The sequence below is a fragment of the Leptonotus elevatus genome, chromosome 21 (assembly GCF_054856555.1).
Source record: "Leptonotus elevatus isolate MCC_2025b chromosome 21, RoL_Lele_1.0, whole genome shotgun sequence".
NCBI classification, from domain to species: Eukaryota; Metazoa; Chordata; class Actinopteri; order Syngnathiformes; family Syngnathidae; genus Leptonotus; species Leptonotus elevatus.
Window position 1 is genome coordinate 14,006,440 of NC_141259.1, and position 246,124 is coordinate 14,252,563.

The 246,124-nt window shown below is 42.0% G+C and overlaps 10 protein-coding genes and 1 non-coding gene across 26 annotated transcripts; 5 read left to right on the top strand and 6 right to left on the bottom strand.

The window, feature by feature from the left end:
* The first annotated feature begins 1,170 nt into the window (after positions 1-1,170).
* Positions 1,171-20,397, top strand: cyribb (CYFIP related Rac1 interactor Bb). Of its 3 annotated transcripts, none has more exons than XM_086065594.1 (12): positions 1,171-1,390; positions 4,991-5,070; positions 12,057-12,140; positions 12,687-12,808; positions 13,513-13,618; positions 15,083-15,222; positions 16,786-16,863; positions 17,623-17,739; positions 17,809-17,888; positions 17,981-18,107; positions 18,173-18,243; positions 19,534-20,397. In XM_086065594.1, exons 1-12 carry the CDS (start codon positions 1,197-1,199, stop codon positions 19,595-19,597), a joined length of 1,263 nt encoding a protein of 420 aa, XP_085921720.1. In that variant the 5' UTR covers positions 1,171-1,196; the 3' UTR covers positions 19,598-20,397. The 3 variants fall into 3 exon arrangements, with proteins under 3 accessions (XP_085921720.1, XP_085921721.1, XP_085921722.1); XM_086065595.1 differs by having other exon boundaries at positions 12,060-12,140; XM_086065596.1 differs by lacking the exon at positions 4,991-5,070 and having other exon boundaries at positions 1,254-1,390.
* A 14,529-nt stretch (positions 20,398-34,926) lies between these two features.
* On the top strand, positions 34,927-35,000 carry trnat-agu (transfer RNA threonine (anticodon AGU)). The gene has a single exon. It is a non-coding gene; the product is annotated as a tRNA-Thr (tRNA).
* A 22,441-nt stretch (positions 35,001-57,441) lies between these two features.
* On the bottom strand, positions 57,442-61,868 carry myca (MYC proto-oncogene, bHLH transcription factor a). Of its 4 annotated transcripts, none has more exons than XM_086066000.1 (4): positions 61,773-61,868; positions 60,250-61,101; positions 58,345-58,626; positions 57,442-58,204 (listed from the first exon to the last, which is right to left on the bottom strand). In XM_086066000.1, exons 2-4 carry the CDS (start codon positions 60,956-60,958, stop codon positions 57,846-57,848), a joined length of 1,350 nt encoding a protein of 449 aa, XP_085922126.1. In that variant the 5' UTR covers positions 60,959-61,101; positions 61,773-61,868; the 3' UTR covers positions 57,442-57,845. The 4 variants fall into 4 exon arrangements, with proteins under 4 accessions (XP_085922126.1, XP_085922127.1, XP_085922125.1 ...); XM_086066001.1 differs by lacking the exon at positions 61,773-61,868 and adding an exon at positions 61,371-61,729; XM_086065999.1 differs by lacking the exon at positions 61,773-61,868 and having other exon boundaries at positions 58,345-58,623; positions 60,250-61,010; positions 61,100-61,247.
* A 3,584-nt stretch (positions 61,869-65,452) lies between these two features.
* Positions 65,453-77,332, top strand: ankha (ANKH inorganic pyrophosphate transport regulator a). Its single transcript, XM_086066093.1, has 12 exons — positions 65,453-65,881; positions 67,343-67,559; positions 67,666-67,784; positions 68,714-68,797; positions 69,001-69,171; positions 69,240-69,374; positions 72,003-72,095; positions 72,171-72,263; positions 73,946-74,075; positions 75,172-75,295; positions 75,359-75,458; positions 76,675-77,332. Exons 1-12 carry the CDS (start codon positions 65,786-65,788, stop codon positions 76,804-76,806), a joined length of 1,494 nt encoding a protein of 497 aa, XP_085922219.1. The 5' UTR covers positions 65,453-65,785; the 3' UTR covers positions 76,807-77,332.
* Positions 77,333-78,277: 945 nt separating this feature from the next.
* Positions 78,278-88,337, bottom strand: LOC147156050 (uncharacterized). Of its 2 annotated transcripts, none has more exons than XM_086066092.1 (11): positions 88,133-88,337; positions 87,124-87,366; positions 85,510-85,959; positions 84,391-84,567; positions 84,103-84,249; positions 82,927-83,009; positions 82,586-82,683; positions 81,651-81,803; positions 81,431-81,535; positions 80,233-80,502; positions 78,278-78,901 (listed from the first exon to the last, which is right to left on the bottom strand). In XM_086066092.1, exons 2-11 carry the CDS (start codon positions 87,279-87,281, stop codon positions 78,659-78,661), a joined length of 1,884 nt encoding a protein of 627 aa, XP_085922218.1. In that variant the 5' UTR covers positions 87,282-87,366; positions 88,133-88,337; the 3' UTR covers positions 78,278-78,658. The 2 variants fall into 2 exon arrangements, with proteins under 2 accessions (XP_085922218.1, XP_085922217.1); XM_086066091.1 differs by lacking the exon at positions 88,133-88,337 and adding an exon at positions 87,522-88,078.
* A 224-nt stretch (positions 88,338-88,561) lies between these two features.
* otulina (OTU deubiquitinase with linear linkage specificity a) lies at positions 88,562-98,912 on the bottom strand. 5 transcript variants are annotated; one of them, XM_086066629.1, is made up of 6 exons: positions 98,713-98,912; positions 97,727-97,795; positions 97,512-97,618; positions 95,993-96,160; positions 90,238-90,359; positions 88,562-89,906 (listed from the first exon to the last, which is right to left on the bottom strand). In XM_086066629.1, exons 2-6 carry the CDS (start codon positions 97,727-97,729, stop codon positions 89,500-89,502), a joined length of 807 nt encoding a protein of 268 aa, XP_085922755.1. In that variant the 5' UTR covers positions 97,730-97,795; positions 98,713-98,912; the 3' UTR covers positions 88,562-89,499. The 5 variants fall into 5 exon arrangements, with proteins under 5 accessions (XP_085922755.1, XP_085922756.1, XP_085922754.1 ...); XM_086066630.1 differs by having other exon boundaries at positions 97,687-97,795; XM_086066628.1 differs by having other exon boundaries at positions 97,512-97,795.
* Positions 98,913-100,215: 1,303 nt separating this feature from the next.
* On the bottom strand, positions 100,216-170,706 carry pou6f2 (POU class 6 homeobox 2). Of its 5 annotated transcripts, none has more exons than XM_086065374.1 (11): positions 170,630-170,706; positions 169,731-169,902; positions 163,386-163,595; positions 146,011-146,111; positions 141,768-141,999; positions 125,553-125,836; positions 110,563-110,703; positions 106,286-106,495; positions 104,401-104,575; positions 104,099-104,267; positions 100,216-102,788 (listed from the first exon to the last, which is right to left on the bottom strand). In XM_086065374.1, exons 3-11 carry the CDS (start codon positions 163,588-163,590, stop codon positions 102,257-102,259), a joined length of 2,049 nt encoding a protein of 682 aa, XP_085921500.1. In that variant the 5' UTR covers positions 163,591-163,595; positions 169,731-169,902; positions 170,630-170,706; the 3' UTR covers positions 100,216-102,256. The 5 variants fall into 5 exon arrangements, with proteins under 5 accessions (XP_085921500.1, XP_085921499.1, XP_085921501.1 ...); XM_086065373.1 differs by having other exon boundaries at positions 110,563-110,706; XM_086065375.1 differs by having other exon boundaries at positions 100,216-102,680; positions 104,401-104,578; positions 110,563-110,706.
* Positions 170,707-170,754: 48 nt separating this feature from the next.
* Positions 170,755-188,177, top strand: vps41 (VPS41 subunit of HOPS complex). Of its 2 annotated transcripts, none has more exons than XM_086066566.1 (27): positions 170,755-170,941; positions 171,225-171,263; positions 174,505-174,609; positions 175,922-175,999; positions 176,571-176,645; positions 177,207-177,269; positions 177,733-177,798; positions 179,703-179,822; positions 179,896-180,042; positions 180,107-180,173; positions 181,249-181,346; positions 181,404-181,533; positions 182,371-182,605; positions 183,198-183,279; positions 183,358-183,450; positions 183,528-183,655; positions 184,552-184,696; positions 184,797-184,838; positions 184,906-184,956; positions 185,043-185,180; positions 185,997-186,051; positions 186,330-186,470; positions 186,553-186,689; positions 186,984-187,083; positions 187,618-187,662; positions 187,839-187,918; positions 187,989-188,177. In XM_086066566.1, the coding sequence occupies exons 1-27, from the start codon at positions 170,921-170,923 to the stop codon at positions 188,070-188,072; spliced, it is 2,565 nt and encodes an 854-aa protein (XP_085922692.1). In that variant the 5' UTR covers positions 170,755-170,920; the 3' UTR covers positions 188,073-188,177. The 2 variants fall into 2 exon arrangements, with proteins under 2 accessions (XP_085922692.1, XP_085922693.1); XM_086066567.1 differs by having other exon boundaries at positions 181,249-181,343.
* Positions 188,178-188,362: 185 nt separating this feature from the next.
* LOC147156054 (uncharacterized) lies at positions 188,363-203,528 on the top strand. The gene is made up of 10 exons (XM_086066259.1): positions 188,363-188,419; positions 189,635-198,473; positions 198,655-198,757; positions 198,856-198,931; positions 199,004-199,091; positions 199,176-199,307; positions 199,397-199,486; positions 200,544-200,687; positions 200,755-200,939; positions 201,821-203,528. Exons 2-10 carry the CDS (start codon positions 189,636-189,638, stop codon positions 201,987-201,989), a joined length of 9,825 nt encoding a protein of 3,274 aa, XP_085922385.1. The 5' UTR covers positions 188,363-188,419; position 189,635; the 3' UTR covers positions 201,990-203,528.
* Positions 203,529-203,922: 394 nt separating this feature from the next.
* LOC147156055 (uncharacterized) lies at positions 203,923-213,222 on the bottom strand. Its single transcript, XM_086066485.1, has 4 exons — positions 213,100-213,222; positions 210,975-211,616; positions 210,487-210,643; positions 203,923-210,204 (listed from the first exon to the last, which is right to left on the bottom strand). The coding sequence occupies exons 2-4, from the start codon at positions 211,602-211,604 to the stop codon at positions 205,208-205,210; spliced, it is 5,784 nt and encodes a 1,927-aa protein (XP_085922611.1). The 5' UTR covers positions 211,605-211,616; positions 213,100-213,222; the 3' UTR covers positions 203,923-205,207.
* Positions 213,223-225,154: 11,932 nt separating this feature from the next.
* On the bottom strand, positions 225,155-228,379 carry LOC147156056 (transcription factor Sox-17-alpha-A-like). The gene is made up of 2 exons (XM_086066118.1): positions 227,911-228,379; positions 225,155-226,108 (listed from the first exon to the last, which is right to left on the bottom strand). Exons 1-2 carry the CDS (start codon positions 228,245-228,247, stop codon positions 225,366-225,368), a joined length of 1,080 nt encoding a protein of 359 aa, XP_085922244.1. The 5' UTR covers positions 228,248-228,379; the 3' UTR covers positions 225,155-225,365.
* Positions 228,380-246,124: the final 17,745 nt, after the last annotated feature.

Genomic DNA, 246,124 nt, shown 5'->3' on the forward strand with positions numbered 1-246,124 from the left:
TTTGTCCACTAGATGGCGCTGACTCCATTCAATCTAATATGCATCTCTCCTGATGATGTCTTACTCCTCGGATCTTTCGAAAGTGGGTATGGTGGTACATGGGTTATGCGGGTTCGAAACCCAAGTCGTAGAATTTTATTGCCACGCTACGCTGAGATGACGTTCTTGCACAACTGCACGAACATCGCCAACATTTACAACAATGGCAGATTTGCGTGTTACATTTGTGTTGCACAAGCTCCTGGGCGTGATTTGGCTTTTGCGGCAAAAATCTTCTGCTTCTCAGCATCAGCAACGAGTCGAAATAAATGGAGATTGTTCTTTACGGAAGCGTGGAACTTGCCAGTGTGGAGAAAACATCTTTGACTGTGACATACTCACAAATACGTTGGAACATATTTGCGAGTATGTTCAAACGTACTTATAGGGTAAATGCTACAAACGTAGCATATTTTCCCACAATGGCACGGAGTGTTACTTTAGTATGCATTGAAATGAAAATTTGTCAAATGTAAATGTGTACATGTTATTGTCCTTGGAAATTCCTCTATGTTTTAAATAAATACTAAAGAACAAAGTATTGTAATAAATGTTCTGCCTGTAATGCATATATATTTTTTTTAAGCATGAAGAGAGTCAAAATTAGTTTTTTTTCATTGTATAATTTATATTACTAGTCATTAATATATATTTTATTTTCAGATGTAATTCAATTTTAGGAGAAAACTACTAAGTGAATGCAATACATTCTGCAGGACTGTACGACTCAATCTAATTAGTCTAATGGGATTAATTAAACTGTTTTTCTGTAAATCAAACGCAACGCTCATTGGGAAATTGACCCATTTCACCAAAAACCAGCAGGTAATCTCAAGGTCAGGACAGCGCCCTCAATGGTTAACTCCATTCTAGACTGGTCTCTTGCTTAAGGACACTTCGGCGCCTAGAATGAAGCTTCTAATTGTCGTTTAAAGCCCAGACAAGAGCTTTCGATCGATGATTACAACTGCATGGAGTAGAATTAATGAAGTAGCTTCGCATGAGGCAAAAATACGGAAGTGATGAGGAGGTATCGGGCAGTGAGTGGTTATGGTGCCACATAAGGGGGGGCGGGTCTTATGCTGATTCCTAATAGATTACTCCACACGTCCACCCCTTCGACACGCCAAGATGACCAAAACGAACCCCCTCCTCCGATGACGTCCCACGTCACTAACCCGGAAACGGCGATTTGCTTTTCTTCTTCTGCTTTGGAGCTCGCGGAGGATCGGACGAGATCTTCTTCTTCTCCTCTTCCTCGTCCTGCTTCTTCTACTTTTTTTTTTTTTGCACGTCGTCTTCGTCTTCTGGTCGTAAGCGTGCAGTCCAGCCGCCCGTCGCCGGCGACGAGGTAAGACACAAACAGCTCGAAAATGTCCACTTGTGCTGTTTTTCTTGATTCCGCTTGTCTGCCTCGCCTGCCCACCAGTTGCCATTCATTCGCCCTCGCGCAATTTGATGGCCGCGGGTGAAATGATGAATCACGAGCGACGTCGTCCTCCCTGAAGGCTTGCATGCAAAGCGCTTTTTTTTTTTTTCCATTTAGTCACTCTTTTACCAACTTCGCATGCTCAGGTTTCATTTCCCCTTTTTTTGTATTGCCTCGAAACACACGTGACAGCATAGACCCGGTTTTGTGTCCACCCTGTAAAAGAACCCCCTTGCTAATCATTTGGAGATTACACTTTGAAACTCAACCGTGTGGTTTTGGATTAGCTCTGGCTGCTCCTTTTCCACTCAAGCGTGCACCACAATATCTGACCGTATCAATAATAATTAGATAATATCACCAATACATATGATATGATCTGCTTGACCTTACTTCAGCCACATTCTAAGCAAAGTTTGTGAGGAAAAATGCAGTCCAAAACTTGCAAAAAAGGTGTAACAGCAGATTGACAGCAGATTATTTGTGGCTGCACGATTACTCGAATTTGAATTGTGTGTTGTTGTTGTTGTTGTTGTTTTTTGTGCTTTTTATTTATTTGTTTTTTTTTGCTGATAAACTGTATAAACAAGTGTACTGATGCTGTCTACATGTCCTGGTCATCATTTTGACATTTAGTGCATGTTTGTTGAAAGCTTGAATTTGGGGCAAAAACGTCCTGTATGGCGCCATCTTCAGGTGAAACACTGCAATAACACAATTTGTCTTTTTCTCCTCTCATTGGATGAGCAGAGACTAGCGACATCACTTATTGACTCTGATGCAGTAGCTCTGCCAGTGTGGCGTACGAGCCCAACCGTCCTCCAGGCAATAGCCCCTTTGAGCGCCATTTTCAAATATTAGCGAGGTGTGAAACCAAATGGCTGCTCGGCGGTTGAGTTGCACTTTAAATGACGTCAAATACGATGTCCAGAGGCATTCCGATTTAAATACAATTGATGCATACAATACAGATGATATGAATTTGAAAAGAAAAATGTACTGTTCCTGCACATATAACATGAAACACTAATGACACCTCGTGGCAGAAAATTACCCCAACACAAGTCTATGACTTAATGTTTCACACTCTTTTGAATCAATGAACTGAAGACACGACCACATTTGTATTTGGTAACCATGTTTGTCCACTTATGTTAACAAAAGTATGAAAAACTAATTGTGCGATTTTTGCGCTTAAAAGTTGTAATCGAATGACGGCTGTGACTGTACGTGTGTGTGCGCGCGTCCACGTGTGTGTATGCAGTACGACATGGCCATTAAATTTGTTTTAAGTTGCATTAAAATACATGCAGAAACCCTGATTGTGCGACTGGCTCTATGCCGCAAACCAACACAGTGCAGCTCAGCCTCTGACTCGCCCACATCGAGCCAACTGTTCAATTTCAAATGTCATTACATCTTTTCCTGTACATACAAAAGAAAAAAAAGTTGTTCCCTTACTGAACTGAAGCATTCCAATAAAAGCAAGCTACGTACCGAAGCGCGACTTTTAGCGTATCGTGCTACCGACACTGCCTATAATTGACTCTAATGTCCAAGTGTTGATGTGAGATAAGCGCTGTGAACCGCGCGCCATCGCAGGAATATTTGCGTGTAATCCGAACAGGCTGGCTCGGGGTGTGTTTGGTTCCGTTCGGAGACAACTGTCAAAACATTGCAAACGTGGGTCGCCAGTCAAAGTGCTTTAGACCAGAGCACGGAAAAAAAACGATGAATAATTGACGCTATGAGCTGTTGCGATCCTGCCGAGAATCCACGTGAAAAGATGCAGCCACTTTAACTGGGCAACGCTGACGATCGGATGACTTGCAGAAAAAGACTGCAACGGCTTCACCTGAGCTGAGCGGTTTTGTTTATTGCGGTTATTGTGCAGCAGTGGACGTATTTCACGCGCACGCTAAAGTTTGCTTGCATTGCCATCCAAGTGCTGCGGGAGAGCGCTTTTATCGATCCTGCCTCGTGGGGGAGGCCCGATGTTCTCCGTGCATTTGTTGCCTCCCCAGCAATCCCGCGTCTGCGTTTTAGCTTCCAGCAAGACGGACGTGTCTGCTCTTGTCCGCTTGGGTGATGACGTGGACGAGAAGAAAAAGATGCCCGCCCAGCCCACCCCGTCCCCCAATAGAAAGGCAAATGAGAAATTTAAATTTATTTGTTTACTTAGTTTAGGGCTGGCACTAATCGAATCTTTTTCAAATCAATTATTCCATCAAATAATCACCCCATTATTTGTGTGTGTGTGTGTGTGTTTTTGTTAATCCACTAAAGGTTGAATGTGAGTTGAATTGCGTTGATATAACTACTAAATATTTATAGTCTTCTGTGCATGAGCATTATTAAACGCCAACAATATTAGTCTATGCTAAATGGTTAGCAATCGCGATTAGCATTAGGGTGCGATTGCGATTTAAGGTAAACAAACACGAGGTAGCTTTGAGTACACACGTACATGATTATGTCTACACGCAGTCAACAATATTCAGCAATAATCCTCGCGTAAACGACTCGAGCTGCCTGTTAGCTACGATTAGCTCAATAACTTCCCGTCCAATGCATGCGTCTGCAAAAAAGGTCCGTGTGGAAACATGGACGGCGGCGCAAACATTGTTCCGGCGGAGCTTGGAGGTAGACTTTTTTTAATTTTGTTTTATTTTTTCAGTTGACCTAATTTAAAGTCGACTTATCCGACTTGGTTGACCCCCCCCCCTCCTATTTAATTTATTTAAATTCATGATAATTTATTATTTACTTTATTTTTTAATGTATTCATAATTATTTAATTTATTCACAATAATTTATTATTTAATTAATTCACATGTCAGGTTTATGACATTGTCAGTTGATTCATGAAATTTGAACCGTAGCCCAAAACGTCCAGTACAACATTGCTCATAAAATGGACGCACACCTTGTCATGACTTCGTCTTTTCTTTATCTTTTTTTAATTTATGTTAAATTTAAGGGGAAAATGGCGCAAAATGATACAGAAAAGAATTCAGTTCCATTTCAGTTTTTATTTATATTTCAAGTGCAAAACATTTCAATGAAATCCTTACTTAAGTCGGGTTTTTTTGTTCCTATATTAATTTGCAGTGTGAGTGCATAATGTTAGCGTGGCAGTCAAATGTTTTGAAACACATTGACTGGTCAGGTGTCTCTAAAACTTTGATTTACCGTCTTATCTACTTGAATAAAAAAGTTTGAAAACCACTAAACTTTCTCTGACTCGTAGTGGAACCTGAATTGATTTAAGTACCACAAGTGGCGCCAAAACCTCCAATGAAATCCTGCATCTTGGTTGTTTTGTGTCAATCTTCAAGCAAAAACGAGGCCAAACGGTCGCCATGGGAGCCTTGTCGAAATCGGAAGTGAATCATAGGAAGTGTTGCGTAATAGGAAGTGTTGTGCGTGCGTGCGTGCGTGCGTGCGTGGGCGTGTGCGTTTGTTCCTGTGCATGCGGCAAACGCTTGGTTGATCTTCCTCCTCTTGTCATGTCGTCGCCAGGAGGACATCTTGCCGGACCACCGAGACCAGCGGCCACCCCGCCGGGCCGGTCCTCCCCGCTCCTGCGACATCGCTAGCAGGTGATCGTGCGCTCATTGGTTTTTCTCTTACGCTCGTCCAACGGAAGCTTCAATTGTCCTAATTTGCAAGCTGGAACTAGCAAGTAGAAATTCCCAATTCCTCCTCCCAACCACTTTTAATCTCCCTCCGTCTCCTTGGTGACGGTTACCATGACGCATCAGCACCCCCCCCCCCCCCCCCGTTCCCCCATTGGCTGGGCTGGGATGCTGCGCCGTTCTGACAGCTAAGCTTCAGGCGCTTCGTCTGGACGCGCGCAAAGTCATCGCGTGTGCGTCAAGACTCATCCGCTCGGCTTGTTGCCGTGCTACAGCCGCCTGCGAAACCCGCGGCCGTGGCGGCTGCTAGCGGGTTAGCCTAGCTAAACTCTTGGCCGCGCTATAGAGGGAAGGATGCATATTTAGGGCAATGCTGCCCTCACCTGGAGGTTGACGTCAAGCGTCAGAGAACCACGAGTTTCTTTCCCAACTTTAAATGGGCAAAAATCTGGCATTTTATAAGTAGGATTTTATCTCTGAAGATGTTGACAATTTTCTAAAGTGGCAATATTAAAATTGCCACAATATCGTTGTCGTCATGTCATGCTATTGAAAGCAGCCCATCTGTTTGTGCAGTTCTAGCACCCTCTGGTGGTTATTTTATTAGTGCAGTTTAAGTTTAATTAGGCATGTTTTGGTCACCGCGGTGGTTGTCGCCACCAGTAGATATTTTGCAAAATCTCCATCAAAAACGTGACCTTTCACCCGCTTCAGCATTTTGAACTACATAGACCATGATGCTTTGCGCTACTGAGCCAATAGGAGCACATTTTACAATATTGTGCTTTTTACCCCCATATGAGCTTCTTTTTATACAGTATGAGCTTTAAAAAAAAAAAAATAAAAAATAAATCTCCTACGTCCTTGCAATCTCATGATAATTTTTTTGAGGTTATCGTGATATTTATTGTTGTGACATTTGGATTTCTATCTATTATTTTGTCCAGATGATAAACAAATCAGTTGCTTCCAAAAGAGGTGTGGCACGCCGTTTGGCTCCTGACTCAGCAGAATAGAAAAGCGCCGCTGCCGCCGCCGCCGCCTAATAAGTAATCCGAGGACATGTCTGAGTACGGCGCTCGTTATGTCAGATAAAAGCTTCTGCTCATCAATTATGAATTTTCCTACGCACGTGAATGTGCAGCCGCTCATTTGTTGTTGTCAGGCGCACGTGACGGCGGAATCGGCACTACTTTTGAATTATTGATGAATTCCTTCACAGGGAGGCAGAAAGTGACCACTAGATGGCGCGCTCGTGCCAGATTTGGGTTGCTGCATGTCAACACAGAAAGCAGGAGTACAGTACAGTACAGTGGTGGCGAAATAAGACAGATGGCAATCATGGACTCGCTTGATATTCAACATTTTTACACATTAAACTTCCGGTTACAGAATTTTGACCTTTGTATCATTAAAATGACAATAAATATCCCATTGGTAGCTCTAAGAGCAAGCATATTTTTGCATATTTACTTATTTAGTGCATTACCTGTAATAGATGACGCTTTAATGAGGGTAATTCACAAATTTTTCATAAAACAAGCATGCTTATTTTTTATTTATGCAGTACGTGAAATTAACTATTTTTATTGCATACGATGATTATGAAGCAAAGTAGAGGATGTTTCATATCCCCCAAAATTCCCTTATTTTGGCTTTCATAAATTTGCAAAAAAAATCCCGCTAAGGAAAGGTTTCTTTGTTTGTTATTGAAATAGTAATTTAGTACAATCAAATTCCATCCGGGAAAATAATTTTTAGTGCAATTTCTTTCCTACTTGTTTGTGTTGAATTTTTTTTTTTTTGTCAAGTCAGTATATCGCTGTACTTTCACAAAATGCATGAACAGCACTCGTTGGCATTCATCAGAGGCCATATTGACATTTAAGGACTGGCATATTGATTTTTGCATCGATCCCATACATGAGGGCAATATCGACGATTTGTTCCGACTTGAGAGTGGCTCGCCTTCACCGCCGCTTTCATCCTGCAGATGGCGCTGTACCCTCAACCATTTCCTGCTGCTTCGTATCACAAACCCTCTGCTGTGCCCCACCCAAAATTCGGTTGGAGGGGAAAATAACCCGATTTCAACCAAGTTTTTGTTGTACTGTATTCATATATGCAAATGAGCTCCGTGTAAGCGCGTGCGTGAGGAGATGAGTAACGTAGTGACGGATGGCGCGTGTGCGTGTGCGTGCGTGCGTGTGTGAGCATCCCCGAGGGAGACGCTGCTTGCTCAGATGATCGCAGCCAGACAGTGAGTCAATATGCCCTCTTTAATGATTCCCCAACATCCTGAAGGAGGAGTTGGAGGACCGTCAAGGGCAAGAAAAGGAGGCGAGTGGTCGCCATGCGTTTGTCGTCTTACTAACAAAACGCTTTTTTTATCAGCTCGCTTGTCAAGTGGAGTCGAGACAGAGCTGCCTTTCGCCTTTTTTTTTTCTAGCTGCGTGCCCCTGTTGCCATGGTTTCCAACTTTTGGCAGGTGCCTACCCCCAAAAATAAAAAAAAGGGTGGGGGGGGGGGAGTTAAGCGTGCGGTTGCCATGGCGAGCACAGCTGCTGATTTTGTCTTTGGTGATTCGTCTTTTGTTTTGGCAGCGTTTGCGCAGGCGTGGCCACGAGGTGATCGGGTTCAAAACACCCCCCACTCCCAAAAGCCATTTTAGTCAGCTGAGTGGGATTGACAGGAGGTGGGGGGTGGGACGGTCTGCTCCCCCATTTTGTCTGTGTGTGTGTGTGTGTGTGTGTGTGTGTGTGTGTGTGTGTGTGTGTGTGTGTGTGTGTGTGTGTGTGTGTGTGTGTGTGTGTGTGTGCTCGGGCCGCTGTCAGCGAGGTCGGGGCTCCGGCTGAGCGGGCTAATGCGATGTGGCGTGTCACCCGGAGAATCTGGGTCAAGTTGAAAGCTGCCCGTGCCGCAGTCTGACGCCAAATTGAAAATAATAATAATAATAGTAGTAGTAAGATGCGTGCATTGCTTCCCATCCTGCCGGTCCACGCCGGCGGCCACGTGAAGCTCGGGGCGCTGTTGCGGCGGCGGCGGCGGCGGCGGCGGGTTAGCCCGTTGTTTTTCTAGCGGCGGCACGTGGATCATCACGCTGCAGCCGAGTAGTGGAATGTCAGCACTCAGCCCCGCCCCACCCCACCCAACCACTTCCCCCCCCTCCCCTCCCGCCATCCGCGCCTGCTCTGCTTGCGCTTTGTCGCAGTGCTCCGTTTCAGCGCCGCCCAGCCTCCGGCCGCGTTTACGGCAACCACGCAGAGTGCAAGGCGATGCCACGCTGAGGTCAGGATGCTGCAATGGGCGTGGCCACAGCTACTTTCTTGTCAGTCCACCAAAATATCATCTTGCTGCATAGACACTACCAGGCTAGCTGCTTCCATCCTGTTCTGTCTTGCTTTGTTCTGACCCATACCGTCCAATTTTCCAATTATTTTTGTCCTGCCCTGTCTCATACTACCCATCCTGTCATTTTCTATTAACAGCGTCCCACCCCTTCTTTTTCTGTTTACTGCCGTGTCCCACTTGGTCCTATCCTGTCCTACCCTGTTCTCGTTGCCATTTGTCCTGTCTTGTCTTGCCCTGCCCTTTTTATTGTATCTGCTACTTGGCACACCCTGTCCTGTGCAGTCCTGTCCTATCTCGGTCCCATCCAGTCCCTTCTTCTCCTTTTCTTCCCTGTCCTATCCTGTCCTATTTGTTTCTCCTCTCATTCTGTCCTGTCCTGACCCTTCCTCTGTTTGCTAGCTCGCCGTCCTGTGCATGTCCTGTCCGGTCCCATCCTCTCATTCCCTGTCCCTTCCCGTCCTGTTGGCTACGCGTCCTGTCCTATTTGTTATTTGTTCCGTCCTGATCCGTTTTGTCTTATTTGCATTCTGGGAGAGGATTTGAGATACAAGTGTTTTGAGTGTGGTCAAGGAACAACGTGAGCTTGTATGTCAAGGCGCCACCAAAAGCTATTTTTATTTCCCTTTTCCTTACTTACTTCCTTACTTGAGACACTATAGTTGACGTGCGGTTGTTTTTGATCTGGGAAATGATTAAATGTTTCCACATAATCCCTGCAATGTGCTCACATACCTCGGTTGGCAAACACTTTGCTCAGCTTCTCTTAAAAAATAAAAAAAATAAAAATCCCAATGAAATGCGAGCGAAATATTGCCCCGCTCTGACTAATCCTGGCTTTTTTGGCGCATGACCTCATGTGTTTACATATTGATGACGCTTTCCAAGTCCTTCCTACTACTACTGTACGCCGCCGCCGCCCTCTCATTGGCCGCCGCAATGTTTTCAATGGCACCCAAATTTTAGCGCGGCTCCATGGATACAGCGAGCTGTCGGCTCGATCGGCCTCAGCCAATGGGAGAGCTGCGCGGGCTCCCGCTTGTCACATTCTGCCCCCCCCGGCCTTGAAAGCAGTCAGGCCCCCCCGCCCTCCTCCTCTTGCCTCCTCCCTCAGCGAGCACGCGATTGGTCCGTGGGGGTTCAAAACAACAACACGGCGGTGCCCAGGTTATACACGTTACTACGACGACAACTCGGGTGCCGTTGAGCGCCTCCGTTTTCCTCTTAGAGCCTGCTTCGTGATCTCGTGACATCATCGTCATCCTCATGAGACTCTCAAATGGAAATTTGAAGTCAAAGAGGTCAAAAATGCACAAATGAAACCAGATTCGTGACTTGACTGTTACTTGACTTGAAAAGTGGGCCACGCAAATCCCTTGCCCGTGATATGACCTCCTTTCTGGGGAGTGGCAGCGGGCCCACAATAGGTGGCGCTAGAGGACCGTAGAAGACCCCCCCCCCCCCCCCCCGCCATATTCCCCTTGGCGGTGATTGGCAGGGGCCGTCGCGGGCGAGGTCACAGACGGGCCTCGCAAGGCTGCGTCAGGTGCCAGCGAGCGTTTGGCGACAGCCAGCGTTGGCGCGGGCGGGCATTCAGGTCGCATTAGTGCCCGGCTCACAAGACGAGGCTGCGCGGGGCAGGTGGGGCTTTGCAGGTGGTCTCGGAAGGAGTGGGGAGTGGGGAGTGGGTGGAGGGGGGTGGGGAGAAAAGAAGAAGAGCATTGCTCACATGTGAAATTGTAAGGAGGGCACCAGACTATTTGATTTGCTGGAATGTAAAGGGGTCACTTGTTGCCAGGCAGAGTTTGAAAGGCTCAATTGCAACGACCCAATTTATTTTGTGTGCCGCTCGTCCTGCTCACTTTGGGGTGATAGACGGGGGACACTCTGGACTGGCACACTTTTTCACACAACCAAAAAAAAAAAGAATCTGTGATGCACCGAACCCACAAAATGTGAACCACAATATGGTGAAGGGACGACTGCAGAAAATGGATGCATTATTATGACCTTTAAAAACAAGGACACGACCCTCCATTTTGACACGCGCTTATCTGCATCTCATGCATTTTTAACGCTGCCGAGTTTGCACTTTGTCGTCTTTCAGCTTCACCTGTGTCGCCACTTTTTCACCTGCCACTCATCTCTCTGATCCCGAAATGTCCGCTGAGGTGTAAAATGTGTCGCTGATGATGATGATGATGATGATGGAGATGGAGTCGACCGCGGCTCCTTTCCACAAACTGTCGTCATTTGCGTGTGAGAGCATCTGCTTTCTAGGAGTCTCACACGCCTGTCACTTCTCGTTGCACCGCACGCAGTTGAGGTGCGTGCGTGCGTGCGTGCGTGCGTGCGTGCGTGCGTGCGCGCGTTTGTTTTTGTGCGACGCTACAGAGCCAAGTCGCTCGGTCTGCGTCCATCAGCAGCATCCTGCACTTAAATGTCACTTGACTGCACTTAGGCAGCATGTTCAAGTCAGTTTGGGTTAGGTTTTTTTTTTTTTTTTTTTTTTACTCGTAGGAATAAATGCAAAAATGAAAAGTCAAAAACGGAAAGAGAGTAGGTGGGGGAAATTAATGTCCAAATTAATTGATTGAAGGGAATATACATATATTAGGGGTGTCAGGCAATTAAATATTTTAATTGTAATTAATTGCATGACTTCAAAAATTTTATATCTGTTTCAAATGTACAATGCATATTTTAGTCATTGATACAGTAATTTCACAATTCATAAAATTTAGTTAAAATTAAAAAGATATGCTGTACTGCCGCCTACTGCCCGAAGCCAGCTGGGATAGGCTCCAGCAACCCCGCGACCCTTGTGAGGACAAGCGGTACAGAAAATGGATGGATGGATGGATGCTGTACTGCAAAAAAAAAAAAAGTGTGATATTGATTTGTGTTGAGGTCCTTTCTCTGCCACTAGATGGCATAATTGCATTTGTAAGACATTGGTGACATTTTTCTTTTCATATTTCTAATCAACTTGTGCACATTTTTTAAATTGTAAAATACAACTTGACACCAGTTTCCATAAACATATGCATTATTATTACATTTATTATATATATATATATATATATATATATATATATATATATATATATATATATATATATATATATATATATATATATATATATATATATATATATATATATATAAATGTTAGAACAAAATTGTCTAAAACCAACTCTTTATTTTGGTACATTGCGAATGACAGGACTCCTGATGAAAAGTAAGAACCCAGTGGGCCACCCATGCTTTAGGTGACCACCGAGTTGACGTTTGTCAAAACATACACACGCGTTAAATTTAGAAAATGGCCACCTAGTTTGATTGAATGTGTTCCCGGTTGCTGGGTAGAAATTGAGCAAAGCGTAAAACGACTTCGACTCCGTTTATTTTTGGACTTTTTTTGGCTTGACATCTGGTAGGCAGGAGAGCATGTGCAGGAAGTGTATATTTTTTTAGGGGGGGGGTTCAGTGAAGCATCAGGGGTCCCCAAGCGCGCTGGTGTGGGCGTCGTTTTGGTGCCCCGCCTCGCCACTCTGCCACTCTGGAGTCACTTATTGATCCATCTTCTTCTTTTCCCGCAGCAGGTGCCAGCATGGGGAACCTGCTGAAGGTGTTGACCTGCACAGACCTGGAACAGGAGCCCAATTTCTTCCTGGATTTCGAAAGTGAGTGTCGGCGAGGCCGCGCCCCCCGCCTCGATATCGATCGCCCGAATACGCGAGCGCGGAGTTATCAAGTGGGCCGACTCGTCTCTTCCGCCGCGTTTTCTGTCTATCCGGAGGCGCTTTCTCTCCACCTGCCAGTTTCATGCGGATTGTGCGTAACGGAATATCAATCGCCGTCCTCAAATAGATAACAACGGCCGGGTTCAACTGCAGCGTTGGTAGCCTCGGGGGCCCCCCAACCCCCCTCCCCCAACATGGCTTGATCCCGCCGCTGTGGAATTTTCACACTTGGCAAGCCCACAAATTCGGTCCTGCCTTCCGACACGACCGCTCGCTATCATTTGAGTTCCTACAAAAAGCCCCACAATATTTTTCCGCTGTATTTTCTAGGTCAGCCAAAATATTAGGTACACCCGCTGTACACAACAGACACATCAATACAATGATAAATGAATAAATCAAATATTGGTTTCTCATCCTACAAGTTTTTTTTTACGTTGTCTTCCTGGACGTGATGTTGAGCAGCCGACGCGCTTTTTCTTGCAGACGCGCAGCCCACGGAGGGCGAACGCGACGTGTGGCAGCAGGTGGACGTGGTGCTGAAGGACGCCAAGGCCATCCTGGACGAGCTGCAGGCCTACAAAGGCGCCGGGTGCGAGATCAGAGAGGTGCGCAAATACACCTTGCCTCCTCTTTGCACCACCAAAAAAAAAAAAAGACAAAATATTAGATGGAAAATGCACAAAAATTAGATATGAAATTGACGCATTTGGACCCCCCCCCCAAAAAAAAACAGTACACAAACAGTACACAAACAAAAATAAAAGAAATATTACAAAAAGTCAAACATTAGATTTAAAAAAAATATATACAAACATTGGGAGTTTTTGACAAATGTTTAGATGGAAAAATTAAGAAATATATATGCAACAAAACAAAAATTATTGTTGGTAAAAACTAAAATATTGCATAAAAAAATACATAAACATCCATCTATTATCCGAACCAATTATGAGGAAAAATAACACAAAATAATACATTGAAAATAGAAAAATATTGGCTACAAAATTATTAGATAAAAACCACACAAATATCATGACAAAATATTGTTGCATGATTAAAACACCGTCCTAAATTGATGTACATGAACAATTTACAAATATTAGGAAAACAAATATTACAGGGAAAAGTATCAAATGTATAGAAAAATAAATAAATAACAAATTACCATAATATTACAGAATAATGCTAAAACTATTAAACACAACAATATGAGCCACACATTTTTTTTACACACAACGTTCCAACATGGTCGTCACCTCGCAGAATAACCCCCCCCCCTTTTTTTTTTTTAAATTTGTATTTTCTCCAGGCCATCCAGAACCCCAACGACGAGGCGCTCCAGGAGCAGGCGTGGGCGGCGGTGGTCCCCCTGGTGGGGAGGCTCAAAAAGTTCTACGAGTTCTCCCAGAGATTAGGTAACGTGTCATCGGCCACAAATGACATCACTGGCAATGACATCATCCCGACCAAGCATTGTAAACACACGTGATGCAGTTTTTCTATTTGCATGGATTCAAAAGGGGGTCGGGGGAGATGTTATGATTGAGTGGGGGGGGGGGGTCAGACTGGCGGTGGTTGTTATGTAACAAAGTAGGTCACCTCGCCGCCGCTCCATTTCGCTGCCTTGACTTTAGGCTTCGGGGCGCGTCGTGACCTGGGAAGCACCCCTGCGGGGTGGGGGGGGTTTAGGGAGGGGGGGCGGGTGGGGGGGGGGGGAGTCATTACTTCAGGCTGGCGCAGCAGCAGCGCTAATAGGCTCACGGCGCGGCCTAGATGATATCATGGAGGAGCTTATGTCATGGACTTTGCATATCAAATACTTGACTTGGCTCCTGCTCGGGTTCCGCCGGCTTGTGCGTTTCGCTTCTGCTTTCCTGCTCGTCTTCTGGATCCGGGCGCCGTTTCCCCGCTTGAATTTCAGCTGCGTGCGTCCTCGTTCTTGCTAAATTGCATTTTGAACTAAAGTCATGTCATGTCATGTCATGTCACTTCCTGTCTGCCATTTTTGGCGCTATGGCTTTACACCTCAAAAAATGTCAACTGATGCCATCATCAAAAATGAGGCAGAGGTTTTATTCTAAAAAATAAATAAAATAAAAATTATTGTTACAAAAAAGTGCTTAAACGGCAGCGCAATGAAAATGTATTGCAAATTTAAAAAAAATTGCACCTAAATCAATCTTTTGTAAAAGCTGCAATCCAAGTGTCTTGTGGTTTTCCCGATGCGGCGCAGACGACCTCGTTTCCGTCGACGGCCGACAATTGTACAGGACGGCGCTGGTTGTTGGGTTATGTCATTATCTGGGCAGACTGAATTTCAAGTAGCGTCTGAGTCTATAAATAAAAAAAGGCCTTCCAGGCTCGAGAGGTATTTGCGGAATGTTTGTTTTGTAATCCCATCGAGTTTTTTGGGCTGCCGGTTCTATTCCGAGAGTCGCGGGCCGCGTGTTCGCTTCCTGTCCGAACAATGAGCGTAATCCCGCTCCAATGTTTTCTTCCTCGCTTGGCTTTGTGTCGGTGAGATAATTAGTCGCATGTCTCATCTGCATCTGAGCGGGGGGGAATCCTCCCTCGCCCCCGCGTTGCCCCCCCTCCCTCCCCCCCTTACTGGCAGCGAGCCTCGGGCACTTTGGGCATCACCGCTGCTCTATTAACGCTTCGTCTCGGGCCGGGCGCTTCGCTTGCTTTGTTTGTTTCTTGCGTTTTGCAGCCGTGAAAATTCCGCCCTTGAAGCAAAAAAAGATGACATTTGACATGTTTGTTATGAGATCCACAAAAAAAGTCACATGGCCAAAATGATTTCAGGAAGTCTGCCACTGTTTGACCTTTGCCAGGTCTGTGCACGCCACGTCCGCCATGTTTTGTTTTTGTCCGCGCAGAGGCGGCGCTGCACAGCCTGCTGGCCGCGCTGACCAACGAGACGTACGACGACCCCACGCAGCATCTGGAGCGAGAGCAGGCGCTCGCCAAGCAGTTTGCCGAGATCCTGCACTTCACGCTGCGCTTTGACGAGCTCAAAGTAACAATTTGCCTTTTGCTTCCTTCCTTCCTTCTTTCCGTTTTTCTGTCCTTTCTTCCTTGCGTCCTTCCGTCCTTTCTTCCTTCCTTCTTTCCTTCTTTTTGTCCTTTCCGTTTTTCTGTCCTTCTGTCCTTTCCTTCCTTCCGTCTTTCTGTCCTTCTTTCCATTTTTCTGTCCTTCCTTTCTTCCATCTGTCCATCCTTTCTTCTTTCCTTCCTTCCATCTTTCTGTCCTTCTGTCTTTCCTTCCTTTCTTCCTTCTGTCCTTCCTTTTTTCTTTCCTTCCTTTTTTCTTTCCTTCCTTGTTTTCTTCCGTCCTTCTGTCCTTCCGTCCTTCCTCTCTTCCTTCCTTCTGTCCTTCCTTCTGTCCGTCCTTCCTTCCTTTCTTCTTTCAAAACATGAAAACAGCAGATGCCCTAAAATGTAACCCTGTGGAACACCATACGTTCCATTATACATGTTGAACACATATTGCACATATTCGAACCCGGGTTAAGAACCACGAATATAACCCCCCCCCCCCCCCTTCCCACCCCAACACGCTGATGTCCCCTGATGGATGTATTGCTGTTTGTTATTTTAAAAGAGGCGATTAGCATTGAATTTTCAACCCTGCTTCGTGCTACGGTGAACGTCGGCTAATGAGCCCAATTGATGTTTTTTCATCTGATGTCTGCGTCGCGTGTGTTTATTTGTGTATATTTTATAAACGTAGCACGTGTACGCCGCAAATCGAATGTCGCGAGATGCGTTTCGACAGCCTTTTGAAGCGGTCGACCTCCTTCGCCGGCACCCTCGGGGGGCGACCCTCTTGTGACATCCCAATTAGCGGCCCCGGGAAGGCAGGGGGGGGGTGCTAAGTGGCGCGCTCGGTCCACCCGTCGCCGGCCTTCTGACCCACTTTGAGCGTCTGCCCGTCTCTCTCGGTCCGGCGCTCCACTGAAGTGGGATTAGCATGGGACCGGGCTGCTTGGTGTTAGCATAATTAGCTGCAGATTAGCCCTCGCTGGTTGCTGGATTTGAGGGGACGGACGTGGGCGGGCGGCGGGCGGACGGACTCGGGTCTGATTTGGTCATCTAAAGAATTATCCACTTATGTGAACGTTGTAGGGATGGAAAACGGTACCAAACAAGTGATCCGGTTTTTTTTGGCTGGCAACCGAACTGCTTGCTGATAATATCATCTAAAAGGACTTTAATGTGCCTAATTAAAATGCAAATTGGGCATCATTTTATGAAAAGTGTTGTCGCTGAGTTTTCTGCTTGTGTAAAGTGCAAAAAAAGCAGCGAGCGCGCCCGCCCGTCCCCTTTGTGGGCCGAATTGCTGCATAACGAGCGTCTAATGGCTTCCTCATTAGCGACCAGCCGCTGCTTTGTCTGACTGTCATGTTGAGAAGCAACCAAATTCCCCTTGACAGGAAGATGTGGAAATAAAAGCAAACCAGCGTCGGAGCTTTTCTAAAAAAAAAAAAAAATCAAATAAAAAAAATCCAAGGCGTGGTCATTTCCTGCTTTTTATGCTGGTGCGTGAATTCCTCCAAATGATGATTTGTGATGATTGCAGATGACGACTCCTGCCATTCAGAACGACTTCAGCTACTACAGGAGAACGTTGAGTCGCATGCGCATCAACAACCAACCTGTAAGCACCACTTCATCATGCACTTAGCAGTCAAGCAGCTTTAATTATTATCATTTTGCGATTAATTGCCGTCCCTGAAAATTTTGAACAATTTTCCCAAATGCAGCCGCAAAGAAATTCTAGAAAGCTTGAGAGAAATAAATAAATAAAAGTATTCTTATTTTTTTGCGCACAGCTTATGTTGGAGGCGAGTGACGTGAAAGTTAAATAACACGGAAACAATTTGAAAGATTTTTTTGGGCATTTTTATGCTGATTTAAAGTAATACTACTGATTCTAAAATGGCAGTCGGTTGTTTTTTTTCTTTCTTACTCGCCAGGTTTTTTTTTCTCCACAGTTTACCCTCCAGATAAGCAAAATTCCACTTATTAGCTGTAGTAAGACTGTAGTAAGAAAAGCTCCGTTTTGGATTTCCGGACCCCAAAATTAGAACTAACTCAACAAAAATTGTGTTTTTCAAAATTCAAATAAGAATGAAAGGGACACTGGGGAAAAAAAAGTAGCCAATTGCTGTCAATTTAACAGAAAGTCGGCCATTTTGGTTCAGGCCAGATGTTCTTCCCATTTAGAAGCAGTTAGCCTGTACTTGACAGATGCTAAATTGTGTAGCTTCTTTGCTAATGTGGGCGGAGCTTGTTGATCATTGCTTGCAGCTTTAATTCATACTATTACCACGGCATTTTTTTTTTTTTTTTTTTTTAGCTTGTTGCTCTTGCCTTTTGCCTTTTGCATGCCTGACCTCCTGAATTAAAATCTCAGGCTGAAGGTGAGAACGAAGTCACCAACGAGCTGGCCAATCGGATCTCGCTCTTCTACGCCGACGCCACGCCCATGCTCAAGACCTTAAGCGACGGCACCACCAGGTTCGTGTCGGAGGTGAGACGACGCCCTCTCGGGGTTAAAAATGCAGACGTTCGCCGGCTCACTTTGTGCCGCCGCGTACAGAACAAGAACCTGCCGATCGAGAACACCACCGACTGCCTGAGCACCATGGCCAGCGTCTGCAAAGTCATGCTGGAAACGCCGTAAGTCCAACTCGCAAAACTCACACTGGCAACTTTGGGGGGGGGGGAAAGCAGGAAATTGAACAGGAAATTGTCTATTATTTTGCCGGCAGGGAATATCGCAGCCGCTTTGCCAGCGAGGACACGGTGTCCTTCTGCCTGCGGGTGATGGTGGGCGTCATCATCCTGTACGACTACGTCCACCCCGTCGGAGCCTTCGCCAAGTCGTCAAAGATCGACGTGAGTACGACGGGGAGCCGCGGCCGCTAGCTTGGAAGCTAACGCTAATCTTGGCTGCCCGACAGATGAAGGGCTGCATCAAAGTGCTGAAGGATCAGCCGCCCAACAGCGTGGACGGCCTCCTCAACGCTCTCAGGTAAACGCCGCCGCCGCCAAACTGAACGGGGTCAGCGGAAAGAAATTCTATCCGACACCTCCGACACACCCCCGCCCATTTTATTAATTTTTTTCAAAATTTGGAGCGTCTCGCGCCGACAGCGTCATTTGCACGTCAACGCCGCAGCCGGCCCGAGGCGTCCACAACTTGTTCAAAATGATCGCGTCTCATCTGGCAGGCGATGGCCCCGCGTGTGTGCGTGACTGGCGTGTTTTGCGCGGCTTTTCTGTCTTCCTCTTTTTCCGAGACCTCAAACGTTTATTATAATGTCATCCGGGTGAAAATGGAGCCAAAAGTGTTTTGTGGAAATGAAGCTCACAATGTCATGAAAACGCTAAAGTATGGATGGCAAAACAAAACAAAAAAAGACGGCATGGCTGCTGTTTTGGTTAGCAATTTGTTAGGCATGTCACAAAAAAAATCTGAAGAAAATACACAGACAGTTTGTAATTTTGATTTCATTTTTACGTTAGCAGCGCAAATGTGTTCACTTGGCAACAAGAACTTTTTCATCAAAATTCAATTACAATTATTACACTCCACAATTACAAAATCTGCATCATCGTAAAAAAAATATATATATTAATACAAATTTTAAATTGTTTAAATGTATACATTTTCACCTTTTTTCATTTTAAAATAGTAAATTAATACATTTTGCGTGGTCCAACAGTAACTTGATAATTATAGTGTTTCAAATAATTTTGTTTTAATATTTTTTTAAGTTTCAAATTTTTTTAGTTTGGTACGAAAAAAATAAATTAATGAATTATTACCAAAAATAATTGTGATTTTCTTCATAATCGAGCAGCCCGAGTAGGCGTGTCTATCATAACGGGATGAACAAAATGTTCTGCCTGGAAAGATACCAAAAGTTTGCCATTTTTGTTTGTGGCGGCCATTTTGGCCATTTCCAGGGACTCTTCAAAAGCAAACGCCTCTTTTACAGATTTTGTCCAATTATGACAACATTGTAATCACATATTCTAACTTAACAAATAAATGACACAAAATCGTAAATAATTTGCATTTTCTTTACTGTGTGTGGGAGGAGCCAAATTTGATGACTCGCCGTAAAACGTCAAAAGTCGCTTTCACTGAGCAACATGGAATCCGCTCGCGTGTCGTGATACGCCCCGAGAAGATGGTCTGAGGACGCCGCGGCCCGACAAGATTTTTGGGCTCGTTTTGGTCCCGGGGCGGGTTTTCGGCTGCCCTGCGATGCGAGACTCGCTTGGTCACCGCTTGTCCCTTTTTGAACCCTCTCAGGTATACCACCAAGCATCTCAACGACGAGTCCACCAACAAGAGCATCAAGCTGATGCTGCAGTAGCGGCGAACGTCGCGCGCCGGCCGGACGGAAGCCGGTCCACGGAATGTCACCCCCATCTCCCAACGCCCCCCCCCCCCCCTTTCTTCTTTTTGTAAGAAGAGCTGCAGCTCCGCCCTCTTTTTTGTAATGCAAAATGCTACTGCCGTCGCGGACGTCTTTTTCCCGTGCCAACAAAGATGTCGCCCAACTACATTGTGAGCCATGAAAAAAAGTGGCAGCTAACACAAGCATTGTAGGTTCTTTTTTTTTTTTTTTTTTCTTTTTTTTCAAAAACACAAAGTGTCTTTTTCCCGCTTGTCAAGTGCCGGGGGAGAGCTTTGACTTGAACTTGATTTAAAAGAGAGAGAGAAATATATATAGAAGTATATCTTATTTTTGTTTGATTTGTTATTTAAATGCTGCATGATGACAATGATTGATTTTTTTTTTGTGTCTATTTAATGAGAAGATCCGTTCGGGTCGAGCTTGTCTGCTGTGTTGCGTTTTGTGTGAAACGTTGCGCTGTTTGTTGTCCAAACGGTACGTGTGGCAATCTGATCGAAGAGTTCGCTTTCTTTGAAATATTTTTTTATAAAGTACCAATTTTGCGTGTTGTGTCCTTTCTTTTCATGGTGGTTGTATTTTTATGTGTTGTTTTTTTTTGCAACTTTTACAACTGTGATTTGTGCAAAAAAACAAAGAAAGTCAATGGCTGAATTAAAAGTTGACCGTTTTTTTGTTTTTAACAAGAATCATCAGGAGGCTTTTGTGTGCTTTTGTGTCTCCGAAAGGGAAATTCGACGAATATTTATTCCTTATTGGAAAATAAAATGATTCTTTTTTTCACTTTTTTTTCACGGGGCGTGTCATCGAGAATCATTTGACTCCATTTTGTGTCTTGACCTCTCAACCCCCGGGTTAATTATGAACCACAGGTTTTAAAGTTTCCATTTTAGGCTAATTTTTCACCGTTGCAGGCCCTTCATTGACAATTCCGCCCCAACAGCCGGTTTAGCAAACATGAAATTTGGTTCCATCGCAAGCAGAGCCACCAAAATGCCTCAAGAACCCGGGACCGAAAGGACGGCGGCAAGTCTGCCGTTTTGGCTTTTGGGCCCTTTCTCGAGATCTTTTGACAGGAGAATTTGTCCGAAGAGATTTGATGTGAAAGCGGCACAAGCACCTCTTCTCCCATTTGTCTTCCTGTGAAATGTGGATGGGCGTGGCCCACTGCAGCATCCCTGCGCACGCACGCACACGCACACACACTCTCTCGCTCTCTTTCTTAGGAGAGGAAGGAGGAAAATAGGTCGTCCGTGTTGAATTAAAGGTCCTTCAGGGACATGTTTGTGTTGTCCTTTAATTCCCAGCATGCAAACATTTGGCCCGTCAGTCCACCATGACCTTGACTTTTGAAAGTCAGCCCCCCCCCCCCCCCCCACTCCTTTCCCCTCCCCCCCACTTGCAATCCTGCAAGCAGGGTTGAGCAGACCAAGAGCGAGTTGCTAATCCATCAAGCGTTGGTCGGGAAGGAGCCGCTCGTTTCGCCACGGGAACATTTTTTTTGCTGTCCCGTGCCTTCATCGTGACTTTATGACCTTGGATTGCAAATGCTTCATTTCATCCAATGAATTTGGACACGCGTGTGCTGTCTACTCCCAAGAAGGCTGCATTTGAAGGAACGAGACCGCCTTTTCCTTTGACATTAGCCTTCAAATGCAGCCTCCGAAGCCTTCAACTTTGACCTTAAATCACGATCCTCAGAGGGCGGCATATGAAGGAGTCGTCATATTTTTTGTCTTCCGAGGTTATAAATGTGGAAGCAGAATTGAAAGAAGGCTGCGTTTGAAGGCAAATTAATATCGGCCACCTTCAAATACAGCCTGGACTTTCCTGTGCTGAGAATTATGCATGAAACGTTGGGGATTATTGTCCGGACGAAGACCTCTTACTCACTTCCCAGCAAAAACCTGAAAGAAAAAAAAAAAACTGGCCCGCATTTTGACCGCAAACACGTTGGCTCATCTGTCTCTGGGGGGGCCAGACAAGCTGGTTTTCTCGGAAACGCAACTGTCGTCCCACACGCCCCCCCCCCCAAAACCACCTTCACACATACACACAGATGCAGAGTACCCCCCGACCCCCTCCCATCTGAATCCCACTTCCTTCTGCACGTTGCTTTAATCGGAGAGTCTTAGTTAATCAGTCATGTCAAAAGAGTAACGGTTGTCGTTGTGGGAGGGGGGAGGGGGGGGGGGGGGTTCAATGGGGTCGGTCCGTTTTTTTGAGCAGGAAGTCCGAGTCAGTGAAAGTGTTGCCACACTTGACCGACACTTCCTCGAAACTCATACACCCCCCCCCCCCCCCTTTCCCCCCGCACACACACGCGAAAACATCCACACAACTAAATGTTCCTTTTGTTTCCGGAGCCTTTGTTAAACATTTTTGCTTTTTATTCATGATGCAAAATGCACACAAAAACACAATAAAGTTCAAAATATTCTAATATGGAATTAAAAGCTTAATTCAATAAATTGATCGTTAAAAAAATACAAAAAAAATAAAAGGTAAACTTGAAAAATAAATAATAAAATTAATTTAATAAATGAAATAAACAAATAGACAAACAATGTGAAGTAGATATACAATACAAACTTATACAATTAAAATATAAAAATGTAAATATAACAAAATTCAAATGAAAATTAAAAAGATGAAAACAAAAAATGTAAGTACCCAAAATATTAAATACAAAATATTTATGAAAAAAAAAGAATAAAACCTGGAAAATACAAAAATATGAAAGAATTGAAGAATAAAAAAAATATAAATAAACCACAGATGATACATATTTAAAAAATTTTTTTTTACTAGCACCGGGGAAGCAGTTCAGGGATATTGGTGCCTTGCTCAAGGACACCACAGCCGCGTGTCCGGGAGTTGCCACGGTGACATGACCAGAAATCTTACAATTAAATTAGGGTAAAAAATAAACAATCAAACCATGACAACAACGCAGCAGCAAATTTCAACTGCAATTGACTACTCCATTCTTCAGGGCACACAGGGCAGCGCCTAACCAACAACTGCCTCTCAAGACCCTCCCCCGCCCCCCCAAGGCCGGCTGTGCCACAGGCCTGCAGGTGGAGCAGCAGCATCAACTTTTGCCTGCCGCATGCTGACTGGAACATTTTCACAAGCCAGCGAGCGGAGAAGAAGAAGAAAAAGAAAGTGCAGTTTCAGCTCCTTGGGGGAGGTCGTCATCTGTGGATTAACTCAAGACGGGGTGAAAACGCACACGCTTGACTTATTAGGCGTCAATTGTAAAAAAAAAAAAAAAGTCAATTTTGACCCTAGTGGTTGATGATGGTCATCAATTTTGGTTCCCGCCCGGCGACACCCACCCACCTCCGTGTGCACCCCCCCCCCCTCCCCCTCTCGCTCATCATCAGCACCAGCGAGCCCCCCATGAATAATGCAGCGGGCCTCCTCTCGCATGTTTTATTCACGGCGGAGACGACGTGGCGCGGCCTGATGTGCCAGGCGGCCGCCCGCCCTCCCATGCATCAAGTCGCCGTACCCTTGACCCCCCCAAACGGTTAACCCCAAGCGGCACATGAGTAAATATATGCATTTAATCCCAGAGGCGGCGTCACGTGGATGCTGATGCTGCTTTTATCTTCGCCTCTTCAAGGTGTCACCACGCCGACAAAAAAATCTTTTAAGAAATAATCTCCTAACATTTGGATTTTGGCCTGTTTTGCTGCTGCTTCCCCACATTTCGACGCATGCACATCTCGTATCGGATCAATAAATAAAAAAAGAAGAGAAAAGATTTCAGCATTTCATGTAACAATTAAATCAAGTATGCAAATTGCTGGGAGTTCATACGCTGTCAGGGAGCTCACACGTGCTGTACGTATTAAATCTAGGATCAATTACATTGCAAATATACCAAATAATATTGGCCTTAATAAGTGAAGAATGTATTTATGATGAAGTATTTGATCTAAAAATGAAGTAGTCATTTGCATTAAATTTACGAGGGAGTTCATACATGCATGTACTTGTATTGGAATAATACATTTGAAAAGTGGTCATCATCAAATCATTATTGTGTTTTATAGGGAGTTCATACAGATAGGGAGTTCATACATGTCCTTTGATAGGTTAATAGGGAGTTCATACATGCGCTTCTATTGAATGAACTCATTCACTGCCATTGACGGCTATAGACGTCAAAAAGTCATTTGCACTATTTCTATTAGTTTAACATTTTTTCCCATTTTTGTTAACATAAGTATAAAAATCTCGACATTTTTTTATTGTACATTTAGAACAGATAGAAAATGTGTGATTAATCGTGAGTTAACTAGTGAAGTCACGCGATTTAATTATGATTATAAAATTTAATCGCCTGACGCCCCTAATTTTTAATAATCTTTTCTTTTTTCTTAAAAAAAAAAGGTTAGTAAAAACAAAAAATAAAAATAAAATGACTTCTTTTTTTTTAAAAGAAGAAAAGATTATTAAAAATTATGTCCGTCAGGCGATTAAATTTTTTCGTAATTTATTGCATGACTTCACTAGTTAGCTCACAATCAATTAATTAATCTGTTCTAAATGTAGAATGATTTTTTTCTAGGTTTTCATACTCCTGTTAACAAAAGTGGAAGAAAAAAAGTTTAACTAATTAGAAATAGTTCAAATGAATTTTTGACGTCTATAGCCGTTAATGGCAGTGAATGAGTTAAGCAGGAAAATTGGCTCACTGCCAAATTCAAATATTCATTCAAATTGCAATTGGTAGGGAGTTCAATCAGAGTTTAGGGAGTTCATACGGCTCTCGTATTGGAATACATGAGATTGTTCAGGTGTACCTGTTAAAGTAGTGGGTGTTCCCCAACTTTTTTTCTTTTTTTTTTTAAGTGCACAAAGTGATTTTTATCAATGAAGGAAGTTCATACGGATCTTGCGGAGTTCATACATCTTGAGCATCGAATCTCGCCGGAGTGCCGGGGTGACGTCACAAATATCCACATCAAGTGCTTTTTTGACTCGTTGCCAGTTAGGGAGTTCATACAGCTGCGGTTGAAGCGACGTCATGTATGACGCGCTGCCCTTGTTTTGCCAACAGCACGCTTGTGCCACTCCGACAGACGCGTGCCTTGTTGCCACATCAGATCGCTTTTCACCCTCGTCCCCCGCTGCGTCTTTTTTCAGCCTCAACCCCAGAACCTTCCGCAAAACGTCGTAGCGCGTCCAAACTAGCGTAGCTAATCCGAACTGCTTTATTCAATCTAAACCGCCATACCTAATCTAATCTGAATGACCGTACCGGTTTGCCCAATTGAATCAATGGTAACAAATCTAATCTAAACTACTCAATCTAATGTAATCTACTATGCCTAATTTAACCCAGACTATATCTAATTTACTGTACTTCATTTTACCAACTGAACCTAATTTAATCCAAATTTCCATATCAAATGTAATCCAATCTACAGTAGTTGACCTAATCTGTTCAACCTAATCTGAATAAGCAGTCTGTATACAAGCTACAATATGTAATCCAAACTATCTAATCAACCATATTTATAGTCTAATCTGAACTACTGTAACTGATTTTATCTAACGTAGCAAAACCTACATGTAAATGTCTGGATTTGATATCATCTATTGAACCTCATTTCATCTGGCGTTCATCCTGCGACGTCGTCATGACGGAAAGTTTTTTTTTAAGGTCCCGCCCGCCGACATTGCGTTTTGTTTTGCAACAGACACCTCGCGACACGCCAAGATGCTCCCGATAACGACAAAGAAGAGTAGGTCAAGGTCAAATAAGCAGTTGTCAACTCATTTCTATCTTGCCACAAACCAACAGGTGGCGCTCCTGCCGCTAAACACGAGCTCAGTTGGAATCCTAAAGAAAAAAGTTCCTTCTGCACAAACAATCTCAAGGTCATTCTAGCTTCTGATTGAATTTTTTTTTTTTTAAAACACACACATTTTTTTTAAATTAAGAATTGTAATTAAAACTCATTATATTGACACATTACCATAATTTTCCATACACAGGTAAAAATGTATGTTGTCTAGGGATCGTATTGAAACAAATACAAATCAAAAATAAATTAAATAAAAAATATATAATTTTTATAAAGTAGCTTAAAATAATTTGGGAAAAAAAGGAAAAAGCCCCATAAAATGAAAAAATAAATAAATATATATATATATATAATAGATATTTTTCCTGTTATGTTAATTCATAAATGTGCTCCAGGTCCAGAAAGTAAAAACCTTGCCACAGCTTGTGTCCAAATTCACAAGACTGGGTCTTTGGAAGGCCGAATTTGTCACCTCCAGACACGACAGCACGCACGGATATATATATGACTGGATTGCCAAGACTGCTTGTCAGTAGCACATTGACCGACAATCCATTCATGTGTAAATCAGTCACAAGTCCGTGCGTTGCTGTCGAGTCGCGCCAGTAGTGACGTCATGTAGGCGACAAATTCGGCTTTACGAGAAACCCAGCCTTGTGAATTTGGACACAGGCACAGTTTGGCTTTTAGCCGCTGATGCTATCGAGCTAGCTAGCTAGCAGGTAAATGAGCACCATGGGAGCTAGCTAGCTAGCTAGCACCTGGGGCTAAAGCCACACTTTATGGACAGGGATTTGCCACCTCTGATTAAAAAAAAAGAAGCATTTTGCTACTTAATTCATATTCCACAAACGCAATATTCATCAGAATGCCACGTTTACACTAGTGGGACGCATACAACATATCGTCAAGATTTTTTTTTGACTTGACCTCTACTTTAAATGTGTTGTTGATGTTAGCACGTAGCCTTGATGATGATGAGCCATCGTTGCGTTCATTTACACCTCCTGCCTGCCTGGGGGGTTAATGTTATTTGTTTTGCCTTCAACGGTCGGTTGGCTGGCGGCCTAATCTGAGCAGATAGCACGTAACGCTCGTTGCGGTGGGAGCCGTCGCACCCGCCAAAGGTCGCTGCGTCGTCGTGATAATGCGCCGGCGATTTCTTGTCCGCGCGCTGATAGCCCTTCCGCTCGCCTTGTTGTCTTTCGCCGTTTCTCTTTTCAAACTACTTCAACTGCACATAATAATGTGTATGAGTTGTAAAGTAAAAACAATTTCACACTTTTATCCATTTGCATTGCATATCGAAAGTCTACACACCCCTGTTTGAATGCCAAGTTGTCATGATGTATTAAAATAAAATACGAGACTAATGATTTTTAAACCTCCACGAATGTCACCTACAATCTGTACAAGGGAAACGTAGCAATGAGATGATGTACTTGCATAAGTGTGCACACCCTTTCTAGCAGAAGCCTAAAGATTTTTGTGTGATATTTGGAGCTGCTCATAATTCCCTCCACTTTATTTTTTATTTTATCCACAATAAAAGTGTAAATCTGACCTTTTATTTGGGTGTTCACCTGCTACAAAAAAAAAAAGGACAAGTCAAATGAGCCGCCAACTAAAACGAGTCAAAAGTTTTGTGATTCACGGCAGACACTTCGTGCTCATCATCCTCTTCCTCGTCTTCATCATGCTGTTGCTAGGAGACAGTGGCTTGCAAAGTGTGCATTTGACAAGGTGCACCTGCGAGCGGAAAAGTGATTTGGGTCGCGTGAGTAGGGTCAACTCTTCAAGGGCTCCTCTAATAAAATGGAGGAGAGAGAGAGAGAGAGAAAAAAAAAGGTCCTCGTGTGTGTGTTCAAGATCGAGTTCAAATCCAGCATCAGATCGTGGGGGGAAAAAAAGGACAGAGGAAGACAGCGTTTCATGTCGAGACCATTCGAATCTTCATGTTGGTCTTTTCTTCACACTTGGGAGGCTGAAAAGTTCCCAGGCGGGCGATTTATTGCCAAATCTCATGTCAGCTTTTCTTTTTCGGTCTTCCTGGGAGGCCTCGAAGGTCGCCAAAGAGCATGAATTCGTTTGATGTGCGTGCGGCGAGCAGAAAGCAGGCCACGCGCTTTGGCTTCAAATCGCTCGACAAACTGGCAAACTTTTTCTTCTTTTTGGGCCACTTGAACGCCACTTTTGCCGCTCATCCAATCAAACGGCCTTTTTTGGCAAAATGGTGTCCGTACAAAAAGATTGATACTTGAATAGCACTATTGCGCATAAATGGAATTGATGACTGAAGCGTTTTTTAATTTTTTTTTTAAACAGAGCAGAGTAATGCTGCCTAGGTCAATAATTGCAATATTGATCATATTATAATATAATAAATAAATGATAGATATGAAATAAATAATCAATAATAATAAATAATATAATAAATAAATACTAAATATAACAAATATTAATATAATAATAATACATAATATAAAAAATATAACAAATAATAAGAAGAAATACAAAATAAATAAATAATAATAAAAAAATTAGATTTGAACAGTCCTTGTTCTGTATTCCTGCAAATCGGGTTGTGTGAATGTCAACATAGCAGGAAGTCGTCAGCAGGTCGCCCGTTTGTCTCCGGGTCTGTCTTGTCATACATTACGTGTTGATTTACGGGCGTGCCGCTTAAACGGGACACCGGGGGGGGGCGGAGGTGGGTACCCCATGTCCTTCCATAAATACCTGCTAATGTGAAAGCAGGTGTAAGGTGTCAACTTGGCGGCCAAAGTGGTTTGAAGGTATTTGCAAACTTACTTGAACAAGTTTGCGAATATTTTTGAACTTGTAGGCTACATGCTAAAAACATAGCATTTTTTCCCCATAATGCCTCGACTTGAGCATGTGCATACCATGTGGCATCATGGGAAAAAATGCTATGTTTTTAGCATTTAGCCTACAAGGAGCGCTCAGGCCAGTTTGTGCGGCGGGCTAACCATGTGCAGATAAAAGCTATTTATGGTTATGAAGATCAGATTTGCACCACTCGGATTTCGCTTCTTAACGCCACACGGGGGCCACTCCAAAAAAAAGGGGGGTTAGTGGGTTAAAAGCCGTGCTGCTGGTCACACGATGTCCTGCCCTACTGCTACAACGTTTTTTTTTTTTTTTTATGTTCAATAAAAAACATTTTATATTGTAAATATTTTTGGGCGGTGTGTGCGGAAGCCCTCCGCAGGTCAGCGGGTTCAAGCCTGGACGAACCTCAGTGACGGTCACAGGGCGTCCTGTCCCCTCGCTTGCTGACAACCGGAATGACATCACCGCAGGGGGCCCGTTTGCCCCCCCCCCCCCCCTGAAACGTCGCACACAAAAGGCCCCCGAGCAGCGTCGGTTATCTGCACATCGGCGCGGACGCAGCACTTTTGAAAATCCCTAACGAGATTAGCTCGCGCCGCCATCGGCTGTCAGGCCCGCGCATGGCACGGGATCACCGAGGATCACGCGGGCCCCGCTAGGCTAACCACGGCGGTGGGGCCGCAGGGGAACATATTCGACCCGGCGACAAGGCCCCATCAAAGACTTTGTTGGGCATTCTTGGGACAGCACGTTTGGCTTTTTAACAACTGGATGGACGCGGAGATTACGCTCTAAAAACAGTTGGGTCAAAAGTAATGCATCAAAAATGGACCGATCCACTTTATGGGTCAATTTGACCCAATTTTCTGGGTTGTTTTATACAAAATGACCCCATCAGTAAAGGATCTGTTTTTAATGTATTAGTGTCCTGAAAACGCACCATTTGTGTAGTAAACACTTTTTTTTTGTAAACAGACAAAACAACAGTACTCATGTATTCTTTGTCCTCTGCATAGAACAACTAATATTAGTGCCGTACTGAGCAGCAGAGAGAAGTTGAGATGTGCAGTATATCCGTCTGTCGGTCTTACAATACAACCAAACAGTTTTTAGATTCGTTCATGTGCCACTAGAGGGAGCCGGCACACAACTTGTGACATTCGTACCACGCTTTGAGGATGATTGGACCCAATTGTGATTTTCAGGGCACGGTTACACCCAAACTCGACGCTCCTTCTTCCGTTCAACCGCAAAGTCTCTCCAGTGTTTTCACATTTTGCGGGGCGGATTTTACCGTGTTTTCTTATGGAAACGGCCCATGGACGAGAATGAGCATTCACAAAAAAAAATAAACGTGCAGGCCGTGTTTATGTTGGGGCGCGGCCCTCGTGACACCAAAATCGGGAAGAAAGAAAAAAAAACAAAATCCTTGACCGGCACTTTTATTTGCGCCGACAGATGAGCGACTGTTGCCGCCGTTGTCGCGCGCCCGCTTGCCAGCCGAGCGTTTTCCCGTTCACGCGACAACAAGCTTCCACGAAAGATTATTTCGGGGGAGGGTGGAAATATTTCTTCATGCGACTTGAACGTGCACATGTTGAGGTGGGAAAAAGGTATTTTTTCTGCTTCCGCAAAGTCCTCCCAGGAGACTTTTTTATTTTTTCTTCGCTACTTGCTGACGATTGTTGCCGCGGTTGACATTCTTTCTATCTGTGTATATATAGCACGCATGCTATGCAAAGTATGGTTCGGATGTTTTTACTCATGTATGTCGCCAAGTGCTTTTCTGGAGACTATTTTTTACTGCCTTTTGTTATTTTTGCTATAATGCAACGCCATTGATTATTGTTGCTGCCCATTCACTTCACTGCTGTATACAATAGTCGCAATGTAGACTATTACAAACGTAGTAGCGCCTAACAAGTTCATCAAAAAACAAGGCAGAGGTTTGAATCCCAAAAATGATTTCTTCTTGTAAATCGCTGTGACAGTAATTCTTTTAAAAAGCGTAAAAAAAAAGAAAAGAAAAAAAAAAAGATACGTAACATTGAATTGCACGTTCGACTCCATCCTAGAAATCCAAGCGCTAACGAGCGAGCCAAGCGGGGGTCATCGCCGTGTCACGGTGTCCCGGAGGGTTCAAAGGTGAGGATAAGTGCAGTGACTCATTGTCCCGTCAGTCCGCTTTAATTACGGCGCCACCGCGAGCGATGGTAGCGGCGATTACCGACGCAAAATCAAATTAGCGACGCTGCGGCGCGCACGACGCAATAGAAACGTCATGAAGGCGACGGAGGAACTTAAAGATGAATCGTGTTCAACAGACGACCTTAGCCAACTAGCTTATGCTAAGCTAAGATACTACAGCAGGTAGCAATATGCAAACTCTTTTACTGCCAAATGTTATACGAAAAACAACGGCCGATATTCGAGCATTTTAACTCATCGATCAAGGAAAACCGAATATGGTGTGCTATGACGACATAAACATGGTGGATGCCACAAGAAAGATCGCATTCCATTCTTTCTTTAGAAAAAAATGACGTAGTTGACGTCAATTGCCGTTATTGGCCGTATACAGTGGGCGTGTCCTTAACGTCAATTGTTTTTGTTGGTAAAAGAGTAAAAACGTCAAGCTAAGCTAAGATACAAAAAATAAATCGCCATGTATAGAAAACTGAAGAATTGACAGGAAATGGGTGAGAGAGGGAATGACCTGCAGGAAAGAACCGCACGGCCCCGGAATCGAACCAGGGTCGCCTGCTCCGAGGACAAGCCTTTTTTATTACTCGGGGATTAAAAATTTGTTTAACAGACACTACAATTATTTGGTTATTTTTGTGAATGTTGAACACATTAGTCGGGTAGCTAGGTAGCAACATACTATGTTAAGCTTAGCTTAGCATGCTAAGATGAGCTCAAATAAACTAAGCCAGCGACAGACTTGCATGTTTTTTTTGTTTTTGTTTGCGTATGTGGAATAGAAGACGTGAGTGAAATTTAATCATCTTCTTTTTGCTAGGGATTAGCATTTTAGCATGCTAGCTCGTTAACATGCTAGCGCAAATATCATCTATCCTTTACGGACAATTCAAGCAAAGTCATTCAACATAATGAAGAATAATTTTTTCATCATTGAAGACTGAGCCCATCCTTTAATTTGACCTTAATGAGCATCAGCACTTCCTTGAAAGAATTTCTCGTGACACAAAAAGAAGAAGCATGTTAATTATGCGCCTCTTTCACATTTCCTCAATGCCAGAGTCCATTCATCAACGTGGGGACACTTAGGGAAGCCTGCGCAGACAAAATCGTTTGACTCGTCCGACCTCAGATTCCAGCGCGGCGTTTGCGGGGGGGGGGGCCCCCCCGTCATAGCGGCGCATCCCCGTCCATGAATGGAGCGCACCTCCCGCCTCGAAACTCCATTGAGCGTCTGTCATCGCGCGCCGTCATCACTTCCTCACAACTCGCCAAAGCCGCTTTTCATGCCATTGTCCCCCGGCCTCCGCGTCCCGTCGCCGCGCCTGTTAGTAGGGCCTGACCTATGAGCCCGAGACTCCTTCCACAGCCGAGGAGAATCGGAGCAACCGGAGGAGGGGGGCTCATTGTTTTGTCACCGAGCGGAGATTCGAATGGGACAGTGTCGGGACGCCGAGGCGCACACGGTGACAGCTCCCGTCGGGCCTGGAATGCGCGTGAATGGCGGGAAAAAGGTTCAAAGAATGGATGATGGCGATGAAGATTAGCATCAAAATGATTTGAAAAGTGGGGGAGGGTCCCATTTTCAAAGCTGGCAGAGATATATAAATTAATGTATGCATATGAAACATGCTAACAAATGTTAGCATAGCACAAGATTTGCACTTGGCACTAAATTGAGATTCTCCCGTGTTGTTGAGCCGCTTTCCCTGCCTTTGATGATGTCAGCGTTGGTGCCCCCCCCCCCCACACCACCCCCCCCACCCCCGTAAGGCGCCCCTCGCCTCTCCTGTCGCAGCACGTCACGGAACGAAGCGCGTCATCCAGCCAGCCGGCCGGCACGCACACGCCGCATGTTCTCTCACCTGGTTTCCGCGGCAACCAGACCACATCAGTTTCCTTCTTCGCACGACAGGGTTTCGAGAGAGCCCCCCCCCCCCTTGTCGAATGTGCAGCGACGGCGAGCACGTGACACGCACGCAGCAGCGACGCTTCAGCGAGTCTTGACGAGAGGGACTTTTACATCAAGGCGTAGTGATTTTTTATTTATCTGCTGTTATGTAATAAATGTTACAAAATAGTCAAATATAATGACAATTTTTATTCAGGAAAATTAGTCGTATTTAAATAATACACCTAAAAATAATAAATAAATAAAACGTGTAATTTAAATACATTTAAGAAAAGATCAATGATTTAATAAAAAAAAAACACAAAAAAATAGTCACTAGCCTCTAGCTAGCAACAAGTGACGAAGGTTTGACGTCACAGGGAATCTGCTCTTGATTTATGTTTTATTTTTTTTTATTTGTAAAATTTCCTTTGTTTGTGTCCAGCGCCGCCATTTGGGTTCCGTTCCAGTAAGACGGACGCCGCAAAAGCAGGACGCCAAGCGGCCTTTGTGCGCGATTGTGGCCCACGAGACAAAAAGTCTGAAGTGACTTTCGTCCGAGCCTCTTGTCCACTTTGTGTAAGAACAAGAAAAAAAGACGGCCAAAGTCCACTTAACGGTCTGCCGGCGACACAGCTGGCAGTGGCAGCTCACCACGAGCTGGCCGCGCCAGCACCCGCTTTCTAATAATACTCAGGTTCAGGCGGGCACACGCCAGGCCCGGGCACGGGCCCAGGCCAGGCGCCAGGCCCTTCTGCGGCTGCCGGTTGCCACGGCAACGGGAATGTTGGCACCTGCACGGTGCCAAGGGAGCAGCTGGTGGGTCGAGGCAGATTAGCCTCCCGGCAGATTTGCGCTGGTGCCGAGGAGTGCGCGGGAACAAAGACGCCGGGCCAGGTGAAGCTTTTCCGGGTCAAACATCTGCTCAACTTCTGCAAGCGAAACAAAACATCGCGCGGGGCAACATTTCATTTCAGTCGGCACTTCCGGCAACTTGCTCGTGTTGACTTTTCTTGTCACGTGACTGATTTGCCGCTCCAGTTTTCCAGGTTTCTGCCGAGTCAGGACGCCGAACTGCCAATCGCGCTAACGAGCTTCCCGTTCTGCAGAGCTGCAACACGCTCGGGCGGTTCATTAAGCAGCCTAAACGTCCTCGCGGAAATTAAAAGCAACATTTTGTTTTCGACTTCTCGGCAAGCTCGCTGCCGACCCGAGCCCCGCCCCTTCCCTCGCCTTCCCAATTAGGAACAAGTTGGGGCATGTCCGTCATTTGGGGCATAAATCCGCAGATTGTTGGGAGGTTGCGCTCTTTTTTTCTTCTTCTTTTTTTTTTTTCAGGCGACTGCGACATCCACCGAAGATTCACAAACGGAAAAAAACAAAAGAAGCTGACGGTTGGTTACGGCATGAGCGGAAGTCTTCGGTTATTGATTCATGAATTCATGACCCACGAAATCAATACCCAATCAAATAACTATCTCTAATTAATACAAAAACAAATGACTAACCAACCAAATAACCCTAAACCAAACTACCTACTTACCAACCACTGAAGCAACCAACCAAACCAAATAACCATCTAAACAATAATAATAAACTATCAAACTCACCAACCAGCAAGCAATTAACCACCCAACTAAGCAAGCTCTAACCAACCAACCAACCAACCAACCAACCACAGTAACTAAGTAACCAGTTAACTCATCAAAACAAACAGCCAACGAAATAAGCAAATAGCCATTTAAATAAGAAAACAATAACAAAACCAGGTAACCAACCAACCAATGATCTAATAAAACTAAATAACCAACCAATTAAACAAATGATCAACCAAGTAGCCTACCAATCGACCAACTAACCAACCAAACAAATAGCCCAACAAAGCAGGCTAAAAAACAAAACAACTAACAAGAAACCTCTAACTAACTAACTAACTAACTTAAAAAAAAACAATCAACCAAGTAACCAACCAACCAAGCAAAGGTCTCATCTGAGCTAGCAAGCAACATACTTACCAAGCAACTAACCAATTGAGCAAATGGCTAACGAAGCAACCAATCAATCAAGCAACTGTGATGGGATCGCTCAAAGAGACAGACAAGCATTCCGTCATCAGAGGCGTCCCAATTCGTTTGTCCAGGCTGGAACGCGACGTACGTGACGGTGCGTCAACAACCCAAGTGACACATTTTGAGTGGAGTTCCTCAGGGAAATGTTTGAGGCCCCCTCGGCCTCGCAATACTGTGGCTAATAATACGCAGCGCGAGGACTCGCAAAGTGTCTGTTATGTAACAGCGTGGCTCGTAAATGGGAAAAGCGGCTTCCGCGGGATTGGTCGGCGTGTCGGAAAATGCTCATTCAAAACTAAAAGCGCTTCCAGTCGCCGACGACTCGCGAGCGGCTTCCGCGCCGTCGTTCTTCCCGAACGTGACCTTTGGACGCGACGAGAGGGAGCAGGCGGGGGAGCGTGGAAGCGGGCCAAATGGCGCAGAGTTCACGGAGGAGCTTGCGCACGCGGCGCCGTGGCTTAGTTGGTTAAAGCGCCTGTCTAGTAAACAGGAGATCCCGGGTTCGAATCCCGGCGGTGCCTTTTGGACGTGGAGAACCAACGGATCAAATCTTGGTCAGCGGTTCATGAAAGACGTCGTCACTCGCGCGTCCGCGCCTCCCGCCAAGAAGTCTGTGATTGGTCACAGTCAACCATGACCAGCTGCGACCAATCCCAGCAAAGTCCTCCATTGTGGACTGGACTGGTGGCGATAGCGTAGCGCTTCACACCGCGGCCTCGACACCAGCGTCATTGTTTGGGAGTGGAGAACGTACCTGAGGGGCGTTACATAACCGTTGGACGGTGTCCATGCCCCCCCTTAACACCCCCCCCCCCCGCCCTAGATTTTGGCTCAGAACCAGTCCAAACAGAACCCACTTTGTCTCTCCCGCTCTGTTCTTGGCAGCAGCTGTTTGATTCCAGCAGCTGACTCCATTGTGACTCCGGCTTATTTCCATCGCTTTTTTATTTTTTTGAGCCCCTTCGTCATTTATTGACATTTTCTTTGCGCGGCGCTTGTCCTTTTTCCAAGTGTCTGCCGTTAGCGTGTTGACGTATGGCGGGCAGCTGACGCCCACCTGCTCCTCAGCCGTCCCGTCTGGAGGGTGTCGCTAAGCTTTGCCGCCGACCGGCCGGCCGGCCGAGAGCGACCCGGGAACGAGCCTCTCGCCTGGCGCGGCTCCTGGCAACCCAGTTTTAAAACATTAGCCGGGAATGACTAACGACGTTTTAATCGGGCGCAACGGCGATCGGTCTTCTCGGACAATTTCACGCTCACCGGCTCGAGACGAGTCGAGCTGCGGTTTTCACCTCATTAAAAGTCGAGGCGCTTTGCACCTTTCGTCGGGTCGGGAGCAGGAAATTCCAGCGGCGCGAACTGCTAACTACTCATTTAACTCATTCACTCGCAGCCATTTGGACTGAAGCAACCCCCTTTGCTCCCAGCTGTTTTACTGGATTTTGACTGATTTTGCAAGGCCCACAGAATATTGTGTTCTATTGCTGTATGCTGCTGCATGGAACCTACCAAAAGAAAGATTAGAGTCTCTTCTTTCATCAGGAAAAAAAGTATATTTGCAGCAATTAGCATTAGAATATAGCTAAGTTTCATCATTATTCACAAATCTGTTTAAAACAGTGGGGGAAAGAGCAACATGGCCCTGGTTGATCTCTTATACTCTGCTGCCACCTGCTGGCCGTTTTTGTAATAACCACCATTGCTTCAAGCATTCTCTTCAGTTCAGAGACTGCATCAAAGCTTTCTGTATGCTCTAGCGTGAAAAACAATTTTTTTTTAAAGTATAAATACGTCTCTGGGAGCATGGCAGTTAAAATAATAGTATTTAAAGTATATGTTTTTGTGAGAAAATAAAAAAATATCAAGTAAACAAACTGGTGAATTAACAATTTAACTGACTAGCTAAAAATAAATAAACCAACAAAAAAAGTTAAAAAAAAAAAATGTCAAGCCAATAAGTTAACTAACATACAATCGCACAAACAAGCAGAGAATCAAACAGGCTAACTACCTAGCGAACCAACAAACTACCAATGGACAAATAATAAATCCACAAACAATAACTATTGACCTATCAGATGAACAAATTAAATAAAGCATTAATTAGCAAACCAACAAAGTAAATAATAGCCAGTGAACAAACGAATGATTTATTAACCAACACAATAAGAACTAACAAGCCAACAAAATGATTGAAAATGAACTAACAAACTAATAAACAAACTAGCAGACTAGACAAGACACCCCCCCGCCCACACGACCCCCCCCCCCCCCAAGTACACATAATTGGAAAGTCCAATTGATGTAATTGCCGTAATGTGAACTTTACACAACGGACGACAAGCACGTGTGGGCGTCCGTTTGCATGCAGCTGCGGTCCTGAGGAGGTGGGAGGAGGAGGGGGGGGGCATGGAGGTTTACAGGTTGCTGTGGCAACCGAGACGGCCCGCTCGGACAGTAGCGGCGGTCGGGGGACAACTGAGTCATCGTGCTCTATAAAACAAAGAGCAAACAAACGGTGACGACGCGCGGCCACAAAAGTCACAAGAAGGACAAAAGTGGAATCCAGCGACGGACGTTTTCCCAGCTGACGATGATGATGATGATGATGAAGATGATGATGATGAATCATAGCGTCTGCTTTCGTTCATTTGCATTTAGATCAACCTCCACTTTCACTCTGACATGTGTTAACGAGTCGAGAAAGGAAAGGGGGAAGACGGGGGGGGGGGTCTTTTTTTCTCTTTTCTTTTGTGTGCACTTGTTGGTAGGCAGAGGGAGCAGGAAGGCTCACCGGCAAAGTAGAAGTGTTGATTTCACATGCGGCCTTCAGGTGGGCTCAGCGGCAGACGTCACATGACCTCGCACGTCAAACCTTCCATCACACCACATTGCCTCCTTCGTTTGATGCTCGCAAGCAGCGCTCGGCCTCGCACCCTGACCTCCATCCTTCCCCTCCTTCCCTCCTTCCTTCCTTCCTTCCGTCCGTCCGTCCGGTCGGCCGTAAACACGGCGCCTCGCCTCTCTTGGCCAAATATTTGCCGCGTTTGGTTTCGTGTGTCCCGTGTTTGCGTTTCAATGACCCGCGAGCGGTCAGTGTCAGGAGGCGGCACGTGTGGCCCTGACTCGTTGGGCCTGATAACACGCCGGCACAAGAAAAAAGAAAAGAAAAAAAAGAAAAAAAAAGGCCTTGTGGGATAAGGGGATGAAGATGGAGCGTGTTCACGCACGCACGCACACGCACACACATGACCAGCCTAATGTTGGTCTTTCCACCTTACAGAGAGTCGATTGCTTTCATCCCGCGGTGCAAAAGGAAGAAATGACGTTGCCTCGTTTTGAATTTAATCGACTGATGAGCTGCAGCGCGTAACATTTTCAACCAATCCGCGACGAGAGCAATGCAGCCCTGCCTGGATGCCAACAGCCAATCATATCACTGCACGGCGTGTCCTGCCTAGAACTCAAGTGGGAGTCCATAATACTGTAAAACCTCAATTACTTTTTCAGATCAATCATCAATAAGGCATTAATATTAATCACAAAGGATAAAGAATATTTGTCAGGAAGTACTGTTATATAAGTCAGGTCGCTTGTATCTCAAGAAAAACTCGTAAGTTAGGTCACTTATAGCTCAAGAAAATTTAAAAGTCCGGTCACTTGTATCTCAAGAAACACCCATAAATCGAGTCACTTGTATCTCACGAAGAACTCGTAAGTCAAGTCACTTGTATCTCAAGAAAAACTTGTAAGTCGGTTCACTTATATCTCAAGAACACTCTTAAGTTGGTCTACTTGTATCTCAAGAAGAACTCGTAAGTTGGGTCACTTATAGCTCAAGAAAATTCAAAAAGTCCCGTCACTTGTATCTCAAGAAGAACTTTTTAGTCGGGTCACTTATATCTCAAGAAACACCCATAAATCGAGTCACTTGTATCTCACGAAGAGCTCGTAAGTCAAGTCACTTGTATCTCAAGGAAAACTTTTAAATTGCATCACTTTTATCTCAAGAAGAACTTGTAAGTCGGGTCACCTGTAATTCAAGAAAAACTTCAAAATCGGATCACTTGTAATTCAAGAAAGACTTTGAAATCGGATCACTTGTATCTCAAGGCAGCACTGTATGTTTGGTGAGGACACGAGCAAGTGTAAGCAAAGTGTGCCGTCAACCAAATGGGAGTGAGAAGCGTCACCTCCACCACTCAAGCATCTCGTCAACCTTTCATCCGCAAGCCTTCTAATTATTGCTCATGCAAAATCACGCATCAGCCCACAGAAGGGGATCGAGTGAGTGAGTGAGTGTGTGTGTGTGTGTGTGCGTGTGTGTGTTTGGAGAGAGAGAGAGAGAGAAGGAAGGCCGGGATGCTGCGGGATTAGGCGGAGGGATTTCACCAAAAGCGGACGCTTATGTGTAATTCATGTTGGCGTCCTTGAAATTGCTACTGTGAGAATGCAGGCAGCTGCAGTAAAAGGAAAGCGCTGCACTTCACAACCCCCCCCCCCCCCCCCCCCCCCCCCCCGCTTAGGTTACTCTCCAGCAGGAATGCGCAATGCAACCTATGGGAATTTTGCACACTTCCTAAAAATATTGCCGACGTTCCCACACTTGAAAGGCAGCCTTGAATCCATTTCTGCTGTAAAGGCAAAGTCAGAGTCGGGTCCGCATTGGTGGGTTTGTTTCCGGTCCGGGGATGGACTCCTCCAAGGCTGCCCTTTGTCACAGATTCTGTTCATAAACTTTATGGACAGAAGGTTGAGGCGGTTGGGTTGACATCAGTTTGACTTCTCTGCCTTTTGTAGATGATTCATCAAGTCACCATCTCCAACTCTCACTTCGCTGATTGTGAAGCGGTTGGGATGAAAATCAGCACCTCCAAATCTGAGACCGTGAGGAGTTATGGGCATGTCCCCCAACCCGGGAAAAAACTGGAGTGACTACGTCACCTTGCTGACCTGGGAACACCTCGAGACCCCCCCGAAAAGATGGACGAAGTGGTTGGGGAAAGAGAAGTCTTCCCTACTCAAGTTGCTGGCCATGCAACCCCATCGCCAATCAAGAGTCATTAAAGAAAACTTGAGTTGTTCTCTTAAGTCAACCAACGGAAAGGAGGAGTGGGCACCCCCCCCCCCCCCCATCCACCTTCAATCTCTCCATCTGCCCGGTGAAAGAAGCCGCCTGCGCTATCGAAAGCCAGCCGATTGTTACGGCAGCCGGCCGGCACGTGACTCTTACCTGGGATTAGGCCATTAGTTAATCACCCTTCACCGTGGAGCCGCCGTAAAGCCGGCGGGACGCAATCAATCAGCGCTTTCTCCCACTCGCTATTATTCACAAATTGCCGACATCTGCTCAGCGTCTGGCCTGCATTTTAAGCAAATGAGTCCACGGGCGAAGCGGCGGTAAAACGCCAGCGCGGCACAATTCTGCTCCTTCTAAAATTGCTCCACGTGAGCCACATTCAAAAGCAACTTCCAGGAAGATTACACAACAAACAACTTTTTTTTTTAATTAATGACCCTTTAATGACCCCTTTTATATTATTGACAAAAATATATAGTTTATTTAAATACAAGATTTTTTTTCTCATGAAAATGTAATAGTCCTCCCCTTAAAAAAAAGGTGGGGCGGGACTTTTATTCTATAAAAACTGAAGGACTTTTAGCTTAAAAATATGATTTTTTTTCCCACTGTCAAAAGCCAATAAATCCTGAAAAATTATTTTTTCTTGATTTTTTCGATAATAGTTTTCTCCTCAAAATAAGCAACTTTTTAAACTTTTGAAACAATATTTTAGAAATGACATTTTTAAATTAAAACGACTTTTTCCTTTGCAGTAAACATCCAGAAAGGAAGTGGCAGTGCATTTGGTCACCTGCAGGGCGGCGCCAGATGCCCGGAAAGGTCACGTGAGGGCAACGCTTCCTTTCTGGGCGTGCGCCAACTCTGCGTGGCTTGAAAAGTTTGCGCTTTGAACGGCGGCATTTTGCTGTGATGTTGCCACGCGCGGGATGTACGGGGGGTGGCCAGCGGGCGGGTGGCGCAGGTCAGCATGACCACAATGCGGGCAAAAGAACAAGATGAAACATCTAAAAGTGGAAGCTCGCCAGGGGCTAATCATTGATCGCCTTGACATGCTGACACACTATGGAGCAGCACCCAATGCTCCAACATACAAAAAAAGATACTTTTCCTCTAAGAAACAAACATTTTCTCTCAGACATTTTCTTCTTTTTCAGGGGTATCTTTTTTTTTTTAATCTGAAGACTATTCTTTTTTTAAAAACAATATTTAAAACAATGTTTAAAAAAAATTGCGATTTCTTAAAAATACCAACAAATTTCTGTCCTCAAAAAAAAACTTGTTGAAATGTGAAAAATTACTATTAAAAAAATGCACACAAAAAAAAATGCAAATTCTTGAATATGTTGACAAATTCCTCAAAAAACGTTTTTGTTGAAATCTCAAGTATGACTATATTTGTATTTATTTATTTATCTTATATATATATATATATATATATTTCTTGAAAATGTCAACAAATTTCTTCCTAATTTTTTTTTGGGAGGGGTTAAAATTTGAATAATTATTTTTTATTTATTTAGATTATTAGCAAAAAAAAAATTTATTTCTTGAAAATATTGACATTTATTTATTTAGGGATATATATTTATATATATATAATACAGATAAAGAGAGAGAGAGAGAGATTTAAAAACAAAAGAAGTGATTTCTTGAAAATAGACATTTCTCCTCAAAATTCACTTTTTCTTTGTTTTTCCATCCAAATTTGAGTTGACTGCAATAACTAGCGGCCGATGCGAGTCTTCCCAAAAGGCTGGCGAGGAATTCGCGGAATGCGGCTTCCACGCACGGATCAAACGGCTTGAACATTAACCGCGCTGAACTTGGCAGCCCGGCCAACCCACTGCCGGGACTCCGCCCTCGCAAGTTCAAGGGTCGTGTGGGGGGGGCTGAGTCCCTCCAGCCGCCCACCCACCCGCACTCACGCCACTATAGCGTGTCAATAACATGGGCAACACGTGACAGCCAATCGGTCACATCGGCCCTTTTACTCGGCGCACCTACAAGCGGAACTCCCCGAAGCCCCTGCAGACGTCTTTGCGGCTTTGTCGTATCTGCCGACAAACGAGTGAGCCAACTCCAATAAATGCTGCAGATTAGGGCTCAATAAATGACGAGCTTTGGACTCGAACGCATCTGCCTGAACCTCGAACCCAAACTCCAAGCCCAAAAAAGAAAAAAAAGTGTCTTGTCACACAGCACAGAAGAGTGCTGATAAAAATCCTGACTAATTTAAATATATATATATATATATATATATATATATATATATATATATAAAATAAAATAAAACATAATTATGGCTTATATTCACATAATTGGATTAATAACAGTAATCATGCAAGTAATTGATTTGCTTTTGAAAATCAATTCATTTGACGGATAGGATGATTGGCAACCATTCAAGAAGTAAGTAATAATTATTTGCAAGTTAATTCCATTTTTTGTAACTTCTTATCTGATTGCTTAACATGTCTTTTCCATGAAACACAAAAATATTTTCTGTTAATGCCGTTGTTGCAATGCACCAGAGGGACCCGCGTGATCTCAAGTGCTGGCATGAGCCTCCATTTTGCATTCACACAATAGCAAACTGCAAAACAGACGTCATTTCTGAGCTACGGATGAACAATTGTACGTCGTTACCGTTATGAGTGTAATGGCATGAATGAGTAGTTGGGATCGTTTTTGCGCACTCGTGTCGTATCTGCACACTTTGAAGGGAAACTCACACGCGTGCTTGGGAAGCTGTTGACGCTACGTCTTTACCGTATGCACAAAATTTGTATCCGTTATGGCCAACATTTTTAAATCATCAGTAAGAATTTTGAAACGTGGACTTCAAGTGCGGCTGTTACGGCACGGGAAAAACAACAAAAACATTCTTACGTGTCTTTACCATTATTAATCAAATGAGGAAAATGAGTCATAATATTCTCAAGTCTAAAAAAACGACTCGTTTGGTGAGGCGGGACGACGGTTGAAATATATCGCCTGGCGGCGTTCCCCAGCATTTTGGGGAGGTGCCACGTTTGACACGCGGGGACGAGCGGTCGGGTGAAAGGGGAACGACGAGCTGCAGGCAACAGCTGTTGGGGCGAGGGGGAGACGCGCCCCAATTCCTGACTGACTGATTGATGGCAGGCCGAATAAAAAGTGAAAGTAGGACGAGCGCTCGTGCCCGTTTTTTTCTCTTTTTATTTCATTTCCATTCCAAAATTTTTTTTTTTTTTTCCAACTGTAGCTTGTATTTTCACCTTTTGTGATGACTGCAAACTTTGCAATGTGGCAACGTCCGCATCCTGGAGGTTACGTGACGCCTTAACAGAAGCCTTTGGAAAAAAAAGACGAGATTAGCGTGCACGCGCGCGCGCGCGTGCTGACACAAGTGCGCCCGTTTACAACGTTGTTTAAAACGTTGTATATTAGCCTCGTTAAAGGCAAAGCCAATTAGGAGACGAGCGGCGGGTGCTGCGCACACAGCTTCTATCGCAATCAAAAGACACCTTTAGTAGCCCTTGGGGGTGGGGGGGTAGTGAAGCCCCCCCCCCCCCCCCCCCCCGCCCCCTACATGAATATTTGACAGCCCATCAAAGAGCGAAGGCAAAGAAGGCCTAATGAGGGGGAAGTGTGGGGGGGGGGGGGGCTTCAGCAAGCTTCAAGGGTGCTTAAGCACCGCCCACTTGTTAATGACTAAACCTGGATCGTGTCCGTCCAAGGAGGGGAGCGGGTGGCGGGTGGCGGGTGGCGGGGGTGGGTTTCCCTCCGTCCAACATCGCCTGACTTATCCACCGACCGTCGCACTTATCTGAAGACGCTCGCAATCTTTTCGTTGCTTCCTGGCGACTTTTGAACCAACGTGCCAGGTAGACCACGAAGAAGACAAAAGAGCAAGGGGAAAAAAAAACAGTAGACAGAAAAGAAGATGAAGAGATAAAAAAAAAAAAAATGCAGATGAAGACAATGCAGAAGACAAAAACAAAGAAAGATGAAGAAGAATAAGCTAAAGTAGACAAAAGGACAAAGACAAGGAAGGACAAAAACAAACAAACAAAGATGAAGACAAAAAAGAAGAAAGTCAAAGACGGCAGGATTGATAGGACGAAGATGACAAAAAAGAAAAACATCACTAAGAAGGCAACGAAACGAAGAAATGAAGGTCGACAAAGGACAACAAAGGAAATGTGGATGAGAGGAAGGACAGACAAAAGACAAAGAACTTGGCGACTCAAGACAAACATGGAAAAAAAGATTATATTTCTTTTCGATTTGTGTTTAATGCCAATCATGTTTGTTCAATTTTATTTCATTATTAAAAAAATATATCTAAAAAAAAAAAGATGAATACAAAAAAGGATGAAGAAGACCAAATAGAAGAAGACAAAATTGCAAAAGACAAAATAGAAGAAGAAGAAGAAGAAAATTCAATGTAGGAAGAAAATGTTGGATGTAGGAGACAAAAAGGGACAAAGACGAAAAAGACGTAGCCAAGATCAGGCTAATTGTGTCAAAATAGCGATCGCGACAAAAATAGCGAGGACCGCTTGTCCAAGTTTTTTTTTGGAACGCACTCCGTGACCTTTGTCAGGCCGGGTCTGGCGCGGGCCGACCTGTTATTTGAGGGATGCGCGCCGTTCCGCGTCCCGCCTGCTGAAAATTACAAGCTTTGATCCCGCGGCCGTTTGCGCCGCCAGTTCGTCTGCACAAAAAGGCGTCCAGAGGGGGGACGGACGCGTCCACGACAAGGACGTCAACGTCACGCTCGAGTAAAAAGAAGCGGCACGCCGATGAAGAAAGCCACGAGCCCACACGCTTCCTGTCACGTGACGCGCGGCCTTCGAGACGGCAAAGAGGGCAAACAAATGGACTTGTAAAATCTTTTAGTCTCGAATCATTCAGACTTGGAAGCTCGTCCGAGACGGCGCATTTCCAAGGTGGGCGGCGTGCGTCCCTGGATGTCAACTTTGAAAGATTTGACCCGAATTCAAAAACGAAGAGCTACCAAATGAACGAATAACTGCACTTCTCTCCGAAAGGCTATCTTGCATCTCCAGCAGTGCGCAAAGAGGAAGCGGCCGCTTAAATTTGAAGATGGCGCGCGTTCCTCGAAGACGTGACAAGCATCATTCCGAGAAAGAGACGCTGTCATTGTCTGCCACGTTCAAATGATAACATCCCTAACTCGCGCATGCTTCGCGCACGATTACCAAGACGCTTGAAAAAAAAAATAAATAAACAAAACATTTGTCATCCATGTTGCTGCAGTGCACTGTACGTACATGGATGGTTATCAGGGAGTTAGCATTTTTCTTTTGTCCACTTTGAAGCTCCCTCTAATGTATTTTGTTTGCGTAACATGCAAATGCTAACAATTTCTTCTTTCCTCTAAAAATGCTGTAAAAGGGTTTTGGACATTTTTGTTTTGAGCTTTACTTAAAAGACCAACGCAAGTTTAGCGCGCTAAAAATGCTAACATTTCTCATACTTGAAAGGCTTCTTAAATGTTAGCACTAAAGACGATCGGCGGGCAGTTTAGGGATCTTTTTTTTTTTTTTTTTTACATGGTTTCTGTGTTAGCTTTAGCACCTAACTTCAATGTAACCATTTCAAATGCTAACATTTGCCAAACATTCTTATTAAATGTGAACGGTGAAGGTGTTTCGTCAGCCATGACCAATTTTTTTGTTTCATCTTGATGAAGTGGTTAGCTAAATGTTTTCATGTCAAAACGAAAACATTTCCCTTACATTTATGCTTCGCCTTGTCATATTATCCGTTTTGGGCTCCTTTGTAATGTTTGTAGTTTCAAATGCTAACATTTCCTCTTGCAAGCAGGCGTTAATTCAAGACCATCGATTATTCATTCTCGATCGATTTTCAGGCCTCTCGTAGCTTTCCGCATTTCATCAGCCGTAAAGTCCGAAGTCCCGCCTGCTCCAAGCGACGTTTGCACACTTTTTAGTGAGCTCGTCAGCCAATCACACGTAAGCGGCAGATCAGCACACAAACATCGCGTCAGCTGCCTCAAATTCCCACCTTGCCGTCCGGGGAAATCCTTTCAAAACATGTTCCGTTCGACGCAAAACTACCTTGTCACACACACACACACATGTAGCGCAATGCTTGTTGAGGTTACTTCTCCAGAGAAATGAGTAAAACGGTCGCTTTGCTTAGCAGAAGTGAGAAGTGCAAGAAGAAGGCGGGGGAGGGGGGGGCTTCATGAAAAAAGGCCACCTAAGAAAAGGTGGGAGCACATCTGCATAATTTCCCCTAAACATGAGTCAGGAAACAACACATGAAGCATAACTGCGTCTTTCAGTAGCGAAATGGCTACAATCTACTTTCATCCGCAGAGGCGCCGCCTCGCCTCACAGCGAGAGTACGACTTTCGACTTCCTCTTAGCATTTCATGCTAGCAGCGCCGGCGGCTTGCCCCGTCGTCACAGGTGTGCAAAAGGGTTCACACTCATTACGCAAGTACGAGTGGAAATATTTGGATTTCAGACGACTTCTGTAGAAGTTTGAGGTATCAACTCGAAAAGTAACGTCAGGACAACTTCAAAATAAAAGTCTTCCTAGTCAAATTATTAATTTAAAATACAGAATCAATGCCCTTTGAGTATTGTTCTTTTTATGTCTACATGTGTGACCACAGATGCTAACGTTAGCATCTCATGGCGTTGTGCATGGTTATAGAATAAGCGAAAGCCCACATCCCACATAGGGTCGAACGTTTGCTACGCTAACAAATGTGGATTTAAAGTCAGGGTTCGTTCCAAGGTCGCAGTGTTTCCTAAACGTTCTCTAAACAGTCTTAATGGTTTCCTAAATAAGTCTTTCTTGTCACAAGGACTGGAACAAGTTCAGCATTTCCTCGCTATACTCAAAATTGTGAGCAAAAAATCTAAGCAAAAAAAATTTATTACAATGAAAAAAATCTGAAAGCATTTGGGCAGTCCTGATGCACTCCTGTAGAGGGCGCCCTGCAGCCAATGTAAAAAAATAACTTATTTTAAGGCATGCCCGTGGGGTTAAAAATGATTATTTCACGAGTTAGGTGCCTGAATAAAAGTCGTCTTTGTGTGCTAAAGCAGGCCGGAAGAGCTGCAAACAGACGGAACCGCACATTCCACTGTTGGAATGTCATTAGGACGTATGACATGTTGGGAAATGATGTTATAGCGATCGAGCTTCCGATCTTTTCTACAAACTGGACTTGGGATTGTTCCGCCAAATCAGACGTGCGAAACAGCCCAAATGCGGTCATCTTGAATTTTCATCTCCTTTCTTAAACGTGCATATGTCCATATAAGGCCACACTTCCTGTCTTCGAATGTGTCACGGCCTTCTTGTCTTCAAAGCGCCCTTTTTGTTCAACACGCAATCTGGCTGACGACTTCGCTGGGCCATCGTGACACTTTTCATTCCGACGTTCGTCCTGAAACGATGCCGATTGGACGCGCGAGGATCTGATCGGCGCCACGGATGGATTTACACACTTCGCGCGTGGGCTGCGCAAAACTCGCATTGCTGAGCGATGAGCTTTCCAGTGAGGCCGGAATCTCTCATTCTTCCTGCTTGGAATGCTGTCAAAGGGCGGCCGGCCGAGTCTGCTTTTCGCCAGACGGCTTTCAGAGTAAAACGTCAGACCGTATAAACATGTACGGACGGCGAAAATATAACGTTGTGTTTCTGTCTGTGCGGCGCAATACGGCAGTTTCTTAGTCACATGTGAAATATTTGTTAAAAGGGAAGTCAATTGAAAAATGTTCGTGACAATATGCGCCCCATCCAGTGTAAATTCTGAGTGACATTGAATTAAGCAGGGAAAAAAACCCTGTCAAGGCGCAATCTGTGACCCCTGCACGATCTGAGGCGCTAACCTACGGCAACCACACGAGGACAAAAACATCTATCTGGAGCAAGACAATATCAAAGTGTTGTATATTGTTTCAATTTTACGAATGCGTACCGCCGATTGATTGTACGTACTTGTACATGTTTTGCCCTTTTGCGCTTGCCGTAGGTTAGCGAGACAAGATGGCCGACCTGCCGCGCATGCGCACCTCAGATTGCTTCAGATCGTGCAGGGGTCACAGATAGCGACTTGACAACCCCATCGGGATCCATCTCAGGTGGGCGGCCATTTTGCCACTTTCTGTCGACTGAAAATGACATCACAGTTGCTCTGGACTCAGCTTGCAAATGTCACATGACCAAACCCAGAAAACAGTTGATCCGTGATTGGTCGTTACCTGGGCCCGCCCTAAGGCACCGTGAAAAAAACACATTATTGCAAATAAACATTTTTGGCTTGACTTTCCCCATATCTTTCATTTTTTTTGCTCCATACTGCCAACTTTTTTTTGCTGACATTTGTTCATATTCTTTTCTTTTTTTTTGTACTCGAATAATAGTACAGCAAAGTGTAATTGCACATCCACTCCAGTTGGTGGCACTGGCATGCTCATTGTTAAAGTATTAACTCATCTGCAGAGGCGTACTTACAACAATTTTTTGGACAAATGATGCTATTCATTGTCGCAGCAAAGAGTTGGGGGGGGGGGGGTGCAAAATATTTTCTTCATCTGTGGCGTAACAAAAACTGACAAGCACTGCTGTATACAATTAGCATTTATTACACTTTTAGTTTTACTACAAACAAGACTGTTAACAATTTTTGCTGCCATTCACATTCACTTGTGTCTATAAATAACGTTTACTTTTTGACATCTCCACTTCCCGCGTATCAGAATTCCTCATTTGGGACACATCTGCTATTTCTTACGCTACATATCCGGTGCCGCAGCTGACGTATTTCGTAGCAACCGTGAACCGTGCCGTACGTTGGGCTGCGGGGAAAGCCGATTCCTGGAAAGCTCTTTTCCCACGTGTGTGTGCGAGCTTGTGTGTGTGTGTGGCAAGCCGCGTCGCTGTTTGGCTCTGGCGAAGAGGGCGTGTGAACCGAGACCTCCAACCAATCATTTTTGTCTTTATAAAAAAAAAAAAAGAAAAAAAAAAAAACTTGGGAAGACGAGGCCAGCTGCTCACCTGCTGCAGGGAGTTAGCGTATGTGAAGCGAGTGTAGCGAGAGCAGCTGTCTTGCGTTACCCGACGAGCAGATAAGAAGAAGAAGAAGAAGAAGAAGCACGTGCAGGCGTGTGCACGCATACTCCATATAAACGTTTTAGTACATGCCAGACCCCCAAGATAAAAGAGATTAAATGACTGGCAATGTGAGCAGTTAGTTTAATTGAAGATTTGCTGACGAGGACACGCTCCGACTTAAAATGGTTGGCTGCTATTTTTACACGCGCGCACACACACACACACTTGCACCCCCAAAACGCCCTCAGTAACCTCGCCCGCTGCCCTGACTGCGCGCGGCGGTAACTCAATCAGGAAGCGCGCCTGCAGCTTGCCATTTCAACGCGGCAAACTCGTAGTAGCGCATTTGTGAATGAAGACGTTGCCTTGGGGGAGGTCGGGGGGGGGGGGGGGGTAGAGTGAGCAGGAAGGGGAGGGGGCAGAGAAGATGAGAGGAAATGTTGATGGTTTCATCGATGCACTTCCTGCTGTCAAGTCGGAACGAGAACAAGTTTCGTTTACGACATGGGGGGGGGTTTACATTGTAATGAACCAAAACAGAACTTCAAGAGGGAGTTGGCAATTTTTCTTATTTTATTGTACTGTATTTTCATGCTTGTATTATTTCTAATTCATGTAACTATGATGAAGTGCCCGGTTATGAAAAAAAAAAGAGGATTTATTTGAAGTGTAAATTACGACTCTCCACATCATTTGCACAGCTGTCATTGTTTTACAATTATGAAAAAAAATTGGAGCAATCCCATTAGAAAACTGAAGTTAGGTTGTCCCTGAAGGCAACGCAGGCACGACAGATTTTTAGGACTATTAAAGTGGAAGTCAACCGTAAACATTTATTGGCAAGAATTTGTTATATGTGACCCCACGAGTCTAAACATGACATTCTGATTAATATTACATTTGTGGAAAATGGGTTGCGAAACAAAATCCCGCCGTTTTTATCCATCTCAGGGGGCGGCCATTTTACAACTGAAGATGACATCACGGTTACTCGGGGCTCAGGCAACAATCAATCAGAGCTCACCGGTTTTCTCAAGCTGCGCTGTGATTGGTTGTTGCCCGAGACCTGAGCAAGTGTGATGTCATCTTCAGTCGACAGAAAAAGGCAAAATGGCCGCCCCCTGAGATGGCTTAAAACGGCTGGATTTTGCTTCTTAACTCATATTCCACTCACACAATATTAACGAGAATACCATATTTAGACTAGTGGGGCTGCATAGATACATATTATTGTCTCCCAAAAAATTGGGGGTTGACTTAACCTTTAAACATTTGTTTGGAAAACGGTGATTTCCGATCCTCCCTGAACAACAGACGATGATCAGAGACAAATAGATAAGTTGCACCTTAGTTTTTAAATTCAATTATAAAACATTTAATACACGAAGATAGCCATATAGAATGGTTTGCATTACTTCACTCTTACCCGCCGTAAAATAACAAACGAGTCCAATCAATCTTAGCAGGCACGGAAGTGAAAGAGCTCCAAAAAAATTGCGGCAGCAAGCAACAACTGAGAAATGGCCGCTGTCTCTTTAAGAAGCGCAGCGTGACAGTTGTAACACTTGGCCACGTCCAAACCGCAAACTCGGTGCACTGTGGGGCCAATTCGGGGTGCCAGCGAGTCCTCTCCAAGAAAGAGGGAAGTAGCGACTATTAAAAGACAGGAAGAAAAAAAGACACACACACACAAAAAAAAAAAAATCAGGCAGCCTACGCATGTGAGAGTGCGCACGTTCCACGCAGACGGCGGTGAAAAGTCCCCACGCGTGCCGCCGCTGCTTTGCATCCAGTCGCCCCCAAAACCTGAAAACAAGACAAAAAAACAAAAGGACAAGTTCAGGCTTCATTTCGCGCGTCACCTGCCAATCAAAATGGACGACATGTGGACTCTCCCTTGATGATGTCACCGCTCACCTTTTGAGTAGCGTTTGTCACATGTGACTGCGACTCTATTTCTGCTAATGGCTTCTAATAACACGCACACAAGAAATGCCTATACGACCCAATTTTTCCTTAAAATTGCATGAAGTTTATGGCAATTTTCTATTCTTCTCATTTCTAGTTCCTGGTTGGAAAATTGCCACAAGAGGGCGGCCAATCAGCTGCCTTCGTAAGTAACGATCTCTTACCGTCCCTTTTTTAAAATATTTTATTATATTTTCTAGAGATTAGATTTTCGTAGAGAACACTTATTGGTAGTTTATCTTTACTTCTTCAAAATGTCTTCCTAAAAATGTATTAATTAATTAATTTCTATTTTCCCATTTGTTCATCATCAACAACAGATTTGGATACAAGTAAAGACACGACTTTCATGATTTTATTTCAGATTTGCAGACTAAAAAAAAAGAAGAAAAAAACTCCTCCACATGTGACAGGAGGCGGTGGGAGGGGGGGCGTCAAACGATACGAGTGTCGGGGCTGGGCCGGTAACATGGCGACCCAGCTGGCAGAGTGCCCACAATGCATCACTCACGTGACCTCATCCGCCTATTTGCGGCACCGGAGGAAGAGGAGCCGGACCACCCGATACTCGCTGATAGTATGACGGGGACACTTTTTTTGGGGGGGGGGGGGGTATTCATAGCAGTGAGCGGCAGGAGGGCGGTAGTCAAGCATGAAACATTTCGGAGGGACTTTGAGGGGGGGTGGGGGGTTCTATGAGTCACTTGATAGCGCTTGAGGAGACAAATGAACCGCCAACATCATGTCATGTGACAAAATTGGACAAACTTTGGATTTGCTCCGCCAAGGACGTTCAACTTCCAGCATACTTTGTCAGCCCTTAGCTAGCCCAGCTAGCTAGCTAGCTAGCGATCTTTCACAACATTTGATAATAAATCAGCCATTAACTAATAAATGAACTTTTCATTAAATGAGGTTTACGTGATCAGCTGCTGCGTCTGACAAAGTCGACGTGCGTGCGTGCGGCTAAACGCTAGCGCGGCGCCGAGCGAGCCGTAACGCAGAGGCACTCGCTGCAGCTCGTCACTTCGTCGAGGTCGCGACCTCCTCCAGAGCTCATTAGCCATCTGGATTTCCGACAGCAGCAATGACCCGTCGTAATGGCTGTTACGACCAAATCAGAAAAAAGGGACAGGTTGTTTTTTTTTATATCTGATCCATCATTTAATTTGAAAACTAATAGACAGATTAATTGATTATCAAACTAATCTTTAGTTGATTATCGCCTTTTTTTTTTTTTTCTGATGGCCGATAATAGATCCATATAAAACTGTGTTGACCTTGCAGAGTTGCAGGAAACAATATGTTTCGATTTTCAGTTAGCTTTATAAGATACGCTGCTGACCCGAGGAACTCTCTGCATCTTTTTTTTTGTTTTGTTTGAAAGTAAAACAAAGATACCTGAAAGTTTAACATTTTAGTTATTTTGAAACTTGGAAGAATGTATTTATTGCAGAAAACGATAGGGAGCTATGACATTTACTTTTTTAGGTTTTAATTTCATTTTCAAGACTTACTTATGACCCTGGGAGCTCCCTAAAGTTTTTGCTAGAATTTTAAAACATATGACGATTGTGATTTAAAAAAAAATAGTTTTTGACATTTTGCAAATCTAAAAGGTTGTTCAATAAACATGCTTCAAAGCATTCCAACAAAGTTAAGAGTTGGAATTTATATTTTTACTTTTTTTTTTAAGCCAAGATTTTTTTCCCTTTAACTGAAATTAAATATCGGCTCCAGGTATCGGTTTTCTGTCTGTTTGACTAGTAATAATTGGTATCGGTATTGGCCCTGAAAAAAACATATCGGTGTTTCAGCCATTTTACAGTAGATCATTTGTGTAGTGTAAATACTTTTGCCACCTCTGCTTTTTCCTCATGTTTTGTCTCCACACAGCTGTTAGCCTAATGAGAATGTTAGGTTGCATTTTTGGGGGAAAAACGCCGGCGACCTTGAAGTGGCTTCTTCCTGCGCCTCCTTTTCAACGGCGTGAACGAGAAGCCCGACGAGGCCAGAACGCAACAACCGCCAGGGCGACGCGAACGGACTTTCTTTTCTCTGAATGAGATGGAAACTGACAGCTGAAGCCGGCGGCGGCGGCGGCGTGTCAAATGGGGCTGCTATCGGGTTCGAGGCGCGGAGAGAAAAGCCTCGCCTCGGTGGCTTTTTCACACAAGGAGCCAGTGAAGTCGTCCCAGCTGCCACGAAGCCCCCACCGACGGAGGGCGAGTGAAAGGTCGCCCCTCCAGCTGGGGGCTGTAAATTCAAGACGTAAAAGTGCAGCAAAGGCGTACGCCGCTGCGTCGGACAGGTGCAGCTCCGGAATGAGCCTTTTCATTCCGGCAGACAAACAACGGCGCTTCTTCAAGACCGCCGCTGCAGAAGAAGAAGAAAAAGCTCAAGCGCGGCGATACCGATTGGTGGCAAAAATGTCAGCGCAGACCAGCAATCCAGTCTGGTGATGATTTGCTTGTAAGGGATTTTCGCAGATTAATCGACTTAACGGGGGTTAGACTCAGTTCACGTGCTGCTTTGTGGGCGGGGCAATCTCATGGTTCCCTTCAAGCATTGATCAACATGACCTCGAGCCGCCGTTTTTTTGTGGCGATTCCTTGAATCGATCGTCAAACTTTTGACGCCATGCTAGGCTAACGTTAGCGACCGCAGGCAAAAAAAAAAAAAAGCGTGGCACTTTATTCTCGCCTCGCTGTCTGGCAAATCTGCTTCTCATTGGTTGGAGTTGGTCCAAGTGACAGCCCTGGAATTGGCCCCGAAATGTTTCAAAACAAAAATGTTCCATTTTGGACACTTTTGAGTTTCATACATGAAAAACAACATTGTGACTCTTAAGACAGCAACAAGCTAAATGCTAAAAGTCAACCTCCCCCAGGGAGACGTCGGCGAGGCAGAGAGGGGCCGGGCCGGGCCGGGTCGCCGGTAGCGCAACAGTGCTGACGCGGCTGTCTGTGTGAAAAGCAGCGATGTGTGCATTTGGACTTGGCCGGGGGCCAAAGAGATTAAGCAGAGGAGGGCCCGACACACAAAAAGATAACAACGCGCTGTGTGAACCGCTGGCAGAAGAAGAACACGCCGCGTCGCAGCGGCACAATCATTCACACCAGCGCCGGCCAGTGCAAACAATTCTCCTGTCGTCGTTCTCGAACTCGTTGCGAGACACTCTTAGCTTAGCGGCCACAACGAGCTAGCTGAAGGTTGCTCGGGAATCTGCGTACGCGGCATGAATGGGACAATTTTTTTCTAGGCTAAAAATCCCACAAAATTTGGAGAAAAATCTCTGTCAACTTCACTGATGTTATATTTTCTTTTTTGGTAAGAATTCTACCATGAAAAGCAGATACCTCCATTTTGTTTTGTTTTCATCCAGATCGTGATCATTTTTCTTACTTTTCAGAGTAAAAACTTTCTTTTTTTGTACTATCATCAAAAAATTGTTTTAATCCTAAACATGACAAATATTTTGGAACTTATTTTCAACTGCACTGATTTTACTAAACAATGCCTTTTTATTTTATTGTTGTGATGCAGCAATGAAAAGAATATATCACCCGGGGTTTTCTTTCAAGATCAAAACAAAAGATTTTATGGCCATTCTTCGGATTTAAGAATAAATAAATAAATTTAGATAAATATCAGACTGTGATGATTTTATTTTATTTTACCTGCATGTTGTTTTGGGGATTTTTTTTTTTTTTACTTCAACGATTTTATTATGGTATATTTTGTTTTCTATCTCTGAGTTTTTCTACTTTTATCTAAATATTTGCAGTTGATGGATCGAGTCTAGTGTGACGATGAAACTTCTGACCTTGCATAAAAATGAGTTTTGTTGAATTCTGGTCAACTTTACTAGAGCAAAAACATCTCAGTGATGAAAACTATTCAGTAAGGTTGACTCTAAATTGCTTCCAAATATGCAAACTGGATCAGAACCAGATTCCTCTTAGTTTGACAGCTTGTTTAAATGTGTCAGAACTTTTTAAACTGTCAGTCTGAACAATAAGATGTTTTTTAAAGTTTTTTAAAACAGAAAAAAATAAAATCTGATTCAGATTAAACTTGGTGTGACATGTAATGTGAACGCGTCTTGCTTTTAGTTCATTCTAAAAAAAAAAAGCAGATGGTCGGCTGATGACATCATTCCGTGGCACGCCTGACGTTGTTACATAACAAGCGTGCCGTCGGCCTTTGCTTTTACGATCAAGCCGATGACTGAAACGAGTGACACGCACGCGTTTCACGTTTCATCAATGGCCCAAATTTCTCAGCAGCACCGCGAGCGCGGCCACAGATCGGGAATAACGTCAAAGGAATGAAACAACACACTCGTGTTGACGATGAGACGACTAAAAAGGGGCTGCGTCATCGATTCCGGACGGGGAAAATCACACACACACGGCACATCTGGAAGACACTTTGAAATATTCCCAGAAAAGACAATACAATGCCAAAAAGGAGGGGGGGGAAATGGGTCGGTTCTGACTCTTTTTTGAGTCAGAAAAATGTCCAGGAAAAAGATCATGTAACACTGTCAGAAGATGAATTGACATTTATCAAGCAGGTTTCCACCACAAAATCACACCTGAAAACAGACACACACCAAGTTGGCCGCTTTTGTTTGAAGCTCCCATTTTAGGAAATTCAGCCCACTAAGCCACTTACACTTAAAAACAAGACATTTGCCATCATAAGTAAACACAAAAAAAAGAATCAAGAACTGATGACCATTTTGGTTTGATGTAGCGATTTGGGAAGATTTCGGCCATTTTCATCGGCCCTTTAAAAACAATCTGCCCCAAAATCCAGTTTCACTTAGTAACAAGGAATTTGGTAGATATGTTTATCATTAATAGACCCACAAAAAAATTCTCAAAAATCCTTCCATACCCCCCAAAAAACAAAGGAAGCCTCCCAATTTGGGTTTGAAGTGGCCATTTTAGGGATTATAGGGGTTTTCCAGGATCCCAAAGAGGTTTGGGAAAGGTCAAACAACAGCATGTCTATAATGAGTGGGTCGACCCACAAAAAAAATCCTCAAGGCCATATACGCCGAAATTAAGACACCGAAACTATTAAGAATTTCAATGTCACGCTTATTTTAGCATTCAACCGGTTACTATGTGATTCCCGCCTCCGTGTAAAGTGACTTTTTGTCCCCAAATGACATCAAACGCCAACACAACATTATTGACAGGCAAGTAACACAACATTACCAACAAAAAACACACAAGAAAAGCACAACAATAATGCATGCTTCGTTCTGTCAGCCATGTTGTGTGTGTAACGTTCGTCATTATGAACGATTTGTGCTTAAACACGCAACAAAACTGCTTTACATTGGCATGTATTAAAAAGACATTTGACATTGTGTGTCGCCGAAGCAGCCCTGCGTGAGCTCCATTAAAAAAAAACAATACAAGCCTCCGGTGACTCAAGCAGTAAAACACAAGAGAAGAAACATTTTAGACGCCATAAAACGTGACCAAAACACAACCATGAAGTCTCTTAAACGTCACATATACTGAGTCCACGATTAAATCAAATATTTAGAGCCACTCTTACCGTCATCTTGTCTTCAACAAGACACCAAAAACATGATGAATAGTCCTCTTTTTGGTTGTTTAGCGGACAAAAATAAACAATCTCCACCTGACTTCAACGTGCATTCGTGCGTCCATGCCAGCAGTGCAGACCCAAGAGGGGCGGGGCGATTCACGTGACGTCACGGACACGCGCACTGGGCTCGAGCAGGGTAGCCAATTGAATAACGTTAACATGCACTCACACGATTGCACAAAATCAATTCTGCCTTTTCACAGATAACATTTTAGGTATAAAATATGTGTATATTATTGGGAGATATTGGTCTATGTGTTTATACATTTCAACGACTGTCCAACTTCCTGCTAGTTAGCCAGTCTACAAGACAAGTGGGCGTGGCTAGCATCATCGCTCTCGCGTCAACAACAACAAAAAAATGTGTTAATCTACTCATTTACTTTTGTGCGCGAATAAAACGCCAACAAAATAATTAGGCGTTCTGATATAATTGTTTTCTTTAGGATAGGGTACAGTTACAATGGAGCATGTGTGAGCTCTGCCTAGCAACAAGCGTTTAAACATACGACACCGCCAGGAAAAAGCAGCTTTGCAATTTAATTTAAAACAGAATTTTTTTTTGGAATAAAACCAAATAATGACTGATCATGGATGGATGGATGTTTAGAGCAGTTACGATGGAGCTTGCGTGTAATTTGCCTAGCAACAATGTAACTAAAATATGTGCTGTGCTCAGGTAGTAATTATTGGTTGCTAGGTTTTATAGTGAAACTTCAATTTGTGATTTTAACTATGCTGATTGTGTGTGTATGTGTTTTAAATTACAGTACCAGCTTACGCACCACACTTTTTTTTTTTAATAATTGCGTATATTACGGGCAATTTTGAGACTGCAGTGCTTTGAAACAATTCAATAAAGGAATAATCGATAGGATAATAGATTCCAAAAAGTTTGTGTCACCTCAAGTTTCGACAGTTTTACTTCACGAATAACAACTTCCATAGTGGAGAGATTTGATTGTCTCAAACAATTGGGAATGACAATCACGTAATAATAATTTTAAAAAAACTAAACAGCTGACAGCACAGAAATCATGCGAGTGAATGTTCAATTTGAAAATGTTGGCTGAGCAACGTGCGAGGCCTTCTGGCCGTGTGTTCTACCGGACAACGTCGTCATATTTGTCATGTTGTGAAAGTCGGCGTGAGGTAAGAAAGCAGGCAGAAAATCTGAGAAGAAACGTTTTTATATTTCAAAAAGGGGAACCGGGAACAGAATGCAAAAAAACAAAACACCAGGTCTGAAAATCCAGACAATTGAGATCCAAAAATAAATTTTCTTAGGAAATATTAATTATATACAAAAACATTAAAATTTCACATTTTAATTTGGGCCTCCACTGTAAAACCGTGGCCCCATGTTTTCTTAACAAAAATAAACTTTAAATATATCTGAACCCACCCCTAACTTCACTTGAGGCAGTTTTAACAGCGAAATCAAAGGAGATTCCAAACATCTTTTCTCTCTGCATTTGCATGCAAACGACTGTACAACCTGTGTAAAAAAAAAAAAAAACATAAACAATCGACAAACACAAACGAACGAACGAAGACGAACGAGGCCGAGCGCCGTTCAAGCGGGCTGGTGTCGCAAGGTGGAAAGCTTGTGCGCGAGGAGTTGCCCCCGCCGCCTCAGCTGCTCCTTGAGCGACAGCAGGCGGCGCTCGTCGGCCTGCATGCCTCGGACGCACTCGGCCGCCTTCTTGAGGATCAGCACTTTGGCCGCCTTGTCGTTGTTGGCCACCTCGGGGATCTGGTCGCGCAGCGCCAGGAAGCTCAGCTTGAGCTCGTTGCGGCGCTGGCGCTCCAGCACGTTGTGAGTGCGACGCTTGTCGTGGTCCTCCGAGTCGGACGGGCTGGAGCGCGGGCTGGAGCACTTGCGGTTGCCGCTGATCTGCTTGAGCACGCGACTCTGGCTCACGCCTCCGCATGCTGAGGAGGGGGGGGGGGGGGGCGAAAGGAAGGGGGGGGGGGTGTTGGAATGCTTTACACGGTTTTATTGAAGACTTTTTGAAGATATATATCCGTTCAAAGCAAAGCATCAGTGGCGCAAAATTCCCAAGCGAGCCTACCTCCGCCGGCGTCCATCTTGAGCCTCTTGCCCACCGGGTGCGTGGCAGGTGGGTGCGCGGCGTAGTTGTGCTGCTGGGTGGAGACGTGGCAGCGTTTGAGCACCAGGGGGCCGGCGGGGCCGCCGCACGAGCGGTCGCAACGCTTCACCGCCTGCCGCTTCTCCACCGTCACCACGTCGATCTCCTCCTCATCCTCCACCTCGTCACCGGCATCTACTTCCGCCTCTTCTTCTTCTTCTTCTTCCTCGTCATCATCCTCCTCCTCCTCCTCATCATCATCTTCTGCAACAAAAAGAAAACAATGTCAAACTTAGCGCCCATGAGCAAGGCACCTAACTGCCCTGGCATGTCGACTGAATCGTTAAATATTTCAAGCTATTTAGAAAAAACATCAATTTAAAAATATTTATAATGGATAGATTAGTCACACACAAAATAGTCTTGAAAATATTCAATAAGCCACCAAATATATTTATATGTGTGCTATACAAAACATTTTTTTAATTATATATGCATAAATTAACTTAACATGATGAATCCATTAACATAGTATTTCACAATACAAATACTCAAAAAAAAAAGAGAAAATATTAACCATCATTAGTTTTCTAATTAGACTCTGTGTATTTTTATTTACTTTTTATTTTTATTATTATTATTATTATTATTTTTGTAAAATCAGGCATTGCCCAAACTTTTCCACCTGACGAGGAACTTTTGGCAGGCCAGTGTTTTCCCTTTCACACTGACCTGGTGACAGTGCTCATTCAGAGCGCAAACCAAAGTATTATTTATTTTTCTCTCCCTTAAAAAAAACAACAACAACAACAACACCCACACCCACTTTTAGATTGTTCCCACCGAGATGGTACTAGCACCGGTTTTGAGCTACAGTCAAAGTAAGCAGCAGTTATTTCCAGTGGTTGCTATTTAAAAAAAATAAAAAACATTTTTTAATAGTCTGCAAAAAAGGTGTGCAAAATATTCACCGGCGCCACACTTGTGCGGATACTTTTGAGAAGACCCCTGCTGTGTGGTATTGGTACTTTGGAGACAACCAGAAATATTTGGGGCGGGGTCTGCAGCATTGGACAGATCCAGTGACATATCTCTTTTAGTTCCTGGAGCAACAAGTACGTTCTAGGAACTACTGCTACATTAAAAAATATGTTCCTGGAAATGCCCCCCCCCCCCTCTCAAGACATACGTTTGGTGGCTAAAATGATCCAAACTTGGCGAAGTACATCAATCATTTATGCTCCTGATGTAGACATACACTGTACATCATAAAGTCAAAATTGAACCACGGTTGAAAGAAGTTGAGGGAAAGACTGAAATAGGGCTGCTAACAAGTATTTTAAAAATCAAATAAGCTGTCAATTTGTTTTTGATTAACTGAATAAAAAATGCTAAATTTCCAAGAATTTATTCAACAAAAAAAAAAAAGAAAAAAAAAAGAGGGCATTGCTTCACTTTGACCATGCAGAAACTTATAACTAATTTACTGGTTTGGTTTGCAATAATTATCAGAAAAGTGTTTAAACACAAAAAATAATCAGTCTGCATTCTGAAGAGGAAAAGACGGACAAGATTTAGTGTTGAGAGACTTCAAATGCCAAGGTTGGGACAGTTTTAAGTTAATGGCTCCAAACGATTCATGTTAATTTCATAATTGACACTCGGATAGGATTAACCATTTGACCTCCTCTACCGTACACGGGCAAGTAACAACTAAAGTGAATTGATGACAAAACAGAATCATTATTGCTGCTCAGTAAGACTAAAATGAGTGACAAATGCTGCGACGAGCCAAAAGAAATGGGCCCACGCCCCTCAGTTTGGTAACCTGTGTGCAAAAAATTAAAAAAAATCCTCATGATAATAAAGTCGTCAATTATTTCTTACCAGAATCGCTGCTATTGCAGCTCCCACTGTTGGGCGGCGTGTCCAGCCCTAAATCCCGACCGGGGGTCCCGCCCTGCTTGGGGGTCTCGGCCACCGGGTAGGGGAAGACCACCGAGGGGTCGATGCATTCTGACGCCGCCGTGTTGATATCCTGCAGGTAGCTGCTGTTGAGCCTCCAGGCGGCCGAGCGGTCCGAGGCGGCTTCCCGGGCGGCAGACGCCGGGGAAGCATCCGCCGAGTGAGGGGCGGCGGCGGCGGCGGCTGCGGCGGCTGCGGGGCTGGCCGCGTCCCTCCGGGCGGCGTGCAGCGACGCCAGCTGCTCGGACACCACCTTCTTAAGTTTAGCTGCGGCCGAGAATCCGCTCCACATGCAATCCTGGATGATGATGGACTGCAGGAAGGTCTGAGAGTAGTCGGCGTCGCAGATGATGCTCTGGTTGACGGCGTCGTCGCCCAGGAACTCGCTGACCATCTCCAGCTGGTCGGCGGTGGAAGGGTACGGCATGCCGGACAGCGACGGCCGCCGGCTCGGCGACAGCGGCGGCGTGGGGAGAAGCTCAAACTTTTTCCAGATGTCCTCGCTGGGCGCCGGGGGCTGCGGCTGTTGCGGGTAGAAGTCCTCTTCCGAATGGTCGTAGTAGAAGTAGGGCTGGAGGGAGTCGTAGTCGTAATCGTAGTTCCGGCTCACCAGAGTGGAGCTGAGCGGCATGGTGGCCAAAACGCCGGGTTCGTTCTGCTTCGAATCGTGGGGAAGCTTCAAACTAGGCGGCCGACAACATGCCGGTTAGTTAAGACTCAAAAGGCGACGACGCGAGCGGCCCGTTGTCGACTTCACACTTCCCCGTCTTACCTCTGTTGATTTAAACAAACAAGGTGAAAACGAGTCATCCGTGGACATGAAATCCGTGTGACCCGCTGAAGACGCATGTGTAGCGGCGTTGCAGCGAACTAGCAAGCCGCGAGCTCCAAGTGAAATGAGTCACTTTGAGAATCACAGCTATGCCCGCGGCTCGGAGGCTTATAAGGGGCCGCGTCACTACTCCCTTTATTGCCGCCTCCTCCGCCTACTACCCCTCCCCCCTCCCCCAACACCACCACCACAAAAATACAAAAAAACTTACCTTAAAATTGACGTTAAACTCACTCCGATGTCCCCCATACGCAACGCTCAACACAAAGTTTGACGTAAAAATATACATTTTCAAAGTACTATATTTTGTAGTGCGTCAGGTACTAGCAGGAAGAAATGGGCGTGGCCATAGTAGAGTGGTTGCGGCTCCATTGACTGGAGGCATGCAGGTCATATTAATGCAGCGTGAAAAGTGATATCATTTGATTCACATTACAGCCACACTCACTAATATTAAACCCAAGTGTGTTATCATATCACCAACGTCGTTTTTGCACAAAAGTAAGACACACGGCGGCTTTTAAAACGAACGACATGCGAACGTGCGCACAGGACAAAATGTCGATGCAGAAATGCAAGCGTTAAATGACAAAATACTTCTATGTCGACCTACACTATTGTCGCTAATCGGCAGCAGCCAGGAATGAAGCAATTCACGCAAACCAGACGTGCAAAGTGTAGTTTTGGAAAACGGCGACAAGAAGCGTCCAATCCAAAACAGGAAGAAGATTTGGCGGACTTGGAGCACCCCCTAGAGGCATTTGGCTGTTACTGCAAATAACTCAGTCAACCCTCCCGTTTTTACCACCCTTAAAAGTAAAACATTTTATTAGACATAAAAAAAACCCATTTGTTTTACTTTTATATTGAACAACTCGTTTTTATTGGTGTAGTTTCTAATATATATAAATGAATGAATTTGAGCTCATTTTAGCCACACATGAGTGTGATGCAGCACAATAATGATCAAATCTCAAATATTGCTGTGGCAGTGTCAAATCAAATCAAATTTAATCATAACGATGTGTTGCTAGGCGGATTAGCCACTCCATCCAAGGCAAGTGTTCTGGTTTGGGATTTTTAATGCGTGGTGGTAGTACGACAAGTGACATACGGGCGCCCTCTAGTGGCATGCCAAAGAAACACCTGTCTTCGAGATCCGCACGTCAATTATGAAATTGACTGCGGATCTCGAAGACAAATCCATTCCATCTTTTGCAAGGGTCATAAGTGTTACAATATTACATTTAATGGATTTATGAACGTACGTGGCGCCCTTCCCCCTGCTTTTTTTGTCAATTCATATATTTTAGTTCATACCCAGCAAGACAAAAAATGTATACCTTTATCAATGACACTAAAAAAGCAGGCAAAAATCCTTGTATGAACTCCTTAATAATATATTTAAAATTTGCATACATGCTTCTACTATTCTAGTGTATTAGTGATAACTTACCATATTAATTCACATTATTTTTTAACTGCTCATCAGAGAAATAATTACAACCATTAACAAGAGAAGTGAGAAAGCTATTTTCAGGGTCCATTTTTGTATATAGATCTGTTGTGCTCTGCTTCATGTTATACCTCAAACTGCCACTAGATGTCACCCTTTATCATCTTAATAGCTCAACTTGACTGGACTTGCTTTGCCATGTTTGACTTGAGCTTGGCATCATCAATGAAGCATTTTGATTTATTACTCACCTGAAATGTAGCAGGTTTTTTTATACTTGGCATGCAGACATTGCGTGGGAAAGATTGTGCAAATGCATTTGGCACAGGGTGACACAAAAAAACAACCCAAAGAAATTGAATACAAAATGTCAATTTAAACAAGAGAAAATGGCTTTGTTTAAAAAATATTTTTAAAGGAAAAATTAAGATTTGAGGATTTTCTTGTTGGAAATGTTATGTAGTTTAGCATGGTTTTAATGTTCCCAAAAATAATGTATTTTTTCAAAAAAAATTGGATAATTTTTTTTCCCCATGGGAAAAGATGTCTTTTCCCCAAAATTCAAAAATAAAATGCATGCGGAAAAACAACAACACACACTTCTTTTCTTCTGGGGAAAAAAATCAAGTAGAAAAAAATACTATTTATTTCCAAGAATAAATCATATTTTGAGGTGGGGGGAGCTTTTTAAAGGCAAAAAGTTGTATTACACGATTTAAGTCCAAAATTGAGGATACGCTACATGAAAAAAATAATGCTGAAAAAAGTCATATGTAAATGTTTATTTTATTTTTAAAGTTTTAAAAAAACAATTCTGGACATCAGAAGAGAGCAGCGTCCTCGTAAGCTCATTTGCTTGTGCAACTCATTTGCTTGTGCAACTCAATTGCTTGTGCAACTCAATAAATACACAATATTTGGGTCACTGAGTGTAAACTCAAGCTTGGTTTGAAAGCAAAAACCGAGTTTGATTTGTCACGTTTTTGCCTGGCCTTAAGCGCACACGGTCGTCCGCGTGTGTTTACTTCAAATCTTTCCACGCTGGTGTGTAAACATCTGACTTGACTTAACTTCTCTTCAGAGCCATGAGGGAAGCAAAGGCTCGTAAAAGTCACAGCTGACTGCAGCTGTGCCCGCAGGCTACAGTCATGGGCAAAAACAACTCTTTTTTCCTTTCTTTTCTTTTTTTTTTTTTTTTCCTCCAAAGGGGTTAAATAACTTTTGTAAACACATACCTGCCTCACATGCACACGTGCAGCCGAAAAAAAAAAGCCACGTTGTTACATGCCCCGGGGAAAGGAACAAGGTAGAAGACTACGCACGAGAAGGCGTACTTAGCGTGCATCATCATCATCATCATCATCATCATCATCATCATGTGAGATTTTTTGTCTGTTTCAGCATGTAAAACGCTCGGGTGTTTCACAGCGAAGAAGTCAAGGCTGACGGTTACGTAATGGGGACAATTTGGCACAAAAACACACTCTTTTTGGGTTAGTAAGCACTTATTTTGGTCGCACTTGTGTCCACTTTGCAATTTTGTGCGCAGGCTTCAGCAGCGCGGGGATCAAACGACGCATTGTTCTCGGATGACCTTAACATAACTTTGTCTTTTTATTGCTTGTTTTTGCTTGCATTGGCATGTAATAAAGCGGGATCACTCGCAATAACATCAGCACAGAGCAGATGATCAATCAGTCATCATCACTGAATCCATTTCTCTGCGGAAAGCTCATTTCAAGCACAATGCAAACCCGATGCGCTTTACGATGTTGAAAAACAATAACAATACAAGCAATGAGCAATTTCAAACAGGCAAAAAAAAAAATGCAATTCAAAATAGTATCATATGCATATTTTCCATCATGCAAACAGACTTAATGATTAAATAACAGTGGATTAAGATTTGACACCTGTGGGACCCCTCACATGTTTTTTTGTCTCTCTCTGTTGCATGCAAAATCATTAACTCGTTAAAATGTTGACTCAAAATTCCCGAAACATTTTCCTGACGTGTCTGGGAAATTTCATTTTTTTTTTTGTACCTCCAGTGAAGCGTGGTGGAGGCAAAAACAGGAACAGGGGCCATTTTTTTCTCTCTCGCTGGAACTGGTGGAGGGAATTACGAACAGTTCCAATAGCAGTGTGAGCACACAAAACCTTCAGGCTTCTGCTAGAAAGCGGGAAAAGTCAGGAAAAGCCTACTAGAACACCTGAATGCTATAAGGGTGTGTACACTTTTGCAAACACGTGATCTCAGTTTTTGACTTATTTTCCACACTTTTTAAATTGAATTGTTGCATTTGAATTGGGGTGTGTAGACTTAGGATTTTTCTTGGCACACATTCAACACACGGATGCTACAGTAATTGGAGATACAGTAATGAGACTTATTAAAACCAGTTTATTTCTTTACATTTGTGCCAAGTATGTTCACACACATGATTGCTATTCTTTATTTAAAAAAAAGTGCTATCAAACATAACATTTTGAAAAACTAATTAATCGCACAATTTTCTGTAATTAACCGCTCTTATTCACAATTAACCACAATCACAACAGGAAGATTTGGGGGGTTCAGCACACGCCCACCCCCATGATTCATATGAGGGGCCCAGAATTTGGGGCGACGCCCCTGCCTACTAGTGTAGATTTTTCAAGCGTGTCTAGTGGAAGCAACTTTTTTTTTTCTTTTTTTTCCTGCTACTAGTATATACAAAGCTGGCATGCTCCAACGGCTTTCCATGGGCGTGTGTGTTTTCGTAAGTGGGTTGAAGGTTCCTCTTCTGGAGCTGGGTGCAGTTTGATGTCACACCTACCTCCTCCTCCCCACCCCACCCCCCTCCCGCCCGGGTGATGATTCGTGAGGAGGAAGATGCGCGCGCTCAGAGCCTTCCGCCGACCTTCGCCTCCTTCTCTCGGCCTCACCCACGCGCCGTTGTGACGCCGCCGCCGCCGCTGGAGCGCCTCGTCGGCTGCCCCGCCGCGGGACTCCCGGTTGCTTCGCCTGCCTTCCAGCGGCTTCGTTGGCCATCACGCCACCCCTCCCCTCGCAGCACCCCCGCCGCTTTCAGCCATAGCCGCAGCAGCCGCAGCAGCAACAGCAGAGCTCCTCCAACCACGACAGTGAGGCAGATGCCCGTCGCACCGCTGTCACCCCGGCTTCTACTATGGTGGAGTTCCCGTCCCTGAGCCCTTACTGGCCGCTTCTTCGCTTCCTGGTGCCTTTAGCGATCACCAATGTTGCCATCGACCTCGGCGAGCAGGTAACGAGTAACGACCCCCCCCCCCCCCCCTTCCTTCCTCCGGGAGGCAGGAAGCCGCTTGTTAGCATCGGTGGCTAATGCTAACGATGCTCGGTTTTTTACGCCACAAAAAGGCCAGAAAATGGCAGGCGACGTTTTTAACGACGCGCAATGCTAGCCGAGCCGCAGGGGTGGGGTGAGAGGGTGGGGTGGGTGTTATGTTATAGATACGATATAGGCGGGGAGGGGAAGTGTGGAGATGCTTCTGTCAAGAGGGGCTTGCGGGGGTGGGGGTGGGGGGGGGGTCATTTTCTCACCTGCCCCTCCCTTCAGGAGAAGGACACGAAGAGATCAGGGAGTGAAGAAGAAGTGCATAGATGTAGGTAGGGATTAAGCTTATGTAATGCTTCTGTTTTGCTGGTATAAATAGCACAGCCGGGGCTTGTGCAAAAAGGGAAAGGGCAGATTGGAGGGGGGGGAGAGTCCGGGCCAGTGTTTCCTTATCTGTATTGCGAGCCTCTCAAACTTTTAGCGTTTTTTTTCTTTCTTTTCTCAAGGACACCCTCACAATCCAACTTCTAATTCAACACAACTCCCACGTGCACTCCTAAATTCTTCTTTCGAGAGAGAGAAAATATTAGAGGGCATAAATTGTAACTCTGTCACAATGACTATCCAATTTTTTTTTCAAGAAAAAAACACACATTTCCTTTCAATTTTTTTTAAAGACATTTTCTTAAAGATGAAATTATAACCCTAGAAGAACCCGACAATGTAGTCATTTTGAACAAGATGAAGTCACAGTATTAAATACTGTGTATTACATACCAAAATCAACAGGAAGTGACCCATAACAACAGGAAGTGACATGTATCAAGTGACCCAGAAGTGGCCTAAAATCAACAGGAAGTGACCTGTAACAGCAAGTGATGTACAAGTGGCCCAAAATCAACAGGAAGTGACCCAGAAATGCCCCAAAATATCACAGTATTAAGTAAATGTTTAATGGTAAGTCATACATTTGCTTAACAAGTGAACTCAAAAATAAAACTTTAGTCTCGTAGTATTAGCCCGTGTTCTATTCATGGAAAAGGTCACCCTCGCAGGATACCGCCAAAGCACTGAATAATAGGAAAGTAGTAATTGGAAGAAAGTAAACGTTTCGGATGTTTGAAGATCTTCGCTTGTCGGGGAGGAGCTAAATGTCGCCTTGGTTGTTAGCTGGCATTGCGGGCAGTTTTCACCACGTTTCTTTTTGCTGTGCTGATTAACTCCTTCACTGCCTGTATGGCATTAATGAGTTTAAAAAAAAACCACATCAGTTTTAAGCTGTTTATTTTTCATTCTAATGTAAGATCAATTTTAAATATTATAGATTTAATTAGATGAACAAAGCTATCTTATTTGTTGTTTTATTGAGTGAAATGTTTTTGAATGCTAAAGCTAGCTAGCTAGCTAACAGTCTTGTTGTTGGCGGCGCAGGCGCTCAACAGGGGCATCGCCACGGTCAAAGAGGACGCGGTGGAGATGCTGGCCAGCTACGGGCTGGCCTACTCGCTCATGAAGTTCTTCACGGGCCCCATGAGCGACTTCAAAAACGTGGGCCTGGTCTTCATCAACAGCAAGCGCGACCGCCGGATGGCCGTCATGTGCATGGCGGCAGCGGGCGTCATCGCTTTCGTACTGCACACCCTGATAGGTGGCTTGCTCAAAAACACGCAAAAAAAAAAAAAAAAAAAAAAAAAAACTCCTTCCCCTCACTTCCTGCCACTGAGGCGACTTTTGTTTTGTTTTTCACGCTGCAGCCTACACGGATCTGGGCTACTACATCATTAACAAGCTCCACCACGTGGACGAGTCTGTGGGTCACAAAACTCGGAAGGCTTTCCTCTACTTGGCCGCTTTTCCTCTATTGGACGCCATGGTGAGTGGCTGCTGCTTTTATACAAATGCCACCTAAAAAAACCAAACACTTTTTATTCCCCAAAAGTTTACTTATTATTATAAGCCACTGTAACATTAAACACTGTTGGAATGTTATTAAAAAGAAACTGACTGAAAATATTACACATAAAAATTGTAACAAAATTAACTGACCTATGTTTAAGTATGACGGCGTATAAATACATGTTTTTCTAATGGGGGGGGGGGGTGTAATATTCAGAGAAAAAACTCACAAATTTGACACTTTAAAAACTCTAATAGCGGAATATAAGACCCCCTCTAAAAAAAAATATATATATATATAAATTATACATATAAATATATTAAAAATATGTATTTCGCGCAAGTTTATGAGTTATTTTCTCACAAATTTGCCACTTTATAAAGTCACAAATTTGCCACTTTATAAACTCGGAGAACCCCCCCCCCCCCTCTAAAATATATGTGGCAAATTTGCGAGAAAAAAACTTTTTTCCCCTTCAGAATATTACCCCCTCTTTAAAAAAAATATATAAATATAAAAAAATATATATTTTTTGCAAGTTTTTCAGTTTTTTTTCATGCAAATCTGCTACTTTATAGTCACAAATTTGCCACTTTGTGAAGTGGCAAATTTACGAGTTTTTCTCTCTCGCAAATTTGCCACTTTATAAAGTCGACAATGTACGAGTAATTTGCCACTTTATAAAATGGCAAATTTGTGATTTTTTTTTCTCGGAATATTACCCCCCTCTACAAAAAATATTTATACGTGGCCCTAATACGCCGTCATACTTATGAAAATGTACTGAAGCCAGTGTACCATTTTGTGGTTTGAACATTTCATACAGTGATTCTTTTGTGTACCACTAGAGGGAGCCAGTGTCCGAGTCGGGCTTGTTGTAAAATCTGCATTTCTTGTCCGTACAGGCGTGGATTCACGCCGGCATCCTCCTCAAGCACAAGTACAGCGTCATCGTGGGCTCGGCCTCCATTTCGGACGTGGTGGCGCAGGTACAAATAAAATAAAATAAATAAATAACATTTGTATGATTTTTTTCCTTCTATTATTACTATTCATGCTTAGGCCAAAGCCTCTCTAGTATACAAGTATTGCTCTGGCGCCATCTTGGTGGCAAAATGAGGGGAGGAGCTTCATTGAGGCATCAGATGTGTGCTTTACCTGTCCAAAAATGACTCGGTGTGCTCTGCCTCAGATCGTGTTCGTGGCCATCCTGCTGCACAGCAACCTGGAGTGCGTGGAGCCCCTCCTCATCCCCATCCTCTCGCTCTACATGGGCGCCCTGGTCCGCTTCAGCATCGTGGGCCTGGGCTACTACTGCAACATCCACGACGCCATCCCGGACTCCAGCGGACCAGACGTCGGGGTAAGTCTGGGCGAGTTATCAGTCGAGGAGCGGGTTGGCTTTTGACGGCTTTTTTTCCGGTCCGCCAGGGTGACGCCACCGTCAAGAAGATGCTGAGCTTCTGGTGGCCGCTGGCGCTCATCCTGGCCACTCAGCGCATCAGCCGGCCCATCGTTAACCTGTTTGTGTCCAGGGACCTCAAAGGGACCACCGAGGCTACGGAGGTGCGGACGCTCCTTTCCTTTTCCCCTACAAATCTGAAATATTTGGGAATTTTTCATTTGTCAATGACGATTTTTGCCCTCGTGTGGCGGGTATGCTAACCCGCTAGTTTGGCGCTAAGCAGCTTTTACATAAATAATTGGGGAGCGCATCAGGCTGATACAGGACTTAATGTTAAGGTAGGGCTGTGCAATTAATTGAAATTCAATTACAATTTCAAGTATTACACTCCAAATGACAAAATAAGCATAATTGTCAAAAAAAGAAGATAATTAATAGTAATTTTGAGTTTGAACATTTGCACCTTTTTTTAACTAATTTAATACATTTTGTTTCATCCAAAAGGACCTTGCATACCAGTATGTAAAAAATAAGTAAATCTTTATTTAACCAGGTTGGTCCGTTGAGATTAAAAAACACTTATAATTATATGTTTCAAAGAATTTTATTTGTCTTAATAATTTTTACGTTTAAACATTTTCTTGTTTTGTACCAAAAAATAAATGATCGTCCTAATCGTGATTTCAATTATTACCAAAATAATCCTGATTATTACTTTCTTCATACTCGAGCAGCCCTATTTCAAGGTATTGAGTACTCATGAAGGATGCCAATACCAACCATGATACCTATATATATTTTTTTTATTTTATTTTTATTTTTTTATCTGACATTGGGTAAGTCTTCCTTGCCAGTGGTTGGTGCTAAAACTGTGGCCGTGAATCATCATGTGTGTCTGTAAGACAGAAAGGTCTTTGTCTAGACTTATCGGTCATCGAGGACATCTGGGATAGGCTCCAGCACAACCGTGACAATACTGAGGAGAAGTGGTGTGGAGTACATAAGTACTAGTGTAGTACATAAACGTCATAAAAGATAAAATGTAAATGTGAAAACAAAAAAACAAGTCAAATTTGTATTAGAAGAAAATCTCAATATCAAGTCTTACTTATGTTTCAGGTTCTGTAATTGTTTCTCATTGGCAGTGGCTTTGTTATTTTTGTCTCTTTCGCAAAGTTAAAAAAAAAGCCCTTGTCGATTTTGAATCCGCTTTTGTCTCAATGAATTTGGTTGAAAAGTTCACGGGTGTATTTTAGGCCCGTCTGACTTGAAAGGTCGTGTTTGGCAGTCAGACGGCAGCAATAACTCAAGTTTCCGCGTGCAAACGCCAACCAACTCCCTCCGGAGCTTTCTGGCCGGCGCGCGGCCCAAAGTGGGCCACAAAGCCGTTGTGCGCGAATGGCCTGGAAACGAGCGACAACGCATTCCCGCCTCTCCTCCTCGCCTGTCACAATAACAGCAACAATAACTGGCCTACTGTACGCAGCTGCTGCTCCTGTTGTCATTTCATCCAGCATGCATGCGTGCTAATGACAATACAGTCAAACTCTGTTTACACCCCAGAGCTGGGGGTTTGCAACATGTGGCTCTTTTGTCCCTCACCTGTGGATCTCTAGAATCATTTGAAGAAAATAAATATAAAATAAAATAATATTTTTTTAAATATAGATTTTTTTTTGATAAAAAAAATATTTCAAATTAATTAATGATTAAATAAAAAAATTTAATTAAAATTAAAATATGTAAACATTAAAACTATATAATAATTAAACTAACTACCACAATGTCATTTAGTGCATTTTGGTTTCCTTTTGGGTGTTTGTCGCCACCCACACCAGAGAGGGCGCTGTAGCGGGATGTATGTATGTATGCATGTCAGTGAGTAAGTGAGTAGAGGAAGAGCTTAGGAAAGAGCGTAAAAAAGGATCATTGGGACACTCGAGAAAAACACGATGTTGAGTAGATCAGAGAAAAACAGAAAAACAAAGATAGAAGAAAGAAAACAAGCCTAGTTCCCCTTTTTGGACATTATACACAGCCAATACTTTTATGTAAGTTAAAACTAAGTTGTCTTTATTTTCTTTATCCTAATTGTTTTGTTTATATGTGTGTCTTGCTCCAGTTTTCACGGTGGATTTATTGTTGGCAAGGAGCAATAAATTCAGCTGTCAAAAGAAATTACTTGTTGTCTGTGGCTATTAAGTGCAACTAAGGGAGCTATGTAAATATTTAAAAAGAAAAGTTGAAATGTTTAAGTTGTCGGGGAAAGAGAGGCGAAAGGTAGATTAAAAAAAAGTTTTAAAAAATACCTAAACATTTCCAATAAGAGGAAAAGCAGAAAATTACCATAAAATATCCATGGGAAAAAAAAGCAGAAAGAAATGTTCCAAAAAATATATAAAAAAATTACCATATGTCCATAAAATTGCCAAAAATGTCAGAAATTTAACAGAAAGGCATAAAAGTCTAAACATTTATGAAAAATGAAGTATGAAAAATTACAAACAAAAAAAATTATAAAAAATTGGGCAAAAAATATAGAAATCTTGATTATTATTATTATTTTCAATCATTCAGATGATTACGATTTTAATCTAAAAAAACAACAACCAACAAGCGTTTATTTAAAGGTTTCAAAATGTGCAAAATGTTCAGACAATGATATGTACCGTATTGTTGTGTCTGCACGCCTGTATTATAATACTTGGCAACGATTACGCAACACCGGCAGAAGTATTGCGTCACTCCGCAAAATCCTGCTCACGGGCAACGTTGTCTTGTCATCGCAGGCGGTGGCCGTGCTGACGGCGACGTACCCGGTGGGTCACATGCCCTACGGCTGGCTAACGGAACTCAGAGCCGTCTATCCCGCCTTCGACAAGGTACGTTACGCACGCACGCACGCACCGTGACCGGAGGAAGTCGTGCTAACCGTCCGCTCGTCTTTCCCTCGCCAGCACAACCCCAGCAACAAGATGAACGCCGGCTCGCCCGTCACCAAGTCGCATATTAAAAAGTTTACGTTCTGCTGTCTGGCCCTCTCGCTCACGGTAAGATTCATGCATGCGTGGAATCGCTATGTTGGGATGTTTCCATTTGTTGGAGCCTCAAAGTCTTCGTGTTTATAATAAAACCAGCGAGGGAAATGAAGGGCGTTCGTTTTGCGTGCGTAGTGAACGCTCGTGTGAAATGGGGAACAAAAAAAAGAAGAAGAGAGAAGTAGACCATGAAAACTTCCTCAAAATTGTGATTTTTACACCCGCTAAAACCTCAAACTGACATCCCAAATAGGAAGGGTCCATTTGGGGCGAATTATTACACAATTCCAATTCCAAAATCAGCATAGTTGTAAAAAAGAAAGAAAATATGATGATTAAGACTAATTTTGTGTTGTTTAATTTTGTAAATTTTTAAATAACAAATTTAATACATTTTGTTTCATCCAGAAGGGATTTATTTGCATGATAGTGTTTCAAATCATGTTTAAAGATTTTTTTGTTTTGTACCAAAAAAATAATCATGATTTCAATTATTACCAAAACAATTGTGATTAATATGTTCTTCATAATCGAGTAAATAAACAATATTGAGATAGACCGATATGTTTTTTTCAGGGCCGATACCGATGCCGATTATTAGTAGTCAAGGAGGCTGGTAACTGATTTTAAGCCGATAATTCATTTTCAGTAAAAAGGTAGGGGAAAAAATTGGTGTCAAAAATGTTTTTGAATGCAAATGCCAATCTTGACTTTGTTGTAATGTCTTAAAGCATTAATGCTAAAATGTGTAAGTGTTTTTCTTAGACAATATTCTTCATTTATAATTTCAACAAAAAAAAAACTGAAAAAGTTCAGGGAGCTCACAAGGTTATCAATACGTCAAAAGTTAGTGTTACTTTTTCTCCCTATAAAAAAAACTGAAATCGTAAACTTCACTTTTTTTTTAAATTATGCCAAACAAAAACAAAAGGTTCAGCAGGTTATAAAGTTAACTGAAAATTTAAATTAAGTTTCCTGAGATTTAAATGGCTTTTAGCAGATTATGAAAAAAGGTCGATACCGATATTTGTCAAAATGCCCGATATCGGCGCCCGTCGTCTATCCCACATTTTTTTTTCCCCCAGTTTTGACCGCTGCTCGCGTCAACGTCAAGCGCTCGTGAAGCGGCAATTACGTGTAAACAAGACAGCGCGCAACCCAACAAGACTCCTCGTCTCCGTTCACATCGCGTGCTACGCGATGCGACCGAGTCACATGATCAGCCGGGTGTCGGACTTCACCAGCGCGTGAGCCCCAAAAAAGTGCCGAGTGGCCAAAAGCGGCTCCGGCCCGACTTAAGCGAACACGAGGCGACAAGGTCAACATGTCGTTTGTCATGTGACGCGTGTACAGTAAGCGGGCGGCCAAATCGGTCACACAGCCTGTCTGGATGTCCTCATCCTGGAGCTGGAGGTGTCAGATTGCAACCGCTACAAAAAAAAAAAGAAAAAAAAAAGCGGTTATGCCAACGGTGAGAAAAACAACCCCACCCCCCCTCCTCCTTTATGAGGTATGCGCGCGTTTCTTCATGCCGCAACTTGTTCACCACAAATCCGAGACGCCCTTTTTTTTTTTTTTTTAAATAGACGTGGCCAAGTTCCCGCGGGCGCCTCCGCCCGCCTCCGCCACCTGCTGGCCGAAATAATAAAATAGCGCATGACACGTCTGAATTGTGTCGTTTGGTTTGCGTGCAGCTTTGCTTCGTGGTCTTCTGGAGCCCGCACGTCTCGGAGAAGATCCTGGTGGACATCATCGGCGTGGACTACCCCTTCGCTATGCTCTGTGTGGTGCCCCTTCGCATTTTCTCCTTCTTCCCGCTTCCAGGTGAACAAAACATTTACAGACGACAGAAAAGTCAACACTCCCCTGTTCAGAAGCCAAGACCGAGAGGAATTCATTAACATTTTTCAACCTGTACAACCTGTACAACTCGACTGAAATGAAAAATATTCCAATATTTTAGAGAGGGGAAGTACAAATAACTGAGGTTGCAAAAGTGCGCACACCCTCACAACTGGTGATGTGTCTGTTCAAAACTAACCAATCACATTGAAACATGTGAAATGGGAAGCAGCAACATTTAAACATGTCCTCGATTAACCCCAAATAAATTTCAGATGTTCTAGTAGGCTTTCTACAACTTTTTTTTTTCCCTTTCTAGCAGACGTCCTAAAGATTTTACGTTAAGACTAATTACTATTTGAAACCGTTCATAATACTCTCCAGTCTCCATCTTGACTAAGCCTTAGATCATGCTGGAAAAAAAACACACACCACCTGATGAGCAGGGTTATGTTGGTTGTAATCTAAACCTTCATCTTGCCACCCTATTCTAAAATCCAAACATATGAAGAAAAACAGAAGATTGTTGTCACATACTAAATTATGGACGACCAAAACGGTCAAAATTAAAAATAAATGGCCGAGCCCAGCCCAGGACACGCTTAGGACCGCCCCCTCATTTGAATAACATTTCAACCTGACAGAGCGTCTGCAGCATGAAATAAATAAATGTGTGAGCGGAGCGTTTTTATTAATTAATTGAGATTCAATTCTATCTATATATTTATTTTTGTATTTATTTATTTATTTAGGGATATACAGTATCTATCTATCTATCTATATATGTGCGCAAATTTCCATTTAACCTGAATTTGAATGTGATTGGCTCATTCGGAAACACATCCCAGTTATTGGCGGGTGTGCACACTTGTGCAACTACATCATCTCGGTTTATTTTAATTTACCACCTCACGCTGTTTTTCATTCCAATAAAGTTGTACAGGTCAGAATGTTGCATTTTTATTTGATTTTAACAGGGGTGTGTAGACTTTTGATACACACCGAATATATTCACCGACGTTAAAAAAATTGCTAACGCAGCTATTTGTCATTGTGATACCGGCTGATGCGTGCGTAGTGACGGTTCGGGCCCACCTGACGGGCTGGCTGATGACGCTGAAGAAGACGTTCGTGTTGGCCCCCAGCTCGGTGCTGCGCATCATCGTCCTCATCACCAGCCTGGTGGTGCTGCCTTACATGGGGTAGGTGCGGGACCGGTCGCCGCCGCCGCCGCCACCTCCGTGCTCATTGTTGCCGTGTCGCAGGGTTCACGGGGCCACGCTGGGGGTGGGCTCCCTCCTGGCCGGCTTCATCGGCGAGTCCACAATGGTCGCCATAGCAGCCTGCTATGTTTACCGACAACAGGTGAGCGCGGCCGCTCCGGCACCGAATGGGTTTCATTTACATGCAATTGGTTTGTTTTCATCTGTAATAACATTTGAAGGGCTTTTTTTTTTTTTTTTGTATGTGCAGTGCATAGAAAGTCTACGCCCCCCTCGGTTCAAATGGCAATACATTTATAAGAAATACTTTCCACCTTAACTCATTCACTCGCAGCTATTTTCACTGAAGCAACCCCCTTCGCTCCCGGCTATTTTACTGGATTTTGCCCACAGAATTTTGTGTTCTATTGCTATAAAACATGGAACCTACCAAAAGAAAGATTAGAGTCTCTTCTTCCATCAGGAAATAAAGCATATTTGTATCAGTTTCCGTTTTGCAGCAATTAGCATTAGAATATAGCAAAGTTTCATCATTATTCACAAACATGTTGAAAACAGTGGAAAGAAAAGAGCTTTTTTGCAACATGGCCCTGGTTGATCTCTTATACTCTGCTGCCACCTACTGGCCATTTTTGTAATAACTACCATTGCTTCAAGCATTCTCTTCAGTCCAGAGGCTGCATCAAAGCCTTCTGTATGCTCTAGCATGAAAAAACAACAACATAAAAATGTATAAATACGTTTTTTTTTTAGACCATGGCAATATTTAAAATAGTTTTTAATCTGATTTTGGGAGCAAATGAGTTAAATGTGACCTAACCTGTGTAATTCCAATTAATTTAGAGAGGGTAATTAAAAATAAGCTGTGATGATGTGGTTGCTACAAAAAATAAAAAATACAATTCTGCTGTTCTAAAAGGCTTTTTAACCACATTTAGAGTTGTTTTAACCTAGTTTTTGTACAGGGTGTGTAGACTTTTTATAGCCACCGCAATTCCCTATAACCCTTTTATTATATTCTGAAATAAAATAAAATTCAGACATAATGTTGACAGTTAATTGAAATTAAAATATATTTTGTATTATTATATATTATATCAGTGTGACTTTAAATATCACTAATATTATATTTATTTACATTTATTATATTTTAATGTATTTAAAAAAAAAACTTCTTACATGGGGTGGCCCAAAATGTATTTGAAGGGTTAATAAAATGATTAAAAAAATAAATGACAGTAAGGTGAGATATTATACATTCGTCAAACTTTTGAAAGCGATTCTTCAGGATGAAAAATGTTGTTGTTGTTGTTGCTAATGCTAACGCTAACGCTCTTATTTGCGTCGCGGCCGCCCAGCGTCACAGCGAGCTGTCCAACGAGCTGGTGGTGGAGGGCGAGGACTCGGCCCCCATGAGCGAGGTGTGCTCGCGCTCACCCAGCGACGCCGTCGAGGAGCTCCGCGACGAGGACGACGAAGGGCGCGAGTGAGTCAGGGGACTTTTTTTTTTTCTCTCCTTTTTTGTTTGTTTTTCATTTTTTCTTCCCGCGGGGGGAAGACGAGGGAGGAACGGCGGAATCCTCCCGCCGGCGCCCTCCCCATCTCCGTGACGACGTAAACAAAAAGCCATCCGAGCGTTGATCCAATGAGTGTACATAGCGTCATGGCTTCCTTGGTGTTTACTGGTAAACAAGGGAAAGGAAAAAAAGGAGACGAGGCGAAGGAAACGCGCGTAAACATTTGAGTGGAAATCCAGACATGTCGTGGGACTTTTTTGCTGGGTTGTGCAATGACGTCCGAAGTGGTGTACAGACCATCCTTTTCTAATGTGTAGATTTGACGCAGACGAGGGGTCGGGAATCCCTCGTCGTCATCATCATCTTCATCATCATTACACATTCACTTCCACGCAGTCTGACCTGCTTGTGTTTGGCCAATCATCTTCTTCTTCTTCATGTGCTGTATATACTGTACAGACATTCTTATTTGGCAAATAAATTGCTTTATTATTAATAATCTCATGCTTTCAATCGGAGTTTCTGCCGTTTGCTGATAAACGGTTCAAATGTAAGTTATTGTTAATATTGTAGTTAGCGTTCGACAGCAGGATTATCGGGTTGCTATTTTTGTAAAAAAAAAAAAAAAAAAATGCAGGAAGACGACGCAAACTGAAGAGGAAAGACAGAAGAGGACAACAGACGCCACAGATGGCAGTTTGGGTGATAAAAATATTGTTCCTTTGGATTTTCTTCTAATTTCTCCATTCTTGATTCCCCTCCCACATACTTCATTTTTTTCTGCAATTTTCTTGTATTAATATTTTAGGTTTTAAATTTGTTATGAATATTTTTCCATAATTTATTTTTTCCCAAAATATTTCCTGAATTTGTCCTCTTATTTTAATATACAGTTAAATCCCCGTACACGGACAGTTCAGCACTCGCAGATTTGCATATTCAGATCTTTTTCAAAAAATTCCCCCCATTATCGTTGGTTTTTCATATTGTTGGGTACTTTTTTGTTTATTTATGGGACCACCCATTTTTCGTAGAAGAAAGTAAATGTTTATCAGTGTTTTTTATTTATTTATAATTTCTAGGTTTTAATATAGTTTCCAGTATTTATTATATATATATATAAAAAATAATTTAAACCATATTTATTATTTGTTTGAATGTTTTTGCATTTTTTCCTCATTTCTATTTTCCCCTCCATTTTTTTTAACACTTGAGTTTTTTATCTTTTTGCATTTTTCATCTGACGTATTTTTAGATATTCTTTTTTTTTTAAACGAGCTTAGTAAGTTACATAAGTACTCTTGCCACTCCCACGAGCAAAGCCCCTTACGTAAATCGACCTTATCACCTTTTCCTACCGTTACGCCTCACCTGGCGACCAATCGTTAGTCCTCAGCCGTTTGCGCACTTGTGAAGGAATTGACGGACGGACGCGGAGGCCAAGTGATTCTTGTGCTTTTTGTTTTATTGATGGAGCGAGAGGCCACATTCATTCACTCTTGTGCATTTGACTTGTAAGGCAACAGGGAGGAGCACGCGGGCCTTTGGCGGCTGGTGGCACGCGCCCCCCCCCCCTCCTCTCTGGCTTGGGAAAAGGCAACGCGTTATGCACAACACTCGCTCACGAGACAAAATTAAAAAAAAAACCCGCGCTCATGTCACGCGAGCACCTGATTTCATCGTTCCACAGCAGTCTGGATTAAAATAATAAATTAATGAGATCAACCAAAAAAAAAAAAAGAGCCACCGTTCCAGTGTAGGGAAGGAAAAAAAATGAATGGAGAAGGACCTGAGGTTTTTGGGGTTTGCATGGGAGGAGAACTCCTCAGTCGGCCTCGGCCGCCGCCGCCGCCGCCGCCGCCGCTTCCTCCTCCTCCGTTTCCTCACGATCCATGCAAGCGACGGGCACGTTGTAGTGGCGGTCGTCCTCGGTGACGAGGCTGACGCGGGGCCAGTCGTCCTTGTGCTCGTCGGGGTAGTAGGCCACGAATTCCTCGCCGTCAACCATGTACAGGCGGTACACCTGCAGGGTGCAGCGCAGGGCGTCGCCCAGCAGACACATCTCCACCTGACGCATGCCAGGACAATTAAAAATCAATTAAAAGCAAAAAAAAAAACGAAAACCTTTTAGTAACCGCATAAAAACACAAAGAGCCGCTTATAGACGTGTGGCAAGATGGAGTCGAGTCACACACCTTTGACATTTAATTATCATACTTGAGTGATTCACAAAGTGTGAGTCACTTCAGGCGCGTCATCTTATCAGGAACTAGAAATAAAAATATATCAAGGAAAATGCTATAATGGGAGATATATAGGTTTTCTTTCAAATGATCGACATTGATTTTATGGGGAGGCATTTTGTGTGTCAAAAGTATTCATGACATTTAGTTCTTGGTTATTCAATAATTGAATATTCGTATTGGTATCAGACTGAAAAAAAAAAAGTTTGCACCATCCACATTACAAATACAAATTATATTTATAATTTTTTTAATTAAATCTACTAAATGTATTGATCATAAATTTGATAATTTTGTACCTGTATTTGCATCGCATCTGAATTTATTAAACTTTACTATAAATATTTAAATATTTTTAATGTATTATATGTACATACTATACACTTAATTATTAAAATTTCAATTCTTTATTAGTATTTTACTTTTTTTTTTTATTATTTATTTCCACAATTAATTAATTAAATTAAAACTTTCAACGCCTTAAAATAATCGCATAAGTAATTTTTCTGATTTTTCAGGAAACAAAAAAAAATGACTTGGGCAATTATTTTACAAGGGTGACGATTTGATTTAAAAAAAAAAAATATTGTTAATTTTTGTCTTCACGTTTTCCTGATTTTCATATTTTCTTGGCTGTCATTTTTGTTATTATTAAAACTCACAATTTTTTCTTTTATTGTACATGAATTAAAGGTAACAGGTCACAACCAATCACTGTTTACTTGTTTTCAGTGTTTGGTCATGTGACTTTAGCACACTGAGCCATGATTGGTCGTTACCTGTTTCCAGAGCACAAGTGATGTCACCTTCAGTCGAAAGGTGGAAAATGTGTTTTAAAAAAAACAAAAAACAATTAAAAAAAATACATAAATAAAAAAATAAAATGATTTTTTTTAAATGTGTTTTAAAAAGTATTAATTGTACATAAAAAAATAATGAAGTTACCACATTAGTTATAGACAAAATATTGAATGAATATCTTTATTGACAGACTCAAGTCCATTAAAACAAACTATTTAAAAAATAAAAATATTACATATATTTATACTGCTGAAAATGTCTCAATGAGTCAAGCATCCCTTTAACTGAAGCAAGCAAATCCACTTTTGCATTAAAAAAAATCGACACTGTTAATATTCGACGTAGCGGCGCTCACCTGCTCCAGTCCGGCGCTGACGCCCACGCGGCTCAGATGGTTGGCGAGGAATGCGCGCGGGCAGTCGGAGGAATCGCGGGCAAACAACAGCCAACAGAAGAGCGGCACGTCGCCGCCGCCGCACATGTCGGCGTGCAGCCGGGCGGCGCGGCGCAGCATCAGCAGCTTGAGCGCCTCCAGCATGGCCGCCTCCTCCTCGCCTCCCCCGAAGGCGGCGGCGCACAGTTGGCGGCGCTCGGCGGCTGACGGGCAGTGCGCCGCCGCGCGCCACTGCGAGGAAACAAGAAGACAGCACGCTGGTAAAACCTGAGCCGCAGCGTAGGGAGTAAATAAATAAATATATGAATCAACAAGAATAGCTGCATGGCGCATAAATGTTATTTTGTCAAATAATGCATGGACATGACAAGAAAAGGCATCAATGATGGAAGATGAATGAATGAAACCCAAGTCACAGCGAGAGGAGCGTCATGTTGCTAATATGGAGGGCCAAAACGGACATTTTAAATTAATAAAAGTGAAAAACTGATTTTTGTATTTTCATTTTATTTATTTATTTTTGTGTATATATATATATATTTTTTTTTTCTCCCCAAAATAAATAAATAAATATATATATATATCTCCAAAATAAATATGTATATATATCCAAAAAAAAAAAAAATATATATATATATATATCTAAAAAAAAAAATATATATATATATATATATATATATCCAAAATAAATAAATATATATATATATCCAAAGATAAATAAATAAAAAAACAAAAATAAAAACGAGATTAAAAAATAAATGTGGAAGTAAATACAAAAATATATAAATAGAATTAAATATCAATCAATAAATAAAAAACGCTCTGAATAAAACTGACAGAGCATCTGCAGCATGAAATAAATAAATGTGAGAGCAGAGCATTTTTATTTATTGGTTGATATTTCATTATATTTATTTTGTATTTCCACATTTATATTTGTATTTATTACTATTATTATACTTTTACTTTTATTTATTTATGAAGTTATACATTTTGTTGTTTTTATTTCCATTTATATTAATCATATATATATTTTTAAATCCGTTTTTTATTCATTTATTTTTAACTGTGTCCGTTTTTTGGCCCTCCACATGACTGACAATCAAACGGCCGTGATCATAATCGCCTCTGGTGCAGGCAACAGTCAATCTTTGTGAACCTTATTTCGGAGGATCTCCAGAGAGTTCTGAAGCCGCTGGGTGACGTCGGGTTGCGTTTCAGCCTCGCCCGGAAACGCCCACTGACCCGTCAGCTCCGACAGATCCTGACAAAGTTCCAAGAAAACAAAACACTTTCATTTTCACCTTCTTTTGTGACGGAAGACCAAAACAAGCAAGTTGAGAGTTCACGTAAGCGGGCGACGGGAGGCGGACGGTTACCGCGGCAACGTCGCGGTCGTCGTCATCCTGCAGCCACGCGGGCACCTGAGAAGCCTGAGACAGCACCTGAAACAAGGTGGCCCGCAGGGCGCAGTAGTTGTCCCCCCGAACCTGACGCACGGCCGCAAAGTGCTGCGACAGCTCCTCGTAACCCTGCAGGAGGTCAACAGGAAGTCGATGACAACCAGGAGGCGACCACATTTACACACTTTTTGTCTTCTTTTATTTGAAATTGATGTTAAATTTTTCCGGCAAAATTTAAAAATCATTTTTTAAAGCTATACAATTTCACACAAAATTTATTCAAGTAAGCTTGATTACTATTATTTATATTATTATAATTATGGTAGATTATATATCGTTAAGTTGAATATAAAAAGTGACTACATCGATGTTTTAAATTTTATTTAAAATAAATGTATTTTAGTTTATATTTGTAACTAATATGCTTTATCACTGTTTATAGTGAATAGATTTCTAAATGTCTCATTTCCTTTTAATGTCATCTCGTATGAAATCTAAAATAATCGTAATTTTTTTTTCTCTTCAGTATTGCACATTTTATACTTGTGCTCGTTTGAGACGAATCAAATGAAATATTACCGTGTAAACGTACATTTTATGTGGTAATTTACTTTTTCAAATCTTAATTTGCACATAAGTAAAAAAAAAAAAAACAGGCTGCAGAAAGACACATACACACATTTTGTCTCAAAAATAAATATAAAATGATAAATTTCATTACTGAAGTGTACACACATAAAAAAAGATACATTCTATATTTTCCTATGTACGGAAACTTGTGCGTATTTTTTAGCATTGTTCCTTCTATGTTATGTTATGTTGCATTCCATTGTGTTTTGTTGCATTTATGACTTTTTTCCATTCCCATAAAAAGGGAGCAACTGGAGTGTGCAGGCAAACAATCCGCCCACCTTTCGAATGAGAGCACTTTTGGCCGTGTTCCCGCGCCATTCTCGTCGGCTGTAAGACAAAATGTCCACCGCCGGGCCCAAACTGCATCTGGCCTCCGCTGAGGAACAACAAGTGTGACGTGACGACGTCGTCGGGTACAATCGATCGCGCCCGACGTGCGTGACGGCGGACGGGCGGGGCATCAAAATCAAAAATGGCCTCCCGTGCCTGAACGAGAAGTCTGTTCATTTTAGAAAGATATTTTCAAATAGCATTTCCTTTTTTTTTTTTTGGGCCACCAACTGGGGAATTGGAATCGGATTGATTTGAAGGCAGCAACGTCGTCCACGGACGAACTCACGTGCGTTGCTCTCCGCTGGCGCCGCTCGTGCGTCAGCGGGAGACGAGGGCAGCTCCTCTTCTTCTCCGTATAGATCTTCGTCACTGGGAATGACACAGGAAAAAAAATAAGCATGAAGTCTCTTTTATAAATACATATCGGCACTGCGATGTAGGTTTACGTTTTTGGGATGAAACTGAATGCAGACGTCCCAAAAAATTATTATTATTTTTTTTTAAATGGAGAAAAAAATTGACATAATTTTTTGTCACATTACCAGTTTTTTTTTTTTTTTTTTACATTTTTGGGATTAAATTAAATGCAGACATCCCAAAAATTAAAAAATAAGGGGGGGAGAAAATGAACGCAAGTGTTTTTCACATAGCATTTTTTTCCCATTTTAAAATGTTTACATTTTAGTGATGAAACTGAATGCAGACATCCCACAAATATCTAAAAAAATAAAATAAAATAAGGAAAAAAATGGACAAAAGTGTTTTTCACAAACCAGCATTTTTTTAAAAACGTTTTTGGCGATTAAATTGAATGCAGACATCCCAAAAACGTAAAAATAAAAACGTAAAAATGGGGGGATGGACATGAACAGTTTTTTTAATGTATTTTTTTACGATTTTGGAATTAAATAAAATGCAGACATCCCAAAAATTTAAAAATAAGGGGGGAGAAAATGAACGTAAGTGTTTTTCACATAGCATTTTTTTCCCCATTTTAATTTTTTTTACATTTGAGTGATGAAACTGAATGCAGACATCCCACAAATGTAAAAATAAAAAATAAATAAAAATAATGGACATAAGTGTTTTTCACATAGCAGCGATGATATGCAAGGCATAATGTAAAAGTAGCCAATGGTGGTTTTGCGTTTGGTAAGCAGAGCTGCAGTGAGTGAATATCTGCCTCCCCATGTAAAATTGCGTTCAATTATTTTTAACGGTAATGCGGTATATAAAATGCGCTTGATTTCTTGGGATATTTTGACTAAAAGGTGTTATTAAGACTGCTGTACACAAAGTGATTCAGCACAAAAGCCCATATTGGCTTGCGAGGCCCCACGTTGAACCATAATAACATGGTGCGACTGTCAAAGCAAAACTAAAGAAGAGATTGTGGATTTTTTTTTCCTGACCGCACCCGTGCATTTTGCCGCATCAGGAAAACAAACTTTTTGAAGCACACCTGCTCCTCAAACTGCCTCCAGCGGGTCTGACTTCACTTTCTTCAGTTTGCCGGTTAACCTCCACGTCCTCCATCTTCTCCTCATCCCCTCGGCCTCGATCCTCTCCGGCGTGCGGCTCCGGGTTTTCCTGCTGCTTTTCAGTCGGGCTGCAGAGAGCAAACATTTTTACAGCCTGGCTGCAGGCTATAATCAAGTCAGGAGGACATCAATCATGACCAAATCTGCCTCCTTGTGGTCACGGGGAGAAGTAACACAACACGAGGAGTCATGTTTGAACCCGCGCTGACCCGCTGGCCACTTCGGGCGCGGCCGTTGGCGTCTCCGGGTGGTTCGAGTGCGCCGGCCGTCTCTCGTCGCCGCCCGGCTTCGCTTCTGCGGCCTCCGCAGACGTTTCGTGGCCCGTATCGTCCTGGCCGGACGTCAACGAGGAACACTCGCCGTCTTCCGAGTTCTCGTTCACTGAGCTACAACGCAGACAGAAAACAAATCCGATTTTTTTTTAAATAAAATAAAATAAACCATTAAATCATAAAGGATATTGTTTTTGGCTCGTATGCTTCTAGATCAAGTACAAATTGACCCGATGACACTTGACAGATAAAATCAACATTACTGTTTAATTTATTATTCAATAAAACGTACACATATCTGCACTAACTTTTTTATTTTAATTGCTCACAAATGACTTTTAGTTCAATTTTACCGTCATTTCCATTTGTTATTCTAATGACAAGTAAGGTACGACAATATGGAAAATGCAATAAAATGTTAAAATCTAACCATGTAGTCAAATTGTTTTTGGAGCATTTTTTTTAACCTGCAAAAAAAATAAAAAAACACATAAAAGGGGATTTTCCATTTTTAATGAAAGCTAAATGACTTGTTTTGCATACTATAAACACAATTTTAATCAATATTACATTTCGTTAAATTGTTTTTCTTTGCATTTTTGTCATTAAAACAAAGTGACATTTATTAAATGTATTTTTGGGGGGACTGAATAATACTTTCTTTGTTACAGATAATTTTTATCGCAGTGGTAATAATAATTAAAAAAAAACAATTGTCCCTAAATTATATTGCTGTTAGAACCTGCTCAAAATGTGGCATATGTTTCATCTATTATAAAAAACACTTCTTAGATGAACTTGTAACATTTATTTTCGCTTAAATATAACGCAAAACATTTCAATCGTGTAGTGTCTCAGCCTCAACACTAGGGGGCACTAAATTAAAGGACTACATACACGAGACGTACATTATCGGCCCCGATACCCGATATCGATGCATCCCAAGTATGAATAAAAGTTACGTCGTTCAGTACCAAGATGATGTAAACTTCCTTGGTGGAGGTAACAATGACAAGGGTTAGTATGTTGACCATATTGCGCTGTCACATGACTCACCAGCTGGACTCGGACGTTTTCTCCCGACACGTTTCGGCCTCCTCGTCTTCATCGTTCCAACAAAGCGCCGTCACCGGCGTGCAGCCATTCGCCACTTTGGAGCCCACGTCGCCCCCCTCGTCGTCACGGCGATAAACGTCCGACACGTCGTCGTCACCAACGGACATTTGCGCTTCTTCTGGGCCGCCATCTTGGATTTCAACCTGCGCAGGTGAGGCCGGACGCCGGTCGCCACCTTCCCGTTGGAGGTTCACTTCCCGCGGGAGGTCAGATGATCCTTTTCGCTCCAGACTTTTTTCCATGCCGGCGTTTTCTTCTGGCGCGTCTTCCCTCAGTAAGGATCCGTTTTCCCGCGCAACAATCGTCTCGGACGGGTCAAATTGGGGAAGGAGCGTTAACTGCGTGTCGTCCGCGTTTTCAGTTTTTAATGTCACCGTGTCGGTCATCTTCCTGGGTGGCAAAAAAAAAAAAGAAGACAAAAATACTAAATACGGACATTTATGTTCATTAAAGATGGCTCTAATTGTAAATAATTCTTACAATAATTAATTAATTATGATAACAAAAGCTCAAATGATAGCAAGTGGTATATTTTTGGGTTGTTTGCCAATACCAGTAGAATAAAAAAAATACATCAAATAAAAATCCCAAATTATTTTTGTTGAGATCTCTGACTTTTAACTCATTCACTGCCATTGACGGCTATAGACGTCAACAATTCATTTTACCAAATTTTATTAGTTTACATTTTTTCTCACTTTAGTTAACAAGAGTATGAAAGCCTAGATTGTTTTTATTGTATTAGAACAGATATAAAATGTGTGATTAATCATGAGTTAACTAGTGAAGTCATGCGATTAATTACGATAAAAAATTGTGAGCCCTTCATTTTTAATAACATTTTCTTTAAAAAGAAAAGAAAAAGATTATTAATTTTTTTTTAAAATGTTTTTTAAAGAAAAGATTATTTAAAATTAGGGGCATCAGGCGATTAAAATCAGAATTAATCGCATGACTTCACTAGTTAACTCACGATTAATCACAAATTTTATATCTGTTCTAAATGTACCAAAAAATAATTTCTAGGTTTTTATACTCTTGTTAACAATTTTTTTTTTTTTTTTTAAGTAATAGAAATAGTTCAAATGAATTTTTGACGTCTATAGCCGTCAATGGAAGTGAATGAGTTTTAAAAAATTCACGTAGTTTTATAATTATAATTTTCAACTGAAAAATCTAAATCCATAATTTTAATAATAAATATAACATGTTAAAAAATGCTATAATGTTAAAATAAAGACTTTGTCGATAACTACGCTGCATTATGCTTTGTTAATTGCATCAAAATCATATTTTGTTTCCTTTATTATTTGTAATAAAAGACCTCACGTCTCATCGCGAGTCGGCGTCCATTTTGAACATCCACTTAAGGAAATTAACTATTTGAGATTTAGTGTCGTGATTTTTTTTTTTGTTTAAGCCTTGATGAAAATGTGTGCTTAGTTGTTCTACATGTCATGTTTACTTTTGTCATTTTTCGGGCCGCGTCAAATCTCATCGAAGATTTAACATCCCAACCACTCAAATCGTTCAAGAAAATTGCTCAAGTCTCACCTTATGTCTCCTTGCGGGCCACACGTGCCCTCCACACTTGCCGTCATCGCCACCAAGTGGCCGGTGGGCGCAGCGGCCTGGGTGTCATCTTTCAGCAAACCGCTTCGCTCCTCTAAACTGCCACAGGGACTCTTTGGGCGACAGCAGCAGGCCCCCATTGGAGTGCCCCCCCCGACACGCACGCGGGGGCCCGACGGCGTCGCCTCGGGTCCTACCAAGGCCGCTGGATCGGGATGCTCATGTCTAAAATAACAATGTGACGGGGTTATCGCACAAAGTGGCTGCTTCTTCATCCTCCAAAAAAAAAGAAAAAAAAAAAAAGAAGCAAAAATGGTGAACACGTTTCAGTATAAAATATTCAGTGCAGAAGCCACAACAACAATAAACAATTTGCTCACCCAATACGCGACTCAATCATTTTTTTGTGCGTGAGTAGATCAGTGGCGGTGAACCTATTTTCTCATTCATGTAAAATATGACAATTGGTTAAAAAAAAATACAAAAATAATTATCATAATAGAGCATTGGAAAAAAAAAATCGATATTTAGCAGCAGCAAAACGTCACTTGCAGGTGACCGCGGCTGAAGTTGGATGACTGCGACATCGATTGCTTTGTCCTGGCTTTACCGAATGACCCGGAAGTGACGTTTTGCTGCTGAACTAGCATTTGAATATAGAATTTTAAAAGTGTACATTGAATACTTCGACGGTAAAATGCAGTGTTAATAATTCAAATTGAGCATCTGATGGCACAGATACCTCCACAGTGTACCTAACGTTTTGGTTAAGTGACTCTCCGCTGGGGTTTTGCAGTATTTACAAAAATCATCGCGGATTGATGCCGACTCCTTTAGCAACACATATACGACGCACATTCGACATTTAACAACACAGATGATAATAAATGTAAGACACACGAGTGACATGACCCGCGCAACAACACGTTCTGACACGCAACGACGACGCAAAAAAAAAAACACATCAGAGATTGAAAAGGACGTGGATTACCTAAAGACACTGCGGAAAGCGTCCAAAGTTGACAGTCTGGCGCGGCCATGAAACGCAGGAGCTGCTTTCGCTTTCGCTGAGCCGAAATGACGATAATTAGCCGGCTAGCATTTTGGGGAAACTTCAACCAGACAAACACGCCGCTAGCTCGCAGACTCGACGCGGTTGCTTTATGAACAACAGCGACGCGCTGGTGCGAGTCTGCGGTGGTGCGCCGGAACATTTTACTGTTTAAAAAAAAAAAAAGGAAAGAAGAAAAAAGTCACATAAAATAAAAAGGGGGCTGTGCGGTAGGACGCAGAACATCTGTCAAGTGGCTTTGTGCGAGTAGCATTAATATGTAAACAAAGGGCGGTGGGGGGTTTTCTCATATAACTTTATTAAACAATTTCAAACAGAATACACAAAAAAATTTGAACACTACACAAACACGTTATTAATACAGAAAAAACAAACAAATAGGGGGGATATTTAAATAAAAACATTTAAAAAAGCATTAAGCCACAGTTCTCATCGCTTTCTTGTTGATATATTTCAATATAGTATTAATGTGTTGTTTGGTTTTCATTTAAAAAACTAAAAACAAAGGTTTCGAATGATAATAAAACGAGACACATCTTTCCAGAATTTTTTTTAATGAAAGGGCGGTGGGGTCACGCCTCCAGATTGAAGCGGGTGACGTCATCACGGATGCGACAAGCGTAGCTGTGTTCCAAAATACGACATACAAAAATCAATGATTAAGACAGATTCGGTAAGAACTTGGCCTTCTGAAAAGTATTTTTCCAAGTGCGATGAATAACATTTAATAAGTTAAATTAAATACAAACACATTAAAAAAATACACATTTTAATTATACTTGCATTTTTTAAATATTACGTGACATATTTTTTTTTAAATATAGAAATTAGGTTGGAACTGGCCAAAAAAGTATTATTCTGTGTGTAATGAATAACATTTCATTTATTTTCATGAATAAAAAACATTTAAAGAAATAGTTTCATAACATTTTTAATTACAATTTAATCAAAAATGTTACTTAAGAGTATTTCATTTTTCATATTTGATGTTTTGTTCAAGTATGTGTAAATAAATCGAATTTTTTTTTTTTTATACACTCACACAAACAAAAATGGTCTCCCAGGCGGGGAAGCGAACCCACGCCAACCTGCATCGCCACCCGGAGCCCGAAATTACTATTATTTCGGAAGTATGAGGATTCTGCATGATGTCGGCGATATGCAAACTGTTGTCCCTCCTATCGCGACGTTCGCCTTTTTTAGATATCAATCAATCCCCTCAAATTCAAACCCAAAGTCTGCAGTTGAAGCATCCCAATATTTCTGGCATATATAGAAGATGTCCGTTAAATCTTTTCTAGCTCATTGATGTGCTCCAACAGCCCGAGAGGCAGCCCGAGCTCCGCCACGATGTCCCTGCAACTCTGCAGCAGCTGGCTGAAGATTGCTCCACGGGCGCAAGACGAGGAACGAGCGTCGCCGTTGGCGCCGCGCGCCGAACGCGACGACGTCTGACAATGCGGAGGGGAATCCGTGTCCATGCAACAGTCGCTCTCTGGGCAGCCCACAGGGGGCGCCACCCCGAGATCCTCCAGGCTCTCCGCCAGGTCGTCTGCGCTGGGAGGGATCTCCTCCATGGCCTTCATGATTTCCTTCACGATGGAATCCTCGTGCTGCGAAACGCGCTGGAGAAGATTTGTGACGCAGGCGGGGAAGGGCTGGCCGCGGTGCTCCACCTGGTACCAGCTGCCGACTGCGCTGAAGGCAGCCACATAAAAAAAACAAAAAAGTATTTTAAGGGAAGGATTAGAGAGATGGATAGATACTTGTATCTCAAATCATCCTTCTCCATTAATATGTTCTAGCAGCACCCCAGTTTTTAAATTTTATTTAATAAAGACAAATAGCAGTCTATATTGTACTTCCCACATTAGCCATTAGGGGGCAGTATACAACAGTCACACAAATGAAGAATACCTACTTCTACTACTACTGTGACTCAGTAAAATGCCCGAGAGGATAAAGATGACATGCCTGTGAGTGTTGTTCCATCATTAATCTACATGTGTTGCTCTTAACGTTACCATACAATCCCTCGAAGTCGGCCGACGGCCAGAGTCTTGGCTGCTCCTTCCCGGAAGCCCTCTTTGAAGCCCACCTCGAGGGCTGCGTCCTCGCCGATGTCAGCGCCGTCCACATAACCGTCCTGATCGACAATTAGACATGGGGGGTGGGGGGGGGTCCAAATATATGAATTAGTGGAGGATGCACCCCAATGAACATAATTTTTTTTTTTAATCTATGCACATAATTCAGAAACTGCCACTTTTTGTGTAAATGATGACAAAAACAACAGTCAGCTGGTTTTTTTAAATGATTTTGTTGGTCTTCCTTAATAAAACATTTTGTTTAATCAAAGACATCGTTCATTGAGTAGTCCACTGCTGAAAAAAAAAGCTTAATATTAATGTCTTCACATTAATAATTGTAGGTAGGTAATATGAGCAAATTTGTCATTTCAGCGAGTGTGTACCAAACTGGTAGCCCTTCCCAATAATCAGTCGGGGGACCCAAGAACCGTTTCAAAAAAAGTTGCTAACCCCTGAAATATAATACAACGCCAAAACATCAGCATCAATGACTTTTGACTCTGAAAAAAATAGAATTCAACTCCATTCATCAGACACAACCATTAAAAAATAATAATAATGTGGATACAAAAAAAAGTTATATACATTTTTAATTGAAAAAAACAACGTGTTGCCTATCTACAGAGAATGAATAAAAAAATAAATGAATATATTCTATACTTTGATAGGATACGACAGTACAGTTGGACGCTCCGATTATCCATACACATGTTGCAATGTAGTGATGCAAAAGTGTTCTACCCTGGTTCTTCTCTTCATGTTGAGCGCCCATTCTTTGGCTGAAATGTCACGTTCGTCCGCGTTCTCTTCAAAAACGTCGTCCATCCCATTTGACGCAGCTAGTTTTAACCACGACATTGTTGTAAACTCGGAAACAAAACGCAAACCTGCCGCTGATGTTGTTGTGACGCAGCCCAGTCCCAGGAAGATGGTTCTTCTTCTACGGCACAATCGCCAGCGCCTGTTTGGCAACACCGCCGTTTACAGGACAAACTGCGTCAACGCAACCAGTACGTCATTAAAATGCCTCAAGCTGTAATGCAGAAAGAAATCCTGCAGGAGGCGCGAGAGCATCGCGGCATTCAGAGCTCTCAGAAAGATTGAGCAAAATCCTAAAATACTCCAAAGTGAGCATCATTTCTCATCTATGTGAGGGCAGAAAGAAACATGCTGTCGTGTCCTGTTCTCAATGAAGTGTTTTGTTGTTGTTATTACTGCCATCAAACAAGCGCAGATGTTTAATTTATCGCCGTCTTCACAGCTTCCTGTTTTCCCTTTCAACAAGTCATGACCACCAAACGGATTATTGGGGGCATCAATAATGCATTTCAACCTTGTGTGTGGGGAAAAAAAACCTCAGTGGGTTGCAGAGCAGTGTTTTTCCTCTTTCGTGAACACTGGATTTAAAAAAATAGGGTGGGGGGGACTGTTATTAAACCATGATTTCCTTCAAATATATTGCACATACTGTCTCTAAAAATGTTATCTAAATAAAAGTTTGAAAGCAAAAAATGCAATATGATTGCATTGTACCTCAAATTAAATAGAATCGAAATGAACGATAGTGGGTTAACAAGAATACAATTAAAGTTGAAGCCACTGTAACATCCAGTCAGAACATTTCATTCAGCAATTCTTTTGTGCGCCACAAGAGGGAGCCCACTCAATTAAAGTTGAAGCCACTGTAACATCCAGTCAGAACATTTCATTCAGCAATTCTTTTGTGCGCCACAAGAGGGAGCCCACGTACAACGAGTGGCACTCGTAGCGTACCTAACCAATCCCAAATGGTCTCCTTCCCTCAATCAACGATCGACACCCCGCAGCACAAAAAAAACTTTTCTCTCCTACTGCTGCATTTCCCTCCAATTTCCCAGCGTGTTCATTTTGGCTGCCAATTGGCGTGTCATTTTGCCCCAGAATTAATCCTCACAATCAAAACAGATTTTCCGGGGAGCAATCTTCCATCAAGTATTGATTTTTTTTTCTTTCCCTCACGCTGGCCGAGCCTGTAGTCCCTAATTTAAGATGACAGGCCGGTAGCACAATGGAGCCAGCAGAGCACCTTGGGAGCTCCTCTTCCTCTTCCTCCTCTTGACGGATAGATTGGGAGGTTACACCACATGCTTACATATGTGCTCGAGCTCGGTTTTTTTTTATAAAGTCTTGGGGCCACGCAGGTGCAGCCATCATTACGGAGGACGTCTCGAACCGAATCTCGACCCCCCCCCCCCCCCCCCGCGTTGGTCACTTTGAAGAGGGGCGGCATCTTGAGATCGCAAAAAGGGAACAAAGGACAGAACGCGTCACCATAACAACGTGATTTTACTTTTTACAAAGCAACATTGAATCGAGTTAATATTTTCTGCTCAGTGTGCCTCTTAACTCCTGCTGCACCAGAAAAAAAAAAGTTCAATATCACATTAAAATTATTTAAACAATTGTTTGCAAGTGTATTGCACATATAAGATAAAAAAAAAAAATCTACGCAAATGTTTGAAAAGCATCCGTTTTAAATGCTAACGTAAACAACTGCACTCGCCTAAGACCACTAGAGGGAGCCCACGCCACTTTTGAGGCAGAGCCGTATATATAGAGAGAGTTGGGCCAACTCGGCTTTGGCATGGTAACAAGATGGCGTCCAAATGGTCAACTGCTGGCCACATGACATACGGACGCCATCTTGTTACCCTCCCGAAACAAAGTTGGCCCAACTCTCTCTATAAACGGCTGTTTTGATGGTCAACAATTCTCTTTTCAAACTTAAGTTGGTTCATCAGTTCTCTTTTTTTTAAAGTGTACAGTAATATTCCAGATTTAAATACAGCATATGTTATCATTCATGAAACTTACCGATATAGTCATGTGAGGTGCAGGTCTTATTTTTGCCCACTTGGGGGTCAAACACATCGAGGGACGACTGCACCCCTGCCACACTTTCACACTCGCTGCTTCAGAAAAAAAGGATGGACGGAAAACACAAGACATGTTCATCCCTTAAGTGCTCCATAATAAGACAGTTAAATGGAGTGTACAGTACGTTTGTTCCATACTGTACATATCCGCCATCAAGTGATCACTCAAGTGAGACCATTAAGTCGTCGACCTGCAAACAGCCCGCACTCCCGCCGTCACTTGACGCTAATCAACCCCGGAGGGAATCACATGCACGGCCAACCCGGCGGACGCTAATCGTGCGCACGTCTGACCGCGGCGGACGACGTCTCGACCTTGACGAAGAAACCGCCCAAAAGGAGCAAACGCTATGATTTCGCGTAAACGCGATCTGGATCGCATCTGCGCGCCGACGAATCGAAAACGTAATCCATCCGTAGGAATTTATTCCAAAGGCGGACGTGTTGGTGATTATCTCGCGCAGTCGTGCGGCCGGGCTGCGCTAAAATCTTCCATTTCGACACGTCCGAGGCGCTTGGATTTCAAGGGAGTGGAAAAACTGGGAAGAAGTGAAAAGCCTTCTTTTGTTCTCATTTACCGAAGAAAAAAACTGGGGTTCATCGAACAACATTTACAAGATGTAAATCGGAATACTCAGGAAAAAGTCGTCTTCAATTGATAATTTTTTTTTTCAATTTTACCATAAAATGGCAAAATTGCAAGAAAAAAAGTCATAACAATTATAGCACAAGTCTAAATATGTCTACAATGAAAAAGTAAACGTTTGAATAAAATGTACTAATTTGTAAAATGTCAGAAAAAAACCCACAATTGGACAAAGTCAAATTAATCAGATAACATTTACGACAAAAAAACAAAAGTGTCATGATTTCCAAGAACAATGCCATAGAAATCTGAAAAAAACATGACATAAGGACATCTTCATTTGTTTTTTTCTATGATGTTTTGAAATATCAGCAGGCCGCGCACTCGTCCTCCGCAAGGCGACATTTCCAAGAGCCTCTCGAGGACGACTTGCCGCGTCGATTGTTGCCGTGTTTACATCAAATGCAACTTTTCAAGTGTTTCAAGTACACAAACTCAAGTGGACGATGGCGCCCTCTGGAACGTGACGCTGGAACTTGCGCGTACGCTAAAAGTTCAAACGCTTCACATGTAAACACTTTAAAAAAGCTGCTTTTCCCCTTCCAGCGTCAAGTCAGGAGTGGAAGGAAGCTCGCGGAAAACGTCAGCAAACACAATTTAATGTGTCAATATTTTGTCAAATATATACTTTCTTTCTTCTTCTCTCATTTTTTTTTAGCAACGGGAGTTGTAACTGGCTAACAATTCACACTTGGCCGGCTAACGCCGCGCTAGCAACAAGCGAGGAGGAAGTTTGCGAACCTGGATGCTAGCTTAGCACTAGCTAGCACGAGGCTGGTGTTTTTGCTATACGTCAATCACACAGTTGTCGTAGCGATTCATCTGATAAACCCATGAATTAAAAGATAATTTTAAGTGTTAAATTTAATTTACGTCCAAATTCAGGTTTGCTTTCTCATCCTCACGCGCGTGTTTTTCGTCCGACAGAAACTCGATCTGCACGCACTTCCTGATTCTAAGCGCCGTTGCACTGTCAAGCAAGATAGCATTTAGCATGAGCTAAATTTGGTGTAAAGTATATTTGATTTTCGGGTTGTAACGTAGCATCGCATTTTTAAAATGTGAAAATGGCCACCCACGGTCCGGACGCAACATAGATGGGGTTTAAAATGGCGCCGAAAAGAAAAACAAAAACATCCGTTGGTTAGGGTACGGGGCGTGGGTGTTAACTAAAACATTTGTAAACATATGATCAAGATAAAAATTGTTTTTTTTCATTTGTTGGACTGTTTTTCGACTTCAGCAAGCGCGCAGACGAACGAACGTGTCGATCTTCATCGCTCGGCACAATTAACAAGGCAAACAAAAAAGAAAAACATCACAACACGTCTGGCAGCAGAATTGAAATCGTCCTCAAAGACCAAAAAGCATCCGTCTTATTATTAATAATGTATCTGCTCGGTCTGCTTTTTTTTTTTTTTTTTTTTGTATTAGGATTATTTTATTATTTACTGGTTTCCACCTCTCGTCTTCAAAGGCGTCACGACGGCGGACAGGAGAGGCAACAACGTGTCAAACTTTGGAGTTTGCTTTCAAAAGGCTCCCTTCGCTTTCCTGCTTTATTTCCTCTTCGGCTTCTGCTTGTTTGCGGGTTCGTCGACGAGAGGCCAAGCATCAGCACTGACCCCCCCAATCATCTTTCCACTTGTCATTAAAAAGCCCTTCCTATAGGGTGAGATGCTTTTATTCGCCCGAGGCGATTTCAAGATGCGGAGGTCACTTGAATTCGGCTTTCACTAAACACTTCTTGTGTGCAGCTCATAAAAGATGTTTTTTTTTTCTTCTTCTTGGAAGAATTATTTACGATGCCTGTTATTGAAAACTTTTTCTGGTGAGCTGTGACTTAGAAAGGTCTTCAATATTTGTATAACTTACTCAAACATTTGCGTATATATATATATAGTATATAACAGATAATACAAAACACAAGTCAATACAAATTTTTTTCCCATTTAAGATAAGTTACTTAGGCTTGTAAAACTGCAAGTATTAATGCTAAACATTAGCATGTGAATATCACTTTCCCAGTCACATTAGCTTTGAGCTTTTTTTTTGCTTTTTATTCTTAAGAAATAAAAAAACCCAAACCCACAACAACAACAACAACAACAACAAAAGTGCTACTTACTGAGGAAAGTTGCTTTTGACTTCTGTGTGCGTCTGCGGGTGGAAAAAAAATGCAAAAACGATCGTGTGCTGCCAAAAACGTTCTCTTCCCATCTTCTTCTTCTGCTTCAGCGCTTCCTTCTTCTTCACCCTGTGACAGCGTTCTGCCCCTCGCAGGTCAGTCTTGGTACTACATCACAAAGACGACCGTTGTTGCTCCTCAGTCTAGACATTGGTTGGCTTTTTTTTTTTTAAATTTGATTTTACACACACAAGCACTCGGTGTTATTTAGAGTGGACAATGTCGGGGAGGACGAGAATACATTTGAAGAGTCACCAGAGAGCGCACAAGCTTTTTGGGGATGGACGAGCGCAGGGAAGAACAAGTGACCCTGAACGCAGCACTCTTCCTAAAAGGGCCTTCAACGTCTGCTTGTCTCAACACACACACACACCAAGCATAACACTTTTAAACTCCACCGAGGAGGCGAGTGAGCGACTACTTGTGAGACTTGCTTTCAAAAGGTTAAAAAAAATATTGTGTGTCCTGAAATTTCAGATTTTTTTTTCTTAAGCATTTTTTATTTATTTATTTAAATTGATTGAGCGCCTTTAAGAGAGATATTTATACAAAATAGGGACAGGCGAGTAGCTGATTCTTATTTCCAGGTATCAGTACTTCCTGTTTGCGGCCGTTTTTATGTCCAGGGACCAGAAATTAAAAATAAGAAAAAGAGAAAATTGCCCATTCATTTCCTGCAATTTTACAACAACAAAAAAATATGATACATAGGTCTTTCTTTAAAATAAACTGTAATTGTTTTTGGGGGGAAATTTTATCTATCAAAATTACTAGTGGTATCAGTACTTGGTATCAGCATCAACTCAAGAGTACTCAAACTTCAGAAAACGGTCAGAAAAAGTGCTATAGAACATAGCTAATCAATTAAAAAAATAAAAGTGAAGGAAAAAAACTTATTTCAGCACAGTCAACATGTTGAAAGGGAGTAAGAAGAAGTAAAACAACAACAAAATGTCCTATTTTTAGTTTGTTTTTGTTATGATAGCAAACCCTTTCAAAAAATGGGATTTTTTTACCGCAAGAAGATCAAAGTGGAGAATTGAAAAAAAAGCTGGCGTCAAGATTATGACGACATCTTAGAAAGGAAATTGTGACTTTTGAGACAACATTTGGCTAATGATTCAATCCAATTAGTGAGGGGCGGGGCATCCGTCAATTCCTCCTCCTCCCTTGCAAACCAAAAGAGCCAACGCCCTCAAACATCAGCTCGACACGCACACGCGCGTGCTGATTTTCCAAGCTAACGGCTTTTAATGTATGTTGTAAATATTTCAATAATGTCGGCTTGTTAATATTGCATGCTGGGACTGTTTGACATGACGAGGAGGAGGCGTGTGCGCGTGCGCGGCGTTGCACATTTTATCCGACGTCTGACATTTTTAAAAGTTCCCATTTGGGACGAGGCGCTGCTCACCTGCTGATGGTGGACTGGCTGAAGCCCCCCCCCCCCCCCACCTACCGATGGCGCCGAGGACCTGGTTCACCTCCATCTGAGTCAGGCCCAGCGACTGGCGGCGAATCTTTGCAAACGTTTTCCATGTTGAAGCCGTCCGCCTCGCCCGGGGTCTGACGAGCGCACAAATGCAATTTCTTACCAGTCAGAAAACACATCTTATTTATCTTATCAGACGTACGATATGTCGTGTTCATGTCGTTTGGAAAGTTTAGTCAAACCATTTTTTTCAACCGCTACTTTTGAAAAGAGATGGCAAATCCAGGTCCCGCCGACGGGCCCGCCCTCATCTGGAAAAAAAAGAAAAGTAGAATGAATATTTCCATTAGATGAGGTGCGTACGTGAATGCAGACTAACGTTTCGATGACGTGTGGATAAAAATTCCACAATTGGGAAACGAGGGAAGAAAGATGGATGTGTGTTTTCATTTTCATACATTTGTGTTGATAAGCACTAAATACTCGTGGCTTCACATGCCTCCTGCGATGCTTCTTGCCCCCCCACCAACATCACTTTGACATAATCGGGAGGGGATCTTCGTGAATCCGTAATCCATCCCCGCCACGCCTCATTTGGCAACATTACTTCGCATTAGGGCGTAGATAATTTATCTCTCCCCGGCTGGTGTTCTTTTGCTGCCACTTAGCATATTTTATTGAACCCCCCCCCCCCCCCCCCCCCATACCTAGCTTCGCATCCCGGCACGGCGGCGTGAACTTGTTCCATTCAATTATTTATGGTGGTCGCGGCGCAAAGTGCTTTAGAAGATTCTTATGATGACAAGCCGGAGGCCTCGCATTTAACAAACGTCACCTAATATGGTCGTCATGATGATGATGATGACCTCCGCCAAGGATGCTACTGGTTCAGGGTGATCATACTTGTAGAATTTTCATTATAGTAAGTTTTGATTTCAGTTTGTTTTTGTTTAATGTAATTCGTTTTAATTAGTTTTCAGAGAGACTTTTGTTTGTTTTTAAATCATTTGTATTCGTTTTGGTGTTGCCGCGACCATTCGATGGCGCCACACTGCTAAAATATATGGACTGATAAGAACCGTCGCTCGGTACCGACCAGGATCGTGACGATTCGACCGACGAGAACCTGCTCCAGTCGGTGCTCAGTGACCGCAAGATGGTTGAAGATCAGCGACGGGCCTATACCGAAGTTCCCATCGAGACTAACTCAGGAAAAAATGCTACTTACCTGAGCTTGAGCATTGTCCTAACGCTCCTCGCACATTTGATGGCTATCACGGTAAATTGCCGTTTGTCTTTGAAAACGATCCATCTTGATGGTCGGAGTGCAGTAACGTGTGCAGATGGCGGATGCAAGTAGAAAACTGTAGCAATTAGTGTCAGTCTTCACCTTGGCTTTGTTTGCTGAGCTCTAAACGGGCGTCTTAATTGGAGCAGTGAGGGATGGGCGTAAACGGAAGTACGACGTACGGAGAAACAAAAGGGCCAAAATTCAATACATGGATACGCCATTAAGTGGTTAAACAAATGAAATGTTTCATTTGATTATTAATTAAATATGGAATTAAATAAATTAATGTGTTACTAAATGTTTTGTCAATTAATTATATTACGAGTATTGGTGAATAAATGTTTGCGTATGACATTCAGAATATTTGTTCTAGTCAAACTACTGGGGTAATTTTTCTCTCTCCCCATTTTAAATTATGCAAGTAATTAACTGGTTAGAAAAAGAGGATGAGAGTGTGCAGTGGTCCTCATAACTGTAAATATAGGAAGACATTCCAAGATGTGATTAATCTAATTAAAAATGATAATAATCGTTTGACAGCTGAAAGATAAAGTTAATATTAATTCATATAATTTGAATATTGTGCTCACGTGCTATAACTCCACCAAGGAAGGCCAGATCCGGGATCCTTACTCACGACCCCTGCACTGGGAGGCGGACATGCTAATTAGTCAGCACAATGACACCTCTATAGTGACTAATGATTCATATTAAAATTAATATTTTAATTGCTCATTTTAATATCAGGTCACGATGAACAAATCGTCACACAATATTAAAAGGGTAGTCAACCCATTTTTATTTATTTTTTTAAACCAAATTATAATCTATGCACCCCCATTGGTCTAAATATGGTATTTTGTTTAATATTGCGTTAGTGGAAAATGAGTTAAGCAGCAAAATCCAGCCACTTTTATCCATCTCAGGGGGCGGCCATTTTGCCACTTGCTGTCGACTGAAGATGACATCACAGTTGCTCAAGGCTCTGACCAATCACAACTCACCTGTTTCCTGAAGCTGAGCTGTGATTGGTCGTTGCCTGAGACCTGAGCAACTGTGATGTCATCTTCAGTCGACAGCAAATGGACAAAATGGCCGACATAATTCATATTCCACAAATGTAATATGAATCAGAATGTCATGTTTAGACGAGTGAGGTCACATATGACGTTTTATTGTCAAGAAATATTTAAGGTTGATTTCAAAGCCACTTCATTAAAACAATTCCAATGCTAATAAAGTAATTATTATATTTCAATTTCTTGAATAAACAAAAAATGCAAAAAAAAAAAAAAAAGAATAAATAAAAAGACAGGCACATTGATGTCAAACAATTGTTTATTCCTAACGTTATGGTACGAATCAGAGTCGACTCTCTTGAAGCTTTTCTTTGTTTTTCTTCTTAGAAATGAAGCAAGCCACCCCCCCCCCCCCAAAAAAAGTGCTGCTTATTAAATGACCGAAGCAGATATTGCTCCATCGTGGATTAAATACACGTCGTCAGCATAATTATATATATATTAAAAAAAACAACCTGTGCAGAATGTTTGCGCTTTGGTTTTGAAGTTGGTGGACTGCGAGCAAGAAATCAAAATCATTTTGTTGTCAAGCAGGACGGTCGTACGTCGCGTACCAACGTCAGCAAAACGCAATCAATGTGAGGTAAAGGCGGCGCCGCCGCCGCCGTCGTCTGTACACGTCCTCCCATCTCAAGTGTTTTTTTTTTTTTTTAAGGGTCAAGATTGTCAACGTGGTGAAAAGGTTTCTGTATAATGTGCATAACAAGTCGACAGCTTTGGTCCGGCCCGCTCACACCATAAGAGCAAAATACAACAAAAACACTCCTTCCTGTGTGTGTGTGTGTGTGTGTGTTTCCGCCGCCGTTTTCCTTCATTTTTTTGGTTCATGTCATAAAAACCAGACAATTTTGAATGGCGATGATCGCGATACAAACAACAAGCCTCCAGGTGTGCACTACCTGGACAAAAGTATTGGGACAGGCACAGGAAGTGAAACTTTCCACAAAATGTTTGCGGCGCCGTTGACATTTGTTCGTCCACACCGACCTCATCCAACATAAAAAGTCCAAACAAACTGATCGGATTGATGGGGGGGGCGTGTCCCAATACTTTTGCTACAATGACAGAATTGGTGAGATTATTTGCAGGGGACTTTTTTGGAAACATGTTGATTCTCATCATTGTGATGCTGATGGATTCGCGTTCGTTCTGTACACCAAAAAGATGGAAGGAGAAAAAGTGTCGCTTTTGGCTTGCGTGCGTCTGCAGGTATAAATTGTAAAAATGTACATTAGAAAAGTTTTTTTTTTTTTTAGATGCCACGATACTTTGGTAAATAGTGTTTTCATTTGGTTTGTTCTCCCCCCTACCCCCCTCCCCCCCCTCCCAATTGGTTTGACCTACCAACATTTGTCTACAGTGGTACCTTGACTTACGAGTAGATTAACAGGGCTTGGCCCCACCCACTCCCCCCCCCCAAAAAAAATCTTGAATAGGTAAATCCTACGAAAGTGTATTGCATTCACTTGGGAAAAAAAACTCTTGTTTTTCTTTCATTTTCAGTTCTGAATATTTTTGTTTTGTTTCACTGATTTTTTTTCTATCATAAAGATATTCCGAAAAACAGGAAACATATTTTACAGAAAAATAGGAGGCAAAATTACTCAGAACAAATGTAAAAATATTCAGAAAAAAGGGGAACAAATATAAAAAATAACAGAAAAAAATATTCAGAAAAACAAACAAACAAAAAAAAGAAGAAAAAAATATATTCAGAAAAACAGAGCACCAGCTTCTGTTTTTTTTTTTTTTTTTACCTCTGAACTCCAAGTGACTTGTTGCAGGCTCGCTAATGGCACACGCTTCTGTAGAAACTTAACTGTTAGCTTACTAGACTGTGTGTGTTACTAATTGCGGTACACGGCTTACCTTAACTGATCCAGTAAGTCATATAGTTGAAGGTATGGTACGTTGGAGGCATGTGGGAAAGTGTTCGCAAAATGTCACTTGGACTTCAGAGGTAAAAAAAACCTTAATTTTTTTCCTGCTTCTTTTGAATACTTTTTCCTCCTGTTTTTATGAAGATTTTACCCCTGTATTTTTTTTTTTTTTATGAGAGAAAAAAACATTCAGAAAATATTAAAAATAAAATAACCCCCCTCCCCCCAAAAAATAGTCAGGAAGATTTTTTTTTCTTCAAGTGAAGAGGGCTATGAAATGCTTCCATAAAATCCAGTGTACAGATGATGAGAAAAATGAGTCTCGTGGGGTTGGCCGCTCTGAAAAGTCAACAAGAATGACTTTTGAAGAATAAAATAAATAAAATAAAGAAAGCGTGTCAAGGTCGCAAGTCAAGGCACCTCTGTGCATCTTTCGCACGTTTCTTGTTTTTTTTGGTAGAGTGAAAATCACGACAGGACGACGGCAAGTTTCTCAAGAGTGCGGGAGCAGCGTCCGTCTTTTCATTTGGGGACGTCGAGGAGCGGGTCCCCGAGGTCCAGTGGGGGCGGCGGCGGCAGGGGAGCGGCGCCCTCGCCCCCTCCCCCGTCGGGCTGCTTGAGTCGCTTGATGGTGTTCTTGAGCGCCTGCCGCTTGTTGCAGAACCAGACGCGCACCACCTCGCGGTCGTAGTTGAGCTTCTCGGCGATCTCGGTCATTTCCTGGCCCGACGGGTGCGTGTTCTTCTCAAAGTGGTTGTTGAGGATCTCCAGCGCCTGCGGGGTGAACGAGGTGCGGCGCTTGCGCTTTTTGGAGGGCTCGCTGCCGATAAAGTCGCTCAGGTTCTGCATGCCCGAGCGGTGGCGGGCCTCAGCCTCCGCCATCCAGCGCTCCAGAACCGGCTTAATCTTCTGGGCGCTTTTAGGGGTGATGTCCAACTTCTCAAACCTGGCAGGATATAAAAGGCCAGGGTTCAGTTTGCCTGTCAGACTGCTAGCTATCGTGTTCTCTTGGGCTTCCTGCGGTAGGAAAAAGTGGCTTCTCAGGATGGTGTGTCTGGGGAGAGTCGAGAAAAAAAACAAGCTTACTCAAAAGCCGCCCCAACAAAAAAAAAAAAAAAAAAAAAAAAAAACTCCCAAAAAAACTCCACTGGCCAAGGAAGTGTCACAGCACGTCAATTTCAAGCAAAACTTCTTCCCCCAACGGCGCCGGTGCCGATCAATGACGTTGCACTACTCATCAAAATATGGCCCGTTGTCATTTAATGACATTTCCTTTGGAATCGTCTTTCAAATGACATGAAATGAAATACACGACGATCACCCGATTTCGTGCCCTATTTCCCATTAAAGGCCAGAAACTATCAGAAGAATTGATTATCCTGTGGTGTTTTTAAAGTGACGGTCGACAATCAGAAATATACGACGGCGTATTAGGGCCACGTATAAATATAGATATTTTTTAGAAGCGGGGGGTGGTAATATTCCAGGAATAAAACAAATACATTTGCAAGTTTATAAAGTGGCAAATTTGCGAGAAAAAAACGTGTAAATTCATGTTTCCATAATTATTATTGACATATTCATACATTTTGGTATTTCTTTGTACTAGTAGCTAAATTGATTCGTCATTCACTTGCATTTACCGTAAGTATGCTAGCTTCTGATTGGTTAGTGTTAGTCAGCTGATAAGGGGACCAGGAAGTGTTGTCGCATATTACTAAGTAAAGTTTAAATGAAGAAGAAATCCGTCTCCACCCTGCCTTTTCATTTTATAAAACAGTGTTCCATTAACCACCAACGAATCTTGACGTTAGCTCCTGGTGGACAAACGCCAGCACTTCGTCCAGACGAGAGCTACGCTAAGTATATTTCTCGCAAGTCTGCCACTTTAGAAAGTTTGAAAAAACTGACATCAGATTATGCTGACACCTTAGAAAAGAAATTGTGATTTCTTAGAAAACACTTGGCTAATATCGAAATAAATAATTCGATTGTTTAGTGAGGGGCGGGGCATCCGTCAGTCCGTCCTCCTCCCTTGCTCAACAAAAGAGAGTTAACGACCTCAAACATCAGCTTGACGCGCACACAAACACACACACACACACGTGTGTTTATTTTCCAAGCTAATGGCTTTTAATGTTATAAATATTTTACTAATGCCGGCTTATTAATATTGCATGCTGGGACTGTTTGACATGAGGAGAAGTGATGGCGTGTGTGTGTGCGTGCGCGGAGTTTCACATTTTATCCGACGTCTGACGTTGACGCGCTGAAATTTTTAAAAGTTCCCGTTGGGCGGGCGAGGCGAGGTCGGGCGAGGTCAGGCGAGGTCGGGCGGGCGAGGTCAGGCGAGGCGCTGCTCACCTGCAGATGGCCGACTGGCTGTAGGCGGGCCCCTCGGCGGCGCTGAGGGCCTGGCCCACCTGCGTCTGCGTCAGGCCCAGCGACAGGCGGCGAATCTTGAAGGCTTTGGCAAACTCGCGGATCTCCTCCAGGTTGACGCCGTCCACCTCGCTCGGGGCCGTCCTGGGGTCTGACGAGCGCACAAATGCTTTCATTTTCTCCTCCCGGGTCACTTTAGGAGCACTGTACTTTTTTGCTGGACTTCATTAAATGAATGAATGATCGGATCTTAACTCATGTTATGGCGCGGCGCGCATACTTACTGCTGACCAGCTGCCCCACGCTGAGCGCCGAGGAGGATGATGATGATGTGGAGGATGACGAAGAGGGCTGGTGCAGCGGGCTGTGCCGGTGGGCCATGTGGAGCAGGCCGGGCTGCGAGGACGAAGACGAGGAGGAGGAGGAGGATGAAGAGGAGGAGGCCGGGCCGCTTGCACCCTGCTGGGCCCAATGGCAAGAAAAAAAAAAAAAAAGGGAAATTCATGTTAATTGTTTCAAGTAGGGGTGTTGGGCGATTACATTTTTTTATTGTAATTAATCGCATGACTTTAATAGTTAACTCACGATTAATCACTTTTTTTTTTGTTCTAAATGTACAATAAAATATGTTCTTCTAAGATTCAATACTCTTGTTAACATAAAATTGGGAAAAAATGTTAAACTAATAGAAATATGGCTGCATCTTTTAGTCATTGAAACAGAAATTTCATAATAATTCATAAAATTGAGTTAAAATTAAAAAGTTGTATTGCATAAAAAAACGAGTGCGATATTGTTTTGTGTTGAGGTCATTTTTCTGTCACTAGATGGCATAATTGCATTTGTAAGACGTTGGTGACCGCTTGATATTAAGAGCTATCTAATCTTTAACAGGAAGTAACTTGTGAAACTGCACATTTTTAAAATTGTAAAATAAAACTTGACCACAAATATATGCATTATTATTGCATTAATATTAAATTTATTACTGCTAAATTTTGACACGGACGCGTCTGCTGGGTTGCGACTTTCCAACCGTCTTTGGGGGAGAGAGAGAACATCTGTTGACAAGTTTAGAAATGCAGCTCCTGGAATCAAACGTAATTCCTGATCGGCGGCGGCACAAAAACAATAACAATGTACTTTTCTGCCCGATGTGCTTTTACAACATGAAGACGGGAACGTTGTCACGCCGCCGTCTCCTCTCTCCTCTTTTGCTATTAATTATTTTCTGTCTGCCGTGCGTTTGTTTGCGGGGGGGGGGGGGGGGGGACGCGCTCGTCAACAGCCGAGCTAGCGCACGCCGTCAGGAGCGCTGACAGGCCAGGAGAATTATCTACTAGCTCCACTGGAAATATTCCTCCCGACCGCGCCGTCCTGACAAGCGTAAACGATTCCCCACGTGCACGCCGAAGCTTTCAAGCGGAGAGTCGGCCGGCGCTAAACATTATTTACAAACGCAATCGCTCGTGACAAGTGGCGGGCGGCCGCAATTAAACGTCCGTCTGCGCGCCAGACAACTTTTACTTGTGCGATTCGACAAAAGCGATCCAGTTAATATCGTTGACGTTGCAAAGAGCGCGCGACTCGTATGTTTTCACCCGTGTTTAGAACCTCAAAAACAGCATTATATTCCCTCTGCAAACGGTACATCGCCACGGCGACAGCATGTGACAAAATGATAAGCTTTCAATAACGTTGCCAGTAAGACGTTCAATAACGTAACATCATATTTTTTTTATTCTGATTAATATTTCATTTGTGGAATATGAGTTATGAAGCAAAATCCAGCTATTTTTATCCATCTCAGGTGGCGGCCATTTTGCCACTTACTTTCGATTTAAGATGACATCACAGTTGCTCAGGCAACGACCAATTACAGTTCACCTGTTTTCTGAAGCTGCGCTGTGATTGGTTGTTACCTGAGACCTGAGGAACATGGATGTCATCTTCAGTCGACAGCAAGTGGCAAAATGGCCGCCCCCTGAGATGGATAAAAACGGCTGGATTTTGAAGACGACATCACAGTTGCTCAGGGCTCAGGCAACGACCAATCACAGCTCACCTGTTTTCCGAAGCTGCACAGTGATTGGTTGTTACCTGAGACCTGAGCAACGGCACACGAAAGGAGCCAGCGTTAGCGCGTTAGCATTTGCAGCGCTCGCCCACCTGCTGACCGGGCTTGATGGGCGACAGCGTGATTCCCTGCGTGTTGATGACGGGCAAGATCTGATTGCCGATCACCGTTGCAATGATCTGCCCTTGCGCGTTGGTCAGCAGCTGCGGCGTGACGGGCGGCACCTGCAGCGACGCGTTGCCGCCCCCCGATTGGCTGGACGGCCCCGCCGAGTTTGCCATCAGCGGGATTGTTCCGATTATCTGCAAAAAAGAAAAGAAAAAGACAAATAGATAATATAGACAAATAAAATAAATAAAACAAATATAACAAGAAAATAAAAATATATAATTTTTAAAGTTAAAATATATCATATAAAATTCTAATAAATTAAACAAACAATAAACAATAAAATAAAAAATATATAATTTTTAAAAAATTAAAATAAATAAATTACAAAAATAAATAACACAAATACTTTTTTAAATGAAAATAAATAATAAAAAAAACAAAAAAAACAAAACAAGGACATATATTTCCAGTTTGTTTTTACATGAGGTGTGTACACAAATGCAAACTACTGTTTTTGATGAACGTGTGAATAAAAATTCCGCAATCGAGAAATGAGGGAAGACAGACGGATGTGTGTTTTAATGGCCGCTAAGTCGTCAAGAATATTGCCGCAAAGGTCAACACTGAATACCTGTTTGGATGTTTGTGTGTGTGTGCGTGTGTGAGTTGGTGCACACCAGTGCCTGCGTTAGCCATCTTGCGGCGTGAGCGAGCGCATGCGTGACGATGAGTGTCTGAAGTGTCTTTGTGTGTCTCCGCTGAGAGGAGACGAGACAAAAGTGGGGGATTGCAAGACCCGGTGCTTGTAATTCAACTCAGCAGGTGATCTAACCCCCTCCAAAATCAACCTTCTTCCTGTGTACTTGTCATCAGGAAGGGCAAAGGAGTTATGAGTTCCATTCATTCCACGCTCTGAACTCAAAACAAACAATGGTACCTCATATTGAGGGTGCGGTATCCACTAATACAAATCAACCGCCATCTACTGCAAGGTCAATACGGTTTTCATTGGCATGATAGTGTTTCGAGCTGTCACTTGGAAATGGCGGATCTTCACCCAGGTTAGCCGTCAAAGTCAAGGAAGGAAGAAATGATTGCTATGTGATTAAGATTGACTTGGTTGTTGAATTTGCAGGTGCCTCAATTTAGGAGTTGAATTTGTTCTGTTATCACACTCTTCACTCAAAACACTCATAACTCAAATCACCTTTCCTCAACGAAAGGAATGAAACTACCATTTATCCCTTCCAAATTCCCAGAAAAAAAGCAAATAATTAGCCAACACAAATGCACACTTCTTCATCTACGACTCCACAAGTTGCTGGAAAAAAAATCAGAAAGGATAAAGGTCTGCCTACGTGCGTTGTTCCAGTATTTGTGTTGATACATCCATGGTCTAAAAGGTTGTAAAATGGAGACTATTGATGCTAATGTTAGCATCTCAATGGTATTTTCCATTCACATTAGCATTATGCAAGTTGGTTAATCTCAATTCAACATTGCTTGCTTGCATAAATCAAAGCAAAAAAAAATCACAATAACAAAAACTTGTAAGTCGGGTCACTCGTATCTCAAGGCGCCACTTTGTAAAACATTTGCGCTGCGGCGTTTATTTCTTTACAAGCGAAACACATTTTCATACACTCGTGTTGATGAGCACTAAATGACCTGTAGCTTCACATGCCGCCTGCGATGTGCCCCCCCCACCCCCCACCTCCTCGCCAACATCGCTTTGACATAATCGCAAGCGAGGCGGGCCGGCAATCTGTAATTCATCCCCGCCATGCCTCATTTGGCGACGTTGCTTCGCATTAGGGCGCAGATAATTTATCTCTCCCCGGCTCGTGTTCTTTTGCTGCCACTTAGCATATTTTATTGCCCCCCCCCCCACCCAACCCCCCCAGCGAGCCACCCGCTTCGCATGCCGGCGCGGCGCGGTGGGGGGGGGGGAACTTGTTCCGCTCAATTATTCATGATGGTCGTGGCGCTAAGTGCTTGTTCCGTCGCCGTAATAAAAAGAGCGGGCGGGTGACAGCTTGCTTTGGAAGATTCTTATGATGACACGCCGGAGGCCTCGCGGGCTCGCATTTAACAATTTAACAAACATCACCTAATACAGCCGTCATGATGATGCTGATGTTTCTTCTTGATTACCTCCGCCAAGGACGCTACTGGTTCAGGGTGATCATACTTGTGGAATTTTCATTAAGAGTTTTATCACCACAAAATAAAAATAAAAACATTAACTCATTCACTGCCATTGACGACTATTGCCGAATGAAAATTAAAAATTGAAAATTAATTTGAACTATTTCTATTAGTTTAACATTTTTTCCCACTTTTGTTAACAAGAGTATGAAAATCTAGAATTTTTTAAATTATATTAGGACAGATATAAAATTTGTGATTAATCGTGAGTTAACGAGTGAAGTCATGCTATTTATTACGATTAAAAATTGTAATCGTCTGGCGCCCCTAATTTTTAATAACATTTTCTTAAAAAATAAAATAAAATAAAAAGATTAAAAAATATATATATATATATAAAAAATTTTTTAAAGAAAATATTATTAAAAATTAGGGGCATCAGGCTATTATTTTTTTTTATTGTAATTAATCACATGACTTCACTAGTTAACTCAGGATTAATCAACATTTTTATATCTGTTCTAAATGTACCAAAAAAAATCTAGGTTTTCATACTCTTCTTAACAAAAATGTTAAACCAATAGAAATAGTTCAAATGAATTTTTTCTATTTTTCTATAGCTGTCAATGGCAGTGAATGAGTTAATAATAATAATAATAATAATAATCTACATAAATATTTTCATATTATCTGTATGAATAAATACCAAAATAATAATAATAAATTTCATAATAAATGTATAAAATGTTCCATGAAAACCATGCTCTCCTAATGCCTTGGCGGAGGTCTTGCTTGTGTTTGTTTACTCCGTTTGCTTTCAAGTCTCCATGTTGTCCCGCTTTTTTGGGGCCCCTCCGTCTGAATAATGCTGAGGAATAATGAGCGTCGGCCATGGAGCAAAGGCGGCAGCCCGGGGCTTTGACCGTCTCGCTGACCCGATTATGTCAGGCACCGTCAGCCCGCCCAAGACGCTAGCAAAGCGCACAGTGTGGCGCGTTGCGGCACGTCGGCGTGGCGTGGGCCGGCGCCGCGGGCGCCTTTGTGAAGCCACTTGAGTCCATGCTGTCTCATTAGCCGCGTTCAGCATCAAGACGACGGACGGCCGCGGACGAGCTCCACCGCTCCGCCTCCATGACAGGACGTAGAGTTAAACGCCACTTCGCCCGCCGCATAATCGCTCCCACCAAACACGTTTGGTGGCTTGTTTGGCAGTACCGATACCACTTGTACTTGTGATACATCACATTTTCAAAAATAAAACAACGACGGATATTTTTCTATGCTTTTAATTTCTTATTTGCAGTCCATATCAGCTTCCGTTGCAAGTACTAATACCTGGTATCGGCCTGAGTGATGTCTCAGTAATAAAGTAATAATAAGTCTCAGTAATAATAATACATAATAATACCTAATGCAATAATAAAAAAGTAATAAAATTAATAAAAATAATAAATAGGTAAGAAAATGTCTCAGTAATAATAATAATAATAATAATAATGATAAGTAATTTTCAGAACATATTAATGGCATTTCCATTCATTGCCAAAATGATTTGCGATTATGAGTGACATCTCAGTAATAAAATAATAAGTCTCAGTAATAATAATACATAATAAATAAGTAATACAGTCATAAATAGATAATAAAATAAATAAAAATAAATAAAATTAAATAAAAAAAATCTTAAATAGGTAATAAAATGTCTCAGTAATAATAATAATATTAATAATAAGTAATGTTCGGCTGAAACATATTAATGGCAGTTACATTCATTGCCAAAGGGAAAAATGATTTGCGATATGAGTGATGTCTCCGTAAAGCCTGATTTTCATTTCCGTTGGTCAACGCTTGCAATCGTCTTTTACTAGCGTTCACCCCAAAGTCGATGGCACGTTGAGGACCGTCCGCGTGCGCCAACTCACACATTTGCCTTCAATACGCGTCGCGCGCTGTCCGCAATCAGATGATTCATTAGACGGGCCTCGGCGATGACAAGCGTCATCATTCAAGCGTCCGGCTACTCATGGAGCAATTCTGCAGCCGGCCAGCTCAGCGCTTTTTGAAAGTCGAAGGAGGAGGAGGAGGAGGAGGCGGAAGTGCTGGCGCTCACCTGTCCCTGCGCGTTGGTCACCAGCTGCCCGCCGCCTCCCTGCAGGTTGGAAAGGGCGTTGCCAAACACCTGCGAGCCGGCCGCCATGGCTGCCGCCGCCGCCGCTGCTGCCGCCGCCTGGCTGGCCAGAGGGTTCAGCGGCTGCTGGAACGACAGCAAAATCACAAGATCGTCTTACTGGCGAGTGAAAAATAGCATGGAATGATAGAATTATCATTCAAGGGCGGAACAAAATTGCTCAACAGGAAACCAACTTTAAGTGCAAGAACTATTTTTTTTAAATAATAAAACAACAATAAAAAAAAATTAAATTTTAATATTATTAAGGTACTATGTTTGTCCCGTATTACGGAGGCGTATTGCATTCACTTACAAAAAACAAACAAAAAACTCCTGTTTTATGGACTAATTTTGGGGAGGAGCTTTGTTTTTTGTGTGTATTTTTCTTAATTTTATGTTTTTCCTCCTGTTTTTCTGTATATTTTTTTAATTATCAAAAAATATTCAGTAAAACAGAACAAAAATATTCAGAAAAAAAGAAAATAAAATACACAAAAAAACAAAGCTAAGCTTAGCGCAGCTAAAACACGTCTGCCATCTAGTGGTGATTGATGATATTACAACTTAAAAATACACTTGACTCCTGCATATTCCCACATTTTCAGATCCGCCCCCCCATATTTTTTTATTTTCCATTTTTGTCCGGGATTCCCCCCAATTGTCCCAATTTTAAGCGGAAAACGTATATTGAATATTTATCAGCCTTTCTTGAAGATTTTTTTGGGCTGGTCTGTAAAAAAACAAAAAAACAGTTGCCCATGTGTGGTGCTCTGTTCAGATTGCCGTAACAAACCACACACAATATAAACAAAACTGTTCAATGTCTGATTTCTTATCTTCATGCGTAAGCGGAAAAAAATCCGTGCCAATCGTCGGTTCACATGAGTAGCCTGGGGCCTGTTCTAAAAATAGCGCACCAATGACGAGACATTGCGATTTACATGGAATATTGTGAAAAAAGTGATTGTTTGAAAATGTAAAGTGTTGCATAGTTTCCCACATAATTATTATTGCGTAATGCATGAACATGATCATAGTCTTCACAAAGATGAATATGATTAATTTAGAACATATAATGAAGTACATTGACTGGTACCAAAGAATGAACTTTCTGTTTCAAAAGTTTGCCGACCTCTCGTGTGCCGTTTGTCATCTTGGTGGGGACGAGGTAAAATCGGTAAAAAAGCATCCCGCGTCTTCGTATCAAACGGCGGAGCACGTGAGCTCATTGGGTTACTTCAGGCTCACCGCCGTATATTATTATTACACTTTCTCAAATCTAATGACGAAGGAGGGGGGAAAAAAAAAATCAATACTTTTTCATTGACAGTAAAGGTTAAGTACATTAAGAATGACACGGCATTTGTCTTATGAAATCATATTTCATGTCGGCAGCCCCCCTCAAATTGGCCCTGATTGATATTGCCTGGAAAGTCATCCACTTCTTTTTCTTCCTTTATTGTCCTTTTATGTCTTCTTTCCGCCGGGCGACATTTTTACAAAGCGGATTATCAGCTTGCGGGAACTAAAAAAAAGAAAAGAAAAAAAAAGTAATATTTTGCACATTATAAAGGGTGTTTTTGTTATCTTCCACCGTTCTTGTGTGTTGGTCCACTGTGATCATACTCATATCAAGCACTCTAAAAACAGGTCGGGTCAAAAATAACCCAACTATGGGGTCAAAAATGGACCGATCCTCTACTTGGGTGGATTTGACCCAACTTTGAGTGCAGAAATGGGTCTTTCAGCATAAAACAACTCATAAGTATTGGCCAGATCTTTTACTTGGGTCAGAAAATTGGGTCATTTTGTATAAAACAACCCAGAAAGTCGGGTCAAATTGACCCATAAAGTGGATCGGTCCTTTTTCTTTATTTATCCATAATTGGGTTATTTTTGACCCAAATGTTTTTAGAGTCTATTAAACTTGTACCGTATAAGTCACACTCTAAAAAACAATTGGGTCAAAAATAACCCAATTATGGATAAAAAAATGGACCGATCCACTTTATGGGTCAATTTGACCAATAATTATGAGTTATTTTACACTAAAAGACCCATTTCTTGACTCAAAGTTGGGTCAAATTGACCCAAGTAGAGGATCGGTCCATGTTTGACCCATAGTTGGGTTATTTTTGATCCAACTGTTTTTAGAGTGTATGTTCAGCAGAAAACCAAAAGTTTTAAAAGTTGACTGTTTTTAGAGTGTGAATTGACTTAAACGGTACAAGTTTAATACACTCTAAAAACAGTTGGGTCACTTTATGGGTCAATTTAACCCAACTGTTGGGTCAATTTGACCCAAGTAGAGGATCAGACCATTTTTGACCCATTGTTGGGTTATTTCTTACCCAACTGTTTTTAGAGTGTACGTTCAGCAGAAAACCAAAAGTTTTAAAAGTTAAGAAATGACAAAGAATGAAGGATAAATATTTTTTTCCCCAGCGTTAACAGTCAATTAAACAGCTTTATTGGAAACATCTTCAATAACAGTCCTTTCCGTTGTGTTAAATGGGCCTGAAAAGAAACGGCAGGCTTTATTCTACCGCGCGTGTGTGTGCGCTTCCAGATCTAAACAGGTGATTTTCCGCCACGGCGACTCCTCGGCGGGAGGGAGCAAATGACAGGCCCGGCCGAGCGTTTGTGCTGATTGCATGTGTTGGAGGAGATAAACAACGATTGTTCCAGCGTGTCGACACGGCCGTTGTTGTGTTTGCTTCTTTACGCTAGCTTGACACTTCTGCAGTCAAAGCCTCCATTTTCTTCGCACCTCTCAGCGGCAAAGACGCCCAGCAGTAATATGAGAGGCCACGCCACGCTAAATGCATGTTTGGCTGCAATTGGACCAAAGTGCGGCGTCCTGCGACTTTGTTTCGGCTGGAGGCTCGCCTGGTGCGTGTAATCGCCCAAAAGTAGCCCCGCCGTAAAACGCGGCCAGACTTGGAGACCCCCCAGCTGGAAATCGAAAATGGTTTGACACAGAGAAAGCGCACTTTATTATTGTTGTCGTTTTTGCTCTTTTCACGTGGCTCACTTTGCTTTTTCTTTCTTCCCGCGCAGAATGGAGAACGGAGCTAAAAAGAGGTGAAGGTACCACCATACATTTAGCTTTTTCGCTAAGTTAGCCACGCTAACACAAATTCAACCAACATTAAGGGGGTAAATCATTTTATATATGCAGTATGACCTTAATAAATTAACTCATGATTAATCGCAAATTAATCACACATTTTATATCTGCTCTTAATGTACAAAAAATATATACTTTTTCAAGTTTTCCATCTTGTTGATGAACATAAAAGTGGAAAAATATATGAACCTAACATATACAGTGCTGAGCATAAATGAGTACACCCCAACAGGGTTGTAGGTTTCCTTTCAGAATCAGGATTTTCTATGGAATACTATATGAGAAAATAGTGTGGGCCATTGATTGCAAACACAATTTGTTAACGAGTACACACATAAAAATAGTTTCCTGAAACAAATGTATTAAATAACAATTTTGCACAAGTAGACCCCAAGAAAAAGACGGAAATGTTCTGAATTCCAGGCCTAGCAGACATGTTGCTAATCTACGCTATCTGTAAAAGTCATCAAGATTATAGAAAAATACTAGATGTTTTCGTTTTTGTATTTGGATGCATTCATATTTTTGCATTAGTTAATTTGATTAAACTAAGGATTTACTTACAACCTTACTTTCATGTTGTGAGTTAAGAGCCTTTTCTACAGAAAACATTTTGTCCAAATTTTGAATATTGAATAAAATCAAAAATTTTCAAAGGGGGTGTACTCATATACGCTGAGCGCTGTATATGTTTGTAGCTTTGAGTTCATGCAGTAATTTCAGAGTAATTCATAAACTTATTTGAAGTTAAAATTAAAAAGATGTACTGTACGGTAAAAACATGAAACTGATTTGCGTTGAAGTCGACATCTGCTACTAGATGGCAGTAGCATTTCCTGTTGGACATTAGTGACAGCACAATGCATTTTTCTTTTCATATTAAGAGCTGCTTAATTTTGAAGATGAAGCAACTTGTGGACATTTTTTTAAATCGTAAATTACAACTTGACTCACAAATATTATTGCATCTGCTCAATTGTGTTGGTGATTCCTTTTCACAAAGTTGTATGCTTTTATTTTGTTAAGTTTGGCCTGAGCTTGGAAAGAAAAGTCATAAATTGGGGCAGTCATAAGTAGTAAGTATGAGTTTGACTTTTTGAAATAAGCTACAGAAAAAAGTACTCAAGAAAACCTGATTGTGATGTACTTGGAAGTGTGACCGCAGCTTTTCTTGTCAGTGCGAAGAGCGTCCCCAGCGTCTACGACAATAATAACGGCCATATTGTCACAATAGGACAAAGTTGTCCCTCCCAACATGAAAGCTGGCGGTCCCTCCTCCACCCTTGATGTGATCAAGAGTGACACGAGAGCGCACGGCGTGTACGTGTCGCCGCGGCCGCCGCCGTGCCTCGGCTGACTCTTCCCTCGCGCCCTTCTGTGCTTAAACATCAAAATGCCATTAGGCCCTCGCAAACACCTCCGCGCTGGGCCATCTGTTGCCCACCGCTGGGCCTCTGCTGCGCACCTTGTGAAAAATAAAGCCTGCCAACACCCGCCCCTCTGGACGCAAGACCAATATTGAACTGGGGCAAAAACAAAAAAAAGACAATTCAGTAAACCTCACTCAATCCACAATATTTACATAATCCGTAGGCGTGTTTTCATGCTATTTACTGTTTACTGAGTTAGAGCAACATATAACAAAAACTGTCACAATTAGAGTTCAGACTTGTACCCCAGATCGGCATTTGCTATTTGTTTACCATTTAGTCCGAAAAATTAAAAATCCAATTTAATCATAATGGTAAATGGCGTGAACGTAGCACTTTAGCTACACAATATATTGCCCAAAGCAACTTACAGAAAGTTTTCCTTTTTAGTTCAAAATTACTTACTTGAACCTCCAGGATCCCTCGCTATATGCTAGCCAATAGCAAAACCCAAGTTGTTTTTGCTTTTGGTAAACTTTTACATTCATCCGTGTTCTGTCGTAGCAGCTAGCTAGCGCTAAGCTAACCTGGGAGAGTTCATCTCTCTTGTCCAGCGTCCAAGTTCATAAACTTGAAACAGTGAAGTACCGACAAATGTGTTGACACACGGCCTAGATGGGCTAGCTTAACAATCGGCTAAACATTTCTGATTGCAGAAGCTAGCTGGCGCTAAGCTAACCTGGGAGAGTTCATTTCTGCGGTTCAGCATCCAAGTTCATAAACTCGAAACAGTAAAATATCGACAAATGTGATGATACACGGCCTAGATGGGCTAGCTTAACAATCGGCTAAACATTTCCAATCGCGGAAGCTAGCTAGCGCTAAGCTAACCATGCAAGCAAAATACTTCCAGAAGTGTGTGAGTGAGAACAGAACAGACAAGCATACATCGCAAACGTTTGGCGGGAGTGATGTCATCATCGCCGCTTGAGTGACGGCTAGTTAAGGTGCGATCAAATAAAAGGCATTAAGGTGCGGCCAAATGGCGGCGTGTAACGAGGCGCGATGCAAATGAAGGCGGACGAGAGTCGTGAAATGGTTGAAGGCGACGATAAAGCGCTGATGGAGTGCCACGGGCCGGCCGTCAATCTCGCCGCTCGTTACCTTCCGGCGGAATTAAGCGCGCCTTTAATCATGCCATAAAATCCTCCTCGGCCCGTTTTGTGATAATTGCGATTCTTTTTGGATGTGTTTTCTCGGCTTTTACGCGATGTTCCGCTCGGATTTCTTTGATGGCCGGACGGACGATTGATGATATTTAGCTACGTCTTCTTTTCTTAAACGGGGGCGAGTCGTCGCTCATTAAGCATCTGGGACATATTTGCGCTTGTTTTTTGAGATCCAGTGTTTGAAATTGTGAAATTATGGCACCATTTTCATTTGAGTCTTCTGCGCTTTTATGGCCGATTGTAGTCATAAACTTCCCAAGCGTCTCGAAACGACGACCTTCGATATTTAATATGTGATCAAACTTTTCTTTGATTTCATTTTAAGAATCCCCGGCTTTCAGTCTTGTGTGCGCTCTGACATAGCAATATAGCATTTGAATGACTTTAATATCGCACTAATCAATGTCCAGTGATCTTTTGATGCTCTCAATTCAATATGGGGAGGGTCAGCCGCGGCGCGCCTTGATAAACACAATAAAGGTAAGTGATGACTCTCCGCCGCGCGCTCTCCAAAAACACGGCCGCTAATGAAGAGAAATGGAGGACTTGTCATGTGTCACCGGCCGACTCTCCCGCCCCAAAGATGAATCGCGGCGGCAGCCAAGGGGGCTCGCCGCCGCCGCCCGGATCGATCATTTCGCCGCCCTCTCGGGCCCCGCCAAAAATACGTGCGGTGAAGTCGTCTGAGCGGCCTCAGATGAATTGATGACATTTACATCTGTATTTGTATCGATCGCTCCACTTTGTCGTCTTTTTTGAGGAGCCCGCGTCGACCTTATAAGGTGAGGAAAAGTCAAAATGGACGCCAGCAATTGCAATGAAATTAAAGGAAATGAAGGCCAAAATGATTCATAACCGGCCCAAATCTGGAGTCAAAGGAATTTCTATACGGCAAACGGATATCTTTGTAGATATAGCCATTTATAAGTCTTTCTTCGGGGGGGCTCACACAACATGAATTCTCTAAAATGGCCTTTCAAGCTATAATGGCAAACTTTGGACAAATGCTCTTGAGACTTTGAATTGTATGTCTTTTTGGGCACACATTCTTGAGACTTTTTTTGTGGGTCTACTCACATTAGACATGTACACGGCAACAAAATCTCATGTTGCCACCCCCCCAGAACCCCCGCGTCTGGCTGAAAGTCGCCTGTGATCGCTGTCAGAGAGCGGTCGCACTGGGCCTGTCCGCTCTCCAAGGGATCACTCAACAGGGGTAATTACAGCCCGGGGGTCTACCTCCTACCCTCCTCCTCCACAATTTACCAGCAAAGCGTCGGCCGACATCTCTCTTCCCCGCCGACTTCGCCCCGACATCACAGGACCGCCCCGAGGGCCCCCCAACCCCCCCAAACCCTCTACACTCGCAAGTGCTGCAATTACCTGAGCCTCTCCTCTCTCTCCTTTTCACCGTGGCTGCGCGAGCGTCGGCCGGCAATCAGCCTTCATTAGAAGCGTCTGGTGAGGAGAGGCGCCGCCGCCGCCGCCGCCGCCGCCGCCGCCAAGGTCAGCAGCTGCCAAGCACGACGGACCGTCAGCGGCTTCGCTGTCTGACGCTACTCATCGTTCCTCACCGCTTTGCCGTTCTCAACAACGGACACCAACCGCCTTCTTTCAGACTAGTCCATCTTGGCTCCCTTTGTCTCCAACTGAGCTCAATCCCGACACTCATGCTGCTATAATAATAATAAGAACATTAAAATAAATAATAATAATTATTGTTATAATATTTAGGATTTTTGAGAGAGAGAGAAAATGTGCCTTTTTATGAGTCCAATCTGCACATTTTCACTGGGAAAGAAGTCAAGATACGTTAAAGTCATTGGACAGTTTCAGGTGTCAATCAAGATAACGCTAGCTACATAGGCTATCATTAGCTATCCATTAGTGTTTAATCCCAGAATAACTTTTGTTTACATTACAAACAATGGACCACAATGTTTGTTTTTTTTACAACTTTTTTGGGAGGGTTTTTGTCGCATTGGCTATAAAGCAAAAAATGCCTCAATATTTGCCAAGTGAAACCAAGCTAATGCTAGCTGCATAGGCTATCATTAGCTACCCATTTAATATGCATTTTAGTCTTTAACCCCAGAATTGTTTTGTGTACATTACAAAAAAGACTTGTAATGGATCACCCCAAAACTTGTTTTTTTTTTGTGTTTTTTTTGGGTGATTTTTGTTGCGTTGGCTATAAAGCAAAAAGTGCCTCAAAAAAAAAAACGAAGGCACACCTAAATGAATGAATCCCATTTGCAGTCCATCATGTGGCACTTTTACTCATCTCGTTTCAAAGCCGCCACTCGCCTATTATGCTAACACGCATATTAAGCCAGCCTGACCAATCAATGTCATTGATTTCCCAGATCGTCTCAGCGACTTTGCAGTGTATTAAATCAAAATGAAGATGACACTCTTCCATCTAAGACGTCATGACTCACGTCGGCTGTACGAGCCGTCGACGGCAGCGGACACTTCCACCCAAATCAGCACAACTCGACAGCAAACGTGACTTAGAAAAAGTCCAATAAGGCGCACCTGTGGCGGGCTTTCCAGCATTGACGGCGGGGCCGCCCGCCCGCCTGCCATCAATGCCGGGGAGGTCTTAAGAAGGCAGAAAATTGCCTTACATAACAAGCGGCTGCGTGCAAATGTGCACTGTTGACTGAAGCAGAAAATAAGACTGTGTAGCCCATCAACAGCCGGCACATTTCATATGAATAATTATAAAGATGAGGGGCCAAAAAGCAAGCTGACCATGACAGCTGCACTACTTTTATTTACTTTCAATGAGGGATTAGCCATCCAGGGATGAGGAGGTCAGGCTGCAATTTACAAACTTCACTTCATCTTATTACCAATTTTTATGCTTTGAGGTGTGCAGCTTGCAGTTAAATTGTGGGTTGGGTTTTCCTTTTTTTCCAGTTTGGGTGATTCTCATCATTTTCACCATGTTGTCATGTTGGGGGATCCTTAACTCATTGACTGGCAGCCATTTTCACTGAAGCAACCCCCTTTGCTCCCGGCTGTGTTACTGGATTTTGACTGATTTTGCAAGGCCCACAGAATATTGTGTTCTAGTGCTATAAAAATATGCAACCTACCAAAAGATAGATTAGTCTCTTCTGTCATCAGGAAAAAAAGTTTATTTCTAACAAAGTGTGACGTTAAATTTGCATTTTCCTTTTTTCGATACGCTTGAAAATCCACCCCCTCCAAGCGTTAAAAACTTTTTGGGGTGCCAATTTTGAGCCCTTTTTCAAATTTCGAGCGTTTCCATTCAGTTTTGTTTTTGCATTTCTTGAAAATTTTAATAAAAATGGGTGGTTGGAAACCCAACTAATGTGAACAGGAATGACAAAATTTCCAATGTTTCTATTTTTCATCTAATATTTTCATACTTTTTCGAATATTTATGTATATTTCCTCTAATAATTTTACTCCTTGAACATTCCTATTTTTCCAATGCAATAAAAAATATATATTTTTTTTACTTTTATTATTATTTTTTTCAAATATAGACTAACAGGAACAAGGAGCTTGACTGAATCGGGGCTCGTTTGGGCACTAGAATTTGCCCAAAATGGCCGACTTCATGTTCAAATTTTCCAAAATTTTTTGTGCTTCCTGTTATGATCAACATGTCCAGTCAATCAGTAAAACTGGTGCTTGGGGAAGATTTTTATTTTATTTTTTTACTTTGCAAGGTCTTGTTTTTGATGGAATTTGCACAAAATGGCTACTACTACCAAAATATTAGATCTGTTCAAATTTAGGTTGGGGTCCTTGATACTTTTGTTGTGCATCCTGTTATGATCGACACATCCACCCAATTTCATGTTGATCGATAAAACTTGCGGTGTTGGGGGTTGATTTTTTACTTTACACTTTTTGACGGAATTTTCCCAAAATGGCTACTCCAAACCAAAATGTCTTCGATTTTGTTCCTTGAGGCCTTTTATGATCAACACGTCCACCCAATCTCGTGTCGGGGGCTCTTTCTGGTCAAAGTTTGCACATTGGGCAAAGATGGATTTTCACAGTCTTTGGTGTGGGAGTGCTCGCATGTCGAACTTGCTTCTTTGAAAGGAGACATTTTTTATTATTATTTTTTTTGCCGTCTTTTGAGACGAGGGCTCGGCTAACAGCGCTTTCTTTAATTATCGGTCCGGGTTTTGACATTGAGGCCCCCCCTCCTCTCGGGCACCGTCTAAGTGCTCCGCTCTGCCGAGGAGGCCAGTCCCCCCGCAGGGTACCATTCCACTGCTGGTCATTTCTGGTGCCCATTAGTGACCGCAGACAGAGCAGCGGCCGAGCTCACGCGAGCAACGCCGGTGTGCAGGGCAGCAATAAATAAATAACAAATAAAAAAAAAACAAGCTTTTAATCCAGCTTTATGGCATTATGGCCTCCTTGCAAGCCAAGTCAAAAGTTCCGTTTGTGCTCCCTGCAGAATATTTTTCATTTTTCTGGCCACGCTGGGGCTGTTGCCGCCAAGCACATTTGTCCTCGTTCGCAACAGAGACCGTGATGACATTTTACATGCACATTATCATTATTATTATTACCATCGTCGCTGCTTAGGGCTGGGTTGAAAAAAATTGAATAATCAATATCGAATCGATTTTCCTCTTTTTTTCGATTTTCGAGCCCAGTATTGATTCATAAAACCATAAATCGATTATTTAAATATCTAATTTGTTCCCATAAATTCTTAAGAAAATTTAATTTTAAAGGCCGATTTTTTTGCAGTTTTTTTTATTTATTTACTGTTCACATGAATTTAAAAGTATATATTTTGTTCAATTTTACTAAAGAACTGACTTAAATAAATAATAATAATAAATATTTATTTATGACTTATTGCTCTTTTAAGTTAATATTTGCAATTATTAAAATAGAACTATGAAAATATTTTCATCTCATCCTTGCTGACGTCAATGTTTGTGTGATACTTAAGTTATTATCACACAAGTTACTTTAATGAATAAACTAAATCATTTGACCAGTTACTGTAAAATGTACTAGTTAGTTTTTATCATATCCTTGACATTTAAGAGCAATTGATGTTCCATAATTAATAGATATCGGATTGAACTGAAGTGAGTCGAATCGAATCGGGAAAAATCCAAATCGATTCGATTGGAGAAATTAGAATCGATACCCAGCCCTAATGTTTAACATCTCTGACAGCAGTTGTCTCGGGACTTTTCCCATCTGGCTGTTTCATTGGATTGTGATTTTGTTGTTGAATATTCGTCATTAGTTTCTTCTGTATTTTTTATAGCGTTTGCTTGTTTTCAACATTTTGTTGTATTTTTCTTCTTCATCATAGATGACCATTTCTGAGGCGTATTTGTTATTGCTATAAAAAGAGTCTTAAATAGAGCACGGATTGGATTTGGCAGGACAGAGCAGAGCGCCGCTATAGCGAGAGGAAATGCGTCCGGAGCAGGCGGGTCATGGGAAGGTGACACGCGTAATGGCGGCGCGGATCGGTCGAGCTAAGCTTCCCGCTTCCACGGATCAGCATGTCGCGGCGCTCCCTCCGCCTCCGCCGGCCCGATGTAAGCCAGTGGAGTGGCAAATTACAGCAGACCTTACAGCTGTAGCCCGACATTATGATTAATTTGATCGGTAATTTCTCCTGTTTTTCATTTTAATCGGCGCGCCCATTCTGCTGTGGCGGGTCTTTCAGATCTAATTAAGATCAATTCCGCCACGTAGCCGCATGCACTTCTGCCCGCCGCCAAATCCCCGAGCTCTCCGGGCGTGGAGAAAACCCCGCGGCTCCAATCAATCAACCTGCGGGCTGAAAATCCCGCAAGCGCCGCCACCCGCAATCAGCACATTAACACACTTAGGCAAATTTGCTAATCTCACCTCGGCAGTCTATTTGTCACCTCTGCGGCTCGTGTTGTGAACCGTATTAGCTGCAGTATTGTAAGAAATGTAAGGAAGAAGGAAATCAAGGACAAACAGGCTGCCTGTGGTGGCGTTTGCACTCAAATGGGGGCAGATCAGTCTTGTGTTAATTTTGTCTCACTAATTAGTCATAAACAGGAGGGGGATTGTCATGAGTACTCCGGATTAACGAGGGATTTACAATTACTCAACAAATGGATCGCTGTAATGCACTGATGATTTTATTATGGCTCCGGGGTGGGGGGATATATTCACAAATCTGTGCGGAAAACAAGTGTGGAAAAGAGCTTTTTGCAACATGGCCCTGGTTGATCTCATACTCTGCTGCCACCTGCTGGCCGTTTTTGTAATAACTACCATTGCTTCAAGCGTTCTCTTTAGTTCAGAGGCTGCATCAAAGCTTTATGTATGCTATAGCATATAAAAACATTTAAAAAAACATATAAATACATCTTTGGAGCCATGGACATTTTTAAAATACAGCATATTTATACATTTTGGGGGGCAAAAGGAAGTTAAGGCAGGCCAACGTGACCAGCCGTGAAAATTTGCAGAATGCTTTCAATCATCAATGTAGCTCGTCGCCATTTCCTTGGAGGAGGTAACAACCTTCTCCACCTCCTCCCGTCGAAAGTTACTGCGACGATTCATGCGTGTGTGTACCTGAAGTTTTACGTGAATGAAGCAATGAGCTTAATGGCATCCAATCAGCCGCCACGGGCCGCAGGTCTGCCCGAGCGGGCCTTCAAATCCTATTGAGCGGTCGCCATAGGCTGCGGCCTGTCCTTGCCGGACAGGCGCTGACCCAGAAAAGAAGTAAACCCTTTACGGTGGCTCTTGTTTCCACCAAACACACACACACACATGCGTGCACGCTAATCCTATTTGATTGAGGCAATATCGTAATGATAGCTGATGTGGCCGCCTCTCAAGGGACGGCTGTCCTCGGTCATCAGAATCACGCTCGCTGCTTCCTTTCAAGACATTTTCGAGGGAAAGCAGGCTGGCCATCCGACTCAAACATTCTACTGACTTGGTTCTAAAATGGCCACTTCCAACCAAAACAGAAGACTTCCTGTGTTTTTTCGCTCATGAGGTCTTGAGACTTTTTTGTGGGTCCATTCATGATAGACAAGCCTATCAAATTTGGAGTTGCTTGAATGGACTCGTGGAAATGCCAGACACAAAATTCGGAGGTTGAATTTTATTAGAAGGTCACTGGAAATGACCAAAAATGCGCACTTTCTTTTTTTGTGGGTTTACTCACGATAGAGATGCCTGCTAAGTTTCACTGACTTTGGGGCTGAATTTGTCACATTTCGGTTCTATGGTCTATAGTCATGGCGAGCAGTCTACTCACGTCCTGTCCATTCATGGAGACCAGTTCAGTCACGTCTTGTCATGGCGACCAGTCTACTTACATATTGTCCAGTCAAGGCGACCAGTCTACCGACGTATCACGGCGACCAGTCTACTCACGTCCTGTCCAGTCATGGCAAGCAGTCTACTCACGTCCCGTCCAGTCATGGCGACCAGTCCAGTCACGGCCCATCCAGTCATGGTTTTCTACTGACCGTTTTCCCCTATGGTCATTAAAGCACCATGCATGACACTTGTTTCGACGCCTCTTTCTCTTGCATTTGGGTCCACCGACCCTCAACCAACCAGTTCCACCCTGACAGAATTATCTTAAATGGATCCCTTGGAAAGGCCCAAACCACTAAAATGCCCTCTTCAAAACAACATGGCAGATTTCCTTCTTTTTTTTTTCTTTATTTCTCAGAAGGACCCCTGGAATTGGCCAAATTTTTTGGGGGGGCCAGGGGTTCTTGAGACTTAGATGTAGATGTGACACCAATTTCTGGCGCTAAAATTTGCCCCTGGAAAGGGCTTAAGTGGTAGACTTCCTGTGTCTTTTCCACCATGAGACTTTTTTTTGCGGGTCAACTCATGATATGTGTTTTTATTTCCATCTTGAGCACATGGGATCAAAAGTGTTCTCTGGTCTTTGTCAAATGATTCTGCACGGAGACCGGACAGTGTGTTTGGTTCCGACGTAACGCCTTTGGAGGCCCATTAAATCCAGAGACTGTCCCCCCCCCCCCCCCCTCCCCCGCTGAGTCTCAGTGGGCCGTGACGGGGGTCGAAACAGGCAGCGGCGGGGGTTGGGGGGGGGTTTGAAGACGAGGGAACAAACAGCCCGACGCATCTTTGCCCATAAAGAAGCTCGCGCCACAAGCCAATAAGGGGCCTGACGCTGATGAATGTGAGCGAGGACGGCCAGGCGACCCTGACCGGCGCACGCTGGAAATGAAACCGCCGGGATATAAAATAGGCCATTATCATGGCCACGCTGACGGCCCGATGGACGGCGTGGCCCAGATGGATGGACAGACAAAGTGAGTGCAAAAGGAGCTTGAGTAGGAAGCAAAGATGAAGAGGCTGATAAAACAGGAGGGGAGATGACCTCACAATCCGTCCTGATCGTCATCAACACGTGGGGCAACTAGCAACATATCATGGCAAATCTTTGGGGATCCCTCGCAGTCCGCCAGCCGTAGCTTGGGGACCCACAAAACCATTTGCAATCCCTTATTATTTCGCATCATTTCGTAACAAGAAAACTTGAGTGACACAGAAGTGGACTTTCACTCCAGTCCCATCCCCCAAAAATCCTGTCCCGTCCTGCTCCCGTTCAGATTGACTCCCACTCCTGTACCGCTCCCATTTTGAAGATCAGCTACATTAAAACAAAACTAACAAAGAAAGAAAAAAACGCATCAGTCCGAGTATTTTTTATTTTTTTTTACCCTTCTACTACACAATCCCGCTCCCGCGAACTTTTGATCCTGTCCCATCCCAATCCTGTGATTAAAAGCAAAATTGACTCCCATCCTGTGGGATTCCTGGGACACTTGGGATTCCTGAAAAAATGTCAGTGTCTAGCAGGGAGGCAAGAAAAACCTGGCAACCCACCAGGCTTATGAAGTACACAGTACATTTTGTATTTTTTTTTTTACTCTAAACAGAGTCTATTCTGTCCCACTAAACAGAGCAAAATTGACACTTAAAAGAGAGTAAAATATTCAGAGTAAATTTGACTGAAAATATTTTTACTATGTACGAGAAAATTTGCCTATCACATGAAAAAATATGTTAAAGATTTTTCACTCGGAAATCTTATGTTGAAACCCTTGAAATTCACGTCACCACTGTATTAGCATAACTTGTGCTTATGCTAATTTCGATTCTTTAGAAGAACTCTTGCTGACTCACCGGCAGAGGTACGGGCGGGGTGACGGGCGAGGGTAGGCTCCGGGCGGGCGACTGGTTGGGCCGATGCGACGGGGGCGACTGCGGCGGCTGCCCGGACGCCGAAGAGCAGGCGGAACCCGGCGACGGCACCGATGACTGCTGCTGACCGGGCGGGGTCATGTGATGATGCTGAGACGACGCTTGGTTGTGGACGTGTTGGTGGTGCTGTTGCTGCTGCTGGTGGTGGTGGTGCATCTGTTGGAGCTGCTGCAGGTGTTGGAGTTGCGAGTTGAGGGTTGAGGTAGCTGTTGAGAAAACATGAAGCCCAATCAACACATGACAAGCTGAGCCGTTGTCCTTATTTGCTCAACACCTGTGATTGACATGCACAAACACACGGAGGTGTGAGCCGAGGCACACGCAAATTGCACGGAGCCACAATAAGGTCCTGCGGGGTTTCGAGTCCCTCAATTTAGTTGGAGTTGGAAGGACAAAGATGATACAATTACTATCTGAGGAGTCAAAAGTCTTCTTTGTCACTTAAGAGGATGGATATTCCCGTTTAATGGCTCAAATTACACCAGGAAAAAAAAACCCATCAATCTCCTCGAGCAGACTTCAGGAACATTAACTAATTGGATCCGATAATGGCGCCCTGCTGGAACCCCATTTAAATTTCTGTTCAACTCATTCACTCGCAGCCATTTTCACTGAAGCAACCCCCTTCGCTCCCGGTTGTTTTACTGGATTTGGACTGATTTCGCAAGGCCCACTGTTCTATTGCTATGAAAACATGGAACCTACCAAAAAAAAGATTACCTTTTTTCATCAGGAACATTTGTACCTGTGTCCGTAAGTTTCATCAATATTCACTAGGGATAGACCGATTATTGGCCTGGCCAATATTGTGCATTTTGACGAATATCGGCCAATAAAAGGTAAAGCTAAAACCATTTTAATCTCAGTGAATTATATATTTAGAACTTCAGTTAACATTATGAGATGCTGCTGACACTGGGAACCTTCTTAACCAAACAAAGAAATGTGTTTTTAGGTTCCATTTATCATTTTAAGACATACTGATAACCTTGGGAGCTACCCGAATTATTATTTTTTTAGACATTTAAAATGAAGAATATTGTCTAAGATTTCAAAAAAAAAAAAACTTCCACATTTAACAACAAAGTCAAGATTGGCATTTGTATTTGAAACATTTTTGACGCCAATATTTCCCCTCCCTTTTTACTGAAAATTAATATCTGCTTCAAATATCAGTTGTCGGCCTCCTTGACTACTAATAATCGGCATCGGCCTTGAAAAAAAACATGTCGGTCTATCTCTAATATTCACATTCCTGTTGAAAACACTAACAAAAAGAGCTTGTTGCAACATGGCCCTGGCTGATCTCTTATACTCTGCTGCCAACTGCTGGCCATTTTATTAAATAACTACCATTGCTTTAAGCCACCTCTTCATGTCAAAGCCTTCTGTATACTCTTGCATTAAAAAAAAATCTTAAAAAACATGTTTAAACGTTTTTACAGGACTCTTCGTCAGGCAAAAGAGAGGTTAGATGTTAACATTGAAAAAAAAAGTTGATAAGGATGATCACACCAGCAAAATTATGGGAAAACCTCCAGAAAAATGCAGCAAAAATAATCTGTGAGTTTGTCTTAAAACTTAAAACCCTTCCAAGTCGCACACACGCGGGGCCGCCTCTTTCCCGCCGCCGTGACAAAATGTTGAGCTCTACTTACAAGGCGGAATACAAAAGCAGAACACAAAAGCGCAGTTCAAGACGGCGTCTGTCAGAAAATTATCGAAAGCGCAGGCGAGATCAAAGGCGACTGGAGAATGTCCTCCGGCGTGGACCATTACGGCGAGAAACAAGCGCCGCAACAACACAAGATGAGGCAAAAGCAAACAAATACAGAGGGAATATGGAAGAAGCCCCATGTGGCCTTATTATCAGAGCCGCACTGCAGGTAACTAGATTCTTTAACAGCAGTGCTTTATAAACACTGTCATCTTGTTAAGACTGTCAGGACCACTGACCCGCCGCCGCTGCTCTCTAAGTGGGCGACGGCTACGTCGGTGTCCGCCTTTCTTGATTGCGCGGCTGCGGCGCCTAATCCGCAAACCGGCTTGTCGGGGCTAATTGTTTGCGCCGCGGCTTTGCTGGAATGATGGAGTGAGAGCCGAAGAGATGCCGGCGAGCTCGTTATATCGCAAAAGTCTCTCTTTGATACTCGCGGGTGTTTTTTTTTTCCAACGGAGGGTTCCTGTTTCTCTGTTGACACAATCCAGCAAAGACATGTTAATGTTTGTAATGAGGCAGGGTAAAGTGTGCAGTCATCACACACTAACTCAGTGGGTCTTAAACATGGGTTTGAGCAAACCATATAACTTGTGGTATTCCACAGGGTTCAATTCCGGGGCCTCTGATGTTTTCATTGTATGTGTTTCCGCATCTTAAGAAAACAGCGATGGTTGTTTTAAAGTCCTCTATATTGTTGAGTTGAGTGACTGCATGGTTTGCAATGCCAAGTTGAGCAATTATAGTCCTAGATATCCAACTAGCTATCGGGCAAAACCATAGAGCCATGTCTTGAATTTGAAATAAGTCATATTTTATTTTTCAATAAAGTAGGGTTCAGTGAATGCGCATAGGAAACTGATGGGGTTCCGTACACAGTAAATCTGTAGAGTAGATTTTAATCGACAAGACAACATATATATATATATATATATATATATATATATATATATATTAGGGGTGTCAGACGATATATAGTCTAAATGTACTCCAAGAATTATACTGCGTACCTCCAACAAGAATGTGATTTGAGTTAATAAATGAAGGCTGGAGACATTTATTTGCTTTTCAGATGTCAAATACTGGCTATCCCCGTTTTCAGCCGCCATTCGCACAAAATATACCATTGGATTCAATTCATTTAGTTTCATATCGTTGAAAGAAACCACTGATTGATGTACTTTCTCACAAGCCAAGGCCGACTTGATGACTGAATTGACAATTAGAAGCTTTTCACAAGAACATTATCAAACAGATAAACCTTGGAAATCAGAGCACTGTGACTGAAAGGGAGTGTTCTTGTATTGTGCGAGATCAATAAAAACCTCATGCACTTTACTTCAAGACACAGAAAGCGTTCCGTGTCTTCTCTTGGTCTGGTGTCTATAGCTACAGTACGTCAATAACGCCGTTAAACGAAGGTTTGTGCAAATGAAGAGTCCATCCCTCACAGTAAAGCTTACAAGTGCCACCTTGCCGCTAATGACTCCGGCGGAGATTTCGAGAGCGCCGGATGGGGATCATTACGGCGGTGGTCAAAAGGAAGGTCATTCGTACTCACAGGATTAGCGAGGAGCCGGTCGCTCAAGTGGATAACGTGGCACTTGGTGCGCACCGATGTCTTTCAACGGTCTCGGTTAGCCTTAGCCACTGCGCTAGTCTGCGTGATCAGATCAGTCTTTAAATCATTTGCTCCCAAAAATGTATAAATACGTTTTATTTTAAATAATATAATTTGCTCCCAAAGACATATTCATACGTTTATTTTTAATTTTTTTTATGCTAGAGCATTCAGAAGGCTTTGATGCAGCCTCTGAACTGAAGAGAATGCTTGAAGCAATGGTAGTTATTACAAAAATGGCCAGCAGGTGGCAGCAGAGTATAAGAGATCAACCAGGGCCATGTTACACAAAGCTCTTTTACCCACTGTTTTAAACAGATTTGTGAATAATGATGAAACTTGAAGCTGTATTCAATATACTTTTTGATTGGTCGGCAAAGACTTTCTTCAGGTTTCTGATTAGAAAAACTACTCAAGTCGGGTCAAAGGTCAGACAGTTTGTATCTTTTCTGAGAAGTGTTTCACATTTGGAGAGACATTTTCCCCCAAAATTTTTAGCGGAGAACTGATTAGACTGCTTTCCACAAGTCTCAAAAAATGGTTATCATGTCAAGTCATACAGAAAGTATGAATCCTGTGCAAAAGAAATATCAGAGGATGATTTAGAATGTTTGGAGAGCAAATCGTGTCCTAATCGCGTCATTATTGGCAAGGCGACGCCTGTGAAAGATTCTCATCCTTTATTTTGAACGGAGATGTTACACAAACAGGATTGGTTAATGCCTCCTCCCTCTTTTATGAGGCCGCGTGGCCCAGGGACCTCCGTGGGTGGCGCGAGGACCTCGTCGGCATTCGAGAAGAGGCGCGCTGGCGGGTTTCCGCTAAAATAAGATCTACTTTCATTCCACTCTGATTTTCTTCTTTGGGAAGAAGATATGAAAGGTGACAGGCGAAGGTTAAAAGCTACAAATCTTATTAACCACCAATGACATGAAATTTCATCCCAGAGCCGCGTTGATAATACGGTTGAGAACTGAAGATATGCAACATTTTTATTTTTTTTGCCTTCATCACAATTGGTCCTATTTTTCAAAATGGAGACGGATTTTCTTGCAAATTATGTCAAAAACTGAGGACAAATATTCACGACTCGTTGACATCATTTTTTTTTGATTTACAGCTCGCTTTATTTTGGTTGTGACCAATGCATACGTTGTTCAAAATCTATTTTTGGAAACTCAGTCATTTTAAAGGAATGAGCAGGTTGTCGTGTACCCCCTTTAATGACAAAGAATACATCTGTGCACCGTCGCAGCCGATGCCTGCCACCTCCCTCCTCCTCCTTCAGGGTTATTTCAAGGAATATGTTGACAAAATGTAATACAATGGTGCCCAGTGAGGGGTCCCAGGATTTTGTCCATGGACCCCCCCCCCCCCCACACTCCCATCCCCAACACACCTCACAGTGTTGCCTATCCGTTATTAGCGCGTGTTCACGGGCCCATCGTGTGTCGTCCGAGCAAAAGCGCGCAGGCCCTGAGTAAAAGCCTCATGCAAAATTTATGTTCATGCGGCTGTTTCAGTGGGAGGAAAAATCAATATTGGGGGGGGAGGGGGTTTGTGATGCACAGAGATGATTGAGTGCTCTCTGGACTGACAGTAAAAGCCGGGAGAGATTGAAGGGCTGCGTTTACGCTGTGGAAAAGGAGGAGTCGCCGCCCTGACGATGTGCTTCACCTTAAATTGGAATTCTATTGTTGTGGATTATTTCAAGCTGGGGTGACCAAACTTTTCCCACTGAGGGCTACACATAAAGACAAATCCCCTGAAACATGATAAAAACCAATAGAAAATAACACAGTGGGTCAACATATGTTAAGCAGTGGATTCTTCCAGAGATGCACAGAGAGATAATAATCAAAAGGCAACATGGCAGATGAGGAGGACATCATAAGGCTTTTGATAGCATCCATGGCAGCGCATATACACACACAGTGCATTTGGGGAAGAAGCGGAGAAAAGGAACGAAATGAGCCCAAACAATGGGATTTGCTTTCCATTCTTCTGCCTCCTTAATGATTCCCTTTGTCGGGCGACGTCGGCCGCATGTAAGCACTTTCACGCCAGCGCCACGTGCCCGCCAGCGCTACACTGATGTGCTTGAGCCTTGTGAGTGACACGCACAAGCAGCCTCTTGTGATTATCAATGCTCTTTAAGACAGCACAGAGCAGCTCACGCACGCCACGCAGAGAACGCATTCCAAATGCAGCGGAATTCAAGCTGAGGGCGGCAATGGCAACGGATGGCCCCTGACACTCTTTTTTTCCCCCAATGGCGAATTCTCAAAATTGTCGTTTAAACCAAAATGGCAGACTTCCTGTTCACTTTCGGCCATGGGTCCCTGAGACTTTTTCGTGCGTCCTGTTTTGACAAAAATGTCCAGCCAATTTTACGTCGGTCAGTGAAACTGGTGCAAGGGGCTATTTTTTTCTAATAAATATGAGGAGTCCATCAAAGGACGAGCCCTGTAATTTTTTCCAAAATGGCCGAGTTCCTGTTCCCTTTCAACCATGAGTCTTTGAGACTTTTTCGTGTGGACGGTTATGATAAATATGTCTACCCAAATTCACGTCGATCTGTGAAAGAGGTGTCAGTGTATAATCCCCCCCCCCCCCCTCAAATGGCCGACTTCCTGTTCACTTTCACTGGTGAAAATGGTGTCAAGTCAAATTTTCAGAGTTCCAGTAGCTCTTGAAATTATCCTTTGACACATTGATTGAGATTTAGGTATTTTCACCACAATACACATATTTATAAAAGTTTTCAGTCATAACAAGGCCCCCCAAAATGCAACTGAGAATAAGAATAATCGGCGTTTCAAAGAAGCATAACCAGCCCTTCTACCAAGCGGGGACTGGCTAATGTTCTGTCGATGGTAAAATGTGCTCGCCGGCCCTCTAATGGATTCTCTGCGGATCCTGATGGGGATGCTTTGGTCGCCCCCATCGCTGTATGCTGTATGAGCCCCGCAGCCAAGTATGATGAATGAAGCTGCGTGCTACTTATGCGCTTTATCGTGCTCGCTGACTAGCAACAGGTTCAGCAAAGGGCAGCGGCGGTAAATGAAATTCCGCGCCCTCAACGATACATCATACAAGAGATGGGATGTATGAATCAGACTGATTTTATTTCCACACTGGATAAGCCGCATCTTTTAACCAGCTGTGCGAGTGCAAGGGGCTAATTTCTAAGTGAGAACGCCGTACTACTGCGAATACAAACCGATAATTGGGCTCAATTTGAGAGTTTATGTGAAACAAAGTCTCTCAACGATTACCAAAATTGTTGTAGATTAATTTGATAACCTTTTAGTTGGCACCACCCCACACTGGACTGTGGATATGCCGCCATAGTCGATGGAGGTGGCAAATCCAGGTCCAGAAAGTAAAAAGCCTGCTTTAGCTTTGGCTTTAGCCCCTGGTGCTAGCTAGCTAGCTAGCTCCCTAGCAGGTTAACGAGCACCATAGGATCTAGAGCTAGCTAGCTCCCTACCGAGATCCCATGGTGCTCGTAGCTAGCTAGCTCCCTAGCAAAACTGGGGAAGAGTATTTACTTTCTGGACCTGGATTTGTCACCTCTGCTAGTCAACGTTACGTGACGTGAATTAATCTGGGAAAAATAAAAGCCCAGAAAAACTCTGTAAGCAGTCTTGTCGCGACGTCATCTCGGATGCAGCCTCTCTGAAAATGTCGCCCACGGGACCCAATTGCATCTCCCGGGACCTTTTAAGCCACACCGATGCTGATAAAAGCCCCCACCCCCTTCCCTCACCGCGACCAATCCCACCCCATTAATTAAGGTAATGACGCCCCGGTCGGCAATTAGTAACCGCAGACAGCTTTTAGCGATGGGGTCGGGTTCCGATGCCATCTGCCGACAGACTTGGACGGCCGCAGACTCTCCACGAAACCGGAGAAGGGGATCAAAAATGACCTCTGCGGCGAACTTGGCTCGTTCAAGTTTTTGGGTAATAATCCATAGGCGGTCGCCATATAGGAAGTGTTGACTGCCACGGACTATTGATCAAAATTACAAATAACTGTGTTGAGTCTAAGCAGTATTGAGCAGCGTATAACACAACATCGATTGATTAGAACAAAAGCCGAAATACCGTAAGCTCCTCGTCATCGCAGAGCTTGACTTCCAGAGAACATCTACCATATAGAAATACACCCTATGAATATTTTTATAGCATTTAAGACACCTTTTTAAGTCTTTAAAAATATTTTTTTTAAACAACACATTCACATTTAAACAGATAAAATAATGATAGAGAGAAAGAGCAATGGATAACAAATTTATCACATTTATAACACTAACAAATTTATCATCTCACAAAATACATAAAAAAATTACACGCTTAGATGTGCATTAATAAAATTAACCTACAGCTGTTACTTTCTGTAGGCATAAAAAGCAAGATTGAAGACATTCTCACATTCAATTATCTTTGTAAAAAACTAGGCTGGGCTTGAAATATTTCCTGTTTTCACTCTTCTTTGAATTTAGGAAGTAGTGTGCCACTATCTACTGGATCACAATGGTATTACACCAAAAATAAACAGCAGTTAGAATAAAATAGTTATAGTGTACACTGTACATAAAAAAATTGCAAAACAGTTCAAACTCATGTTGCTACATTCTGCAAAACAATGCTCAAAATGAAATTTTGGGGGGGACAATTTCAAAGAGGTTAAAGTTTGAATTCTTCCTAACATTAGTTTTTCCAATTTCAAAATGATTTGCTTCGATTATGACCGTAAAATTATTTATTTATTACATTTCTAAGTCCAAAAAACCTCCAAAGAACAGTTCTTTATCCTCTGCATAGAACGACTATTGTAGTATATGTATATGTGTATGTTAGTACCGTGCTGATGAACCAAGAGGCAAGGAGCGCCTCCAGTTGAAGTTGGATCTAGAACGCCTCAATGAACAGTGAATCTCTCCTGCTACAGTGTGACAAAAACAATCCCAAGCCACTTGGAACATATGGTGCTAACATCGTTTTTTGTTGCCGTAACATTAGCATTAGCATGAACATCGCAAGTCAAGCGCTACAAGACCGAAGTGCAAATGTCAGCCGCTTGCACCGGGACAGGAATTGACTAATTTTCCGGTTACAACATTTCAAAAGTTCATGTAAATTAATCAATTCTCATTTGCAACGCTCCGCTACACGCGGCCGCCAGGCACGGACGGCCGAAGGCTTGCGGCTAGCGGACCTTTAGTGGCCGCTGACCGATCGAGAAGGAGACCAAAATTCAAAAGGCCTTTCGGTGGAGGCGTCAAAAATATCAGAACACAATCCCAAAAGAGCAACCAATAATCCATCATCCAATTAATCCACAACCATTTTTGATCATCTATTTATCTTTTGCATATATCGTTTCTTCTGTGCTAATGCAAATGTTTTAGTGCTCGATCTGTCAACTAGGAAGGGCGTCAATACAATTTCACAATTTTCTCTTCGGCGCTCGAACAGTCATGTCAGGGAAAGCACGGCCTAACTACAGTAACGATCATGTTTGTTATTGTATTTAATGACATTTTTTTTTTATAACAAATATTATCGCTGTATCGACATCTTTAAAAAAAAAAGGTTTTACATTTCTCACTCTTTCTAATCAGCACTCGGGCATCTATGTTATCAAATTCTAATAGGTTGGGCTGTTCCAACATCCCCAAATGCCTTCACCTAATCAAGTTTCTCTTCGGCACTCGAACCGCTGTGACCTGTAGCACAGAGGCAACGCAGTGACGGCACCGCTGGTTATCATATTCTAATATCATATTTTACAACAGTGTCTACAAAAAGCCGTCGCCCGTCACCCTGTTCCTTCTCATCGCCGCTTGGGCCGCAGTATCCTGTAGCACGAACAAGCAATTGCGATTACATTAAGATAATAACTGATTTTATAAAAATATTCTTTGAATCAACATCGACAAAAGCCTCTCTAGTTTCTATTCGGCGCTCGGGCAAGCATGATTTTTGACAAATTCTAAAGTGGTCAAGCATGGTTTATTTTTTTATAAATGTATTTGTTGTGTTTTTAAATCATTGAAAATATATCATTTTAAGATAATTTCAAAGTTGTTTCTATTCAGCGCTCGGGCAGCTGTGTCTTTTGGATAATCAGCAGTGACACCCAAATTTGGTAGTGTATTCAAACAATATTGCCCATGTCATCAACATTTACAAAAGCCTTTCTCGTTTCTAATCGGCGCTCGGGCAGCAGCGCCGCCATCCGCAGTAAACAAAGCGGAGAAAAGAAGTGCGCCTGTGCGTGCTCGGCAAATATCTGGGGATGCGCGCTGTTAAACATAATGCGCTACAATCAAGCGCGCAATTACGCCGCATATGTAAGACAAATCATTAGCACGCCTGCAACAAGTGACGCACGCGGCTTTGGCGGCGCCGAGAGCTTCAAAGAGTCGCGGCAGAGTAAATCATCCCGTCTCGGGGGGGGGGGGGGGGGGGGGGACGTGTGTGTTTGCATTATGCCGTGCATGAGCCTCAGTGTAAATGCGCTTGTTTGATTCCAACCCCCCTCACGTCTCGTCTGTACACTTTGATTGGGAGTCGTCGCAAAGGCAGCTTGTCGTCGAAGGCAAACAATAAACTTGTGGCAGATATTGGGCGACGAGAGAAACGCAGAAAGGGAGAGAGGGAGGACGCTCGCTCGCTCGGCTCGCTCGCTCGGCTCGCAGCACCTCTCACTCTCAATTATTTGGCTGCTGTCACAACAAATCAATCAAATTACCGCTCGGAGGACTGTGTGCAGCTGCTCCTATCGCGCCGCTAGTCGCATTAACTTTGAAATGTATGAGCTCTACATTTTATCACTATTATTTATTTAATGCCGAGCGCTCCCTCTCTCTCTCTCGCTCGCGAGTCGCGGCTCGAGTGGCGCCGAGTTAAATCATTAAAAGGGGCGATACGCCGGAGAAGGCTGCAAATTAAACAGTCATGTGTGGCAAAGGGACGGCTCGGGCCTCCATTGTCTTTCCGTGTTGAGGAAATATGGACTCTCGTTCTCTTTCGTTACGGCGATAACAAAAGCGGGAAAATGACTGCAACGGCACCAATTGCAACATTTGTTTCCCCTTCCAAGTGCAAAATCAATGAATGAATGGCTCTCGCTGAGGGATGAGGAACATTTGGTTTCAGTTGGTAGAAAGTACACAAATAGCAATTGCAAGAAGTTCTGGAGGATTAGGTCGTGCTGAAACAGTAGAAACCGGTCTTGGTCTTGAGACCACGTTTTGGTCTCGTCGTCTGGATTTTCCATGTTTTTAGTTTTTTGACCCACCATTGTTCAACTTCAAAATGAAACTCCCATTTCTTGACTCAAAGTTGGGTCAAATAGACCCAAGTAGAGGATAGGTCAATATTTGACCCATAGTGTTTTTAGAGTGAAGGACTTAGTTTCTTTTGGCTTGTCCTACCTGTCGGCTTGTGGCCATTGGAGCACAAGCTACACTTTAAAAAACAGTTGGGTCAAAACTAACCCAACTATGGGTCAAAAATGGACCAATCATCTACTTGGATCAATTTGACCCAACTTTGAGTCAAGAAATGGGTCTTTTAGCGTAAAACAACTCATAAATATTGGTCAGATCATTTTTTGGGGTAAAAATAAAATTGGGTAATTTTGTATAAAACAACGCAGAAGTGGATCGGTCCATTTTTGATCCATAATTGGGTTATTTTACTTTTGACCCAACTGTTTTTAGAGTGTACTGCAGAGCAGTGCGGCCGCATGCTTACAGGTAAGGAGAAGCGAAAGGAGCACGTGTTCCTCTTGCGAAAACATCCGACGCTTCCCTCCTGGGGGCTCGCCCTTAGGTGGCGTAATGAGCGCAGTGATTCCCCTAATTTGCAGCGCGCCGACAAGCCGCAACCTCTGAGCGACACCGCCGAGCGCCGGAATCAAAACGCCAGACGGTGCGCCGGGGCTTTGATTGGCAGCCACGCCGGCTCTCATTACGGCAGGTGAGTGGGATGCCGACCTTTAAAAGCGGCAAGCCCGAGTACAGACGAACGGCGGCGGCGCGCTCTCACCTCCGCCATTACAACTTCGGCGCCTCTCTGATGTGATGCGCGGCAAATAAGGCGGCGGCGGCGGCGTGCGCTTATTAAGAGCTTCCAAGTCAAGCGGCGCCTTCGCATTAACTGCGAGTGCGGAGAAGAGGAGTCGGCGGATCAAGACTTTGTTGAGGTTTGCTTTGATGCGGCGACTTTTACAAGCACGTTAATCACCATTTCCTTGTTATAAAATCATGAGGAAAGTTGCCGTCATAAAAAAAAAAAGAAAGAACTCATTTTTAAAAGTCGAGCACTCATGTATGTTTTAGATTGGTAATAGCCGACAATGTTTACAGAGCTTCGGTGTGACGCAACCTACTTTTGGAGCCTCTGTGAAGTCAGCCGGATTTGTGTGCGCTCTTGTCACAAAGGATAACTTTCCCCCTTGTTTAGTTTCACTGCGAGTTTGTTTTTTTTTCCCGCTCGCATGAATCATTCTGACAAACATCTCGTTCCTCGGCAAGTTAGTACTCGGATTCTCCGCAAACAAATACAAAACAAAGTTAAAGTTGCCAACGGTGCCCAACGGGTAACGGCACTCGCTTTTTCATGGCGGGACCCCGAAATGATCAACAAATGGTGATGCCATGCCCCGCCCACATTGGATGATGTAAGGAAAGACGCATGGCGATTCGGCGTGTGTTCGATCACGTCTCGTTCCCTGGTAGGAGTTTGTCAAAGCACAAACCCCGCAGGCATTTGCTTCAAACCAAAATGGCCGACTTCTACTTCAATATCAGGCATGCATCCTTGAGACTTTTTCATTTGTTGTGTCATGATGGACATGTCCAGCCATTTTCATGTCAACAGTTGAAACTACTTTTGTAGGTGGCCTAATGATTTTTTTAGTCTGAGACCTGGAATTCGCCTGAAATGGCTGCTCCAAACCAAAATGGCTGACTTCCTTTTCAATTTCAGGCATGGGACCTTGAGACTTTTTGTTCGTCAGGTTATGATGGACACATACAGCCAATTTCATGCCAACGGGTCAAACTGGTTTTGTGGTGTCCTAATGTTTTTTTTTAGTCTGAGGTCTGGATCCGCCTGAAATGGCTGCTTCAAACCAAAATGGCTGACTTCCTCTTCAGTTTCTGGCACAAATCGTTTTTGTTTGTCGGGTCATGACGGACATGCCCAACCAATTTCGTGTCAATGGGTGAAACTGGTTAGAGGTGGCAAATTCAGGTCCAGCAAGTAAAACTCCTGCCACAGTTTGGCTTTAGCCCCAGGTACTAGCTAGCTAGCTTCCTAAAAGGTAAACAAGCACCATGGGAGCTAGCTAAGGAGCTAGCTAACTAGCACCTGGGGCTAAAGTCAAACTGTTGCAGGGTTTTTAACTTTCTGGACCTGGATTTGCCACCTCTGAAACTGGTGTTGGCTGAGTTACCTTGAAAAAGTAGCCTAGTTACTTTACTGATTACTTCACTTTCAAAGTAAGTTAGTTACTCTTTAGATTACTTAAGAATAACTAAGATTATGAGTGACTTTATTATTTATTTCGGCATAAGCCGACTCCGCTTATCATAAAATTGACAACTGGTTTTGCCAATACTTTTTTGGAATTGATGTCTCTACTTCCTTCATCGGTATTTGCATAAGACGTCAACGTATTGAAAACTGCCGCATACGTGATGTGACAAAAAATCTCAAGTTTGTCCACAATTTCCACCCCCACTTCATTCTTGCGCATGCGTTAGCTATCAAATTCATGTAAACGTTCCGGTTCGCAGTCCGTCCAATTAGCAGCTCATTAGCCGCCTCATTAGGCCTCAGCGCTTGCATTAGCTCGACTCCGCCCGCCGTCTCATTACGGAGTCTGCCAGTGGTCTGATCTGACACTAATTGGGACGCAGCGTGAGCGCGTGTAAAGCACGCCGGCCGGCCGGCCGCTGTCGTGCTGCGTGCGATTAATCGGACCTGGGGGCAGCGCCGCGGCGGTCTGACAGAGGTGCTGCGCCAGCAGGCCTCAGTCAAGCCCGCCCGTGATCTGCTCGGACAGCGGCGAGCGGAGGGCCCTCGCGTGGCCGCGGGGGTCCGGACATAGTCAAGACATTTAGCTTCACTCGTGACTCGTGTCACTTTCTCTCGGCGGAGGTTCCTTCAACGCGTCGCCTTCAGACCGCGGGGAGGGGGCGGCTGGGCGGTTGGGGGAATCTTGCCTGTTCTTTTATGGGGATGCCGCATGCATTAGAAGAGTTTATTTATCTGTTTGCTTGAAAGGGTTACAGGCGTCACTATTTTTAGAATGGATTATTCCAGCAATTATTCCATGGATCCATCGGATAACATTTTATTTTGCATTAAAGTGTATTATGAAACAATTTTTTACCAATTGATTTTTGTTTGTTTTGTTGGATTGATTGTTTCTTTTTTATTTGGTATAGATATAAAAACAACAACTTAACAACAATTGTGCAATATCACACGGGAGGGATTGATTAGTCACCAACCTTTTAGCCGTTTTGGTAATTACTACCATTGCTTCCAGCATTGTCTTCAGTTAAAGCCTTCTGTATGCTCTTGCATAAAAAAAAACACATAAAAAACGTATAAATACGTCTTTAGGACATTGGCCATATTTAAAATAAAACGTTTTTAATTTTCATACGTTTTTGGGAGCAGATGAGTTAAAAATAAAACGTGTAGGGAGTTATTTTGTAAAGCGGAATTAAATAAATCCATAAATGAAACGCTCCCCGTATCTTACTGAGCAACAAATGCATGCGTACGTAGCTAGCTAATTTTATCATAAAAGGTTTCAAAAGATCTTGTCAGACGGTGAACAATTGTCTGACTATGTTCGAAATGGTTTTGTGAAAAGTAAAAACTGTCTGTGAACATCCCACAAATCCTGATGAAAATCCTCAGTTTTGCTACGTTCGCAAGCATTCACCGCTCAGTGAGATATCGGCATTAGCGGCCTTCAGATTCGGAAAAAGGCTGATGTCGATATTTGTCAAAATTTGTCAAAATGACAAATATCGGAGCCGATAATCGATCTATCCCTACAGCAAACTTCCGCAAAACAGCGTCCCGCTTCATTTTTGGTGAAAAGTGAATTGACTTCACCGTCCCCATAAAAGGATTTCCAAATAACAAGAATCCATCAAACGTGCGTGGCGATAAGCACGAGAGCCGTTGGTCCCGGTGTCGCCCCGCCCCCGACGACATGTTTGACAATCCCTCGCAGGCGCTCCCGGCGCTGCGCGTCGGCGCCATTCTCATCCACGTGAAGGGATTTATTAAAAGCTCTGCCCGCCAGCCGCGCTTGTTGTTATTTATGCATGTTTGTGTCCATTAGGCCGCCGCCCGCCTTTGCACGCGTGCGTCCACTTTGCCCCCTCCCCTGCACTTTGTGCTGCACCGGCATTATTGTAATGCCCCCTTCCCTAAAATAAAACACACACACACTGCTTTACATGGACGTCTTTTGACATTAGTGCGCTACACTCATCCAAGATTCATGACAGACGTGCGCCTGCCCCCCCCCCCTTTTCCCCTCCCCTCCCCCCTCCCATCCCATCCATCCCTCAATCTAATGGTATAAAAGAGACAATGTTTTAAACATTAAAATGAAAACCATTTACAAGTATGATCAAAAGGGAACATTTGGACATTAAAGTTTAAAAGGCACACATAAGTACAGCGGCCGGATGGAAGGATGAGGATAAAAAAAATGGAGTGAAAAGGGGAAGAGAAAGTGCTTTTGCGGCGCGCTGCAAAACGGTGACCTGTAATTAATACGCTTTGCTCTTTAAGGCCGGTTGAGGATTGGCTGACAAAGCCCTGAAGGATTCCGAGCTGCTCGCAAGGAAATCTTGGCACTATTTGGAGGAACAGAAAAAAAAAAGAAAAAAAAAAGATTGTTGCGTGTCCATCACAGGATGGAGAGAAAAACAATCAGCACGTACAGCTTGGTCTTCTATAAATAATAACGAACAACTTCAACGAGCGAGTAAAACTCAAAACAATGACACGTCATAGAAGCTGGACCTCCGCAAAGGCACGTTTATGCTAGGCTAAGTAAAAAAAAAAAAACGAAAAACATTCATCAATGTCGAATCAATTTTCATTTTCACAGCCCGATATCGATTCATAAAGCCATAAATGGATTCTTGTGATTTATTTTAGTTATTTTTACTCATCACAGAAATTTAAAAGTATTTTCTCACATTTACGAAAGAACTGACTTATTTTACTTTAAGAAAATTCATAATCTTTTTCATTTATATTATAAATATAATAAAAAATATTATAAATAAAATATTATATTTTTCAAGTTTTTATTTTTTTCAAATTTAAAGCGCTAACTCTGGAGATTAATTTAAATTAGGGCTGGGCAATATGGCCGAAAAAGTTTTAAAAAAATAAAATAATTTTTCAGTCATTCAGGAGACAATTACCATTTTAATCGATTATAATCTAATAAACCCAACAAACATTTATTTAAAGGTTTCATTTATTCAAAAATAATTCCTGTGCAAAATGTTCATAACATACTGTAAGAACATAAGAACAAGAGTTTTTAACAATTCAGAAGACAAAACTGTATTTCACGATTTTAGCACATTTCGATTCAACGATTACATTTTTTAAATGACAATGTATCGAATTCATTGGATTTATCGCCCAGCCTGAATTCGAATTTTATAACGTGAGACTCTTGAGAATTTTTGGGAGCCAAATGCTGCTTCACCACCACGCCTTACCTTGCAGGTTGTGGAGGGGCAGCGTCATGATGCCCCCGGCGGCGGCCGCCGCCACCAGGCTCTGAAGGTTGGTGGCGGGCAGCGAGAGGACCAGGCCCTGCTGGCTGCCCAGGTGCCCGCCGGCGTTGAAGGGGATGAGGATGGGCTGGTTCATGCCGGCCGCCGCCGCCGCCGCCGCCCCGGACATGGCTCCGCCCACCGCGTTGGCCAGCTGCTGGGCCACCAGCAACGACTGTGGGTTCCCGCACATGACACATCCCAAGTTAACAAGATTCGATCAGCATCTTGACATTGACAACAATTGGGAATGGTACACGATTATGATTGTGGTTACGATTTGATGATGAAACGATTTGTGCTCCGTGCCACTGAACAAATCTCCTCATAGCGCAGCCAAACGCGCCTCAAACACGCGGCGCTTAGCAAAAAAAAAGAAAGAAAAAAGTTTCACGACTTTACTCTTGCGGCGGCGCGAAAAAAAAAGTCTTTAAATGTGTTTTCCTTTGACGGCTGCAGAATTTGGAATGTCGCTTTGCCTTGGTTTTGATGATGCAAATTAAACGAGTGACACAAAACGGAGATGAGATGCTGCAAGTAGATTGTCGGCAAAAGTTTGAGGGGAGCGAAACCGCCTCAAATCAGGAATACTTGGTTTGTGCCGGCATGAGTAAAAAAAATAAATAAATAAAACGCGACTTGGATTAATACTGCGATTGTGGAATGAGAAACAGAATAATGGAATCATCCGCGTGAGGGCGAAAATGACTTCTCGTAAGGATCTGGATTAGTGCTGTCGATTAATCTGATTTATTTTAATTTTGCATTAAAGTGTATTAAAAAAGCATCCCCCCCATTACTGTTAATTAACCATTCAATGCATGCAATTTCACCATTTTTTTAATTGTACATTTAGAACAGATATAACATTTGTGATTAATCGCGAGTTAACTCATGAAATCATGCAATTAATTACGATTTTAATTGCCCGACGTTGCTAATTTTGAATTGTAATCAATCACATGACTTCAATAGTTAACTCACGGTTAATCATAAATTTTATATCTGTTCTAAATGTACAATAAAAAAAAATTCTAGGTTTTCATACTCTTGTTAACAAAAGTGGAAAAAAATGTTAAACTAATAGAAATAGTTCAAATGAATATTTGGCGTCAATAGCCGCCAATGGCAGTGAATGAGTTCATTTTTTCATTTAGCATTCACACACAATTTCTGCAGAAATTGCTTCATTTAGTCAATAATGAATCTATTAGATGTGTCCGTTCCCCAAAAAAAAAAAAAAAAAACATTTGATAGCTGCAACCCTACTATGGATTGTTTAATATTAATATTGACATCATTTAGACAATTGAGTCGCAGTTTTGTAACATCGAATATGAATCAAATACATTTGATACCAACGTAATTTCACATCATTCAAATAAACTCTGGAGGTGCAAATGCAAGCGGCGCACGTTTCGCAATAGATTTCCTCAGCTGAGCGGTCGCACTCGGCAGGCCTGACAGCTGAGTGATGACAAGTGGTCTCCTCGGGGGGCGCCAGGACACACACACACACACACACACACACACACTGGATGCGGGACGGGGCGCTGTTGCCCATCAGGGGTTTGAGGAGGCTCCTTCATCCGCCCGGCAGCTCGGCCACTGAGAAATTGCCCATAATGGTCCAGATAGCAGACTTTTGTCACCCTTAAGTGCGAGCGAGGGGAAGGCAAGGCGGATTCGCGTTGGCTAAACTAGCGGCGGATAATGGCGCTTCCGACAATATCCGGCTAGCGAGAGGGGGGAATCTATCAAATGTATTGATCTGGCGAGAGGAGAATTGGCTACGACGTGCGGGGGCGCCTTTGTTTCTCCAAAGTGTTTGCTTCACGCAGGCCGGCCCGCCTGACAGCGTTCATATATTAGACGACGGGCGGCTGCTGGTGAGAGCTGCTCACATTTCTCCTCTTTATTTCACACCGTACTGCCGACGCTGAGGCAGCAGGTGGATGCGTTCGCATTTTCGGACCAGTGCTTTGAATTGGCTGTATGTCTCACGATTCGATTCCGATTTTTGGGTGCGCGATCCGATCCGGAATCGATTTTCGATTGAGAAAGATTTTTGCTTCAAAATGATTTGATTGACTGATTTTTGCTTCAATTTATAGATGTTCAAGGAATCGTAATGATCTAATCCAGTCTGACTCGCTAATGCTAATTCGCACGCTACTCGCGGTACTTTTATCACTCAAAAGAACGGCTGCAAAAAACAATTTTTATTAGCTTAAGTTGATCATGACTTTTTCGTTCTACTCTCGAGTGTGGCTACAACGCAACAGTGTATCAGACCTCGTGGAACCACACTGCCCCTAAGTGGCCAAATCAGGTACAACATGAACAGCGCTTCCAATAAAGGCAAACATAAACAAAGGGAAGACAGTATAAAATAATTTAAATAAAATCGATTTTGGGACATTTAAAATCGATTCTGAATCGTACTAAATGAAAATCGCGATTCTTATGAGAATCGATTTTTTGCCACACCCCTACTGAATAGACATGGGCCGATTATCGGATTACCGTGCTTTTGTTTAGTTAGCAGTCTGGTGATGCTAACGTCCACATTACTCCACGTGACTCTAGCCGTTAGCATGTCCGCCTTTTGAATTTGAATCTCAGCTCCGCCCATCTTGTGTAAAGTTTGCATATTGTATCCCAAACTGTGCCGCTTGAGCGCAAAATCAATGGGTATGGTGTGACTTTTCTCCAGCCCTAATGTGTCATCCTGGTGTGTTTAAGCGTGGACACTAATGAGACAGACGTTAATTAACAGCGGCGAGCCACCAGCCCAATAAATCCAATCAGATCGGACAGCGGCTGATTTAGCGATTAGTGGAGGCCGCGGGCGGGCGGGCATCTCCGATTGTCTCCTCATTAGCGTCTCGACCGAACCAATGACATAAAAGCTTCATTCCTGCACATTGGACTCATCAATTATTCAATAAGATGCCTTTCGTCAAGTAATTGATTAACAGTAAGATACTGGATGCAAATGTGGTATTGAAAGTACTGCAGAATGTTTAATAGAAAGCAAACACATCGAAATGAAAAACATGTTTAAATGTATGAACAGCAAAAAAAAAAAAAAAAAAGAATTTTGTGGATGAAAAAGAAAAATACTCACTAAATGTGCAGATACTTGCCGTTTATTGGACAGCGCCAATATTTTGGGGATTATTTGCAAAAGCAGGTAAATCCCAATTTTGTAACTTCATAATCTGAAAACAACCAGTGTGCTTCAGATAAGTAAATAAATAAATAATCACATTCAATTTGCTGATACACATTTTTAAAAAAAAAAATATTTTTTCCGTTTTTATTTTAAACAACAAGAAAAACAAACATAACATGTTTAGTTTGAGATTTGGATTAAAAAAACGAAGAGATTTAAAGAAAACTTTTCTTACACAGCCACAATATTTTCGTTTGAAAAACATATATATACGTTTTGGAGATTTTTTTTTAATGTAATGTTATACTAAAAAAGTTTTAAAAAAACAACACATTTTTCAAGATGTTAATCCAAATTATTATTATTTTTTGTCCAGAAACAAACAAATGTTTCTTAAAACGAAAAAACTTTGAGGTACGTGCTTTTCTTGAATGGGATGGATGAAAAAGTAAAAATTACCACATTTGGAAATGTATGCTTGAAATGGACAACACAGGTGCATTTAAATATTAGTCAGCTTTTCTTTTCTTTTCTATTGTTTGACATTTTGAAGTTGGAACACAATCAAAAGCATCAAACGTAAATGACTTTTCAGAAGGGCTGTAACTAACAATTATTTTAAAGATCGATGAATCAGTTGATTATTTTTAAATATGAATCCACGATGAATCTGCTAAGAATATTTTTTTTTAGCTTCCATCCCTTTATTAAAAAACAGGACATTATTTCAAATTGTAATTATGAATCAGTTCCGGGTTTGTTCCCGTAACATCGGTTCACAACATCAGTCAAAATATTGACGATTGTTTCAAAGTTACAACGGATGTTTGCAAATGTCTTATTTGGATTCGGTACGAAATGTGCTCAGTTGGACTTCATAGAGGATCACACAAATCGGGGAAGATTGACAGTAAACAAGTTCTCTAAACGATTAATCGGATCTCAAAAAATAGTTGTCGACTCATTTAATCATCGATTAATTTGTCAATAATGAAGCACTTGACTGACCTGTGGCCCCATGGCGGGGTACCCCAGGTGCGACGGGCCCACTTGACTCTGCTCGGAGGGACTGCTGCTGATGTCCGACCGCACTGAACTTTCACGGGCCCCTGCCATATCACATGGGGGGGGGGGGGGGGGGGGGGGAGAAGAAAAACAAGAGGTTAATAACATGAGTGTGTTTATTGCAGACAGACAGCCTGTGAAATGGTGACGGTCTGTGGGATGGGAGTGAGGCGGCGGGGGTGCGTAATTTGTGTTTAAGCGTTTCATCAATAACCGCCGCGGTGCTGAATAAATTAGCCGAGTGACGGCGGAACACGCGCGCCGGCGGGTCCCCGATGGCCTCGATTAGTGCTGAGAGATGGCGAGCGTATTATTCGGCCATTTACATGGGAGAGGATCAACCCGTGTGATCCCGCTGCCCCTCCCCTTTGCGATCGCTGCACTCGTGGCCCGCGGCGAGGCACACACAATTAGACCCGTTTGCCGCCACGAAGGGGGGGGGGGGGGCGTAATACATCGGATGATGATGGCTGCGAGGGGAGAGGAAGCGCCATAGCGAGTGGACAAATCCTTTCGGCCTACTTGCCGGTAAATGAATTTAGGCTAAATCTATGTTGTTCGATGTTCGATGCCCCTCTTTTTCAGACCGATACCAGTACTCAACTCTTGAGCAGTCATCGATACCAATTACCGATACCACTATTACTTTTGATACCCAAAAGTCACAAATAAAAAATAATGATAGATAACCTTTTTTTTATTTCTATTTTGATGCCAATATTTTCCCTTGTAGTGAAAGTGTTCTATTTTAAACGTTTTAACTGTCCCAAAGACATATTTATATGTTTTTTATGATAAAAATAAATAAATAATGCTTATAGCATACAAAAGGCTTTGATTACGCCTTTGACCTGAAGAGGTCGCTTAAAGCAATGGTAGTTATTACAAAAACGGCCAGCAGGTGGCAGCAGAGAATAAGAGATCAGCCAGTTGCAACAAGCTTTGTGAATAATGATGAAACTTTGCTATGTTCTAATGCTAATTTCTGCAAAAAGGAAACAGATACTATTATACTTTTTTTCGTGATGAAAGAAGAGACTTTAATCTTTCTTTTGGTAGGTTCCATGTTTTTATAGCAATAGAACACAATATTCTGTGGGACTTGCAAAATCAGTCAAAAATCCAGTAAAACAGCCGGGAGCGAAGGGGGTTGCTTCATTGAAAATGGCTGCCAGTAAATGAGTTAAAAATAAAATTAAAAAGACCCAATCTTTTTACCCTGATTGCAATCAGCTGAAAATGACCCGATCATAATTGGAACATCCCTAATATAAAAAATATATAAATTATATATAAAATATATATTTTTTCTAATATATATATATATTTTTTTTATTATTCATCTTTATTTTAATATTTATTTAATTCATTATTTTCTATATTTTTGTACTTTTTTTAAACCCATGTTTTTAAACTGTGTTATTGACAGTAATTTGTTTTTAACCCTCAGTAATGTGTAAAGCGTACAAAAATAATTAAATGTATTATTATGTATTTTTTTATGAGACAATTGGAAGCCCCGGGGAGAGAAAACCTGCTCGGAGATTTACAAAAACTTTCACTCATTTTCCCTTCAACCTCTTGGATAAAATGTTGAAATATTTGTTGTTTTTCTAATGAAGGCTTCAAAAACTAAAATGCAACATTTCAAAAAAAGGTCATGCTGAATAAAGTGAGGTGTCCTACTGTTGTTTTATTGATGAATGATTTGTAAGAGAGGAATGCTAGTTTTGATGTTGATCAAAAATTGCAATTCAAGGACTTTTGGGAGACCTTTTGTATTTCATTTCTCACATTTTCCTTTGCTCGGCGACTAATTGTCACCGCGTTTTCATCCCGATCATGACGGCAGTCCTGGAAGGACATTCTGCAAGTTTTGCGCTTTGACGCGCAAAACAAAGCAATTTCTTCTTCTGTTTTATGAAAATGGGAGTTTGAAGTTTTGCTGTGGTGAATAATCAATGGTCCGTTGCCCGCTGATTGAGTCAGTTGATGTGCGCAATCAAATAGACTTGTTTAGACGCGCTGTGATCTTTTCCTTACAAAGACGAGGAGAAGAGTTTGAAACGTCCAATGGCAAAAACGGCTGACAAGAGCGAGCAGCCCCCCCCCCCCACCCCCCCCCCCCCCCCCCCCGCCCGCCCGCCCGTCCGTCTTCTTTTTTCTTCTTTTCTTCCCGGGGAATAAAATACAGTGGATTCAAGTCGAGCGTGCGCAAATGTGACTGCAAAGCCGCACACTCGTGTTAAAGAGCAACACGCCGCCATGAATTTCAACAAAAATACAATCACCTTTCAGCATCAAGATTGATTTTCCTAAATGGACTATCGCAGCTTTTAAAAGGAGAGCGTTTTTTTCTTTCTTTCCCTTTTTTATTCACAGACGACTCGGCCAACGCGCAGCCTGATAAAATGCACGATTGAATAACTTTGCGGCGAGATCTGGTTGCCTGTCAAGTGTATTTATGCAAGGCATTCTCAACTCAAGTAAAATATCACTTCTAACTTCCCCCATAAAATCCAAATAATTGGTGAACGGCGTGACCCGACGCATGAAGCCCACGGGGAGACGCTGGCTGGCTCGCTTGCCTCTTTGCTGGTTTGCCACCGCCGGCTCTCGTCTCGGTGGAGGTCGGCGCCGAGGACGCTTTTTGACAAGCGCGTCTCTTTTCAGCAATTATTTCCGCCATTACGGCAGCCCCGCCCAACGCACTCGCCAGTCGTGCTCAAGAGCAAAGTCACGATATGGAGAAGGACGCCGTTGTGCAGCTTTTCTTCTTTCCATTTTCAGGCTGAAAAATCGCAATATGGAAAAAGTGGCGGAATATTTTCTTGCTTGTTTTTTTAATGAGTGATTTTTTAATAAACAATTTTAGAAAACTCATTCACTGGCAGCTATTTTCAGTGAAGCAACCCCCTTCGCTCCCGGCTGTTTTACTGGATTTTGACTGATTTTCCAAGGCCTATAGAAAAAGTAAATTTCTATGTTTCCGTTTTGCAGCAATTAGCATTAGAATATAGCTAAGTGTCATCATTTTAAACAAATCTGTTTACAAAACTGTGGGGGAAAAAACTTTTTTGCAACATGGCCCTGGTTGATCTCTTATACTCTGCTGCCACCTGCTGGCCGTTTTAGTAATAACTACCATTGCTTTAAGCGACCTCTTCAGGTCAGAAGCTGCATCAAAGCCTTCAGTATGCTCTAGCATTAAAAAAAAAAAAGGTGCAAATTAGTTAATAATCAGTCAATCTGTAGATTTTTTCTGATTAATTGATTTGGATAAAAAATACATTATTTCAAGGTGATTGTGCAGAAAAGGTAAAAACTTAAAATGATCATAATCAATGACTGGTTTGTTCCGTAACATCGAGGTAGTGCTGTCACTATCTAATATTTTTAGAATCGATTAATCGATTGATTACTCAATCGATTAATCGGATTCCTTTTCATTTTGCATTAAAGTATTCGTATAGTGATTTAAAAAAAGGGGGATTGATGTTGTCGTATGATATGAGACCGGTTCGGTCATTGTGTTCCAAAGTAAAAACACATGTTGGCAAATGTCTTATTTTGATTAAACACAGAAGGACTACAGAAACAAGTGAATAATTATTGTTGATATGCTGAAATCAGAGGATTTGGACAATTTTAAAATGAAAAAATGGCTCCAAACGATGACTTAATTATTAAAATAGTTGTCGATTAATTTGATAATCGATTAATTTTGACAAATGTACATCGAGATTGTCATGCTGTTTTTTTTAGGATACTGAATATAAAATGAATATAAAATGAAGTTTATGAACTTATATTATTCTGAAAAATGTACATATACTTTTAAAATCTCACGTACCCCCTGGAGTGCCTTCACGTACCCCCATTTGAGAACCACTGCCCAAAACAACAGCGAAAACATCAAAAACCTGCCGCGCTGCCGATGACATTTCATGCCGTCCAATTATCTAATTAGCATCAAAGCGCGGCCGTGAAAGCCAATTATCTAAATGAGGACATTCAATTTGTCATAATGAAGGCATCAATGGGCTGTCTTGACGATTGCAGCGGTGAATAATGAATCCGATCTGATCCAAGGAGTCCTCGACGCCTTTTCACCATTTCACGAAGGTTAACATGTTTATCGCCTGGGAAGAGATCAATAATAAATAAGCACCATTTCTTGAGCAAGATAGCTGGCAATTATCTTTTTATGATCAAAACCTTGAGACATGGTTAACGCCTTTGAAAAAAAAAAAAAAAAAAAAGAGAGATAGGAGATGAAGATAAATACAAGAATGCAAAGTCAACAGATGAGGGGGACTGGAATGAATGTTTATGTTGGATGAAAAAGATGCAACATTTAATCTACGGAAGGCGTTTGCGCTTTCATGTCAGCGGCGACAGTACAAGCGAGCCGAAATCACACTGTCACTCCCGACGTTGCGACTCTATCAGCAGATAATCTTGCGGCCGTGACAGTAACACGAAGACACTTTGGGAGGAAATGTATTTAAATGCAAGGTGATATAATGCCACGTGTCACAAAGCGAGCGCCGGGGCTGACATTTACTGGGCCGGTTACTTTTGCGAGCGGCGTATAAATTCGCTCTCATTGATCACCAAAGTGGCCACTGGAGAGGCACTTTCAATGCCGGTGCATTTATGCGTGTGTGCGTGTCTTAATGCAGGGTGCCCCAAGGACTCGGGCACAAAACAATTAGCCTGGATTTCATCAAGCAATCAGCATGCCACCTTGGCTAATGCAGCCGCGTCGTACATTGACGCTGGGAATAAAATGGCCGTTATTGAAAGCTTTGTGTCCAGGTTAGCTTTCGCCTCGCTGCATTTATGAATCAATTTCTGCTCATAAAAGAAGCCGTAACACTTAAGCTATTTTAGTGGAAAGGCATTATGTAAGTTGTCAAATGTAGCAGAGCGAGCGAGAGAGCGAGAGAGAGGGGCCCGGTAACGATTGGCGGGCTATTCACGGCGAGCCCCATTTTTATAATGGCCCCTTTCAAAGTGGCCGACTGAGCGCATGTGCTTGCTTTTAACAACTTGTCAATCATTTTCACCTTTTGCGGAAACAAACCGCTTCATGCGCACGCAACGATATCGAAACGGTATGTTGAGTACTATGGAGGACCAAAACTGCCAAAATTAAAAATAGATAAATTAATAAATTAATGAATAAAAGTGAGAGAGAAAAAAATGGATATAAAAAATATGATTCAAAAATGAAATACAAAAAATAAATATAAATGGAAATAAAATATATATATATATATAGTCAATTGGCCGATTTATATTTTATATATTTTTTTATTTAATTATTTATCATATTTTTGTATATTTTATATTTTTGATCCATTAGCTAATATATTTCAAACTGAAATAGGAGGAAACATCTGGTAAAAATATTTTTATATTTAAAATTATTTTATTTCTACTCATCAAGTACATTTCAGAGCCTGTACTTTTGTACTTGAGTAATTATTTGAGTGAGTACTTTTAGCAACCAAAGTTTAAATAATTTTTTTTTTTTACACAAGTAATTGTACTTTTACACATTCTCTTTGGTGTCAGGTCGATTCTGATTGGATGCCAACCAATCAACAGACAGCAGCGTGTTTAGCTCTACAAAACTGTACTGAAAAGTGAGACTGTTCAAGTTGGACATTTTGCAATGCAGACAGTGGAAAAGAACGGAAATGAGCGGAAAGCCACTGCATACGGCAAGAGAAAGTCAGTGCTCTGGTTTGCGTGTCGAACCGCTGACAGATGGACAAACAAACAGAAAAACAATCTATTAATGTGATCCAACGTGTCCTTTGCTGTTGATTGCGGCCATTTTGTGTTGCTCTGTTGGTGCATAAAGGATAAACATTCCATCAATAGCGCTGTCAAATGCCCCAGATTGTTTGCCCATCGATTTTGGTCAACAGCACTTGAAAAGTTGATGTGGCGCCACACAAACGCATGCGGAGGCATACAATTGACAATAAGGTGGAGGAGTGGAATGAAATCAACGTTGAACATAAAAGGCGGGAGTGCGGCATGGAAGCGCATGCGGATCTTTTCACCGTCATGTCACACGTACTAAAAACGTCACCAGTAAACAAACGCACAGGCACGCTAAATGGCTTAAATGGCAGTTTTAGCAGTTTGAACGTGAAGCGTTTCTTACGAATCCGCATATAATAATACGATGTGTCTTATTCACAGGATTTTACTTTTTCAGGAAACATTGTAAAGTAGGGGTGTCAAAATGAGTGCATTAATATTTCTTATATAAAATCTTTAAAGCCACTATTTTTTTAAATTAATTTGGTAATTAATTAATAAAGAAAAATTGATTTAAAAATATATATATATATATATTTATTATTATTTTTATTATTATTTATTACATAATTATTTTTTTCTTATTTTACGTGTGATTAATGACTTACTTGGAAAGCCTCCAAGTAAAAAATTAGCAGTAATAAATGTAATAATAATGCATATATTTGTGGAGACTGGGGTCACCAGTGAACAATTAGTCGAGAGCTTACAATTGTTGTTTTTTTTTTTTTCCCCAATCGTTTTTTTTTTTAATCAAACTTACAAGTTGTATTTTACAATTTTAAAAATGTGCATAATTTCACAAGTTACTTCCTGTTAAAGATTAGATAGCTCTTAATATGAAAAGAAAAATGCACTGTCACCAATGTCTTACAAATGCAATTATACCATCTAGTGGCAGAAAAATGACCTCAACACAAATAAATATCACACTAATTGTAGGTAAATTTTATGAATTATTATGAAATTACTTTATCAATGACTAAATGATGCAGCCGTATTTCTATTAGTTAAAAAAAATCTCCACATTTATGGTAACGAGCATGAAAACCTAGACAAAAAAATGATTGTACATTTTATCATACTTTTAGAAAAGATATAAAATTTGCGATTAATCATGAGTTAAGTTAGTTACTATAGAAGTCATGCGATTAATTACGACTAAAAATGTTAATCGCCTGACACCTCGTAAAAACCAACGTTAGCAAAAGTACTCAAATGTCAAATGTACTTGATGAGCAGAAGTAAAAAGTAGACTACTTTTGAAGATGACTGGTGTCTTGAAAAACTCATAAGTCGGGGGGCTCGTATCTCAAGGCACCATCGTGTGTAACCGCACAGCGTGCGAGCAATAACTATTCACTTAAGTGTTCGTAGAACGCGAGTGAGCTCCCACCAAAGCCCTCAACAATAACACACGGCATAATCCGCTGCCAATAAGCGCGGGCGCCCTTAGCCGGACGGCTCCCACCAGACCGCCGAGGGGACTAATACTGTTCAGAGGCCAGGCCGAGAGAAGTCAATAGAGCTTCCCGGGACGGAGAGCCGCCGGGGGAGCGCCACGTAACGCTATTAGCCGCATTACGGCCGGCCCCGGTGCTGCCGGAGGAGCTGTCATTACCTTAATGAAGAGCCGCGGCGGGGGCAAGAAGCGTACAAAAGGTCGCGGACATCTCGGCGGGAAGCCGCTATTCCAGCGTTAGGCATCATGGGAGCGAGTGTGTCAGCAGGGAGGGGGGAAATAACTCACCTGATTAATTAGAATTAGCCAATTAATGGAGCTTAGAAATGAAGACGGAGGAGGCATGTGGCATTTTTTTTTCTCAGGTTATTTGTAAAGACAAGTAGCAGATGCCACCCGAACTACAATGTAAACGTTTCTTTAACTAGTAGTTTAGGCCTGTCACTTACTATCTGTTAACCAATTATTGAAAACCGAGAATCGCATGAGAGAGTTGTTGCCTATTCGGTGCCTTTTCTGCCTATTTTGTGTCCTTTGATTTTTGTACAGCACTTTGGTCAACTGTGTTGTTTTTAAAAGTGCTTTATGAATAAAGTTGGACTGGATTGGATATTGTATTTGGATTAATGAGCTGCTGGAGTTGTGGTTTAGGGGTTTCAGAGTTGGACTTGGGAGTGTCAGGTTTGGGATTTGGTTTAAGGTTACGGGTTCCAATCAGAGTTACAGGTGACAGACTTGGGCTTATGGTTAGGTTTGAGTTCTTAAAGTCTGCTTTACAGTTTCCGCCTTAAAGGAGAAGTCAACCTCTTTATTTTTTTTAACAATAATATGTTCTATGCCGCCCCACTAGTCTAAATATGGCATTCTGGTTAATATTGCGTGAGTGGAATATGAGTTGAGCAGCAAAATCCAGCCGTTTTTATCCATCTCAAGGGGGCGGCCATTTTGCCACTTGCTGTCGACTGAAGATGACATCACAGTTGCACAGGGCTCAGGCAACAACCAATCACAGCTCACTTGTAATTCACTACCAGCTGTAATTAAAAAATAAATAAATAAATAAATAAAGATATTACAATATTAATTGTAATTTTAGCCCCTAAAGAAAAACATGACAATATATATATTCTTATTCTAGCATTGGCTAAAATAAATTTAAATAAAAAAATTTAATAAATAAAATTTAATACAAAAAATAACATTTATATATTAAATATATTACAATATTGTCATTTTAGCCCCTAAAGAAAAACATGACAATATATATTCATATTCTAGCATTAGCTAAAAAATAAATAAATAAATAAAATAATAGCTAATTAAAAATATATCATTTATATATTTAAAAAAAATTACAATATTAATTGGAATTTTAGCCCCGAAAGAAAAACATGACAGCAAGTGGCAAAATGAGGTGGATAAAAACGGCTTCATAACTCATATTCCACTAATGTAATATTAATCAGAATGTCATGTTTAGACGAGTGAGGTCACATATAACATATTATTGTCAAGAAATGTTTAAGGTTGACTTCCATTTTAAGGCCGACAAGAGAAGCTGAAAGTAAATCACAAAGCGAAGAGGAGTGCTTGGAAAAAAAGTTTGCTCCTTTGGAAAATAAGCCATCAACCAAAATCCTGGCCTGGCATATTTCAAACACGTGCTTGTCGTGTTGATGTCCCCTTTGAAGACAAGGACAAGGGCGGGCACGGGCGGGCAGAGGTGAGGAAATGGCTGTCTGCTTGAAATGTAAACAAGAGACCAAAAGCCGCATCCCGCCAGATGAAAAGCCGACTGTTGATGAGCCATCTGCATGTAAACGGCGCTCGCAGCGGCCGGAGAGCCACTTACGGCACTCGCCGGCCGGCCGGCGGGCGAGTGCTCCGGCCCGACGCTCTTACCTGTCTTCCCCCTTGACGCTGGAGTGGAGACATGAGAGGGAACAGGAACAAGAGGCACCTCAGCCCATCTCAAAGGTCAAGAAGGAGAGATGGTGTGATGGCGAGTGGAAGAGGAGGGTACGACGGGGGGAAGGGGGAGGGGCGGCTTACTCGGGACACTTTGTGGACGAGCGCATCTGTTACGGAGCGTCCTCCTCATTCCCCAAGCAATGTCAACCTGATTAGCTGAGAGCCGAATGAGGCGAATAACAATCCAAATGATGCTTCATCCTTTTACGGCAAGAGGAAGAGCGGCTTTGGAGCGCCGTAAGCCTTTTAGGAGACGCCTGCTCCGCCGCCGCCGCCGCCGCTGCTCCTCCTCCTCACTACCCGCTCGCATTACTTAAATACTATTTGCTGTAAATAGGATTGTGCTGCCTGCAGCACCGCACGGCCCTCCAGCCAAAAAGATGGCAGCGATAGCCCAGGACACTTGGTCTGGTTAGGACCCCCCAACCCCCCTCCAAAAAAAAGAAAAAAAAATATTTTTGTGTTTTTAAAACATTTCGCCTATGAATACATAATATTGGACTTTTTTTCCGCAGTAATAATTATTACAATATTAATTGTAATTTTAGTCTCTTAAAAGAAACACATGACAATATATATTCATATTCTAGCATTAGCTAAAAAAAATTAATAAAATAATAATAATAATAGCAAATTCAAAAAATAACATTTATATATTTAAAAACATATATTACAATATTAATTGTAATTTTAGCACCGAAAGAAAAACATGACAATATATATTCGTATTCATATTCTAGCATTGGCTAAAAATGAATAAAAAAAATAAAACATAAAAAAAATAATAGCTAATTCAAAAAATACCATTTATATATTTAAAAAATAATAAACAACATATGAATTAAAACATGTAAATAAAATGTGGGGCTCCTGTATCTGGAAAATTATTTTATTTACAGAATTTTGTTGTAAGTGTATTTTTGAACTGATTATGTACTTTTCTTACATATATGCATGTATATTTGAGCTAATTATTTGCTAGATTCGTCCCTAATTTTAACTCTAGTCCCCAAAAATGTGCAGCATAATTACACTCCCACAACAAAAGCCATTATCATTTTTTTCTTCTTTATACCAAAATTGCTTGTAATCGTTGATAACATATGAAATCAACTCCAGGATATATATTTTTTAATTCAATCATACATGGTAACTGAATATCGTCACTCTCTTTAAAATAATTGCCTAAATCTTTATTTTTTTTTTTACCTAAATCATCTCCTTATGATGCAAATGGTTTAAAAAATTAGTATTTCCTGAAAAATTTGGAAAAATATATATTATGAAGGCGTCGCTATAAGAAAAGCAGGCAAAGCAGCGCATGTGTCCCTAATGAAGTGTCCGTACGCGTGCCTACGATTCCATCAGTGGGAATGAGCTTCATTGTGTGTCGCGGCCGTAAAACAGCACATTTTGGGGGCTTCTTTGTCCATCCAGCAGGACATTTAGAAGTAGCCAGCGGGGTGTGAGGGATAGTCCGCCGTCAAGTGTGTGTGTGTGTGTGGAGTGTGTGTGGTGGGCTAGACACCCACATGTCATGGCTGACACATCAGCCTGGGGCCCCTCCAGGCGATGCAGCCCTAATGCTGCCTATGTCCCACTTTCAAGCCCTTGTCCCTCAAAGCCCGCCCTCCTCCTCCTCCTCCTCCTCCTCCTCCTCCCAATCTACCTTCAACCTCCCCCCACCCCCCGCCCATCCTTCTGCCTGTAATGACAATGGCGCGATAATGTCCGGTGATACAAACGGTGTCATCTGGGACGGTGGAAGCTCCGAAGTCAAATTGTTTTGTTTTCATATCAACGATGTACAGTAAAAGTGGCGAGTGGTAGACCTTCACTGAGGACTTGGGGAAACTTAATCCATCATTATCACATCAACGCAAGTATTCAAATCATCAATATGATACAAAAACGCAATATAACAGCATGCAATTATGTGTCGGGATTCAATTTCATCAAAAATAAGATGCTGCTGGTGAATATTTGATTTTTAAAGGGCCCGACAGATTAATCGGCCTCAACAATCGGCCAATTGGGACAAATTATTTTCCCCTTAAAACGTTATCATCGAAGAAAACCGACGTTTCCGATGCTGTGAAAGTACCCTGAATGCACCATTTTGCTGTGTAGCATTAGCAACTAGCAAGTGTGTAGCATATCTTATGCTGGTTATTCTGTTGTCCCTAAGCGTCGTTTAAGATGTTTAATGACGACACGAATTACATCCGCTGTGTATTTAAATATAAAACATGCTTCGTTTTTAAAACATTGCTAGCCTAGCGCTAATGCTAAAAGATAAGGGAAGATCTCATTCAAATGCTAACAGGAAGTTAGCATCGACTTCAAAAAGAGATATTAAAATAATGGATTCATGGTTTTATGAATCGATATCACGCTCGAATAGAAAAATTGATTCAATATCGATTATTTAATTTTTCAAACCCAGCCCTATTAATATGATAATCGTTTATTTGTCGATTAATTTTGTCAGCTCTAGTGGAGTGAACAATTAGTCGAGAGCTTACAATTGTTGTTGTTTTTTTTCCCAATCGTTTTTTTTTTAATCAAACTTACAAGCCATAACTCCAAAACTGAACAACTTGAATGTGGAAAAATGACAGACTGGCCAAGTTTTGTTTGACTTTGGAGGCGCATTTCTCCAAACAAATATTTTGCCCATCTTCCCAGTACATTATTTTGCTGGCGGAAACTAATGTGCGTGTGTGCGTATTGCTTTGAAGCCCATAACTCTATCCCGGAGAAAAGCAGCATCAGGGTGTTATTCCACATCCTCAGATATAAAAGAGGGGAAACATAATAACTTCCCTGGATCACACACTCGCACGCGCGCACCCCCTCTCGGCGCTATTCGCGCCCCGCCCGCCTCATCCACCATCCGCCCACTTCTCCCGCCTCAATCTTTGCTTTCAAAGGAAGCGAATCAGCCGGCGGGACAGAAGGTTACGCATTAGTACTGGTCATTGCTCAAAGAGCCAACGTTATAAATAATAAAAGGCCGGTGAAGGACACGGGCCGCCGGGATGCGTCTCTGGTTCACGCCACACCAGTCAAATACCAGACGTGTCATTTCTCCAACCCACTTCCCTCGCTCGCTCGCGCGCGCCCCTCAAAATGAAGAAAAAGATAAATGCCGCTTGGATTGCGTCTCGCCGCCACCGACGGTGCCGCTTTGTTAGCAACACATTAAAGCCTCGCCGGTATTGGATTAGGAAGCGCACGCTACAAAAAACAACAACAAAAAAAAACAAATTAATATTTAAATTCAATTTGCTTCCTGCTTTCCTGACAAGACAAAAACAAGTTTGTGCACAAAGTCGACATGAAACGGGACGACCTTCGCTCAACAAACAACTTGGAGCATTTAGTAAGCATTACTGCTGTCACTATCGGCTATTTTTAGAATCGATGAATCGATAAGATTAATCGAGTAATTGGATTCATTTTAATTTTTATCAAATTGTATTAAAAAAGCATTCCCCCTGATTACTGTTTATAGAGCAGTGATTGGTGTTTATATCATATTTCGATGAATCTATCAATTATTCATCAATTAATCGACTAATTGGATTAATTTAAATTTTGCATCAAATTGTATTAAAAAAGCACCCAATGTCTAACAAGCAGTGATTGGTGTTTATTTTGTACTTTGTATTCATATAGTGATTAAAAAAAAAGGGGGAATCGATGTTGTGCTATGTTACTAGTTCAGTCAATGTTTTCCAAATGACACAATAGACGATAATCTTTTTTCATGAAGGACTACAAAAATCAGTGAACAATTACTGTTGATGTGCTGAAATCAGAGGATTTGGACAATTTTCAATAAAAAATGGCTCCAAACAATTACTCAATTATTAAAATAGTTTTCGATTAACATGATAAATCGATTGCTTGTCGATTAATCTTGACAGCTCTCGTAAGCATGTTACACATTTGGGAACGTATTGAGTGTGTTACAGCTGCTTTCCATGCACAGACACTCTGAAAGCCCCGTAATGAGATCCATTTCCGTCCTTCCTTCCCGCGCTCGCCTATAGCCACTTTTATTTATGCATTCACAACGACTTTATTACTTCACATCATGGGGCTGTTTGCCCACTAAGCTCATTACACAAAAATAATAACATGTCCTGGCTGCAGCTGTGTGTCTTTCTACATGGTTGGACCAGAAGGTTTATCCCAAATGAGATTTGTTTTGTGGATTTTGTAGACTCCAAACGATTACTCGATTATTAAAATATTTGTCGATTAATTTGATAATCGATTACTGTCAAGTAATGGGTTAATTTTGACAGCTCTAATTATTTGTCTATAAAATTGTTGTCAGTGCACCACTGCAGAGGAGATAATACTCTTTGCGCACTCTCTGACAATGAGAGCGCCACTGCCACCTACTGTAGTGGATGTGCAATTACACTTTATTCTAGTATGGTTAAAAACAAACAAAGAAACAAAAAACATAGCGGTCACGCCCCACTATTTGAGAAGGACTGTGCCAAAGTGTAAAAAAAAGTTCAGTATTGTGTCGTTTTTGAGCTGGCCAGTATGTTACAACTCAACTCTGCACCGATAAACTGACATTCCTCACATCAAAACACTTGAAAGCTTGCAAAAGTGAACAATTGGACTGTAAAGAAAGCCTAAAAAGCCGGCGCCAATATTACCCCAAACGTGTTTTGATCCGTGTGACCTCCCCCTGCCCAATAATTCAAATAAAAAGCCCTGGGTGGTCTTTCTGGCCGACCTTTTGTAAAAGCGGCTGGCCATTTTGGAGGAATCGGCATAAGTGCGGCCCATTTGGCGCCGACAGTAAGTGCGCGAAATGAGCGGTGCTGTCCTTCCCGGGCCGGCTCCCTTTTGACAACGTGATGATAGAAGCGTCACATCCTCGCAAGACTAAATGCAAACTGACAAGAGACGAGCCTCCGCTCGCACAATATAATGTGGAATTGTGCTCTGAGTGTCTTATTATCTTGTCGGCTGATGTCTGCAAGAGGGAGATTTGACTTGAGGAGGGAAGACAGAAGCTGCAACACACATTACAAAAACACGCACACAACAAACGTCTGCCCTCTTTCCTAACAACAGCTTTCCACACCTAATGTCCAGCACTTCTGCGGCGGCGTGTTTGCGGTGCTTCATAGCGCCTGTTAGCTCAAGTGGAAGACTATTTGCACAGGCCAGCTTTTAGGAGGAGGAGGAGGAGGAGGAGGAGGAGGAGGAGGCGGTGGAGCGCACACGCACGCTTTCGGCAGGTTCGCCAGATAGACAATTTGTTTTCGGACAAACGCCTCGACTGTCATGGCTGACGTCTACTTGCTCGACGGGCGAGAAGTGCAATCAGAAGAACCTAAAACAATGCTTTGCAAACTTTTTACACCCGCAAGCACCTCCGCCCTAAAACAATTATCGTAAATTTAAAAAAAAGGCTCTCCAAGCACCACTAACATAATATTAATAATAATAATAATAATGGTTATTAGTGTAGTAGGCTTAAATATTGATAAAAAACAAAGACCATAGAAGAAGCCATCTTCCAAGAATAGAGTCCAAATTTGATGTGGAAAAATTTCTAATTATACATAATTTAAATCATAATGTTATGAGGGGGGTGGAAACAACAACCCACGGTGTGCAGGAATAAAGTCAAAATATTACACACACACACAAAATCATAGGCAAAAAGACAGAAATAAGAATTTTTTTTAATTGACAAGAGAAAAATACATCATACAAAAAAACATTTGTAATTAACCTTAAGTCAAAAAATATATATATATATATATATATTTTTGTGAATTTTTATTTTATTTTACAGGAATAAGGTCAAAATGTTCTAAACAAAAATTAAGAATTTAGGGGGAAAATTGTACAAATGATTCAATTGAAATGTATTGCACATAAAAATGGTACCTAAAATAAAAAAAAACTACAACAACAAAAACAGTTGTTATAGTTGAAACACAAATGCACTTAACTTAAAAGTTAAATACAACTGAACTGTACTTGGCCTGTCATTCATTCACATACCGCTAGAGGGAGCCCACACACCACAATTTGTGAAAAACTGACCCAATGATCCCCCCCCAAAAATGTTGCAATGTCACACTTTAAAATATGTCATCAGCATGCTCAAGAAAAGCGAATTTTGAACTACTTAAAAAAGCTAATGACTGACATACAGGCTTTTAGTTAGCTCAAAAGCTGCTGTTAATGTTTCAGAACGATATCGGCACCGAATTTTAATTCATAAACCCCAAATTGGATTATTTCTTTTTGGGGGGGACAAAATTGTAAGGATAGGGTGTATATAGTCAAGGTCTATTACTAATACCAAACTCAAATCTTAAGCCAAATAATATTTCCAAACCATTAAATGAAGATAAATGGTCAGAACTGTGTTTTTGTGTGTGTTTTTCAGTCCACCATGGCGGACATTTTGGTGGCGTGTGGAATTAGTGGCAATGTGACGTTTTGAGTTTGTTGAAACAAGTACAGTTGATTAACTTCAACCCCCAGAAGCCGAACTGCTCGAAGTATGACCAAATGTAGCATTTTAGCGGCATGATGTAGCATTTTTCAATGTGGCATGTCGGCCATGTTTGTGGAGTTAAGTTAAGTTAGTTAGTTAGTTAGATGTACCTGAATTTCAAGCCGTGAACCTGAAATACAACATTTTGTGCCACCATTTTCTTTTTTTTTTCCGGGTGTAATGTGTATTTGAGCTGAATGTTAGTGCGTGTCAGACTATCAGCGACATCAACATATCTAAACTTAATTTTCTATTAATACATCTTTTTTTTTTAATACCACAAATGAATTGGGGAAAGAAAGCTGTCATGTCTGCCTTGGATATTGCAAGAAAAATCCCAATAGTGTATAACCCTGCCGCATGTGTGCTCATGCATGCCGGTCTGTCTGTCTGTCTGTCTTTCCGGCTCACAGGTCAGAAAAGAAAGGCAAGACGGTCCAACAGCCAAGAGCGGTGCCACTGGGCAAAAAATGAGAGGAACCGCAACCACCGACAACCCCCCCCAAAATTCACACTCCAGCGCCTCCGAACGGCAACAGCATCTCCAGTGACGACAAAATGTGTCGTCACTGCTCACACGCAAAAGCGGCCAAACAAAACGCAATTCCAAAGAATCCTTCAAGTATGGAAAATCCCGGATGATGAGTCATTAAAAAAAATTGCTGTAAATGAATCCACCTTGCAGCCCAAGCATTAAATTGCCACTTCTGGAAGAAAGAATACAAACTGAGCAAGTTTGGAAGCGATATTTTTGCTCCAAATTCTTTCACTGACACCATTTTGAAAACTTTTGCGCAAGTTGTGTCAAATGTTACGTTATGCGGTGCATTTTGAAGTAAAATTTTATCATACGAAAAAAAAAAAACAAAGACAGTTTGATGGTGAATACAACAGCAGAAATAAAAATAAATCAAATTCATACACACACACACACACACGGAGTGTAGTAATAGTGTAATATCGGTGAAATCAGACAGGTGGAAACAATCATTAATTAATTTTATAAATATTTTATTTATTCTAAATTATATTTTATATTTATTTATTTACAGGTAATTATAATACACACAAGAAGGCCTCAATTCAATGAAGTGGGGGGAAAAAAAACACACCAAGCACAAGCGAGAACAATTGTTGGCAAAAATATGTTAAAAATGGCCTTTTTGCGCTATTGAATCATTCAAAATTGACATTCAACGTATGATTCGTTGCTCTCACGCGCTTTGAATGTTGAATTTGAGCAAATTCATTCATGGATCATTTCTACATTTTGACAATGACGAAAAATAAGGTAATATTACAGGGAACTATCAGCTCTTGCAAAATGATGAAAAACTTTTTTTTTTTTGGGGGGGGGGGCATTCAATGCTAAATACAACTGCAGCTTCCAAGCCTGGCAAAGTAAGTTTAATTTCACTTAAATATTGACCGCCAAAATGTTGCACTTGCAAGCACTTGAAAGTTTTTTTCTCGAGCAAGACGGAGACTCACCGTACAGTTTTCCGGGGACGCCCTCCCGGTCGGGGCCGTCCGCCGGCAGGATGGACACGTCGTCGTTGAGCTCGCTGTCGGGGCTGCCGGCTTTGTCGTCCATCCGGCCGGCGAGTTCCAGCGCGCTCATGTCGCCGCCGCCGCCGCCGCCGCCGCCGCCGCGCATGAGCGAGAGCAGCGGCTTGCTCAGCTGCCCCGTCAGCATCGGAGCTGCAGGGAGGCCAGGTGGGTTAACGGAAGAGGCGGCCAAAAGCAGAGGAGGAGGGAGGGAGAAAAGAAAAATACAGCTGTGGTTCGAATGTGCTTGGGCGCTCTCCTTGGCTACCTCGCACTCACTATCTCTCTACCCGCATTCCCTCTTCCTACACCCCCCCCCCCCAACTCTCTCTCTCTCTCTCTCTCTCACTCCCTCTCTCTCTCTCCCTACTGCTCCCTCCCTCTCCCACTGCCTTTCATCCTGAAGTGATGATGCGAAGAAGCGCTACGACCTGACGCGGGCTTCATTTTAGCCAACAACGCGCTGTTAAAAACCTTCAATAACTTTACGGACAGATACACGCCAGCGATTGCATCCATCTTTGCTGGAAACAAAACCAGACTCCTTGATATTGAAACAAGCAAACACTAACTCGAGGAGAGTAACTCACGTTACATATTTTTAAAACAAAAGAGGAATTGTGGGATAAACATCCAAGTAATTAAAAAAGTGAAAGTACTCGAAATGTAATTAATGAATCAATTAATCGTTCAGAGACCTTCTTTGACTTCAAGTCTTTAGAATTCAGTCTCTCAACAGTAAATATTCGTTAATTTCTGTCATCCGCCATGACAGCAGATTGACTATCTTTATGTTGAGTCAAAGAATTTGCTAATATTGCGTTCATTTTAGTAAAAGGCCAACATTTATTTGACAATTTTCAGCCCAAACCAGTAACTGCAACACAATCGATTTATGTTTGTAAATTTTCTGGACTGTCAACTTTGAAATATTGCTTATGTCTTCTAAATTTGAAAATTAAAAAAAATACGGAGAAGAGAAAAAAAAAGGTTGGCAGAATTCTGACTTTCCCCACAATTCATAGCTCTATGTCCCAAAAGTCAGAATTAAGTCAGAATTCTGAGAATAAAGTCAGAATCCTGCAAACCCCTTTTTCCCCTTTTCACTAGCCCTAATCCTCTTCTGTTAGAATTTTTTTGTTTTTATCAGAAAAAAACCAACAACAATTGATTGATTTTTAAAATAACCGTTAGTTGCGGACCAAGTAGAACCTCAGACAGTATCTTACATCGACAAAGAAATGGCGACGATGCTGGGGATGGGAATCGCAAAGTATATGCAGTAAGTGGAAAATCCGTATACACGGTGATATCATGATATCAATGTAGCCGATAAAAGGAAATGAGTAGAATCGCTGGTTTATTAAAACAAAGTAACGTCTACAAATTACATCACTTTCGGCCTATATTGCCAAGGATAATATCAGCAATAAAAATCTGCATATTGTATTTCGCCATCGTATCGCAATAATCCACATATGGGGGAATCAGCAGTGATATGTTTGGATAAAAATATGACTGAAGGAACACTTGGTTCATTAAAACAAAGTAACAACAATTGGCTCCATGAGCAACAACGATAATGACAACGTGATATTTTGTCCCCTAAATGTAACGCCGTATCTCGCAATGAAGCCAAATCCAATGAAGTGCGCCCTTACCTAAATGAAGCTCCACAAAAAATCAATTATTACAAAAAGGAAGCTTTTCAGAGACTCCAAAAGTTGAAATGAGTCAAATGTGAGGGGGCATGTCGGCAGCCCGACGACCCGCTACGACCCGCTCGCTAGCCAACCAGCGGAAGGCGCGTCCAGAAGCACGTGAACGGCCAGCGGAGCTTTCACGCTGAGGTGGCTTCCCAACGACGAGCGGCGGGGATGTCGCTGCTGCCGCCGCCTCCTCCTCCTTCCTTCCTCCCTCCCTCCTTTCCCTCCCTCTCTCCCTCCCTCCATCGCGCACTGCCCACCCTCACTCTATCTGTCTCTTCCGCCTTGTGTCTGGCCAGCCGAGAGCTCCTCAGACAGTGTTCACCCCACCTCGGGCTCCGAGACGCAGACGAGGAGCAGCGGGGCAGCGCTCCGCTTCCTTATTTAGCAATCAACCTAAATATGTCTGAGCAAAGGGCAGGTGACCACCGTCTGTGCGCCAGCACAAAGGAAGGAAGGAAGGAAGGATGTAAGGAAGGATGTATGGAAGGAAGGATGCAAGGAGGGAACTAAGGTTGTGCGATACCACTTTTTTCAGACCAATACCACTCGTACTATTGATACATAACATTTTCAAAAGAAAAAAAAAAAGACAGATCATTTTAAAGAATGACGTATGGTGTGTATATCCCAAAATAGCATGTTGATCATTTCATGTAATTATAAAATAAATATATTACATTTTAGGATCAAACGGATCCAGATTTAGCGAAAACCCACGTATAATTCGACGTCAATTGAAATATTGATGCATGAAAAAAATTGCTGATATACATTGTGGAGTTTCAAATGTTAAAGATTTTATTTATTTTTTTACATAATGCGTGCGCCACCAATGCCCAGCGCCCAGTATTTCAAACATAATCCACCTGATCCAGCTTTGGGACTGAAGTTTTGAAATACCCAACACAAGATCCAATCTGGATTCAAGGCAGGATTAGATTTCCAAATCTGGATTTAAATTTTCAAGATTAAATTTGGTTTGAAATTGCCAATTTTGGATCAGATCCACCAAGTTTAATCCTGACCAATTAATCGGCTGCCAATTATAATTGGATGATCAAACATCGGCCAAAACAATCGGCTAATTGGACCAAATGGCCAATTATTTTCCCTTTAAAATGTTATCATTGAAGAAAACTGAAGTTTATGACATTGTGAAAGTACCCTGAATGCATCATTTTGCTTGTGTAGCATTAGCAACTAGCATGTAGCGTATGTTATTCTGGTTATTCTGTTGTCCCTAAATTGCTTAATGACACCCCAGTTGGAATTAACTGTAAAACTAAACACACAACGTTAAGTATTACATCCACTGTATATTTAAATACAAAACATGCTTCGTTTTTAAAACATCGCTAGCCTAGCGCTAATGCTAAAAGTGAAGGGAAGATCCCATTCAAATGCTAACAGGAAGTTAGCATCAACTTTGGGAATGTTTTTCCATCGAATAACATATATTCACATACATATGCTGTGTGAACACAATTTTATGCATTAAATATATATCTTAAAATAATCGTCAGATTAATCTGTAATCTGTATCAGCCTAAAAAATGTATATCGGTCGAGCCCTAGTTAGCTTAGTTGATAATGTAGCATCCTTCTTCTTAATGCATTGCAGAGGTATTGGATCTGGACTCTGTGATGTGACAAGTGACTTGGACTTAGACTAGGGTGCAAAAAAAAAAATCTGGACATCCTTAATAGATTGCTTTGATGACAGAGAATTATCCCCTTGTCTTTAATTGAATTACTCCAAGAGGGTGAATTAATAAACGGCTAAATCATTCATTCAATTAACGCAGATGCTGAGTGATATATAGTCCACCTACAGCACCCCCACCCAAAACCATCATCATCATCATCATCATCATCCGCAGCCTCGGAAGCCGGAGGAAGATTAGAGCCCTGATCTCATTCCCGGCACTTGTTTGGAGTCTGTCAGGAAGAGGAATGCCGGCATTAGGGAGCAAGCGCCACACACTTGTGATATGATGAAATAAGGAGGAAAGGGGAAAGGAAAAAAGGAGAAAAAAGACAGAGGGATGGACAGGGAGAACGCCGCTCTTCTCCAAAGTGTCACCGGCTTGTTTATTCTATTTTTCATCATAGCTGCTGGGGCAAAGATTCACATTTAAAAAAAAAAATATTTTTTTTTTGCCCTCAACACACACAAATAAATATACACTTTCCAGCACGAAAAAAAAAAAAGCAACACTGCTCTCATTTTATAGGTGTTGCAAACTCTCATGCCCCAGTGAAAATTACATTGTGAAATTTCAGGGCTGCTCCCCGCTGTCCCTCGCAGCCTTCAAGCAGCCAACAGACTGTGAAGAATAAATAATAAAAAGCTATTGATTATTTTGATGACTGCAAGATTCAATTAGGTATTAATTTTGCCCTCCAGTGGACCTATCAAGGTGAGGGGGGCAGGGGAACGAGGTTACTCGGCGGTGGGGGCGGCGGGCGGGGGGGGTTGCGCGCAGAAGGGAAAATGTGCTTTGATGGCCCACATTTGATTTAAGTGCACTCCAAAAATCAAACACGACACAAAGTGTGACGACTAGTGACATTGTTACCAGACACGCCAGTATTGAGCAGCCGCCACAGCTGCAACTCTTTCTATTGATTAACATTTTCATAGATGATCATGTGTCACGTCAAAAAAAGAAGGGGTGACAAGCGCATTAAAAAAAAGGGGGGGGGGGGGCATCAACCACGCTTACGCGCAAGTGGGAGGCTGTTGATCAAACTATCAATATGGCTACATGTCAGATCATTATGAAATACCAATGACAATATTTCATATATAATCTTATCTTTAGTGATAAAGTATCAATACAGCAGCCTACTGCTGATTTTGCATTTTATTGTATTGTTATGATACAGTATTTATACACTAGCGCTCAATATTGATTTTGCAACGATTGATTTTCTGAGTAAAATGTCAATATTGCAATGAGTTGTATTACAATCTCTAATAAGAGTTTTGATCTACAAGTATCAAATATCGGATCAATACCTCTAATAATGATGTAATAATGGACCGCATTGATGCAAAATGTTAATTTATTCAGGATCTTGTTTACATATATTTTCGACAAAAGGGAAGTTTTTCAACAGGAAATCTCTAAAGAAGAGTTATTTTTATAATAATAATAATAATCTAAAATGTGGCTTTGAAAGACATTATTGTAATTCGCTTTCAGTATACGTTAAGTCAATTCCATGTAGGCTGCGATTCAATTCAATTTTGATTCCTTATGTTGTGATTCAATTCGATTTGATATTGATTTACGTAAGTTGATATACATACATACACAGTAAATGATTTATGTTCTTGCCCGTGTGTACATATGGTACGTCACCTCACACTTTTGAGCAATAAAATATCAGAATTTAATCACAACTATTGATTTTTAACAAATGATAAATTGCTAACTTAAATAATGTTGTTATTTTTGGATATTATGATGAAAATAAAAAATGATGTCTGGCACAGTTGACAAAATCCCCTACTTTGTCTATTTTCTGTGTCCCAGAATAACAAAAGAACCCACATTGACATGAAATCATGTGCAAACTGCAAAGCGCCCCTTACTGGTCAGGAGGTGAATTGATTCAGAGGATCTGCTGAATGGAAATTGAATTGGGGGCATTCTTGCAATTAATCAATTAATCAATATTTTTAGCCACCTCAGGGAAAAAAAATGTAAATTCGATTTTTGTGGTTTCTTTTTAAGCCGTTATCTACCAGCCCCAAAATGGCAACGAAAGCTCACGCCCCCCCCCCCCCCCCCCCCCAGAAGCATCAGTTGATGTGGTGAAGAACGAAGTTGATATTTTTCCTTCCCTCACACTCATTAAAACGATCAACAGTTTGCCAAATGGCCCCCCTACATTCAGCCCCACTCTTTCTCTCTCCAGCAAAACGCTCCCTGGTGGATGATTGGAGGGCGAGTGCAGGCTGAGTGTTATCAAAGCAGTGTATTAAAAGGAGCTCTTTGAAGCTCAATCGGCACCGGCAGGTCCGGAACAGGGAGCAGCCTCTGATTGGTCAGGTGAATCTTTATTCTATTTTATTTTTTGTTAGATCGATCGACTGTGCTGACATTCTGGAGCATCAAAGCTTTCAGTGCCCTAATCTGACTCCTCCTATGAGGGGGCAAGGGTTGTTTTTCTGCTTTTATTTTTCCCTATGAAAAATACCGCATGAAGTGGAGTTTGGACACTGCATTTATCAAGCTATAAATAATGTAAACGTCTACAGAGAATGGCATGCTGTACAGCGGGCACTGCGCCGCAGTGACACTACAGAGGACTCGCTGCCACTCAAAAGCTTGAGGCGCCGTCCCCGGAGACCGCCGCCATGCGTACGGAAAGGTGTGAAAATCTGATTTCCCAAAAAGGGATTGGTAATTCTCTCTGAGGGTGGAAGCCTCAATCAATAAATCATTGCTAAGTAGATTGTAAAATCCCCCCTCTTGGTATCAGTGCATTAGGATTCTCCTGAGGATGGACGAAGGGGGGGGGAAATGGCAGCGTGAGACAATCTCAATAAAGAGAAGGCAAATCATACCGTTGCCATTCGGTCGGACGTTGGCGAGCAGCCCGTCAGCGCCGAGAAGGAGCTCCCCGAGAGGCGATGAAAGGCTGCGGAATGCATTTGGGGCCCTCTTCCGAGTTCTGGCAACCAACCATACGAATGGTAGAGGGCCAAATACGGCGTGAAGTCCTTCCACCAGGCTATGCTAGAAAAACACAAAAAACTTTCAATCCATAACACAAGGCTGAATAATTAATCAATTTTATTGGTTAAATGAAGTTCATTGCCATGACGATTACCCCCCCCACCCCCCAAAAAAAATCGTTTTACAAAAAACAAAATGGACCCTGATAGAAAAATGGGTCCACAAAAGACTTAGTGTCGCCTGATAGTAAAAATATCTCTTCACACTACTAATATAGACAATTTAAAAGTAAATAATACTTAAAATATTTATTTGCACTTTACAATATTTTAACAAGCTTGATATGACGGAAGCAAAACATTGTAAAATCACTCTTTCATACTATATATACACACACATTATTGACTAATGCATTAACTTATATCAATATGTGTTGGTAATTAAGGGCAAAAATGGGCGTTTTTAGGATTGGAAGAGGTTGAACAGGCCACCTCGTGTCGTGGATGTCATTCTATCGTGTCAATGAATGTAAACGAACATAAACAGTGTAGAAACAACAAAAACACAATGTAATAGTGCCAGTGCGTGTAATATACCTCACATTGTTGACTTACTGGAAAACAAGGCCCACTCTTACCTGTTAGTGACGCAGTTAAATTTGTTATGCTTATCTTCATCGTTTCATTACTTTTCTACAATCTTGGCTGGTGTCCAATTTAATATACTGTAGAGAAAACGAACTCTAATCATGTAATAATGCGACTAATAACATCTGCTAAATACAAACCTTATTAACTGAAGAAATTTATGTCTCCGGAGTTGATTCCTTCTCGCCATTAATCACTGTAGCGTTCACCACCAAAAGAACTGCAATACCCACAATTCTCCGCGTCATTGTTTCTGTCATGTGATTCAAGTTAAAGACAGCAGCCGCAGTCTGTGGTGAACAAGCATCATTCTTGCTATGTCGTGAATATTTTTTGTCATGCCGGGAACATAACCGTGCTATCAGGGACATCTAAATTGGTTTCACGCCCGGGTAAAGTGTTTTTATTGTCGGATAAGACGCGGCGTAACGATGGCGGATGTGGTACTAGAAGTAAGTAAGACTAGCATGCTAACGTTAGCCTGCTAATGTTGTTAATGGTACTTCGTTAGTAACTCGTAAAAAATTCACATTTTCTACAAGTATTTAAATGGAATAGTAACAACAAATAGCATCTCCAATATGATTTCCAACAAAGGTGTAATGATGATTATGTAATGTTTATGAATTGTGTTATTAGACTAACATATGCACTAATCTGCATTTCAGTGTCTTGTACTGTGATGTGTAGTGACAATCAAATTGAATCTAATCTAATCTGTCTTTCCAAAAACAGGGCAGACAACCAAGCGAAGAATTTACAGACGAGTCAGAGGTAAGATGAATAATTACTGTACAACCATTGATCCTCCTGTATAGGATGAGTAGTTTTGCTCAGCGTACTGTTATTTCTGTACTGTCAACATCAATGCCAAGTGTGTGTGCACATTTCCGTCAAGCCCGGCTAATGTTTAAGTCCAGTAAGACTCCACAATGCACATCCATCTAGAGGATCTTTTTCAGAAGTGTCAAAAAGACTCATTCATGCGGTGTACATGTTTTTACCACATCTCTCTCAATATTATGACTGACTCTCAGGACTACGTGCTACACCTGAGTCACAAGTAGACTACCGGTAAATAAATTATAGTTTCATGTGTCGACTTGGCAGGAAAGGAGAACAAAGCCTGAACCAGAACAAAAGTGAAATGGATGTGTTGTAACCATTCTTTCTTTTCTTTTTTCGTTTTTCTGTTTTTTTTAACCATGTTTACATAATTCTTATTAAAAGAAGACAAAAAAAATGAAAACATTGAATGTCTTCACATGAGCTTAGTATTTGTCAGTTTTGTTTCCCGGGAATGGTTGTGCTGAGACACCACCTTCACTTAATGTGAGATTGTTTAAATTCACCTGAAAAACGGTTCATGTGCCTAGGCAGATACTGCTGTTTTGATTAGCAATACATTTTAAATGGATTTGACGCGAAACTCTGGCATCATTTTTGGAATAAAACAATATCAAACACTGGTAAACGTACGTCAAATGATAGCGTATCTTAAGCAATAACAACAAAAAATAGAAGTTTTTCTTATTATTTTTTAAACCATGTCATGTTTATCAGTAGGGGCTGCTGTTTTGGTTAGCAACACGTATGACATGCAGCGCGATCACACGCCTGATTCTTCTGGACTGCTAATCATCGTCAAGTCAAGTCATCTTTATTTATATACGTAAGATTCAACACCTTAATTAATCAGAGACACTGTTTACTTGCCTCGCAAGGTGCTGCTGTTTTCGTTAGCAATGCACACAACAATGCAGAGCGACCACATGTCCCAGTTTAGCGGAAGACAAAGTGTTGTTACCATAATTTGAATTGCGCGAAGTTATAATAGTGTGCAGGGAACTTGATGCTACAATTTAATCGCTCCGATTGATTATGTACCTCGCTAGATGCTGATGTTTTGGTTAGCATCAGATCATCCATGTTGCTAGCATCACGTCACGCACTCCACTTCCTTGCAAAATGTGCAGGCCAGCAGCAAAGGCACATTTCAATGATCTTGCGTGAAATGCGTTGACGGCATTTTCATTTTGTCATAAGGAAGCTTCATCCCCACGCATTTACTCTTTTCATAAAACAAACTTAAAGTCTTCCGCCCGCACGAAGCAACACTTGTGGCCCGGCGCGTCACGGGCGGAATATTACTCACAATCGGCTTTATAAGCGATGCTGCACAGTCTGTGGGGTACATCAACTCAAGACACTGTGTGCGCTCTTCTGTACCGCTGAGTTGAGGGGGGGGTTGAGGGTGACGGTAGGACAAGAGCGTGGAAAAAGTGTTATTTTCAAAAACAATCCTTTCCCACACAACAATGCCATATCAAGGCTATTTCCTGTGTATTACGGTGGTGAGAGCTTTGATGCGAGGGCATTTGTCACGGGCTTCGCCGCCGTATCAAACGAGAAAAAGCCAAACTGTATCCACCCCGCAGAGAAACTACCCACTTTCAAAGTTTTGCCATCTATCGCCGCCTCTGCCGCAGAGTCGACAATTTGCCTGTAAGTCACAGTTTTACAGTTCAAACCGAGGATAACGTGAACGTTCGAGGGACGTTATCCTCGCTTTGAACGTGGTCGTTATTTTAATAGATTTAGACGCCAATGGGTGTCGTACCACTTTAAAGGAGACGTATTTTGTATTTGGCAACAATTTGTAACAGCCACATGAGCTCACAGCGCTACCAAACTTAAAGATAATGAATAGATGTGCAACAAATAATCGATTCATCAACTACTAATATATTATCAGATCAATCGACAACTATTTCGACAACCAATTGATTGTTAAGAGACATTTTTCAATTAAAAATGGCCTAAATCTTCAGAATGTCAGCCTCTTGACAGCAAATATTTCTGAAGTCCTCCTTGAAAGCAGACTATCTTTATGTTGAATGCAAATAAGACATTTGTAAACATCTGCTTTCTTTTTTAGAAAACAATAATTCATGTTTTTGCCTATTTTCTGATGGCTGTGACCAGTAACTAAATAATCATGAATTTATGTTTTTGCATTTTCTGCACTGTCAATTTGAAAGAATGTCCTGTTTTTGAATTAAGAGATTTAGAATAATAAAAATAAAAAAATCATCCAATTAATCTAAAAAAAAATTTGTTTCAGTTTTTTTCCAACTAAAAACGAAAAAAAAACTAATAATAATTACAAAAAATTGACAGATTCATTGATATACGGCTAAAATACGGCTCACTTTTTGCATTTTATCTGCATTATTATTATCTGGGTTTTGTCATATTTATATTGCGGATTATTTGCGACATCGCAAGATTTTGCGGTTATTATTTTTGCACACAGACTCACATAGAAATAAACGTGAGCAAGGAGGAAAGAGCTAAATGACAGATGTCCTTCAATAGGCCAGACTCTGCCTTTTAACTCATTCACTCGCAGCCATTTTCACTGAAGCAGCCCACTTCGCTCCTGGCTGTTTTACTGGATTTTGCAAGGCCCACAGAATATTGTGTTCTATTGTTATAAAAACATGGAACCTACCAAAAGAAAGATTAAAGTCTCTTATTTCATCAGAAAAAAAAGTATATTTCGATCTCTTTCTATTTTGCAGCAATTAGCATTAGAATATAGCTAAGGTTCATCATTATTCATAAATCTGTTTAAAACAGTGGGGAAAACAGCTTTTGGTCGATCTCTAATACTCTGTTGCCACCTGCTGGCCATTGCTTTAACTGTTTTTGTGCAGTTGAGAGGCTGCATCAAAGCCTTCTGTATGCTATAGCATTAAAAAAAAAACATCAACGTATAAATACGTTTTGGGACCATGGTAATATTTAAAATAGAACATATTTATACGTTTTTGGGAGCAAATTAGTTAAAGTCACATGCATTCAGTCACAGTCCAGATACTACAGGACTATAGAGCGTGAGGATGCCAAAACCCTAGATATTAATTTCGTGTTCAGGACTTTGCTTGTAATGAATACAGTTTGAAGGATTGTGGAATGTGGCCAATCATCTGGTGGCTCTTCTTTGTCACAGGAGGAGAGCGAGGAGGAGCCCAAGTTGAAATATGAGCGCCTCGCCAATGGCGTGACGGAAATCCTCCAGAGCGACGCAGCCAGCTGTATGACCGTCCACGACAAGGTAGCGAGCGGGTCACGCCTCGCGAGGGCCTTTGCCTCTCATGTTGCTTGAGAGTGCGCCCTGTGAGGCCGTTCTTTTCTCACCTCCGCGTACAAGGAGATGCGCCACACGCGATTGTCGTACCCCCTTTTCATTCCCACTCGGCGCCAGTTGTCATCGCTCGCCTGCCGCCAGGGCGTTCTTCTTTAAGATGGCAAATCATCGCGACAGTTGAAGTTGGAGTTTGTTTGTTTGTTTGTTATTAAACAATTGAACCCGTTTTCCAGTTTCAATATTGGCTCCAGATCAGGGAGAGGGCATTTAAAAAAAAAAAAAAGTCAACAAATTTTAAAGCAAAATTTTATACGTTTAAATTATCTTGCATTTTCTTACAGTTTTGATTTTTATAATTTTTTATCATTTAAATAATATACTGTATTACATTTGTACAGTTATTTTTAATGATTGACTCTGATAACCATTATGTTTTTATTTATCTTCTTGACTTTGACAACTCGAGACCTTAACTTCTAGTCACATTGTGCAACGGGTCGGACCCCCGCTCGGTCACAGCCGCCCGCGTCGCCCCACCAAAAATTTCTTTCCGTGAACGCGCGCATGTGTTCTCATATTTTAAGCGTCTGAATGGGGATTTCCGTTTGAACAATCCGCCCCGTCCCGATAAATCCCTTTTAAAAGTCGCTGCGCCTCACGAGCCTCCAACCTTTTTTATTTTTTTTTATTTTTTATTTTATTTGCTGCTTATTTTATTTGTGAAGATTGCAGAGGGCTCTGTGTGACATGCTCAGCTGTGCCTGTAAATATAAGCATTTCATTATAGGCTGCACTCAAGCATGCTGCTGGGCCACATGCCGCCAAAGAGGTGTGTGTGTGTGGGGGGGGGGGGGGGGGATTAGGCTGGGGTGCAAGAACACACACTTACAGCCACATTTGTTATCCCCCCCCAGTGGACACACACACACACACACACACACACACTGCATGAAAACCAGACAAATGCTTGCAAATAATAGCTGTGTGCTTAGCTTAGTTTAGCAGCAAGAGGGTGACGAGAAGTCAGACGTACAGTGCATTTATTATGCTGAAGCCTTTTAATTTAAGAAGAAGAAATGCCATTTCACACTGCCTGACTTAATAAAGAGCAATGGCAATTTCACACTTTTGCTCACAAGCTTACCCAGTCCGCACCCGTACTCCTTTTTTTTTTTTTTTTAATCCCCTTCACCTACACACAGACACATTTTCATTTTATAATTCAAAATTTCTCTTGTTGAATTCATACTTATTTCTTCTTCTTTTTTTTTTGTTTCAGTTTCTTGCTCTGGGGACACATTTTGGAAAGGTTTTCCTGTTGGACATCCAAGGAAATGTCACCCAGAAGTTTGAAATTGTGAGTAGGAGCCACATTTTGCTGAATATATGCTGAAATCGTAATAATAATAATAATAATTTATATTTTATTGTATGTTTATTTATTATTATTATTATTATTATTATTATTATATTATATATTCACCTCAGTGCGACAGTGGGTACAACATAAAACACAACAATAAAACCAATATATTAAAAAGCAGCAAACAGTAAAACCAATAAAAAACACTACATAACATAAAACAATCATAAAATTCACAGTTATTATTATTATTATATTACTAATTATTTTATTAATTATTGTTATTATTATCTTATTTAAAAAAAATCTGTAAATCAGTGTATGTATTTAGACGAGAGGTGTAACAGTTAGTGAATCAAGCACTAATCAAATATTATATTAATCGACAACTTTTTTCTATAATTAATTGAATTATAACATTAAACAGTGCTATTGCTCTAATTTAAACCACAAGACAATTTTATTGATTTTTTTTTTTGGTTTAGAACGGATTGATGTCATTTCCATTCATTTCAGTGTGGAAATGTGATTTGAGATCCAGCCATGTTTTTTTCTGTGCCCGTAGAGTTCCGTGAAGATCAACCAGATCAGCCTGGACGAGAGCGGCGAGCACGTGGGCATCTGCTCCGAGGATGGCAAGGTCGGACATTTTCCATCTTACTGAGAGCACGCAAGCGGCAATATTGCGCTTTTCCATCGCCACCTTTTATCTGCCGCCAAACTTTATGCTAATACCGCCGGACTGAAATATTGAGCAGGTTTAACGGCGCCAGTTAACCTGCTGTTTAATCTCTGGAAACGGTCTTCTGCTGATGGTTATCGTCATCAAGAGTTTGCCAGTCAAGATGCGATCACACTTGATTTCAGGGGGCCCTTCTAATCCCTACAAATCGAACTTAATCCTTAATTGACGCCGAGATGCCATCAGGATCTGGTGTTATTTCCCCCCCAGGTGGCTGCGATGCACTAATGGCAACTCAGCGGCCCTCTTACAGCACACAAGAGTCCAAGATTAGCAAACTTGTAAAGCCCGCAGGGTTTTTCCCCCGGAATCAAGGTGTGCACTAATTGGCGACCTGGTGGAACAAATCAAAGTCGGGTTTTCTGCAGTTTTTTTTCCCCGAAGGTCCGGTCTAGTTGCAGAGGCGGCAATTAAAGAGGAGGTGTTGAGTTATTCACCTTTGTTGCTGCTTTTTTCCAGGTGCAAGTGTTTGGCCTCTACACAAGAGAAGGCTTCCACGAGAACTTTGATTGTCCCGTAAAAGTAAGTAACAGTAACTTTGCGGACGGACATTGGATTGCAATCAAAATTCACTTTCATCCAAATGCTATCTGGCCTCTGATGCACCTCTCATGACAACTATAATAAAGGGATTTGCAAAAACTCAAAAGAGTGCCAGATCTTCTGCTCCTCCCACCTTCCAGCCCGGTTGCTTCCCTCAGACAAGAACAAATGTAGTCAATTATATTAATTGAAAATATTAAATAATTACAAATTACTGTAAAGCAAATTTAAGGAATACTAACACTAGATGGTGGTGGTAATGGTATCAACCACAAAAGTCTTCAAAAGTAGATACAAACTCCATATTTAATTTTTTTCCATTTCCTGTCGTCCATATAGCAATATTTTTTATTCATAGGGTTTATTTCCCTAACTGGAATATTGCAAAACATCAATCCCATTTCACTTCCCCAAATCCTAACGGTGTCATCTGTCCTGCTAGGTGGTGGCGTTACACCCCCAATTCTCCAGATCCAACTACAAGCAGTTTGTCACCGGCGGCAACAAGGTAGGTTTGAATAGGATTTTGAACACCTCCTTTACCATTTCACTTTTTATTTATTTTTTTGACGCTCTGTTCTCAAATCCATCATTCGTGGTCCATCTTAGCTATGGCTAAAGAAGATGATCTTTTTTTTGTCTGTCTGCTGTGGGGAAAAAACAAGCAGCAAAAAAAAAAAAAAAAACATCTGCCTCTTTGGAGTGCTTTTGGGAGAGCGGCCCATTTTCGCAAAGTGCTGTACAATAATGCGAGACATTTCCGCGCAAGAGAAGGGATCATTATCGAGATGCCACATACAGGGCCACCTTGACTTGAGAGTTTTTGCTTTGTGTTGCAAGCCAAATTTTGAGTTACAAGCGAGCTTGCCACTCGAGTCAGGTGAAAAATAAATGGACTTTTTAGGGTAATGTGATGCCTTTGCATGTGGGCAAGGAGAGCCATAGTCCTTGGTGCATTTTCATATTGAACAAGACAAACAGTCAGCCTTTCATTCTCTCTTAGCGCTTTCATTGTTTTACAGAATACAGAGCTAATTTCTCAAAGCAAGAAAATTTGGAACTGGAACGGATTCATGTAATTTCAGTTCATTTCAATGTGGAAAATTGATTTGGTGTGCAAGTAAATTTTCATGGAACAAATTAAACATGTAAGTAACGGCGCCACTGTAGTTCAAAGATCTTTCGAGCAGGCGTACCTAATGTTGTGGCTGTTGAGTATATGTAATAATGCCATGGATTATTTTTAGATCCAGCGCACTGACATTTATACAACAAGCAACATTTCTTTGCCGTCATTGTTCGGCTGCCGCTTTGCCATTTTCTTTGAATCGCCGCCCATTCCTCTCGCTGAAGGCCTCGGCGAGGCGCCTGCCACGGAAATCAATGCGCCTCGACGGGAGACGTGTGCCGTTCCCAAGAAAAATTCAATGTTTGCTTCTGCCGTTCTTTTGTCACGCCGACTCTTGGTGGGTTGAAGCGTTTCTTAGTCGCTGATATTGTGCAGCTTTTGGATCTTTACAGTACGTGTGGATAAAATTTTTAAAAAAGCATTAGCTAAAATGATCAGTTGCTAACGTGCTAACAGTTGCTATGCTAACATAGAGCAAGATAGCAACCTGAACAGGGTTATTATAGTTAGTTTTTTGTATTTCGTTTTTTTATTTTATTTTTTATTTTTTGTCAGTTTTAATTAGTTTTCAGGGTGGTTCTGTTTGTTTTTATTTTAGTTTTTTAAAGAATGATAAGTTTTAGTTTAATTTTTATTAGTTTCAGTATTATTTTTTTAATGTGTATTACTTGTGTGCAATATTTAAATAAAAACACCATGATAAGCTATATGACATCACTTCTGTGTGACACTCTTTCAAATGTAAAAATCATCCCCAAAGGCTCATGTATTAAATTAATAACGGTACCAGAGACTAAAATGAAGGAATTTTTTTTGCTATAATTATAGTTAGTTTTGTAAACATAAAATGTAATTTCAGTTAGTTTTTCGTTCAGTTTTTATTTTATTTCGTTAACGATATTGTTTTTTTGTTTTGTTTTAGTTTTAGTTTTTTGTTAGTTTTCGTTACCTAAAATAATGTGAACCTGACAACAGAAAGCACTGAGGTAGATCTATAAGAGTTTTACATGGGTCATACATTACATCATAATATATGTTTTTTTTTAACTACGGTATTTTTGGTATTCTAAATATCTCCCATGCTGAAACATTCATGCTTATTTTTCACTTATTATACGCTTTATGAAATATTCATAGTCAAATGTTCCACTGCAGGAAGAACCGCCTTCCGTCTGCCTCTCTCCCTCACCAATCTACTGTTCATGCACTGCCCTCTATTGGTTGCACGACGCCACTGCTCCACATTCTGCATTTCAAACTTTTCTTTTGGCCTTTCCTTGAAGCTTCTCTTGTACGAGCGCAACTGGATGAACCGCTGGAAGACGGCCCTCCTGCACGAAGGCGAGGGCAACATCACCAACGTCCAGTGGAGAAGCAACCTCATCGCTTGGGCCAACAACGTGGTACGCATCCCTACTGTCGTGGAACCTTGGTAATTACGCAGGCCTGAGACTTGACGCCGTTTGTTCGGCTTAGGGCGTGAAAATCTACGACATCAGCACGAAGCAGCGAATCACCAACGTGCTGCGCGACAACGTCAGCCTGAGACCCGACATGTACCCGTGCAGTCTGTGTTGGAAAGACAACACCACCCTCATCGTGGGCTGGGGAACCTCCATCAAGGTTTGACATTTCAAGTTGATTTTAGCAAGCAACTTTTGTGCTATTTGACATCCTCCTTTTGTAGATTTGTGTCGTGAAGGAGCGACATCCGACAGAAATGAGGGACCTGCCTAGTCGGTATGTGGAAATAGGTATGGAAAACTTCTGCCATTTAGTCATATGTAAGGCATTAAATGTTTTCTTTTTAGGAAAGTGCAATATCAGTCAGACAGCAATCAGTTGACTATTAGTAACTGTAATGGTACGTTGTTTAATCCTCTCATCACGTTTTAAATCTTTTCGTTTTAGGAAAGTGCGACATCAGTCAGACGACAATCAATAGATTGTTGGTAGGACTGTAATGGTCATAATCCCTGTTTGGAATCTGGATGCTCAATTATTGATTGATTGATTCAATTGAAATATTTATTTAAACAGCCAACGAAATCAAAACAATAAATAATCAATAATTCATTATTATTCATTATTATAATAATGATTAATAATTAATTATTATTAATTATTATAATAATGATTATTAATTAATTAAATAGTAATAATAAGTAATAAAGAACAATACATTTATCATTAACATGCTCAAAAAAGAGCAGGAAGAAGTAAAATACTTGTAATAAATAATATAAATAACGTAAGACGTACAATAAGATTTTTTTAAAAGTTTCAATATTTTCTTTTTGGAAAATGCAAAATCAATAGTCAATCATATGCCAATTAAACTATTAGTGGGGGTGTACACCATAATCATCAAAATCAAATAAAATGCATATTTAATCATATATAACAGTGTAAATAGATGTATTTATTTTTTGTTAGAAAAGTGCAACACCAATAGACTATTGTTAGTTGGTGTGTAACATATGCCAAAAAACACGGTTCGATACATATGTCGGTTTTAAGATCATGGATGAAGAACATGCTGCTAGCTGTATTATTAATAGATTTAATAAAACACATATTTACATATCACAAACCTAGTTTTTAAAGTGAATATTATTCTCATTCTCAAATAAGCAAAACATCATATAGCATAAAATCCGTTTTTTTTTCTTTTTATGAAACTTCAAAAGCTTTTTTTCTTTTTAGGAAATTACCAATTTAAACAACTGCAACAGTAACAGTTTGACTAGTTTGAGTTCGTACAGTTGCTCTTCCCGTCCACCGTTCTTATAATCGCATTTTGAAAGGAATCCCGTTTGTGCTTGGCAGTTTCCGCCTTCGAGACGGAGTTCTTCATCAGCGGGCTGGCGCCGCTGGCAGATCAGCTGGTCACCTTGTCCTTTGTGAAGGAGAACCCTGAGCACGTGGTAAGGAAAACCCAAAAGAACTTTTGACCACATTGCTGACGTTTGTTTCGGGGACAGGACGAGGAGTTCCTGGCGCGGCCTCGTCTCGACATCATCCAGCCTCTGCCCGAGTCGTGCGAGGAGATCTCGTCGGACGCCCTGACCGTGCGCAACTACCAGGAGAACGAGTGTCGTGACTATCGCCTCGGTGAGACTGTCGTAACCATATCCCAACTCCCCCAGAAAGATTAGATTGGGTTCTTCGTACCATTTCAGTTCAAGGCTACTCAAAAATGAAACAAAGAGAACTGCACATTATTTAAAATGTTTGCTAAGACAAGTGTGTGTAGCTTAATGCTAACATATGATGGAAAACGCCATTGACATGCTAGCGGTTAGCGTTGATTGTACCCAATTTTAGAACTTTATCCTCTATGAAAATCACGAATAGTACAGATTCATATTGAGTCCCTTAAAATAATAGCAGAAGTAATTTTTCTTCTTTGTGTCTGCATGACTGCATTGGACTGCCACCCAGTGGCCAAGGCAGGAACACCAGAAGACATAAACATTATGTTTAATTATGTTACTACTCTTTTTTCTGTTTTTTTTTTCTCTTTTGTTTTTTTCTTCTTTTCTTCTCCCCCTTTTCTGTTTTTTCTCTTTTTTTCACTTTTTTTTCCTTTCCCCCTTTTTTCTTCTTTTCTTTTTTCTTTTTTCCTTTTTTTCTCTTACTTTTTTCTCTTCTTTTCTTATGTTTCTCTGGGAAAAACGAGAGAAAAAAATACAAATAAATTATGTTACTACTCTAATTTTATAATGTGCAATAATACAGAGGTCTATTTTTCCACAAACACATTTGTTGTGTTTTCAGGGGGATTTCCATTAATTTAAATGGGCAAAAATAATTTGAGTGTTTTGAGTTTAATGACGCGAGGCCCCGGAAGGATTTTGACTCCTATCAGGACAAAAGCACCATTAATTTTCGGCGTGCTTTTTTCTAGCTTAGTTTTACAAACGTCCACTGATGTGTTGTGGCGAGCAGAGCATTCCGAGGGCGAGTCGCTGTTCTACATCGTCAGCCCCAAAGACGTGGTGGTGGCCAAGGAGCGCGACCAGGACGACCACATCGATTGGCTGCTGGACAAGAAGAAGTACGAGGAAGCGTTGATGGCCGCTGAGATCAGCTTCAAAAACATCAAGAGGCACGACGTGCAGAAGATCGGTATGGCCTACATCAACCACCTGGTGGAGAAGGGCGACTACGACGGCGCCGCCAGGTTGCTCTTCATATTACCGTCTGGCTTTTACCACGGGACGCTTCATTAGGTACATCTGCACGCTCAAGTAAGATCCCAAGGGGTGCTTTGGAGGATCCAAGCTAACTTTATTGACACGCCAAATGAAGGCGTCGTGACTCTTGGGGGTTATTGCGCAAGATTACGTATTGCAGATGTGCCTAATGAAGGAGACACTGATGATGTTTTTACCACCATAGCAACATTGCATTCAATATTTAGTCAGCTGAGTACTTTCTTACTTTTTTTCTTGTTTTCATTGCTCTGTTTTCTTCTTTTTTTCATTTTACTTTATTCAATTTTTTGATTTTTGTGTCTGTTTTGAGTGTTTTCCCCATGTTTTATTTTTCTTGATCTCTTTTCTCAAGCATTTAACATTCAATTTTCTTATTTTACTTTTTAAAATGCCCATTTTCATGTTCTCTTTCTTTTTTCAAATAACAAACTATATTTTATCAACTTTAAAGTTTGAACATTTCTGGCTTAAAAAACAAACAAACTCTTATGTATATAATGATGAAATTGGTGTCATCAATTTGTGCATATTAATCCTGTACGAAGTTTTCTCATGCAGGAAGTGCCAAAAGATTCTTGGTAAAAACATGGAACTGTGGGAAAACGAGGTGTACAGATTCAAGACCATCGGACAACTGAAGGTCGGTTGTGATGAAGCAACGTCAAATGTTAATCATTTCACTTTTCGAGTCAACATTTTCACTTGTCTTCAACCGTAGGCCATCAGTCAGTATTTACCCCGAGGCGACCTGCGTCTTCGCCCGGCCATCTACGAAATGATCTTGCACGAATTCCTCAAAACGGACTACGAGGTACTTGACGTTCAATTGGCAAGTGTTGTGCATTTAAGGCCTTAAAGTTTGTTTGCTCCGCCCACCCGCCCGCTCAGGGTTTCGCCACGCTGATCCGGGAGTGGCCGGGAGAGCTTTACAACAACATGGCCATTGTGCAGGCCGTCACCGACCACCTGAGCAAGAACCCCATGAACGACACCCTGCTCACCACACTGGCCGAGCTGTGAGTCGCCGTATTCGGACACTTTACTGCACGCTTTTCAGTCTCATCGTTAGGCGCACCTGCATCATCGAAAGACGGCCAATACTGCAAATTAAATGTTTGAGAGAGAGAGGAAAACAAATGTCTGCCTTTACTAACATGCTCACTTCAAACTAGGATGGAAAAATGAATGGGAATTTATGACGATTAAATGCGATATTTTTACTTAGAATAAAATAGGCATTTAACGGAATAGTTGCTAGTTAAAATATTGGTGTTAATTAATCAAGGAGATTAATTTACCTGCATATACTGTACAATTATCATAATGGAATAAAATGTTTTTTAAATGTTTAATTTTATCCCATTTTTTCTATCTCTTACATTCTTTTTTTTTTCAATAATTTTTTCCTTGCCCCCTTTTTTTCCTAAAAAGTTTTATTTTTATCTTTCTGTGCACTTTTTTCTGTTCTTTTTTTTTTTTTTCATTATTTTTTTTATTTCCCTCATTTTTCTTGGTGCAAATTCTGGGACTTTAAAGAAATTAAAAGGTATGAAATGGAAAGTTTGAAATTTTTCATTTTAATCAGGCAAATAAAAAATAAATGACTTGAGCAGTTGGACTAAAATATTTGAGGGTGAAAACAATCACATTTAATCGAGTATGAATGCAATGTGCCCTCTTGTCCGTTATGATAATAAAACAAACGTTCATTTTTATTTTTATTTGTGATGTCAAATGTAGAAAGTTAACTTTTATTTACAGGAGTTAATAGGGAAATTATATATTAGCCTAGGACAAATTGTATGTATTTATTCCCCATATATTTTTGTATCATTTTGCTATTTTGGTGCCAACAATGAACTTGTGCAGCGAATGAAATGAAAGGATGAATGAACTCATTTTTTCCCTGCAGCTACACGTACGACCGGCGCTACGACCGAGCGCTGGAGATCTACCTGCGTCTGCGCCACAAAGACGTTTACCAGCTCATCCACAAGCACAACCTCTTCTCCTCCATCGAGGACAAGATCGTGCTCCTCATGGATTTTGACAAAGAGGTTTGACAGTTGGCTTCCTTTCCGACGTCACCATGGCAACCGTCACCTCCAATTTCTCCCCCCCATGTTTTTGTGTGTGTGTGTGTTTGTGCGCGCGCAGAAAGCTGTGGACATGCTTCTGGACAATGAAGACAAAATATCAGTGAGTGTGCCATCAACTTCTTCCTTTGTAAAGATAATTATGATGCTCACTGTTTTTGTTGCTTTAGATTGACAGGGTGGTGGAGGAATTGGCAGACAGGCCCGAGCTTCTTCATGTGGTCCGTTGACATCTCTTTTTCTGTTGTTGAGTTTGCGCCAAATGTATTTGAACATTGATCCTGTTTACGCCACTCGCCATCTACAGTATCTCCACAAACTGTTCAAGCGGGACCACCACAAAGGCCAGAAGTACCACGAAAAGCAGATCGGCCTGTACGCCGAATTTGACCGGCCCAATCTGTTGCCCTTCCTGAGGGACAGCACACACTGCCCGCTGGAGAAGGTACTCCTCCTCTTAATCCCTTGATGTCTATTGTCGCTAACCGTTATGTCTTATTTAAATATTGTTAATTGATTTATTGTAAAAAATAAAATAAAATAAAATAAAATACATTTTATATACACATTTCTTTATTTTGTACAGGGTTGTCAGTCGAATAAAATTGTAATCGTGATTAATCACATGACTTCGATAGTTAACTCACGATTAATCGCAAATTTTATGTACGTTCTAAATGTGCAATAAAATATTTCCCCCCACGTTTTCATACTTTTGTTAACATAAAAGTGAAAAAAATATGTTAAGCTAATAGAAATAGTCACTGATACAGTAATTTCATAATTATTCATAAAATTGAGTGAAAAAGATCTAATGTATTGTAAAAATCAAGTGTGATATTGATCTGTGTTGGTCATTTTTCTGCCACTAGATAGCATAATTGCATATGTAAGACATTGGTGACAGTTCAGTGCATTTTTTTCTTCATATTAAGAGCTATATAATCTTTAACATAAAGTAACTTGTGAAATTCTGCACATTTTTAAAGTTGTAAAATATAACTTGACCCCAGTCTCCACAAATATATACAATATTATCACATTTATTACTGCTCAATTTTGACGTGGACACTGCGTTGCGACTGGAATTCCCCCAGTACAGCCTTCACAAATAAGGGGCGGTCATTAATCGCGTAAACATTTTTTTGTGGCATTAAAGGAACTTTAAATTAACTCAAAATGAACGCACTAATTTTGACACCCCTAATTTTGTAACAATATTTCGAGTGCCCGCTTATGATCTATCATGTTCCTCTTGCAGGCTCTGGAAGTTTGCCAGCAGAGACATTTTGTGGAGGAGACAGTCTTTCTGCTCAGTAAGGATAAATCATGGAATTAATTTGACCTTATCCAGGCTAGAGTCGATCAGAGCCATATATAGAGAGAGTTTGGCCAAATGCCGTCCATATGTCATGTGACCAGCAGTTGACCAATCACGCTGTGATTGGTCACGCTGTGATTGGTCACGCTGTGATTGGTCAACTGCTGGTCGCATGGCAAATGGACGCTATCTTGTTACCCCGCTTGAAACCGATTTGGCCAAACTCTCTCTATATATGGCTCTGGAGTCGATTTAACACGAGCGCCTCCGCAGGCCGGATGGGGAACTGCAGACGGGCGCTGCAGATGATCATGAAGGAGCTGGAGGATGTGGACAAGGCCATCGAGTTCGCCAAGGAGCAGGACGACGCTGAGCTGTGGGAGGATCTCATCACCTACTCCATCGACAAGCCACGTGAGAAGCCCAACGGTCGTCTTTGACGCGGCCAGCTTGACGAATTTCACGCCTTTCGATTTCTTCCGTTTTGCATCTTCAGCGTTCATCACGGGCCTGCTGAACAACATCGGCACGCACGTGGATCCCATTCTGCTGATCCATCGCATCAAGGAGGGCATGGAGATCCCCAATCTCAGGGATTCCCTTGTCAAGATTCTCCACGACTATAACTTGCAGGTTCATGCTCACGTTCGCTGGTTGCATTTATTTGCACGTTTTGATTAGAAGACAGTTACAATGATCTTTTGGTTAGTGTAAAGTGACAAGTTAATATAAAGAAAATATTAAGTCAATTGAACATATTATACTAAACATGATATTTATATGTATTTAATCCTATAAAAAAATATATATTTTATTATATATATTTTTTAATATGCTCCAATATAGAATATTTTATTCATATTATATGAATATTATATATGGTGAAAAAACTCATATCAGCATGCTACCCTTCTTCCTCATCAACAGATCATGCTACGCGAAGGATGTAAGAAGATTCTGGTGGCTGATTCGCTGTCGCTGCTACAGAAGATGCATCGCACTCAAAGCAGAGGCATCGTTGTGGACGGTTGGTGAACTTTTTGGAGTGCTGTCTCCTAGGGCCTGACCGATTCATCGGTTTATCGTTCGATTTTAGCCCTTAAAAAAAAATCGTATTAGTCAGCAACAATTTTGACTATTAAGTGCTGCTAGGTTCTTTTTCATGAACCATGACTAAAACTTGCAGAATGTTGTCCTTGCACTGTTTGTCCTTTAGAGGAAACTCTGACCTCCAATCCAATATTGTTAATGAGATGAAGATGCCTGTGTTTGTACCACTTAAAGCGCCAAACTTTACAACAACAATGGTGGATTATCGTGTTGCCATCAGTAACGAGTGGAAATGGAGAGCAGTTCTTAAATTCACTCAGCAGAAGGGCAACCGGGAGAACGTTTTTGGCTGAGTTTTTAATTCATCAACTGATTCATTTATCAGAAGTTTTTTTCTGCCAAATATCAGAATTGGCATCTGCCTCACAAAAAAATTAATAAAGAATTAGTCGGGTCCTAGTATTTTCATATCGATACTCATATTAATACTTTTGTGGGCTTTTCTTTGCAGAGGAGAGTATTTGTGAATCGTGCCATGTGACGATTTTACCCTCAGGTATGTCACACTAAAACTTTTTTTATTTCTAGTTTACAATAAGTCGATAAACAAAAGTCTACACATCCATATTCAAAGCATTTCAACACTTCTGATTAACCGCAAATGAAGTTCAGATGTTCATCTTGGCATTTTATCCAGGGTGTGTAGACTTATTGTATCATTCTGTGTTTCAGACATGGCCAAAGCTTTCAGCGTGGTGGTGTTCCACTGCAGACACATGTTTCATAAGGAATGTTTACCCTCCACTGGAACGGTTAGAAATATTAAGATCATAATTATCTAGCACAAAATGACTTTTTGCCTAATTATTTTTTTGTGTGCAGACTCCCGGAGTGCAGTTTTGCAACATCTGCAGCGCGAAGAGGCGTGGGCCAGGAAGCAGCATCCTGGAGATGAAAAAATTATGATAAAAAACACAACAAAATGCAATTGAAATCTGTGTACCTGTTCTACATGTTGCTAATGTGATTTGCCAGCTGAGACGTAATCAAATAAAACCTAATACAAATTGGTGTTATTGTTGGTTATTGGAAATTATGTACAGCATCATTGTAAATCATTTGCGAGTGTCATAATGTCTCCCAGGCATAAAGTTTTTTTTTTTTTTGCTTGAATAATTTCCAAATAAAAAAATATAGAACGCGAAAAAACATGATTGTTACGTCACATCCGCCACCAGTCTCCGGAAGTACAGTCAATTTTTATTCTCGAGAAAAAAAACACAGCTGGTGTACGAAAAAAAGAAAGCGTCAAAGTGAGTTTCCCCCCATCGATTTCTTGTGCTTTTGCTGTCATTATTCTCTCGCGTGACGACCTGTTAAACCCCCTGTTTGTGTGCGGGCCCGCTGCTTTGTTTATTTTACACGCGAGCCGCGTTTTGTTGCCGAGTTGCTAGCTTTAGCATCAGCCTTCACTACCACCACCGCTTCTGTGCACTTGTAGCTAGCACGTTAGCCACTATTTGCTAACTAGCAGTCCTGACTAGTATCACTACCACTGCTTACTGGCGTTATATGACGACTACAATGTTTTATTAGCACGCAGATGTACGTGCAATCGCCATAACTAGTGCTCCGCATTAGTGTCCCTCGTTGTTTTGCATCATTTTGGCAAGTGTTTACGTTCGTTTGCACCCACCAAACGTCGCTCGGACACGTTCATTAAACAATTTGGGAGCCTATTTCCACGTTGTCTATACTAGTACTACCATAGGACAGCATCAGTAGTGCAGCTGCAGTTAAATGACTTTCACATATGTGTTTGATTTTGTGTTGTGTTGTTTTTCAGCATCTCAACTGATTTTTTTTTTAAATGAGAGAGCCCACTTACTTGGGTATGTGTGTACAATTTCAAAGATTGATTTAAATGAGCAACAGTAGCAGATAGATCATTTAACATGTAAAGAAAATTCCTTTTTCATGCTTGTTAAGTGCCGAAACAGACAACATATTAGAACATAGTAATAACAAACTCAGAAATAAGAAACCCAAATGCACAGGTTTACAAAAACATTACAAAATAATGGTCAAGTGCTGAACAGTTTGCAGATGGAAGTCATGTGATGTCTGGTTTAATTTGTCGCACAAACATGCATAAAAATGTTAAGAAAAAAATAGCAAGGAATGAATATAGCCCAGTTAGCCATTTGTTGTCACCTGGCGCCTGGCCATCGTTTGGCGCAAAAAATAAGTTTGCGACAAATTAACAACACATTTGGCAGAAGCATAGAAACATATAATAAGGATGTGCTTTTTGATTAGAAAAATTGATTCACAGAATTTTGTTGAGGTGGATTTGTCAACAATAAATTTGGGAAATGTTGTCATATAACGCGTGTACTTACTCTTATAGTGACTCAGGATGATCTTTCAGAGACCGTTGAGCTTTTGCTGATGCAAGAGAGGCAAAATGCTTTACAGTCAGTCATTGTCTTATATTTCACTAACATGTTTATTTTTTATTTTGACAGAATGCCAGCCTCAAAGCGAGGAACAGAGGAGGCCCTTGATCCTCAAGCGAAATTGAGGAGATTGGATGATGGTGGTGAAGCGCCCCTCTCCGAAACTGCACCAGCGATCAACAACAGGTCTCTCAAAGAAATCCATATGCATGAAATGACGGACGCTCTCGCCATTCGGACCAAGAGGAAACTGTCAGAAGAAGAAGCAGCAACGGAAGGGAACCTGGCCAAGTCATCCCGACAGAGTTCCCCACTTAGAAGTACCTTATGTCCACCTGTCGCAAAACACACAAGTGCCTCCTGTCGGGAAACTCCGTCAGACGATGTTAACGTGAAGTTCAATGTCGACAACACGCCCGGCGATCGCAGCAAGGATGGATTTTTGACCGAGAGCGACGAGCCGAGTTGCATCAATAGATACTCAAGCCAAGTACACACCAAGGCGGGTTCTGACTCACAGCAGGTGAGTGAAACGCTAGCATCCTCTCCAACGGAATTTTTTCAGAATGAGCACAGCTACGGCAGAGCATCAGACTCCAGTCTTGACAGCATATTGAACACTACGGAAAACACCACAACGGAAATGTTACGTTTTGAAGATACACCAGCTGACATCAAATTCACAGCTGAAGAAAAGGACAGAAAAGAAGCAGAGGGCCAAAGGCTGACTTGTAACCATCCCCCAGCATCGTCCTTGACGGAATCTAATTCAGTGGCTTCGGCTGCTGCCATCAGAAGCCAGTCGGTGGGAACATTTTGTTCCAGCAACGGAGATGTACATCTCGAAAAGTTAGCCCATAGGCCAATTTGCCAGTCAGATTCCAGCAGTGAATGTAGAGAGACTATTTCAAGTGTGATAAAGCAGGATTTGACACAAAATACAGACCAGAAGAAGCATGAAATGACGGCAAGTGATGCCTTAATGAAATTTCATGACGTGTATGAAGATCAGACGCCCCCAAACACCTCCGCTGAAGAAATTGTGGTAGAAAGTTGTAATCCGGAGACTAGCTGTGAAGAAAGTTGTACACCTGGGTCAAATAGAAGCCCAGACACCCAGGCTTCAGAAATTGAGTCTGACCGAAACCAAGAGTGTCATTTTAAAGAACCCCTAACGTCAGCATCTGAAACTAAAGAAAATCCAGCTGTTACAGACACTGATAACAACTCGCATACTCAGATTCAGAATGTAACACAGTCTGATAGAAATCCATCAACTAAGATTGAAGACGATTTAACAATAGAGAGTTATATCCAAGAAAACCAAGGTAGTCATGCTGAAGAAAACGTGGCATCAGCGGAGCCAGACAGAAAACCAGTGTGCCAAATTGAATTTGAGTGTAGTAGAACTCCAGAAAGTTTGTCTGAGTCACTTTCAAAGGAGGCCGAAAATGTGCCACAAGAGGTCCTCAAAGCAAATTGCACTCCAGTGTGTTCAATCCAAGAAATTCAAATGGCTCCAACTGAAGACCCAGCGAGTCATAATAAAGCGAGTTTAAGTGTGACAGAGTCCGTTAGAAAGCCAAACAGTCCGACCAAAGATTTTTCTATTTCAAAGGAAGTTGTTTGCACGTCGCAAGAAGTCCTCATTGAAAGCCATGATGCAGAGGATCGAATAAAATCTAGTAGTAGTCCAGAAAATACAGCTGATGGAAATCCGACAGAAAGAGGGCAGACTCAAGTAGCAATAGAAGATTTGTTAATTTTGAAAAGAAACGTCCACGCATCGCAAGATGTACTCAGAAGTTTTAATGCACAGATTGATGAAACTCAAATAGACAGGCCTGTTCAAGAAAATCCAACAGTGGAGTGCTATAGTCAACTACAAACTGAAGAATATGTGTCTCATAATCGGTCATTTTCAACGGAACCCACACCACTAGAGGTCTTGGTTGACCAATTTACAGCTGAAGTTGAAGAGTCGGGTGAAACTCATACTGAAGAAATACATCCAAAATCAATGGAGTCTGGTACAAACCCAAAATGTCCCGTTGAAGACAATATATTAGCGAGTCCTTCACTTTCACAAGAAACTGAAAAAACACCAAAAGAAATCCATGGCGACTGTTTTAATATAGAGAGTCAAGTTGAAGAACATCAAATGGTGTCCAATGAAAAAAATCCATCACAAGTGAAGGCTAGTAAAAACTTAGAAAGTCATGTTGAAGATTTGTCACTTTCACAAGAAAGTGAACCAATGGCACAGGAGGCCCCCGTAGACGGTTTTAGTGCAGAGGATCATCAAATGGAATCCAAAAACAAGGAAGAAAATGGAACTGCAATGGAATCTGAGAAGAACCTACACAGCCACATAGATGTGTCGCTTTCACAAGAAACCCAACCCACTGCACAAGATCTCCTTCTAGGAAGCCAAATTTCAGAGGGTGAAATGGAGTCTGACAATCCCACAGAGTGTCAACTTGTGCAAAATCTAGCATCAACGGAGTCAGGAAATCCTTCACTTTCAAAGGTATCAGAACCCACATCACCAGAGGTCCATGTAGGACATCTCAATGCGGGGATTCAAGTGGAGGATAATCCAGTGGAGTTTAATCAAAATCTAACAGTAATAGAGTCTAATAGAAAAATGGAAGAAAATGTGACAAAACAAACAGAAGCCACACTACAAAATGTCCTAAGAGACAGTTTTAATGATGAACGTTGGGTGGAGAAGCATATGAAATCTGAGAGTCAAATCCACGCAAATTCCTCTGAACAAAAGCAGGCGCGTTTGCCAAGTTCACGTGACGGCGTCAACAAAACAACTGAGGTGTTGACACCCCACTGTGAGGCGGCGGCGGCCCGCGACCAAAACCGGACAATGGAGATGCCACGTGAATGTGTCATCGTCTCGCAGCAACAGACAGATGTGGAAATGCCACCAAAGGGAAGATTAACCACTGCGTCACCTCAGGAGGAAATCAATAATAACTCCAGCCAAACTGTTAATGACGCTATGATGAGCGGAAATTCCTCTAGTTTGGAAAAGGAAAATATGTGCTTTGAATATACCGCAGCAGCGATGAATGAGATGAACAACACGGCTTCAGCTGCCTCTGAGAATATGGAGCATCCTGCCTATTCGTTGGAAGTAGACTCTCAAAATAACAACGAAGCAAACAATCACAGTGAGATTAATCTTGGAATTAGTCAATCTGCACAAAATAAAGACAAAATTAACTTAAAATGCATTACTGAGAACTCCAAAATGTCTAATGCAGAAATGGTGCAAGATGTCAATGTTCACGAGCACCCAGAAGTAAGCGATCACACCACTGATGTTGCACACAAAGGTTTAGCATCTGCAAATTTCAAGTCCAGCGTAACTGAGGAACCTATCACTGTTATGGAGAAAGCAGAAGAAGCACACGAGGTAGCCAAGATGGACGTAAGTCCCAAGTGCCACGTCTATGACGAGAAAAACAAGGTACATTTTTACCCTGTGGCTACACCTGTGAGTTCAGCTGACCTCCGAATTCAAAGCACCGAAGAGCTAGTGAACCCTATGCTGGAATCAGAAAATCAAACAATCCAAACACAACTGGACATATATCCAACTGCGGACACGATGACTTCTGAAGCCCTTGTAGAAGAAAACCATGAAGAGGCGAAATTGCTCGATGCTCATGAGAGTCAGGCAAAAGTATCTGAAGATATGGAACATGAAGATTCTGTTGGTCAGGAGAATCAGACTACACTCCCATCAGAGACTTCTTATGAGACACAAAATCTGGAAGGTCAAATGGTAGAAACCTCTCACTTGAAAATACAACATGAAGCTGAGCTGCCTCATGATGTTTGTCAAGACGCCACAACAAATCATTCAAATAAAGATGACACGAAGAACCTTCAACATCCATCTTTGCAAGACAATCCACAAACAACATCTGCACCAGTGGATTTTGACCCGGCAGGAAGCAACGAGAAACAAGAAGCCACAGAACTTGTGCCCGACGTATGTGAAGTTCAAACGGGTCCAGGTTTGACTGCAATTAGCTATTTTGATAACAAGGGGACCGCACAGTGTGTCACAGAAGTAGAAATGGTTGTACAAGAAGAGGACGTGCACAAGAAAGACAATGAATCGACAGTTATGGTCTCAGTTTTGGACAACAACGAAGTGTCAGAGTTCATCACCAGAGGTTCAGATGCTGCTGTAAACCATGCAGAGATGGACATACCAGCAGCACCGGATTTTGTCTCGATTCCAGTTTCTACTGAGGAAATACAAGTGCAGAATGAAGACAATTTGTGTGTTATTTCTGAGATTCAACTTAAGCACATGACAGCAGAAACGACGGATACTTCTAATGCAGTAACTCGTGTTGTCCAAGGTGACGAGGTGGCTCAAGTTACTTTGGCTAGTGTTGATTCTAAAAATCCTGGCCCTGATCACTTTGTTATGAGTGAATCTGTTCATTCATCATTAGAAGAGGAGACAGGTTGGAAAGGTGAAGACACTACTCCAAAGATGGTATGTAATCACGACACTGCAGGAGAAACATCTGAAAGCCGTGAAGTCCAAGTTCTTGTTTTTGCCCAATCAGCTGACAGTGCTACTGTAACCAAATCAGAAAAGCAGACTGAGGCTGTCAGTCAGTCACAAGTTGAAAACCAGATAGTTTACGAGCCTATTAGTAGCCCAGAGAGTAATGGAGATGCAGATGTTGCTATGGTTTTGGAGAAGCAAGGTTTGGTATCTCTGGAGGTCATATCAAGTTTTCAAGACACGAAGGCCTTGTCTACTAATGAATGCACGGAGGCACGTCATGTGCAACTTGGAAATGAGGACATAGCTAAAGAAAAATGGACAGATGGCCAAACAGCAGTTGAAATAATGACGCTCCCAATGACCATTTTTACAGAGACTGATGCAGATGGAGAAGTTGCAATGCCTTTAGAGAGGGAAGATTCGGTGTCTCAAAACGTGATGGAGGACTTGTCTACTAATGAAAGTATGAATGCTAGTTATTTGCGACTGGAAAATGATGAAAGAGTTGAAGAAGAACAGACAGATGGCAATGCAGCAGTTGAGATGGAGGTGCAACAGACCATCATAGTTCAAGACCGTAGTCCAGATAGTAACAAAGGTGGAGATTCTGCTGTGGCTTTAGAGAAGCAATGTTTGGTTTCTTCAGAGGATGTACCAAGTACTCAAGCCTTGAAAGAGGACTTGTCTGCTAATTATAGCATAAAGACTAGTTATTTGCACCTGGAGAATAACAATCCCACTAAAGAAGAAACGACAGATGACCAAACTGCAGTTAAAATGGAGGAAGTACAACAAACCACCACAGTTCCAGAGGGTAATGGAGTTGATTTGGAGAAGCAAAGTTTGTTGTCTTTAGAGGAAGTACCAAGCACTCAAGACAAAAAGGATGACACGCTCACTATGGAAAGTGTGGAGGCTCATCATTTGCAACTGGAAAAGGATGTAAGTGCGAAAGAACAACAGACAGATGGCCAAGCACCAATTGAAATGGAGGGACAACACTCTACCACAGTTCAGGAGACTAGTCCAGATTGTAACAAAGATGGCGATGTTGTTTTGGCTTTGGAGAAGCAAGATTTGGCGTCTTCAGTGGCGTTACCAGGTAACCAAGAAATGAAGGAGGACTTGTTTCCTAATGAAAGTGTAGAGACAAGTTGTTTGCCTCTGGAAAATGAGAAAAACGCTGAAGAAGAACGGACAGACGTCCAAGCAGTAGTTGAAATGGAGGTAGAACAGACAACCACAATTTCAGAGACTAGTCCAGAGAGTAATCAAGATGGAGATGTTGCTGCGGATTTCCAGAAGCAAGATTTGGTGTCTTTAGACATGAAGGGCGACTTGCAACTGGAAAATGAGGAAATTGTTGAAAAAGAACAGACAGATTGCCACGCAGCAGTTGAAATAGTTATGCAAGGGACCACCACAGTTCAAGAAACTAGTCCAGATTGCAACAAAGATGGTGATGTTGCTGTGGCTTTGGAGAAGCAAGATTTGGCGTCTTCAGAGGCGGTACCAAGTAACCAAGAAACGAGGGAGGACTTTTCTACTAATAAAAGCATAGAGACTAGTCATTTGCTACTGGAAAATGAGAAAACCGCTGAAGAAGAACAGACGGACGTCCAAGCAGTAGTTGAAATGGAGGTAGAACAGACCACCACAATTTTAGAGGCTAGTCCAGAGAGTAACCAAGATGGAGATGTTGCTGCGGATTTCCAGAAGCAAGATTTGGTGTCTTTAGACATGAAGGGCGACTTGCAACTGGAAAATGTGGAAATTGTTGAAGAAGAACAGACAGATTGCCCATTAGCAATTGAAATAGTTGTGCAAGAGGCCACCACAATTCCAGAGACTAGTCCAGAGAGAAACCGTAATGGAGGTGGTGCTGAAGCATTGTATGAGAAAGTTATTGTGTCCTCCCAGCAAGTCTCAAGTACCCAAGACATGACAGATGACTTACAACTGGAAAAAGAGGAAACTTCCAATGAAAAAGTGACAGATGTTGAAATACTGGAGCTAAAAGAGACCACTGCAGTTCCAGTTAGTTCCACACCATCTGCTGCAGTGACCAATGCACCAGAGAACTTTACCCGTGAAGAAAAAGATGTGTTTACAGAATGTGTGGTTGTTGGAGAAGTTTGTGAACATCTGCAGGACAACCTCCCAGTGACAACACCTACGGCCCTCCCTGCAGTGGACCTGTCAGATGATGCGTCTGACGAATATGTCATTCTCAATCCAGTCCCACTTCAAGAGAGCAAATTTCACTTGGATATCGTCTCTCAAGCTGCCGTTGCGTCAGGTCTGTCCGACCCCTGTTTGGTGACCCAGGTGGATCCAAACTGCACGTTCACAGCTACAAACGGACCTCAACAGACCTGCATTTTGAAGACTGAAGAGCACCCCCCAGAGGTCAATGTTGCTGCAGTGATGCCTTCAGGTGAAGAAGCAGATGGTTTACCTGCCCCACCTTCAGAAAAACCTACAGAGTTAACTCCAGACAACTTCCCTCAATCACCATCTGTCATGGTAGAAACGAGCAATTCTCAACCCGAAGGTAGGGATTTTGTGCCAACAGAAGATGGTGGGGGTGACGTTGCGCTCCAAGAGTTGCAAATCCTGGAGGACATGGAGATTGGACATGAGATCATAGTGGTTGAGGTCGGGAACGAAGAGGATAGTGGCATTACGATTATAGAGAAAACGGCCACTCAAGCACATTCTCTTCAAAAGGCAGTGGAAAGGACTGACAATGAAGATGTTTTAAAGACCAACGATTCATCCAAGCCCGACGTTAACAGCCAGGTACTTGTTGAGAAGCCCAAGAAGCAAGAAATGAACACCCAGGCAAGAACGAAAGCGCGTTTGGCCGCTCTGGCAGAGCAGAAAGCTGCCGCCATGAAGAGGACTGCCAACAAGCAGCAGCTCAACCTCTTAGCCTTGTGTCAGGAAATTGCCGAGGACATAGCCACGGACAGCATGCTGTTAAAGAGGATTGAGGAGGAAAAACAAGCGGAAGCCAAAGGCGAGGCCGCCAAGAAGGAAAATCCACCTGTGAGCGTGCAGGAAGTGGCCCCTGTTGACGTCAAGCCTCCTGCTGAACCCGAAAGCGCCTCAGCGCAGGTGCCCCCTGCTGAGGAGCCCCCTGTGGTGCTGCCTCCCAGAGCTGAATCCAAGCTGGCCGAGGACCCTCCAAAGAGGCGTTTCTTCGTCTCACAAGTTTCCGTTCCTCTGAAGGCCCACGAGAAGAAAAAGCTCACTCGGTATCAAAGGCTGAGACAGGTCGAATTGCAAAGGGAGAAGATGTCATGGGCGCGCATGAAGAAAATGAAGTCTGACCAGGCAAATCAAATGTTCTCAGAAATGGACTGGCAAGCGTCGATGTTTACGTCTGCTCCGTTTTCCACCAATGCCACGCCCACTGACCCTGCACCCAAGGCCAGTTCGCCCCCACTTCCAAGTCCTGCCTTAAGTAGCAAACCTGCATCACCGAAGCCTGAAACTCCTGAGCCTCTCAAGAGTGAAGCTGCTAAAACAGAAGCACCCAAAGCGGATGCCTCCAAGACTGAACCAGAAGTCAAAACTGAACCCCCAAAACCGCAAACTCCTCCGACTGAATCTGTGAAGGCCCAAGTCACGAGAACAACAAGGCAAAGTAGTAAGGCTCAGACGTCAAAGGCGACCCCTCCTCCAAATCCCACCCCTAAAGTCACCAGGTCGTCCACTAGGAGGTCCCTGCCAGCTGTCCCCCCACCCATGCCCAACGGACTGAAGGCAACAAAACCGCAGCCTGTCGAGTACAAGCCTTACAAACCACGCCCCAGGTATTCATTTGATGACTTTGAACTGGACGATGACCCGTTACCAGTGCCTCCAAAAAAGTCTGGTCCTCCGCTAAGGCCTCACCAGCCTCACATTCAGTCAAATCCCCCGGCCCAGTCGAAAGCCACGCTTCAGATTGCCAACCAGGCAAGACTTAAACCCTCAATCACCTCTGCTGGACAGATCCCATGTCAGTCCAAGCCCACCATTTCAAAGTTAGCGCAGTCCAAACCCGCCGGTTCTCCTGGTGCACAACGTCCCATCGCCACAACCGCTCCGTCAAATTCCTCTGTCACATCTGCTCCCACAAAACCGTCTCCTTCCGATGCCGTTCTGCAATCCAAATCCATTTCGGCTGAGCTGCAGTCGCATCAGGTGGAGTCTATTTCGCCCCAAGTAAAAACAGCTTCCGCCGCCTCAGTTCGGGCCGACCAGCCAGTGGCTTCAAACGCTCCCCAGATGAAACCTGGCGGCGATGAAGTTCCAGGTCCTGCGAAAACACTCCAGGTTCAGGCAGCGACAGACAAGAAAACCAAGGTAACATCTTTTGATAATATTCAAGGTACAGTATCAACCATTTTTGATGATACGTTATTAAGAATTAAAAAATATATAAAATATAAAAAGAGCAATGATGATGACATTTCCGAATGAACAATACTGAGCTCTGGAGGAAAAAAAAAAAAAAAAAAGAATTAAAAAAAATTTTTTTTTCTAGGATACCGCTGCTTTAAGTTCTTCAAGTCCACCTAAAAGCCCCCCTCCCTCAAAAGAGAGCTCTGATCCGCCTGATACGCAGCAATGTGAAGGAAAACCTGCAGGTCTGTTCTTTTTTTTTTTTTTTTTTCTTTTTTTTTTTTTACTAGTTCCCTACCGCTTCAAAACTATTATGGCGTACAACAATAATTTTTTTCTACAGTCGCTGAGCAGTGTGAAAAGATGGATACCTCCAAGACAACCCAAGATGAGCGGCCATCAGAAACATCCTGTCAAGAGTAAGTTCTACTATTTTCTTTTATAACAACTGATATCTGTATTGTATTCATTTTTTATTTATTTTTTTGCAGTGATGCAGAGAAGCAGCAAGACGTAGCAACTCTGCAAAAAGTGAAAAAACTGAAGGAGAGCGATAAAGACGTCAGCCAAACTGTCATTGTCAGTAAATTTGAGCAAGACTTTTACATCAAGTCAATTTATTGTGTTTATCTGAGCTTGCGTTTGGGTCTTTGTGTATCTCAGGATGCAGGACAGAAACACTTTGGAGCTGTGGCCTGCAGCGTGTGCGGGATGCTGTACTCCGCCGCCTGCCCCGAGGACGAATCGCAGCATTTGCTTTTCCACAACCAGTTCATCAGTGCCGTCAAATACGTGGTGAGAGGATGAGGAGTTGTCATGACCTTCATCGTCTCGTGCTATACTGAGCCACTTGGAGATCTGATCGCGCTTCTGTGTTTTGCAAGGGCTGGAAAAAGGAGAGGATCCTCGGAGAGTTTCCTGATGGCAAAATCATCCTGGTCTTGCCTGATGATCCCAAATACGCTCTCAAGAAGGTACAGAAAACTCGTTTTAACTGATAATATCGCTGTAATTTACAAGACACTAAAAAAATCTCAAACTCACAGGCTTTTATCTTTGATGTCAAGTTGTGGGCTGCGAGTCACAAATGGCCCCACTCTTTTTATTTTTTTATTGTCACTATATTGACAGGATCACAATACTGTGATTGTATGATAAAACAATCTTACTTGTCATGTACGTCGAGCCTAAAAACGATTGCATATGAAAATATATCCCAATCGTAAAAGCTCATATGGCAAATTAGCTGTTTTTCAGGGGGGGGGAAGCATGATTAAGACCGATTTCGTGCAATAAATGTTACTGTTATGTGTAATTAACACGGAATTTTGTACATGTAAATTAATGTTGAAGCGGAATTACACAGTATGTGATCAATCGTAAGGCTTGTATCAAAAATGACGGTCATGGTTTTATAGGGCTGTGCAATTAATTGAAATTAAATTACAATATAAATTATTACACCCCACAATTACAAAATCAGCATAATAGTAAAAAAAAAAAAAGTTAACAAAATGTTTTGAGTTGTTTCAATTTATACATTTGCACCTTTTTTTAAATTTTAAAATGAATTTAATAAATTTAGCTTTATGCAAAATTATCTTGCATAATTATAGTGTTATTTGTCTTAATATTTGTTTAAACATTTTCTTGTTTTGTACCAAAAAATAAATGATCGTCCTACTGCACAGTGCACATGCTGCACTCCAACTTCAAGTTTTTGCCAACATTAATAAATAGATAAGTATTATTATAAATTCTGTTTGGTCCAAAAGGAACTTACATAACTATAGTGTTTCTTTTTTTTTAAAATTGGTCTCAATATTTATAAATGCTTGAACATTTTCTTGTTTTGTGCCAAAAACTGATTGTTTGAATAATCGTGATTTCAATTATTGCCAAAATAATCGTGATTCAAATTTTTTCCATAATCAAGCAACCCTATGGTTTTATTAAATACTCCACTAAATAAACTTGCCATTCCTTAGCCAGTTTACAAAGGTGCCAATGACTTGGTTTGTCACCGCTCAGGTTGAAGAGATACGGGAAATGGTAGACAATGACCTCGGCTTCCAGCAGGTGGGGACAAAGTGTCCCTCCCTGACCAAAACTTTCCTTTTCATCACCAATGACAAGAAAGTGGCAGGGTGCCTCATAGCCGAGCATATTAATGAGGTGAGTCCTCCGCAATGTTCTACGCTGAGCACGCTTACGTCACCGCATGCTTGGACGCTCTGCGCAGGGCTACAGGGTGATCGAGGAGCCTGAACCCGAGGGCTCGGAAGGGGAGAAGGTGATGTTTGAGCGTCAGAAGGCCTGGTGCTGCTCCACCACGGGCGAGCCGGCGCTGTGCGGCATTAGCCGCATATGGGTGGTGAGCTTGATGAGACGCCAAGCCATCGCCTCGCGCTTGGTGGAATGCCTCAGGTCGGTGCTGTCTTGCTCTCGTTTAGCCTTCAAATTGCTGGTTTGCTTCAATCACTTGTTTCATCAAAATGTGTTTCTACATTTTTTTTTGTTAATATGTTTTTGGGGGGATTTTAGACTTTGAATGGGTCAAATTTAATAATATTGTCTTACTTGTAAAGTCACTCATTTCTTTCATCAGAATTTTTTTTTTTACATTGTTGAAATATATTTGTCTTGCATTCTAATAGGTCGAATTCGGTTTTTATTTAGTGCTTCTACAAGGACCTTTTTTTTTTATCTCAAAATTGACACGTTCAATAAAAACTGTTAACGGATCAACGTGATCCAGTCAATATTTAGGGCAACTACACTTAAATCATCTTTCCCCATTGAAATGAATAGAAATGCCACTAATCCATTCCATTCTCGCAAAAACAGAGACAGTTTTTGTAATATGTTTTTAAATCAGAAAAATCTTGTGTTTCTGTTCCTATTGACAATGCTACTTCTGGTTTATGCGCCATGGCCAATAGGGGGCAGTAAAATCTTACCTATAAAGGCACACACGATGGTCTCTTCTCAGTTCAATAAACTGCATTAATATATATTTTTTTCTTTTCAGAGGATAAAGAATATATGCCTGTTAGCTATGCCTGTTAACTCAAAATTTGGTTTTCAACTCAAGATAATAAAAATAATCGTCCGAGTGACGTCTGGCATTTGGAAAATCTTAGAAAGTCAGGTCACTTGCAAGTCCTGGTACCACAGTACTAAAAAGTCCCCACTTTTTCATTTCATAATTTTTTATTTTTTTTTAAAGAGTTTCTAGATTCAAAATGACCCGCAACATTACAGCAAGGGAAGCAATCACCTTCAAAGCTCCTCCTTTCTCTGCACAGGAACAACTTCATCTTCGGTTCGTACCTGAGCAAAAATGAGATCGCCTTCTCAGACCCGACACCCGACGGCAAGCTCTTCGCCACGCACTACTTTGGTACCTCGCAGTTTTTGGTGTACAACTTTGTCAGCGGAACGCACTCGCAACAGCCCAAAACTGATTCGGTATGACGGTCGACCCCGGAGGCGAGGAGTGTGAACCTGGGAGTAGAATCCTCCTCGCCAAAAGATGTCTAATAGACCTCACTTTTTCTCCCCACAAAATGGTCACGCCTTGGTTCCAATCTCAGGATGAATAAATTCACCCGTTTCATACAAAAATCGGATTTATGTTGACGCAACATCCATTGGAAGCTAACAAAAGGAGTATTGGGGCCAACCTGAAATAAAAAAAATAACAATCACACTACAAGATTCAAGGCGAGAATAAAATATTATGTTTTCGAGGTAAACCTCCAAACTATACAAAGTTTTATCTTGAAAAGTACACAAATTATTTCAGGAAAACATGACATTATTTTTGTAATTTTACCACTTTAATCCCAAATATATACTGTACAAACATGACTTTAAAAAAATATTACCTTTTTATCCTAAAAATCTGCACTAAGACTGTAATAATAAAAGAACTGCATTGTTAAAAAAACAAAACAAACTTTATTAATCTGAAATGGTCTTTAATCTAAAAAATGTTAAACTTTATTGTGGTATATGATCTGGAAAATGTACGACTTTCAAAAAGATTCAGCTTTATAGTTTGAAAAAGCGGTTCGGAGAAGGAATAAATATGACTAGCTCAAAAATCTGCCAATCTTGATAAACAACTTTATTCTCGTAATAAGAGTTTGGTCTTGAAAATGACACATTTTTATTTTGTAAATGTGCAAATTCCTGTAATATTACGTTTTCAATCCATGAATTTCTATTTATAAAAGTAGACCAGTGCAAAAATGCGTTGTTTATTTGCCGTAATTAATGGTTTTAAAAAAAGGTACAACTGGTTTTCTCCCAAACTTATACGACTTGAATCTTGTAGTGTATTTTTATTTATTTTTTCAGTGCGGTCCTAAAGCTACTTAGGAGAAAATGAATCATGTTTCTTTTTATATTTTATTACCATGCATTAACATGCGATCAAGTACGGCCACCCCATCAGTGGCTGATCACCTGTTTTTTTTTTGTTTTTTGTTTTTTACCCCTTCTATCAAAATTTGTCACAAAATTTCAAACTAACAATGTTAGTATTTTATATCCGAATATCTGAATTCAAAATGTTTAGAAGTGTATCATGGGCTTTTTTGTTGTTGTTGTTAATTACTTTTTTGAGACCACATTTTTGCCTGTTATTCCAATCTGAGCCATATACTGTTCGCTATAAAAGCAACAGGGCATTGTAACCTATATGATGGTTTTGTTTAGTTTTTTTGTAGCAGGCTGTCCATTTCGCTTTGTTGTTGTGCCTGAATTTGATTAACAGTGGCTTCATTTCTCCTTCTTTTCTAAATAGCACACAGTTTTCATCCTCCTTTTCCTTAATGACTTACGCTGTACTATATGAAAATGGTCATCATGTAGATAAATGCATACTATAACATTTATAATAAACCATGTGGAAGTTCTTCGAGGCTCCTTCTTATGACTTTGTCCATAGATGAGATTTATACCAAAAAGTTGTAAATATTTATTTCAATAAACTGCAAAAGCATTGCAGCCTGTGTCTGCTCACTTTTTTTTTTACAGGGATGCAGAGAAGACCGAGATGAGCAGGGACACCTAGTGGCCGGTGTTGTATGTTTTTTTTGTTTGTTTCGTTTTTAAGTATTACAAGCATTTAGTGAGTGTAACTAACTGGTGTGTTTTGTTTTTCTCCTTTTAGTGCATTCCTCCATGCTCCTGTCACAACACAGGCCGGCTTGACATTCGCAAAAACAAGCTTGGAACAACAAAAAATGCTTCCTCAAGCTGGGAGAGTTGATAACGATCAGGCCAGGTCGAAAAAACAACCGAGGTACCCTTTTACGACAAACACTCTCGAGTGAGCTTCTTGATTATTTGTCTGTGGTGTTGACACATGGTAAATGACACAATGGCATACATTTGGAAATACACGTTTTTGTTTTTATTTCTCCACAAGAGTTTAAAGACACATAGTCTTCACAGCTGCCACATTTTCAATCAGTAGAACACAATTTTATCTAAGCACAATAAAACTTACGCGGGTTGCACACATACCGATAATTGGTCCGAATTTGAACATTTTTGCTCCCTTGCGGTCAAAGTCGATCAGAAAGCTATTTGTTTGTCTTTATTCTTTGTGTTTTCCAGAGGCCTAGATGCCAAGGTTGTGTGTGTGTGGTGTTGTCTTGGTCATTTGTATTACACCACACATGCTAAAAACAGTAAGTACACACTTGGCTTTTTTTTTTCATCTGTGAAAATGTTCGAAATCAGTATGCATGTACCCCCCGCTTTACAAACTACGACGTACGAAAAACATACTGTACATTGTGACCCGAACCTTAGGTCAAATCATAGCTGCACCTCCTCCCTTGACATCTGCTGGGACTTGATCTCTTTTAAGAGCTTTAAAAACAGATTACGCTAATTCTTCCCAGAGCTTCGGTCCTGATGACCAGTAAAAACCGTCAACAGAAACAAAACAAAACGCACACCTATATTTACACAAGATTCACTGGAAGGACCTAATGTTCACATTAGGGGTGTAACGGCACGTAAAAAATAAATAAATCACAGTTGGATGAGTACGTTGGTTTTGATGTGTCTGTTCAGTTCACATATGGTACAGTACGGGAACTAAATGCTTGTATTGTGTAAACAGGAAGCCATTTAAAATGGAATATTTAAAAATGCAGGCTGCTAGCAAACATTTCTCCAGCAAATGATGATGACTCCGGGTTCACCAATTCCGGTCCTCGAGATCCTGCAGGTTTTGGATGTTTCCGCCTACCAATACAACTGATACTAAAGATAAGGATGACTATCAGGCATGCTGATGAGCTGATTATATGATTCGGGTGTGTTGGTAGGCGAACACATTCAAAACCTGCAGGGCCCCGGGGACCGGAATTGGTGAACCCTGCTTTAGTCGTTTCTTCGAAGGTAAGTTCAACATAATTGTTATTTTTAAGAAACATGATGCAGGTAAGGGCTATAGTTTGCAAATTTATAGTTACACTTCCTGTCCCTTACCTAATTTTTCCATGTGAGAACTCGGTATTGCTTTGTATTGTACCGAAAAATCGGAATACGGGTACCGTTAAACTCCTAATAGACAGACGTAGAATATCGTCATTGTTCATGCCAAGGATATGGCAACATAAAAAAAAAAAAACCGTAGGCACCAAATATAATATTCAAGAGTCATTCAATCACAGGATGGGACAGTTTTCACCACAGAAGTTGTACAAAAGATCCAACACGTCGGGCTCCTGGAGGCTTTTGGTCACTGCGCCGTGTCCTTTCTTGGGTTGCGCCAGCACCACTGCCGCACCGTCCGCTGGGATCTCCACCAACGGGTGCACCTTGTTGTCCGGCATCCCGACAACTGAACCGTTTCTCTCGGGCCTCATTTTGACAACGCTCTCCGTTTTTTCTTGCTGGACGCTCATTTCATCCTGACACACCTCCGAGTCACTGGTGTGCGGCAAAGAGAAATAGGTGCATGTTTTGGACTTTTTGTGGTCTTCCGGCTCAGACGTGGTGCTAAAAAGCGAGTATGGAGTGTCCTCTTGCGTGTCCTCGCAGTCATCTTCATCTTGGGCCAGGTTGACCAGGTTTTTGTTGATTCCGGTCGGGTCGGAAACAGATTTCCGGATGAGCGCGTTCTCCCTGATGAGCCATCGTCCCTCGTCGATGGGAACGCTGTCGCCAGGCCCAACTTGTGCGTTGAAAGCGATGCAACGGGTGGCCTCGGTCAAAGTGTCCAGAGCGTTGGTGGAGCTGAAGTAAGACAACTCTGACGTCGCTTTGCATCTCACTGCGTGAAAAGGCATGAACATGTTGGAGTGCTTCTTTTTGGTTTTGGGGGCCGACGGGGGCCTCTCGACGGCATTGCTCTTCCCGTAAAGCCTTTCGATGGTTCTCCTCACGAAGCCTTTGCTGATGGACTTCCGCACTGGATCTTCCTCACTACTTGACTGCTCACTCGATGTTCGCGTCGGATAGCTACCGCTGTCCGACGTCTCAGAAGGCAGCGCTGTGTTCAGGCCCTGCTTTGCAGTATCTGCAAAGCTTTTCGCCAGGAACATTTCCCGGATCAGCTTGACCCTGTTGCCTTCAGGCTCTACAGTTACCACACCGCTGGAGTCGTAGCTGAAGGATAGTGACGACTGCGGGGCGGATCGGTTGCTCTGCTGAAATGTTTCAATGGACTCTTCGGACAAAAGCGAGACCTTTTTGGCATGATCCTTGTTATAACTTGTCTTCTGGGCATCAGCAACTTGCTTCTCCAAAAGACTCACCCTTACCGCGACAGGCTGGGAACTCTCTTCGTCAGACTGGTCTTTGGCAACATCCACTTTGTTACATTTTGTGTCCATCATAGGAGCTTGGTGTTCCCCTACATAGCCACATTCCTCCTCAGATCCTGACGATTTATCATAGAAGCTCAACTCATTCTCAGCCGAGCTTTGGATTTGCTTGTATTCGAGCGCTGACGACTCTGCGTTTTCGTCACAACCGCACAGGTTGTTGCCGCCGTCATCATCGGCCTGATCCTGAGGGTGGTCTCTCTCTTGATCTGGGTCACAAATTAGCCTTTTATAGCCTGGTATGTCCTGCGTCTCGTTTCTGAGTTCTTCCTCATTCTCCTCATCCTCTCCAGATTTCCTTTCCTCTATAATAACCTTCAATCCTTTGTCTTCATCCTCTGGTTGAACTTCATCCATACTCCACATTTTGCCTTTGGTATCTGGTTGATTTTTTTCTGAACTTGCCTTTCTGCTAGGATTCAGTTCCACATAGCAGTCATCTCCTTGTGGTTTGTCCTCGCATTTCCCTTCCGGGCATTGTTGCATGGCAGAATGTAATGCGTGGTCCGGATTCAATTTCTGCTGTCCTTCATCACTATATGCCAACTCATCATTATGTTCCTCCGTCCCAGAACTGCAGCCCTCAGAATTAGCCTTCAGCTTCTCTTGACTCACGCCGACAAAACCAGCCGAGAGAGACACGAGTTCTTCTTTAAGGACTTTAGGTATGTCAAGCCCTTCAATGAGGTCATTAATGGCCTGTTCCTCTTGATATGTGTCTCCGAGTCTCTGGAAGTCTCTCCAGCTGTCTAGGATATGCCTCGAGGCCGACTTCCATAAAGCAGACAGACTTTCCTCTAACCGGTGGGAGTCCTCCATGGTAGCAATTTGCCTCAGGGAGTCGATCATTTTCAAAGCCTCCGCGCTGCTCACGTCGTTCGCATTCACTTGATCTACGTTGAGGTCGGCAATGCTGTCTTTTAGGGCCACGATGGACAAGAACGCCAGGAGCACTTTGGATGAGGAGCCAAACATGGAGGTCACGTGGGAGGAGAAGTCTGACATGCTTTTGGACTTTTCCAAGCACAGTGGACTTTGTGTGATATGCCGGATGGACTTGATGGAGCAGCAAACAATCTCAAGGACTGCTTCCACGTTTGGCTGGTTGACGATGTTTGGCAGCTGTGCTTTTACTTTTGAGTCACTTGTGGATTTCTCTTGATCTTGCTTTTGGAGCTCATCGGTCTGTTTAGCGGTTTCAACAGTACATAGTGACACTTTCATGGCTTGGGAAGAGTTCATTTGCTTTCTCAGGGATGGCGTTTTTCTTATGCCTGCAGCATTTGAATCTGACGACAAATTTTTGGAGAGCATCCTTCTTTTAGGCTTGTGTCGGACTGGAGGCGATGCCAGGTCCATCGATTTGGAATGTGTGGTTTGTTTACTTAGCTCGGATTTGGACAGCGTCTGCCTTTTCTTCGGCAAGGGGCTGACATTCGGTGACGTTTTCTTGACCGCAGGATAGCGCTGTAATGATTGCGACCTTTTGGGAAGCTGTGAAGCCCCATTTTTAGGTTGTGATTTTGGACTGTCCATGATTTTTGGGCTGGGCAGCGGGAAATTATTTGGAGATGTTGTAACCTCACTTGATGGCATACTGAATGAGGACAGTGTCTCTTCTGAGGGAAGACTATTCGGAGACACAGAAGAGCTGCTCTTTAGATCCAAGAGTGCTTGCTGTTGCTCTTCATTGTTACATATGGTAAATTGTTCCATACAAGACTTTCTAAGGGACATTTTCCTTTCCAGAGACACATTACTGACCAAAGGTGCCCTTTTGATTGACATAGTTCTCGATAATGTTTCTTCCTCCGTTGAAGCTTCAGCCTCCAGCAGTTGAGTGATTCTCATAACATGCTGGGCATGTGGTAAAGCCTGGGCAGATGGCGGGCGATTATCCGACATTTGACTTGTTACTGCTGGCTGCACGCACCTTGAGTTGCAGGCCACGTGATATTCTGGATCTGATTCTTCCGGTATTTCCTCTTTGGGTGGAGGCGGTAGTGGCAGATCTATTGAATGAACCTCAGAAGACTCTTGAAGTGCGACATGATTTCCAGTTTCACTGTTAGGTGACATCATGTTGGTTTTAGGCTGAGCTTTTATTCCTTCTCTATTTGTCGGCTGATTTGATGAAGCCATCTTGTTCTCCATGGACTGGATTCTGTCTCTGACAGAAGTTCCCTGCACATCCTCAGCCGATGTTCGCGTTGTTAATTCTCTGTCATTCTCCTCCGCAACATCAGGGATAAGTCCCTGATTTTCTGTCCTGTTGATCTTTCTTGTCAAGTCAGTAGGTTGTTTAGGTTGCACTTTGTTCAGCCAGTTCTGGACATATTCATTAGCAACAGAGCTGGAGGAGTCAAAAGCAGGCAGAGACATTTGCTTGCTGACATCACGATGCTTGTCTCGGTTCACCGATGTCTGCCGTGTCAGCACTCCACGTGCCTCACTTATGTTTGGGTTCTGGAGTGTGTTATGTGATGGCTTTGTGCTCTTTGTGCCAGAGTTCTCATCCGTATTTTTGGTCGTTCTCCTTTTGAGCTTTGTTGGGTTTTTTGCTGGTTTTAATTTATTACCATAAATCTTCCTGATGAACCCAGCGCTGGAGAATGCTGTTGCTTTTTTGCGTTTCTTGGTGTCTCCTGATACATGTTCTCTCTGTCGTTTACCAGGCGACCAAAGACGTATCTTGCTTTTGTTTCTGACTATGGGGCTCCTTCTGGTCTTAGGTCGAGGTTGTTTTTCTTTGCTTTTGATGGGCTTGGCTACTGGTGTCATCGCTTGTGCTCTGCCATGCTTAGCAGAAGGAAAATCTGCTGTTACTAACTTGTTCCCAGTGTTAAAGTTGCGAACCGATTCAGAGGCTGTTGAAGGTTCCAATGACTCGTGTTCAAAATCGTCATTTGTGTGTAGATGTCCCGTTTCTGAAGTAGCGGGCCTATAAAATGAATCCACATTTGCGTTGTAATTATCCTGGCAAGTTTGCTGTTCATAGATATGCAAGACAGTTTCAGTGATCTCCTCCCCGCTGGATTCAATATGCGTGATTTCAGCCGATTTATATGATGACGTGTTTGTGCTTATGCTGTTAGCGTCCATAGAGCTGAGCCTTCTTGGTTTGGGGATTGGCCTGTTGCTGCTCTGCCTCACTACGCAGTACTGCTCTGTCAGGGCTCCATTTTCTGTCTCTTCCCGGTAAGAGTAAGATCCAATGGATTCAATGCTGTCCATTGAAGCCTGTTTCTTTCTGATTTGTGTTTGTCCCGGGGTTGGGGCTCTCCTAGGGGACGTTGCCTCGATTTCGACAGCGTCCTCTTCGTAACTACTTTGACTTAAAATCCCGTTGCCCAGTGACGGTGGATTCTCATCGTGGTCGTCTTTGGATTTATCTTTGTTGATGATGTCATTGGAGGAGACTGCGTCTTGTAAATCCAGCGTGGTGGGACAGACGTCCTGCTCTGACTCCGGTTCAGGCAAACAGTCCACGTCGAGCTGACTGGCCACGCTGGAGCGGATCAGGGTGGTCGTCCAGTGGAGGGTCTCCTCCTCCTTGACGGTCAAGCGCACCCTCATCTCCACTGTCATGCTACCATCTTGGTTAACCCGAAAGGACTTTTCAATGTCGTCCTCGTCAGGCTGCATGCAGTCCAGGTCCTCACCCTCTGTTTCGGCAGCTACTTGTCCAGACTCGTATCCTACGGAATTGGCCGGGTGGCTGGGCAGGTCGCACGAGCTTTCCATGAGGGAATTATGTATCTTGTTCACAATGTAGCGCTCTGAGGATGTGGAGAAGTTCCTCGACTTGGACCCATATGACGGTGACTTCTTTTTGCCTTCTCGGCCAATAAGCCGACAAAAAAAAGGTTTTGATGATTTCATGCAGCAGTGGAGACGAGGAGGATACCCAGGAGACATGAAAGAAAATAAGAAAACCAATTAGAAAGATGGTCTGTCTATGAGTAGTCAGCCTCACAGATGCCGTATGTAGGCCATCTGCAGTGTTATGCATGTTCACATCGCGTCAGCACTATCTCAGGCTTTATCCCGTCATACTAGGTAGATTACGCAGGTCACATGACTGAAGGCCCTACTTGATTGAAATGAATTAGACTTACGGTTCAGAGCCTTCAGTCTCCTGACGCTCATCCGGTTGCCGGTGGGTCTCATGGATCCTGGCGACTTTTGGGCGTTGTAGTTTGCAGGTCTGAATGGCTCTTTGCCTGCTGCCACTACCACGCCGGAGCACAAGATCAAGCTTGGGAGCCCTTCCACCTTCGGCGAATGAAACAAAAGTCTCACTTTCCGGAAGTGTAACACAGCCAGACTGATTTCATTGAGGAGAAAAAAATCCTTTGCAAACCCAACTAATAATATCATTGGTGTGCAAGTCACGAGGATCTTCCCAGTTGAAAGCAGATCCCTGACCAGTTGCCTTACATGGCAGTATCCCAGAATGCATTGCGAGGGATTAGGGTGCGTGCTAAAGAAGCTTAAGACTTTCCCTTTATGGGCCAGCCATTTACAGAACAGCGCTAAGAAAGTCCTATAGGGGTCAGTCATACTGCTGCCTAAAGGGGAAACGTAAAGTTATGGATGCACTTACGCGTCTGCCATCAGCCGTGTGTAGCTTCACCACGTGGAACTGCATCATCTCCGAAATATATTCCAGAATCCACTCAAATGTGGTTGTGCTTCTCTTCTGGAGAACCACCGTGTGTTTGACGGAGGTGTCCCCATTACGAAAGACCACCAGTCTCTTTGGCGTGTGCACAAGCATGGGTTCCTGCCGCCCGGGGAAGGCCCTGGCCCGTTGCAAGTTCCGACGGCGGGAGCTCACGGGCCTGGCTTGGTACCAGGGCGCCAGCTTCCTCCTGGCCAGTGCCAAGTTGATGGGCTTCACCTTGCGGTTATCAGAGCAGATGTAGGACTTGCCATCTTCCAGCTCGTCCAGCGTGTTGATGGCGTGGACCCCCCGGGGGGTGGTGATGTTCCTCACCCCGAATGGCAGCGGCACCTTCTTGGACAGGCTGTCCAGGAGGGCGTCGAAGGTTTTGAATGTGCGGCTGTTGACGACCATGCGCAGGCCGCTGAATTGGGGATCGCCGCTCTTGTAGAAGCACACCCGCTTGGACAGAATGGGGTTGGTGACACTCGCATGGCGGGGGGTGCCGAAGGTGCGCAGACTCCCCGACGACTGGTCAGGGGGGATCCTACGAAGGCCTGACTCGTTCATTTCTGTGATTGGCTGTGAGGGGAGGAGAATACAGTTCGATTTTTTTGTAGTAACTATTATTTCATCTTGTTCAAATGGTTTCTACTTGACTTTACAATGAACGGCTGGAGCGAGATTGGCCCATATTTTGCATTGTATGCCAAATCGGTTATCGGCTGTAATGTCTTCATTTTTCTGATTCATAAGTGATTTCATTGATCGGCTTCGCGAAATAAGTTATAACCTTTTTGTCATTTTGTGTTTTTTTCAACCGTAAGTTGCCAATATGTCAAGTAAACATTTTTTCACTGTATGTTATAAGTAGATAAGATCTACAATGGCGTATTAAGGCCACATATAAATAAATATTTTTTAGAGGGTGGAGGCAATATTCCGAGAAAAAAATTGCAAATTTGCCACTTTATAAAGTCACAAGTTTGCAACTTTATAAAGTGGCAAATTTGCCACTTTATAAACTAGCAAAATTGCGATTTCCAAGTTATTTTTCTCTGAATATCGTCCCCCCACCGCACCCCACCACCTGAATTTTTTTTTTATACGTGACCCTAATACACCGTCGTAGAGATCCATACTGAAAATCAGCTTTTTTATTGAATTTTTTTTACTATTCCTGCTAGCTTTAAAATGTCACTTTGAACCATAAACATAACAGGAGTGTTAAAATGACACTTGACGCAAATAAGTGGACATACGTTGCCGATGCGCAAGCATCTGCCGCGCGTTGGCCGAACATATGTTGTTTACCCACACGGCAGTCACGATCGTGAAATAACGACTTGATTGGATTTCTGGGAAAGACGCCAATGCAAACGTGATTTCCTGCTTACCGGTTACCAACCCGGCAACACGTTCAACAAACACAAGTTTATCAGTCTGCATACTTCGTAGTTACTGCAGTATAACTACCAAGTATTGAGCTGTAAGATGTCGTTCTTCCGGCAAATTGATGGCGTTTCTGGTTAGGGGTCTGTTCACCAAAATTGTCTCAAAGATAGTCAACCGTTTGTGGTTCAATTTTCAGATCAGTAATTTTGCCAAATTGGACAACGCTAGATTGTGATTTTTTTCTTTTTCTTTTGGAGATTTGGACTTAAGAGAGCGGGTGCGAGGCCCACTCATCACTGTTCGCTGCTTTAATTGACTTTAGGACTTAGACTTAGACCAGCTGGCATCTTGTGCTGCTTAACAAGCTTTCATTTTATTTCCACTAAAACAATTGTTCTGTCCACCAATGCAAATAAATGACTACAATAGAACACCTTCATCAAAAAGCAATCATGTGCTTTACTATTTTTTTTATATTTTTCGTCAGACTGCATTTTAAATTGCGAGATACAAATTACTGTAAATAATTTTTTTCATTTGGACTTCTTCTTATCTTGTTCTTCCAAAGCAATTTGGCTTTAGCGGAATTAAAGCGATTCTACCAATGATTTGTGGGGGATCTATACTCCAAATCATACCACAACATCCATAACAAGAACCCAACACTCACCTAGGTTGTCATTGTGAAACAGCCAACTGGTTATTTCCTTCTTTTGGAATCTCTAAAAAAAAACACGGCGCTCTACATCCCGACTTGTGCTCGCTTCCACTGCAACTGTTTATTTCGGGCCGCACCATCGCGGCTAATTTGCTTAATCTTTGCTGGGCGCTAATCCCCCGATGCTAGTGCGATGCACGCTGGGCGATCTTCTTCTTCATGCGTCTACGGTTTAGTGTCGCCCGCAAAGCCGTGCGGATGCCCGACTTGTACTCATGAATCTTTGTGCTCATATTTTTGTAGTTGCGCTTGGAACAAAGTTAGCGGGTTGCGCTGACGGATGCTAACGTGGCGTGTTTTCATACCGGGGGTGGGCCTAATCTCATTGAGAGGATTAAAAGGGTGTTCACTCGCAAGACCCTCAGAGAAACCATCAACGAAAATGACATCGCTCTCTCCTTTTCAAATAAACACAAAAGTTGGACAAAAACAGATGGAGAAATTTTAAAGTTGATTATTTAAGGAAGGGAGGACGAATGGATGGTATGAGTGAGGGTGGGAGGAGTCAAGGATGGAAAGAAGGAAGGCTGTGATGAAATTAATTAAAACAGGGCATGTGTCGGTTGCCTTTGAATGTTTGTAGTTAGCTACTTAAATAACGGTAAAAACTGAGTCAACCGGTCAATCTGGCTTGTTTGTTAGCTTGGGGGAGGGGCTGGCGTGCCTGCAAGCCGGACTCCCAATAAACCTGTCGCTCAGATCTTGTTTTTGTCCCGCCCCCAGAGACAATTAAAGCTTCGCTCCCAACTGCGAGCGCGTAACCTCATCCATTAGCTTAGCGCGCGTTGTGTAACGGACGGCCAAAAATGAACTCCGCCGCTATTTGTGTCACGGCAGTCATGACCTTTGGCCCCTCCCACAAGCTGAGAATGGAATGAACTAACAAACAACATTTTTCTGGGTACAGTTTCATTAGCTAGACATATTTTTGTATTTATTCCCTTTATTTTGCAGTTTTATCTTGAAAGGTTGCTTCAATAAAATGTTTTTATTGAATTTATTTTTGAGTAATTTTGTTTACATATATTTTCATGCAATTGATTAATTATAATTTGTAGTAATTACATGATTTGAATTTTTTTTTAAGTATTTGTTGCATTATTTTAGCAGGTTTTGTTTGTTGAAATGTATACATTTGAAGTTATTTTTATGCTTTTCTTTCATTCAATAATTTAACTGAACAATTTTAGTTGCATGTTTTTAAGTAATTAATAAATCACAATTGTATGAATTACAAAAATAATGTATTTATTTTGTTAAAACTTTTTATTTTTTGCTGTTTCTTTTCTAAAATTAATTTAATAATAATTATAATTAATTTTAGTATGAAAAATATAATTTGAATTTCACTCTAATAAACTGTTTTATTTGTTGCATTAGCTTTGCTCTTTTCCCCCTAAAATTGGTTGGTTTAAACAATTTCCCTTGCATGTATTTACAGTATTTATGGTTAATACAGCACAGTTTAATTACATTTATAAAGAATTTCATGATTTATTGAAGTAAACAATTGTATTTGTTACATTAATTTGGACAACCCCTCCAAATTTGGTTAGTTATAACATTTATTCATTTCTCATTAAATAATGTTTATTGATATTTTATGAATATTTGATGTGATTAAATAATAACTAAATAATGAATATTGTAATTTGATTAATTAAAACTCATCCTGAATGATATCATTGTAAAGAATCACTTGGCATATTTTTACGCGTATGTTTGAAGCTCTTAAAAATGACCTCAGGTCCGAATGACGCGAGCCAAACTTCAACGTGGCCCTTGAGCACAAAAGTTTGCACGCCCCCTCGTCAACGCAGGAAAAGGCGCGTAAAAGATAAGGTGACGACTCCCACGTGCGAGTGAAAAGAATCGAGGAATGCCAAGCTGGTGACCCCCTTCCCAAAACAACAACGAGCAAAAATGCCAAAAGTTCCAAGACGGGAAGTTAAAGGCGGCGCAAGTGGAGGGACAATAGAGGAAGCACCCCCCCCCCCCCCCTCCCAGAGTAAACAGGTCGCCTGCATGCCCCCCCCCATTCCACAAGCGCAAAGATAAGACAAGCGGGCAACATATATCCTGACAAACAAACCCTCCTCAACTGCAACCCATCGCTAACAAATTGTGCCATTCGCTTATTTGCATCTGTAGACTTTTTGCGTTAATTCTTATGAAATCAGTAAAGATAAGCCCCTCCCCCAATTATTTATCAACTTTGCTGGAATTTTCTGGAAGGAAAAAATGTCTAATTACAAAAAAAATTAAAATATTTTAACGGTACTCTACGTATTTTTGAGTGCTGAATCATTTACAGGGGATATCAAAAGTCTGCACACCCCTGTTCAAATGCCAGGTGTTTGTGATATTTAAAAATGAGACCAACATCCATCACCTTTTTCCCCACCATTAATGTGACTTGTACGACTCAATTGAAAAAAAACAAGTCAGATTTGGTTGCATAAGTGTACACACCCTCTTGTAACTGGTGCTGCGGTTGTGTTCAGAATGAACCAATCACATTCAAAGTGAAACAACTCATCGATTATCTAATTAATCAACTATTTTGATAATTGATTAATTGTAACACTTTTTGAACCTCAAATAAAGTCTGCAAAGACAAAAATGTGTTTGTAGTCAGAGGTGGCAAATCCAGGTCCAGAAAGTATAAACCCTGCCACAGTTTGGTGCTAGCTAGCGCCCTAGTAGGTAAACGAGCACCATGGGAGCTAGCTAGGGAGCTAGCTAAGTAGCACGTGAGGCTAAAGCCAAACTGTGGCAGGGTTTTTACTTTCTGGACCTGGATTTGCCACCTCTGACTACAGCACTAACCCCCCCCCCCCCCCCCCCCCCCCACAAACCCACCCATTTTCCCCTCTGTCGTCATCGCACGTGAACGGGTCGCCGGCCCGTCAATCCCCAAGGCCGCCTGGCGTCTATTTTGACTTGCAGGCGGCGGCTAATTGGCGCCACGCAAGCTTCCAACCTCTGCTGTTAATGGGAAAAAATGCGTGCGCGTGCGGCTAAATCGGTCGCGGCGGCGCGCAGCTGCTGCCGCATAGCTGACCCGCCGTCTTGTGGTGCGCTGCCGCTACTGTAGCACGTCGACGCAGCAGCCGTCTTCCTCCAGGGATTTCACGGAATTCAATTAGGACCCTTGCAGCTGCACGGCGACCGTTCGCTTTTAAGCCAGGATTTTGATTGTTAATACATTTTTGATTCAGGACGTCAGCTGCACCCAAGCTTATCTTTTTTGTTAGTTTTTTTTTTTCTCTCCAAGCTTTATTTACAGGAGATAAGCATGTTGTAAATTGCTCGGCACTCCTCCGCTGAACTTTTAATTAGGCGACCTTTCCTTTCACACGCTTTAAACATGTCCTCGCCTCATGTTTTATTTCCTCCCTTTGAATGATTTCCACCCTCTTGTAGGATTTATGATGCTGAAAAACACAGAGAGCGAGTGGCACATACAATGGCTATAAAAAGTCTACACACCCCTGTTTAAATGCCAAATTTTCTTTTGCATAATTCACTCCTAACCTGGCATTTGATCAGGGGTGTGTAGACTTTCCATAACCACCGTGCGCACATCATCAAAGCGTCTCGTGGCGAATGCGCAGACGAGCGAGGAGTGATTTATCCGTCCAAGTCGGCCGTCCTCTTGATTACGGCGACACGGGGAGTGAAACGGGCACCTCCCCGTCTCGCTGCATGCGGCCTACACGCACACGCAATGGAACACAATGCCGATAGTGTAGTGTTGGCGGCCACTCTGACATGCACTTACCGCCGAGGCCTTGACATTCCCGCGAGCCCACAACAAAAGCATGCCCCATGAGCGTCTCCTTAGTCAGCAATTGTGTTACACGCGCGCCCCAGTTATCTTGTGCAGGAGAGGTGGTGCGCCGACCTGCTAAGTTGCCGATGTTAAGGGGGTGTCGAATTTCAAAAGTAGTGAAAAACCTGAAAAAACAAAGTTGTTTTATTTACTTTTTTGTAGGGTGTGTTGGGGGGGGGGGGGGGGGGGGAAGCGGGTGCGCCAAGTTGGGATGTTGGCGGGGGTGCGTATCTTTCAAAGTATGGCTCCAACAGTGAAATAGTGAAAATGGAAAAAGTTTTGACTATTTGTGGGGTGTGCTTGGGAGGGGGGTGCACCAAATTGCTATTTTGCAATGTTAAAGTGGGGTGCATAACTTAATACCCAGGGGAGCAGCAAAAGGCGAAATTATAAGTAAACTGGTAGTTGTTTTGATTTTTTTTTTGGGTTGAATGTGTGAATGGAGAAAGGGTGCACCAAATTAGAATGTTGAAGGGGGGGTGCGTATCTTTCAAAGTATGGGTCCAACAGGAAGTGGAAATGTGGGGTGTGCATGGTAGAGTGGGAGTGCACCAATTTGGAATGTTGAAGGAGGTGCAGAACTTCAAAGTGGTGCCAGCCACTTGGACAGTTTGTTTACTTGAGTTTGTTTTTTTAAAAGAAAGAACAGTGCATTCCTATTTTTATTTAAATATATAATTTAAATACACCATATTCATTTTAAGTCAATTTAAAAAAAAAAAGTTGACTAAAAAAAAAATAAAAAAAATCAATGCACTGATTACTACAAGTATCAGCAGAATGAAAAATGATGTAATTTTTAATTTCATCAATCCTGTCTCTTGTCAGGAGCGCTCCATTCGATGGAACTCAGCTGACCCCTAGTGGCGACAGCTGGCAGTACACGCACATTTAGACGCGGTAATAAAGCAAAGTGAGTTCATGAGATGCTCTTTCACACTTCGGCTTTTTTTCTTGTAAATTTGCCAAACATAATGTGACAACACTAACACACACTCCATTTCTCTATTGTATCTTAACGTTAATTATTTTCATTAAATTAAGAAAATGGATGGATGGATGCTTAACCTTATTTGCCTAATTTGTCAATCTTTCTTTATTTTTACGTGTTTGTTTTGCTTTCATTATCATTTTTTTAACACACTTTTTTGGTAATTACCACAATCACATCAGTTACATGTTAATTACACACTATTAGTCTATTAATGTTTGATTAATTAAAATATTTGCATATGAGTAAAAGCGCTCTACAAATTGAATTATCGTTAAATATTTTTTATTGAAAATTTTAAAACGGAGACAATTGCTATTAATACCTATTAAAGTAGTTTCTTACAGAGGGAAGCAAGACCCTAATTAAATATTCATTACATATTAGTTACGCAATAATTACACATTAGTGATAGTGGTCTTTCAACTGTTTTTTAAAAACTGTTTTATATGTTAAAAAGTAGGAGCCCCAGGACAATTGTGGGGATATAAAAAACTTTTATAAGATTTTTTAAAAATAACTTATTTTAGTGGGAATTGCGCTTATATTTGATTAGAATGGTAATAACACCACTGATCCATTTCACAAACCGTACTTAGCGTGATTTTTTTTTTCTTTTTTTACCCATTTGCTTCTGTCTTTTTTTGTTTGTTTTAGCGGAAGTGCTACCGGCCATCAAAAAAAAAAAAAAAAAAAGCGGGGGTGCAAATTTCACAGAGCAGCACTTCCTGTCGGATACGCACGATGACAGGATGTTCCCAGACTGTCTTTCATGCACGTCAAGTGGTGGCAGGTGCTGCACAAGGTATACACACGCACACACACACACACACACACATATATTGCATGATAAAATCCTAATCAATAACAATGTAACAACTATAAATTCAATACATGTTAATTACACGTTAATTACACAAGCAAATTACAAACATAGACAAATTACACATTGTCTTGATTCTACCTCAATTGCATATAAAATACACATTAAGTTGTTAATTCTTACTTTAATGACACATTAATTAAATGTTAATTTCACTTCTATGTTAAATACACATTTATTACACTTTAATGACATTTTAGTTACATGTTATAAATACATGGATTCCACATTACTTACATTAGCGACAAATTCATGACTGTTTGTTTCATCTACGGAATGGCAACTTTTCCTATCCGTCCATGCGCTTGTCGGGGTTTTTAATTGTTTCTGAACGAGTGAACTTTTGCCCTAAATGCGCGAGCCGCATCTGGTGGCGTAACAAACGGTGGCTCGGAGCGCCGCGTCACCCTCGCGACGTCCTTGACTCCTGATTCACTCCTGTGAGCGATTGTTTTCCTTTTCCCGCCGCTGAGTCACGCCCATTGTTTAGTCGCGGCCGGCGGCCGCCTTCAAAAGGCAAGGTGGTGCGCCGGCGGCAAGCGAACGAGCAGCTGGGAGAAGGTGGAGCGCCACGGCTGCGCAGGAAGTCATGCCGTCATCTTGCTTACTAGCTTGATGCGCGCCCGCGTGGACGCCAGCTGAAAATTGTCCCCGAATGCTCCGAGCAACCCACCAAAGCTAAAAAGCAAAAAAAAAAAAAACATGAAAAATTGTTCTGTCAGTGGCTGCGATAAAAAAGAAAAACCTTTACACATTTTTTTTTTGCTACTTTTGCAAAAATGTCATATTGTGATAAGCTCTGTGCTGCAGTGTTATGTTTAAACATTCATCTCGTTGTTTGGTGTGAAATTAATAAATAAATAAAAAGTATATGCAGAAGAGAGGGGGTGCGCCAAGTCGGGATGTTGAAGTTTAGGAAAGAATGATTTAAAAATCATAATATTCCAAAGGTGTGTGCTGTGTCTGGGGGTGCGCCACTTCACAGGTTGTCGAAGGGGGGTGCGTGACTTCAAAAGGAAACATGCTCTTCAGAAAGGCACAGTGAAAGAAAAAAAACTTTTATTATTTTTTTTATTTTTGGGGTGCACTACCTCTTCCCAACATGAACATCAAGTCCAGATATTGTGTGACCTACCGAAAGGACTTGTTAAAGGTATGCACAAGGGAAAATTTAGATTTTGAGTGTGTGATGTGTAAAATAGGGAATCTAGGAGGTGCGCCAACACTGTCAGGTTGTAGAAGGGGTGCATAGCTTGACAATTTGGGAAAATGAACTCTATCTGCATTTTTTTTTTTTTTTTAAAGGGCTGTTGTTTTTACTTTTTAAGGATGGTGGTTTGCGGGGGTGCGCCATATCACCGGGATGGGTGCGTCAAAAACTTTGTGAGAGATTTTTCTACATTAAATGAAAATAAGATATCAAGGGGTTTTGACTTTTTGAGTGTTTTTTTTAGGGAGTGTGTGTCCAGGGAGAGGGTGCGCGAAGTAGCTAGGTCAGGATGTTGAAAGGCATGCGTGACTTAAAAAAATAAAAAAATAAAAATAAAAAAACCTACATAAAGTGAAAGTAGCATAGAATTAGATTTTTGATTTTTTTAGGGTGCGTGCCAGAATGAGAGGGTGTGTGCCAATGCCTTTGTGAATTTTGTGTTCCCAGCTTGCTTGTGATTCTTGACTTTAATGCCAAAAAGCAAATGCATGATGACAAGATGTTTCAAAGGTCAGTGAGTGTTGGTGTTGGGGGTGCGCGGACGGGTGTTAGCTGATTAAGTCATTGATAGTAGATTGCACAAGCAGCCTTTTGGGACAGCTGCAGCCGAGGGAGGGGTGCGTCCAAAGGCTCACACTAATCCACACGCATGCCGCCCCAACCATCGCTTTTATGGTGTCGGCCGTGCACCCGCGTCCACTTGTGATGCGCGCTAAATTTAGTCACATGCACACGCTGACTCCATCGTTTATTTTCCTCCTGATCCCATCACTCGCGCGCACCCACGCAGGCTGGTGTATAAATATCTTCTCGAATATGCGCGTGATGCGAAATCAAACAGGTATCAGGCGTTGTTTTTTTTTTCTTCTTTCCAGCTACTGGACTTTTAACGCTGACGCTAGGAGGATGGCAATGACTTTGCACCAGAAGTGCACCCCCTAAACCACCCACAAAGAACTCCAGACAACAAAATTTTTGGTAGATTAAATTCTTGTAGGCCACATTTTAAGTGTCACATACCTCCTTAACCATCACACTGATTATACCTAAATTGCCCTTCAACATGCTGTCTTGGCGCACCCCCCTCAACATCCCAATAGAGTTGGCGCACCACCTTTCCACTGCACACACTTTTTTTTTTTACCCCCACAAAATTTGGTCTGTTTAAATTTTAGCTTTACACATTCAATATCCTGATTTGGCGCACCACTTTTTCCCACCTTAGTTTCTTTCTGTTGTCTTGTACCTCCTTCAACATCTTGGCAGAAATGGCGCAGCACTCCAAAAAAAATCAATGTGTTTTCTACTGTATCTCCCAATTTCATGTGCTGTCTTGGCACCCCCTCAACATCCCAATAGGGTTGGCGCACCCCCTTTCCACTGCGCACACCTTTAATTTTTTACCCCACTAAATTTGGTCAGTTCTAAGCTACACACCTCCTTCAATATCCTGATTTGGCGCACAACTTTTTCCCACCATAGGTTCTTTCTGTTGTCTTGTACCTCCTTCAACATACCGGCAGAAATGGTGCACCCCTCAAAAAAAATTACAAATAAAAACAAATCCTGTGTTCTCTACTGTATCTCCCAATTTCATGTGCTATATATACATAAGTATGTCCCATACTTTTTTAGTCATGCACCCCCTTCAACACCGTGACAGAATTGGCGCACCCCCATCCTCTCCACACACTCCCTAAAAAAGTCAATTCTGTTGTGATTTATTGTGATTACATTCAGGCAAGAAAATTCCGCAGCTCGGAAGAGTTTTGCGTCTCACTGCAACACTTTTTCTTCTTATGAGCGATGAGCCCTGCAACGATACACCCCCCCCCCCCCCCAAAAAAAAGGAAGTACAAATCCAAACAAAAAGCTGATGTTGCAGCTTTGTGCTGCAGCAGCAGATCAATAAAAAAACGGCGGCCATGCAGCGGCTACCTGAGCTCACATGAAGCCCGCTGGCGTCATTTGAAGCCGCCGCACGAACGTGGGCTGGAATCTCTTGTCACACACGCACACACATCCCAAGCTTTGTGCCGCTTCATTTCGGAATATGCTCACACAAAAATAAATAAGCAAGAGTTCAGTATTTAAAAAATGATATAATTCACATTTTAATTAGAAAAGTAGGCACAATAAAAAAAAAAATTTGATTTTAACATTTCTTTTTTTAATGACAGATTACCAACATTTTCAAGCAATAATGTAAAAAATAAAATAAATAATGAAAATAATATTTTAACTTGCAATTATTCAAAAATAATACATGAATGTATAACAGCAAAAAAAAAAGGAATACAATTAAAACAACTCCATTTTAATACAGGCAAAAAAGAAACAATAGTTTAAAAGTCATGCAGGAAAATATTCTATGCAATTTTTGAAAGCAGAACATTATTTTTATACTGAAAAGAATCTATGAGTTATTAAGAAAACACAAAAATAAATATAATTTTGAAAATATTAAAGTGCATAAGCATAAAAAATAAGTTTAATAAAAATACAAGATTTTTTTATTCAAATGTAAAAACCTGTTTTGAAGTAAAATCTAAATAAGATTTAACACAACACAAATTTTTTTTTTTTTTTCTCTCTGTTTGATTGTACCTGTACAGCTCAAAATTAAATTACAATTTCATATATGTGCTGCAATATGATTTTTTCATAATAATAAAGAACAACAACTACCAAACTTTGGTAAAATACATTGATTCTAGTTTAGTTTAGGTTACTTAAAAAAATATAAATTAAAAATAAATCAAAACAAATGCGGTAGTTATAAAACAGGATGTAACGTAAATTTTTGGTCAAATTTTTTTTCTCTGATCTTACTTAAACATCTCAAAATTAAATGACAATTTCATATACATGCTACAATATGAACAGTAAATTTCACTTTTTGTTCCAACTTATTTTATTTATTTATTTATTTATTTATTTTTACCAATCCTTCTGAAATAACGTCATTCTAATTTCCTTCCTGTTTCAGCACCAAATTGGCCCCAGATGATATCACGTCTACGCTTGCTGACGCAGGTGAGCCCCCACCCACGTTGCCGTGGCCCGGAGCTCGTTTGAGTGTGTGTGTGGGGGGGGGGCATTGTAATGAGGGCCTTGAGCCTCTTGTTATGCAGCCGTTAGCTACAACAACAGGCGGGATCAAGCCACGATCCCAATTGAACCACATTCACGCCAATTAGACGGGATTCTCCTGCATGGCCCCGGGGCCAAATAGTAAACACACACACACACACACTTGCGCAACGCTGCGACGTGTTTCCTCCAAAGAGCTAAAAACAGAGCAGCAGGTCAGGGCGAAGACCCTCTTCCTTTCAACGCAGGAGAAATCTCTATTTTTAAAAGGGGATTTTGTGGGCTCGAAATTCAGTAAACAACCCGCAGGCTGACATCCAACCCGAGAGAACAATCCCGTTTCATGCTAACTTTGTCGAAGAAAAACAGAAAGTGGTCAAAAAATATGAATTGACATGTATAATGGGAAGGTATGGTGTTCCACAGGGTTCAATTGTGAGTCCTCTGCTCTTTTCCTTGTATCTGCTGACCATCTCAAGAGCCACGGCGTGAATCACTACATCATGTGCAGACAGGATGTCCGCCGCGTAAACTGCCCTCTCGTGCTGCGAAAAACAAGGCGCCGTGTGTGTAACTCTCACGCGCACAGATTAGCTCTGGAACCATCCGGGCCAGGAAGCCGGGTCACACATGACGTGACTCACGAATGCCCTCCCGACTGTGGGAAGAGCCACGTCGGGTTTCCAGGTGAAAGGCTGGGTGAAAAACAAAACAAGCGTAAAATGGAGAATGTGAAAACAGCCCCAAGGTGTAAAAACGACAATGCGGACCTCCGCCAAGGCAGGATCTGTTTGTCACTTTTGGCTGCAATGCAAGTGGACTAAGTTGGGCAACATTCTCAAACCACACCTCAGAAACATTTGGGGCGTTTTTTTTCTTCACACCTGCGCAACTCCGCTACAAAGTGTTGCGAAAACAAATCTTTCTGTAAAACAGCTAACAAACGGCTATCAAAATGTTGCCCTAAGGGTCACCAACCTTTTTGAAACTGAGAGATACTTTTTGGATATTGATTTAATGTGAAGTACTACCAGTTTCATACGCACTTCTTAACTAACACATTTGGGGAGGAAACATCTCACTGGCGCGGCAGCTTTTCTCCATAAATGCTCAGATTTGGTCAAATGTTGCAATGCTGACCTTTGACCTTTACTTTATTTTATGTTGACACGACCAAATTTACACCTTTTCAAATGTGATTAAAAAAAGAATGGCAACAAATAATATTTGATGGAGTTTATAGGTGGAGCTATGTTTGTTTGTTGTTGTTTTTTAAGATGAGTTAAACCACAAAAAAACAGACTCACTTGGGGAGGGGGCAGGGGGGGGGGGCAAACATGACCAACAAACTGCTCTAACATTGACTCTTCTTGCCTTTAGCAGTTTTCGCCATTAGCCGTTATCAAACCAGACCCCATTGGCATTTGGGGCGTTTTTTTCCTTCACCACTGCGCTACTCCTCGACATAGTGTTACAGAAACATTTGATGTTGTCTTCCCATATTTCCGCAAATCCAACCAAAAAACGGCTATTAAAAGTTATGTATCACCTTTAAATGTATTAGTAAGAGAAAGTAAAAAAAAAAAAAGAAAAGGTTTCATTCCATTGTCGTTGCGCAACTTCTCTGTACAGTGTTGTAGAAACTGTGCATGTTTTTTTTTTTGTAATCTCACTAACTGGAAAATCAGCTAGCAAAATGTCGCTACTCACGTTAGCACTTATAACATTTGTAATTTGGTCAAAGTGACAAAAACTGACAAGCGGCTATCAAAATGCAACCTCCCACTTTAAACCACACTTGACTGACATTTTACCGTATTTTTTTTATTTGCCCCTGTGCTGCTCCTCCGCAAAGTGTCACGTAGATCCCCCGTGTCATTTTTTTTTTGCAAACTTGCCATAGTGACAGTCAAAACTTGACACTTTTCACCTTTAGCAAATTTCCACAGTTTTCATATTTAATCACCAACACTGAAAAATAAAAGCAGACAATCATTGTTTGCAAAATTTATTAGCCAAAAGTGCAAAAGTATAAAAAAAAAAATTAAAAAACACCTTACATACAAAGACTTTGAAATAGTGACTGTACAAAATGACTTGTAAAGCAAGTCAAATACAAAAAAAATAAAAAATAAACGTCCTTCAGTAGTCTGACCTTGGAGTTCAGTAGAAAAAAAAAAAAAAAGTCCAATCTGGTGCCGAGGTTTTACGAGTTGTTGTAGCTGCAGTAGTAGACGGCGGTGCTGGCGTCCGACAGCACGGACGATATGAGGCCCTCGGACCCCTGTGCGGGTCCCTCGTGCGGGGCCCCGTACGCCGACGAGCCCAGGTACTGCTCAAACTCGCTCCGGTCCACCTCGGAGAGCAGCTCGGCATTGTCGGACGCGGCGCAGTCGGGCGGCGGCGATAGCTGCCCCGCCCCGTGGGTGTGCCGCTTGGGGTGACCGTAGTACATGGTCAAGGGGTTGGGGCCCCCCATGTAGGAAGGATGGTGGTGGTGGTGGTGGTGGAGGAGGGGCTCCTGGTGCTGGTACTCGCCGGCCTGCGGGTGGTAGGCGTACATCATGTGGCAGTCCTCCTGCGACGGGAAAAACATGGAGTCGGCGTCCACGGCGTCCAGGGGCGACGTGTCGGGCGTGGGGAGGCTGTAGCTCTCGTACGGGGGGCACCCGAGGGGGTCCGAGCGATAGTGGCCGAGGGGCTGCTGCGGGATCTGCGGCGGGAAGCCGGCGTGCTCGTGGTAGGCCGGCCCCGCTCCGTCTACCCGGTGCTCGGAAGCCCCGTGCAGCAGGAAGCCGGAGTCGAGCCGCTTAATCCGCTTGACCTGCTTGCGCCTGCGGGGCCGGTACTTGTAGTTGGGGTGGTCCTGCATGTGTTGGACCCGCAGACGCTCCGCCTCCTCCACAAACGGCTGCTTGTCCGCCGCCGGCAGCGACTTCCACGACTTGCCTGCAGGGGGACGACACGGCCGCAGGGTTAATATATGCGTGCGTGGCGCTGCTCGTATCTGTGACGTCGAATGCGTGTGCGCCTTTAAAAAAAAAAACTGACCTGACCATGTGGAGTTTAGATTTGGCTCGTGATGACCCGGCTCAACGGTTAGCCACTGTGTGTGCGTAGCGTGACGGCGTCAGTTGAGGCTAACCGCAGGTTGGCAAACTTAAGTTCACGCAATTTTCTACCAAGCCATTGAAAGTGCACCGGTCTCTGTTTTCGTCCCCCCTTTTATCCAAACCACATGTTCTGTATTGGTTCCAACTCGCAGTGCTGGGCTTTATTCAATTAGCTAACCATGTTGATTTGACCATCGACGTGCAGTGTGAAATGATAACAAACTTTGGACGTTTTCTGTCTTTTTTTCCTTCCTCACGCTTGTTGTTATACTCGAGTTTGTCCGTGTGGGGAAAAATAATCACCACAAAATCTTGCAATAAAAGATAGAAGTCCCATTAAAAATTAAAAAAAAAAAGTAGCAGTGCTTGCATCATTTTGGAGTCAAGGAACTAAGTTGAAGTGAATAAAATGAATGTCCACCAAAAAAAAAAAAAAAAAAATCATAGTATTTTTCCACCTCAAAGTGCCAAAATTTGCTTATTTTTTTATTTTTATTTATTTTTTCAAAGTACAGACTTAAATATGTTTCTAGTCCAAAAATACACAAATTTGCCACAAATTCTTCTGTGAAACAAAAATATCTATCTAAAAAGTACACGTATGTTTTCAAGTGTATGGAGTGACAGTAAAAAGTCGACCCAAACAACCACAACAAAACCTCAAAAGTCCGAGTAAACAATCCCAAAGATCGAATTTGTGTTACATCATTTGAAGGATGTAGCTTGGGGCTCCCAAAAATAAAAATAAAATGTCTGTAAAAGAAATTGAGCAAATCAATCCTTACATGAACTTTAAGCCAATTGAATATATCATAATATATTATTTCTGACATCCATACATGAATCATCGTTTTTTTAAAAATACAATTAACGTAATATTACAGCAATATGAGGGGAATAAAAACGGAGTCAAGTTGTACTTTTGAAATTAGGAAATGATTGAAACTCTAAATCCGACCACCTGTGGATCGCCGTCGAACAAATCTTAGCCACACGTATTGAAGTCAATGTGAAATATGTGATATGAAAATCCACATGCTGATGTTTGACTCAAACAAAAGGTGACGTTTTATATTAATATCCCATTTGAGTTGTCTTACGACGTTTTAATTCCATTGAATGGTAAAAATGCAAAAAAAAAAATACATTCTGTTTAATGACAAAATTGGATGTTTGAGCCGTACAGTAGAATAATTCCCCAAACTGATATCACAATATATGACATACATCATAATGTAAACACTCTATAAGTACACTCGCTGATATTTGATGACTGCAAATATGACCGTCATATAATTTTTGACTTGAAAAGTGTGAAATGAGTCGATATTCAACTGCCGTGAATCGCATCATGTCATGTCATTTTTATTATAAAAGTGTTTAAAGTGCTTGTGTTTAAGTACAATAAAAGTTATAGTAATGCATTATAGACTTATGTTTAAAAAAATCATAGCTGTAATATTTACATTAAACAGTTTTTACAGTAACGTTGATGCATTCAAGGAAATGTCCTGTTTGAATGTTTTTAAACCTGTCAAACCAAACCCAACGGAAGCAACCGAGTCAAATAACCCAAGCCCTCATCTAATGAAGTCAAATAACCGCGTCGAGTACCCCAAAAGCGTACGCGCGACTCACCGAGCATTTTGCTGAGTTCGGCGTTGTGCAGGTCGGGGTTCTGCTGCGCCAGCCGCTTGCGCTCGTCTTTCGCCCACACCATGAACGCGTTCATGGGGCGCCGGATCCTCGGCTCGTTTTTGCCGCGACTCTGGTGGTTCCCGCCGGCCGCGGCCGCCGAGCCGAGCCCGGCGGGCGCCTCGCTCTTGGCCTTGGGGGGCTCCCCGAGGGGGCCCAGGGGTTCGGCGGCTGCGGTGGCAACCCACTGGCAGTGTCCCATCCCAGGCATCATGACTGACATCGCGCACCTTGCCTGGTTCTGATCGTCGCTGGCGTAGCCCGCATCGGGACTGCTCATCTCTTTTTATTTCTCGCGGCCTTTTTCTCACCGAAGGACTTGAAATCCAAACGAAGAAAAGAGGGGAATTCGCTGCGAATCTTGTTAAGAGAGAGTTTAGGATTGTTTAGTTGCATCCATTAGAGACGTTGCTGGCAGGCGCACCAACTCCGCGTGCATGCCGGGGTTATTTATAAACGCGGGCAGCCAATCGGCGCGCAGGGGGGGGGCGTGGTTAAAACGCGCCAAGGTGTTTCAAAGTTGCCTCCTGTTTGACCTTATTTGGAAGGTTACGCTTAAATGCCTCGCCTTGATTTGAAAACGTGACAAAATGTACACTTTGGAGTTACGAAAAACGATGTAATACAATTTAAAATATGTTTAAAAAAAAAAGAGACTGGTATGTGGGAAACGTCTAGTAGGATAAATTGTGGTTGTAATGCAGTATTATAGAAATCTTATTACTGGGAGTTGTTCAAAATATTAGGAACTCGTATACAATGCAATGTTGATGACTATTCCTGCTGCATTTTGTTCACGTAGGATTAGTACGTGTATGTATGTGTGTATGGTAGCGATGTTTTTTTTTTCAGACCAATACCAGTACGAATACACAACTCTTGAATATTCTATATTGTATTTTTTTTCTTTTACAAATGAATGAAATAAATGATTATTTTTCAAGTACAATGAATACCTTTTAAAAACACATTTCGCCACTTGTCAACTGAAGATGACATCACACGTGCTCAGGAAACAGCTAATGACAAAATCGTAACTTTTTGCTGTTGAAAATGTCTACGTGAGTCAAGTATCTCTTTAAAATTGCATGAAATTAATGGCAAATTTGTATTCTTCTCATTTATAGTTCCTGATCATAAACCGTCCCCAAGGGGGCCGCTCGTAGAATTAAGTGCAATTGCACATCCGCTACAGTAGGTGGCAGCGGTACTCTCGTCATTTTCCTTAAAGTGATACTTGACTCATTTAGCCATTTTCAGTTAAGAAAATCACATTTTGTCTCTTAATTAATGTGATAACTTCATTATTTTTCACGTACAATTAATACCTTTAAAACACATTTTGATACTTGCTGTCGACATCGCACGTGCTCAGGAAACAAGGTAATGACAAAATGTAACTTTGTACTCCTGAAAATGGCTGCATGAGCCAAATATCCCTTTAAAATTGCACATTTTTATTCTTCTCGTTTATAGTTCCTGATCATAAACCGTCCACAAGAGGGCGGAAGATACTCGTACAATTAAGTGTAATTGCACATCCGCTACAGTAGGTGGCAGCGGCGCTCTCGTTGTCAAAGTATTATATTACTATAGAGGTGTACTTACAACAATTGTATAGGCTAATAATACTATTTATAGTGACGGCGCAGAATTGGGTGTGTGTGAAGTATAGAAAAATAATTGAGAAGCACAGATATATATATATATATTTATTAGGGGTGTGAATTGCCTAGTACCTGGCGATTCGATTCGTATCACGATTCATAGGTCGCGATTCGATTCAATACCGATTAATCCCGCTACGAATCTATAAATCTCAAATTTAGAAAATACTAATCATGTACACTGTAAGATTTGTATGAAAATGTCTTTATTTATCTGAAAATTCAGGCTTCGAACTGAGCCACTGCATTTAACAAACAGGTTGCAGCGTGTTTCATGTTTGAACAGCGCTGAAATCAAATATTAAGGCTTAATGTTCCATTAATATAAAAAATGTTGTGCTTAATGTGTGAATCCTAACCCTAAGTAAGACGTTTTGTTGAATATTGCCATAAAAAATTGATTTTTAAAAATCGATTCGAGAATTGCGCTGTGATATCGCGATATATTGCAGAGTCGATTTTTTCCAATACCCCTAATATATATATATATATATATATATATACAACTGTAGACGATTGGTTTTGCAATTTTTTCTATTGGCCCTGCTCTTGACTTGTGTGTGTGTGTGCGTAGCCTCCTTTACACTTGAACCCCGGTGTCCTTCCTGTGGAGCGAGGGGTTAAAGCGACACACCAGCGCCCACGCAGCCGATTTCTGCGGCGCTGTTTGTTGCTTCAGCAAAAGCGCATTTGTTGCCTTCTTATCACCGCCGGCAGCCGCTTTTCTCCCCGTCTCGTCGCCGTCCCGCTTTTCCCGCATCAAAAAGGGTTGACAGAAATACGAGGGGGCGCTTGCGGGGCGACCCCGAGCGATGCGGAACTCGAGGTCGGCACGGGAGCCGATGTGCGCCGTAATGCTGTCATCGTCCATTTTAGCAGCGAGACGCGGCGTGCGAGTGTCTCTGGGAATGTCTGGGCGTGGGACATGCCGTCGTTTGATTGGAGAAGTCATAAAGTCTGGCGACCTCGCCACATTTCCTCCGCTAAGGTGAAGCTCGCAGTCAGGCCCGCGCTGGGAGCCCTCCCATCCCTACGCCCCGTGCCTGGGGAGTCTGGGGCAGGGCGGGGGCCGGGTCCTCTCGACGCCAGCCTCGGGACGGGGGAGCGCTCCAGGGAGAGGTCAAGCGGGCTTGCTTACACAATAGCATTATCTCAGTTCCAGGCCTCGGCTAACGGCGGCGGTGAGCACTTCCTGTCCCCTCGGCGAGCGCTTCCTGTCCTTGGCGCGGCAGCACAAGCTGTCCGCCTCGTACAAAGCGGCGGGGGTGGGGGCGGGGGCGGGCACGCCAAGCGGCGGGCGGGACGCCGGTCGCGCTAATGGCCGCGGGTGGCCTTCTGGGGGATCGTATCATGCGCGGCGGCGGTGTTAGCATTAGCGTTGCGTGGGCGGATGGTGTATGTGTTAGCTTGATGTCACATCATTCTATTCTTACTACTAATTAGGACCATCACCAGTCGATTAACATGTAGGATTCCATAAAACCCGAGTTTCTCCATTGCAGGAGGAATTTTAGATGATTCTGTTCTGCATTGATCCATTTGGAGGTTTTTTTTTCCTGGGCATCCAAACGTATTTTGTGGAAACCCCAAAAGAGGCTACAATGTGCCTTGGTGGAGGTCTGCTCTGTCATTGACATTTTTTTTTTGCATGCATTGTTTGCAGCGAGGAGACGCGTGTCATTATCAGCCCCTCAGATAGGAAGTGTTGTGATTGTCTGATTAGACCGCCACGTCCTCCCTCTTCAACACCTGCTCTTGGGAACGAGGTGGCGTAGAGGGGGGGGGGGGGGTATATGGGGGGGGGGTCGGGTTACTCAATATGGCAGGTGATGAAAAAGAGGAGCGAAAACATCTCAGAATAGAATTGACACCTTTGAATACTAATTATCATAAAAGTTTTATTCCCTTTCGCTGTCAGCTGCCAATCACATTGAGCTAGCATAGCGAGCTAGCCAGGCTAGTTATTCACTGAGTTAAGCAAGCTCACTTTCCAGGTAGCGCACCAGCTTTTGTTTAGTTATTCACTTACCGCTAGTTAGCTACCCAGGTCTTTAATTAGCTTGCTAGTTTGACAGCGAGTTAGCTTGCTAGTTTGTCATTTCATTGTTGGTTATAAAAAGTTCTCCTTTTCCAGGTAGCTTGCTAGCAGCCTCATTGTGGGAATGAACGCTGAAAGAAAGAGAAGCACTTCAAGCGTTCTTTTTATTCATTTATTTTTCCACTACAATTAACACTTGATAGTTTTTACATAATCTATGTAACTAACTTCTTGTTCATTTAGTCAATCATTCATTTAAATATGATTTATTTGGTTTTCTGTGCAACGGCCTGGCTCGTTAGTTAGCAATACGGCATCTAGTGGTTAAACACGGATTTTTATCCTTGGCGTTTTTCTTTGGAAAAATCAAAATCTCGCTCACCTCATCCCGCTTTTTTTCTGATCCGACCGCCGGCATCATCGCACGCTGTTTAGCGATGGCGATGCGCCAACTTTTGCAGCCCCCTCCGTTGGCGCCAAGTGCGAATGGAAAGCGTGGAGGGGAAAAAAAAAAACGTAAGAGATTGTTAATTGTGCATGAAAACACCTTGTTGAGGGATTAGCACAATTGATATTGGTGGAATTAGCATTTGACCGCATCCCCTCCGCCCAGCGGCGACCGCTCATTGTCCTGGCCGGCCGAGGCTAATTGAAGAGCGTGTTTATCATTTTATGACTTTATCCATAAGGACAGAGCTCGCCAGCACTTCCTGTTCTCGGGGCTCCTTGACAGGTCGCTGGCAATATGAGGCCAACTCTGACCGCCATCGCGCCTTGCCGTGCATTGTTTTCAACGGCGCTGCCACCCGCTCACAAACTGATAAGACCCCGTCGTCTATTTTAGGAAGACCCCTTTCTTTTCTTGTTTAAAAACAAAATCTGGCCTTGACACTTTCAGACTAAAATGTCGGCAAGCTTCTTTGGTAGGAGATTTTGAGTTTGTTTGTTTGGTTGTGTGGTTTGTTGGCTAATGTTTTGGTTAGTCAGTGCCTTACCTAGTTTACTCACTGGTAAGATACTTTAATTAACCACAGTTTGCTTATTATTTGCTTTTTTAGTCAATTAGTTGGCTAGTATCTTTCTATGCAGGTTTGCTAGCTAGTAAGTTTTATAGGTAGATTGTATTCATTTTGTATGCTAACTACGTGTAGCTGGCTAGCTTAAAGGGTCAGGCGAGGCTGAAAGAGAAAATTCGGTCATTTGTGAGCAAATTTCATCAATGAATTGTCGTTTCCAGCATCAAAGGCAGAAAACAATAAGCGGTGCCGAGAGAAAAAAAAAAAAAAATGAAAAAGTCATTTAGCGTCAAAGTAATTGTGCGTGTTGGCCTTTGTGCTGACAAAGTCAAGTGAGAATGATGTCGCTAACAAGTGTTGTTATTGTGTTTAATAACAAATAACCTGACCTGCGTTCAACCCCTCGGCGTCACCTTCAAGTCCGCAAGCCGCTTTGACTTTGACGCTTGGACGCCGGATGTATTAGCCAGCGACCAATCATTGCTAATCAATTGATTTGGTGGCGGGAGAGACAGTGCGGCCTTTGTGAGCTGCAATCTGCGTGTCCATTGATTTGTCACCCTTTCGTGTGTGCAACGCTAAGGTGACCAAACATGTAGATAGCCCGCAAAACGTGCTAACCATCAATAGCGCGTGTTTGATCGGAAAGAATCTGGATCGATACGCCATACGAGGCCCCTGAAAGACTCGGAGGCCATGTCCACACACCTTGATGTCGTTTGAAGACATTTGGGCTTGACTTTAGCTGGCTTATTTGCTAGCATTTGCGCTACCTTATATTTGATGTGCCTAATCTCGCGTGTATCGTTCAAAACTATTTTCTATTTCTGAGGGGGTTTCTATCGGTAGTTAGTTAGTTTGTGTGTAATTTGGCTAATTTGATGGGTCAGTAGCTAGAATGGTAGGTAGCTAGTTGGTTAGTGATGGGATGTTTGCTTGTTATTTGGTTAGTTATTTAGCTAGTTGCTGTTTGTTTTTAAGCTAGTTTGCTCGTTTTTGTGTGTGTTGTTGTTTTTGCTAGTCGGCTTGAGTAGGGTTTAAAGTTGTTTGACTTTCGGCTAAGTGTATTTGAAAAATGTTAAAGCTGTTGTAGAAGTTAGTGTGCTATTTGGCTAATTTAGCGGTTTGCTAGGTCGATAGGTAGCTTGCTTGTAATTGTTTACTAGTTATTTGGTGGGTTAATTATATTTACCACAAACTTTGCAAGTTGGGTAACTAGCTTTTTTGCTAGTTAGCTAGCATAGTGTTAAAAGTCATTCTGAATTGTACATGATTAAGTTGTTTGACTCGTTAGTCAGTCGAATGGAAAATGACATACTTTATATGATATTTTTTTGGGTGTGTTTTTGTACCGACAATAGTGAATTGCAACAGATGGAATACACAAGAAGTAGAAACTCAAGTCTGTCTGCTGTAGAACAGTTGCGTAAGGCAGAGGTGTGTATTTCCACAATAGGTAACCCCCCCCCCCCATCCCCCCCACACACCCGATGTCTTGCAATTTTTTCTCTCAAAATGTTCGTTTGTTAGCTTGTTAGCTAGCAATGGATTGGCTGAAATGTGAGGCATTGCAAAAGTTATTTTTCTGTTCTGCAACGCTAGCTAGCTCGCTTACTCCTTCGACACAACAACGCCTAATTGCGATTTCATGACATCTTGACTGCATTTCTCGGGTCAGCTTTGCTCTTTGCGCCGCCTACTTCATCGTTTAAGCGCCACACACACACACACACACACACGCACACTCTCGATGATGTCATCGCCTTCATAAAAGCGGAGAAAGAATCTTGTTTTTCTCGCAGCTGTGCTTTTATAGAGGAAATGCACTGAATTGTGTGTTAGCGCGAGCGCGAGTGCTTCCTCCCTGGCGTTGTTCCCCTTGCTCGCCGCGATTGGTTGAGATTGGCAACTTCTGCTTTTGCTCTCACTCGGGCTGATTAAAGACGAACTCGGTCACGGGGAGCAGATGGAACGAGGCGGGCGGGCCCGGCGAGCGGAGGTGCGAGCGCTTCACGTTCGCCTCCCTTCATGTTATTTTTTTTTATTTCCGACCATATTTCATTCCTACGTTCCCCCGAAGGCCTGTTTGCCGTCACCTCGGGGGCAGCGTCGCAGGTGCCCCGCCGCCTCCGTTTCCACACAATGGCGTCAGTAAATAAAAGAGGATGACCGCTTTGATAAAGGAACCTAAAACAAACAGTGGGAAACTCTCAAATCCGACACAGTTAGCTTCTCTGTTGGAAATAATACAATCAGATACTTTGATATTGAATTTGATTTTTTTTTTTTTTCAAGTTAAAGTTAAAGTTAATTATCTTGCCTGAAATGTCAAAACAAAACACTCCACATGCATGACTTGAATACGAGATGCTGTGGAAAAAGCTCAAGAAAAAGAAAAAAAAAAGCACACCTGCCATAACAGAAGGTGATTGTCGTTACGTCAGCGTGCTTTTGTGTGTTACTTCCCCTGCTGGGACGGCAGCTTCCCTCTGCGCTTCCCAGCAGAGCTCGCAGCTCCTCCCACCACCCCCCCCCCAAAAAAAACGCATCGCGTTCACTCAGCCGGCAAAACCACTACAAACCATCACTTGTGCGCTACGTGACGTCACGTAAGCGTGAGCAGCGGCGGCAACAATTAGCCCGCGGCGTAATACGTAGCAACATTTTTTTTTTTTGTATATTAGCCGTATGCGGTTCGCGATAGACCGATATGTGCCGAGACAGATCATTAGTAGTCAAGGAGAGCGAAAACGGATATTTCAAGCAAAAAAATAAATAAATAAATACTTTGTATTTTTATTTTAAACCTTTAAAGAATTGACGTGCTTAAATTCATTAATGGACAGTTTCAAAAATTATAACAAAAAAAAATTGCAGAGAGCTTCCAGGGTCATCAGAATGTATTGAGCTCAATTAAAAACTAAGCTTAAAGTTTTCTATTGTAAATAAAGTTTTCCAAAATGTCAACATAATTTCTGAATTTTATTTATTTATTTATTTTTTAAAGTGTAGGGAGTTCCCAGTGTCAGCAGTTTTGTTTGTTTTTTAATAAAATGTTCATTTAAATAATACCATAAATAAAAAAAAAGTCTCTGTATCTCACTGAGCAACAAATACATGCAAATGTAGTAGATGTCGATTATTAGTAGTCAAGGACGCCGATAATCGATATTTGGGAGCAGATATTCATTTTCACTAAAAGGGAAAATATTGGCATCAAAATTTGAAAAAGTTACAAACTTCAGCTCTTATTTTTTTAGGGGGAATTTTAAAGCATATGTTTGTTGAACAAATTTTAGGGTTCGTATGTTTAAAAAAAAAATCTTTGTTTTAAAAATCGAACAAAAAGTTCTGGGATCTCCAAGGGACAGTAGCATGTTTTCAAAAGTTAAATAAAAACTTCAACTAAAGTAAATAAAGTATTCCAAAATTTCAAAATATCTGAAGAATTACAATTTTAATACTAACAAACACAGAAGAGAGTTCCCAGGGTCAGCAGCATCTCTTCCGATCTATCACCAGCCATATAATTCTTCAAAATGGCCGACGCCGATATTCGTCAAAATGCTGAATATCGGCCCCGCCGATAATCGGTCTGTCCCTAGAATGTAGCCGATTTGGGGGTTCTGTCAGGGTTCGTAAAAGGTTTCAAAAGATCTTACAAATCCGGATGAAAACCCTGAACTTCGCTACGTTCGCAAGCGTTCACCGCTTAGTGAGATACCAGCTTTGTCGGCCTTCAGATTCGTAAAAAGGCCGATGCCGATATTTGCCATCGTGGCACATATCGGCACCGATAATCAGTCCATCCCGAGTATGTGGTATAAAGTAAACAACTGACAGAAATGCAAAGTTTGCAGATATGAACGTCAGCAAAAAGTAGCACGAGCAGTCAGCAGCGTTGCGTGCTGATTCCGAACCCGTGTCCGTTTTGTTTCGCTATTCCGCCAAATGTGGCCCGTATCCAATCATCTAAATGCGAGAAGCTGCATTGACACATTTACGTTGCGTATTCCGTCCTGCTTCCTGCACTTACAGCTCCAAAGATCCCTGCAGTCTCAAATCAAAATGTCCGCCACTTGACAGCCTGCAGAGGAACAATAAATCTCGAGTGTGTGTTGTTTTTTGTGCGCGGCGGCAGGAAGCGGCGGGCAAACGCTGCGACGTTATCCACTCCTTCTCCTGTTGGGGGTTTTCCTTGCAGCGCAGGAAATTGGCCGCTTTGATTTACTCTGCAAATCTCTGCCTTTTGTAGCACAGTCGAACCTCATACACCAGATGGAAATAAAAAGACGTCAAACAGCCCTACGAGCGATAATGATCCGATTGATGTGGAGGATGATCAATATGAGTGTCGGCATTATCGGAGAAATCGGCGCGCCATTGTTGAGCAGCATGTCAGCAACGTTAGCGTTAGCGGGTCACTTGTCGTGACATCACGCGGGCGGGCGGGACTTTCCCTCACTTGTTCCCAGAAGAACAAAAGCTGCCGTTTTTTCCCAATTCTCCTGTTTATACATCGGCAGTGATGATTATAACAATAACGTACTGAGGGTCATTTTTGTATATTTATTTTCTGATTTTTTTTTTTTTTACTGATATGTTCAAATTAATTGGCCGTTAATCATCATTGAGAAGGAGAAAAAAAAAATTGTAAAGTGATATTTTGCTCACTTTTTTTTTTTTCTCAGTCTCACTTTAAGCCGACTGTAAGTTTTTGACACGTGAAACGGGAAAACTAAACAGTGTATAATTAAACACCGAAACGTTGAACTAAATGCTTATTATGCAAAATGCCTCAGATGGGCTCATGGAAATTAGCATGGATCTATGGAGGACCGAAACAAATCAATGACTAAATAAATAAATAAATAAATGACAAAAAGTGAAAATGAAAACGAATATAAAAAATAGAATTCAAAAATTCAATATAGTTATAGTTATAGTTGTTTTTATTTCCATTTATTTATATATTTTATATTTTTTTCTATACCTTTTTTTATTTTCACTTTTTAGTCATTTATTTATTTTGAATTTTGGCAGTTTTGGTCCTCCGCATGGATCAGGGGTGTCAAACTAATTTTGTGATTGACCTCATTGGCCTGTTATGACTGTGGATATTATTTATTATTTATATCACATCATTATATTGTGTACACTGTACAGTCTGTCCCTGCATTAAAACAAATATATATCATTCATTTTTTCAATTTAAGAAGATGAATATTTTTCTCTTTTTTTAATGCCTTTATACTGTTGTGTCCCAAATAAAAAGCTCCTTTTTTTCTTTTTTCTTTTCCTTCTTTTTCAGTCGATCCATCCATGCCAAGCATGCTGTCTTTCCTGTTAATGCCACAGGAGGGAGCCGCATGATGTTGTTGCAATGCACCAGAGGGATCTGTTCTCAAATTCTCAATCGAAAAAAGAACTTAAAGCGTGGCTTTTGGGGAGACATTTGCACATATAAATCCAAGTGTCTTTACCGGTCCGCTACTGATAAAAATCTGAAATGTTTGGAGAAGGATTCGGAGTCTACAAGGTAAGCAAATGTGCGCCAAAACCTGCATTGGCTGCATACTGACGACGTTCGCCATTTTTAATCAATCTGCTCATCTGCAAAAAGGATTTCTCTATTTTTAACCTTTTTAATCCAACGTTAATCTTTTTGCTAGCGAAAGCCACTCAAACCTCAGGCCGGCTTTTAAAATTACGCCCACGTCATCGTGCGCCGTAATGCCTGCGGCAAAATTAATTTCTCTCTCTTCTTCATGTAGGTCACGTGGACCAGACGCACAGCAGACACACTTTGCAATTGTGAGTGCAACACTTTTTTTTACTTTCACTTTGACTTTCATGACTTTATTCTTGACTGTTTTCTTATCTTGCCACTATGTGAACGCTGAGAAGAGCGCCCCCACTGGACTGCACATGCATTACACTTCCATTCACAATCACTAACAAAATCTTATTTAATTTTTATTTAAAAAAATAATAATAATAATAACAATAGTGGTACTGGTAATAGTATTTCCTGTGAGTGTATTTGTGTGTGTGCCTCAAAAATTAACTACAGTTTAAAACAACTATATTAAAAACAATAAAAAGTACATAAATAAAATTATATTTAAAAAAAAAAGTGTTTAAAATTTAATGAAGCTACAAAGTGTTAATGGCATTAAATAAAAAAAAGAAATTACTAAAAACTAAATCCATTAGAGTTGGACAAAAACAAGAGTTTTTAAATTAAATTGTACATTTTTAATTAAAAACAAATAAATAATAAATTCAATTTCAGTTTAAATCATTAATACCATTGTTTTAAAGAACGTAAAAAATACAAATATGTCAAATTAAATTAATCATCAGATATCAGATGCAAACACAATTTTAAAAGCACTTTTTTTTAAAGAATATTATAATAAATTTAATTTATTGAATGTAATTGGCATTAAAAAAACATTAAATCCACTACTGTTAAATCTCTCTTTATATATATATATTTTTTTTTTAACAAGAACAACAGTATTCTTAAATTAAACTTACAAACTTCATTCAACTAAATATTGTAAAAAAACAAAACAAATTTTAACACGTTTAATTTAAAAAAACTATTTAAATAATTGCATTTTTCAATCAAAAAAATAAATCAAATAATAAGTTAAATTTCAGGTTAAATCATTAATACCATTGTTTTAAAAGCATAAAAAAATACAAATATGTCAAATTAAGTACATCATTAGATATCAGATGCAAATACAATTTTAAAAGCACATTTTGGAGAAAAAAAGATGCCGCTTTTTTTCTTTTTTTTTCTAATGTGCCTTCCTTTCCGAGCCCAAAACTTGTTAGCAAGCTAGCAATATGGCCGACGTTTCCATACAAAGCATGCAAAAGCACATTCGCAAGTATTGGAATGTTTTATCACATCCAGTCTGAGAGTTTGGCCCCCGCTTGCCCTCTGTCATCTTTATGAGAGGTCTATTACTGTAAAGTCACTATCAGCTATTAGGGGGGGGCTGGGGGGGGGGGGGAGGGGGGTTCCTCCCTGGCCGCCGCTAAGCAGTAAATAAATATGAGCCTATTGTATTCTTGTAGGCCCACTGTCCTTGCGCTCCCATGCTGAGCAAATGCACACATACAATGGGAGGCCGGACCCCCGTGCCATTCCCGATCCGCCCCGTCCCCGCGGCTCCACAATCCCCCCCCCCACCCACCCACCACCACCACCACCACCACACCCGCCTGCCTGGGAAAGTGAAGACCACGCAGGAAGGAGGAAGCAATGAAACGCACATCTGACATTAGGGCGCCACTCGCGCCAATAGGAAACTAAAGTTCATGCTGGATCATGACATCATCCCAAAAAAATGAAATCAATTTCTTCAAAACCAAACTACACTGGCCAGAAAAAAGAAGAAGTCACAATTAATATCATAGATCTGACTCAAAAAATAATAATAAATTGAAATCTGAAACTTTAATCTTTTTTTTTTAAGTTGAAGCAAACCAATTATTTCAAGCGATAAATTGAGACGAGTCAAGTCGGCTTTGTTGCTATTTTTACATTTTCAAATGTTGGACCAAACTATTCAAAGTTGTTTCAAATAAAGTTTTAAAATTGGCAGCATTTCAATCGACATTGCGACTTTTTTTCCCTCTGGTAGCATGGCCACGTTTTTCTCATCACATGACAAAATTATTCTTGCAGTATTAACGGAGACTCGTTTTTCTTAACATGTTCTGCTGAAAATTTGTATTCAAATTCCCAAAACTTTATTTGTCCCTGGGAGCTGGTGAAGGCACATAAAGCAGCAAGTAATAAAAAATAAAAGACCTATATAAAAATCTGATAAATAATTGCAAGTTAATATTTACCCTTATGCAATTAATTTCAACCATGAAGCATTCTGGCTCCATTTTGAACGTATTTAAATTGCAAATAAAGTTTTATTTCAAGGTACTCATGACGGTACTTGTGGCTGTTTTATGATCAGGAACTAGAAAATTGCTATTCATTTGTGCAATTTGAAAGGAAAAAAATATATATATATATAAATATATAGGTCTTCCTTTCCTTTAAAATGACCTTCATATTTCTTGTGTCCATTTTATGTCATAAACGTACGTGGTATCGATGTCCGATGAGCAGAAACAACGCGTTAAGCGAGCCAAACATGAGCAAAACATAGCAGACGTGTGCGGCGTGATTGGCGGCTTATTGTTGCCCGCGCGCGGGGGTGTTGAGGAAAGGTCGGCTGTTGTGCCCTGGCTTCCCCGACCCGCTCGCCTTTTAACTCCTTTTTTTTTTTACGAGTATGATTTGCCTTGTGTTTGGAAAAGGCCGCATTCTGCTACTTGTGTTATTCTTCCTGTGCTACTCGCAGCTGGAAGGACAGGAAGCCCGATCTGGAAAAGTACTCGTGTGTATGTACCGTGTGTGATTACAGGGCGGGGGTCGGGGGGGGGACCTCGCCGTGGTGGCCCGTTGGCAGGGCGGCCCCTTGGGGGGGGGGGGAAGCCATTTGCGCATATGCGGCGCAAAAAGCTGAGCCGGAAGTGGAAGCCTGACACGGACAAAAAAAGTTGATTCATTACACGAGGAAAGCCCCCCCAGATTATAAATACACATCATGAGCGACACACCCGCCATTTTACAACAACCAAAAGGAGAAAAAGTCATTATTAACTCATTGACTGGCAGCCATTGTCACTGAAGCAACCCCCTTCGCTCCTGGCTCTTTTACTGGATTTGGACTGATTTTGCAAGGTCCACAGAATATTGTGTTCTATTGCATAAAAACATAGAACCTACCAAAAGAAAGATTAGAGTCTCTTCTTTCATCAGGAAAGAATATATATAGTTCCATCTGTTTTCGTTTTGCAGCAAACAGCTGATCTCTTATACTTGGCTGCCACCTGCTGGCCGTTTTGTTTTTAAAAATAACTACAATTGTTTTAAGCCACCAATTCTTGCCCTGTGTATGCTCTTGCATTTAAAAAAAACAACATTAAAAAAAAAACATGTAAACACGTTTTTGGGAGTCAAGGACAAAGTATTAAAAAACGTTTTTACACGTTTTTTGGGTTTGAATGCATTAATAAAGTTGTCAGGTATCAATAAAAACAGTCAGAAAATTATAAGATTACCTGTAAAACGCTGAGAAATTTTTTTTTGCATTATGGACAAAAGGATGCAACAAAATTGTGAGAATGTAAGAAAAAGTCGTAAGGTTGTCAGAAGAAAAAATCTGAATTCTGCAAAATTTGCTGTAAGGATACAAGAAAAAAAGTTTACTGTTATGAACGTTCGGAGAATAAAGTCACAAGTTTATGAGAAAAAAAATGAAATTATGGGGAAAAAATAAGGACGAAAAAAGGAAGAAAAAGAAAAGAAAAGAAAAAAATAGATATATTGCTCTATATTCTGATCTAATCGGTTATCGTTTTATCGTAAATTTATGAGGGGAAAAAAGTTGCTACTAGTTACAGTTACTAGAACAAAGTAATCATTTAGCAAAGTAGAGCAAGAAGATTAATGACAAATTCAAAACATCATTTTATAAAATATTTCATAAAATCAAATATGGTATTGTGATCGTAAAATAATGCAAAAGTAAGCATGCGCATCATCACAAAAATGAAATGACATGTCGCCAAATATATTGTCGATGTGCTCATTTGCATACCGTAGGCATGACATCATCTTTTTTGCAAGCATCCAAGTTTAGCACACAGTCCACCACCCAGTGAGGAGTGAGGATCCCCCCCCCCCCCCCGTCAACAGTGGGGGTCCCACCAAATCAGTGAGTGGCCACAAAGCCGACAGGTGCTCAGTCAGGTATGACGCGCGCACACACACACACACTCACACACGTGCACGCACACAGTAGTGCTTGTATGTAAATGCGATCACATGTGATTTTTCGTGCTCTTCCGCATTTGAAAGGCCGACGTGGGCCGCGTCGTCTTTGTCTCGTCTCGCGCTCGCCGTCGGCGGCCGACACGAGCAGCGCAAGTTTCCACGCATCAAGTCAGTCCCCAGGCCGTGACATTTTGTCGCGACGTCACTTTTGTAAGTTAAGTAACGTAAGTTGACATCACGTTACGTTACAAATACAAAACGTTTTGTTTCATTTTGTGAGATGATTTGATGTGAAACGATCGCGTGACATTTCGCGACGTCACATGACCGTATGTTACATTGTTGTGTAGAGCTGTCAAAGTGAATCGAGTAATCGAGTATTTTAAGAATCGAGTCGACGTTTGGAGCCGTTTTTTTAATTCAAGAGGGTCCAAATCCTCTGATTTCAGCATATCAACAGGTAATTGTTCGCCGATTTCTGCAGTCCTTCATGAAAGAAGACATTTGCAAATCCAATAACTCAACCGGTACAACATTAAAAACAAAAACATTTTTTAATCACTATACGAATACAAAGTAGGAAATAAACACCAATCATTGGTTAATAAACAGCAACCAGAGAAAAAAAAAGTTTTTATAATACACTTTCATGCAAAATTAAACTGAATCCGATTAGTTGATTAATCGATTGAATCGTCGATAGATTACTCGATTCTTAAACTATTTGATTGTGACAGCACTAATTATGTGAGATGATATGACGTTGAATGACATTATTATTTGACATGATCTTAAATTATAACATGTTATGTCACATGCCGTCACATTCCAATACGTGGAATCATGTTACGCAACATGACATGGCGTCACGTGACATTTTTTGATGTCACATGACGTGAGATGAAATTGTGACCTGATACCACGTGGCGTTCTGTAAATGAGGTCATGTGGAATTCATCGGCAAGTAACGCATTTCGATGCCGGTTTTGAACGAATCTGCCGTCCCGGACCGCTCGTTTCTTTTCGAGTGCGAAAGCACGCAGCAGCTTTGCGGCTTCCTGTCCCGGCTTCCTCCGCCTCGGTTGCAGGATAAAAGTCGGATGAGCATTATCTTCAGGCCGCAGGCCACACGGCCGCACCTCCACGTCGGCCGGCGCAGGAAGTGACCCGAGGTCTCGGCGTCCAGCTAATTATGGCAAAGCTCAAGAATGTTCCGAGTGGGAAATCTATTTTTAGCTCCAACATAAACTGGCCTTTTGTCTCCTGTCAATATTGGACATGCCGAGGTGGCATTTTTTGCTTCCTAATCTCAAAGCGGGAATGTTTAGTGAGGAATTACGCGGCCCGTTGGACGAGATTCCTCGCATTCGTTGGCGCCGATTTGGAAGACGGATAAGCGAGCGCGAGGCGACGCGCGTTTTGGGAGAAAATCGTTCTCAAGTTGACAGAAAATAAAAGCCGTTGACCGCCGAGTTGATCCGCTGCCGCGTGTTTATTGTTGCTCGCTGATGTCATCCTCTTGTTTTGCCTCCAGGAAGTTCCTGCAAGGCGAGCGCGACCGTTGCCAAGGGGCCAAAACGCCGCAAAAAACAACAAGAACGCCAGAAGCTCTCGCTTCTTGAACGTCGTCTTGTCTCGCGGCACGTGTCGCAACATTTGGACCAAATTGGGATTGGAAATCAATGTATTTATTTGTTTTGACGAAGAGCATTCCGGCCCCTGGACTAAAAGTTGAGGGGTCCACTTGGAAAGTTAATTGCCAAGAAATGTTGAGCGCAAAAATAAATACATCAACAAATGTTTTGGTTGCACGCAAAAAAAATGTCAGCATTTAAGAGCAAATGCCCTGCTTGAAGCTTTTATTAATTATTAATATAATATAATAATTATTATTAATATTCTTATATAATTTTATATATATATAATTATCTCATTTATAATATTAATAAATTATTAATTATTATTATTAATTCATTAAGAGCTTCAATTAATCTGATTGCGCAAGAAAGGGAATTTTTTTGACATTTTGGACTTTGTTTTTTTCTAGTGATGAGTAAATACCGATACCTGCTGTCAAACAACTAAAAACTAGAAATTGGAAGAATAGAAAATTGTCATCAATTTAAAATGATCTCTTTTTTTGGGGGGGGGGGTTATGCATCAAAAGTACAAGTGGTATTGGTACTTGGTATCGGCATTGATGACTACTCAAGAGTTGAGTACTTGTACTGGCATCGATTGGTATCGGTATAAAAAGGGGTATCGACTATTGAATGTCACTGGTTTTTCAGCAATGACGTTTTTATTCTCTTAGCATTACCAATTTTCTTGCAATATTACAACTTCAATATCATAAGACTTCATTTTATTATTACAATAATAAATTTGTAATCTTCAGAGAATTCAATCCCGAAACGCTTTTGTTCTCAAACCCTTTACGGGCCGAGATTCTTTTATTTGATGATTTAATCTTATTGGATTGCATATTTGCATCTGCGATGAATCCCGAACCGTCAAAATCAATATTTATTTATTTGATGATATGTTAGCATGTCAAATGTTAGCATTTCTACTTTATTTGGGTGGCGTGCAAGTGAAAGGTTTTGGGGGCTTAACCTGCTAGCTAAACATTTCCGTAAAACTTGTAAACACATGTCAGCTTAGAGATGTTTTTTTTTTTGGGGGGGGGGGGCATATTTTTAGCGCCTTTGTGAAATAAAATGAAACAGGAAGTTGGGAAGTTTATCCCCGCAGGTTTCCTCCCGTTTCCCCCTCAGCGTCGAGTTTACACACGAGTTGACAGTTGAATTAAATCTTATTTATTGGATCACAATCACATACAAAAAAAAAAGAAACATGCACACAAAATATAGACAGACAGGCACGAGAAAAGTGACCTTTGCCTGGACCTCTTTTCTTCTTTTCTTTTTTTAACATTCATCAATATTTGAAAAAAATATATACATATTTTAACACTATGATCATTTTTCAGGGTGTTTATTTGAAGTCTCGTAAGAATTCTGCCCCCTGCTGTGCGGACAAGCCTTTACCATTTCTACAGAGGTGTGTAGACTTTTTATATGCGGTGTAGCTTCGGTTTACTTAAAGTAAATACTTTTATTGACTATGTTGATTGTATTAACAGAAATTCTACCATATATTCGACAGACAATCCAGGTCCAGAAAGTGAAAACCCCGCCAGAGTTTAGCTTTAGCCCCTTGTGCTAGCTAGCTAGCTCCCTAGCTATCTCCCCGGGTACTTGTTTACCTGCTCGGGAGCTAGCTAGCCTGCCACAGTTTAGCTTTAGCCCCTTGTGCTAGCTAGCTAGCTCCCTAGCAGGTAAACAAGCACCCGGGGAGCTAGATAGCTAGCACATAGGGCTAAAGCCAAACTGTGGCAGGCTAGCTAGCTCCCGAGCAGGTAAACAAGTACCCGGGGAGATAGCAAGGGAGCTAGCTAGCTAGCAACTGGGGCTAAAGCTAAACTGTGGCAGCCTAGCTAGCTCCCGAGCAGGTAAACAAGTACCCGGGGAGATAGCAAGGGAGCTAGCTAGCTAGCAACTGGGGCTAAAGC

What these genes read in the sequence shown, in the direction of transcription:
- cyribb (XM_086065594.1), top strand. Translation starts at nt 1,197, where the DNA reads ATGACGTCCCACGTCACTAACCCGGAAACGGCGATTTGCTTTTCTTCT. An exon ending in CGCCCGTCGCCGGCGACGAG is followed by an intron (nt 1,391 to 4,990) that starts GTAAGACACAAA and finishes TGTCGTCGCCAG; the next exon opens with GAGGACATCTTGCCGGACCA. An exon ending in GGCCTCCTCAACGCTCTCAG is followed by an intron (nt 18,244 to 19,533) that starts GTAAACGCCGCC and finishes GAACCCTCTCAG; the next exon opens with GTATACCACCAAGCATCTCA.
- myca (XM_086065998.1), bottom strand. Translation starts at nt 61,176, where the DNA reads ATGCGTCTTCAGCGGGTCACACGGATTTCATGTCCACGGATGACTCGT. An exon ending in GTTTGTTTAAATCAACAGAG is followed by an intron (nt 61,011 to 61,099) that starts GTAAGACGGGGA and finishes TCGGCCGCCTAG; the next exon opens with TTTGAAGCTTCCCCACGATT. An exon ending in CAAGATGGACGCCGGCGGAG is followed by an intron (nt 58,205 to 58,344) that starts GTAGGCTCGCTT and finishes CCCCCTCCTCAG; the next exon opens with CATGCGGAGGCGTGAGCCAG.
- ankha (XM_086066093.1), top strand. Translation starts at nt 65,786, where the DNA reads ATGGTGGAGTTCCCGTCCCTGAGCCCTTACTGGCCGCTTCTTCGCTTC. An exon ending in CGTACTGCACACCCTGATAG is followed by an intron (nt 67,560 to 67,665) that starts GTGGCTTGCTCA and finishes TTCACGCTGCAG; the next exon opens with CCTACACGGATCTGGGCTAC. An exon ending in TTTCGGACGTGGTGGCGCAG is followed by an intron (nt 68,798 to 69,000) that starts GTACAAATAAAA and finishes GCTCTGCCTCAG; the next exon opens with ATCGTGTTCGTGGCCATCCT.
- LOC147156050 (XM_086066091.1), bottom strand. Translation starts at nt 87,541, where the DNA reads ATGATTGAGTCGCGTATTGG. An exon ending in ATGATTGAGTCGCGTATTGG is followed by an intron (nt 87,367 to 87,521) that starts GTGAGCAAATTG and finishes TTGTTATTTTAG; the next exon opens with ACATGAGCATCCCGATCCAG. An exon ending in TCAGCGCCGGACTGGAGCAG is followed by an intron (nt 78,902 to 80,232) that starts GTGAGCGCCGCT and finishes GGCATGCGTCAG; the next exon opens with GTGGAGATGTGTCTGCTGGG.
- otulina (XM_086066628.1), bottom strand. Translation starts at nt 97,702, where the DNA reads ATGAACACGACATATCGTACGTCTGATAAGATAAATAAGATGTGTTTT. An exon ending in GTCAAAAGCAACTTTCCTCA is followed by an intron (nt 90,360 to 95,992) that starts GTAAGTAGCACT and finishes ATTGTCGATCAG; the next exon opens with GACGGTTATGTGGACGGCGC. An exon ending in CGACTTCGAGGGATTGTATG is followed by an intron (nt 89,907 to 90,237) that starts GTAACGTTAAGA and finishes CCTTCAGCGCAG; the next exon opens with TCGGCAGCTGGTACCAGGTG.
- pou6f2 (XM_086065372.1), bottom strand. Translation starts at nt 163,590, where the DNA reads ATGCTGACGGGGCAGCTGAGCAAGCCGCTGCTCTCGCTCATGCGCGGC. An exon ending in CGTCCCCGGAAAACTGTACG is followed by an intron (nt 146,112 to 163,385) that starts GTGAGTCTCCGT and finishes GTGATATGGCAG; the next exon opens with GGGCCCGTGAAAGTTCAGTG. An exon ending in CCATCAAGCCCGGTCAGCAG is followed by an intron (nt 104,579 to 106,285) that starts GTGGGCGAGCGC and finishes CATTGGGCCCAG; the next exon opens with CAGGGTGCAAGCGGCCCGGC.
- vps41 (XM_086066566.1), top strand. Translation starts at nt 170,921, where the DNA reads ATGGCGGATGTGGTACTAGAA. An exon ending in TCACCCAGAAGTTTGAAATT is followed by an intron (nt 176,000 to 176,570) that starts GTGAGTAGGAGC and finishes CTGTGCCCGTAG; the next exon opens with AGTTCCGTGAAGATCAACCA. An exon ending in TCTGCTCCGAGGATGGCAAG is followed by an intron (nt 176,646 to 177,206) that starts GTCGGACATTTT and finishes GCTTTTTTCCAG; the next exon opens with GTGCAAGTGTTTGGCCTCTA.
- LOC147156054 (XM_086066259.1), top strand. Translation starts at nt 189,636, where the DNA reads ATGCCAGCCTCAAAGCGAGGAACAGAGGAGGCCCTTGATCCTCAAGCG. An exon ending in ATGTGAAGGAAAACCTGCAG is followed by an intron (nt 198,758 to 198,855) that starts GTCTGTTCTTTT and finishes TTTTTTCTACAG; the next exon opens with TCGCTGAGCAGTGTGAAAAG. An exon ending in ACGTCAGCCAAACTGTCATT is followed by an intron (nt 199,092 to 199,175) that starts GTCAGTAAATTT and finishes TGTGTATCTCAG; the next exon opens with GATGCAGGACAGAAACACTT.
- LOC147156055 (XM_086066485.1), bottom strand. Translation starts at nt 211,604, where the DNA reads ATGAACGAGTCAGGCCTTCGTAGGATCCCCCCTGACCAGTCGTCGGGG. An exon ending in ACACGGCTGATGGCAGACGC is followed by an intron (nt 210,644 to 210,974) that starts GTAAGTGCATCC and finishes CATTCGCCGAAG; the next exon opens with GTGGAAGGGCTCCCAAGCTT. An exon ending in GAGACTGAAGGCTCTGAACC is followed by an intron (nt 210,205 to 210,486) that starts GTAAGTCTAATT and finishes TTGGCCGAGAAG; the next exon opens with GCAAAAAGAAGTCACCGTCA.
- LOC147156056 (XM_086066118.1), bottom strand. Translation starts at nt 228,247, where the DNA reads ATGAGCAGTCCCGATGCGGGCTACGCCAGCGACGATCAGAACCAGGCA. An exon ending in CGAACTCAGCAAAATGCTCG is followed by an intron (nt 226,109 to 227,910) that starts GTGAGTCGCGCG and finishes GTCCCCCTGCAG; the next exon opens with GCAAGTCGTGGAAGTCGCTG.